A 288358-nucleotide genomic window follows, 5' to 3' on the forward strand; every position below is an offset into this window, starting at 1 on the left:
TGTCTCTCTCTGTCTGGGTATATGTGTGTGTGCGCGCACACACACACACACACACACACGCATGCATGCATATGTATACACACCCATGCAAACATGTGTGCCCATGGATGCCAGAAGAGGTCCTTGGACCTCGTGGAGCTGAATCACAGGTGAGCCTCTCTCAGAATCCATGCAAAAGAACTCCTCTGCAGGAGCAGCAGGTGCTCTTAACCACTGTACCATTATCTAGCCTGCCTGAAATATATGTTAACTACTCTATTGCTAAGAATAGTTCTATGAACACTGTTGTTATAGATTGTGTATTTTTCCAGTTAACCACGGGGGAAAATACTTTTGAGGTTTTTTTAAAGGACTTTTATTTTTATTTTTAAATGTTACTTATTTATGATTAAAGTGTATATGCCACAGCCCACATAGGAAGTCAGGTGACAGCCTGGTTTACAGAGTGAGTTCCAGGACAGTCAAAGCTACACAGAGAAACCCTGTCTCGAAAAAACAAACAAACAAACACAAAAAGGAAGTCAGGTGACAACCTGTGGAAGTCAGTTCTCTCCTTTTATCAAGTGGGTCCTTCAAATTGAACTCAAGTCTTTGAGTTTAGTAGGCCAGCACCTTTATCCACCGAGCCATCTAGCCAGCCCCAAAACGGCCAAATTTCACTTGAAAGGAGATTGTATAATTTTCTAATATGTTGATGTAATTAGCAGTGTTTCTTTAACTGTGTGTAGATCAAATGTCTGGATTCAAAAATATTAATTTTATCAGACTTTTTTTTTTTTAATGTGTGATCAAAGGTACTTGAGTGGAGTCACATGATTAAAGCTTGGGTAGTAATTAAAGGGCTTGGTTCGTGGAGACATTTTCCAGCATGTCCTGTGGGGTCCTCCTTCTGGGCTGATGTGGTAGGGATGGGTGGACAGTTAGCTTCAGAGGGAAAATTACTGTCACACACTAAGAAACTTAACGTCCAGGGACCTTGGGGTCCTTCGTGGTTGAGCATTTGCATGGAACCCTAGTCAGAGTCTGTGTACCCCAAAAGTCTCTGAGGGTACCCTGTTTTCAAGTTATCAAGCCAGGTTTTGCCCTGCCTGTGAGTCACTGGCCACAAGGACATGCCTTCTATGAATTCTCCTTCTAAGTTAATGTAGTCTCATGGAGCACGTCAGGGAGAAAGGGAGAGCAGTGGGCACCCCTCCCTTGAGTTCCTCCTTTCCTGATTTTTATTTCTAAGGGTGTTGTAGGATCAGAAGTGTTTTAAAAGAAAATTCTCTGTTTCTCTTGAGAGAGAAGATAGCCAGTCAGTGAGTGTGGATAAAGCAAAACACCTCAAGGTTGAATGAATTAAGAAAAGAAAAAATTGTTATAGAAATGTTGGAAAGCATTCTTTTTTCTTCTTCTGTGAGTGTAGAAGACTCTGATCCTGGCATGCTTAACGATCAAGCAAGATCATGTAGACAATTGCATTTTCAAAGGGTATCAATTTGCTTTTGGGAAACATGGTCATCTCCTACCTAGACTACTAAAGAAGCGTGAAAAGACAGAGACTATCTGTAACTATGTCAGGCCACCAACATGTTTCAGAACACCAAAACATATTCCTTTAAACATGGAAGACTTGTGTTTTCATATCAAAATATCTCCAGGAGAGAAAACAAGCAGGTCTTGGGACCAGCAGGACGAAGGAGCTGGCCCAGTGACCATGAGGACATGAGTTCAAACCCTTGGGACTCACATAAACTGCTGGACATAGGCAGCCATGTGTGCCTGTCACCCCAACATTTGGGGCCAGAGACGAGCAGATCCCGAGTACTCACTGGCCCGAAACCTAAACTTCTGACTCAGTAGAAATCCTGCCTCAAAGGAGTAGGGCAGGGAGCAGTAGGTGACAGGACATCGTGCTCTGACCTCCCAGTGAGCAGATGTGACACACACACACTCACACACACACACACACATATACACACACACATGAGAGGGATGGGGGAGGGGTAGAGATAGAGGGGGGGGGGTCAGTGTTTGTGAATGGATGCCTTTTGTAGAGCTTGGTTATCTGAATAAAAACACATTTTTTTTTAACTTAGCCTAGGAAGTTTACCGTTTTTCCTCGAAAGAAGAAAAAGTCTTGAGAATGATCAATCTAAACTCAAGTGTTAAAAACCAACAGATAGTGTGTTCTTACCTGTAGGCAAGAACCCTAGAATCAGACAGTTATACTCTGTGATTGATTTTATGTCTCTCGGTCATTATTAGTTTTTTAATCATGAATATGGATGTATGTGTTTGTGATGGTTTGTATATGCTCAGGTCACGGAGTAGAACTATTAGAAGGAATGGCCCTGTTGGAGTAGGTGTGGCCTTGTTGGAGTGGGTGTGTCACTGTGGGCGTGGGCCTTAAGACCCTCATCCTAGCTTCCTGGAAGTGAGTATTCTGCCAGCAGCCTTCAGATGAAGATGTAGAACTCTCAGCTCCTCCTGCACCATGCCCGCCTGGATGCTGCCATGTTCATGCCTTGATAATAATGGACTTGAACCTCTGAACCTGTAAGCCAGCCCCAATTAAACGTTGTCCTTGAGTCATGATGGTGTCTGTTCACAACAGGAAAACCCTAAGACAGTGTCTGAGCACATGCATGAATGAATATACTGAAGGCCAGAAGAGGCCGTGGGATCTCCTGGGGTTGGAGTCACAGGTGGTTGAGAGCTACTGTGTGGTTGCTGGAAGCTGAACTCACAGTCATGTCCTCTGCAGAGGCACTACGTGCTCTTAGCTTCCCAAGTTCTCTCCTTCATGTTCTTGCAAACTAGGAAAGGACTTTTGATACTTTCAATAGGAGTTGCTCAGTCTGATCTCATCCTTCAACCCTGTGAGTGGATCCAATAGGTTCTCAATAAATTAGCCATTCAGTTTCCCTCCCTGGCTTCTTCAGTTCCATCTGTTGGTTTCTATTCAAAGTCATGAAGGCCACGTCACGCTATAGGGTTTGGTTTAAACACCACTTCTTCCTGTCCATCCTCCCAGATGCTCCCGGAGAGAGCGGATCTGTTCATAACTGCTAGGTAATGTTTTCGGGAGCCTTATGGTCAAGTCGGTTCTACCCAAATCCTCCCTGTGACAGCACTGGTTAGAGCTTCCTGCGCCTGGATTTTTGAGTCCAGGCTTTAGATGGCCACATTACTATGAGAAGTTTAGGGGTATGTCCAGTGGGCTTACTCAGGATGTTTGTGTTGCTGCCGTGCATGCTGTGGGTGTTGGGGAGGGGGGGAAGCAACTCATGATGTCTGGTGGTATTCAGATCCTGCCTGGTTGCAGCTATCCTATACCTCAAGAGGGTCCTCTGTCCAACACTCCAGGGGGGTAAAGCACAATAATACAGATGAACCTTGCCTGTTCGGCTGTTTGGCGACTAGCAGAGGCTCACTTGCTAGGCCCTATCCTGAGAACATCAAACTGGGTGTAGATTAGAGAGAGATGTCGGCAGCCATTCCTGGTCTCCTACCAATTAGAAAGCTGAGGAAGTAAGCAAGCAAGCTTGTCTGAGGCCGTGTGGCTTAGTGATAAAGAGGAACTAGAGTCTGGGTTCTTCCGGTCATACACGGGTGGCTCTTTCTACTCACTCCGCCATGAGAGTGGTGATGTCAGCTTTTCCTATAGCTTGACTTAGTTTCTAGAACCAACATCCAAGGTTCTTCTTGTAGTCCAACAAGTCGTACCTTCTTCCCACCATGTGGGTCCTGTGGATTAGACTGAGGTCATCAGATTTGGTGGCAAGTGTCTTTGCTGTCTGAGTGGTCTCACCAGTCCTGCGCCAGCCATCTTTGGGGTTTTGTTTGTTTGTTTGTTTAACAAACAAGTGAAGCATTAAGTTGTAACCATATCAGATACCTCAGCAGGACTGTGGTGATTACTGTGTAGGGAAGGCCTGAAGGTTTGTAACAGGTGACCCGTGGGAAGGAACACATTGAAGAGAGAGCAAAGGGTGGAGACCTAGGGAAGACCTCAGATATACACCTCTCTCTCACACGCGTGCGCTCTCTCTCTCTCTCTCTCTCTCTCTCTCTCTCTCTCTCTCTCCCTCCCTCCCTCCCTCCCTCTCTATTCACCACCCCCATTCCAAAGTCTTTCTTAAGTAGTCTATTATGAGAAATCAAGCTAAGCCCACACTTCTTTGGGAAGAAGTAGAAGTCATGGGCTGTCCTTCACACATGGGCTGGACCATCACACAGAAAGCAGCAGCCCAAGAATTAACATTCTATAAACCGTAAAGACAGAATCTCCTCCTTTAGACCGATTCTAGCCCAAAGCAGCCACTCAGGAGCCATAGGGTGTTGGAGCAGATGTATTGCAAGTCCTACCAACGTTAATGGAATGGCTTTAAGTTTTCCACCATGGATTTTCTGGAATTAACTCAGCGCTACGCTCCTGTTAGCTGCCTGGGTATCTGAAGACGGAGGCCAATCTTTACCCGCATGGAACTGATGAATCGTGGAGTTCAGTTTCAGTATCAGAAAAAAAAATCCCCTTTTATGATCAATAATTGGCAGTAAAATCATTATTTTACGATGTGCTTTTGCCCCACCCCCACCCCAGAGCTGTGTTCCCAAATGCAATCTTACTTAGACCTTCACTAAGTAAGATCAGCATCAGAAGAGGAAGTGAGCAAGGAGTATGTGTCTGTCCACCATGATGCTTCACCTACCTGACTCTCCAGCCTTCGGGCCTTTTACATCTCCCGGAATAGCTTGAAGATCACTGACTGGTTCAGTGTTAATAGATGAGTCTCACTGAAGGTCTTTCACTACTCATTCAGTATAGACACTGGTGGGATGTACAGTGACTAACTCCACCCTTCAGGTTTCAGAGAACCTTCTAGAACCCCATATCTTGACGACTTAGTACTGAACTATTTGAGTGGAAACCTTAAACAATGTTTGGTTCAATAAAACACATTGTACATACTGAGGAAAAAAACAGTACAAAACTTTTCTTTTGAAAATTTTTGGGGTTTTTGTTTGCTTGCTTGTTTTTGTTTTTATTGAAGCAGAATCTCATGTAGCCCAGGCTAGCCTGAGATTTACCATCTTGTTATCTCACCCTCAGAAGTACTATAAAGACAGGTACCACCACACTGGAAAGCATAGCTTTTTTTCTCAAGGACAAGCTATCTGGAAACCCGGGTTATGGTTCCATGGAGAAGAGCTGTAGAAGAGTGAGGATCCGCGTCAGGATCCCCAGCCCATGTCAAAGCTGGATGTGGCCAAACAGATCTGTAGCCTTGGCAGTAGCAGCAGGATTACCGCAGCTTGCTTAACCACCAGCCTAGCCCTTCTGCTCTGTCTTCCACGTGCGTGCTCCTGAACCCACATGCATGCATGTATACTGCGTGCGCACGCATGTGCACACATGCACGCACGCACATACACAAAGAATAATTAAAAATAAAAACGTAAAGCTATTTCACTTCAGTGCCCGGGAAGGTGTAGACACGTGTATCTGTGAGTGCAAGTGCCCGCAGAGGCCAGAAGGGGGCGTCCGATTCCCAGGAGCTGAAGTTATAGTGAGCCACCATGATGGTGCTGGGAATTAAACTTGGATCCTCTGGAAGAACTTGTGTTTTGTGTTGCTTTTAGTTATGAAGGGCTCACAAGGGAAGGCACCAGAATCTCGAGTGTTAGGAGTAGCCCATGGTTTCATTCCCCACTTAAGTCAGTCCCAGTGACATGTGGGACTGCAAGCCATGGCTGTGGCTGGAGCGATTCCTTCAGCTGCATCCCTACTTCTCAGTGGAAGGCAGAGCTTGCTCTCCGTTGCCCTCCACATCCACTCTTTCCAAAGATCAAGAGTTTCCTTTGCCAGTCTCAATGCCGATTCTCCGTCTTACCCACCCATAAGAGAGAGAGAGCAAGCAGGCGCTGCAGATGCGCAGTTACTATAACGACCGTTACCTGGGTTATGGAAAAAGGAGCCTGTCTTTCAACTCCTGGCTGTTCAACCGGGCCACGTTCAGTGAAATCTTGAAATGGATTGTAGAGAATTCACAAATGCAAAAAGACAAAAGATTAGAGTCTGTGTGTAAAGAGCAGGAGGGGGTGGAGGGAGAGTTGAGGGGCGGGGTCCAGGAGGGTGACTGACAGCCCTGAGCTTTCTCATGCTCAGCACATCTTACTAGCATACAGTATGCATCCATCATTCTCCACCAGCTGGCTGTCATCTGGTCAGCTTAAGCCTGTTAAGACCGGGATCATATTAAATGGTACCAAAAAGGCCATACCCAACTTGCAATCAACTCTGTAAAATTCCCAAGAAAGCAATGCTCAATAAATGATTTCTACTTTGGCTATGATTAGCACCCCAACCTCAGCCATTGTCACCTGCACAAGACAGCCGATAAACTGTGTAGGAAACTTACAACTTAAGATTGGTGGGGAGTTGGCGGCCATGTGTCATGGCACCATCAGTTCAGATATTCCGTTATCTGGGCATCTCCCTGAAAGAACCAAAATCTTCTTTGTGAAGCACCCTCTGCCAGCTGGCCATCAGCTGCTCAACTAAAGCCCTTTAAGAACCAGATCATATAAAATGGTATCAGAAAGGCCAGCTTGGAAGTGAGTCTCTGTATCTTTGACAATGTCTTTGAAACATATTATTACTATTGAAAGGTAAAGCGAAAGTCGCTGGTACCCAGAACTGACACGAGAAATGTGCCAGATGGATAGGGAGGTGTGGACAGTGAGGGAGATTTTCACAGGATTTCCTGGGAGTGGTGGAGGGGTGACTGCCTAGCACCTAACCATTGGTTATCTGTTAAGTCAGAAATGTATTCTACCGAAGAGCGCTGATGTTTATCTTGTTATGATTCGTGTGTCTGCATGCACTGCGTACCTAAGTGCATGCATGCAGTCCTCACGGGGACCAGATGAGGGCTTCAGTTCATCTCCTGGGTGCTGGGAACTGAATTGGGGATGTCCGTAAGAACAGCAGATGCTTTTCATTGCTGAGCAAGTCATCTCTTCAGCCCCTGGAGTAGTAAACTTCCTAAATGAGCATTAGCCAAAAGAACATCTCTAGAAAGCAAGACTTTGTCTGTGCAGTCGTCCAAAGGTTTGTTTTGCTCTCCTAACTCGGCTCTTATTTGAGATCATTGTAAAATAATTATAAAGTCTGAACAGAATGTTAGCATCTTGGTACACTTGGTTATTGAGGGGTCTTTCCATGGAGAAAATTTAAGTCCTTAATTATAGTCCTTAGGAGCTCCTCGGGCAAACAATGGACCTCAAAAATAATCCAATTTCTCTCACGGGCAGAAGCCACACCCTAGCCCAGGATTAGCCAGCCTCCAACTGACTGGCATGTTCTTGCTCTGGTTTTATGTGTGGTGTATATGTGCACATGTTTATGTGTGTCCACATGTGTGTGCATGAGTGTGGCTGGAGATTGATGTCAGGGGTCTTCCTCAGTCACTCTCCACCTCACTCTTCAAAAAGCCTGCTCTTTCATGGAACCTGAAGCTCACCAATTCAGGTAGCCTGGCTGACCAGCAGGCTCCAGGGTTTCTCCCATCTAATCCTGCACTAGGCTAGTATTACAGGTAGGGACAGTCACATGCAGCTTCTATGTGGCTTCCAGGAGTCAAACTCTGGTCCTCATGCTTCAGCGACAGGGAGTTTACCGACTGAGCCATCTTTGGTTTATTTTAAGATTAATTTTTTAAATAGAAATTTCAGCCCCGTTTCTGGTAAATTTCAGTTCTAAGAGGTTTTCTTGCCCGTCTAGAATTTATTTTATTGAAACCAGCAACACTTTCCATTGACAGCCCTTGTCTCTCTTGACTGACTAGCTTTCTAAGGCAATGTTTTCAAAATAGTAGTCATCTTAGTTTGGGTTACTCTCGCTGAGATGGAACACCATGACCAAAAGCAACTTGGGGAGCTGGGGAAGGGAAGGTTTATTCTCTCACAGTTCCATCAAAAGCAGTGAAGGCAGGAACCTGGAGGCTGGAGCCGATGCAGAGGCCATGAAGGGTTTTGCTTGCTGGTTTGCTCCTCATGGCTTGCTCAGCCTGCTTTCTTATAGAAGCCAGGACCACCAGCTCAGGATAGACCCCACCCACACTGGGCTGGGCTCTACCAAAGGAATCACTAGTTGAGCAAATGCACTACAGGCTTGCCTGGAGCCCAACCTAATGGAGGCATTTTCACATTGAGCCCCCCTCCTCTCTGCCGACTCTGGCCCTGATAAGTATCTTTGCCTTTGCCATGGGGGGTGGGGGAAGAGGGAGGGAAGGAGAGAGAGAGAGAGAGAGAGAGAGAGAGAGAGAGAGAGAGAGAGAGAGAGAGAATAACAAATATAACAAACCATTATGACATTCAACAGTGATATTTCAGATACTCAGCTAGCTAATCCACCCACTGATAGGGTGAACTTTGAATTGAATGCTTTGAAGACTAAAGTCAAGTAAATCTTGATACAAATCAAAGGTTACAGAAATCTCATTTGACAAGAGACACGAGCAGGAATGCTAAAATTAAGGCTGTTTGGGGGGGAGAGATGCTCACTGCACGTCATACTTAATGAAGAGTGACAGATCAAACTGCCTCCAGGTAAGAAGCAGAAACGGATCTTTATTACCGCACTTTTTACTATTCTGAAACTCATGGTGTTCTGCCCACAGGAACACCCATTTACTCATTTTTGTGGTAACTCAGATTATTTGATCAGTTTATCTCAAGGCCTGCTCCCCCACCCCCACCCCCAAACTTCCTGTGTGTGTTGGATAGGCACTGAGAACGCTCAGTATGGTTTTCAACGTGAATCAAGTGAATGAGAGGCTCTCCACACACTCCGCATTTCACGGAAGCCTTCCTAGAAGTGAAGGTGAAAACAGCACTGAGTGCTTACTTAGCTGAAGGAGAACTGCAGGGCCAAGCACTCCAGAGACAGAGGCAGCTGGGTCTCTGTGAGTTCGAATCCAGCCTGGTCTACACAGTGAATTCCAAGACAGGCAGAGTTATATAGTGAGACCCTGTCTATAAGTAAAATAAAGGAGAGTTGAGTGAGCTGGTGTACCTGCAACTCTAGCACTCAGGAGACCGAGACAGGAGGATTACTGTACGTTCAAGGCTAGCGTGGTCTACAGAGTTCCAGGATAGCCAGGGCTACATAGAGAAACCCTATCTCGAAAAACCAAAAAACCAAAGAGGCTAGTACATGGGTTCCTAACATAACACTGTACTTTGTTTTCTTTCAGTCTCCTCTGTTGCCATCTCTGAATGTGACTCCTTTGAGAATTCGACTTGTTTTTTAAATGTTTGAAGTTTTTTTTTTTTCTCCTGCTGGCCTCCGCCACCCCCCACCCCCATCACTAGTTTCTATATAATATTATATCAGAGGACAGGTTTTTTGGTGACCTGACTCCTTCTTACATATTGAGATTTGGTTTGTGGCTTAGAGTGTGATCTCTCTTTTTATGTGTTCCAAGCTCACTTGAAAAAAAAAAGAGTCCAGCCGGGCAGTGGTGGTGCATGCCTTCAATCCCAGCATTTGGGAGGCAGAGGCAGGCTAATTTGTGAGTTCGAGGCCAACCTGGTCTACAGAGTAAGTTCCAGGACACCAGGACAGTCAGGACTACACAGAGAAACCCTGTCTTCAAAAACAAAAACAAACAAACAAAAAAGAAAAAAGAAAAGAATGGAAAGGAAAGGAAAGGAAAAGGAAAGGAAAGGAAAGGAAAGGAAAGGAAAGGAAAGGAAAGGAAAGGAAAGGAAAGGAAAGGAAAGGAAAGGAAAGGAAAGGAAAAAGAAAAGAAAAGAAAAGAAAAGAAAAGAAAAGAAAAGAAAAGAAAAGAAAAGAAAAGAAAAGAAAAGAAAAGGGAAAAGAAAAGAAAAGGAAAAGAGTCTATTCTGCTGTTCTCACAGGGGCGGAAAATGTTCTGTCATTGTCAATAAGATCCAGTTTGTATCTCCTGTAAGCCTACTGAATTTTACCCAGGCATTTAGCCTGATACTGAACTACACCGATGGCTTTGCTTATTTCTTCCTTACAACCCTATCAGTTTCCATGTCAAATATTTTGAAAGTTGTGAATATTTAGGGATTTTGGGGGGGTGGTCTGGATAAATTGATCTTATTCTGGTTCTGAAATGACCTTCCTTCTCCCCGGTCCCTTGTCTTTGCCTTAGGTTTCATTTCATCTGCATCTGTGCAGTCTTACCCACTTTTTTTTTTTTAAAGATTTTCTTTTTTTTTTTTAAGATTTTATTTATTTATTATATGTAAGTACACTGTAGCTGTCTTCAGACACTCCAGAAGAGGGCGCCAGGTCTCGTTGCGGATGGTTGTGAGCCACCATGTGGTTGCTGGGATTTGAACTCTGGACCTTTGGAAGAGCAGTTGGGTGCTCTTACCCACTGAGCCATCTCACCAGCCCCAGATCCCACTTTCTTTTGGTTAGCATTTCTATGATGTATCCTGTTTCTTCTTTCCCGTTAACTCTATTTATTCTTTACATCTAAAGCAAGGTTTGTTTTTTTTTTTTTTTTTTTTATGGCATTAGTAAGCTCATGCTGCTTCATATAGTCTGAAGCCTGCTTTTCAAAGATTTCTTTCACTTTTACTTATCTATAGGTGTATCTATAGGTGTACCTATAGGTGTGCATATCTCTGTGTGTATGTGGGTGTGTAGGGGTACCCACGGAGACCAGAAGAGGGTGTCAGCTCCCCTGGAGCAGGAGTAACAAAGTATTGTAAGCCCTCCTACTCAGTGCTGGGAACCAAACTTGGGTCCTTTACAAGAGCAGTAAGAATGCTTAACCTCCAAGCCGTCTTGTTCAGCCACTGGGATCAGCTTTCAAATTAGGCTGTTTCAATCTGTCGATTGATTCACTGTATAGCTCTAACTAGACTATAACTTGTTCTTTTAGACCAGGCTAACCTTGAAGCTCTGCCAGACCTCTCTCTGGACTGTTGAGATTATAGGTGTGAGCTACCAGTCCCGGCTGTTCAAAGCCTTTGTGTTCACATGATAACCCGTGTGACTAGGTTTAAATCCATCATGTCACTATCAGATTCCTTTTGCTCTCTGCCTTCCCCCCACTCTACTTTCCTGAGAATTTACCAAGTTATTGGAATTATTCAGTGAATCACCTTTATGATGTTTAAGCTGAAACTTTGTGCTGTAATAGCTCACCTGGGTATATAATACAAGTCATTTTAATAGATAAACAGTAAAGTGTGTCTGCTCTATTACAGCCTCATAAACTGGTCAGAAGAAAGACACTTTTTTGATTATGTCCAACACATGATACAGTTGCGCATCATACGATACAAAGTCGCATGATGTATGGAGCACCAATTCCACAGCACATGAGTGAAAAGCGAGGGTTTAGACACGCGGTAACCATGGGACACACTGTGACACACGCTGTGTTCCGTGTCGAGATGTTTTCTAGCCTTTGTTTTGTTTATTTTTGCTCATAATCACACAGCTGGTCCAGGAGCAAGCCAGGATGGCCCCTCCCTCTAAAGCCAGAGTGTCTGCCATTTGGCCAGTGATTTGAAGTCAGGGTTACAATGTTGTAAGGACCCCATTTGAGAATGTAAGTTCTTGTTATTGCTTTTATTGTTACTGTTTTCCCTGGGAAACCTGTCTGCAGTCGCTTAAGCATGGGGAAGTCCGTTGCCTTTTTAATCCTCTGCAATTTGGAGAATCACCATATCTCAGAGGCTCAGGGAGGAGCCCCTGGTTCCTGCAAATTCATTGGTCAATAAGTAAACCACAGCATTTACTGTTGTAAATATCCCTCCACTAGATGTTATGTTTAACTCTGTCGTCTTTCAGGGTTTCTGGCTTTTAAATTCCCTACCCCCAAACTTTTATTAGCAAGATGTAATTTATTCATAACTTTAAAAAAGCCTGATTTTTAAAAAATTTTTATGTATTATTGCGTTCCTCTCTTGACACGAAGTTATCAGACTAAATAATCAGACTTGGGTGTTTGGATCATTTCAGTTTGTGTGAATATAACTTTACAAGTGACTATCAACGTGGGCCTTGGCTTTTGCTGGTGATGGTGGTGGGTGTGACCTTTTGACAATATGTGTAAGCAAAATGATATAACAGGAATGCTAAAAAGATACCCTGCTTCATCACTGGGGTGACATTTGTCCTTTAGGGTAGGGAGGAGAGCAGGGGACACAAGTGTTGGTGGCTTAGTGGGCACCAGACTCTCCTACTGGCACTATGTTTCTTAACAGAACATTTAAAGGATAGGAGAGGCATTAGGGGAAGGGAAAGAGGAGGGAGAGAGGAGAGAAAGGAGAAGGGAGGGGGAGAGGTGGAAAGGGAAAGGAAGGGAGAGAGGAGAGGGAGAGAAGAGGGGGAGAAGGGAGAGATTTTGACTCATTTAATGTCCCTAGGGAGCAGGTAGCAATTACCAGTTTTATTAAGCATTGACCCTTGATTACTAGAATGTTCTGTGTGATAAAAGAAGAGGCATACAAAGCTCCCCACACAAACCAAAGCAAAGTGACTGTGCACAGGGAAAGTGGTTATATGGTTGTTTGAGCTTCTGAGTCCAGCCAGCCTCTAGATTTTGTTTTTATGTGACTGGAGGTTTAGCCTCCAGTTTTCCCAAAATTGAACCCAGGCAACCTGTCAGGGTGAGACACACAGCTGAGAGTCTTTGTTGCTAGTGGGTGAATAGCAACACCCTTTTTTTTTTTCCTTCCAGGGAAAAGGAGAAGTTTGCAAGGCCTGCTCTGTCACCTGGCATAGAAGGCTTCCGGGTTGTTTACAATTCTTCCAGTGAATGACAGTGATATTGCAAAACGTGATTCTTTGTATTGTGTGATGAAATGTTCCAATATTTGCAAAACCTGGGTCAGCCAATCACATACTCCAGATTGCGGGTACATGAAGTTACAAAATCCTACATGATGCAAAAGTTCAAGTGGGAGTCTTGGATACTATTGTAACAGTACAAACTGTTCATGAACATGACTGTACTGCAACAACTATTCCTCGTCAGCTTTTGAAATATGACCAGAAGCAATAGTCATGTCACAAGACTGCTGTTAAAGAACCTTCTCCCTTATTAAGCTGGGTAAGGCCTTTGTTCTACATGTACTTCAGCCAGGTCAGCTTACCTCAACAGACTAAGTGCAAAGTCAGACACTGAGTATCTATCTGCCTGTTAGCTTATTTTTAATCAAGCCAGACGTTAAAGAGATTTGTAAAATACAGACAGACATAAAATGATGTTACTCTTCTCACATATTTCTAAGTTATTGTTCTGGAATTTCATTTTAATCTTAAGACATATTAGCATACCTAAGGTTTTTGGGTTTTATACTTTTTTAAGATTTGTTTTATTTTTAGATACCTGTTTGTGTATGGGTATGTGCACATGGGTGCAGTTCCCATGGAGCCCAGAGGGGGCACCAGATCTCTTCTGGAGTTACAAGGGGTTGTGAACTGCCTAAAAAGGGTGCTGGAGACTAAATTCCCATCCTTTGCAAAAACAGTATAAGCTCCTAACTGCTGAGCCATCTCTCCAGTCCCAAGGGGAGTTGTGGGGGGTTGTTTGTTTGTTTGTTTGTTTACATTTTTTTAATGAATTAAAAAATTAAATTGAGATCTCTCTGTTTCAGTTTCTAGTACGGTAGATTGTTGACAGCTATACAGCAAATGAACAAATGTCCCCTGGGGGCCCCTCAAAGGCATCCTGAGAACAGTGTGTTTAAGGAGCTGTTGATTCTCATTTCCCAGACACCCTGAGTCTGCCTCCCTGATGACTCTCAGCCCTTCTGTCCATGGTGGTTGTTATTTTCCTAGACCATGATCCTTTGCTTCTTCTTAGATGGGTGTGTTGAGGGGCCGAAGGGTAGATGGAGTTTGGGAAGTGGGTTTTGCCTCCACTGAGGCTTACCTAGTTTCCTCTTTCAATTCAAAGAGGGCTGAAGGAAGGAAGATTGCCATCGCCCCATGTGTGCCAGACAGGGCCCAGCATCCCACTTACCAGAAAGAGCAAGGACTAAATGCTGGTTTTCAGATGAGAAGAGAAGAAAGCAGATATGCTAAGGGAGAGCCCCGAGGGGCAGAGAGAAAACACACACCACGAACATCTCAGAGATCTTACATCCTTGACTCAAATAGGTGCCCAGCTCAAATGTGAGTTCTAAGAGATGGCCTGGTACTATGGGCTAGGGTGGGTTTCCATCGGAATCCACTACAGCTAATAAATAGCGGGCAACCATTCAGAATCATCAGTTGCCACTGAAGTGGGGCCCATACAGCCATTATCAAACGCAGTAAGTAAGGTTTATGCTGTGCTCTACACTGTAGGGTTGGATTAAACTAGAAATATAAAACCTATGTTTCTGGAAAATGCAAGAGGCTGTATCTACATTGAGGCTGAACAAGAAGAACCACCGTGGGCTACACACCGATTAATTACTATCTTCAAAGAATTACAATACTATCAAACATTCCTACCACAAAATTATGCTGAACAAAATTTAATCTTTCTGTGACTGTTCAAAAGAATTTAGGATCTTGTAATCCTCCAGGGACATTACCATTTTATAAATCGCACCCAAAAAAAAAAAATCTCATTATTTCTGCTCCCTGGTAGTTTGGATTCAGGAGAAATGGGAATTTACTGTAATACTTTGAATTATTGAGTTCTGGAAGCTCACAGCACTTCGAATATACATGCATTATATCACTTATCTTGCTCATGAAATTTACAAATGGAAACAGTTAGTAATGGGTGGGTTTTTAGATACAAAGTCTGTTCCTTGAAGTTCTAATGAATAATTCTTCCATTTGGCATTTCTAAACCGACACTGGCTTGCTTTTCTATTGCAGCACATAATATAATATACACATCAGCTGAAGATCAAATAGGCCTAAGGCTAGCAGCAAAGAAATTTGAACTATAATTTTATTGTATTTTAAAGTATATAGTAATCTGATTCCACATTTCAGCTCATAAATGTTCTGATGAACCTGGATGGTACAATTTCTTTTCATATCAACGAAAACTCCAGGCTGACACCATAAAAGCCAATACATTTGCATGTACTCATGGTTTTTATCAAACTAAAAATATTCAACTGTATGTGGAAAAAAACTGTTTTAATTTAAAAGATGTTTTGTTCTTGTCTTCATCCTCAAACTCAGTGTAATTGTGCTTTCTATTTATGGATTAACTGTGGCCAAATATAATATATTTAATATATAAATGACTCTTGCCACGCTTGCAAATATCTCTCTCCCTTAAAATGTAATTAGTTTCTCTCTGCTGCTAAAAAATTTAATGCACTCAAAAGCCAGGGCTTATGTCTGCATCTCCTGCTGTTTGGGGAGTATCTGTCCTCCCACTACGAAGCACAGATAATCAAACGTGAGCCTAGAGAAAAAAAAATCCTCCATTTAGGCAACATGAATCTGACTAAATCTGATGTAACAGATTAATACAGAGCACGAGGTACATTCAATAGGAAAATGGCATTTAAATATTAATACTAGATAAATACACTCTTGCTTCTGTCCTTGATAATTTATAAGTCATATGCTTCTAGACGGAAATAAATCATTCTTCGTTTATATCGTTGCTGGGAAACAAGCAGAAACACGGAAAGCAAGGCCCGGCTTTCCTCCTTAGTCCTGACAGGGTCTAGTTTCGACCTCATTCTCTTGCCGCCTTCATCTGTGTCCCAACTGGTGTCCGATCCTAGTCTGGTTTCTCGTATTAAATGTATATTTCTCCAACCAATATCTGAAGTGGTAATGTTCCAACAGTCCAAATGTCAATTATGAAAACAAACATTTGCTTCTCGAGCAAATGTTTTCACACTAAGGCATTTGATTCCCCGTACTGGAGCAAACAAACATTTGTTCTAGGCGCTTAAAGCAGCCAAAAGTTCCTGCTGAAACATTCTACAGGCTGGCTGGCTTGCCTCCCTGGGGCAGGACTTGGTGATGTCCGAGGGTGCCTAAGAGGCCAGTTGCCGGCCTTCGCCGCCCTTCCCAGTACACGGAGCCCACTAAGAAGCTGAAACATTTTTAAAGCACAGTTTGGAAGACAATGTGTGTTTAGTCGTAATGTCTCCATTAGAATATGTCTTAAGAATACTTCATTTGTTAGAACAAATTCAGCCTTGGACCTCATAATCCTAGGACTGAGTTCTTTGGAAAATTCACAAAGCCAGTTCACACATAAAACCACTCAGGCAATTTGGTGGTCATTATTTATGCAGCGGTCTGCTAGGACTCCCTACGTGACTAGTTCTGTCACTTCATTAATGTTTATGTTCTCTCTAGAGCGAGGTCGGGATTATCCTTGTGAATATATTTTATTTAAGTGCACATCCGCTTCAATGTGGAGATGTAGCTTTCACAGAAAAAAAAAGTCCTCTTGTTTCCGTATTATTTAATGCTTTTTTGAAATGAATCAATATTTCTAGGGAAGTAATTTACTTAAATACATGTTCTTTAAGGCGCAGGGAAATTGATTCTTTACTTCTGCTCCAAAGACATAGTATCCTAGCAACTGAGTCAAGATTGATTCTCTGGCTAGTTTTTCTAAACTGAAAATACTTCCTAGCTCATTTAAAAACAAACCACAAAATTGTCTTAAGAGGGATGAATAAATGAATGAATGAATGAATGAATGCAGAAAGGGAACAGGGAGCATGCAGACCCAAGACGTCATTTCAGGAGTATTTAGAACATGGGACATTTTGGGTTCTTCAGAGGAAGCTGCTGAATCTAGGGCCAGCCTGGGCTACACTGTGAGTTTTTAGGTCACTCTGGGTGAAAGGGTGAGAACCTGCCTCACAACACAAACAACCAAGGATGCTGAACTATGCTGGTTAGGTGTTTGTTTGCTTGCTTGCTTTTTGTCTACTTGACACAAGCTAGAGTCATCTGAGAAGAGAGAACTCAGCTCAGAAAATGTCTCTGTCACCATCAGATTTCGTGTAGACAAGCCTTTGGGTACCTTTTTTGGTTGATGTTTGACGAGAATGGGCTCAACCCACTTCTCCTGGGATGTATAATAAAGCAAAGTGAGCAAGCCATGAGGAACAAGCTTTGGTCATGGTGTTTAGCCAAAAGGTAGGAGCCCTGAAAAGGAGGGACCCCTGTATTGGTTCCTCGGCTTAGGCACTGTTGAGTTGGGTCAAATGCATTAATTGAGGAGGTAGGTGGCAGCGGCCATTTTTGTGATGGTAGATTTGACCTATATTGTGGCCAATGGCTTCCAGCAAAATAACTTCAAACAGAAGTGGGACACTGAGGGCCAGGCAGGACCCCTGTGATGCTGAGCCCCTAGCTTGCCTTTAGACCGAGTCCAAGGCATGCTTTGTCCCCCATCCCCACCCCCACCATAAACTCCCAATCAGCAAAGAAGCTGAACCCAGTGGAAGGAGGGAGCCACTGGGGAGAGTGGGCCTAAGTGTCCGTGGGCCCAAGTGTCCGTGCTAGAATTGTTCAAGGGCCAAAGCTTTCAGTGATATGGAGAAGGCAGAGTTTGGTCTGTGCTGTGAGCAGGTGGGGGAGGAGCAATCAAGGAGCTATTAAATCCTCTGGAGACATTTGAATCAGTCTCTCTCACCCCACTATCCATCCGTGGTCTTAATCTTGAAGGAACTGCGGAAGGGATCCCTATTTGGGCCTGTGGTTAGAGATCTAGGGAATGCAAGAGTTCTTTTTTTTTCCCCTTTAAAGAAATATATATATGAATACACTGTCACTGTCTTCAGAAACACCAGAAGAGGGCATCAGATTATATTACAGATGATTGTGAGCTACCACTGGTTGCTGGGAATTGAACTCAGCACCTGGAAGAGCACTCAGTGATCCTAACCACTGACCCATCTCTCTAGACCAAAGCCAAGAGGCCTAAGACCTCATTTGTGAAGATGATGCTACCCATAGCACTCACTAGGCAGCCCACAGCCTGCACTGTGCAGTAAGTAGTGGCATTGAAAAGTAGAGATGGCTCAGGAGTTAAGAGCTCTGGCTACTCTTCCAGAGGACCTGGGTTCAATTCTCAGGAGATCTGAAGTCCTCTTCTGACCTGTGGTGTGCAAATGTATCCACCTATACACATAAAATAAAAATGAAATTAAATCCCCCCAAATCCTAAAACTTTGTGCTGCAGTAATAAAATTTATACCCATAGCAATTTAATGTTTACATCAGCCATTTCAATATAGATACATAAGGAAAAAATTATATTTGATACCCTCTAATTTTATTTCTCTTTCTTCAAGATCTCAGGTTTTACTTTCTCTTATCCCACAAAATTTTATTCTAATATCATTAATACTAGATTTTAAGTCTTCTTAGACTCACTCTAGTGGAACTTTCTGTTGCTATAAATAAAAACAGAAACTGGAAATTCACTTCCCATAACCAGTAACGCTCTAGGTCCCTTTGAGAACTTTTCTTCAGAAGAAACTGGTTGAGACAACTCAAATCTATTTTTAACATTTTTTTTTATGAATGACAATGAAAGTGAAGTTTGAAGTTTATTAAAAGCGCACCCGTGTAAGATGGAGGAGGCTTGGTGCGTATAATCAGTGAGTCTGAATCAGCATGAATAATAATCTTATCCCAAGCACAGATCGGATGGACTGACCCCCATCATTATATTTTCCCATTCTCCAAGCAGGGCGGTGATTCAGCTGACCTTGTTCATTTACATTTCCAATATAATCACCGACCATCAGGGGCATTTTAGATGACAAAGGAAGCCCCACCCTGACGCTGGCCAGCTTGGAGAGAGATGAGAGGTCCCTGTCCCTGGTGTGTCTCTGGGAGTTCTATGGGCAGCCATTGTGTTTTCTTTTACTAAAACTCGCCTGTGACCAAGTTGCGACTTCCATTTTCAGCCGCAGCCTCTTGGTGTTCAGCTGTTTGCTTATTTAAGATTGGTTTAAAAGCACAGCCTTTGGTTTGCTGGGAGAAAACAACAGGAGCAAACAAGTGTTCTGTTTACAGGGTTTAGCTGATGGAAATTCTAAAACTGATTCTAAATCTCTGTCAGTTTCTCTCTCCTAATTAAAATTAGCCCAACTTACTAACAAAATAAATAATTTTTTTTAAAGTGAGGCAATGGGGTGAGATGAACGCATTTTGGCAGTAGCAGGAAGCACACTGTTTCTTTAGGCAGTGAGGTAGAAAATCTAGTCTCTGGATACCACCCGTCCTGTGAAATAACAGCAAAGGAAAAACAATTTAGCAAATTCTATTTATTTTTCACAGCCAAAGTCACGATTCTCTTCCCACAGAATCGAGACTTAGAATCTTGATATCAAATTTAATAGTACCAGATTCTTTATTTTCCAGAATAAATAGATTTGGGGACTCGGCCAGTGGAATTTTCCACTTCAATTAGCCACAGTGGGGAGTTTGCATTGTTACACAATTGTAATGAAGTTTAGTAACAAGCATCACAATGGAAAATTAATAAAAGCTCAGCGTAGCCCAGCCCATTCAAGTAATTGTCAATTAAGGCTACAATCAATATGGAGGTAATAGCTCATGAATATAGATGCTTGGGTATTTACTTCATTAGCGTCGCGAATCGATGTGACCGTTTGGCATAAGCACGGAAGAGCGATCTCATAGATTGGAGGTCCTCATAGTTGGAGAACTGGCAGTCAGAGACAACTCCTGGATCTGAGTTTGCATGTATGCACATGTCAGGGAACAGCCCACTCCCATCCAGAGAAGATGTTACCAGAAGGCTCTAGAGTTTCGTTCCAACCTGGAAACTGGAATCCTTGGAGATCACCTTGCTTTCTTTTTCTGCATGGGGGACACAGATCAATTTACGTTTATTTCTATCTTCCCATTTGCTTCAAGTCCCCTGTAGATAATGGTATTTTTTTTTTCCTGTTGTTCAGGATGTGGCTGTGGAGCCAGTAAGTTGGCTCAGTATGTAATAAATAGCACGTGCAGCCAAAGGCTGACCTCTTGCGTTCAATTCCTAGGACCCATGTAAAGGTAGAAAGAGAACAGATTCCATGAAGCTGTTCTCTGAGCTACACACACACACACACACACACACACACACACACACACACGGTGGAGGGGAAGGACAGAGAGACAGAGAGATAGTAAAAGAGAAACAGAGAGACAAAGGGAGAGATAGAGAGAGAGACACAGAGACAGAGAAAGACGAGAGAGAGAGAGAGAGAGAGAGAGAGAGAGAGAGAGAGAGAGAGACTACTGTAAATATATCTTCTAGTCTCCATCATAGCACCAGACATCGCCCCCGCAGCTAAAGAATAATCTTTAGTATCAGCACTACTAGCTCTGTGTCTTACTGCTCTGCCCTCACACGCCTCCTCCCCCTCCCCCTAAAAAAAAAACAAAAAAACAAAAAAACAAAAAAACAAAAAAACGTGTGCACCGTAGAACATCAAAGCGTATTCTGGAATCCAGGAATTGCATAGAACTATCCCTAGAGGGTGGAAAATAGCCATCTGGAGTATGCTGAGCAGGGCACGCTGTCGGTTTTCCTGCCGGGGTTGGGTCAGTGCGAATCCGATCCTGTCACCCAACAATTCAACCCCATCAATCCCATTGCTGCCCAAATAATTTATTTACTTGGCCTGATTATCTGAGAACATATGGACTTCCATCTTCCATCAGAATATACAGCCGGTGGTTTGCATAATTCTTCCAGGCTCTGGGTCTGTTTGTCCCCTTGGATGCCCCTAGCTCCACCCTGCATCACCCTTCAGTTCCCTGTGAGCTCTCTCAGGACACATGTAAGGACAACACTATCGTGTTAAAAAATAGGAAACTAGGCTTCAGAAGCAACTTTATGTGGGCTTCAAGAAAGGCCAGCCATGCTGCTCAGCAATGATGCACACCTTTAATCCCAGCACTCCGGAGGTAGAGGCAAGCAGATCTCTGTGAGTTCGAAGCCAGCCTGGTCTATAGAGCACGGTCCAGGACAGCCAGGACTGCATAGAAAAACCCTGTCTTGAACCACTCCCACCCCAAAGAAAAAGAGAAAGTCAGTAAAAACTCAGCGGGGCTACATTGTCCTATCTAGGAATGAGTTCAGCACCTAACAAGACAGAGAGCTTAGCAAGGGACAAATGTGTCATCTAACATTAGAGTGTAAAACAGGAAATGCTTGCACACACAGATCTAGGTGGAAAATCCGGGGCACTGAAATAACACTAAAAATTATTCAGTGAAATGATGAAGAAAAGGAGATATGAGCTTTTTGGTTTTGTTTTTTGGTGGTGTTTTGGCTTTTTGTATTTTTTTATTTTTGGTTGTATTGAACTCACCATGGTCTTCTTTTCCAAGCCTTGCTCTTCATGAGGAAGCCATTCGGACTCCACACAATGATTCGACAGCTATCTGGTCATTCTTCCAGGCTAACTCAGGAGGGGCTGGAAACTGGGACACAAACATGCACACACACACACACACACACACACACACACACACACACACACACACGGTGCTTTGCCTGTCACCTCATATGTTAACCATCAAGTCAGGGGTTATATTTTACAATTCTGTTGGACAGCCAGGAAATGGGGTACCCCAAATAGAGGGGCAAACAGTCCTTGGATGTCTCCCTCAGAGCCTGCAGACATTTGGTAAGGCTGCCTGCCACAAGATGCTTTCTTCTCAGGCTTAAAATACAAATTGTTTACTACAGCACTTCATGAAATCTCTCCTTCCACAAACGGTCCTCCTCTGTGAGTCCCCCCTCATCCAGTTCCAGCAGGAACTGGGATTATTCCTGAGATTGCTCTAAGCAAGGGGAAAGCTCCCTCCTTTCCAAGGTGTGTGGGATGCTGATGCACACTGTTCCCTTGATGCTCAAGCATCACTGGTCACCTGGCAACCCCATCTTGCCCAATGGTTCCTGTGGTCCCTCTCCACTTGTGAACTACTATCAGTAGTTCTATCAGTAGGCTGCTGGGCAGAACACATCCGAAACTTCTGTCCTCCTGGCCCAGTCACCGTGAAGAAATGATGCTTAGACCGGCCTGGCTAATGCTCTTGGGAGGGGTGTACCAAGAAACAGCCACTTGAAAGCCATGGCTGCATTAATTTATTTACAATCCCTTTATGGGGATTATTAAAGACAAAGTCGGGCTGGTGAGATGGCTCAGTGGGTAAGAGCACCCGACTGCTCTTCCGAAGGTCCAGAGTTCAAATCCCAGCAACCACATGGTGGCTCACAACCATCCGTAATGAGATCTGGCGCCGTCTTTTGGAGTGTCTGAAGACAGATACGGTGTACTTACATATAATAAATAAATAAATCTTAAAAAAAAATTAAAGACAAAGTCTTTGATGTAGTATTAGATAGACCTAGGTTTTTCCTGAGCCACTGGCTTCTTATTATTTGGGGTTTTGTTATTGTTGTTGTTTTCTGATAATCTAGGAAATGACTTTATTTTTTTTCTGTTTTCACTGGGAATTAGGAGATTCTGTATTTTATCTGAGCTGAAAACCATTCATTGAGGGTCTTGTTTAGATTTGTTTATTTTATTTCATGCATTATAAGTATTTTGCCTATAGGTCTGTATGTGCCTGGGTGCCACAGAGGTCAAAAGAAGACATGAAATCCCCTGGAACTCGAGCTGTGGATGGTTGTGAGCCACCATGTGGGCTCTGGGAACTGAACCTGAGTCCTCTGTAAGAGCAGCCAGTGCTCTTAACCTCTGCACCATCTTCCGGCCCATAACTGAGTATTTTAACCAACATCTTAAAGCTTGGGTTTATCATATTTCACATTTTCTTGATGGAATTTCATTTCATTTATTTTATTTTTAAAAAGATATGTAGCTATGTATGCAACACCGAACCATTTTGGAGCCAGTTGGTACATAAATAACTAAAGAACAGACCATTTGTTCTAACATTCACTAGGTGTTCTCTATCGAATGGGTTGTTGGTGAGGTTCTCTGGACAAACCCAATGGAGAAAGTGTCTTTGGGCAGTCAAGAGCCCCCAGCGGGGACCTCCAAGATGCAAATACCACCGGGAACACCACACATTTGCAATTGTTGAAGCCAGAGCGACACACAGGAGGACAGAGCTAGGGGCTGTGTGGCAAGGGGATGGCCCCTGCTTCTCTTTCCATACTTCCGGTAATGGGTGGGGCTTCCTTTTTGCGCTAAATTTCCAGCTGCAGTGGCTTCCTGAAACTCCAAACAAGGGAAGGGCATAGAGGGTGGACAGGGAGAGAGATCTTGATTCTCTGCATATCATCTAGTTTATTACATCACACTAAGCATAAACTGTAAGTTCCTCGTGTGGGTCTACAGTGAAGGGAACCTTCTGGCAACCCTTATTCCCATCCCCGTGGTCCTCTTGGCCTTGCTTTCTGTCTTCCCTCGGTCGTCCCAGGTCTGAACGTAGTGCTTAACATTTACAGATGAAACTTATTTGTTTGTGTTTGGGTAATGGAGTCCGGAGGGAACTTGAAGGAGCTGATTCTTCAAGCTGATTCTTCTCCCAGGGGTCCTGGGTCAGTTGCCTTGGCAACAAGTACTTTTACCCACCCAGCAGCCCCAACCTGGACATCTTTGTCCCCATAATACAGAAAAGGAACCTCGGTTTCAGGTCTTTATCCAGCACTCAGCTCACATTGAATCACTTCTTAACATCCCATTGGATGAATGGCGTCAAGCTGAACATATCAACAATCCCAGCCCTGGCTTATCACGGTGCAATCCAATAGCCCCGGTGTCTGCTTTACACGCCACTTTTGTGGACGGCTGCTACAAGGCTAACTGCAAAGAGCCAAGGTTATTGCTGAGTATAGTAAGCAGAATCTTCGAAGCATCTTGTGGGTGGGGGTGTCAAGGGGAGTAGGGTGATAAGATTTTTGTCTAGTTTCGGGTGGTTTTGTTGGTTTGTTTGTTAGCATGTGTTCTCATATATGCAGCACATATTTAAAGATATTAAAAGATTTCTTTTGCCTGCACGTAACTAAGTGCACCACATGAATGTCTGATATCCATATGTAAATATATATGCGTGTACATATATGCACATATGTATATGTACATGTGTATATATGTACATGTATATGTGTGTATATGTAGTGTGTATGTGCATGTGTGCTTGCACGCATGTGTACATGTGTGCTTATATCTTTATATGAATATATATATGTTACAGATGAAAATATAATATGAGGCTATATGTTTGCAACAGTATAAATTTATAAGCATATGATTCTTACTAAAACACACTCACATACACATATCCAGAGAGAGAGAGAGAGAGAGAGAGAATGGACACACTGACTGGCAAGGATCAGAAAACGTTAACACTTGTTAACTGTGGGTGGCAAAATGATGGCTAGCTTGTATTTTTATTTTTCATACTTCTCTGTATTTCTGATGCTGAATGTATGGGTTTTTTAGCATGGTATTTTAAAATGTCACTTTCCTGTTCGAGGATGGGGGGGTGGCGGTGGAAGAGTACCAGATAAGTACACGATGTCCAGTTAAATTTGAATTTCAGATAAATAACATTAATTTTTAAAAAGCATGCTCCCAGTATCATGTAACAGCAAATACTGAAAAGGATTAATTGTTCCCTAAAATTTGGAGTTTGCCTGGTGTCCAGGGTTTTGTTTTTTGCTGGATCCAGATACCCTAAATCCTGATAACCTAAGAACTGAGGCAGCTCCTCGGGTCTCTGGAGAACTTTTCTATCCGTGTGCTCTGTTCCCACCTCCGATGAGACCGTGGTGTGTGTCTACCACCTCCTTAGCAGCCTTCAGATTCTCATACATCCTCCAAAGCTACTCTAGATTTGTGAGACCATGGGTGGCGTAGCAGCCGGGTACCAGCTATCATGGGATATCCATGTCCCGAATGTGCTTATCATGGCTCTTCTGCCCTCCTTGGTGAGAGTAACTTGATCATCAAGCATCCTGAGCAAAACTCTCCTGGGAGCTGTCCAACCCCGCTCCTCACTGATGGGCCTCTCTATACATCAGCTTTGTTTCTGAGGTATAGTCATGGCCTCTCCTCCCTATCCGAGAGGCTCCATTGTAGAAACAACAAGCATGCAGGCAAGATGGAGGCTTTCTAAAACGCCTGAGGTCTCAGGGTCAGGCCTTCTTATTCTGGGTCTTTGACAGAGCCTAGGCTCAGACAAGAAGGTCTCTTCTGTCTGTTGAGAACCCTGGGGTGGAGAAAGCCACTTATTAAGACCACAAAGCTGACAGAATTGTCCTTGCTTCTGAGAGACTGTCCTTTGGCCTCACATTTCTGCCAGGACACATGACATCCAGAGTGGCCTTCTTTGGGGCCCCTGGCCAGTGGTTCAGCACCAGCATCACCCCTGGGGAATCTTAACTCACTCACTGCCTTGCCTTCTGGGAGGTAACACTGGCCATGTAGTTGGTGACCCATTTGCCAGGACATGTAAACATTGAACTTCAAAGGCGTTGGTGATTAACCAGGGTTGAAACATTGGGCTTTGAACACACCCCTCAACTCTCCAGGCCCCTGTTCATCTTGGCAAGATGGGTAGCTTCAACCAGTGCCAAGAAAATGATCTTTTAATGTGAAAGTCTCATGATGTGAACTTTAGGAGTTTATTGGTTGGGGGTTCTATTTCCCGAGCTAGAGAAGCATAGTGGGGACTGAAGTAAATGAGCCTCATTGATTGGTTTTGGCAGGATATGGGAAGAAGATTGGATTCGCCCTTCTCAAACACCTGGTGCAGCTCTTATACACAGTTATTCCTCTAAAAGAAAAATATTTATTTATTTATTTATTTATTTAATGTCTGTGAGTACACTGTAGCTGTCTTCAGATACATCAGAAGAGAGCATTGGATCCCATTACAGATAGTTATGAGCCACCATGTGGATGCTAGGAATTGAACTCAGGACCTCTGTAAGAGCAGTCAATGCTCTTAACCGCTAAGCCATCTCTCCAGCCACTCCTCCCCCCACCACACACTGCTATTCCTATATTTTATAACTGCTCTCTGCATCCAGAAAAATGGATTCTGGATTCACCAAGAGGTTAAGTGAATTTTTTTCCTAAAAGGTTATTCAGGAAGCAGGTGTAGCGCCAGAATCTGAACGGGAATTGTCATCTAGTGAACTCGGCTGCAGTATCATGAAGCTCTCTGTGATTAGCTCTGAGCTGCAGTATGCATGAGGGCAGGATGGGTGTGGGGGTGGGATGGGGGGGTGGGAGGGCTCTGCTCTTTCTGCTGTGACTGAGCTACAGGCTGGGAGGGTGAGAAAAAGCCTTCACCCAACTTCCACTTATTGGAGATAAGTGAGAGAACGTCTATAGGATCATGTGTTCCAGAAGTCTCCTCGCGTCCATGTTCTGGTTCCTGAAATACCTTCAAGGGCCTTCCCCCTGCTGCCAAGGTAAGAAAAGTACAAGTTGGACCTCTCAGCTGCTCCACCAATTTAATCATCTTCCCAGGAACAGGACTTGACAGGATGGTGGGGAGGGGAAGACTCGGGCACCATGTTCGCCTCAGTGAAGTCATTGAGGGATAAAGAAGTGTTGTGAAAGGAAGAGGCAGGCACGAAGTATGGCTCAAGTCTGGAATGGAGCGAGCAACCAAATCAATTAATTTCCTGGCTACAGTGGGCTCTTGCCGTGTTGGGACTTCTGAAGAATAGTCACAAGAAAAATGTTAAAAAATTATATTGGAAACGACCAATAGCATAGAGTTTTGTTAGGTAATATATATGTCTGTGTCTGTGTCTGTGTGTATAATTAGTATATATATTGGAAATATATATATGTATATTTCATATATTTCTATTTGTATGAACATCTGGCATTTAAATGGTATTAGCTGTTCAGTTTGGAGAACCAAACCACGTTGTAGTCCAGAATTGTCCATGAAGTATAGTCGCAGAAGCCTTGGCCTATTTGGATGGTGTCAGGTTCGACTCCCCAGGAACACTATGTATGAGTTGCGAATCATGAGAAAGTGCTTGGTTAAGGAAGTGCCCCCTGAGGAAGACAATAAGGGTGTGGAGAGAGCAGAACAAGATCACCAAAGAGCCGAACAAAAAAGATGAAGTTGTTCTGGTCCCCCAGAAGAAATGGGGGGGGGATGTCCAATCTGAGGCAGGGGACATCAGTGATAACCTTGATGAGGGATGCGAATGAAAATCCAAAGTGCCTTTCAGCTTTATCCAAATGCGGGCAGGGTAGCTGCACCCTCCTGTTAGGTCCCTAAAGATCCCCAGTGCTGCTATAACATGGCCCCTCTCTCTTCATCCCTGGAAACACAGATGCAGCCTCTCTCTGGAGAGAGCAAGTGGAGGACCCCAGTGGAGCTATGCTTGTTCTCTTCCATTGTTAAGATGGAATGAGCAGAGGATCCAGAGTGAGGCCCAAGGCTGGGTTGAGAGAGAGGGAATTCTCCCTGGAGACAGAGTGGGGTTTGCAGATGTCCCGTGAGCTTATCTGCTCTCTCTGAGGGCAGAGCTCACACACCAGGAGCTGGATGCTGACACAAGGAAGTCTGACCTGGGGATGACTCAAGGCAGTGGTGGGCAGAGATACCTGGAGCTTATGGGGCACGGCCCTTCAGGGACAGCAGGGCATAAAGCAGTCACTGCAGTCATGAAAACGCTAAACAGCAAAGGCTGAATGGAACTCCGTTGAAGAGTTCTTGCTTAGCATACCTGAGGCCCTGGGTCCTGTCTCACTACATACATACACACTTGTGCCCTTACCCCAGCCTTGAGTGGGCTAAATCAGACCTTGTTTTGCCACAGTTGGCTAGCCCTAGTCTACTGTGCTACCACATCTGCAGCTTCCTGCACGAAGCTACTACCTGCTGAGCTTGTCTTCCTGAAGAGATCCAGGCAAAGCAATGAGATCCTGGCACAGTGGGGGATGGGTTTCCCCCTTTAAATTCAGACTTAAGAATTAAACATTGGGCCTTGATCAGAAACTTTGTCTTGGTCTCATTCCTCTCTCATCTGTCCTTCCCATCCATCCCCAGCTTTCCTTTAAGGAACCCAGTAACCTGTGGCTGCTGGCAGCTATACACGCTCATACACACACACACACACACACACACACACACACACAGAGAGAGAGAGAGAGAGAGAGAGAGAGAGAGAGAGAGAGAGAGAGAGAGAGAGAGAGAGAGAAACAGCAAGAGAAGAAAAAGGGTATCTGTTAGTAGAGGGCCGTGGGAAGTTCAGTTCACAGGCTGGTTAACTGAGGGCTTCTCCATAGCGTAGCCAGAGGTTCTAAGACATAGCCACACTATTTCCTGCTAAAACAAACACTTGGTGACTCATAGAGACAGAGACAGAGACAGAGACAGAGAGAGCCAGAGAAAGAGAGAGACAGAGAAAGACTGAGGCAGAGACACAGAGACAGAGAGCGTTCACACTCTGTAGATGGGGTATTTCAATACTACCAAGGCTGACCCTCACCTCCTAGACCAGAGCCATCCTCCTGCTCCAGTCTTCTGAGTAACTGGGATGACCGATGTGTGCCTAGTGAATTAGAAGTATTTGTGAGTATGATTAATAGTCAAGATGGAAGAAAATGGAATAATATGAAATGCTCAATTAAAACCAGAGAAGGATAGAAAAAAGGGACTGGAAAACAAAACAAATAAGTCAGAAGGAAAAAGGCAGTAATAGGAAACAGTTAGAAATATGGTAGCTATTAATTCAACTATGTCAATAGCCACTTTAAATGTCATTTGTCTAAATGCAAAAAAAAAAAAAAAAAAAAAAGCCAGAGATTCGCAAGGTGAACAAGAAATAAGACCCGGATATCTGTGTGCTGTCAGCAAGAACCTCACTTTTAAATTTTAAAAACACGCAGCTACACGTTAAAATACTAAAAGAGGGGCTGGAGTGATGACTCCGGGGTTAAGAGCACTTGATGCTCTTGCCCAGGACCTGGGTTCGGTTCTGAGCACCCACATGGTAGTTTGCAATCCTCTACAGCCCTAGTTTCAGGGGATTCAATGCTTTCTTCTGGTTTCTGGGGGTGCCAAGCATATAGGTGGTACTTGTACGTATACACAGGCAAACATTCATGAAATAATTTTTTATAAAGAGCAGAAGAATTGAGAAAGATAGACTATTAATAATAATCCACCCTCCCACCCCCCACCCCCACCCCCCAAATCTGCAGTAGATACGTTCATTTCAGAAAAAAAGTGAGATTTGAGACCGGAAGTATATCATAGCTAAAAGGGGCCCTTGCATGCCATTCATAAGCCTTCACGTGGACGTACCTGTTGTGTGTTTCTGAAACCGATTACCCAGAACTGGCACAGACTCCAGGTTAGAACGCGAGATCTACAAAACCCTTGTGACACCAGACACCAGCTGCAGGCTCCGGTGTTCTCAGGCTCCTCCCACTTCCGACCAGAGGGGACAAATCCAGAGCTTCCCACAGTCCTTTCCCAAAATGTGTCCTAGAATGACTTGTGGACATTTATTTACCCTATCCCTCCCCTACTTTGCATATTAAGAAATCAACTTTCTGGTAGACTAGCTTGCCTCCTAAATGGTGACTTCAAAATTCAAATCCAGCTCTTCTTTTATTTCCGGAATTTATGATCTCTAACCACCCACACAGGTTCTCCTGAGCCAGCTCTCAGGGCCTGGCTTCCTCTTTGGGACTTTCCATCTCAGTGATGGAGTCCACCCCCCCTGCCCCCAGCACCTCTCCCTTTGCTTCTAACTACTAGCTTTGGCCTCTGGATAGTGGCTTACTCCTGTTGTGGGGGAATTAACCCTCAATGGATGCAAATAGGGCCAGGAGCTGGAGTATGAACTGACCATGCTCTGCGTGAGGGGATGAGAGCCACTGTGAACAGCAGTTTCCCTGGCTCCAGATGGCTCTAACTCCAGTGACTCTTGTGAAGCTTGCTTGGGGATGAGCGCTGTGAAGGACTCGATCCTTCTTGACGCACTGCTGCGTCCCCTGGCTGGTATTTCCTTCGCCTCCCAAAGGACTCCTTTGCACTCCAGTGCTTATCCTAGGGTCAAAGTCTTGGGGCATGCTAAGACAGTTGTGGTCCCTGGAGAAAGTCTCTTCTAAGATTTCATAATACTCAATACTGTCACTGGTTTATTCATGGGGTGGCTATTTCTTGTCCCACAAGGCATAGACTTTAAATGGATTAACAAAAGAAAACCCTACTGACATCTCTTTCTTCATTTTATTTTCAAAGCATATTTTTTTAAACTGGCATGTTCGTGTGTGTGTGTGTGTGTGTGTGTGTGTGTGTGTGTGTGTGTGTTGAGCACATACACTGCATATAGTTTCCACAAAGGCCACAAGAGGAAGTCAGAGTTTTTTAGGGCTGGAGTTACAGCTTGTGAGCTGCCCAGTGTGGAAACTGGAGTCTCAGGTTCTGGAAGACAACTAAATACTCCTAACCCCCGAGCCAGCTCTCCTGCCCCCTTTGCTTTTCTTAATACAAAGAAGGGCTTTTTTTTTTTTTTTTTTTTTTTTAACTAACCTTTTATTTAGATCAATTCATCTGCTAAGAAACTCAACCTTTCAGAGGGTGAAACCATCACCAATACATACTTCCAAAACACTTTTATCACCCCGGAAGTTAGTTATTATCTGTCAGCTCAGCGCCTCCATACTTTCCTCTGTCCCCAGTCTGCTGCTTCTAGCATACAAGTTTTAGTCTAGTCTGCATATTTTTATATAAATTAAAGTTCTCAGTTCTGTGGTCCTTCATGCCAGGCTGGTTTCACGGAGCACGCTATATGCAAGGTTCTGAAATGGGCCAGGTATCAGTACTTTATTCCTCTTTATGGCTGAATAATATTCCAGGGCACACACAGACCATGCTCCATTTATCCAGTCATTAGATGCTCTTCATCGGATCCTGTGCACCCGTTGGGTGTTATAAATAATGAATGCTGTAAACATCTGCCTATACATTTTTTTTTATTTAAACACCTCTCATTTCTGTCCTAGATCAACTTAGCAGTGGAATTGAGCTGCATAGTTTCTACCCATTTTAAAGAACGGATAAACTGGTTCCCAAAGTAGCCACAGCGCTAGATATTCCCCAGAGCCAGCCAGCAGTACACGTGACTTCCCATTTCCCCAGGGTTCTTTCTATGTTTATAAAACTGGAGCCATGTTTGTGGGTGTGGAATGGGATCTCACTCTGTGGCACTGACTTACATTTAACCTAATGACCAGAGATGTCAAGGACTTCCTCCCACGGCATCTCTTGAACAAAGACCTGTATAAACTCTTTGTTCGCTTTCTATTTGATTTGTCTATTTATTGATGAGTTTTAGGATTTATGTATTTCACATATTGCATATGAGTGAGATATTCTGGTTTTGTCATCATTTTCTCTAACTCTAAGCTGGCTTTTTAATTTCTGGATAGCTCCTTCTATTTTTCTCTCTAAGAGTTATGTAACATTGAGCTGTGCATTTAGGTTTGACTGTCTTGGCTTAATGCTTACATATGAAGTGAGGAGAGGGTGGGGCTTCCTTATTTTGCCCTGGCAACAATTGTGAGGTCTGTTTTAGTTACTTTGTTTCCCTGCTACTGAGCAAAGCAACTTGAAGAAGGAAGGGTTTATTCTGGCTCACAGTTCAAGGATGCAGTCCATCATGGTGGAGAAAGCTTGGTGGCAGGGGCTGGTCACATTGTATCTATCATCTGGGGGCAAAGAAGGGATGAATGTTGGTGCTCAGATCACTCAGACCCTAGTCCTTAGGATGGTGCCACCTACATCAAAAGTGGGGCTTCCTTTCTCTGTGGAAGCACCCTCATAGGCAATCCTAGAGCTGTGTCTCCCAGTAATTCCAAATCCAGTCAGGCTGACAGTGAGGAGTAGGCAACATACTCACATTGCACTGTTGCAGGAGCCCTTGTTAAAAGTTAGTTGACTGCAAGTGTGTATTGCTGAGTTCTTGTGTTCTATGTCTTTGACTTTGGTGGCTAGCCTTGTGCCAGCACTGCATTCTCTTCATTCTAGAATGCATAGTAGGTTTTGAAATTGAGCAGAGGAGTAAGTCCTCCATCTTTTGTTGTGGTGGTTGATCTTCTCTTCCTCCCCCTCCTTCTCTCCCTCCTCCCCCTCTTTTCTCCTCCTCTTCCTTTTCTCTCTCCTCCCCTCCTCTCTCCTCCTCCTCCTTTTCTCCCTCTTTCCTCCTCTTCCTCCTCCCTCCTCCTCTTCCTCCTCCTCCTCCTTCCTTCCTTCCTCCTCCTCCCTCTTCCTTTTTCTCTCTGCCTCCTGCTTGTGGATAAGTTGTAAGCTCTCTGCAACTGCTCCAACATTGTTCCTGCCTGCCTGCATCCTGTCATGCTTCTATTAAAATGGTCTCCCTTGGGAACTGTAAAATCGTCCCCAATTAAATATAAGCATTTAATTTTATAAGTTGCCTTGGTCGTGATGTCCCTGCACAGCCATAGAAACGTAACTGAGACACTGGGTGAGTTCAGGTTGGATACTGAGGTTATTTCTTCATTTATAAAATAGATTTAGTATTATCTACCTTAGAGATTTAATAAGATGGTGAAAAGAATTATATACTTAAAGTGCTTACCTAGAGAAGAGACAAGAGATCTTAATTGTATTTAAAAAACAAAAAAAAACAAAAAAACCATAGACTACCTAGATAGGCTCAGAGATCAGGACATGGGACATCTAAGTATCATAGAAGCCAGCATCCACCCAGGCCTGTTTACTGTGAGAGATTTCTACCACAGGGTTGGGAGCCAGAGACAATAGAGAACCAGAGGCAGGGTGAGCACAGGAGAAGAAAGAGGGCATTCTAGAAAGTTCTCAATATGGTGAGATGGGGCAGAGAAGAGATGTAGTGTGGGCTTCAGAGCCAGACTGGAAAGGAGAGTGAGCTGAGTAACAATGAACATGAAACCTGTATGCTGTCTTCCAGCTGAGTGGTAACCCAAGGGAACTTCAGGGAGGCTCATGCCAACACACAGCAGGGACATGAAGGTTTTGCATATTTCCCTTGAACCCTATATTATCTAATCTCATCCAAACTGGGGCAGAAAACCCAGTCTGTATTGAGTTTTTATTCTCATCTTCATTGATTTATTGGTGCTTGAAGGTGAGAGATCTGCCTATGGCTTAACCTGCCTTTGAATTTTTGTGTGGCCACTATTGTGTGACTTTTCCCCCAGGAGGACATGAACAAATATTTTGTCACCCCAGACAGGGCACTAACCACCAACAAAAGAAATTATTCCACCCAAGTCTTCTTTGATAAACCAGCGAGTTTATTGGGGTTACTCCCAGGAGATTTGTGGCAGTTTGAATAGGAATAGTTCCCATATACTCTTGTGTTTGAACACTTGGTCCCAGGAAATGGCACTATTCAGAGGTGTGGCCTTGTTGGAGAAAGTATATCACTGTGGAGATGAGTCTTTAGTTCTCCTATGCTCAGTGTGGCACTATTCCTAGTGTGACACAAACTCTTCTGCTGCCGCCTGTCGATCAAGATGTAGAACTCCCAGCTCCTTCTTTAGCGCTATATCTGCCTGCTTGCCGCCATGTTTCCTGTCATAATGAAAGTGAACTAAATCCTTCTGAAACTGTAAGCTAGCCCCCAATTAAATGTTTTTCTTTATAAGAGTTGTGTTGGTCGTGGTGTCTCTTCACAGCAGTAAAACCCTCGCTAAGACAAGATGGGTGACTCAAATAAGGCAGCTGCATCATCAAAACCCCTACTCCAGCCTGGGCGATAGCTTACAGAAGGTACATCATATCTGAACCTATTCTCACTGCACTTGTAACCTCCAGGAGAGGCCTGTACACTTCGCAAGCTTCTATACTCTCTGGGTCCTGTGAGTTACAAGGGCTTATGCCTTTCCTCACAGGAGTAATATTCCATTAGGAGAAAATGACTGTGTTGCCCACATTGGCAATCTTTACTTACTGGACACAGTAAGCTGTCAGCCACAATCCCTCCCCCTTTAATATTTCACAGCTCTTTATACCAAAGCTGCCTACGGTTTCAGTGTTGAGTCAGTACTGGCTTCTTGCAAACTCTAAAAATCCCCCATCTCTGCTGATGGCTAAGCACATGGTGACTCGCGCAGAACCTACTCACTTGTACTTCAATTGCAAATTGAACTGACCCATTAAATTTCAATGTGACAAGAAGGATTCTGAATCTGTTATTTGTTCCCTTCTATAATAGTTGTAAGGAGACAGATGTGTAGGTCTTATTTGGGCCATTTCTGAACGATGCAAGAAAAATGTTCAGTGAATCAATAAGCTAGCATACTTTTGGTCTTCTGGATAGAAGGGACACAAAACGAAAAGAGAGTTTAATCTCCAGGTGGTGTGTCCAAAGAGACCCATCCAAGAGACAGGAGAGTTCTCAGCAAGAGGGAGAGATTCTTAGTCCATATGCTCTGGAGAGTGAGAAAATCCTTCTCATCTTCCACTTAGTTTCTTAAAAAGTTGAGTGAGTCAGGTATAGCAGTATGCTCATTGTGGTCATTTGAATGAAAATGTCCCCCATAGGCTTAGAGGGTGTGGCACCTCTGGGAGGTGTGGCCTTATTGGAAGTAGGTGTGGCCGTATTGGAGGAAGTGTGTCACTGGGGTTGGCCTTTGAGGTTTCAGATTCCCAAGCCAGGCTCAGTGTCTTACTCTCTTCCTGGTGCTGGCCGATCCAGATGTAGAATTCTCAGCTACCTCTCCAGTATCGTGTCTGCCTGTGTGCTGCCATGATGATAATGGACTGAACCTCTGAACTCTAAGCCAGCCCCAATTAAATGTTGTCCTTTACAAGTTATTGTCGTGGATATTGGTGTTTCTCCACAGTATTAAAATCCCAACTAAGACACTCACATAGTCCCAGCTTCTCTGGAAGCTGAGAGTAGAGGAACATTTGAGACCAGCCTGGTAACATAGAAAGTCCCCATCTCAAGCAACAACAACCATAATGGTAACAAAGAGAACTTTAAAAAAAATGAAATTGATTAGACAAGTAATAAAATTGCTTCTCTGCAATTTGTGTTTTGCAAAATTTTAACCTCTCTCTTTCTGTCACGTGTGTTACAATGATAGGTAGCATAAAACTGATCACTTTAATAGTTTTTAAGTCTTCAGTCCAGTGACCTTATCTGAGGTACCCTCACCATCCACCTCCAGAACCTTTGTCGTTTTCTATCATCTCTGTCCATTTATAAACCTTTGGACTTGAACCTCTGAGGAACAATGGTTTATCTTAGGAACAAGCAAATGACTGTCATGATCAGTCACACAGCACAATGGTTCAAAGAAATGACCTTGGTTTCAGACAGCCCATCTCTGTCTGGCACCCTATGCTTGCTTGGTCAGACCACTTTCTGGATTGTGTCTGTGTTCTTCCCCCTGGAAAATGGGGTGACACCAGCATGTGCCAAGAAGTTATCATGGGCATGAAAAGTGCACACAGTGCACTTTGAACTGTATCCAAGGGCTAAGCAAAATTTACTATTCACTGTTGTTGATATTGCATTGATAGGTCATTTTTGTTCTAAGGAACACCCCCACCCCCAACACATGCACGTGCACACACACACACACACACACACATACTGGAAAATATCAGAAGTCAGTGAAATGGAGCACAGGCTACCCCAACATTCCTCTTGGATTGGCTTGTCCAGATGCCAGCCTCCCTTAACCCTTCTTTCCTAGACTTGACATCATCTGCTACCCTGATGTTTTCCATGGGCCAAGAAGACCCAGAGTTGTGTCCATCACGGTGGCATTGTGGGTCTAGGGGGTTGGTTGGGAGCCAAGCAATTTTAGGAACGATGGTTTGCAGCATTGTTGAAGCTTAGGTCCCAGATAAGGACTTGGTTGGGAGCCCTGCTGGGAAGGGAAGCAGCTTCCTCTCTTCTGCTGAGGATAAAGCCTATCCTGTGCAGGACAGCTTGCCCCTTTCTTTCAGTTAGCTTTCTCCGTTTGGACTCTACTCTTTGGCCTACTGGTGGCTTCTTAGCCACAACCTTTCTCGTTTTCTAAAATTATCTGCTACTTTTCTCACCTATTGTCTGACTCTCTCTTCAGGAAGTCAAATGTCCTCTATTTCAGTCATGATGATATTACCAGTGGCTATGCCACACAAATACGTGTAAGTCTTTCTCCTCCTACCTCCTGCCCCTCCGACACAATCTGGCATTAAAAATGAGAAAACTGAAAGGTGGAGAAGTTAGTGTGGTGGTTAATATTGTCTGCTGGATGCCGAGGAAGCAGGTCTCATCACATATCTGTGAGGGATTGTCTACCCTAAGGCTATCCTCTGCGAATGCCTGTGTGGAATTGTCTTGATTGCGTTGATTGACATGGGCATAGCCATCTTTACTGTGGGTGGACCATTCTTGGGTCCTGAGCTGTATTGAATGGAGAGAGCAAGTGAGGCCCTAGCAGCTCTTCATCCATTCTCTGCTCTCTGTTTCTGACTATGGATGTGTTGTGACCAGCTCCCTCTAGCCCCCATTGCTCTGAATTCCCCCAGTGATGGAAATAGCCCTTTCTTTCTCCATTAAGTTGCTTTGCTCAGAGTGTTTGATTACAGCTTCAGAAAAACAAACTAAGACATTAGGAGACTATCCCTGAGTTGGCCTCAGGCACAACCAAGGGCTCCTGACCTCTAGAAACCCAGTGCTTGTACTAGGATACTTTTACATTCTATAGGGGTAGGAAGTATGCAGACATTTTCTTCCCACGTTCTATGGATGAGATCCTTGAGAGGGCAGGCCCTAGACCCACATGCTCTGAGTCAGACCAAGTGATACCTGCTCTCCCCAGCACAGATTTGAAAGTTTTGCTCTACAGAAGAAAGGTGGGGAGGAAGGAAAGTGTTAATGAGGTTGGCTCTTTCCTTTTCCATGTTGAGAATGTTCTAACTCTCTCAGGCTGGGACATTCTTTCTTGACTCACCTAGGCCCATCCTATTTGGCCCAAGTTTTTTGTTGAAGGCTGGTTCTAGGCCTGTATTTGGAAGCAAGAGGATTTGCCTATGGCCCCTTCTGTTACCATTTACCCATGTGCTCCCATGTCTATTCCTAAATGAGGCTCAGCCTCATCTTGTTCTGTTCCAACTAAAACTCACATCTTTCATGTCTTCTACATTCTCAAGGAAAGATTTCTCAGAGTGCCATTGAGTTTGGGGGAAATTCCTATTTCCAGTCACTCTTCTGTTCTCGAGAGCTCAATGTATGTGGGAGAAGATGTGGGGAACGCTGTTTTTACTCATGAAGGCAGAGACTCAGCAAAGTTAAGGGAAGGTGCCAGGCACACTTACAGTTCCAGAGTGGGGAGTAGGACATACACAGTGCCTTACTATGTGATAACGGGTCTGTATTCATTCATTAGCATCCATTCCTTCTCACAGTCTTGCTTGAATTTTTTTCCCTTCACCTTCCTCTTTTCATGCCCTTGCTTAATTGTCGTCATAGGGTCCTGGAAGCAGCTGGCAGCATCTCCAGGTGTATCGGCTGTGTTGTCCAGTACCCCACATGGTGCACTGGACTGGTACAGGAGCATGGCCCAGTATGGATAGAATAAACGTCCCTGGAAGCAACAAGAAGAGCCTGTGATGCAGGCAACAGAGGAGGAGAAGACCCAGGCAGGACAATAAAACACATGCCTGGTGACCTGGCATCTAGCCCAAAGCCTGAGGTGTTTAGGACCCTGGAGCTTGCCTGAGTGGAGGAAGGGTGGGGTAGTGTGAGCCGTCTCAGTCAGGGCAGATCAACAGATGGGGAAGAAGGCAGGAGGTGAGCCTGTATCTGGCTTTGTCATCTCCCTCTGTTTTATCTGTGGAGAGGAAATGCGTGTACAAACTGTCACGATACTCTTTTTAGAGCCTGATTTCCTTTTGTTTGTTTTAACTCTCCTGATTGCTGTGTATGGGGCAAGGGGAGTGGGGTACATCTCGCAGGAGACAAGTGGGGAAATCTATAAGACTCAAGAAAATCTCTGCTCTAGATATACCTGAGGGACCCTGGAAAGGTCCTTGAGGCTATTTCGATGCTATTTCTCTTAGACAATATATTTCTGGTATCTCTTTAAAATTAGTGTGTGTGTGTGTGTGTGTGTGTGTGTGTGTGTGTGTGTGTGTGTGTGTGTGTGAGAGAGAGAGAGAGAGAGAGAGAGAGAGAGAGAGAGAGAGAGAGAGAGAGAGAGAGAGAGAGAGAATGTAGGTGCCTACGGAGGTCAGAAGCAGCTGGAGTTGCATATGGGTGCTAGAAACCAAGCTTGGATCCTCTGAAAGAGTAGTACGGTCTCTGTACTATGAAGCCATCTCTCCAGTCTCCCACCTCAACTCTTTAAAAGCTATGGGGATTTATTTAAAGAAAGAAAGTACATCTCTCCACTACCAAGGCAATTTATTTTCATGTGTTTCTTTTGCACATGTATGTGTTTATGGTATGTGTATCTGTGTGTGTATGTGCTTGCATGTGTATGGACTCACCTGTATGTGTGTGTGTATCTGTGTGTGTGTGTGTGTGTGTGTGTGTGTGTGAGTGACCTCACCTGTATGTTTGGGTGTCTGAGCACATATATGTCTGTATGTGTGGAGCCTGACTTGACACCAATAGTCTTCTTGGAGCACTTCTTCCTTCAATATTGAGGCAGGATCTTTCGGTTGAGCCCTGAGCTTGCCTAGCTGGCTAGTGTAGCTAGCCAGATTCTCAGGGACCCCCTTCTCTGCTTCTCAAGTGCTGGGATTACAGGCTGGTGGCCATGCCCACCTTGCACCTACATCAGTGCTGAGGATATGAGGTCAGGTCCTCGGCTTGTGAGGCAGGTGCTTTCCTCACTGAGCCATCTCTTCAGCAGCCCATCCATTCTCATGTTTCAATAAGTGACGAATTTATACACTTAAAAGTGTCAAATAGTGGAGACTGAGAAATGGCGAGGCAGTTGCAAGCATGCGCCAATCTTGCACAAGATGCAGGTTTGGTTCCCAGCACCCAGCTGCTGCCCACATCTGTAGCTGCACATCCTGGGCGATCTAACTCCTTCTGACCTACAAGGGCACCAGACACACACGGCGCCCATAACTACATGCAGGTAAAACACTCACATACATACAATAAAAATAATAGCAAAATACCCAATGATAGAACAAGGACTATAATAGATATAAAAGTGACAGTCCCCAACTCTGTGCCCAAAGGAACCCACTGATAGCTTTCATGATTGACCTACCTATGCCTATGTGAATATCTATCTCCTGTTTCCTATAATACTGGCTGGAAAGAGAGGAGTCCATATGCACGGCCATACCCTTCGTCTCCCCCTCTCTGTGCACAAAAGCGCTTCATTCTTTCTCTCGTCTGAATAGTAACCCTTGAAAAACTGTCTTAAAGATTTATTTATGAATATGAATGTTTTGCCTGCATGTATGTCTGTGCTTCATGACTTGCCTTGTGCCTGAGGAGGTCAGAAGAGGATGTTGGATTCCCTAGAAATGGGACCACCATGTAGGTGCTGGGAACCAGTCGTGGGTTCCCCCTCCCCGCCCCTGAGAGCAACCCACCTCTCAGACATCAATGCTAATTCTCCATAAGGAAGCATCCTAGATTACACAACCAGTGTCTTTTTGTGGGTAGTTTTTCTTTGGGTTTAGACCAGCAGTGCTTCCGTGCACACACTTGTACATATCCCTTGATCAGCGTCAGTATCTATATAGGAAAGTTCCCAGCAGAGTATGACTACAGAAATGGGTACCTTTAAAATTAAATGAACTTTCTCTGATTACCTTCCAGCGATGACCCTGTCTGCCACGTTGGCCTCAGCCAAGTCTAATTGTTCTTCATAAATGCTTGAGAAAAGGGCCTGTCACTTAGTTTCTTGAGGTCTGAAGGGGTTTTTGTTGTTTTGTTTTGTTTTTAAGTCTCTGCTTGCTGTTCGGTGGCTTCTGTAATTACTGATTGCTTTCTGGTTTTTACCGTTTAGCAATCTGCTGTCTGTATGCTTCATCCCTTTCCTCCATGTTGGACTTATGACCAATTCTCTATGTTATTTGCATGCAATTTTTCTTAAGAGAGAGACAGTCTGTCCACTCTCCTGTCATGTGACTTATGAAGCCTCCTAACCAGTCCCTTTTCTCTTGGTTTAGAGCACACAGATCACAACTCCAAGAGCAGTTTTTAGGTAATAGAACATTGATCTTTGTCTTTGGGGTGTCTATGTGTCCAGCCCTTCCCCCAAAAGATTCCTTATTCCGGGAGCATAAAAACAACTCTTCACTTTTCCAAGCTTCTATGATTTTTTTAAATACTTTTCTTTGGTGTGTGTTGCTGGGGATTGAATTTCTGGGGCTCTTTTTTTTGGTTCCTTCACTGCTTTTTGTATTTAAATCTTTGATCCACTGGGACTCAGTGTTAGTGTATTGAAGGAAGCAGAAATCCAACCTAATTTTTCCTCTCTTAATGAGCTATTGATCCGGCCTCATTAACTGAGGAATCTCCTTTTCCTACTGTTTTTAAATGTCTCCCTTTCTCATATTAATACTCAGATGGACCTGCTTTCATTAAATGGAGTCTTCATTCTTATTTCTCGGTCTACTTTTTTTCTAGTCTAAACTATTTTCGTGACTGGAGCTTTAAACCAGCCTTAGCTGTCAAGCTGGGATAATTCTTTATATTATATTTCATTTTCAAGAATGTTCCAGATTAATCTTCATAATTGGTTTTATAAGTGAACTTAATATTATTTTAATTTGCACCAAGATGTGAAAAATTGCTATTTCTATTGGAATTTCATTCAACTTAAACATTAATTTATGGGGAAATGGTGTTTCCCTATTGGGCTGCAGTTTGTCCTTTAACTGAAGGCCTTCAGGGGTCTGTTTATACTTTATGAAAGTCTTTATAATGAGCACTCTGCAAGTTACATCTTACATTTACCTCCTGGATTCTTTGGGTTGGTATTTTGGGTAAGATCTTTTGCACAGTTTTGTGATTTAAGAAAACCACTCATCTGTGTGTGTGTGTGTGCATATGTTTGTGCATGTGTGAATGTGTATGTATGTATGTATGTATGTATGTATGTATGTATGTATGTATGCATGTATGTGTATGTATGTGTGTGTGCATATGTATGTGAATGTGTATATATCTGTGAATGTGTGTGTATATATATGTGTGTGTGTGTGTATGTGTGTGTGCTTATGTATGTGAATATGTATGCATCTGTGAATGTGTGTACATATCTGTGTATGTTTATGTGTGTGTATGTGACTATGTGTATGCACGTGTTTGTGTATGGGTAAGTATGAGTAAGTATGTATGTGTGTGTGTCTATATTTTTCTAACTTGTCTCCTTGTTCAGTGTTCTGATTGTTCCTTACTGCTTGTCTTTCAGAGCTCTTGTGTTTCCTGGGCCTAGCACACTCCATTAAATGATTCCACAAGGGTGAGAATTGTTGAGTCACTGCGTTTTGCCCAGCAAGTCTGTACTTCTTCTAAAAGCCTTGCTTCCCCTTCCTGACCACAGCCTTCTGGGTTCTCAGTTCCTAGAATACCATGCTCTATCTTGTCTGTGGGATTTCATGGATCTGCTTTTCCTAGTCATCATTTTCCTAGTCTCTGCTAAACAGTCACATTTTTCAAAGAGCTTCTCCTGAACCCCAGCTGTCATGGCGGTCTCCCCTTGCTCTTTGTGACGACTGCCCCTCATTGGCTGTACCCTTTGGTTATACTCATACCCTTAGACATCGGAATCCAGGATATATAAATAGGCAAAATACCCATACACATAAGGAAAATTAAAATATTAGTTATATATTTATATATCTACATATAAATATTAAATATTAAGATTAAATTAAATATTAACAGTAAATATTAAATATTAAGATAAAATCCTGATGACTGTAATGCTTTCAGCTGCCCACTCTATCCAAAGTGATTTTAATTTTTTTCCATTAAGGACCTCAGTAAGACTAAAATGTATCTATAAATTAAATCTAACAAAATAATTTTGAAAGTAATTTGGCAAAATGGAGTGCAGATGTGCTTTATGTGGTGGAATCTGAGAAAGATGTTTGGGTCCCTCTGAGCCATCACACTCCCGAGGAAGGTATACAGATGTCGGTTACTGTGTGGATATATGTGTGTGTGTGTGTGCGTGTGTGTGTGTGTGCGTGTGTGTGTGTGTGTGTGTGTGCGTGTGTGTGTGTGTGCATGTGTGTGTGTGCATGTGTGTATACATAAATATATATATAATATATGTGACTATATGTGTATATGAATATATGTATATATGTTCATATATGTATGTGTACATACATACATATTTGTATATAAATTATATCTAGATGTATAAAAGCCCATGTGTATAGACATCACCTTCTCTTCTACAAGAATTGCCTCCCTTCCTCTTGGTTTAGACTACCATGTCTTTCTATTTATGTTTCTATATTTTCCTTAAACATATCCATAGACAGCACATCTCTTATTACTTCGTTTTTATCTCTCTTTTTTAAATGTTTGTGTGTGTATGTGTGTGTGCACATGCACGTGTGCTTATGTATATGTATACATCTATAATGCATATGTAGAGGCTAGATGACAATTTTGCGTGTCTTCCTCTGTCACCCTCCACGTTATTTCTTCGAGACGGAGTCTCTCACTGAACCTTGCTCGTTTGCTCCTCACCCACTGGGTTATAGCCATTTTTGTGGCCATGCCAGTCTTCTTATAAAGGTACTGGGGATTTGAACTCGGGTCCTCTTGCTTTCATAGCAAGCTCACTTAGCCCTAGTTATGAACTATTACTGACATTGCGTGTGTTCTGGAAGTGCATCTGTTTTCACTGCACTCTAACTTTTTGACAGTTTCTCACAGTGCTCCTCGGATATTTTAAACACTTGCCTATTGCCTGTTACTGCACTTCTAAGTTTTCCACTGCACACTGAGAAGTTTTTGTTTTATTCTCTGTCTGTATTCCGCTGTGTGGAAAGCCATACTACAACTGACATCCCTACACACTCCTTGGGAGTGTGAGGGTTCAGGGGGACCCAAATGTGTTCTTTCTCAGATTCCAGACTCATGAAACACATCTGCACTCCATTTTGCCAAATTACTTTCAATCTCATTTTGTTAGATTTAATTCATAGAAACATTTTGGTCTTATTGCTGTCCTTAATGGAAAAAAAATATATATCACTTTAGCTGTGGTTGGCAGCTAAAAGTATTACAGACATTTTAATCTTGAATTACTCAAGTGTACTGAGCCCTCCTGTTCCTTACAGTAATTTATCTGCAAATACTTTTGCATTTTTTTCAGATGAGTAATCACATTATTCAAAAAAATTACTCACTTTGTTTCTTCGTTTCTAAGCATTCCAAAAAGATCTGGTTTTACTTTTATTGATGTGCCATTTAAACAAATGGGATTAAAGTATTTGCAAAGAAAATCAATGAGCCTCTACCGGACATGAAAAGATTATATTATTATTGTTGTTGTTATTATTTTGTATTTTTCCCTAAGCAACACAGAGTAATGGCAATTTTATATAGCATTATGTTATATTTGATATTATAAGTAATCTAGATGGGCTGGCAAGATGGCTCAGCAATTAAGAACAGCACTTGTGGTTACTTTCCAGCACCCAGGTCAGGTAGATTCTAAGACTGACTCCAGCTCCAGGGGAACCGGATGCCCTCCTCTGGCCTCCGTGGGTACTGGCACTCACATGTAAACACTCTTCACACACACATACACAGAGTTAAAAATGAATACATTTTAGAAAGTCACTTAGTGATTATTTCAAGCATGCAGGAGGGCATATGTAGTGACTTACAAATACTGAGCTGTTTGTACCAGACTCCTGATTATCTGTCAGTTTGAGCATCCTGGGGTGGAGGAGGTTCTAAAAACAATCCGCTGGGGACCCGGAGGGGTGAGTCTATGTAGTTGAATATATTTGTCCAAACGCATTCAGTTGCAATGCTCTATGTCTGTGCTTCTTATCACCTCTGCCTGCTTCCTTGGTGATTCCCTAGAAGCACTTTGTAAATGAAATGAAGCCTCTGGGTGAAGGCCCATGTGCTTATTTTTCCAATAAGATGAACACTTGGAATTTGCTTTTGCAAATGGAGACTGTATGGAGCAAGCCAGTACAACATGGACATCCTGAGTAGTGGTTAGGGTGCCTTTTCCCCTAGGAGGGTTAGGAATTTATCCTAGTGTTTTCTTTACAATCTTTTCAGCCAGAAATTCCACTAGGAGTTCATCTGTCCATTGCTTGACATATGGGCTCAACCTAATTTTATTTCAGATGGGATTTTATTCAGTATACAATTTCGTTAGTAAAAATTTTAGTTCCTACTATCCTGATATGTCTGGAATAAGCTCTTCTTGGGCACGGTTAATATTATTTTAATATAGTTTGAATAAATAATTTGTGTGTATAATTTCATCTATTTATGTAAACATGAGTGCATCTGTCTGAATGTATATACCTGTGAAAACATCTGCCTTTATAGCCGGTATCTTACTAAGCTTTCTGCATCTTGGCAATAAGATGACAGAGAACTCATAAAGAATGGTCTACCCATTCCTAGTCTTCAGTTCTTTGAAATGGTTCTAAAACTATACAAACCTGGTGCTTTTTGGACAGGAAATATTTGCGTGCCAAGCAAATCTTTAATTCTATGGGCTTCAGAACATTTTGTTAGTTTTTTTTCCCCCTTAGGGAAAAAAAATATGTTTTAAAAATCCCAGTTCTCTCTCTAAGCTTGATTCTAATAAATTAAACCATCCGTTGGCTCTGTTTTCTTTGCTAACAGTATTTATTGAGAACCTCTCCTTGTATTGTTTTTCCTCTTTTTGTCTCATTAATTCTCAAATTGCCTTAGGAGGCTGAGACTTGGGGGTTTTTGGAGGATTCAATTTGGGGAATTTTAGGGCCGAAGAGGGGGATGATGGAGAAGAGTCTAGACAAAACGACTGGATGAAGGCTTAGCCACCACGACGGGGCCGCATGTCTCATCCTGACAGGTTAGCAAGATCTCAGTAATGCTTTGTTCTTTTCACAGCTGTCAAGTATGAATACATGTCATGTTTACCATTTGTTTATTTTTCATTTTTGTGGAAATAAGTATCGCACTTATGTCGTGGATTTTTATGAGGGCTAATGATGAACGAAGACCTCTGCCCCTCCCCCAATCCAAAACCAAAGCAAAGCAAAGCAAAGCAAACCAAAGCAACGTTTGAAGCAGTGCGGGTAGTGTGCATGGTCAGGTCATTAATTACTTCAGTCGTCACTGCATCAGTGAAGTGGCAGGCCCAGGCTTGGAAAAACAAAACAAAACACCAAAACATGGTTGTCAGTAGACTTAACTATACAAGATGCTGTGCCCCACCCCGAGGGCCTTGCTACCTGGCAATCTATATCATGTTGGCGGTTCTCTCAGCTCTACAGTGAATGATAAACTGCCATGGAATGAAGTAGGGTGACTTGAATGTGGCTGTCTCTAGCACGTTAGAGACTTTCTGAAAACTGAGTTTATTCTTCCCATCATTAGATTTAACCAAAAAAGTCAGGCTGGAGCCAGAGGCCATACCCGTGAGCATCTCCTAGTGGTTGCTTGTTCAGTGACTGACTTACTCCTTAAGTGAGAATTTAACTCCTGCTTGTGTAAATCCACAATGAAAGAGAGCATCACCATTAATTAATTAATTAATTAATTTCTTGGGTTTTTTTTGGGGGTGGGGAAGAAGAGCCACGGTGTCATTGCTTTACAGTGTTGGGGAGACACGGAATATCTGCAGTTAGTGTAGCCAAAGACAGATTGACCATCTGGCTTTTCTAGATCTTCATTGTCCCATTTGATATCCCGTTACATGTGGCTCCTCAAATGTAACAGATAGAATTCAGCACTCAGTTCCCTTGTCACAGTGGGCACATTTTAGGGGCTCAGTCACCACACTGGCCGTGCGTGAGACATGATATTGGAAAAGACTTCCATAAACATTTCTACCACTCCATCCCCGGGGAAGTTATACTGGACAGTTGGATCCCACAGCGAGTCAGTAACAATGAATGCAGTGGGGATTCTGAGAAGAGACCTGAGTGACCACGAGGTGGCTGGCTGAACGCCTGTGGTTCTGACCTATACACGAGGCAGCTGGCTGGATGCCTGTGGCCCTGGAAAAACACGATTAAAAATAGTCTGCTATTTCAACAGATGCTTCACAATGTTAATTCTGGTAATTTGCCCAGAGGTCCTTGAATTCAGGAATTCTGAATCCATGTAGCACAAATTAATGCAATTTATTTATTTATTTATTTATTTTTATTTATTTATTTTTGTAGATCAACCTATGGCTCTCTCTTCTCTTACCCCACTCCTGACCACTGGTCATTTCCAACTCTTCCTCTCCACTCAAGCTTACTGTAAATAACCACTAAGACCCTGATCGCTATCAGCTGTAAAACATTTGTTCTCTTTGGCCGTTTTCCTGGAATGTATCATTAGGTATTTTCATTGCTTTTGTGCCCCAAGTGAATCTTTACCGAAGGTATTGTCCCGTTCTGACAACATTTACCAAGCAAGCCTAATTTAAAAAAAAAAAAAAAAATCATGACGTTTCCTGTTGTGCTTGAATCTCATCTACAAAGGCCCAGTGTGGTGCAGAGGGATAGATATTCTTCTGCTGCATGCAACCAAGCCACAGTACAGGATGAGATAGACGTGGGTCAAAGTCATGGTCAGAGGACCATGGGGCTAAGGGTCCTTCCCGTTAGAAAAGGGATGGCAGTCAGGGAGGAGAGGGTGGGGAACACAGCTATGTTGTCACAACTCTTGCTGCCCTTGTCGTCCACTGGAGAGTCTATTCTAATGAGAAAAGGGGTCCTGGATTGTCTTTTTATCTAAATGGATGCTCCCCCCAACCCCCTCCCACACGTCCAGAGTTGTAGTGGCATGCATGCTTGCCTCCAAATTGATTTCTCTGGTCTACTCAAAGCCTTTCCTGATGACGTGATATTGTCTCAAGCCTCAACTGTCACGGGAGTCCTCCCTGACCTCATTCCTGCCCTTCCTGCCTTATCTCCGAGACTCCTCAGGAAAGGAATCCGTAGGACTGCGTCACAGATGCCTCATTTCAACTGCTGGTAAATTGAGTTGGGCCAGGGGCGAGCCCACAGGCTTTCGGGGAAGGGCCCAACATCTTTATCTATCATCTCTACCCAATGGACGCTATTGATACTGACGTCAAGTTCCTGCATTTTCAACCCCTGTGCTCTTTCTTCCAAGTCCCTCAGGGATGTGGCCATCCAGTCTACCACCCCAGGCAAAACGTCCGCCACTTCTATGTTAGGCTGCACTCTGCCTGTTTCCACTCGGCAGCTCTTTGTGAATGATGTCAGTGGGGACAACCTAACTCGGTGGCCTCCCTGCTTAAACCTCTTCTTTTGGTCAGGACAATGAGCAGAGGCTCAATCTGGCCTACTTAGATGGTCTCCACCATACTTTAACCTCACCTAACCACATTCCTTCATTGCTGTCTGTTAATCATGCCCTGTAAGCTATCACCCTCAGACCCTGTTCAATTACTGTTAAGTTTAACTCATTCCTGTTTTGGGGCCTTTAAAGCTCTCTGACGCTTAAATTACCCTCTCCCAGTCCACTCTAGTTAACTCACGCTGCTTATCCGTTCAGTGGTGACTTCCTCTTAGGTATCACATTAGTCATCAGACTCCTCTCCCAGAATGAGGTCACCTTGGGCTGTTAACCTTCTAAGGGTAAATGACTTCTTTCCAGTGAGACTTTTAGGCTCCTCTGGGAGCCTCTTTCCATTTCCATTGTGTTCCCAGTTCCAAACAGCAAAGCCCTGGCAATGGAGGTATCTAGGTACATTTGATGACTAACTCAACAAACAGTAACTTAATGTGACCTGCCATCTTAGGAACTGGGAGACTTAGCCTGCCTGCCCTCCTTCACCCTCCCTTGCCAAGTTCAAATCTTGACTCTACCGTTTGTTAGTCAGACACTCTTTGGCAAGTGAAAACCTTTCTAAACTATAATTTTCTCATTAGTAAATCAGCCATAACCATTCATAGGCGAAGGAAGCTTCTAGTAGGTCCCCAGTAAGCTACGCTCATTATCATCAGTACCTCTCCAATTTGGAGAGCAGAGACTGGAAGTCCTCTGCTCTGGCCACAAAGCTCCCCAGGAATAAGAGACAGACACTCCCAAAGGAAACAGATAGTAACATTTTTTATTAAATATTACAGTGGATCAAAAAGTACAAAATATCTCTTGCCTGCTATGTGATTGGGAAACCATTGGCACAGAATACAGTATCAAAAGCGGTAATAAGTACAATTTGGAAAACATACAAAAATTGAGTGTTTATAGTTGGCTCAGCATTCTTCTGGTAGTGTTTAAAACTAGAGGCCAAGGCTACTCAATAACCTCTCCATTGGGAAATTATATAACATCACTGGGCCAGGTTGCTATATACAAATATCACCTTACAGAGCATCAAGGTTACATAGCTGGGGTTACTCAGAGTGTACAATATTTACAACACAGGGAAGTTTAAAAAAGTATAAACAGCCAAGAGATTACGCTGCTATTTTTTTTTTCAGAGTTCTTTCCGCCATAGGGAGATAAGCAGAATATCAAATACATCAACAGTCAACACTGGAGCGGAGATGCTCAAAGTCCCTGCTCCAGTGGTGTGGGTCTCACTGGGGCAAAACCATTCCCGTTCCTTTCTTAGCCCAGGATAATGAGTCAGACTAGACCACACGGGACTTGGCTGGCCACCACCAAATGTGACTTAGTGGGACAACACGAGAAGAGAGATAAATGGTTCTCTTTGAAGGCACACTACATAAAATATATTTCGTGGGACCACCTTGAAACTTCCATCAGACACACCGACACAGTGAAATACAGGACCCAAGGAGTCATGCACCAGAGGGCGAAGCTGGGTAAGCTCAACACTGAGACAAACCCTTCTATAGATGTCCTGATGAACAAGTAAAGCCGGGAGCTTCTAGCTAGGAAATAAACCTGTCTGACCTGTGGCAAATGCTACATGTTTGAATCAGTTACTAAGAAAAAAATACTTTAAGCCTAACGCTTGGTTGGGCTGTTATGGTATTTTTATTTTTACTTTCTATCTTATTTTTTAAGTTGAATTTCCAAAACTGAGACCTCCAAAGTTGTCTAGAGATGACATCTTTTTAAATATTATTTAGAATCTTCAAATCCCCCAACAAATTCACGGGCTTGGTGCATTTTGAATTGCAACATTTCTCGGAAGCCGCACTTGGTAAATGGATTTAGGACTCCGGTGCCAATTGGATTCCACAATTTCCTTTACAGAATAACTAATAACAATGGTTTGCTTGCAAAAAAGAAAGGCTTGTGCAACGCCATTCAATAATAAGGCCCCTTGAACTCAAACAATGCAAACAAAGCCAGATTTAAGACTTTTAAAAAATGTCCTTCTCAGCCAATGAGAAATTCAATGGTCTTTTTGAAAGATCTCCAAGATCTCCGTTTGGAGTTTGAAAACAAATAACACACCACTTCTACTGGGAGATTAACCACCCCCCCCCTTGGCCCCCAGGTCTTTGCATTGGTCCTGATGTTTCACGGAGGGTCCGAGCTCCCTACAACAGAAATAGCGAGTCTTCTCTCAGAAGAGATGAGAAAAAAAAATAGCTGGATATGTTGACATTGTTTGAAAATGGCGTGATTGAATTCCTACTTGGCGAACACATCACAAATCACCGCACTGAGGAAATCAGTCGCCCCATCTTACAAATGGGTGAGCTTGTGGTGGTGGGTTTTTTTGTGTGGGGACAGACATCGCCGTTTTGCATTGAGAGATGAACTCACAGGGACCATGTATGGATCCAGCCCATGTCTGCTATAGAATCCCTGGTTCCTTTTCTCCTCTTCTGATTCTGTGGCTATTCAATCTAGCGTCACTTTTTCATACTGTGTCCTAGCCAGTATCATGCTGGCTGGAATTGAGACCCACCCCCAACACACACACCCTTTTTCTTGTGCAACAACAGCAGAATATTCTGCATGTGCACATTTATGAGCTAAGTTATACTAATCTATCTATGGTCCTATTAAATATATAATATATATTTATATATATTATTCCACAGGAAGGTAAATAATTAATTGAAGCGAATGGAACTCTTAACACTGGGTCGCTACATTCTTTTGTTTCCACCTTTGGATAGCATGTTACTACATGGACTATTTGGCTTCATATCATGAGGACATTTCAATAAGAACGAATGGCATGCATGGCTTTGCGTTAAGAGCCGTAGATTCACGGTCACTGGTTTTGATTATTTTTGTAGTTCAGTTACCTATTCAGAGATGTTGAAAACCGTCATCAAGTTTCATAGACTTAAATATGTCAGAGGTAAAAAAAAAAAAGAGAGAGAGAGAGACTTGGTTAACTATGGTCCTATAGTCTACTGGCGTTGGTGGAGAAGAGGGCAGAGGGCTGCGGACTTCATCAAAGAAGTTTTCACCAGGGTTGTGTGCGGATGGGAACAAGAATCCACTCGAAGGATGCACTTGCTACACGTAGCAGATTTTGTGCTTTGGGAGCAAATGGAATCGTTGTCAAAGAGTGCCAGTCAAAAGACCTCCAAAGCAGATAGTATGGCCAAGTGGTGAAAAACTTGATACAAACCACTTTACGGGGACAAATACTCATCAGACCCAGGCCCTAGACACCCAAGAAGATGGCTTTCTTTTACAAACAGGTCATCCAATTATTCCTCAAAGATGTCTCCTTGGGAGAATCTGACTAGGAAACCCAAGAAGCCATCTGATGATGGCAATCACCCTGTCTCTTGATGGGCCAAGGCCTGGCTGGGTAGCCCAGTGGTCAGACATTGGGAGTTACACACTACCCTTTCCCAAGTCCCCTTTCTGCAGACCATTTGAAAGGTGCTGTTCCAGCACTGGCATGAGTTACCCTGGCTCTTGTCCTAAGTTTTGAAACTCCTGAAACCTCTCCTCAGCCCATGAAGTGGGGTCCACTCAGTGGCTTTTCACCAACAAGGTTTTTGTTTTCTGAATTCTCTGGTATGTAGGACGGGTTCACAGCCTAGATAAGGTGAGTGCAATGCTTAATATTTTCACATAATCCAATACTTCAAAGCAAAGCATTTGGCTGGGGGAAGCAGTATCTAAACTCTTTCAGATAGCCATCCCACTTAAGAGGGCAGAATCCTCCAGGCGCAGACCCACAAAGGCACAGGCTTTAAGCTAGCTTGTGTTCTCCGGGGAGGAGGGGGGGGGGAGGTGTTCTTTACAGTCTGTTCCACTAAAATCAGTTGCTTCAATTTGTAAACAATAACTTGACCACCCAAAGCTGCTCAAAAGAAGATGTGGTGGGGGCGGGGGGCTGGGGTGGGGTCGATAGACTACACATGGACAACTAGAAGAATCAGTCAGCCTTATAAACAGAACAAAACAAATCAAAACAAAAGACCTACAAACAGAAGGGATGCTGTTTAATTAAAAAACAAACAGATAAACAAACAGATACACAAACCAAAAAAAAAAAAAAAATACCCGAGGGCAGGAATAAGAAGGAACCGGGAGGGAAACACAACTACCTGTATGTAAATTAGGTGAGCCAACAGTGATACGGGTAGCTTTAAGAAGCGAATATATACAGTTTAACAGTGTTTCCTTCTCTGGATTGTTTAATAGTGTCAGAATGAAAGGTCTCTTTAAGTTTTACTATACATTGCATTGATTGAACTTGGTGAGTTTGATGACAGGGCGTCCCCTGGCTATTATGTGCCAGTCTTTCTTGCCCTTGCCTTTGAAAAGCCTGCCTCCCCCGCCCCCACCACAACTTTATGCTCAAGTTGCTTCCTTACCATCCAAACTCAGATGGGGTCCTCTGCGTTCTTCTGGGATAGACCACAGATACCTTCACAAGACCAACGTGAAAAGACAATGACCCCCAGGCCCTAGGCCATCTGTGTTGGAAGGGAGAGGTCACAACTGGCCAGTCAGGCTAGGGTTGTCCCCGAAAAGGTAGGTATGTACAACTCTATGGCTGGGACGAAACCAGATCAGAAGGAATACTGACTTCCAACTTTGCAAGCCAGCCCCTCCAAGAGTTGGTGCAATGGACCACACCATTTGGGGATGCTGGGCACAGCGAGGCTTACAGTTTTGTGCTGGGGTGTACGGATGACAGCTGAGAAGACGGGAAGGCAGCCTGAGGGTTGATACCAGCTAATGGGTAGATGCTGTTGTGCAACAGGTCCCCGTAGGAACTTCCTACAGGGGTGGCTGTGGCCAAGTGTCTGTACAGCTGCTGAGAATTTGTCGGCGATGTAAAAATTCCTCTCTGCATCACGAGCGAGTGGAAAGCCAGGGGTTGCATGAGAGGAGAAAGCACCGTCTGGTTCTTCAAGTACTGCAGAGAATGGGAGTACCCGGCCGGGAGCCTGGAGTTGAGGCCTGAATTACACAGGCTCCCAGAATACAAAGCCGGGAAGATAGGGGTGGAGAGCGGGAGCTTGTGCCCTTCCGAGGCAGCTCCAGAATGCCCACCGTAGGCGCCTTTGTTGCCCTCGCTCTCCTGTTCAGAGGCCTTTTCTTTCCCAGAAGCCTCCTTGGCTGGGTCCAAGGGAGACACAGCCCTGGCCTTTTTCCCGGCGATCACCAGATCTAAATCCTCCAGGCTGCGCTTTATGGGGCGAGCAGCTCCAATGTTCTGCGGGCTCATCTTCCGGTGCAGGATGGGATGGACCATGCCTTCCATTTTCCTGAAGTTCTCCAGTCTCACCTGGTGAGGCTTTCCTGACCTTGCAAGTGACTCGGGGTATTTCTTAGGGCCCGACATGGTCATGGGCGATACCCGGCAGGCTTTGGGATGACAGTCTCGACTCTGGTTGCTGACGACCTGGAACTGGGAGGTGCCTTTGATCTCCTGGGACCCCGAGGCGGAGTGGGCCAGGCCCAGGACTTTGCTGGTTAGTTTATGTGGGTTCTTGGGAAGGCTCAGATCTGTGGGTTGATCCTCGGTAGAGGCTTCTGCCGCTGCCACTTTCTTATCTTGCAGGTGGCGAGAAGCAAGATAATTGACGTGGATCTTCTCCGGGTGCTTGTGAGAAAGAAAGGCGCCGTTTTCGGATTCCTGGTACGCGTCCCTAGCGGCATACTTGGAGGACTGTTCGTTATGAAGATGGTGCTCTGTGTGCCGGTAGAGGCTATGGAGATGCGGGGATGAGTAGAAGTCAGCCAGGAAACTGGGCACGTGGGCGTGGGAGACGGCTCTCTTCTCTAACAGTTTATCCTTGCCCTCCTGCGTCTCTTGTTTGAGGATGTAGGAGTCTGCCAGGGAGCCGAGCTGGTGCTTGGAGAAGCCACATCGATGAGCATCGGACCGGCTCATTTTGTCGTGCTTGAAGATGTCGTTGATGCTCTTTCTGTCTTCGGAGGCCTTGTTTTTGAAGCTCTGAACATGTTGGATTACGGATGGCCGGCTGACGGCCGTGTGGTCAGAGCTTTGGCTGTGGTGGCCCTGGGACAAACCCGAGCACAGGTCTTCCCTGGCAATGAGTTTCTTTTTGCTGATCAAAGGGGGCGGGGAGCCATAGGGATAGCTGCTGGAGAGGCTGGCCCCACTCACCTGAGACAAAAGCTTTTTCTTAGCCAATGGGGACATGATACCGGGGTTGCCCCGGGAGTAAAGCAGGGGCGTGTAGTTAAGTCCATGGTTCTCATTCATGGGGCCGGTCAAGTCTTTGTCTTTGAACATGTCAAATGATTGGACCACAAGGACCTTCGGGGTCTGCTTGAGGGCAGTGTGGATGTCGTCACTGCCCAGCTGGTCCACCTTCACAGTGCAGTTGGCAATGTAATTGGCCGTGGCAGGGAGCTGCTCTTCCTCTGCCTCGTTCTGGCTTGCCAGTGGTGGCGGCTTGGTGGCGGAGAAGCTGGAGAAGGGTGCTTCTTGGAGGTCCTTCTCAGGGCTCTCTGTAAAGCAGCAGGGTTTGGCTTCTTGCTTTGAGTCCATCTGGGTGCTGGGAGAGGCAAGGGGCTGTTTGCCAGCCCCAGGAGTAGGAGCTGAATCTTTTTCAGGAGGCAAGGGAGGGCTTGGAAGCAGAGGGGCAAGGCCCTTATCTCCCATCTCCTCGGCCTCTTTCTCGCTGTTGGAACCCTGGTCAGTTTCATTGCCCTTTTCTGGGTCTGCTCTGGACACTGGGGCCCTCGCTCCAAGATCCTTGTGCCCTTCTGGTTTCTTCTTTACTTCAGGAGCAGGGAGAGGCTCGGGGCTGCTCTTGTGGCTTAACGTTTCTTCTTCCTTCCTTTGCTCCGACGAAACCTGGAAAAACGTCGTAGGAGACAGTTAGAAGAGAACCATGCATGCTGACACATTTCATTAGGAAACAGAGTATCACACACAGCAGTTATCCTTGAAGCCAGGCTTGTCAATCAACTCACCAAGTTTCTGTAAGGTTTTATTACTCCCCAATCATGGCTCTAAACAAAGAAATCTAAATTACAGAGACATTCAGGGAAATAAGCATGTTCGCTTCAGCCCCTTATCAGACACCTATCAAAACAGCAGAGTGACGTCCTGACATATCAGATCGTTCCGTTCTGATACTTAGTTTAATTCTAAGGTTGTCTTCTTGTCAAATCAGTCAATTATCCAAATAGGTTTTAAATCACATGTTGCACATGCACTTTGTGATGCTTCCTAGAAAGTTTTTTTTTCTTTTTTTTTTTTTTTTTTTTTGGTAACATCTCTCAAAAAATTGAACCAACCCCATGCCAATAACAAACAGGTTTATTCCTTGGTTTCCTTAAGAAGCGTCCCCTCCTAAGGAGTCAGTGGGATCCACTGGAAACCAGCTATAGTTATGTTATTCGTTGTTTCGAAGAACAATACAACGTGTTGGTCTTGTTAAAACACCAAAGACATAAGCAGATGGAAATGTGTGCATCCAGAGTGAGGGGATAGTCTAGGTCCTTCTATGACACACCAAACTCATTGCTATCAAAGCCACAAGTGAAATAATTCACATAACTCAGGTAGAATTGTTGCCTCCCAACACAGCTTTTCTACTTATTGAAATAAATCAGTCAGTGGAATGGCTACTTTTTTTTTTTTTTTTTTGGTAGTAGATATGGACACAATTTAAGCCATTTACTATCGAGTCATAAAAGCAATGGCATTATAAGTGTGTGAGACTGATGGACAAGCCTTTGCATAATAATAATGGCACGAAACATTATTGAGTTGCTCCTTCGGCCCAGTCACATCACTAGTACCTTTTCTGCTGTGACAAAACTACAGACTAAATCTTACCTTTGAGGAAGATTTTAAAATGTTGGATTGGGGGATATTTGGGAAAAGTACTTTCAAGGACTCATATCCATTTTGTGGATGTTTTTTTTCTCAAATTTACATGAAGATAACCCTGCTTGCCAGGCATATGTGATACCCAACAGTCTGACCCTCTTCTTGCATAGTAACTGTCTTTTTAAGTACAGATTTCATTCTTAAGCTTATATATTAAGAGACATAAAAATAGGAGAGTGTAAAAGGTAAACTGTTCAACTCAACAAAGTTTCTTTGACCTTGGCCTTCAGCTATCTCGGAGTCTTGCATATCTGTCTATAAACCTGATTTAGGGAGGGATTTGAAAGTTAGGCCAATGAAAGAAAAAGCATTTATTTCTTTCCTCTAAAGACTGTGCTTTCTGAACTACCTGGGTCTCACTCTGTACTTTGTAATCCCTGAGGAGAGTGAATATGACTAGACTTCTTCCCTCTTCTCCACTGCCTTCAGTTGTCAGGTAGAAAACATGAAAAACTATAATACGGCATTAAATGCAACTCCTAAACCTGGCTCACAGGTATGTTGAATTTGTAACATAGACCTGTGGAGTTGGTGGGCCTGGTTCTTACTGAATATATGATTTCAAAGAGGTGGAGATGTCAAGACTTCACATGACAGGCTTGGATGCTCCAGATGCCCAGAGCCCACTCCAGGGAAGGGCATCACTGGCACTGGAATAATTTCCTTGTTGAGAACAGGGAAAGCCACAGCTTTCAGAGATCCGAAGGACTCTTTGTAGCCAGGCTGCCCATTCTGCTCTTGGCAATTGTCACCTCCTGAGCTAAGGGGGCTCCAGGGGTGGACTAAGGATCCTTGCCGCAGTTCACAAACTCAGTTTTACAGTTTGCCCACCCAGTTGGAGCCATTCAAAAGTCAGCCGGCCTCATGATCCTCCAAGTATCCGCGGGTGCTTTGGCTGTGTTGTGCATCTGGTATAGAGCTCAGCAATCTAAAGCCCTGTGATAAATCACCAGAGTCAAGGAGGAATGGAATGTGAGCCTTAACATGGAATTTCCTTGCTTTGGGCCATTTCTGTTGTTGTTGCAAATTTGCAAATGTTTGCAAGTCTGCAGCATCTTGTATTTTATTCCTTTTAGAATATGTAGAACTTAAAAATCATGAAACTTAGTAAAATTCAGCCTGGCTCAGGCTGAGACTGGAGGATGTGAGTTCAAGTTCTGCCTGTGCTGCAGGATGAGTTCAAGGCCAGGTTCAACAACTTATAGAGACCCTGTCTTTCACTAAAAAGTGCTCACCAGTAGAACACTACACTAGTGTGTGCAAAACCTGAGGTTCAAGGTTCAGTCTCCAGAAAAGCAAGGTATTAATATCATCTTTTAAAAAAGGAATCGTCTGGGAGTTTGCGTCTCTTTCTGTGTGTATGTGACTGTGTTTTAAACTGGTATTTAATGAAGCTGTCTCTTACATGTTCATTATAAGTCTGAAGATCAGTACCCAAATTCCCTCAGGGGTTGAATCCTAGAACATGCTGTCTCTGAATGTAACTGCTGTTTTGTCTTTTTTTTTTTTTTTTTTCAAAAGGGCAGCTGGATTTTTGATTATTCATGTTGAAACAGAGCCCAGATCAGCCTCCTTGGTTGGCTGGATGCTACCAGGCATGCTTTCTATTGAGAAACGAGGGCTGAAGCTTCACTTCAAAGGTCCAGAAACTATCTATTAATATGAGCGATATTAACGGTTTCTGTGGAATCACTTCGTACTCTCTCTGTAATCAATATAGACCAAAGATGTTGATAAATTGATCTCAATCCAAGGCTGTTGAATGAGAAGTGAATGTCCCTAAAATTTTAGAGAAAAACCCCAAGGAGGAACCCAGAGATTTTAACCCTGTTCTCTCTGACACCTGCTCCCTCCCCTCTCCCCAGTTCCCCCAAGTCACACCTTAAAAATCTGGCTATAAAATCACCAAGAAGTGTGTTCCCTAGGGTTGGCACCACCAAGGGGTGCAGCAACTCACCTCAGATGTATCTTGGGGTTTGGGGGTGTTCTCTTTTTCTTTCTTGTTTTTGGCCATTTCCTGTTTGATACGTTTGTTTCCCGAGACTTTTGTTTTATTCTCATTTTCCTGCGTATTGTTTTCCTGTTTCCGAGGTTTGATTGGCGGCAGAGGCTTATCTTCTTCTCCCTTAATAAATCTTTCGTATGGCAGGATTAACCTAAATGGAAGGCAGAAGAGATGTGTCATCGGTTGGCCAATTCTGGTAACGTCATTGGTATGGAGCTTAGTGACATCATTGGTATGGAGCTTGTTTCCTCTTACGTAGTAGCCCCACCCTCGATCTATAGCAATGCATTCTAAGGCTCCTCGTAGATGCTGACTGTTGTTAATATCAAGCTCTCTCCATATCCTAGCTTCAATATCTGATAAAGCCTAATTTATAAATTAAGTAGAATAAGAGGTTAGTAGCTATAATTAATGAAATAGAACAATTAGAACAACCTACTACAGTAGTAAAAGTTACAAACACATAACTCTCCAACAAATAAGATGAATATTGTCTCTCAGTAAAGCCAAGCCATGCATAAGTAACTTGCTGAATGGCCACATCCCTGTGTCATGTATACACCCTAGAGACTCACTCGATGTAATCTACTCTACTAGTGAAACTTGCTTATCTGGTCTCTTAAATACTTCTCTGGAAGACTTCTGTCCTTTTGGTTCTGAGAGCTGATGCACCAAGAACACCAATGGAGGGAGCCAAGATTGACATTGTCACAATGGCCCCTAGCACTTGGCCGATTGCCAGTGACATCAGGAAAATAGTGACAGCTATTGTTCACTTACAGTTAAGTCAAATGCTTATCAAGTATCCACCCTGTGCCAGGCACTGCTCCAGATACTGAAATACAGCCATGAACCAAATATTCTGAGCCTCTGACCTCATCCAGCTTCTATTCTAAGACAGGCTAGGTAGACGGTAAAAATCATTCCATATAATCTATGCCACATGTTCTCGGATTATTGTCATCACCATCACCATCATCATCATCATCACCATAACGACCACCACCACCATGACCACCACCACCACCATTCCCAAGATTAAGCAATGAGCCTAAGGGTCACAGCAGCTGTTAGACCTGGAATTTGAATGTGCTTGCATCTCTGGTCAGAGTTATCATTTTTATTAACCTCAACATGCAGACTTGCCATGCATGACCCAGTAGATAGGAATTGCTTTCACGAAACCCAACCCCACGTTCAATAAATATATACCACTGGGGGAAAAAATACAATATATAATACTGGCTTTGACACCTCTCCACTGCTATACCTTGAAGACCAGCACTCGAGGTCAAAGGTCAAGAGGAGGCATACTCAGTTTGGCCAAGACAGATGTATTCTGTAGCCCTGATGGGACAGGCAATCCCATCCAGGAAAAGGTCTGGTTTTTTTGGGGGGGATGAGTGCCAAGTTAGAAAGGGCCTTAGCCAGAAGGAAGCCAGCTAACCACCACAGCAAGGAAAATCAGAGCACTGAAAAATTCCGAACATTTTAATTACATAACTTTTAAAAACAAAGTGCATAAAATTGCTCTAAAAAGAGAGACATCAAACAGCTCTGTTTTTAATCTGTTCCCTTTGCAACGCAGCTCTTGATCTGAACCGGGAAAGAGCTGATGTAATTAAAAGGCACGGGTTGCATTACAATCCAGTGATTAAAGTTTTTCTAATGCATTTGGTATGATTAATGACTCACTGTGGGATTAATACAAGGCTCGGCCTTCAAAATGTGAACCTTAATACAGCAAACATAATTTGTTTTAAATACGACAAGTTGACTCAATGAAGAAAATGTACTTGGCTTAGAAGCAACAGCAATCTGTTCAAATATTGGGAATCCTTTATTTTGAAGCTAAAACACCCGAACCTCTTCTCCCCACTCCACCCCACCCCCAAGAATCCTGATTTGGAATATTTGTTGAGTATCTTAAAATTGGTTTCTGATTATGCAATTTGTCTATTAGCTACTTAAATACATACCACTGTTCTGGGGTTCTCAGTTAAGACTTGGAGACATCTGAGACACCAACAACAAAAGCAAGCACATTGTGGAAAAAGTCAAATGTGGATTTATGGAATTTTAGGGCCCAGGTCTGTTTAGCGAGCATGCACAGACAAGGCATGTGCAAAGAGGCATGGGTAATACTGTGGAGGCCTCTGTGTGGCACTCGGCCAGTCACGAAGATCAACACAACCCATGGGGGAGAGTTATCTTCAGATCCCATTACAGCCCGAGTTTAAACACGTTACAGCTGCTAAAACTGGAAACGGCTCTCTTCATGTAGACTTACTAAAATAATATATGGTTGCCAAATACCTGCTTCCCACCATAATATTATAGTGCATGTTTATATAATGAAAAGCATAACTAGGCAGAAGAGAGAGAGGGAAAAAAAGCAGTCTTGTTCATACTTGAATCTATTTTGTCTCATCTCTGAAGTCACTGACTCCTCCCTCCCAGCCCCCAACATACACCAATTCCTCTCTTTTCTGCATTGTTCAGCCTGAGACTTGATCCCCCTTTCAATATCGGAAAGTAAGGGATTGTTTTTCCCCAACCAGGAGCAAAAATGCATTGAATATTTTGAGCTGGAAAAATATTTTAAATTGATTTTAATGAAAACACATTTTATTGTTGGGACAGATAGGTTTGTTGTGCTTTTGTTTTGTTACCATGGGAACCAAGGAGCTCAGAAGCCCTGGTATTCCAATGTTTGCCATTTGTGGTACCTCCCTCCCCCTGGCTCCCTTGTCTAATGGAGATGGTGACATCACGAGAGACTCTCTTTCTTGAGAATGGCGGTACAGAGTGAGAAGAGGAGTAGGAAGAGAAGGAGGAGGTGGAAGGAACACAGAGAACAGGTTGGGGAGTCACCCAGGGATCCCAGGAAGTTATCTTACAATTTTGCAAGTTCATGAGGCTGGGCAGTATTTTCATTCCCATCACCACCCCCCGCCCGCTCCCCCTCATCTTTTCTCATTTTGACTCAACTTAGCAGCGGGCAAGCCTCCAATAGTACAAAATATATCTTTACTTTACTGGTCAGAGGCCTGAAGCCAGAAGGCAGGAAATCAGGAATTAAGTGTTTCTTGTATCTGGGAAGAGGCATGACTAAGGATAAAACTCAATCCAAATACAAGCTCTGCTTCCAGAGGAGAGTGTGCCTGTGTGTATGCGTGCATGTGTGTGTGTGTGTGTGTGTGTGTAGGTCAACTAAATGAGTGTTTTTTTTCCCTATTTCTAAATCATTGAAATATAATTAGAGTTGTTCAGAAGGAGAGAAAAAGGTTCCCAAAATAAAACAAGAAAGGCAGCAGTGAAACAGAAAAATAATTGAAATACGAGCTTTGAGGAACAGGGCACATTCCCACACAGTACATAAACAAGCCCTGTTTCATACAGCGACTTCCGATTGTGACTTCCTTGAGTGTTTTTTTTTTTTTTGAAGTTCTGTCCTGGTGCAGCCCAATTACCCCCACAGGATGTGATCTTTATCATCTGATTATTAGAACTTTTCTCTACAGCACCAGAGGACAAAAGCAACGATCGGTTTCTGAACGTTTCAATGTTCCACGCACACATGTCATCGTTAAAAACAGATTAACGTTCTCTCAGATCAGCGTTGCCCAATACAGGAAGCCATGTAGGCCTGTATACTATAAAAGGATGTAGTGTAATGTAACATGCCTGTGCCTCTCAGAGGATTGTTTCTCAAATATTTGTAGGACAGCGAAGATTTTAATCAGCTTCGAGATGGTATAGATGAAAAGCAAACATGTATGACCCCACCCCCACCGTGAAAAATGTATCTATTACACAGAAGAAATATTTTCATTGTGCTGCAACTCAAAAGAATGTAGGCTGAGTCTTGGGTGGGTAGAAGCAGAGAGAAAGAGGAGAAATACACTCATTAGTAAATCTGTCCAGATCCCCCCAAACCCCTACCTCCCGTCTGCATTGAGGTTAGAGATGGAAGGCTGTGGAGATAAATGGGTCTTTCTTCTTGTCCAGATTTCCTATTTCAGATTAGCAAACTGCTTATTTACGATGTCACTAATGGATGTGAACTAGGTAAGCCATCACGTATTGGGGGGCGGGGGGGAGATAACAGCTTTTTCTAGGCATAAGATTTGGAGCAGCATGAGATTTTATTTTATTTTTTTCCCCAGGAATAATACAAGAATAACATTTTTCCACCTCAAAGCAGAAACAGTAGGGGAGCCTTTTGCTATCACAGAGATCCTTATTAAATTCAGTCACTGTGAAAACACAGATTCCCACCCCCCTTGTCCTTCTTCCTTTAAAAGAAAGAAAAAAAAAATAAGGGAGACTTAAAAATCTACCCAAGTTAAAATGAACAAATCAATGACATTATAACCTTGATTTATTAATGTCTGAGCCGGTAAATTATCATCGTACAAGAAATTGCCTGCTGGAAAATAACTGTGGCTTCGCTAAATCTCAAGTTGAATAATGACGCTCAGAACACTAGGTTTTTAGATGTGCCTCGGTCTGATATTATAAAATATTCAATACATTTCTCTACAGCGGAAGTCAGGGGTCAGCAAATCTATTACTATAATGTAAGGAATCTGGCAACTTGCCAACTCTCTCTCCCTTTTTATTATTATTATTTTTTTTAAACACTGAGGTAGATAATTTTATATTTACCAAGTCTGCAATCCTCCCTGGGGCCTCGCCTCTCTTTCTCAAGACCAAAAGCAGCAGGCTGGCATCAGAGAAATATATATCGCAGGCCTTGTCATTTACACTTTGCACAAAAGAAGAAAGCGCCCTCATATTTATTAAGTGACACGCCCTCCCTTCCCTGTGAGCAGAGAGAAAAAAAAAAACAATGCCTGCCCTGTCTCATCCTAACGAGTAGCCATAATGTCCCCTGAATTGGTGCATATTTATACGGAAGGACTGAACTTTTGGGCCAAAACATTTAGCAAATGGTGCTTAAGAGGAGAAATAAATGATGATCCATCTATTTATAGAGAGCTCTGAGGAGGATATTATAATAATGTCCAGAACTGATTCAATTTTGAGAATTAAGGAAGGGAGCAGAGAGACTTTAGGGTGTGTCTGCATCTCAAACCTTCCCCGGCTGGCTTAGAGGCATGCTCCCGGTATTAAACCATCTTTAAAAATTCAAGTGTAAAAAAATTTGCTATAAATGTTAGAGCAGAACAGGTAAGAGGCAGAGATAATAAGGCTGGCGTGTATGGTCAGTTAAAGACATTACCGTTATTCTGACATTAGCAGGGCTTCTTTGTGGCAATAGAAAAGAAATAACATGTTTGTTCCACTGGGGCTTTGGACCTGAGCTGACCCCAAATGGCCTCATTACATCTCTGAGTTGATTCCGGGCTTGATAAATTCTAAGCCTTGGCCAGACATTTCCCTTCTGAGCCAGAAATTGAAAATATAACTTCCCTGTGAAGTATGGGAAGCAATCTTTCATCAAATATGGACCGGGAGAATTGCCTTTTTCCCTTTGTGAGGATAGAAGGTGCATACTTGCTAAGGCGCACAAGAGTACAGAAGAGCTGGCTGCACATGCTGCCCACCCTTCCAGTCATGAGACCACACTGGCGAAAACGCCAAAACAGCATTTAGGCACCAGAGAAACAGAGCAGAAACCAGATGTATACTCGTGTGTGCTCTGTGACCTTGTGGAGAATGGAGATTGTCCCTTTGATGGGGGACAAGATGTGTGAGGAACAATCAGGCTCTGACCAAGATTTTCATATTATGGTGTTAATTTTGGTTAAGAAAGAAAAAAGTCAGTGTGGGGGGAGGGGCTTGAAGTGAAACAGCAGAAGCCATTGACCTTGGGGAGAGCGGCCAGCACCAGAAAAGGCAATGGCACAGTGGCACGTACTGAGCATCCAAACAGTGGAGCGTTCAGTCCCGGGTAGAACTCAACCGGGTGGGGAGATGAACGGAATACAACCCAGAGTACCTGAGGGAGTGTGCCTAAGAGTTACTAGGAGTGGACTGCGCTGCACTGGCTAAAAGGAACGTCTATACAGGTGACTATGCTCCACACCAAGACACCATAAAAGATACAGAGTCCATTATCTTCCTGGACAAAACATTAGCATTCTTTCAGAAAGGGTCTTTTTCCTGGGAAAGACCAGAATGAGAGGGTTTGCTGGGACTCTCCTGGAACAGTGAGTGAGAGAGCTTTGTTTTGGGGCCTACTGTTATTTACAGTACCCTCTACATCATCCTGTTCAGTGCCTGTGAGGCAGAGAGCAGAAGATAAAAAGGTGTGTTATTCAGAGACCCAGCAAGAGGATGGCTTAGCTTCTATCAAGGTGACCCAGTGTGGAAGAGGTAGATAAAGATGACGGGTGCTCTGAAGTAGGGTTATAAGGACTTGAAGCAGGTAGAGGAAGGGTGGAAAGGCAGAGAGAAGATCAGTTATGCTATGTATCTGTGGAACCCAGGACCTTATTCCTACTAGCAAGTGCTGTTCCACCAAGTTATACCCAGGCACAGGTTAGCATCATATATCGCTTAGGCATTATAATAGCAATAGCAGCCATCATATTAAGTCACTATTAATACCAGGGGTTTGCATGTTGTCCCTTCAACACTTATAAAGAGAGCTAGCCACACGAATATTATTTTGACTTCATTTTATGGGTGGCAAAAATTAGGATCACAACTGAATCAAGGTGTCTGACCTGTGGGTCATGGATAATATACATTCCAGGATAACTAGGAATGTGCCCCCAACATACTTGTAGATAACAAGGTCACGTTGTACCGTCATTGGGTTGGACAACCATCAACTAGATGGTAGCACACAGCTATTGAGTCCTGGAATTGGAATTCAACCCAGGTGTGCTAGGCAGGGCTTCCTGCCCTAGCATCTAGGTGGCCATCTTCATAGATTGAGACATAATCTTGTTAGGAGGTACCCTAATTGATCGCACCTGCCCAAGTTAAGAAAGTTCTAGGCTTCTATGAGATTGTCTGAGAGATCAGGGTGAGCCTTCTCTTCTCAGAGGCGACAGGCTCATGGAATCCACAGGGTCATCCAAGAAAGGGTCTACACCTCACATCAGAGGCAACCCCACAGCCTGCAAGAAGGGCACATTCCTTCTCTGATGTACACCACAACAGGCATGCCAGGATGCTCCAGGACGGGTTGACCTTGTTTATGGGGCCCAATCTGCTATAACCATTAAGAGAGACTGAAGAATGGCTTCTCCATGAAATTTTCCCTCCATCACTTAATGTTAGTGGGGCCATAGTTTCCCACGGTCTCTCTATTGGAGTTCTTCTCAGCTTAGCTTTGCGATGCTTATTTGCTACTTCTGGGGATTTCTCTGCCTAGACTGATGTCATTCCCATGCCTCTCAAATGAAGACCATGCTGAAGCAACCTAGAACGGGTTAGGAGGTTGGTTAACTCCATGCCCCAGAGATTATACACACTCATTGCAGAAGATGGACTGACCATAGAGAGCTCCCAACCCTCCACAGTGCCAGACAATAGATGGGTAGAAATGATTCTTCTCGATGACTAGCTCTGACTAGAGTGGCATGGATCTATTTCAAGGGCAGGGGACACCATTTTCGTGAGTCTATAAGCATCACTGAAATTCTCAGCATCATATGCCAGAAGTGATAGCAGGTGGGAGTCCATATTAGAGATATCACACCAACTCCCAATGAGCGTTATCACACCAACTCCCAGTCACACTAGAAGCCACCACCCATGCCAGGGCTTCTGAAACCTTCTCCAGCAACTCATGACTTTGGACAAACTCTGTAACAACTTGTACCAAAACACAATGTTCCAAGAGATTTTTCAGTGGCCAAGCTAAAGATATATTTTTAAGGGTAAACAATTACATTCATTTTGTCATCTGAGCCTCCCTCCCCTCTCCCCGCCCCCCAACACTCCCCAGCTTTCTCTCTTGGAAGCATGCTTTCTGAATTTTCAATAGATCCTTTGTGAAGACATGCGTCTGTTCCTCTCAAAACTGAAAAGATGTTTGTACAGTGGCAAGCCTGAGAATGCGGTTACTTAATCTTAATGATAAAACCCGGAGGAGAGGGAAACCATAAGCCTCTTGTTTATCATTTTAAAAAAAAAAAAAGAGGCTAAGGCACATAATCTATTCTCAAATTTAAATTCATGCTTGATGAGAACTCGCAGGAAAGTTTGGGTGGGTGGACCTGTAGAGTTTTTCAAGTCCAAACGGCAGGGAGGTGGGTAAAGGAGACAATAAATGGACAGGAAGGAGACAAGAAAAGACTTGGGCATGGAAAAAGTGCGGGTTGGCGAGCTTTTCCAGAGGAGGCGGGCAGAAAAGGAACCTGCCATGGCTCTCAGCACAGCAGACAGACAAGCTTGAAGAGTGTGCGCCTCGGGCTGTTTCTACACTCAACAGTGTAAACTCCAACTTCTAGTCATTACAGCTCAAACCCAGAGGCAAATTTAAGAATTTTTAAATAGAGATTTTTTTTTTTTCAGATGCTGTTGCTAATGCTTACAAACTATGAGCTCTGGCTAGAGTCTTGTTTGAGTTTCTTGAAATATCCAGGCATTGGGAAGTTCCCAGAACATTTTAGGCATGCTTAAAGAGTGAGGCTCTTGGGTTGGAATTACCTGACTGGCCTCTGTGCAGAGGCTCTTACGGATGGTAAAAGGTCACTCCAGCGCGAGGGAGGTGGACAGTGACCAGATTCTGGTCGGTTCAGGGAGCAAGCCTGGGGGTGGGGGTTGGGTAGGGATACAGGCAAGCCAAGAGCAGCTATGCTAACACAGCAGGGAGATGAGTTTGGCTTTTCCAGCTACTGTGTGTCACTAAGGGACAGCTGGACCTCTAGTATTGAGGGGACAAGGAGAGCTAGCTTGGTGGTGGTGTTGCAGAAAGAGGAAAAGAGTCTGCCCACATGAATTCCCATGAACAAGATGTTAGCCAGGAAGCAGATATAATCCCTCTGACTGGCAACTCCACTCTGGATGAGGGATGGAGAAATCTGTTGGATATAATCTCTGGAGGGAGTGAGGACCAAGCATCATTACCTGCCTCTGAGTCACAGGCTTGGGAATCCAGGTCTTAGAAATCATAATCTCACTTTCCACTCCTTTACAGGCATGTTCTAAAGGGGACTACCTTTCCTATACAATTTAAATTCATTTTAATCATCATAGCCACGGCACAGAATTGGGAACTACGGGAAATTTCAAGGGAGGTGATGTCATACCTTCCTGGCCCTAAAACCAGTTTCCTTCTCTGTTTGATGATGGACTTGAGTTCTAACCTTCCCTCTTTAAGATCCAGCTCAAATTCTAGAGCCTACAGGAAGATGTCTCACTGTGGGTGGAAACCTCCTGCCTCTCTTCTCTGCTGCCTCTTTGTCTTTCTATCTATTACACATCTGATTTCTAAAGCCTTAACTACCTAAGTGTCATCCCTGGCCGGTGAGTCAGGCATCTTGATAAGTTAGATAAACCGGGGGTTTCTGCAGCTTTCATGACCAGCAGAGGTTCCTGGAGGCTGCTATCCAGTGAGGATCAGAAGCTGTGCCTTCCTCAGCAATCTCTGCTCCCAGTGAACCAACGTATCAAAGCCACCCGAGTCTGTGACCACGATGGGAAACAGTACATATCCAAGGACCAGAGGAAAGGGCTACTCTTCTAACTGCCCAACGTGTTCCCTTCTGCCACTTTGGTAAAATACACTAAAAATGAGTTATTAAGGAAAATAGAAGTTCAAAAGACACACACACAATGCAAGCCCTGATTTTTTTCTTTCTTTCTTTTTCTTTTTTCTTTTTTATTACACTCAATGAAAATAAAATTACTCTGCTCCAATTCAAAGTGAGTTCACAAAGCTTACCTGTAGCTGTCCTCATTCACTAAGCCTTTTTATGGGCTGATAACAATAGTTCACAGAGGAGTCACACACTAGAGCAGCTTAGGAGCGGCTTAGGAAATTCATATATATATATATATATATATATATATATATATATATATATATATGAATATGAAGGGGTCCCGCCTGTGACTTTCTCAACTGTGTGTTTATTAGCTTGAAGGGTGTCAAGGATACATGGACTTGTGTCCTAGACACAAATGGAATGGGAATCTCACCTTGACTTCCTTTCTCTTGACTTTTTGCCCAGTTATGAACCCCAAAGATTTGGGGGGTCTGATTTTGAGCACAGTTCTTATCTTACTCAGTGCACAACCCCCCACCCCCATCCTGCCCACCACCTTCTGAAAAGCAGGCAGACCCCGTGAGCTGACTGTCATTCAGTTTCTGCCCCCTGCCTCTGGGTTGGGTGCGGCTCACCCTAAGCCACTAGGCAGTAAGCAGTCTGAGCCATTTGGAGTCTTAACCAAAGGAACTCTTCCGGAAAAAGCAGAAGGTTAGAATTTGAAATTGGACATTGTGCACGCAAGAAGATGAAGTGTAAACGCTCATTTCCCTCACAAACAAATACATTTGCTTCGGATTCTGATTTCCTAAATACTCAGAAAAGCACACCACAAAGTGCTTTAGCCCTGATGCTGCTCCTTTTTAAAATCCCTAATAACAACTTCATGTGCTCCACACAAACAGAGCATGTAATTCATTCAAGAAAATTAAAACCAGTAATCTCGTATTTTGTGTAAAGATCCCCCTTTTTTGTGCTTCAAAAACATAAAATAAAAAGAAAATTTGCATATGAAAACAAAGCCTTTAAAATGAATTAGTACTCCAGAAAAAAAAAAAATCAAGCTATTAAAAAAAGTCCACAGAAGTAGCCATTTTGTTTTTGTTTCTTACCCGATTTAAAAAAAAAAAAGGATAATAATTAAGGGCATCTTCAGGGTTGGATAAGAAAGAAAATCTGGTCCTCAGAAGAGCCCTTTGCCCGGGAGAACACAGACATTTCTTGGCGTTCTCATCAACAGTAACTTAATCTATAAATCTCAGCAAGAAATGTTGAAAGCAACCGTATTTCATAAGCTTTGCTGAGTTTGAGACGTCTACATAGCAACAGCCTTGCTCTGGGAAAACACGAAGGCTTTTTATATTGGTAATCATCTGTAACATGAACAATTAAATACAGTACTAATGGACTATGGCCAGGAGCCTGGCACTAATATTAAACACTGACAGAGATGAATCGGTTTAGAAGCAAAACCAGGGCTGACAAAGACATTTTTATGAAGTGCTTGGACCTATTTTATTTAAACCAATCAGAGACAGGTTTGGACGAGCAGGGCCCTCAGCGACAGCGAGACATTCACAGCCACTGTAAGCACGGTTTCTGCTCTGCCTTAAATAAAAACACCCATTGATTCATTTCTATGGCTCCTACTTTTATTATTGCACTCATTAATAAACCCAAAGTGCCCAACTAATCACATACAAGTAACATTTAATGAGGAACTGGAGATGTTTTGTTTTTTCCTTTTCTTGTAGTAAAACAGAAACATTTACTGGAACCACGAACCGCACTGCATAAAAAATACATCAGTGGTAGATAACGCGATGTAGAGCCCTCGCTCCTCCATCATGGTCCAGGGAAGCAAAGCAAAAGGGAGGGGTTGGGAAACAGTACTCCCTGTATTAGAAGGGTAAGAATACTATTCTTCCCACAGGGAAGCAGCTGGGGAGATGGCTCAACAAGTGTCAGGACCTGAGTTTGAAACCCAGCACCCATGTAAAACCTAGTAGTAGCGGCAGCGCACTATTCACCAAGGCACTGTGGGTCAGAGACAGATCCATGGAGTTGGCTGGCTAGCCAGCTGAACCAGATGGATGAAAACACCCTGCTTCAAGAATAATGTAGGGGACAGGGAGATGGCTCAGCAGGGAAGGCTACCACTTGCCAGCAACCCTGGTGACCTGAGTTCAATCCCCAAAAATTGTCCTCTGAACAGTGCAGAACTATCCCTGGCTGCAGGCTCTGCACACACCTACTGGTGTGGTCGGACACAGTGTCACTGGACAATAGCAGAGCCATTTGTTCTAGGCTCCAGTTTCTTTCATTGGTCCCAGAAACCCATGAGCATGCAGAGTCAGCCCCACAGAGATCCTCCCTGATGTCAAAAGTGCTGTGCTTTTCAAAAGGCTCCCTCCAACTCCCAACTCTTCCAGGCACACCCCTGCAACTTGTGGGCAGAGCCCGAATGACTTCTTTCTCATTGAAACCCAGGAAATCTGCATAGACCAACTCCAGTGTTCCCCAAGGCTTCATACTAGCACTTGAAGCCATCCCTCAACTACTGAAGCCACCCTCTTCTGCTCAAGACAGGGCCTACTGGGAATTCTCCCTGCTGATAATTTAACATGGCTTCCAGTCTACCACTCACAGTCCCCTAACTCAAACGCTGACCTAAGAAGTTCCAGAACTGGAAGAGTATTTTATACCTCTCAAAAAATGTAATCCAATGGGAGACCAAAACTTTGCAGAAGGTCTAGTCTGACCCTACAGATTCAGAAAATGAAAAGAAACATTTAAAACCTTTCGCAATGGGCTGCGTTTGCTAGGGCTTTCCAAAGTGACAGTTTTACATCATTCGGGAATGAATGTACTACACCTTAGAAAAGGGAGATCATTCGGCGAGGTATATCCAGAGTATCTGAGCATTCCAGTCAAGACTGTGTCACTGACAAAGCCTCTGGAGGAAAACACACCCAAGGGCTGGAGACACAGCGCAGCATTTAAGAACACCAGTTGTTCTTCCTGAAGTTGTTCAGTGCCCAGCAATCACGTGGTCACTTTTAACTATCCATAACTCCTGTTCTAGGGGATCTTACTCCATCTTCTGGCCTCTGTAGGCTCCTCCACACATGTAAGAGGCAAACTACCCATGCACCTCATTAAAGAAAAATGAAACACACACACACACACACACACACACACACGATATTCATTTGATCCTTCTCAATCCTTCTCTCTAACCCAGTTCTTGCATGCTCTTGATCATATGATGTGTTGTAAAATGTACTTAATGACTATGCCCTTTTGTCGAGGAAGTGGAATAGCTGCAGCTATGTGACTCCTTTTGCCAGTTTTATCTGTCATTGGGTCCCCTTAAGATTAATGGTTCGGGTGCTGGGAACTTTTGAAGAGGAGAGAGTATGTTTTTATGTCTCTCATGCCATGATTTGATTAGAGGCTCCTAAGCCAAAGATAAGTAGGTTATGGTAGCCTCCAGCACTGTGAGCAAAGCCCTCACCCAGGAGGCATTGTATTGGGGATCAGCTGCCCGGTACAGCGGGTAACAGGAATGTGTGAGCTTTGATGTTAAGTACTGAGAGAAATCACAGTTATATTTATATATATATGAAACAGTGCTACCAAGAGTGGTAATTTGAACAGCTATTACTGATGTTTAAGAATCTTTCCAGATTACAATAGGGCCAGGGCCATCTCTTGGGAATGCTCAAAGGGAATTTTTCACAAGGTACTAAACCCAACTCAATTTACTTCAATTATTCCCAAACATTCTAACTTTTGTTAACTGGCCACGCAGTCAAAAATGAGACACCGATAAACACACCCTTGAACTTCAAGGGAAGGTAAGGAACACCTGCTATGTCAAGAGTTATGAAGGATACTGTATATGACCCACTGTGGTTGTCATGAATGTAGGTCAGAGTTGGATTGCCAATGGACTATGAGAAAAGTAATCAGCGAATATTAGCATTTTTACCTTTATTTTTTTAACCTGCATGCTCTGTTCCACTAACATGGTGTATCTTGATTTCAGTGTGTGCATGGACACTATTAAAACATATGCATGCATGTGCACACACGTGCATATGCAAAAGCATGCATGCATACATATACACAGTCTCCCTCCCTCCCTCCCTCCTTTTCCCTCTCTCCTCTTTCTATTTGAACTCTCCAGCCCTGGATTTGAAGCCACCCAACTTCCCGAGTCATATACACTTTTCCTCACGTATGTTCTTTGGTCAGGATGCTTTATCACAGCAACAAAAACAGTAACTAAGCACAGTAGAGGATGAATTCTGAACAGGCCTCTGGATTTCATACCAACGGCATACATGCATGCGAGTGTACTCTTGACGCACACAGGCATATACACACACCATTATGAACCCCCTCTCCACTTCTATAGGGCAGCACCAGCTGTAACTACCTGGTACAACCTAAACATTACATATGGACTCATTACACAAAGCACGAACCACTCATGAATTTGCTGCCATTTCTCAGCAGCATAGGCACACAGTCAGTGTAGGCACACAGTCAGTGTAGGCACACAGTCCTTAATGCAATGTGAGGGGAGGCGCACCGGAAGTGGGCAGATGGGATGGGTCATGACTCCTGTCCACAGAGCCTTCCCCAGAGGCTCTGATGTTTTCTTTCTCGGTTATATCATCAGTCCTTTTCTGAAACAGGTGGAGCTTATTAGAAAACCCAAGCCGAACAGAATTTGGCTCGAGATTTCCTCGATTGAAAGAAAGCATGTCTATAGGTGAAGAAGTCCTACAGTATCCTATAGGAGGGAGGGAGGGAGGGAGGGAGGGGAGGGAGGGAGGGAGGGAGGGACACAAGGTATGGAAAAGAATAACACGCAGGCATAATCTGAAGCCTCCATGCTGTTGGGCTGAGGGATGCCTGGTTTCCAGGGCTCTGTCACACGTTAACCTCCTGACAACATTTCCCATCTTTGTTTGCCAGAAGCCCAAAGAGCTCATGGTAAGTGAGCCTCCTGAGAACATCCCTAGGAATCCACACTCGTTGGGGGAAGGGCATTGCCAGACAGGTGGCCACAAGACAAAACCTAAGTAAAGGCACATCTAATTTTAGTCTAGGTAACCAGAGAGCATGCTATGTAAAGGAGAATACCGGGTGTGGGGGGGGGGGGGGAGGGGGGGAAGTTTGGAAGTTGGGGGATGGGTGGGAATGGGGAGTGAGAGTGTGGGGGAGTGAGTGGGGGGTGTTTTGTCTTCCCAATGATCCTTTAGATTTCCCCTATCCTGTCTTTGCCCAGGACCATCTTCCAACTAACACAGCTTTAATTAAGTGAGGATTTTTTTTTTTTTTTGCAGGAGATGGCGTCTTACCTTTCGTAGTGTCTGCGAGTACAGGTGGCCGCACTGGTGCTCCCAGGATTACCACCTAACTCGTCATAAATATGTTTCCACTGACGGCGGGCTGTTATCTGAAAAGATGGCAAGGAGAGATTCAATCTAGCGTCGCGAGTGAGCCGCAGGACCAGGGTCATTCATTCTATGCAACATTCAGAAGAGAACAGACTGCTCTGGACGCCCAGAAACAGAGGGTCCAGTGAGTTGAAGAGGGGGAGGTAATGGTTTTAACATAAGATGTAACACAAGATCTCTCACTTCACAATAAAATATGGCTTCCGACTTCAGGTGCTACGTGCCACCCTTGGCTAGCTTCATCTAAGGCAGCACCTACCTAGCTATTCATACAGATATTTGCCCCCTAGGTCCAAAACATACCCCCCTACCCCCCCACTCCTTCTATGTTATGTGATACAATACAAAATAAAGTCACATTTCCACTGAACTACATGCTAATTCCCCAGCTTAAAAGCACCACAGTTGACACTGGCTGCCTGAAGCAGGAGGAGATGGATGGCCAGCCATACTACTTAAAGAAAATATTTTTCCCCCTCAAACATGTTTATGCATCTTCTGATCCTTTGAGCCATACAACGTGTTTCTTGCTTTAAAACAAAGCAAGACACTAATAAACCAACCGTATAGATAAAGGAAAGTGATAAAGGATAGAAGAATTTACAGCCACCCTGACATTCTATCATCACTAAGACAAAGCCTGAGTTGGAGGCGTGTCTATCAAATCTGTTTGTTTCTATTTACATGCAGCAGGGAAATGCAATATTAATCAAATCCCATGTAAACACACCTATTCCCAAGGTAAAATGTTCACTGTGTACGTTCTTGAGTTGGGTGTATAATATCCAAACAACAAACAATATCCTGCCCTGTACAACACAGTCTCTTTTTATTTTTATTCATAAATTTTACTGTTGTACAGAGATTGGATTTTGCAAAATGACAGATGCTAAGATTTGGCCATTGATTATTTGGGGTGTGGTGGTGTGGGAAATCACATAGCTCACCTACCACACCTGAGCATGTCAGAGGACAGGACAAGTTCTGACGTCCGTGTACACATTTCTAAACAGTCTAGGGAGGATGCTATCTATGCTGTTACAGGATGTGTAGAGGACAGGGTGTTGGCAAGTTGCCAGGGGTGTTCAAGACCACAGCGCTCACTGTCAGCAGAGTGCACAGGGTGCACATGCATGAGTAGAGAAAAACTTCAGTCCACAATGTAGGCTGTGCTTATCAGTTCTGATCTAAGGAAGAGGAAATGGTGGTGAAAGGGCAACTTTTGTCATTTTTAGTAAAAGAAATTCTTTGTCCTTAAACCCTGCTGAAGGCCCAAGAAAGGTCTCCATGCAATACGGAGTCTCAAACTGTCCAGTTTGTCATGAAGTCTTCTTACACAGGGATGCCTGCTGCACATACCAGACGGGACAACGACATACAATTCTTATGTGTGTTAAGACTCAAACTCCTCTCATGACACTATAAACACAGTAATTGTCATATGTAATTGTAATCTTCATCCAGTTTGTAAATGAGACTAACTTGGGTTGATCTATTAATAGGCTGTCAATCAAAAAAAAAAAAAAAAGCACAATTTTTCCCCTCAAAAACACCAGATGCCTAATACCAAGGCTCCTTTGGACATCTCCCAAAGGTCTTCATTTAGATAAGGGGAGGGTACAAGGCGCACAGTAGGACTACAGGAACAGCTAAGTATATCCCTCTAAGCATTTCAGAAGCGGTTCCCATTCTGGTCATCTACACAAACGGCATGTTCCATTTTCTACTAGACAGCTTGTACATCAGTTGACTTTGGCCATGTCTCATGAGACAGATCAGTGTTGGGACTGCAAGCATAGGGCCCATCACTTATCTAAGGACACAGAACAGTAGGAGCAAACCCACATCCACACAGTTGTCCCCGGTTCCCAGAGCTGAGGTCTTTGTGCTGTTATCAAAGCTACCTCGCATTCAGATTGGTCTGAAAATACAGGCCATGCTGGCCATGAAGGTTTTCCCCTTCAACCCCAAGTTCTCAGCCTTTGGGTTTGGGCCAGCAAGACTCAGGGTAAAGCAAAAAGTGCTTTCTGATCTGTCAGTCTCTCATCTTCTGAAGCTAGAGGGTTCTTCTGTGCCAACCCTTTGTCTCTCTTGATAGAGCAGAGGGGCTCTACTGTTCACTACAGAGCCCTTTTTCTTTGGTTGTATTCCCCTGTCACCCCTTCTAGTAACTCATATGAGATGCTAGAGTTTCAGGACATGGACATCTACTTACACGTCATCTCATTTTAGGACAGAGTTGGGTACAGAGAGTGAAGGAGGTGGGAAGGAGGAGGAGGGTGGAGGTCAGAGCTTAGGTAAGATTGAGAGAGATAAGCCTTTCAAGGTTCCTAGCTTAAAGGGCATCATGGCTTCAGACAACTACAAAGACTGAGCAGGTGACACTCTCGGGTGCAAGAACCAATCTGGATACCTGTGACAATCTCACTCTGAAAATCACTGAGAATCCCTTCTTCCCTAGCATAGGTAAAATCAAAGGGTCTCCAAAAAACCACACCTCACCCATTAGATCCAGCATGCACGTGTGCTCTTGGCTTTCAAGCACAGGAGTTTTTCCAAGTGACCTTTAGAATCCATATAACATTTTAGAGGTGCTTCGAAAACGAGTTGTCGACACCACTGTTTGTATAAGAAAACAGGGCTAAGGAGCGGAAAGAAAACCTATTCCCTCCGTAGTGTCATTGATGAAACTATCCAGTTGCTTCAAAAGTATTTCAGGGAGGTGGTGGTATACAGAGATGGAGCTCAGTCAGTGGGACACTTGCTAATAAACCTGAGGACCCAAGTTCCATCTCCAGAACTTTGAAGGAAAAGGCCACAGCTCTGCTGGCTTATGCTTGGAACTCCAACACTGAGAACATAGAGATGGGTGGCTTTTGGGGGGTTCACTGGCCAGCCAGTCTAACCTACTTGGTGATACCCAGGCCAAAGAGAGGCCACGTCTCCAAAACAAAGCAACAATGAGATGCCTCAGAACACTCAAGGACAAACAGCCAATCATCTGGTCATAAATTTGGCCATTGCTCTCACTCAGGAGCTCTGGGTCCGGCCTAAGACCCAGCCAAGACTATCCAGCAGTTTCTGCCAGTGTTCCTGCAGACAGCTCACTGGACTCAGGGAGGTACATGTTACCACCAACAGAACAAAGCAAACCAAAGCAAAATAAAACAGAAGACATGAAGGAGGGAGGGAGGGAGGCATGTAGGGGGCACCTGTGGGAAGTGGAAGTTGAGGGTGGATACATCATGACACAACATGTCCATGTATGAGTCTGTATGAGAGAGTAAATAAATGATATTCTCTTTGAAAATAAGGAGCAGGGCACCTGAAGACACCCATGTATATGTGTGCAATTTCAGGACAGCCACTTTAAAGCCTTGGGGGCCTTTAATTTCTCTACTCTTTAGGTTACAAGGATGAAATCATGCTGGTATCTGGGGGTCTAGTGAAGCAGTGAAGCTGATGGAACCAGGGGCTTCTGTGGACTTGAGTTTTTCCAGTGGATTGAGAATGGGAACTCAACACAAAGTCAAAGGATGTATGTGCTTGTGCCTAGCGTGGCTCAGGATGCCTGGGAAACAGAGAGCTTGGTCTGGACACCTTGAGGGCTGAATTCAAGGAAGATGACTTTTTTATTCCTGGTAGTACTCCAGGAACTGAAGCCGTTCAAAACTACATGACATCATCTTTGGCCTGGACCATTCTGAAGTAAGCCAAACACTTTGTATGTCCAGAAATGCTAGGGATAGAGTCAGAGAGGATGTCTTCAAATTGATGTCAGAGCCAGAGTCTGATGTCAGAGCATAATCCGGCAGGAAGCCAAGTGACTTCTCCCAGATGAACACATCATGGCGTTGCCTCATTGGTGAGACTAGAAGTGGCTGGGGGAGCACTATGCTGCTGGAGCACCAACTTCTGTGTCTTGATAAGTTTCTCTCGACACCCACTCTGCTAATATCACTTTCTCTCAGAATATTGCCTGGGGCTTTCTATCAGGTGGTCAAGGAAGTGAAATTATCATAATAAACTATAGCTGACATGCCCCCTTGTGCTTCAGAGACTCCTCTGGCAGTTACTGTTTCCTTAGATGCTCAGGAAGGACCCTAGCTCAGGGGCAAAGTATTATCCTTTTCTGGATTGGAAAGAAAAGACTGGGTAGAGGAATGTCTAGCTGGAAGTCTGCAAAGAGCGAGCCATTACTAGCAGCCAATATAAAACACTCAAGATGCAGTGTTTTAGGGACTCAAATTTGTTAGATACATTTATGATCTCTAAACCTCAAAGTGGAGAGACACTTGCTGTATTTCCAGTAAAGGCAGAAGGGGCTCAGTGGTCAGTCAACATTCCAGACTTAAAATGAAACTTCTGCTTCTCTCTCTATCTCTCTCTGTCTCTTTCTCTCTCTTTTAAATTTAAATTGGAAGATCACGAAGAACCAAAATGAAACAATCCATAATCCACAATTCAAACCAGAAGGTTTGGAATAGTTTATAACCACAAACAAAAACAAGCCAATTAAGATGTTCTTGTTCATAGCCAGAGAGAACTCCAGAGAGCTGGCTTTGGACAGACCTACAGTAACATGTCTATAAATTTGAAGCTTGCGTTTTGGACTGGTCCTGAGTATTTATATTACCTAATATTTACATACCTAGTATTTACATCATCTATCCATTTAAACCTTTCTCCTAAATTCTTACATTTTTTTCCCTCAAGAAGAAGACATTATCTCACGTTGTAATTGGTTGGTTACTAGGAAACATTAGGACTCTGACAGGTATATGGGGTAATAACGTGAAAGGGCTGGGGATGTATCTCAGTACTACAGTACTAGGAATTCACAAGCCATGATGCAAACAACAAAAACTAACTCAAGGACACATTTCCAGTCTTTGATATGTGATTTTGATAGAGAACATAATTGAAGACAAGTTCCGTTTGGGACAATGCTAGACCTGGTATGTATGGGCTGAAAGATGATGTCAACAAAGCAAGGTGAATAGATTCTTTCCTCTCAACATCACTGCTAATATGAAGAAAATATCCTAGCTATATGCGAAACTGCCAGGAATGGAAGGCACAAGAGACAGTAATTGATGAGTGTCTCCCCTCTCACCTATACTACTACAGAGGCAGAGATAGCATATTGGGGATTTCCAGCATGCAAGAATATGAAGAATACCACGGTGGGGAATGCCAGCAAGCTAAAATCTGAAAGATACGATGGGGATTACCATCAAGCTACAACCTGAAGATCGCCATGGTCTTAGAAACTTTGCTTATGTTTCCGTGTTTGTATGACGAAGGACATAAACTAACAGAACAGGGATTCTTTTCCATGCCAAGGTCAAGTCATGAAAAAAAAATTAATCTGTCAAGGTGCTACAGTCCCCTTTACTGAAAATGGAAATAGCTGTGAGCTACATCCAGATTTACAGGAACTTTTCATAGCATGAAAATACCAGAAACACTGTGCTGTTCTTGAGCCAAGGGAAAACTGATATTCGAGGATGTTCTAGGCTGCAAAACTAAATCCTCACTGAAACATCTAAGATTTACCAGTCAAAATACTCTAAGAAGAAAAAATGCATTGTGTACCTAGCAGAACCAAAAGCTTAGGTGTAGATAGTAGAAACAAAGTTAGGTGCCAACAGAGCTACAGGAAGCTGGAAGCATAAAGCTAGGGAGAGAGGAAGGGAGGGGGATTTCTTTTAAAATTCTATTTGTAAGTAGATGGGGGAAGATACCCATTGGGTCCTTCATATATCCCCCAGAATAGGCATCTCCCACACACGCTACTTGGGCATAAGGATTTGAGCTGAAGGCAATTGAGAACAAACACAAGACGAGTCCCCACTCTTCCTTACCCATCTGTCATTGGTACAGATTGCTCCTGGAAAAGGTACCTTTTCACAGTAAGAGAAACTCACTCTTAAATGGGGTGACATCTTTTATACTAGCTTCCTTCCTCAGCCTACTGAACAGTTCCTGAGCTCAGCATCCATCTCTCCTGGACTTGTTTTCTTGCCTTTACCTATCAAGAACTCTCTACTGAGCCTCTTGTCCCAGGCACTGGTCACTCTACATTGCCTGACCTCAATGTACTCAAGTTTACCCTACCTCCATGTTGGAAACATGTTCTCCCTAAGAAAGCCATGAGAATTTGTATCTGGACTTAACCCCTCACCTGCATCTGAAGGTCATCTCAGGGCATCTTTAGTCCAAAGCACCTATCCTGCAGGTCACATCAGTAACTCTGAGCCTTGAAGACTCCTTCCTTCAATTCTACTGGGGAAAGCTCTTTGTTTCTACAGGGCAATGGTCTTTTAAATTTTTTCACCCATAATTTAATGACTGATTCTCTTTAAATTAAGTCCCTTAAAGATCAGGATGGCTAACCCAAATCTTTCCTTTCTCCCATGGTGTCTAACATATGTCTCATATGCATATGATGGCCTGTAAATATATGGTCATGTAATCTGCTGACTTATGGTCATGCAGTCATTCAACAATCAATTCTATTAGTCCAAAAGTGCTGCAAATGTGCTCCCAAATTTATCAGAAGTTTCTTCTGTTTGTTCCACACCAACTTGGTGTCTTGTAAAGACACAGATGTGAAGGTAGGAAACACAGATTCTGTGAAATCTGTTGGACTCCTCCTATCAGTTCATGGCATGAAGCACCAGAGTTGGAAAATGACATTTCATAATGCTTTGCAAATATCGTGTAACCAGCTGTGGTCACAGCTCACCGAAGTAAAGCCTCATGTTCTTCACACGGTAAGATCAGCTTACGAGTGGAGGCTGAGAGGCTGACTACTGAGCTCAGGACACTAAGTTTCCATCTTTTCCCAGAGAAGAGACCTATAATTAGCTCAGGGTTTTGCAGAACCATGAGCTGAGGCAGGGAGTCCATATCCTAGTCCATCAACAGATTTAGCCAAGTTTAAAAAAAAATTATTTATTTTTGCACAGGGTACTTTTATAAAACAAACCTCTCAAATAAACTTGCATCCATGAAACGAATATTTTTACATGTGTTCATGCACTAGGTTTCTGTATAAACACATATGCTCCCATCTATCAAGCAGTTTATAAGTTCACATATGCACGTCAAACACTTTTTTAGTCAGAATTACTAGCAGGTACCTCGATGGTAAATAATCAGATTATCTGACTCAAATAGCACTGTCTATGGTTTCCTGTGCCCAGACTCCTACATCAAAACATTCTATTAGTTTCTGGAACAATATATGTTATATGGCAAGGACCACTGGTTTTGTGGGGGTTGGGGTAAGATAAATATAATTTTCTTGACTTTGTGTCTGTTGCTTTCATTTTACTATAGTACAGAGGTCTCTCAGATTACTTCTTAAAGGAAGAAAAGAAATAATTTCCCACTCAATTGCCAGAGGAACCATACAACTTAATCAGATTATCGTGTGGGAGAGAAAAACACTCCCAGTGACGCCATCTTCCTATGTCAATTCATTTTATTACAGATGGCGTCTCTCTCTGTGCTACATTAATGCAGCTCTTTCCCTCTCCGCCCCCCCCCTCAGTATTTCAAGATCTTAATCTCCGTTTGTCCCTCTGATATTTTATTGGCTCAGAAATACATGCTGTAAAAATCCATGGCCATCAAATTTTCCCGTGGGCTAAAAATAACTCACTCCTGTCAGTTAGAATTAGCTGATAAAGAATGTCAGAGCCTGTTCTGAATAAATTTGATAACTTCCTGTTTATGTAGCAGTGACCCCTGTCTAATAAAGCTTCTTTGCCCTAGAATGAGAGGAGGCTGTGCTCTATTCTATTCCTTAATGGCCAATCCTGATGACTTCTGAAAGCCTTTAATACATTTCCCATATTAGACATGAACAGATGTCAGGTAGGTTGCCAAGGGAGATTTCTTTTATGCAATCTTGGCTTGTCGGACAATCGTAGACCTTTCTCAACATGGGAAAAAATTACAGACCCAACTAATTTCCCTGACAGGGGAGAGTTACATATGTTTTCCACTTGTAGTGTTTTACGACAAGTTTACAGTTTTGCCAAACCTGGAACTAATTGGGACCATTTCCAAAACTGGTCCAATAAACCCCCCAAAGTGTAAGAGCCATTGGGAAAGGCAGCCAATGATGGCATGCTTGCTTTTCAGTTTTCCTCCATTTTGGCCAGAGATAGAAGGGATGGGGGGTGGGGGGGAGTTAGATTGTGAAATTATTTCATTTAAGTTGCTTAAACACTTACTGTTTCATATCCTCCCAGTTTTTGAGCAGCTTGAAACATAGTCCAAAGGTTAACTGTTAGAGGGACAATAAGTATTTAGATAAGCATTGCATTAACACACTTCCAAGAAATGTCAATTCAAACATTTTGTTTTGTTTTTCAATGAGAAAGAGAAAGAAAAAAAAATAACAAAAAACCCAATCACCTCTATCAACAAGAATAACAACAACAAAAACACAATCGTCTGCACCCCAGAGAGCTAAATTTCTAGGAAATAATTCACTTGAGGAGAGTTCAACATTATAGGATCTACTATGTTTAACCCTTAAAAGTCTTTCTTGAGAGAGAGTTGCAACACTAGAGTGCCTGTTGGACTTTAAGGACAAACAGCATAGTTGTGTCTGTCTTATCATCTGCAAAGGAAGAGAAGATGTTGGAAGAACCTTGAGGAATGTGTGGGAATTCAGAACAGGGGTGTGGGGCTTGCTCAGTTCTCTGAGTTCTCTAAGAGAAGGCCTTGATAGGACAGTCACACTTCCTCCAGATAAGATTTCTCTGTGATCAGTAAACAGTCACTTTACTCTAGGATTACCTTCTTAGACTGTTTGATAACAAGGCCATATTAAAGGATCATGGCTGTATTTTTGCCAACATGTGGCTGGCATGTGAGAGTAGAAAACAGACAGATCACATGCCTGACTTGAGTCACACAGTAAGGGGAGATAGTCATTCACAGAGAATGGAGTCATAAGCACACTTAACTCCCCAACTGGGCCTGGATAGCTGCGTGATGTTAGGAAACATTGTAACTTTAAAAAAAAAAAAAAATCCAGAGTATAGGGTTTGCGTGGTAATGCTGCCAAACAAGCTTGGCTCAAACTCGTATTGAGATATTTTTGGTTGTTCGTTTTGTACCAGATACCTTGGAATGTGAGAATATTGGACTTCAAGTAATCCTTTGGTGCAGGATTTGAACCAAATGGGAAATTAAAATGTCAAAAGACTCTTTGACACAAAAGGCTTGTGAAGCCATAGTGAACCTTGTACTGTGTCAAGGCTAAAAGAGCCCTGCCTTGGACTTGTTCTCTTCGGAAACACTGATAACGGGACAGAGCTCTTCACAGAACATTGATTTTACTTCTATTTCCAGCAGCCAGTTTTCAGACAAACATTGTAATCATGTGCCGTTATATAAGTTTATAATGGCTTCGAGTGATCTCTTGTAATCAGTGCCAGCTGCTATTAGCTATGTAAATTGTTATGTAAAACATACAGGTTTGACTCTCTTCATCAGAATGACACATGGCTTTAATCTAGGGAGATGCATTTGGAGAAAATACTATTTCAAGCCAGAGGGGCCCATAGCTTTGTGCACCAGGAAATCCAGACAGCAAAATATACTTGGCTGTGAACTCGGGGGTGCGGGGGGCAAGATCTGGGTTTTCTTTTTCATTTACAATGGAATTTTGCACAAGCTATGAGTTTCCTTGTCTATGCATGAAGACACCTAGACGCACAGCCAGCTCAAAGTTGCTACAAACTGGGATTTCTCTTCAACTTTTTATTTCATATTTGCTCTGAATTCAGACTTTAAGAAAACAACAGGTTTAAAACTAAAGGGATTTTTCCCCCCCTTTATGGCTGTTTGGTCTACTTTTAAACATCTTTCTTTTAGAAGTTGTCTCTGAACAGGCAACATCTGTGCCTGATAAGACGACACCATCATCATTATCATTATCTCATAAGAAAGGAGTTGCAGACACTCCAGATTGACAAAACAGAAAACAAGAAGCTTTCAGCACATCTATTTCCACTCCCAGTCCTCGGACTTCTGCCTATAAATATCTCTGCAATTGTCCCAGAAGGCAACAATGCAGCGGAAAGAGGCAGGGAGAAAATTCTTGGCTTGGACAATTTGTGGATCTACTATAAACAGAAAACACCCTGCCTAGATTAGGGTTTCAACATAATCACTAGTAGAAAAGAAAAGAAAAGAAAAAAAAAAAAAAACCAACATTTTTTCCACTCCCCCCTCCCTAACCCCCGCCCGATGCCTTGCAATTTCAAAGAATCTGAGCAATTCTGATATTTCAGAAACAAAAACAAGGATACTTACTCTGTTTGAAACCCAAGTAGGGAATTCGCTCGATGGGCGTTTTTCTTTCTTTCATGTATTTATACAGGGCCACTAAGAAGGCTTGTTCATCTGCCCTGCATTCTTCGCCAATAGACAGCTTTGGCTTTTCTTCATTTGAGGTTTTTTTACAGTTATTGTGGTTATTCTTCGGCTTGGTCAAGGCTGACCTGGCCTCTCCTTTCACCTGGAAAAAAGTAATAATAACAGTATAGCAAATCAAGTCTCAGAAGGCTTGAAAAGACATATCTAAGTGACACTTTCCACAGAAGGCACCCTTGAGTAAGGATGCTTCTAGACAATGGAAACAAAGCTCTATAAAAGAGCACACAGCAGGCTTTTGTGCTCTGTGGACTTGATGCAAGTACTCAAGTCTAGCAAGGGTGTGACATGAATGTCAATAAAGCTTTATTGACAAACAGGTGTCCAGAGGGCCACAGTTGGCCAGGTTGTGCCAGTATCCTTTGTCTTCTTCACAGTACATTCATGTCAAACCAGAACAAAATAGTGTTAATATCTGGTAAGAAGACCAACTTTCCTCTTGATACATTTCATTTCCCCAAAGGGCACCACCATTAAGGTCCTTGATTAAACCTTGCTTCCATAACAATAGCCCAATACTGTATGTTTTATATAAAAGAGAGAGCTTTATTTCTTTGTGTGCATTTATCCTCTTTCTCTTTCTAGACACCTGGAGGAGCTCTCCATGCTGGGTCATTGTCATGTGTCATCTGGGGTTGATGGCTGCACACAACACTGAGCAGTGTACTAAAAAAGCAGATTTTCTGATGAGGACTTGATGGCTTTTCCATCAGCTTAGAATGGGATAGGACATGTTTCCTTGCCAGAAAAGAAAGAGTAGAGAACAGTTAAAACCTCAAATAGAACAAATGGAACCCTCTTTCCCCCCACCCCCCCAACCCCCAACTAGGACATAAAGGGAGGCAGATACTTCATGGTTCTTCCTTCTACCCCACAGGCAGGCTTTGGTGTTTGGCTAACCTAATGTTCCCATGTTGTACAGCGGCCTTTGATGGTTGTTAAATATAACGCTAAGTTGCTGAGTTATTTTAATTGTAAAAGGGGGAAGCACAAAGGGTCAGCCTTGGAGTTCAAATGCACCCACAGGGAGTGTGTACATTCCAATATTCTTTACATCTCCTGGCTGACATCGGGCAGGAAGAGGGTAAGGGCCGGGAAACGTTGGGAATAAAAATGTCCCACAGATTCTACACCGTTCTCTCTTTCCAATTTTTCAGCCTCCACAGATCCTTCTGAGCTCTAAGCACATGGAAAGGTTTCTGTTTATTTATTGAAGGGGGAAACACATCCCCTCTAAGAGGGATTTGTTACTGCTCATTCTCTCAAACAAGCACACTGCTTTAATTTTTTCAGACTGGTCTCACAAGAATAACACTGTCTGGGCACCTCAGTGGGGTCACCAGAGATGATTCGTAATTTCTAAGGGGCTGAGGAAGTAGGGTAAAGACATTTTTCCACATAACATTTTTTTTTTACTGTCAATGTCCTCAAAAGTTTGCACTCTGTGACGTCACAGGAAGAAAGACATCCTGTGACATTTTACACCATCATCAATATTCACTACCGAGGACTAGGTTGATGGGCCTGAACTTAGGCACGCCATAGTTAATTGGCATCAGCAATCATCTAAGCATCCTAGTTTTCATCTGTATCGCCTTGTTGGTTTACATTGGTACCCAAGTGCTGTTGTAGAGCTCACTGACAGGTTGTTTCAGTCTCTCATTGGCCAACCTTGCAGACTAGGTTACATCAGCAGGCTTGCCAGCAAAGTCCAAGGAACTGCTTGTCTCTCTCCACCTACCCAGCACTGGGGTTATAAGCATGTACAACCACGTCAGCTTTGTAAACATGTATTCTCTAGATTGAACTGAGGTCTTCATGCTTACAGGACAAGCATTTTAAACACCTGGGCTATCTCCCTAAATTTTATGTGCACGCCTGTCATGAGGTAGGTCATTATTGTCTGAAGAATGTAGAAACTGAGGCACAAGCAGAAGGAATAAATGTGTTTAAGTGTGTAAGGTGAACTTAATAAAAACTGAAAGCCGGTAGTCAAAACAAAGTTTCAAGTAAAAGGCACATCTTATTTGCAGGCATGACAACATCTATGGCTGAGAAATGCGGTTGGTCATAGGTATATGTAATACAGGCATTACAGCATCTTCTACTGACTGAGAAATATGATTTATCAAGTCACACAAAAACCAAAACCAGGTGGTTGACAAATCTAAAGGGCTTCTTTGCTTCTACTGGGTACCCAGCCAATGAAGAGAAAGAACCCTATACCCGTGATTGCCTTCAATGAATGATGCAACCTTATATGCTTCACCTTCGCTAGGCCATCCACAGGAACTACAAAAGGTGGCTAACTAGACCCATGTTATAGGAGAAGAAGACTGAAGCTCACTGAGGCTGGAGATCTTGATGCAGTGCATGTGAACTATCTCATTCACAACACCTAAGTCTGGAGCCCAGGTCTAACTGCTTTCAAGCCTCAACTGTGTTCAGGAAAGAAAGGTTAAACGCTGTGTATAAAACAGGCTGAGGCTTAAGTTTGCAGTGATAACATGCTGACTATCACTGTTATTAGGACAGAGCCATTTCCATTAGGGGACTATGAGGTTTGCAGATAGACAGATGTGCCACCCTCTGCTTGAAGAAGAGAAATCCTGGAAATGGAAAGAAAACCTTTGGGGTGGAAGCAGGGGCTGAAGTAGCTAACCCTCTCTGTTAATGACAAAGGCTTCAAGTAAGACCATGCTGCCACCTGCTGAACTCCATCCTGCATCCCAGGGGATCCTCTAAGAGGAGGAAGGATGCTCAGCAAGATGGTAACAAGTGGGTGGTGGCTTGCATCTCAGGTTAGCTTGATATGTTTCTCAGTACAAGGGAGCTTTCTGTTCCCCGTAAGACTCAGTCAAGTTATTGTGTGTGTGTGTGTCGCCCAATTTACTCAAAAAACATTCCCAGTATTTTAGTCTACTAAATTATTGTAATTCAAGTATTAAAATGGAAATAGCATCTAGTGCTCACGGTGGCCTTGAGAGAGTATGACCTTTTAATGGTGGCAGTTAGGTTCCTGACCTGAGCCATACACACCTGCTGAACTCACCAAGAGCACTGGGATTTTCAGAGTGACTGACAGCATGCTAATTAGAGACACAATGATGTTCTCAATGAAGCTGCATACCTGTTTGACACTAATCACATTCATCTACACAACTGAGTTATAACCACGCTCTCCATCAGCAGGGCAAGCCAGCGGGCTGAACCAGAAACAAACAGGCTGTACTTCTAATCCAGACATGGTCAACAACTTGAGATGAAACCCTCAGCTTCTTGGTAAAGCAAGAATGATCACTCCCAGTTTGGAGGGTCGAATGAGATGAATGGTACTGAAAACTAATGCAAGCATCACCATTGCAACACTCTTACCACACAAGGATGTGAGGATAAGAGGACACCCAGCATAGCATACTTTGCCTTTCTATGCTCCTTTCAACATAGAAACCACCTGTTACATGTCTAATCTTTAAAAAATGCTTAACACACATGCATGTGCACATGCATGCATTTGTGCTGCGTACACACACACACACACACACACACACATACACACACACTATCATTTACTTTCGATCACTAAAGATCTTTCCTCTAAGAGAGTTGACCAAGCCTCTGCTATGGACCTGCTGCTGTAAATAGCCTTATCAAGTAAAGGGATTAGAACTGATCTTATTCACAATCCCTTCCTAGGGCTGGGTACTTTTCCTTCTCATGTGCTGTCTTCAGAAAGTCACAGAATTCTCTCTCCAGAGAAAACTGTATGCTCCAAAGATGCTGTCCTGTTAACACTGAGAGCCTGCAAACTTTCGAAGGTGATGTCATGACCACAGAAAACCCCGTTCACCTCTTCTGGAAGGTTTGCTGTGTGGAGCTGCAGGAGGCTGGCATTGATCCACGGTTAGAAATGGTCTGTCTGAGGCACTCTGAGAACACACATAGGTCTGAGAGCCAAGTGGCTCACCGGCACATAAAACCCTGGTTCAAATTCCCAAAATAAGCAGATGGTCACATCTTTACCACAACATTTTGTGGCAAAAGACCACTTTAAGAACCAAGTGTCTTTTTAAGTGGCTCTCCTGGTCCCAAGCGTGGTTTGTTCCTCCTGCAGGATTTTCCAGACACATGCCAACAGATACACTCGCCATGCTTTAAAATTCATCTTTTCCAGTTAGAGGATTTCTCCAGACCCATTAGAAAATACTTGAGGCAAGACTGTAATCCAAGGCTCCAAAAGCTAAGACGTCCGACCAGTTCCCAGGAGCTGACCACAGCACAGGAACACTGGAAGGGGGTGTGTCCCATGGTGACCATTTTCAGTGGCAGTTTTAGTGAAAAGAGGGGTGAAGAGAACCCCAGGCTTGGCTGTCAGGCTGTCATCCCTCATTAAAAAGAGTAAGTCAGTGCACACCGAAAGCAGTCCATGTATTCAGTAGCCGTTGGTTTCTTCTGGTCTCTGAGACCTAGATTGAGTTTTGTAAATCCCACACATTAGTAGTAATTCCAAATAACAAGGATCGATTGGCACTTCATCCCGGCAGCCTCAGATTTGGAATATTCTGGAAGAAACACAGCATGGGCTCTGCTTTCTCTGTTGAGCGTTGCCATTGTAAAACCTTAACTCCGTCCATGTTGCCTTGTGGGACTCTCATGATGCACTTGAGGGAAAGAAGAATCCCTGCTGCCTTCTTCACTCAAGGCCATAGAAACCAAGGCCCTGGGTAGTGGTTCCAGGGCTAAGTTGCTCAACTCATGAGAAAATGTCTTTCACGGTATCCATGTGAGTTTGCTTGCACAGAGTTAAGTGAACAGAGGCTAAGCCTGCCAGAGAAGGCTGGGTTTGCATTTAGCCAGCAAAGTGGGGAAAACAAACAAACAAACCAAAACCAACCACACTTCTGTAGATTGATTTTAAAATTAAAAAAACAAAACAAAACAAAAACCCTTTGAAATCTTGGGAGCATGACAAATTTCTAACAAAAGAGCCTTCAGATCTTTGTGGTTAAGAGTCACACTTGAAGATAAGATTTGCCAGAATGTAAAAACTCATGGTTCACTGGGTTCACACTGGGAAGGGGAGAGAGAACCCAGTCCAAGCACCAGCAGGCCGGCTCTATAAGTTCAAGCCATCCTTTTTCCTATGTCAGAATCTTCATCAATAATCAGCATGCCCCCCCCCCCCCAACATTCAGAGCTTTAGCGCTTACATCTGGACATGTTTTCTCAATCCCAATCTGATCTTTGAATCTGATCTGGATGGATTAGAGCTGTCTTTGGCCTTAGAAGCAAACACCAGACACCAACATCCAAGAGCTGGAATGTGGGACTGTGACCCAGGCTCACAGAAGTCAAAAAAGACAAGTCTAAAAATATGAAGTGACACTTCACTAAATACTTCCAGTGCACACACTGCAAAGATTTCAAAGAAGGCTCATTCAAAATGGGCCAAGTAAATGCTTTCTTTCTGCATCCGGAGAGATCTTCAAAAACCCTCATACACTTTTATTTGCATGCATATTCTTTTCCATGTATCTCTAATATGAATCAGAGGTGACTTTGGGAGAAAAACAAAACAAAACAAAACCATGACCAAAAAGGATTAATTCTAGCCACTTCTAATTTCATCTCCAGTTAATCTTTGAAGCATATTTAGATGTGTCCACTCAGAGAGAGGACGGTTCAGCTGGTCTATTTTTGATCCGGAGCAGAGTAAACTATGTCATTGTGTCATCTGGTATAAGATCTCAACCCAAGTGACGTGAGTACTTAATCACGTCCTTTACTGAACAAGCCAAACTGGGAGGTGAGAAGTCTTTCTGTTGACTAATCAAAATGCTGGCCCTCCTAGCAGATCCCAGTCCCCCACCCCCCACTCCCCGCCACTAGGGAAGTGTGCAGAAGTGCAAAAGCCAAAAGCAAATTCTGAATTGAACATGGTCACCAAGACATCAGATATCATTAAGGCCAAAGGGAGAACTCCACAGAAGCATCAATCAATCAATCAATCAATCAATCAATCAATCAGGAGGAGTCCCAGTGGACGACCCACCTTACCTTGCTGATAACTTTACCGTCACAGTTATTGTTGGGGTCTTTTGAGCCACTGAAGGAATCTCTTCTCTGGGGACATGTTTTCTTTTTGCGCGGTCTGCCTTTAAGATTTGGCGCTGAAAACAAATGGAAAATCATTGTCAGACCCAAAAGCCTTACTATACAGTGTTCAGCTCCGACAGCTGAAATACAGGTCAGCCATGAACTCTTATTGGATACTTCTGTCTCTGAAGGGATCTTGGTAGGTGAGAGACTTTCTGTACTCTGCTCTTAAAGTATCAGCTTTCCCAAGTCTGATTAATATAAATAAGATGAGGATGATAAGGACAACACAAATCCTCTTCCTGCCCTCCCACTCATGTACCCTCCCTCCCTCCCTCCCTCCCCGCATCACTGCTGTCAGAATAGAAGTACCCCTGGTCAGACTTGGAGATCACTCCTCCTGTTTGTTTGGTTTCTTGGTTTTAGAAACCCAAAGGACCAGCCAGCCTATGATGTCATCATAGTAAAGCAACATCTGAAAACATCACTCTTAGGAAGCGTTTCAAGACAGCAGTGTTATCTCAAATCACAGTCCCGGATGAGTGAGAAAGGCTCGCAGTAACAAGCTGCCACTGCACGCGCTTTCTGAATATTACTCTGGCCAGCATGTCTCACATCTCAGCAAATCTGGCCAAGACGTTGAGTCAGCATGTTCCTTTTTTCCTCCTCAGTATATTTTTATGAAGATCTGGAGGGTTATTTAAAATACATTCCAAAGCTTACACTGGGGTTAGCCTGACTCCTGTGGAGGTTGATTGTGTGTGTGTGTGTGTGTGTGTGTGTTATTAAAGCCATAATTACAAACGACACAGGTGATAGTGATCTTGGGTTGTTTATGGGGTGTCCTGACTGCTCTCCTACCAGCTTTCTCATTCAACTTCATCAGTCATGCAAGTCCCAGAAAAAAAAAAAAATCTAAAACCAACCAACTCATTGAGCTTCCTTCCCTTAACCAACTCCAGATAAATGCCTCCCCACACCCCAGCCCCCCCCACACACACACGTCTGCCCCGGAACAAGCCCTCCAGAGCTCTCAAAGCACCTATATGTTTATTACTTAGAGGGACAGTTACTGGGGAAAAAAAACTCACCTCTGAACATCAGGGAGCCTCTTAATTATTATTTACCTCTGGACACACAGGGTTAGCCGCTGGTGCCTTTAGGACATTTTAGGTTGGACTCAATTTACATACACACGACTTCCTACTAGTTTGTTTTTCTGCTGCGGTAAGGAGTGAAACTCAGCTAAGGCAACACTTTCTTTCCAAAGTAGGGAGTGTGGGTTAATGAAGCTGTTAATGAAGCTGAAGGCTCAGGCTCCCCTTCCCGAACTGCCGTTCTCATTCCAGTCTCAAAAACCACTGGTCTCAAAGTCCACTCCAAAAAACCTGCCTGGAATTTTCCTAACGTAAAGTCACAAGCAAAATCAAGCGAAGAGAAAACAGACGTTACCCATTCCAGTCGCCAAACATCTGCCTGACCGATGCCTGTGCTCAGCAAAGCTCCGGCAGGGGACGGTTCCCCAGCCGCATCCCTGGGAGTCTGGTCTTGGTGTGGATATCGGCTTCCTAGCTGCGAGGAGGCTTAGCGCTGCTCGCATGTCTCCTCCCCCGGCTCCATTACTCATGTAAACACACTGCAGTGACTAGCACGGGTGTGTGGGATGGGCTCTGAGCACTTAGATTGAGCTGCCAGACTGGCAGAGAAGACTCTGCACTCTCCTCCTCCCTGGCTCGGGCTTGCTGACTGCGCCTAGCCTGTTTGGTGGCTCCTGACCTCTGGCTCTTTGGTGGGAGCTCAGAGCCCAGTTCCGAGAACTTGCTACAGTCCACAGCCTGGAGCCAGGGTGTGGACTGTTTTGTTTAAAGGACTTTGTGTAGCTCGGAAGCTTTTTCATAATGACCCAAGTGCTCAGGCTTTAATGAGCTAGGGGTAGGACTTACTCTCAAGTCCCCTTATCAAAATAACAGCTCTGCAGTGAGCAGGCAGAAGCAGACAGGACTTGAGAGAGGAGCTCTGAGAGACCCATCAGCCGAAACGGAACAATATGGCCTCTGTTCTGAGACTTGTCAAAGCCATCTTTTCCCTCCTCACATTTTTGAAAAGCACTTAAAACCTAAAAGGCGTTTATTTCCAGAGAAGCTGTCAAAGCCCAAAGGCCCTGTCTAAAGACAGAGCCTTGCACTGAACGAACGCTGAGTTTTAAATAGCAAAGCAAAAGTTCTGAGAACCTGCGAGAACCACCCTGAAACTGGGTTGATTTCCTCATCTTTGGGGCTGTGTTCAGAACCCAGATACCCAGAAGATACTGAGAACTACCAAGGTTAAAACAGAGGAGACCACGCATACTGATCACACAAACTCTAAATATGGAGTCTTTGGTTCTTAATTGGCCAAGACCATGCAAATGCAAACCCTACTTTTACTTCCAACTAGGATCCCCCTCCCCCCAGCCCCCCACCCCACCCAGCATAGTCTTTGTAGTCTTTGTCCAGAAGGCTGGGTACAGCATTGTTACACCTGAATGGACCATCTTTGAGGGTGGGGCCGTTGGCTTCGACTCTCATTTGCATAATATTAGGGAGGTAGCATTGTGTCACCCGGAATTTGCTGAATGAAAGAATGTGACTAATGGAAACACACATACCCACAGAACTCATCACATCCTTGTAAGAAAGTGGAGGCTGCCAACTTGGATCACGTGACACATGTGTCACCGTTGGGAACCTTTGTACCTTACCTCCGATGCTTTGGTGACCTAAACTAGAAGCTGGAGGTAACAGGGGAACAAGAGATAGAAGCTTTGGCTTCCTGACTACTGTCAAACCTTCGCCTTCACCACAGCTTTGTACCCCGTATCAGTCACGAACCGTCAGTGTGCTAGGGGCGGTGACCATGAAGAACTGGTGACCGAAACCCCATAATGCAACAAGAAACCTTCCTATTTCCTAAGACCCTCAGTGGAGCTTTGTGACTGGGGATGGGGGTGGGGGTGGGGGGGAGATAACAAGTATGAGTTATACCTACTTTCCTCCAGGGTAGAGAAACAAAGCTTTCTCTATACCAGTGATTAGAAAGTGAATGCTCCATGTTGGAGTGGTCTGGGTAGAGTAGGACTTTGAAGTTCATTCTCTCATAAGAGAAACATCCCCTCACCTTCCAGCCATCCTGAATACTATACTTATTTCCTCCTGGAAAGCAAGCGTCAAATCCAAATCCAGCTGGCTCCTGCTTGAGGGAAGAGTGATCTCTCGGGCCCAAGGTCTACTCTCACCAGTGACAGCTCTGTCATCAGAGAGGCTTCCTCAGGCCAGAAGCAGCGACCACAGCCAGACATCACACACATGGAGACTACATTAGAGGTCACCATCAGACCCTGCCCCCTCAGAGTTCAGGGAATCCCTTGGAAGCATAGGTAAAATGGGAGTCAGAAGGGACCAGGAGAACATGGCCCTGTGAATCAACTAAGCAGCATAGAAATGAGCTCACACAGACTGAAGCAGCAAGCGCAGGGCCCACATGTGTCGGCACTAGGTCCTCTGACTATATATTATAGCTATTAGCTTAGTATGTTTATGGGTCCCTGACTGTGAGGAGGAGTGGGTCTCTCACTCTTGTGCATGCTCCTGGGGCTCCTTTCCTTCTCTCATTTGCCATGTCCCACTTCAATATGATAGCTTTTTTGCTTCCCCGTATTGTATTTTATTATCTCACTTTCGGTTGTTATCTCCTAGAAGCCCGTTCTTTTCTAAGGAGAGACGGAAAGGGAGTGTGGATCCGGACAGGAGGCAAAGTAGGGAGGAACGGGGAGGAAGAGAGGGAGAGGACACCAACATCAAGATACTGCACGGGAAGAGAATCTACTTTCAAATAGGAGAAAAAAAATTAAAAATGATAAAATAAAGACAATTAAGAAGACAAAACAAATGAACAAACAAAACCCCACAAAAATCAAGTGACTTTGTAAAGCTATTCTAATTTTGGCTACTTTCACTTGTACACATAACTCACAAGCCAGTGTAGTCCTGGGTCCTCAGAATTCAGTGTGTGAGTACATATGTAAGTCCTCCTTACATATGTACTCCTCCTCTTCCTTCTATATTTTATTTTGATGCTGGAAAGACATCTCAACAGTTAAAGAGTACATACTGTTCTTATAGAGGACCTAAGTCCAGTCCTCAACACCCATTCCCAAAGGCCTAACCCTAACTCTAGCTCAAGGGCATCTGATGCCATCTCCTGGTCTCTGAGGGCACTTGTGCTCCCTCGCACACCTACACATGGGTGCTTCTCTGGTAGAACAGCAAGACCTCTTAACCATAGACCCGCTGTCTCTCTGGTCCCTCAGTGATCCCGCTTTGCACTCGGAAGAAAATAGTGTTTCATCCTTCCCGGGAATGTCTTAAGTGCCAGCCAGGGCTCTGTCTTCCAATAATAACTCCACTAAAGCTCACAGCAAACTCAGGTGGTCAGCACTGTTATTATCCTCCCCATTCTACAGATCAGCAAACTGAGACTGTCTCAGACCACAAAACTGATTATCGCCAATGGGATTGCTGCCTGGGCAATTGTGCTTTAGCCAGGGTCTTCCTGAGTAGCCACCCCACCCCCACCCCGAGTCACATAACTTCTTGATGAGTACACAAATCCACCCCTCTGGCAGTCCACAATGAGCTTCCACCAAACCAAAACACCCGCAAATATCACGTGCTTCTGTGAGCCTAGCATGCACACAGCCTCCTCTGGACCCACCCGAGCAGGGCTCCCCTTCAGGTTGGGACTTCTTCTGTTCAATGCCTTAAGGATAGTTAAACTTGGTCAAAGCTTTATGCCGGAGACCCCTTTACAGAGGAAGCTATTGGCTGATGAGTGAGAAATTTCTCTGGTTGCAACGAAAACAAAACCTTTTTCTCTTCAGTTGTCCATTTGTCCATCTTCCTCTGCCAACCAACACATGCTCACGTTTGCAAAGCAGCTGCTATATTCGTAGACATTCACTCCCTAAGAAGCATGCTATACTTCCATGTTCAGGATACCCTGATATCTAATGCCTACTTAGACCATTGCTTTCTATTGTTACCATTTTCTTATCAGTGAATACAGTCTATCTTCTCGACAGCAGAGCGGCCACAGTTTGCTGTTTCTCTTTTTTTCTTAAAGGGACTGTTTACTCAAACAAACAAATAAAAACAAGTAGGGGTTTGTATGTATCCACTTAGCTATGGGTTTAGACAAGTTAGTCAGGTAGCTCAGGTGTGGGAAACTCAGTCCAGAGTCTAGAAATAATAATACAACAAAGGAAATGTAACTAATTACTGGCAAGGCTCAGGCTTTTGGCTTAAATGTTGCTTACACACACACACACATCCGCTGGGCTCTTCCTGTCATGGTCATCATTTTTATTTATTTATTTTTAATACCGTTTATGATCTTGGAAATCCTACAAAGACAAACAGCTCTAAAAGCTGGATTGACTCATCAGCAAGCAAACAACCCGTTCTTCCCATTTTGGAGAGGTCTCTTCTCCCTGCCGACCACGCTACATATGCATTAGAGAAGTTCTTTGTGTCTACTGACAACATAAAGGGTCTTACTTGCTGGGAGCGCCTGGAAATAGAGAAATGGAAAAAACAAACAAACATCATCTTCCTAAGAGTTGACTGTGTGTGTGTGTGTGTGTGTGTGTGTGTGTGTGTGTGTGTGTGTGTGTATGTGTACAGGAGGTGAGGGGAGCATTAAGTCATTGACTTTTCAAACTGTGTATTTTAAATATGAGCCAGAAAGCAAACCCCTTGTTCCCGGTGATAGGTTACATTTCTGTAATGCCTTTCCTCTGAGGACAGTGAAGTTCTGGGAATTTTTCTTTATAGACAATAATCTTAAAATACCCTGGCATGTTTCAACATGGAGTATTGCTCTTTCTTGGGGTGGGGGGGAGAAAGAGAGAAAAAAGAAATCTACCCTAATTTAGTTATCATTTACCACGTTCTATTTTCAATGTTTCCCTTTTGACTATTTAGAAACTTCCTCTTTCCGTCTAGCAAGAATAGGATGAGTGTTTTTAGTTATTAATGTATGAGTCAAAGATTTACAAATTGAGAATGGCAGAAGGCTTGATCAAAGCCACTCCTAAAATTTATGGGCGTAATAAAAGAAAGGCATTTTGCAGATAATCTCTTACAGAATTCCAGTTTTTAAATACTTGGGGGTAAAAAAAAAAACAACCCCAAAAAAATCCAAAAAAAAAAAAAAAAAAGCCTAAAAGCTCTTAGCCCTTTTGGTGGCTTTGCACCAAGCCAACATTTTAACATAAGAATTCATAAATGATTCCCTGAGATTTTCAAAACCCAGTGTCAGTGCGGGACGACATGTTTGTAGCCAGTATGTATTTACGTGGCTGAAACTTTCTGTGAATTCACAAAACATGATTCCCACATAAGTTAAGACTCTGAGTTTATTTTTATTCTGTCTTTCTATAACCAGTCCTCCCTACCCAACAGAAAACACTGGAGAGGCACATGTATTGCCCGATGTGTGAGAGCCCAGGGCCACTGACAGGTCCAACTTGGTCTTCTGGAAGCACTCCAACAGTAATTGATGGCCAATGAGCAGTAGATACAGCCACACAACATTTGCAAGGACTTGGTAATTGCGCTGACAATTCCTCTTAAAATCTATTCACTCAAATAAAAGTATTAGAAAGAGGAACCCAGAGACAAGGACCCAGATTCTAGGGCCAGATTTAAAAGCTATTGCTTTTAAATATCATATCTCGGTGACCAACCGCAAGTCACATACCCAGGATGAATTGTCACGTGGTCACACTAAGCATTACTGGACTCCTGGAGAACTGGGCTATGAGTTACTAGGTGCTATAGCCCAAGCCCCATTTCTGCTGTTGCTGGTACCACTCACTACAATTTAGCATTTCCACTGAACCACAGGTTCCTCACAGGATCCATGCTCTTCTGCTTTCCCAAAGGATGAGCAGTTCTTTTGTTAGAAAGAGGTTGATAAATAAATAAATAAATAAATAAATAAATAAGAAGATGGTATTATGCGACCCAGATCACTTTGGCTATGTCAAAAAGTCACTCAGATTACTACCCGTCACTAATGAGAGTATATGACCATGCTCCCTCTAACTAGGTGGAATGGGCAGCTCAAATCCCAAACAGCCGTGGACTTCACTGACTGCTCAACAAACCATGTAAATAAACACCCTTGCGATCTCATCCAAAACATGCCCGTCTTACTCACTCCTGGTTCACACTCCTGAATGCTGGGGCATTGTTAATGCCTCTGATCAATGGATTAGTAAATTCACAGGCATGCAATATGTGTGGCTCTTTCCTGATACTCTCTCTCTCTCTCTCTCTCTCTCTCTCTCTCTCTCTCTCTCTCTCCCTCCCTCCCTGTCTCTGTCTGTCTATCTCTGTCTGTCTGTCTGTCTGTCTGTCTGTCTGTCTCTCTCTCTCTCTCTCTCTCTCTCTCTTTCTCTGCCCTGAGGTCTTTATTTCTCGGAAACACTTAAAAACACAGATTATTTCCCTCTGGCCCTTCCCCCACCAAGCTCATCTGTATTGCTAATTGGTTTGAGAGCATGTGACTCCAGTGTACTCCTGCATTAAAAACAAGCAAGCCTTCTCTGTAGTCAGGGCTTATCATAAGAAATAAGCTGATTTCTAGCCTTGTTTCCCTGGGAGACAGAAATGATCAAATACAATTCCAAAATGATTTAGATTCATAGTGTGGACTCTCCAGTCCCTAAGGGTACTCTATAGAAGGATGCTCACAGGACACGGTCGAAGAAGAGAGAGATGGTGGAAGCTCCTGACCATCTTTACAGGAAGCCAGAGAAGCCTTGAGATCTACCTGGGTATAGAGCTAGGAAGAGATTCTGGGTGGTTAGAGGATAGACCCTTTAGAAAGAAGGTTTTGGAAACAGGAAAGGCATTTGAAATCCAGGCAGTGGTCTCACATCCTCCCTCTGATCTGCATTGGCCAGTCAGAGGTCCTTGAAAGGATCAGACTCCTGGTGGAGGACCCTGTGGGCACTTACAGGGGTGGTGGGTGTGTCCCATAGTTGTTGGGAAATACATTCAACTCTCAGGTAACAGGTAATTCACCAAGGCCCGGATGGATGTGACCCAAGCCCTTGGTTTTCCACCACGGAACAACGTGTTGGTTTTTCAGCCATGACAAAAGAGTATCACAAGTGGCTCCAACCTATGCAATCACAGGTACTCAAAACTGTCCTTCCCTCCCTCCAGATGCCAGGGATCTGGTGGGGCATTTCCAGACCTATGACAGCCTGGATTTCCCAGGGGAGAAAATCACACACACACACACACACACACACACACACACACACACACACACACACACAGAGTTAGAAAAATATGCTATTTCAACTCCGCTTTGCACTTTTTCTAAGAAGTCAGTTCTTGCCCATCTTCTGAAAAACATTAAGTAAATGCAGATTTTCCTTGTCTTAGCATGCTACCATTAACAAGGATGGATTATAATTTAACATTATTGTCTGTTTATTGTTTAAGGCTGTTTAAGTATCCACTGTGGATGTGTTTTTGAAGGATATTTTAATCCCCACAATTTCTGAAGGTCATAAAAACAGGACCTCATGAACTGAGAACAAATCTCTCTCTCTCTCTCTCTCTCTCTCTCTCTCTCTCTCTCTCTCTCTGACAACCAGTAAAGTCGCTCCTTCCAGCCCATGATTGATACCCTCTGAGGTGCCCCTACTGAACACAACTGCAGAGAACTGAAAGCTACATTTGTTGTTGTTGTTGTTTGTTTGTTGCATCAAATGGCTTCAGAAGGAAACAGTAAATAGCCCAGCACAATTAGACTCACATTAAAACACGACATTTTTGTTCTACCATCTCTCCAGGTTTGGGAATAAGATTGTCCCTTTTCATCTCTGAAGGTAATTGATTTGCCAATTTGATAAAGGAAATGTTTCCCACTGGATATAAGTAAATGTTTTTTATGGTTTTGGTGTGGTTGGTTGGTTTGGTTTGGTTGCTTATGCATACATGGATTAGCGTGGATATATTTAACTCATTACAGACATGGATGAATACTTTAGGAGAAACAGTTTGGTTCCTAAATCCACACAACACAAACAATAGAATAAGGTCCCAATTTATTTAAAAAGATATACAAAAGGAGTTTGTGCTGAAAATACAGTTATTAATTTCTTTATGCTGTCCGAAAGAACAATCTAACATGCTAACATGTAGTGTTGTTCTTTCCTTCGAAATAAGAGTCCAGGGTCCTGCTGAGCTACAGTGCCAAGATGGGTGACCTCAATCCAATCCCTAGGACCCACCAGGTGGAAAGAAATAATTGGCCTCTGACTTCCATAAGTGCTTGGTGGTACATGACCCCACAAATAAAAATGTAACTTTTTTTTTTAACTAAGGAGGGGACAGCCTATGACTCAGTTTATAAAGTATTTGCTATACCTGAGTAGCAGCTCATACTGCAAAGGCTCTTCAAAATCCTTCTGAACAATGGCTCTCAGTGACTGTATAGAAGAGAGTAGAAAATGCAGGATGGAGGGTCCAGAGGAGATGAGAAAGGAGCCTGTGGTGTGGTGTGTGTGCAGAGGCAGCAACAGGGTCCCTAACTCCCAACCGTGAGACATTAACTAGGGACAGGTGATTGTAACTGGGCCAGCGGGCAAGCTTGAGTGCTCCGTCATTGGAAACAAGAGTTTGTGTCACAGCAGAACAGCAGGGCAGAAGTTAGTGGAAACCATACCCTGGATCTCATACTACTACTAGTAATAATAAATAATAACGATAGAGAAGGGTGAAGCTCCACGTGGTCAGTTATGAGAAAACATTTCTCTTCCTGTGTAAAGTTGCTGCACCCAATACAGTCACGGTGCCTATAGGCGTCTGCAGAGCCCTTGAAATGCCAAGCCTGAGCTGAGGTGTACTGTACGTATAAAACAGATTGGTTTTCAACACGTGGGGCAGAGAGCAAATGATCTCACTGATAGCATTTTAAATCAAGTACATATTGAGATGATAAGGATAGTTTGGCTATAATGGCTTGGATAAACTATATCATTGAAATGAATTCCACGTTTTCCCTTTTTAAACGGCAGATGGCTCTTGTTATCTTCCGGATGGGTGATGCTGGTTTGGACAACAATGTAATGTTAGGATCAGAGATGTATGCCCTTGGTCATGATTCAAAGGGCAAGCAAAACAGATCAACGTCTAAAGCTAGAACAATTGGCCAAGGTCACAGCTCGAAAGTTCCAGTACAATGTCAATGGAGAGTCCTGTTTGCCGTGATATTTTCTGTCATGGACAGATGTTAGTACCCCAAAACTGCTGATGCTGGGATCTCTGCAAAGTTCAAATCTAGTAATTATTGACTCGAGGCTACTAAATGCCCTGATGTGGTTGCGTGCACATTAAGGTCCTTCACTAAGGTACCAAGTGAAAACAGATTGGGGGAGGGTGAGAGGGAGGGAGACAGGGAGAGAGGGAGGGAGAGATGGAGGGAGGGAGAGGGAGAGAGGAGCTCTGACTCTTCATGAGCTATTTTGATGCGTTGACGACATGAACTGTGTGTAATGTAAGACGCTGCAATCATTCAGTGCAGACACGATATGAGAAAATGGAACTTGAGTGAGTTTGGCCAATCCCAAGTAGACGTTGCCCTGACCACAAATTGCCGAATGAGTTTGCAGTCCAACTGTGTTTGCCTTTTAAGAGATCTCATTTGAAAGTAAGTAGAGGGGTCAGATACAGTCAGCCTTCAAGGCAAGAACATGACCTTCCTGGCACAGTCCAGCTGTGTCAGGTCCCATAGTTTCACACAACGCATTGCCAATAAGTCCGGAGAACTTGGACGAAAGAAACAGGTTTCAGTTCTGGGGACTGTAGAGGAGACAAGGACTTTATCACCATCCTTAGTATCGAAAGGACCAGCAAGAAGACAGGGCGACAGAACAGGGACCTTGCTGTGCACACCTGGAGACAGGGGTTTGATTCCTGGAACCCATTCAGGTCAAGGTCTATGGAGAGAACCAAATTCTACAAAGTTGTTCTCTGATCTCTGTCCTCATACCCATAACACATCATGTGCATGTGTGTGCGTGCACGTGCACTTGATACAAAATAAATATAATAAAAGACCATCGGACATTGTTCTGATAGTGGCTATCTAATACCAGGTCCGCCTAGTATCTCGCCCTCCCACGTAACCGATCACAGGGTCTGAAATGAGAGTCCATTCCCTCTGACTCCTCAGCTTTGGTTTCTCTGACAGTGGCCGTGCAGAACTGTAGCTAGCAAGGAATCAAAAGCTACGCCCCTCTTGGACTGAACTGCTTCCTTTTATTTTAAAATGGCCCTAACACACGAGAGCGGTAGCGGTGGCTACGGAAATAAATCCAGGTTAGACAGCAAGAGGAGCCTCTAAAACACCTAAGGCTTTATGCTGAGGGTTGAGCAAGATCACTGTAGGATCAACACAACACAAGACGGATATTTTACTGCAGGATACTTATAAGGTGATCATTTTAAATGACATGTTTGTGATGGATTCAGCCTGCAGTGAAACACCCTGACTATGTGCCCCTGGGATATTGGTGATAGTCACAGAGGTTTTTGTCTTTCTCCCAAGCTCTTTTATAGCACATGGTATACATATTTTGACATCCAACCTTATAAACTCATGACCAACTGTCAGTAGACAGTTATCTAACACATGGGGTCACCACAAAAAAAAGGACTCCTTATTTGGGCAAAAGTCCTTGTCTGCCCCGATATCTCTGTATTTCCTCTCAGAAGAAATTTATTTGGATTATTTACTGTTCAGGAAACCCAGAGGCTTTAAGTGTGGCGATTGAAAGGCCAAGAAATAAAATCCTTAGCAAGTTAAAACACTTAGCTTGTTATTAGAACCATTTCTGGCTTTGTTAGCCTAAAGCAAACTCTCTATTGCCCTCTTGTGGTATATTAGGGTGATGCGCAGGGATGACCACAAAAACCTCAGGAACTAACAAGAAAGTTTACTCAAATACAGGTAGGGCACTGATCTCCGAGGGAGAGACACAAGTGTGAACCACAACTTTAGGCTGTTCTTATATGAATCATAATTTACATTTAGTAGGCCTCCTTTACGATGTCAGGTATTGTGAGGTCAGGCTGGTGGGGCCTTTATATGGAAGTTTAGAACAATGTATTTCAGGAACAAAACGGAGTCACTGTATCTATGGCCATAGCTGTTATATTTTGTAGTCAATTGAGTTTAACGAATTTTATAACTGTAAAAAAAAAAAATCATGCCCACATTTTAAAAGTTCCTTCATAACCAAAAATAGGCTGATACTCCAACTGGTTTGGAGTTACAGGAACCGAGGAAAGATGTCTTGAATAACTCCCTAATATGGAAGAAAAACCACTAAATACAAAAAGGGCCAGTTCATTTGTTTCTAACAATAGGCGATATAGAGAAACTTGGAATTTATAAGACCAAGGAAAGGAATAGGCTGTGTCATTCCATGTTTAACAGTAATGATAATAATTATAATAATAATTAATAATAATTTCTAAAATCTAGCTTCCAAATTCAATAATCAATTATGCAATTTGGTGTTTAATTTGATTTTAAAATTTTATTTCCAATCTCTGCTTTGTGATTTTTGGACAGTTTCTTGCTGTATGGGCCTGTCCCCCTAAAAGCAAACAAATTTGGAATGAAAACAAATCGAGCGGCTAAAAAAGCTGAGGGATCCAAAACTGCAGAGCCCAGGACACAAAAAACCAAGCCCTCTCTCCTCCGATGACCAGCCAAAGCACCGGCCCTCCAAGCCTTTTTAAAATAGAGCTACTTCTCTGCCCAGCGTGAACCCAAACGTTCTGTGATTCTAAGATGGTTTTAGGAACAGATTTATCTTCACTTGGCCTCAACTCCAGTTTTGTAGCAACAGTTGTTTGGTTTTCGTCTTTGAATTGACAAAGTCCTTAAAGTAACTCTACTATAAAATTAAACAGCTGTGCCTTCTTTAGCCAAACATGACTGCTTTCTTATTTCTGTGTGTGCTGTGGTGCAAGCTGAACATGCCCTTTCTTCTGTGTCCTTTCACTAAAAAGAAAATTCCAAAATGAATTCTCTAGTTAGCCTTGCTTCTCTTTTAAATAATAATAATAATAACAATAATAATAATAATAAATGCTGGGGCGGTATTTGCTGGCCTCTGATGCACATCTACTTTTGAGCACAGGCGTTTACACACAGGGCTCTCGCTCAAAGGGCTTTTGTTTAATTCCTATTATGATAGGAAATATGATACACTGCCCCCCAGTAGAATAACAAGCTTGTGTGGCAGAAAGACAGACGTGTCTGCTGCTCTTGCAGATGGGAAGAGTGACCAGCTTTAAATGGTGGGAGGGAAAGCAAAGAAACATTCACAGAGGCCACGATTAAATTTAGAATTTGACTCCTGGCCCAGGTCTTGAACCAGAACCATGTGAAGGCTCTCATTCTTTGAGATCAACAGAAGGAACAATTTGAAAACATTCTTTTGGCATTATTAAGCATTGCTTTGGGCTCGGGGAAGTGAGGGTGGGGGCGGGCCCTGGACATAATACAAAGCTTCTAGATGCCACACCTTGCGACATAGCTCCAGGTATGGACGAGTAGGTCTAGACTGCCAGTATTCTAGGATCGCACAGAGGCTAGAGTTAAAATTGAGAATCTGACACTTGGCACGGGACTCGAACCAGAACCATGGGAGAGCTGTCATTCTTTGGGACCAATAGAACAATTTGTTCTAGGTTTGAGGGTTTTTGTAAACCTTGCTCTAAAATGCAGAGAGAGAGAGACCTGGTAAAACGTGAAGTATGGGGAGCCACGCTTGACAGACCAACTGGTAACAGAAGACCATGGTGAGGAGCTGGAATATTGATAGCTCTGTGACTGCTGAGTTCTTCTGGGTAATTTACAGAGCACCACCATTCCACAGCTTAAAAAGCCGGGGAGACGGTTCAGGTTGTAAGGGGTTTGCCATATAAGCACAGAGGCCTGAGTTTAGATCTCCAGAAATCAGTCAAAAAGTAGGGTGTAGTTGTTGTAGACCTGACCTACCCTGCAATCCTTCAGTCACTTCTCTAGATGCGTGGGGGGGTGCCTTTGTCTACAGACACTCTCTCGGGTTTCTTGTACCCACCACATATTATCTGTCTCAGCGGACTCTTAAAGAGATGGTAGGTACTTGATGTACGGTGGTAGAACTGATAGAACGCGCAGAACTCTGTATTGAGTTTTGAAACCAGTTCCTGTCACTTAATATGAGATTTAGTAAATTCTTTACTATTTTTCTGTGCATATGCGTGTGTATGTGTGTTTGTGTGTGTGTGTGTGTGTGTGTGTGTGTGTATGTGTGTATGTGTGCCCTCATAGGCCAGAAGGTGCCATTGGGATCCTTTGGAGTTGGTTGTTAGCCAGTCATGAGTGCCAGGAACTGAACTCAGGTCCTCTGCAAGAGCAGAAAGGACCTTTAACCACACAACCATCTTTCCATTCCCTTAGCATAGAGTGAGGCTTTGTTAAACTGCCCAGATTACTGGCTCCCCTGGGGCAAACACATACCTCTAAAGAGGGAAGGGTGGCTGGTCTACCTTTGGCAACTTATCTTTGTGCCTACAGCATCTTCCCTCAATCAAGATCATCATTAATTAGGGGAAGTGGGAGTAGCATCTACATAGATACCTATTGGTCTAGGGGGCTGTAGCCCAAGAAAAGCCAGAACACCAAAGGGAAAGCAAAATGTTTTCATGGGGGAGATCTTATACCTGGAGGGCTTTTAAAGACCTCCATCCCTACAAAACCGCATTAAAAAAAAATCTTGCGGATGTTAATCTGGGCCCATTGATAACATAGAAATGAAATTGAATTTCCAATAAAGATTTTGAAAACAGCGATCAATAAAATAGGAGACTAATCTGCAGTTAAAAGTTCCCAGTAATGGGGATAGTCTAGAGATTTCCTAAATAATGCTTTTATCTTGATTGCAAAATAATCCCCTGTCACCAAAAAAACAAGGCGAATCAAGGTAGAGAACCGTTCAGTGGGAATTAAAATGTCACGCTTCACACGGAATAAAGCCTCGCAATCACTGGAGAAACACACATTGCAAATGTGTTAACACAAAATTACATACATCACTTAATTATGTAAGCGCATAGCTCCCGAGTAACCCATTAGCTAAACGTGTCGGGCTGTGGTTGGCTATACACAACTCAGTTTGTTTAGCAGAGAAGGGCCTGGTATTATGCTGGGTCTGGCTCTGTAAAGCCTGGATGGCAAGCACTATTAAATTGGGAGGCAATCACACTGAGAAGGAAACATTAGCAAACAGTAGACAATTGAGAAAAGAAAGTACAGTGAGCCCGTGTTCTGTCACATACAGTCCCCAAACCTGATATAACCATCCACTGTTTGCTTCATCTGGCTCCCATCCCAGGTGTGTTCCATGCTATCTTAATTTTATAATAAGAGACTGCTACACCCAATGTTATGAATACACACACACACACACACACACACACACACACACACACACACATGAGAGGAAAGTACATCTGATGATGTTCACAGGCAAGGCCACTTTCCTGAAATTAAATCATCTTTTCCTTCATGTTTCTCCCACTGGTGTTGTTGGGAAGATTGCCATTGGCTACCCAAGTCTTACAAGAAAGCAAGGAGGGGGCAGCTATGGGCACAGGTGGCTTTGCGTTCCCTGTGTAGTTCAGGCAACTGTAGAATCAAGAGCAAACAGTCATCTCTCTCTGGGTGAAGTTTGCCCATTTTCTAAAAGGGAGGGCTTGTTGTTCTATCCTCACAGATTATGATGTTGAAAGAATGTGAATGAGACAATACTAGACAGCGGGCCACATACTCGAGGCCCCAGTGAATGGCAGAGGCTGTTATTATCACAGCGATATGCAGAGGCATGTTGGAGGTAATACATCAAGTAGTTCAGAAGCCAAGAGCTGGCTGAAGGGAGAGGCATGGAAGTTCTGGCAAGTTCTGAGCCCTCAGCAGATGTGAGCACCTGGCAGAGCTCAGGAATTAAAAATAAGAACAGAGAGACATGGTATAGTTTGATATGAGCATCAACAGGCCCTCCTGGAGGCTGCAATGTTATAGTGTCTACAAAATAGAACTTCTAAGACTAGGTTGATTGTATTTGGTGAAGGAAAAGAATGATCATGTAGGTAAGCATTGCCTTAATAAGACTGCACTAAGGAAGAGGAATCCTCTAAACAAGACTGTGTTGTGGAAGAAATCACCACACAGAAGGTTCTGCGTATGGCAGGAGACCAATAAACAGACAACAAATCTAACAGGCTTAAATAGAGTGGGCCAAGAAGAGCAATCTGTTGGCTGCCGAATCTTAGTAGAGGCAGATCATTCAGGAAGGCTGAACTCCAGTTAAGGGTCAAAGTTCTCTGTGATCTTTCTCTGGTACATTCCTATTAGTCACATCATAAGCTTGTCTATGGTAGAAGAGAAGACAAGTCAGGACAAGTCACATGGCAGAAAAGGAAGAAAGGGGCCTTTATTTCTGTTCACCAATCCAACACTCAATTCTGAAAGTTCCAGCTTTAACTGAATCACTGTCTACTGGATTAGATTGCCAGCCTATGGCTGACTGTGCTATTCCGGCTGGTGATAAAAGAACATCGTTAATGTGTGTAGTTCAAGGTCATGGTAGTTTTATTGGTTTTGATTTAAGTATCCCCTACTCACCAGGCCTCTATTCTGATATCTGGGAAGTGACAACTTCATTAAACAAAAAGGGAATTCATTCATTGACCAAACACGTCTAGTGGGCTTACATGTGTCGCACAGTTAAACACAGAATGTCATTTGAGGGGCTGGGTAATGATTCAGTTAGTAAAGTGCTCGCCATTCAAACATGGAAATCCGAGTGGATTCCCAGCACTGAGTACTGAGGCTCACATCTGCAACCCTAGTGCTAGGTGGTGAGATGAGTGGAGACAGGAGATCTCTGAGCTAAGCCAGTCAGTCTAGTTAAGTGGTCAACTCCAGTTTTAGCAAGACACCATTTCAAAAAGCAAGGTTGAGAGAAAAGCACTTTAAGGCACTCACTTGCTGGACTCAACAGTCACACACACAGACATAGACACACAGACACACACAGAGATATAGACACACACACAGACATACATATACACAGAGAGACAGACATAGACACACACATATACAGAGAGACAGACAGAAACACATACATATATACAGACAGACATAACCCCCATACCATACCACACCACACATGTACCACACACACAGACAAACTCGCACACAACACACCATACATACACCACACCCACACACCCACACACAGAGCCAATGCCAACTGAAAACTATGGGATTTGTCTGTTTTTTTTTGTTTTTTGTTTTTTTTTCTAAAAATCTCAAGTGTGTTAATTCAGGGATTAATTGATGTTCTTTTAGAAATTAAAAAAAATACACTTATTTTTTTATTTGGATGGACACACATGCCATGCTACATATCGGTATCAGATGAGAACTTGTCAGGATGAATTCTCTCCTACTTTGTGGGTCCTGGGAATCAAACTCAGGGAAGACCTAGGCTTGGTGACAGGAACCCTTTTCTGTTTTCTCCCTCTGCCCCTCTTCTGTCCAGTGCCTGTGACCATCTTAGTTTATGCTTGCTCATCTAGGGAATCTTAGGTTCTTTCCATTTCTTACCATGTGGCTGTGACAGTCCCTGATACATAGAAGCTTTCCTGCAGGGATGGACACTCTTTGATTCACACATGCTCCTTACCTAGTGAGGGCAAGGCTGCAAGATCTTTTTTTTTTTTTTTTTTTTTTTTTTGGTTTTTTCGAGACAGGGTTTCTCTGTGTAGCCCTGGCAGTCCTGGCACTCACTTTGTAGACCAGGCTGGCCTCGAACTCAGAAATCCGCCTGCCTCTGCCTCCTGAGTGCTGGGACTAAAGGCTTGCGCCACCACGCCTGGCTAAGGCTGCAAGATCTTAAACCTATGTTCCAGAGAAGCTGTGGAATCAATCTTAGGAGCGTTCTAGAACACTCTTAGCTCCTTTGATGGTGACTGTTCCTCTTGCAGTGAAAAAAAAAAAAAAAAAGTAACTTAGGGAAGCAAGGGAGGGTTTACATCCAGTCCTAGTTGAAGGATACAGTCTATCCAGGTGTCAAGAGTTAGGCAGTTGGTTACATTGTAGCCTCAGTCAGGAAGCAGAGAGAGAAGAATACTCCCCTTTTATACAGTTTAGGACCCCAGCCCATGGAATGGAATAATGCGCCCGCATTTAGGGTTGGTCTTCTTGCCTCATCTAACGGAATTCAGAAACACCTTCACAGTCATCATGGTCATCTTGTAATGTTTGTCCCTTAGGTGGTTCTAGACCCTGTGGAGATGACAGTTTTAATTGTACACACACCCATCCATTAGGGATTACATAGGCAGATTGCTTGAAGGAAGAAAACATAGGCCAACTGACATCCAGAGAACCTTCTGGTAATGTCTATCTTCCCATCTGCAAGTGTCCAAGATACACAGGCCATTTGCGTGTGTCTCCTCTACAGGTGCCAGACCAGATGGCCCCTTGCTCAGCTGCGGGGGGGGGGGGGGGGGGGGGGAGGCTACGCTTTGAAACTGGTATCAGAAACTCATTCGTTTCTGCTGCAGCTTGAGTCATGTTCTCTCTTCATTCAATTTTAGACCCTTTGCCTTCTAAATAGACTGCTTGATGGTTGCTAGGCAACTATTGTTGAATACACGCGAGAGGCATTAATTGTGCGAACATTAAAACAAAACCAAACAGGGAGAAATTGTTTAAAACCGAGGACCCTACCACACTTAAAATAGGACATTTACTTCTTAGATCCCCGTCCAGAATAGGGTGGTTGCAGGCTGTCACAGGATAATAGAAGTCACAAAAAAAAAGACCATTCTCTACTGCTGTGTCTTTCTCCTCAGCTCCTTTGCTCATACACACCATACACATATAAGTAGCCTTGTTACATAACAAAGCCTCATACAGAGAGGCAGGAAGACTCCTCTTATTGAGTCCACTCTGTTTTCCCTGCATCGTGGCGCCTCTCTTCCCACACTTCGTCCACACATGTGTATTTCATCGTGGTACATCCTCCGGGCAGGACAACTCGTGGCTCATCAATTGTTACACTGAGCTTCGGAACCCACGGAACTTATCACAGAGCGATCATCTCTCCCTCCGACCCGAATGGAAACAAAAAGAACTTTTCTATTTTCCACATCAAAGACTCAGCTTTTCCGCTGATGCCAAATGTTCTCTGCTTCTTACCAGTAAATGTACATTTTATTTTACAGCAAGCCCCTCCCCCCATACACTTACTGTTTTCTTTTTCTTTTTCTCTTTTCTTTCTCTCCTTTCTTTCTTTTCTTTTTACATTCTGATGTCATGACTGGCCACAAAACCTTCTATAAATCAAAGCCAAGTATTTAAAACCAAGCAAAGCTAGGGGTCTGTGACGAGCAGATCTCGGTCAACTGCTAATATTAAGTGGTGAAGCCATGGATGATGGGTTGGCTTGACTCATCAATCTCGTATCCTTTTTACTATCGGGCTCACGTGGGCAATTCGTTTCCTCATGTACAAGAGATTCGGGGCTCCTATCAGCATCCGCCACATAATCACTAGCCAATCTTCGGGTTGCTTTTCTGACTCCTAGGCCTCGGGCCTTACACGCCCATTTACACTATTCACGACTACTCTCTTGTCTTGGTTTTGCCTTTCCCTGAGAAATTACTTTGGAGAAAAAACACCGAGGATAATTAAGCCTGACACACAACAGGAGGTTATAAGTCATCGGGGAAGATCATGCATAAAGAAGTATAATCTTCAATTTCACTATTTCTTGTGACATCCACAGAGAGTGAGAGAGGCCATGGGTTCCCTGGAATAGAGAACAGTCTGTGTGTAAGGATTGGGGAGGACTGAGGGGAAGAAGGAATTAAACTGGAGGTGACAGCATCCGAGCTCTGGAATATTCTGGAAAGATAGACCCTAGCCCTCTCTGTCCATGCCAAACATGGGAGGCGTTGTAATCCTCTGTAGGTGTCTGATGTTAGGCACTTAGCCATCCAAGTCCTCTTGTAGTATGCTTGGTAGCTGGGTATTGCCAATTGCCATGGTTAATAATGCTAAAGAGGAGGAACCCGAGACAAAGACACTAGGAGCAAGAGGCAACGGTCAGTGAACAAGGCAAGGCACCTCAGACCCACAAGCAGTCATCAGTTACTGCCTTGGCTCTGCCATCCTCCTCTTTATTCTTTTCTGGTTTTGAGACAAGGTTTTGCTAGGTCTCTAGCCAGCCTGGAACGTGCCTCAGACTTGAAGTGAACCTCACAAAAGCTGGAATTAAAGGTATGTATTCATCTTCTTCAGCTCTGGCTCTGTGCTTCTTCACTCTACACAGCAGCCTGGCTTGATATGCAAGCAAGTGGGGCCTTATTTAAAGCAGAATGCAAGGGCAACTGGCGTATACTTCCTATACAGTTGCTCCGTGTTGAATACTATCAACTAGTATTCCAAATTTAAGATAGATTAAGCTCAGCTTATTCACTGCTAGCTTGGATCAGTGAGCTACACAAAAAGGATAGCAAGCATCCCAATCTATCTCTAGTGAGATTGTGAGAGTTGTATAAAGGAACCAGTAAGGGTTCTTGGAGTGTCACAAAGACCCTGACCTCATGGAGTCATAGGGGAAGAGATCTAGGAAGAGCGATGCTCCAATTAAAGTCTGCAAGAAGAAAGAAGTCACCACCAGTCTGGTGGGTCAGGTGAGTAAGTTTCTTTTTTAGGAAGCATGCATGTACAGGTTCTAGCCTGATAGAGGACAACATATATTCAAGATCTAAACAGAGGTCCCAACTTTCCAGGCTCTACAGAACCCAAGGGAGGCACCTCTGTCCTCTTACTGCAAGATAACACATCAGCTAGTGAGGAGCCTCATATCACAGGCCTACAGAAGGGAGACTCAAGATGACAGATAAGGGATGGAGCAAGATGTAGCTTGGTGAACAGCTTAGAAAAGTGGGGGACAGAAAGAAGAAGAAACTCAGTGCATTGGCTACTCAGGTAGGAAAGGCTTATTCTGGTTCCCCGTTTCAGAAGGACTCACCCATCATCACTGTGGGAGCAGGTTAGTTCATGGGGACTGGGCTATATGATAGAAATGTTTACATTAGGACAGATCAGCAAGCAGAGCAGAGAGCAAGACCTTCAGAGACCCACCCCCCAGTGACCTATTTCCACTCACTAGGTTCCATCTCCCAAGGGCTCCATGACACTTGAAGAATAGCGCCACCATGTGGGAACAATTAATCCAAGCATGAATCTCTGGGGCTGGGGGTGGGAGGCGGCATTTCAGATTTAAAACATAACACACTGTCTCTGATCCTTTTTGCTTCTGTACTGCAGATACTAACCCTGGCTGCCAATTCTGCCAAGAGTTTCCTTCCCCGGTGCCTTGTCAGGGTGACACAACCCCTCATTTGTATGCGTCATCGTAGATGATAAAAAGCTCACAATTATTTCTTTCATTCCCCCTAGCCCACATTCAGCGTCTTCTGCCAAAGGAAGTTGCTGATTTTAATATATGGTTCTTCATTTATTCATTTTCAGGCGGCAAACAATTTTTAATTAGCCTGTTCTTTATTAAGGATGTGGAACAGGTTATTAGCTAGGTGCATCTTTGGGTCTTTAAGAAGAGTGAAAAAGACATCTTCAATTTGTGTGTGATGTTCTGGGGTTTAATTGATATTAGTCAACAGATCTAGAGCAAATCTCCCCAAGTCCCATTTTTAAACCCTGACTCAACTGACATTCCCACATGGCTAAGAGGAGAGTGGGATTAATATATTAGTCACTGGGTAAAATGTGCCAGGCCCTGTTACGTGAGTTCCAGTAAAATATGCAAGGGGAAAATAAAAAACAAAAATGAAAACTACCTTCTCTGTCTGCCGAATCTGACAGGAAGGATTCACTTTGCTCCGGGATGGTATTTATTCACAGTTAGCACTGTAATTTGCAAGTCCCCACCCTGGAATGCGAGCTCCTGGAAGTAACACTGGGTTGTGCTCTTTATTGTACTACGGCCTGCTGGTTCATTTCCTTATGTAGGTTTCCACACAAGGACATAGCTGATAACCGATAAATCTCAATTGGATTATGTGCAAGTGGACAGACAAACTGACCTTGTCACCTGTATTGACTCACAAGTCATATGCTCAATCCGTGAGGGAGAGGAAAGCCTTGGACCACTCTCTTTGGTGCTCTGCCTGGCCAGGTGGTCCATAGGCTCGGTTGGGGGATGGAGGAAAGACGCAGCAAGAGGTAAATGAGCCAGCTAGTGTCTGTACCTCTCTGAAGTACTGAGAAGGAAGTCCGTTAGGGGCCTTATTAGGCAGCCAACTTGTTGCGTCTCAACTGTTTTTTCCAAGGAACACAGGAGAATTTACAAGGCCAGCACCATCTATGCAAATTCACATCTTGGGCTCCTATTTAATGAAAGCCATTTTGGAATATGTTTATCAACTATCTTAGAAAAATGTTTCCAATTTGCCATTTAAATGCAAATAAGCTTCCCATGCACTTTAGCTCTGATGGCCCCTGGGGGTCAGGCTGCATGAGTTGGCTTGTTTCCTTAGACACAGACAACTTCAGGGCTTTGTGTAAATACGGGAGCTGTGGTGTGGCTCCTCCATTTTGTAGCATGTAGTGGCATGCATGAGAGACATCTGTCTTTGGTATGTTCTTTTAATTACTCCTCTGTTGTAATATCCGGCTGCTCTTGCAGGAGACACGGCAATGCAGGTCACCTAGCTCATTTTAGGCAGCAGACACAAATGGGATTGAACAGTCCTAATGACTAGGCTTGTGGAGAAACCGAAAATGAATCAAGGCAGGCAGACAAATCTGGATCCCCCTTCCCTAAAGAGCCATTAGAAAAATGACCCCAAATCTCCCCCATTTCAAACCCCTTTTAAAGATAGCCATGTGAATCTGTCCAGGACAGTGCCACTGAATTCAGCGAGGATGACAAATGGTCCCTTTACCATGAGATTGCAGAGAAAAAGGCACAGCGGGAATGAATCATGTGACGTAAAGTCGAGGGACTTGTGTGTGGAAAATACTGTTGGATGACACATTTTATTCAATATAATTTTATGTGACCGGCCACTGTATGGCCCGTTTAATTGATTTGTATACCCTTTCGGAAGGTGTTTACTGTTCGGAATGTAATTATACACTCTCTAATTGTCTCCATACTTGATTCATAGCAACACTCATGGTCACTTCAATGGAAAGCTGTTATCTTGCATGCCAAAACCTGTGCGCCTGCCCTTTAAAACAAGGTTCCAACAACAGTTTCCTGCAGGACCTTTATTTATACCAAGTGCCTGCCTGTTCTTAAGGCACTGTGTATTCCTAAGTGTGTTGGTACAGGGCCATGCTAAGTATATTAAAAGCTCTGTTCAAATGGTTTCAGAAAAAGCGGTGGAAGGTACTTAGTGCTTATTTGCATGCAGTGGGGATGGAGTAGATATCTACCTGTGGAAACTTCTAGATTTTCTTCAATTCAACTGTTTGGTAGCTTTTGTACTCTCTAATAAGAACAATGAGAAGTTAATCTCTCTCTCTCAAAAGGGGAAAAAAAATCAGAAAACATAATTTTGTCAAATCTCCTTCAAAGGAATTTCTTCGCTTGCCTCTTATCTGTTCAGAGCTGCTTAAGATATGGGAGTCAATATCAATCAGGAAACATTTGACCCAAAGAGATAAAAGTCCGGAGGTATGGGCGCTTGATGAATGGTCTGCTCTTATCAGCTTGTAATTGCTATTATAAACTCAACAGAAAGGTTCCTTCTACCCTGCTTTCTGAAATAAGTCTCAAAAAGGAAAGGACCAGAGGCGCCGCCATTAAACCCGACATTAAACGTCAGCCACAAAGCATATGCGACTCTTTCCACAAAGACAACAGGTGGCGTACTTGTCAGATGGGTTGAACTGTTCTCAGCCCTTTGCCTCCTAAAAACACCACACACACACACACACACACACACACACACACACACGCTTACACAAAACACACACTGCACACTCACCCGTACACACTCATGTGACACACATCCACCCCAACCCCCCCACACAAACATACACACACTTGTATACACACTCATGTACATACATACAAATGCACACACACATCCCTGTGTATTTATTTAACTGCTTATTCTGCACAAACACAGAATCTAGAATTCATGATTTTTTTTTTTTTTTTTTTTTTTTTTTTTTTTTTGGTTTTCCGAGACAGGGTTTCTCTGTATAGCCCTGGCTGTCCTGGAGCTCACTTTGTAGACCAGGCTGGCCTCGAACTCAGAAATCCGCCTGCCTCTGCCTCCTGAGTGCTGGGATTAAAGGCGTGCACCACCACGCCTGGCTCGAATTCATGATTTTAAGTCTATTGGATTTGGTTTGGTTGAATTGGGGGCTACCGAGGTATCTGCTCTATACTAAGTACGCCTTAGACATTGATAGATAGATGAAGCACATGGACTTGGGTGAACCGACAGGGGAGTCCACACTGAAGGGCTTCTCTTAAGGGAACCAAGGTTAAGAAGTAAAGCGTTAGTGTAGTCAGGTTGCCACTTAAATTGGTGTCTTCCCTATCAAAAAAAAAAAAAAAAAAGATGCAGGCTGGAGAGATGGCTCAGTGTTTAAGAGCACTGACTGCTTTTCCAGAGGTCCTGAGTTCAATTCCCAGCAACCACATGGTGGCTCACAACCATCTGTAATGGGATCTGATGCCCTCTTCTGGTGTGTCTGACAGCTACAGTGTACTCATATAAATAAAAATAAATAAATCTTTAAATTAAAAAAAAGCTTAAATATATAAAACAATTTTTTAAAAGATGGTAAATATCCTCTCCTGTTTATTGAAAACTCTAGAGTCAGAAGGGCAGAAACAGGAGAGAGTACGGGGCTAGTTTTCAACCCTCTGACTTTGCGCACAAATGGAACTTTCTCATTTAAGAGACCACAGGGCGAAAACGTGACTCCATGCAGGATTTCCCACATGCTATATAATCTTGGCCATGGAAAGCAGGTGTTGCGACTGTTCTGTGCAAGATAAGAGAACTTGAAAAAGTGAAGCAACTTAGAACCAGCAGCACAAACAAGGAAGGGGAGCAAATGGTAGCGTAGCCTGAGGTGAATTACAGCACCAGGTAGGTGCCCCCTCTTTGAGTCTACAATGGCATCATTGATAGGAAGACCTGCTTCTAAGGGTAAGGGAAGGCTAACATGCAGCATCCCATCGCAATGCTCAAAGAGGGTCAGTGGTTCAAGTCAATGCTGGTGTGTTCCAGATTTTTCCATGGGATTTAGCTCCCCGAGTTCCATCAAGAGTTTTGTGTCCAATCATAACGGCCTCTTGGTTTTCCCCTCCTAGGGTTTAAGAGGCTGGAGGAATGAGGTGAACCATGCTTGCCAGTCCGATGCTGCTGTGGTCATGTGACCAGGAGCAGAGCACTGGCATGAAAACTTCCCACAGAGCTTCGTGATCCCCAAACGAAGTTCTAGCCACAGTGTTAGGGAGAACATTTTACCTCAGGGCTCCTTTATCCTATAACCTGTGAGGATGAAGGGTGCTTTCCTGAGGAAGGTTTGTCAGGGTTAAAGCTACTCACACCAAAATGCACCTACTAAGTGTGAATCTTTCCTGTCCTCCTCGAAGATAAAGACCTCCGGGAAGCTGGCCTAACTAGTGTGGACACTGGCATTATCTTTGATCAGCTATATAATGTCATTCGTCATTACACAAAATTTATATTAGGAACCAGTCCTGAGATTGACTTAGCCAGTTGGCTACATCCTTTAATGTGTCCAAGCATCCTTCAGGGAACAGCCTGTGTTTGTTAGATATCTGTGGCTGTGGTGGAAGGCTAGAAACAAACTTATCTTTCTCTGGAATTACTCTTCTTGATTGTACAGGTAGGGCTTCGGGAGCTTGATTGATGTCCCCACTTGACATCTTCAGAGGGGTAGCTATTTACCTTTTTATTTCCTCTTTCTTTCTGGATGTGATTAAGAGTGCGTTTTTTTTTGTTTGTTTGTTTGTTTTTTTGTTTTTTGTTTTTGTTGTTGTTGTTGTTTTTCTGATTCGATCAGCTCCGTTACATCCCTGGCCTGTGTGCCTTCTCCGATCTACTTTAAATTGGAAGACCCTTTCAGTGTTGAGGTATATATTCTTCTGATCTCAGACTACAACTCAACATGTGAACATACGTCACTCTGCATGCAATTCTGAAGAGGGGGGTTCTCTTTGCAGGGCACGTGAATAACACACTATGGATGGTGGGTGCTACAAGCAATAGAGAGAAAGGCACTCCAAACTTACAGTTAAGGAAGAAAGGCATGCAATTCTGAGAGCTTGTTATTTTCAAAAGTCTGATTCTTTCTCAGCAAGGGTTAGCCCAGTGGTTCTCAACCTGTAGGCCTAGAACCTTCTCCCACCCACGTTGGCAAACCTCTACCTCCAGAACTATTTACATTATGATTCTTAGCTGCAGCAAAATTACTGCTATGAAGTAGCAACAAAAATAATTTTATGGTTGGGGGTGTGTTTGTCACCATATCACGAGGAGCTGTATTAAAAAGGTCTCAGCCTTAGGAAAGTTAGAGCCACTGGGTCATCCAAAGAATGATGATAATGTAGTGAACAGGTAAGACTTGGCCACATCACGCCAGGCATTGGAGGCGCATGCCTTTAATCCCAGCACTCGGGAGGCAGAGGCAGGCGGATCTCTGAGTTCGAGGCCAGCCTGGTCTACAGAGTGAGTTCCAGGACAGCCAGGGCTACACAGAGAAACCCTGTCTCAAAAAAACAAAAACAAAACAAACAAACAAACAAACAAACAAACAATTAAGAAAAGGGGCCGGAGAGATGGCTCGGTAGTTAAGAGCACTGATTGCTTTTCTAGAGGTCCTGAATTCAAATCCCAGCAACCACATGGTGGCTCACAACCATCTGTAATAAGATCTGATGCCCTCTTCTGGTGTGTCTGAAGACAGCTACAGTGTATTTATATATAATAAATAAATCTTAAAAAAAAAAAAGACTTGGCCACATCAAGGGCTTCCAACCACTAAGAATATCTGCCACACTTTGCGTGTTGAGGGAAAGGATAGGAGACTGACCTCAGGCTACGGTAGCCCACACTAGAGAAAGAGACAGAGGCTCATCTTTTTTTACTTCTTTCTAGTATCTTATTGTTCCAGAAGCCTCATCAAGTTGCAAATAATCAATGGATCAATCAATAAGTGATAGATGGGGTAACACTCTGGCTCTATGGCTTATTGCACAAACTGACCCTCAGAATTGCAGTTTTCAATCCTTGTGGGCTGTCCGTGTGGGGGTTCTTTGAAATCAGTTACTTACAGTTTACATTCCCCTCAATTTCCATGCCAAGTAGCATAGTTTTAGCTCTTTTCTGTCATTTCAGTTCCCTTGGCCCCTTACCTGCTGTGTGTACATGTGTATGCGCAGAAGCCAGAAGTCAACTCCAGAGGTCTTTCTTCATGGCTCGCCAGCCTCCTTTTTTTCTTTAAAAGTTCATATACAAATTCCTTATTCATTCATTCATTCATTCACTTATTTTTTGGGTGTGTATGTGCATCTGTGTGTAGGTGCATGCACTTCTGTGTGAGTGTGTGTGAGTGTGTGTGTGTGCATACATGTGCATAGGCCACAACATGGTGTGGACAGACATCAGAAGTCAACTTGCATAACCATCAGGAATCAGTTCCCAGCTTTTAGCACATGGGTTCGGGTGAGCAAACTCAGGTTGCCAGGTCTAAAGGGAAGGACCCTCCTCTCCTTATTCACCTTACAGACCCTCTACCTCATTTTCTGAGACAAGTTAGGGGCTTTCATACTGGGCATCCAACATCAGATCTCCACAATTTGGAAGAAAAAACAAACAAACAAACAAAAAACCCATTTACCCAGTAAAGTATCTCTCCAGACCTACCATGTTTCAGTTCTTTAGAAGGCCCAGGGGGATATCTGCCCAAGGAGAATACATCAATTTTTATCTTTTTTGATGACAGCCTCCTAATTATATAATGGTAAATGAGCACTTATGGAAGCCATAAGCCTTAGGCTAGGGACCAAGGATGGCGTGATGGGCCAGCAGGATGACTCGCCAGAGCCAGAGCAAAGGTGCTTGTCACTCAAGCCTGATGACCCATGTTGAATCCTGGCTGGCTCCCTAGAACCCACGTGAAGGTGGAGGAAGGACAGAACCAATTCCACCAACTTGGGCTCTGGCTCCCACACCCATGCTGTGGCACTCACACACTCCTTCCAATAAATCTTAAAAATAAAATGAATGTAAATGTTCAGGGCTGACCACTTGGTACTCGATGGCTAATGGGGGTGAGGGTGGTGCTCTTCTCTGGAGAAGACTGAAGTTTTCCTCTCTCAGTGTTCTTTAGATGCTTCTAGTTCTTTGTTTGGGGTTGGGTCCGCCATGCTTCTGCCACCCCCCCCCATGTTAATGTGGCCCAGTGAGGAGGCATGGGCCATGAATCTGAGACAGAGCCATTGGGGGTTGGGGATACACGGGAAGGCTCGGAGGAAGAAAATGGAAAGAGGAAAGTGATGTAATTAAATTGTAGTTTTAAAACAAAATAATACTACTAATAATACTAATACTAATAATAAAATCTGCCCTAACTCTGAAGCAACCACCATGGACCAGAACTGTCCCCACCTCAAAACCCCTGTGCCCCAAGAGATGGCTGTTCCTATAATCAGGGTCTTTAGATCTCAGCTGCACCGTGTCTGGAAGATATTAAAACTTTTGGAGTCCAGCCTGGTCTACGCTGCAAAGCTAGAATCACAATGAACCACATCACAATGAACAAGTCAGAGTGGGCTTCCAGTCTACAGGTAGCCCTGAGTCTGAGCACTACCAGGAGAGACACACACAATGGAAAATTTAGACCCGAAAACGCTGCCATTGTGGTCATCCTTCTTTGTACTTCCCCAGTGGAGCGCATCTGTGATACATTAATAACTTTGTCTTTCTGATTCCTACACCGTACCATCTCCCAAATACCGCAATTGTGTCAATGGGATCAGTGTCTTAAAGACTGCGCTGCAAAGTATACAGACTACGGGGTGGAGGGGTGGCCCAATGGTTAGGAAGACATGCAAGAGAACCCTACTTCAGTTCCTAGCACCCACACTGGGCAGCTGATAGTCACTGGTCATCTAGACCTAGAAGGTCTGATAACCTCTTCTGGCCTCAACAGGCATCTATATCCACGTGGCACATGCGCACACAGTGGGAGAGAGCGAGAGGGAAAGTGAGAGTGAGAGAGGAAGAGGGAGAGGGGGAGGGGGAGCACATACACATATATAAATATATATAAAGTTAAAAAGATCTTTAAAACATATGTGTTAATTGTCTAGAAGCAAAGGCAGTTAGCACTGCAGTGTGTAGGCCTGGCTGTGCTCCAGTTTATCTACACAGCTGGCAAGTGCAACTCCAACCATATCTTAAAGTGCTGAAATAACCAATTCTTTATTTTTTTTAAAGAAATAAACATCATATCTCATACCCAGAAGGGGCCAGAATGGGGGCTTTTCTGGTTCATATATATGGTACAAGACACGGGGAGATACTGCTCCATTACCAGCCCTGACCACAACCTGGATTTCTCTCACCCTAGAAGTCATCCTTCCCAACAGAGTGATATTTATAGAAAATGAAATTTAGGTTTTCAATTATACCCGACTTTCTCTTTCATATTCAAATGTTACCCATATCCTCGAACATGTTTATAGAGTTCTCCCAGATTTCTAAATAAATACACTAAAGAAGTTCTGAAACATACACATTTTAAAGATGGCTTTGCGTGCACCAAGCTATGCCCAGATGTTTAACATTCCAAATTTCTCAATAAATGAGCACTCCAGGAAAGCAAACACGAGCTGACAGTATTTAGTCTAAGTTTCTTTAAATGGTTTAACATGGCCAATAACAGTATTTCATTATCAGGCATTATTAAGGCATTCAGAAAGAGGGGTTGTGGGATATGGGGCAGAGCAGCGGATAAATATGGTTATCACAGTGACTGTTTGGGGTTTTCATAATCTGCTGTGGTAATGAGTCTTGTCTTCTGTCTTCTGAATTCCATATATATATATATATATATATATATATGCATACATGTATATATATATATGAATTTCATATACATATACAAATATATGCATGTGAATATATCTGAATATATCTATTCATAACAAATCCATGATCCCAGATCACTGCCACAAGTGCTCATTAACAACCACCACAAACTCACAGTCAGTTCTGTGAGCTCTGAACCAGTTCCAGAACCAGGGCTACAGCAAGTGGCAATTTGGCCTTTTTGCTTCTCTGGAAAAAAAAAAAAAAATTTTTTAACACTTAAAAAAATTCCCCATAACTGCTCCCTTCACACCTTCTATCTCCTTCCTAAATCCAAAATATTCACTCACTAAATCTCCAAGGTTGCTCTGTTCTTATGTAATACGTAATTTTCTTCGTGTCTCTGGTGTTGGCTTGTGAAATGCCTTTAATTAAAAAAGCTAAAAGCTCTCTAAATCTGGATGGCAGACTCATTTCCAGGGCACTCAGGCATGTTGTCTAATTTTAAAACTCTGACAGGATACATGTAAATTTATGCAAGTTTCACAAAAGTCACAATTTCCTCCTTGAATTCAAGCTAAAGAAACTGCCTCCAGCCCTTTCCAGAGCTGTTTACTTTACTGGAGAGCCCTTTTTTTCTTTTTTTTTTCCCCCCATTGTGTCGGAGGTGATTATTGTGAAGATATCTCCTGTCAGCATCCTGTGGATCCAGTCAGAAGGAAGGAGTTAAATTTCCCTGATTATTGATCAAACAGACTCTTTGATCCCCAAGCTAAAACTATGAAACACCACTTGGGGGGGAGGGGCTTGAGGATATTATCATGCAAATTATTTTGGTTGACAGTAATTAAGAAATTATATGTTAAGAAAAATCAGTAATTGTTCACATGAGTCATTAATGTGTTTTCGTTCTTTGTAGAATGTTCTGGCACGCCCTTCCTTTCTTGCCTTAAATAAGCAAGGAGGGAACACACAGTATTTGCAGCTCAGCAGAGCACCATATTAATAGAAAGTTTGCTTGGAAGAGCAGCTTTGTGGAACCCCAGACCTGGTTCTTTGCCTTTCTTCATACTGTCCTTCACCCAAGAACTGTCTTTACAAAGCTGGGGTAGGCTGTTTGAGCATCTGAGGCAGGGTCACCCATGAGTGGGGACTGTTCCCCCTCCCCCGCTTCAGAAGGTCATAAACCATTGGTCTCAACACTTAGGAAATCTACACAGAAAAAAACTACACACTCAGGGACTCAGAACTAGCCTAGCCACGGGCCATTAAGCAGTTCCAGCTAATTCCGTGACTCCCTAGAAACAAATCTTCGCTTGGAACTCAACCTTTGCCAACGTTTGCTTTGGAGAGATTTTTTTAGATCCACAGGAAAGAGACTCCAAGTGGATGATGGGAGGTTTGAGACAGGCTCCCAGATGATGGGTACACCTTGGAATGAACTCCAGTTAGCTTATAAATCATTGATCCCTGGAAGAACGCAAATGAAAATCACGCTTTTGTTTTTTTGGGTTTTTTTTTTTTTTTTTGAAAGGCAGCCTCAAGTACTGACATGTGATACATAATAGTCTTAAACCAGTTCTGACATAATTTCTCTGGCAGCTCTAATAACCACAAATGATTGCTTTAGTTAAGAACTAGCCAGGAGCAAAGTAGAGCCATGTCGTTTGAGCCATAAATACCTCAACAATATTTTATGCCACTTTGTAAAAAGTTAAAGGAGTTTTATAATAATTAACAATAACAACCAAAAAAAAAAAAAACCCCACGCCTTGTATGGACACTATGAAAGCTTATTTCATAGTCCCAAGGCTGCCAGTGTGGTGAATTATGTAGGCACCAGAGAAGCATTAAGGAGAAATAATAGCAACTTAAATGAAGGCTGACGTAATTCATGATAAACAGTCATTGGAAAATATTACAGTGTTGTCTTTCTTTCTTTTTTCTTTCTTTCTTTTTTTTGAGGGGTTTAATCAGAAGAGTGTGACCATAGTCTAACATAAACCACTTCCCTTTTCCACTGTTAGTAGTTGGAATTCTGGCATTTGCCCTAGCTAGCTGCAAGGTTTTTATTCACCATAATTGCTGAATCCAGACCCTCAGCACCTCTGGGGACCTTAACGGTGTCAATTTGGAATTCTGACTGATGGAGGAGCTTCCAAGACAAAGCCCCAAATCTCTGAGCTGCGTGGTTGGTCCAAAAGTGGGGCTGAAATGGGAGGGTGGCATAGCCAGGGTGCTTTAAAGAATACATATCAGCTAAGGACTGCCAACACTGAAGAATGACTCTATTGTCCCTTCTAATAGAATCTGAGAGGTGGTGTCAACCAGCCACCTATCCTGATAAGAGCAAACCTTGGCCCCAGATTGTTCTGGGTGAACTGTAAGTATAGCAACACACAAAGACGTAAACACAGGCACAGCCCAACCTGCCAATCTCATTAATACTGAATGTCACCAGGTCAGGGCCAGAAGGCGTGATCATACCAGAGTTGTCACAGAGATGGCTAGCTCTGAAGGTGAATTAAAAGTTGTCACCTGCTGTGTGGAACCCCTGATTAGGAGCAATAGCCCAGGAGATAGTCTCCCTCAGATATGGGGAGACAGGACACCATTTAACTCTCCGGCGCTCACCCCATTTCTGGGAGTTTAACGGGAAGACATAATACACAATTATGTCAGCAAGGCCTTCCAGCGTCAAGTTCGTTGAAACGTCTTTAAGTCAAATATTGATTACCTGTGCTGAGGCAGGAAAGGGAGCCTAAAACAGAAAGCAGAAAAACCTCACGTTTTCTTCCCACCACTGGCTTCTATCTCAGCCATGAGCTGGCCTTTGCAAAAGCTATTAAGAACAACTAAAGTGATTCTTTCTTCTTCTTCTTCTTCTTCTTCTTCTTCTTCTTCTTCTTCTTCTTCTTCTTCTTCTTCTTCTTCTTCTTCTTCTTCTTCTTCTTTTTCTCTTCCTCTACTTTTCTCTGCCAGCCTTGGGGTAGAGGTGTTAAGGAGCTGGAATAGACTCAAAGACTGGAGAATAGGTCTTCTGGAAGTTGACAGCTTGGGTGATCCTACACAGAGGGGCCTCTGTCCCAGATGACCAGGCACTAAGTGCCATCTTTGGAAGATGACTTACAATAGCCAATATATAGCAGAGCATACTATTTTAGACATGGAATCCTTCCTCCCACCCCATTGAATCTATTTAAATCATTTCAGAGGTCAACTATCTGGCCACTCCTTTAAAACTATTTCAAAATAAGATGGATGGCTTTCTCTGACATTACCACTCATAAAAATGTATTTTATCTCCTCTTAGCACAACAAGCCTTCCTTTCTTGAAATAGCTCATCTTGAGCGCTATCAGTGTGTTTCACTCCGTGCACAAATATTTTGTGTATTACAATGAGCAGCAGAATGCAAAGCTTGCAAATACTTATTTTTAGACATATGGGAAAAAAAGACAGTGTGAGCTAAAAATAAAGAATGAAGCAGTCACTTATCAGCGACGCCATTGGACATGCAAACGCTTCCGCCATTGGGCTCTTTCTTCACATGCTGCGGATCACAGCAAGAAACATCACTCTGAGCAGACACACGCATGCGCATGCATGCACACACACACACACACACACACACACACACACACACACATACCACATCACATACACATACTACACACTACACACTACACACACACACACACACACACAAGAAAATATTATTTCACAGCCGAAAACATCCAATCACTAAAAACAACATCTGGGTGTCATTAACAACTTACTCTACAGTTGAACTAGCCAAATAATCTGTAGCCTGACTCAGAACTTCTGAGTTTCTATTTTTGAAAGGAGGTGGGATCAGGGAAAGAACCGAACAGCATGCCTTGCTTTTGCAAACGTACACGCCCTGGGCAGTTTCTGAATTTCTAGAAACGTGTGCACACATACGAACCAGCGTGCATACACACAGGAAATGCAGGCTGTTTTATGTTATATGATTATTGCCACTACCCTTGACCCAGAGTCCTGCTTTTGTTTGGAGGAAGTTTCTACTGTAATATTGAGTTTGCTCTTTCCCCTCAGAGCCTTTGTGTATAATTAGGCATACTTTGTAGACTAGTGAGAGTCTGACCATACGTAACATCTGAGAGAAGAAGCTTCCATTTTAAACTTCCACAAAGCCTTTTGTATATAGCCTCTTAACACATTTAGAGAACAGGCACACTGTTCAAACAGTCCAGCCCTGAGATAAAAGAGCTAACGATGTGCCTGCCGTACAATCCACCTCTCTAAAACACCCTAAATATTTATACTAAAGGGAGTTGAAAATAGTATCAAGGAAAATGCCAAAATATTTCTACATGTTATTGGTAACAGTCGCTGGGAAGACAGATGCCAAAATCCAGCATGGTTCTAATTCACTGGGTCCTGTCACATGGCATGTCCTAAGCTTGGTGAAATGTCAACCAACTTATGAACTGCAGAAAATTGTCTTTGGGGTAAGTTATATTTACAGTCGTCGTCCCCCGCCTCCCCTCCCCCCGCTTTAAGTGCCTCTAGCAGGTCACCAGACAAGATACTGAATTTCAATGCACATTTTCCCCCCTTTGTCTCTAGAGTCAGTGATGCAATAATCAATGGGTTTCATCCTTACATTTACAATGATACAATTACAATGCAATTGTATCAGCCAGATGGTACATGTAACAATGATGTCTCTACAGGAAGAGGTGTTAGGATCAATGAACCATAATACTCCATTGGTCTACATGAGAGGGCTGATGCCTCCCCTCAGTCCCCAGGATAGAACAGAGAATAAGTCAGCCATCCTTGAGGAAAAAAAAAAAAACAACATATACGCCCTTAAGTGTGGTTATGTTTCAACATGAAGCTGCAAGCAAACTGGATCAGCCCATGGGTGAGAGTTTGTCCCTCATGTACTGACCCCTCAGCACACAGGGGGTGAATCTCAGTGAATGGAAGACATCCTATCATCCTCTCATCTTCCACCTTAGCCTCTCACCTCCAACCGATGCTCAGCTGTCAGACGAGGGTAAGAGAAAGATAGATCAGGTTTGAAGTCAGAAGAAGGGATGCAGGTTCATATGAAGAACACCTCTGGCTTCCCTATATGGGTGTAAGTCAGGTTCTTGAACTCACTGTGGGATGACTTCCTTCAACAACACTGTCTGTTTGGTTCCCTCTCTCTAAGACTGCTGGGAAAATCAATGGAGGAAATGAGCACAATAGGTGCTCGTTAAAGGTAATGGCCACAGTAGGTACTCAACTAAAGGTTAAGTAAGGTTGGGTTTGCTATGTGTTCAACTAATTAAATACACACCATTTCTTTTTTTTTTTTTTTTTTTTTGGTTTTTCGAGACAGGGTTTCTCTGTGTAGCCCTGGCTGTCCTGGCACTCACTTTGTAGACCAGGCTGGCCTCGAACTCAGAAATCCGCCTGCCTCTGCCTCCCGAGTGCTGGGATTCAAGGCGTGCGCCACCACGCCCGGCTTACACACCATTTCTTAGGCAGACACCACACAAACTTTATTAAGCCTATACCTCAGTTCCTGACATGTGTTAAACTTTCAATAAGAGGTATGAGATACTGTCATTATCATTCTGTTTTAATTAATCAGAATTCTCAGGAAATGAGCCAACCAATCTAATGGTGTTGAGATTTGATGGAGAGTTATTAGAAAGGCCTGTTGTTGTTTCACCAATATCAAGCAGGTGTGTGAGGTGTGGAAGACCAGGGGTTTATCATCTTGGGTGTCATACACTCCTTCAGTTCTGAAAAGATCACCCAGGATGGTCTACATTTGCTTGTTGCATTAATTTCTGCAAATAACCTTGTTCAAAGCCATTATTGTAATAATTATGCTGGCATGAATATTTTTAGGAGATGACTTGAAGCTTCTATCAGAGTCTCAGAAGGACCAGAGGTCTCCAAAACCATTAAAAACATGTCCAACATTTCATTCTCTAGATGAGTTATGGAGATGTAAAATAGCAAACGGAATTGATCAGGCTCCTTGTTTGGTAAGTTCATATTGAATATACAGAGAAGTGTCCTTTCTGGTCCATTGTAGCTTTTTCTAAATTTCTCGGTAATTACAAACATAGCTTTCAGGTCTCCATGGTCATGGCTCTAAAAGTGTACCCAGGAAAAAAATCTTATAATAGCCAGAAACTGGAAACAACCCAGATGTCCCTCAACAGAGGAATGGATACAGAAAATGTGGTACATTTACACAATGGAGTATAACTCAGCCGTTAAAAACAGACTTCATGAATTTCACAGGCAAATGGATGGAACTTAATATCATCCTGAGTGAGGTGACTCAGTCACAAAGAAACAAACATGGCACATACTCACTGATTAGTGGATATTAGCCCAAAAGTTCAGAATACCCAAGATACAGTTCACAGACTATATGAAACCTAAGAAGAAAGAAGACCAAAATGTGGATGCTTCAGTGCTTCTTAGAAGGGTGAACAAAATATGCACAGGAGGAAATATGGAGACAAAGTGTGGAGCAGAGACTGAAGGAAAAGTCACCCAGAGACTGCCCCATCTGGGGATCCATCCCATATACAGCCACCAAACCCAGACACTATTGTGGATGCCGGGAAGTGCTTGCTGACAGGAGCCTGATATGGCTGTCTCCTGAGAGGCAGAACCTGACAAATACAGAGAAGGAAGCTTGCAGCCAACCATTGGACTGAGCTCAGAGATCACCAACGAAGGAGATGGAGAAGGCACTGAAGGAGCTGAGGGGGTTTGCAACCCGATGGAGGGAGCAACAGTGTCAACAGGCCAGAGCTCCCAGGGACTGGACCACCAACCAAAGCGTACACATGGAGCAACCTATGACGCTGGCCACATATGTGGCAGAAGATGGCCTTGTTGGACATCAGTGGGAGGAGAGGCCCTCAGGCCTGAGGGTGTTCAATGCCCCAGTGTAGGGGAATGCCAGGGTGGGAGAATGGAAGTGAGTGGGTGAGGGAACACCCTCTTAGAGGCAGGGGGAAAGGGGATGGGATGGGGGTTTCTGAAGGGGAGATCTGGAAAGGGGGAAACATCTGAAATGTAAATAAAGAACATATCCAAGAAAATAAAATGTTTAATGGAACCTGTAGCTGCTAAATGAACTCCTCCAGTTTCTACTGCCACATTCTACCCAATGCCCATTCTCACCAAAACTGCACCCTCTTCTATGTCTCCAGCGGAAGACCAGTTAGGAAGGAGGTGATGGCTTTGTCAGCTCCATTCTCTGTTCCCTTTGTGAACAGAGAGCCCTAGCTGTTTCTACAGTGATGTCTCGGTCTTAAGCAGGGAGAGGATGTGATGAAAGTGTTAGCCACAAGGGGGATGTAAGTTTATCTAGTGGGTAGGAGGAACACTGTGGGAGTTTCCTCAAAAAAGTTAAAAACAGGACTGTCGTGGAGTCCAGCAGACCCATTACTGGGTCTATCCAAAGAAAATCAAATCATTATGTGGAAGAGAGACCCACACTCCCAGGCTCCCTGTTACATTATGCATGATACATAAGCGATACCTGTCAATGATGGCCAACTGGCGGATGGATAGTGGAAAGTGTGGTGTGTGTACATAAATATGAGACTACTAATCAACTTTAAAAACCAAGAAAGTCCTCTCGTTGGCAGCAACATGGATGAACTTGGAGGAAATTGAGCTAAGTGAAATAAACACAATCAGATGGTGTCCCCTCTTATTGGCAGAATCTAACAAAACTAGGTGAAGAAATACCGAGTAGGATGATGGGAACCAAGGATGGATGGATGGGAAGCTAGGAGATACAGATCAACACAGAATTTCAATCAGATGGGAGGATCATGCCCAAGAGACCTACCACAGACACACTGGCTATGAAGACTGTTCTTTCATTTCTGAAACTTGTTGAGGGTAGATAGTTATGTTCTTGTCATGAAAAAAAAAATTAAGTGTACAAGGAAATGCTTATGTTAATCTGCCTTAGCTCTTCCATAATGCCTATTTTCAAGACAGCACTTTGCTCACGATAACTACATCGCAGACATATTGCGCTTTGATATGTAAAACATTTTGGTACCAAGATATTACTCATCCATATTCTGAGAGTTCAGAGATAGACTCGTAAGAACCACAGGTCTAGTAGGTGCCCTAGCATGTGGGGGTCTCAACCTGTGGGTCTCGACCCCATTGGATGTTGGACAACCCTTTCACAAGAGTCTCCTAAGATCTTTGGAAAGCACAGCCATTATAGTTATGAAGTAGCAACAAAAGCAATTTTATGGTTGTGGGTCAGCACAACACTGAGGCACTGCATTCAAGGGTTGAAAGCCGCCGCTCTAAGAGACACGATCGGTTTTTGTCTGCACTCATTTTCTTGTCCAAGGTTATAGCCACACAAAATCCAAACCCAAAGCTGAGTAGCTGACATCTATGCCTTTGCTTATGGGAAAGTAATCCTGGCAATAGAAATCCTGAGGGTTTCTCCTGAGGAAGTCATCTCAATGTTGACGTTTTTATGCTTAAAGATAATCAGGACAGTGTTAAGTGCACATACCACGTCGTAATACTACCAAAGCCACAGAGGAAGGGATCGAAACTTCAAATAGAAAGGTCATGTGAACTTCAATAAACTCATTTTACGCAATATTGAACGACCATTAAAATGGTACTCACAAAGTGTTTAACGCGGCGAATGTTTATTTTATAATAAGGAAAACTTAAAAGATGGCAAAATAGGATACAGGATATTCTCAAGTTACTGGAAATACTTCCAACCCCCACTGCCCCAACCAAAGAACCAAAACAAAAGAAAACTCTATACACAAATGATGACATCTGGGGGCTATTGATGACTTTTGGGAAGCGGAATTGAGATACTGATGGGATCGTAAATGACATTTATAAAGGCAAGAACTTGGGAGCTTTGATGAGTCAGAAGCCAGCCTGACCACTTCTTAACTTTTCGTAACTGGCGTCTTCCCCCACTTTGAAGGGCTTAGTGGGAGTTTCCTTAGAGTGAAGCTGTACGGATTAGGTCATCAGATACGTGGAGAGGCCTTAGCATAGAGACCAGCATATGGTGTGTACTCACAGAGGACTGGCAATTGTTGTTGTTATTATGTTAGTTCTTTCTCATAATAGAAATAATTTTCTGTAGTGAGGAAAAACAGTTTGGAAGGTGCCTAAGCTGTTTTCCTCTCTTTTTCTTTTCCTCACTAAGTTATTATGATATGGAGATGAGAGAAAGGGGGGTTATCTGTTAGGGGAGAACTCTGGTTTGCTCCATAAGATATGGCCACTGTGTTGACCCTGGCATGCCCTCAAACCCTGAGGTGAGAGTTGGGGCTGACATTAAGGGTACAGGCTGAAGTCAGATATGGTGGCTCACAGGTAAAATCCTAGCACTGAAGCTAAGACCAGAGAATTACTAGTTCAAGGCTAGTGTGGGTTTCATAGTAACACCCTGTCAAAACAGACAAGAGCACACTGCCAGTGCTGGGAAAGGACAGGGTCTCTAAACATCATTGCAAACAGACAACCCTCAGTGAAAGACAGCAGTCAACTTGTGGAGAACACTTCTGGGCTTTGAAAAGATAAATAAATGCTGAGGGGGAGGGAAATCCCTTAGAGCCAACATTTTCCCTTGAGAATTCAGTCCACCAGGAGCTAAAGTTGAAAGAGGGAGGTCCATAAATACTTGACTTATCTAAGAAAGGAGATAAGAATGAATGGAGGTCTGGAACCTTCTGGAATCCAGTAGTGATTTCTCTATCATTTCAACAAACATGTTGTTCCAAACACAGTAGACTTGATTCTAACCCCTTGGAGGCCCTTAGAATCCAACGGGGGGGGGGGGGGGGGGAGAAGAAGACACGTAAGCCTGATAATTTTATTAACAAGCCAAACGTTTAATGGGAGTGGGTGGCCCAGGGAGAGGGTTTTTGACGTGGGTAAAGCCATGCACTACCAACCCCAGTTCCACATGGTTCCAGAACCTACATGGTACACGGAGAAAGGGGTTCTTCATAGTTGTCCTCTGACCACACCCTTGGGGAGGGGCATGTGTACACCTTCCCACAAGTCAATACGTAGTGTTTTATTTTTAACAAAGAGGGGAGTGGCTCTGGAGCGCTGTTTGATCCCCAGTACTCAAGTAAGAAGCTAAGGAGAATGGTGTGCTCTTACAATTCTACAGCTGGGGGTCCGGGGTGGAGACAGGTGGACCCCTGGCGTTCACTAGTCAACCAGCCTACCTGACTGTGAGAAACCTATGTCAAGAAGAGACACTCTCTCAAAAAATACGGTGCGGCCGGGCGTGGTGGCGCACTTGGGAGGCAGAGGCAGGCGGATTTCTGAGTTCAAGGCCAGCCTGGTCTACAAAGTGAGTTCCAGGACAGCCAGGGCTATACAGAGAAACCCTGTCTCGAAAAACCAAAAAAAAAAAAAAAAAAAAAAAAAAAAAAAACGGTGCGTGGTTCCTGAAGAACAATTGAGGTTTGCTTTAGGTCTTCACATGCATGTATGCGGCACAGACACAGTGGTATGTCTGTACTCATGCACACACAGTGGGGGCACTCAAATTAAAAATAAAAAGCATTGGGAAAGTGTTGAGTAACAAGGAACAGAGGACATAGAGTACAATGATAGAAATAATTACTCTGAAGTCATTGTCCGGCCTGGAATCCTCCCTTTGAGGAGGCAGTACACCAAGAGAGCCAATTAACCCAGCAGCCTCCCTTCCGTCCTTTCTTAGAGATCTGAGGAAGGTCCCAAGTTAGTAAGAAGCAGGTCAGCAACAGCATCTATCCAGGTCCCATTAGAGATCCGCCTCCCCAAGAGGCTACATGAACACCAGAGGCCCTGTTTCAGGTATCTGGGAATCCGATAGAAGGTCTTCCATTTACCCAGCAGAATATCTTGCAAAGGTTGCTTGCCGTCTGGTCAAAAGTTTCCACTCAGCCAACTTTGCTCATGGCATCTCCTTTGGGCCTCAAAGGAAGAGTCTCTTCACAATTCTTGTTCTATAGCCAAAATGTGTTGGCAGACATGTGTGAGTGTGTGTGTGTATGTGTGTGTGTGAGTGTGTGTGTGCATGTGTGTTGAGGGTGAACAGGCCTGAGTGTGGGTGTTGGCTGGAGCTGACTGGACAGGAGACTCCATGTTATTGGTCTGTGTGCCGGTTGAGAATGGTCAACAAAGCTACGTCAGTACTAGGTCTGTGACCCTGTGAAAATTGCTCAGTCTCTGAGGCCACTCAGAGGTAGAAGGTGAGTCTACCAAGGGGATCCGAAGCAGTATTTGCAGTGAGCCATTGCTCTGTATCTCACGGGACATAACCTAAGTTTTAAATGCTTTGCGAATAGAGCCTAGTATCCCACCAAGGCCCAGAGTTTTGCTTTGAACCCAGCTGATGCTCAGTGAGAGAATGGATGAGCAACAAAGATCCAGAGAATGCCCTGGGTTTTTGTTTTTGTTTTTGTTTTTGTTTTTGTTTTTGTTTTGTTTTGTTTTGTTTTGTTTTTCTGTCCATCTTGCCTGTTCTCCAGTCCTCCAAGACGACCACTGGAAAGCAATGGAGACTGTGAGAGAAAAATAGCTGTTAGGGAAGCTGTTTCTGTGCAGCTTCTAAAGAGAGTAGAGAGCCCAGATAGAGGAACTGTGGCCCAGCCAGCCACCAATGAGAAGGCAGCCTGAATAGGCAAACCCAAGCGGCCCCTGTCCAAAAGCTTGAAGACTCTGCCTCCTTCCAAAAAAATCCCCATTACCAAATCATGGCAAGCTAAATTTAATTTTAAAAGGGGAAATGATTTATGTGCTGTAGGAATAAAGAATCGATGGAAGCAGAAAGCTTGCATGCATTTTTTTCTTTCTTTCTTTTTTTTAAAAAAATTAGGCCTATAATTTTTTCATTAAAGAATGGTGCCAAGTTGGGAAAGCTGAGGTGCTCTAAGCAGAAAATTACAGAGAGGTGTACGGGGCAAGCCCTGGTAGCCTGGCAGTCTGGGGCCCAGAGTCCAGGAGAATACAGGGCTCTAAGGCTCCTCCCTCTTGCAACCTCTGAACTGCAAACTGCTCCATCTCTTAAAGGGTCCTTACATTGCAGCTTCTCAGGTGGCAAGGGAGTTCTGAGGCCTCCGTCAGGGAGAGGAAATACTGGGCAGTGTGTGGCAGAGACCAGGGGATAGCATGGGCTGAGGCAGGGACAGAGGCGATCACCTGGGGGACAGGGTAGTAGTTGGCACCATGGCTTGAGTCTAAACCAGCGCTGTTCGGACTTTGAATACTCCAGATCATTCGTTTTCTACCTAGTCCCACTTCTCTCAGTCTCTGCACTTAAAGCCATGGACACCACTGGAAATCCCTTGTGTAGAAACATGGCGGTCAGCTATCTGCTTCCAGTTGTCCCAAAGTCAAGTGGTTGGCACACTGTTTCTCACCAGAGTCTGGACTCTTAGGCAGTCAGGTGGGAGGGGGAAAGATCACACCATAGGACTGGAGTCAAGCGACCTAGGTTCAAATCCTGGTCTACCCACTTGCTGGCTGGGTTTCATTGCTATACTCCGATGGCTTTATTCATAAGCTGTGAAGAACAGTGACCACAGAGCTTGTGTGTCTGCTCACTCATTTTATTATTACACAGAGTTTATTACACAGTGACTGCATGTAACCGCTTTCCTGGTCCCTGAGCTGTGAATGAGACAGAAACGGTGTTGCGTCCGTGAGGAAGGGCTTACAGTAGTGTGTGTAGAGAGTGGGAAGACAGCCGGTGAATCCGTAAATAAACAATTATAGGAGTAATTTTAGATGATGGTGAGTTGTGGGAAGATAATAACATGCTGGATGAAGGGATTGAGCTGGACTTGTGGAAGAGGGATGGCCAGATTCTGTCTCTCTGGGGAGGAGACAGTAGGTCAGAGGCCTGAGTGATGATGAGGAGACTCACGGTGCCTGGGGGCGACACACATTCCAGACAGACAGCCAAACGAGTATTTCTTGCTAGAACAGATGCTGAATGACCTTTAGTACCACCTCCTAGCTCATTTTCCCAAGGAGCTGCCACAGAAATAAAACAATTTTGTGGGTCTTTTCATCTAGACTCCAGTAAGCAGCTGTGGTTGTGTTTGGGTGGCATAGAAGGTTCTAGTGACAAGGAACGTTCAGTAGGTATGCATTCATCTTCACAGCAATCTAGGAGGTCTACTCCAATAAGGCGTGGTCCATAACTACTATGCTAGGACTAAGATACGCTATAGCTTGTCATTTTCCTGTCCATAGACTCCAGGGTGAACAGTGTGAGGCCGGGGGGGGGTGGGGGGGGGGGTGGGCATTGGTCTTGATCATTTACCAGGAACAGAACTGTGCTTGGCAAAATAAGAATGAGACCCCCTGAATGAGTAGGTGGGATTGTGCCATACATCACTCACTGAAGCTAGGATTTAAGCGTCTCCAAATAGTCTTAGCAACAAGGGGAGAACTTAATGATTCAATTTCCCCTGTCAGGGCACCGTGAGTTACACCAGTGAGTATCTCCATGGATCAGAAAATGTTTTGTTGTTGTTGTTGTGGTGGTGGTGTTGGTGGTGATTCATTGATTAAAAGCAGGGTTCAGAAGACCTGACTTCAGTTCCATTGTCACAGAGAGACCCTAAGAACACTTGCATGCGCGCACATGTGCCTACACAAAGACACAAACTGTACACATGGTTAAAAATAAAACAAATCTTTAAAAGTAAGATTAAAAATGTTTTTATTACTTCATGTGCATGTGTGTCTTGCCTGCATATATGTAGGTATACCACCTGTGTGCCATGGAGATCAGAAAAGGGCGTCGGGTCCCCTGGAACTGGAGTTATAGATAAGCTGCCTTGTGGATGCTGGGAACTGAATGTGGATTCCCTGCAAAAGGCAGCCAATGTTCTTAACCACGGAGCCATCTCTCCAGCCCTCCAAGAAGATTTTTGGTTTTTTTTTTTGGTTTTTTGAAACAGGGTTTCTCTGTATAGTCCTGGCTGTCCTGGAACTCACTTTGTAGACCAGGCTGGCCTTGAACTCAGAAATCCACCTGCCTCTGCCTCCTGAGTGCTGGGATTAAAGGCGTGTGTGCCACCATGCCCGGCTCTCCAAGAAGAATTTTAAACAGAACAAAGAAAGCTTTATATTGAAATTCATTCCTATACCCTCACTTTTCATAATAGGTCTTTTGTGTGTGTGTGTGTGTGTGTGTGTGTGTGTGTGTGTAATTAACAAGGTATAATATATCCCAAGCTGGCTTCAAACTTGCAAGGTAGCCAAGGATGACTTTGAACTTTTGGTCCTTGGGCGTCTAGCTCCCAAATGCTGGGATCAGAGGCAAGCGTCACTATTCCCAGACAATGTGCGGCTACAGACTGACCCAGAGCTTCAAGTATGCTACCAACTGAGTTGCAGCACAAACACGTATGAGTTTTTTAATTAAAAAAAAAAATCTGGTTATAGTGGGGAATATATGGAATATATGGATCTGGTTTTGTCATGGAGAATCAGTTACTTTCTAGATGAAATACTAGGTCAAGGGTTAGTCAACACAGACAGTCTCTTCCTTCTGGGGTAAAGGTGAATTTATCACACCCGTGAGTCCTAACTGGTTAGTAACTCTCTGAGTCCTCCCGGCTACAAAAACCATGCGAGTTGTTTTAAAATATCCTTTCAAGTTCTCCCAAAAGAAAAAGGCAAGAGCTAATTCTCAGCATTCCTTAAGTCCTGACTCTAAATCAATTCATAGCAGCAAGATAAAACATCTTTTCCTAAATCCCTAAGTGGGTTGGGATACAGGCTACCAGTCCCTCTGACCAGGGTGGTCCCCTCTCAAGCCCCCTTCCTACCCACAGCCCAGTGGGTGGAGCCCGCGTGGTAAATCATTAGGTGGGATGCATCGGATTCACCTCTACCCACAGACTTACAGGGATTTGCTTCACTATCAGAACGTAAACATTTTCTTTGCCTCTTGTCTGAGAGCACAGAGCAGAAGGGTGACTTGCAGCAACTGTACTCTAGGGATAAACAGACTCCAGGAAAGTTCCAGGAGGGCACAGCGGGGGTTCCTGAAGGTGGAGGCCTTCCGCACAACAGCTGCTTGCCTGAAGCCCCCGGCTCTTTTCGGAATCACTTTCAATTAAAGACAAATGACTGCTTTATGGTCCTTTGGGAGATGGTGACCACCAGAGATGGTGGACTCTCAAACGTGGAGCAAAGCCATTTGACCATCAGAATCCACTGTGACCATGAAAGCCAATTTGCTAAGAGGGGGTGGGTGGCGGGGGAACCAAAAACAGTTTACTTGCAAATTTCCATGATCCTTAAGACAACTGCCTTCCCTTCATTTCCAGCAAAGCATGTGATCCGATCACGTGATCTCTAGAGGGGGAAGAGGCAGCGTCTGATTCATAATGACTTTGCATGTTTTGAATTGCTTTCCACCCCAATTCAAGGCTTCATCCAGGCAGTGGCAGTGCACACCTTTAAGCCCAGCACTTGGGAGGCAGAGGCGGGCGGATCTCTGAGTTTGAGACCAGGCTAGTTTACAGAGTGAGTTTGCGCACAGCCTGGAAAAACCAAAAAATAAAATAAAATAAAATAAGTACGTGAATAATAAATAAATAATTTGAAAATTTTAAAAATTAAAAAAATAATAATAATAAAAAATCAAGGTTCGTCTCCTCTCCTACTCTGTCTTTTCCCTTTGCTCTTAATTCTTTTGGCTGGAACATCACCATTGCAACTAACAGGAAATGGGAAAGGGCAAAGTTCAACTCAGAATCATCTTTAAAGTCTCAGAAGTATCTGAGTCTTTAAAGACTCAGAAGAGTATCTTTAAAACAACCTGTGAGCTGTGGACAACTTAACACACACCTTCATTCCCTCAGTAAGCCCCCAGGAGCTCTAGGAATCGGATTCCCTTAGGATTCAGCGAGAGAGCACAATGATGTCCCATGAATGCACGCACGCACGCACGCACGCACGCACACTGTCTAACCTGAGACTCCTGCAGAAGCAGGTTGATTTCACATGTGTGAAATGTGAGCAAGCCAGATTCAACAGAGGCACACACAGTGGAGCAGATGAATACATCCTGAGACTGATCCTCACTCCAACAGTCATCTGTTAGGAAGATACTGGTCTACTGATTTTCAATGGCCAGCTCTTCCCTGGTGTGTGCGTATGTGTGCGTGTGTGTGTGTGTGTGTGTGTGCGTGCGTATGTGTGCGTGTGCGTGTGCGTGTGTGTGTGTGTAACAGGAGTGACTTATTCTGAACCTGGCAAGACGGCTGGGAATGCCTGTTTTTAAGGATGGAACACGTAAGGGACCTCATGGCAATTGCTGTAGCGAATCAGATGATTGAGCCCCATCACATGATCTCTTTGCGATCACGTGATCTCTTTGCAGCCACGCTTTAGCACCCTCTTTATCTCAGTGTGTAGCCCTTTCCCACACTCCATCCCCAGTGGAACGCCTTTCTTAGCATAAATGCAGCCAAGTTTTTCTCCCTGTAGGCCAGAACTCATGGTGTCTACACAAGGACCAAATACCTAATGACAGCCCATGTCATCTCTTTGTCCCACACACAGTTGACCAAAGCCACGCTTCACCCTGCCCCATACTCTTGTCCAGAAACACACAAGATACCTCAACTGCCAAAAAACTTTAAAAAGCGCGACTTCTGCTTCTTACATCTTGGCAATTCAAAACACACATGCACATGCAAGCATTTTACACAAAATCTTTTATGTAAAAGTGAACCACGACAAAAGATATTTAGTCCTCCTTACTCTTAAATACTGTCTCCACGGTATTGGTGTAAATGGGGCTACCTTTGCAGTCCTCTTTGGAAAGCTAGTGCCTCATTCCCGTGTTGTTCTGGGTGCGCCTCTGTTTGAAATTAGTTGGTCCACCCTTCACACATGTGAAATCAATTGACGTGATGGTATTGTAAACACTGCTCATTACAAAGTGCTGGACCTTTTATGGTTCTAACAGCAAAGGACAGAAGAAATGTTTGCCCCACCCCCACCCAGAGGTTTGCCTCTATAGCACACACAATATAAATGCCAGAGTGCCATTTAACAAAATAGAAGTCATTACATAACCAGGTAAGAGACAGAAGGGGAGCTGTTAGGAAAATGTCTGTGTCTGGAGAGGGACACAGGACAGTGGAAGCAGCAAGCATGCTTATGGTAAATATTTTTCAGGAGAAAACAAAATGCTATTCTCTTCACGCTCCCCGTTGTTGTTGTTAAAAATCCCATTTCCTAATTGCATGTGCGATACAATGAATTTTTATAATGCTTCAATGGGGAGTCTAACGTGTTGTTGTTTCTTTTTTAAATAGTCAATTATCTTGTGCTAAGAAAGCACAGGGCAGCGGCAGAGCTGTGTCACCAACAAGATGGACGAATACAGGCAGGATGTCTGTCGGGGCTGAAGCTGTTCAACCACCTACTACTAATATGATTCAATTTATGCTCAGATCATGGGTTTAGACATTACCCAGCACTGCAAGCAAGAGAAGGACTTGCATAATACAGACAAGAAGGCAGATGGCATGTTATCAAAACCCTTCAAGCCTAAAATAACCTCTCCAAGTAAGGAGGCTAGTTAATTAAAACCAGGATATATTTACTCCATTCCAAATATCTCAATGTAAATAAAAATTAAAATGGCGCTACTGTAACACTGGATTAAATGATGAAATTTCCTCCATTTTTATTTTTCTTTAATTGTTTCTAATCAAACTTTTCATTAAGTGGCTTCATAAAATTCCACAGAGAATTTGTTTATAGGGACTGATTGTAGATTTAAAGGGCTCACTTTTATTGTTCAATTAAAGCTCTCATTCGGTGGACAACATTAAAAATAGCAGGGAGGGGAAAACCTGCCCGACAATGGGGAAGGCTGCTCCACAAAGCAAAGTCTCACTTCAGAGACAAATTTTGACCGCGCAGGTAAGCCATGTTGGTGGGCCCCAGAGAAAACATGGGCTCGTCTCTGTCTCAAAGAGCTCATTCCTGTTTCAAAGCTGGTTTCTTCCCACTCTGGTGACCACTCTCAAGTTTTCTTACAACCCACATTATGGGCAAAATGACTTAAGAGAAACCAATCAGACCCTAGCCAGTAGCGACTCAGGGATCGAATCAACAACAATCATGGTATTTCTTTTTTTTTTTTTTTTTTTTTTTTGGTTTTTCGAGACAGGGTTTCTCTGTGTAGCCCTGGCTGTCCTGGAACTCACTCTGTAGTCCAGGCTGGCCTCGAACTCAGAAATCCGCCTGCCTCTGCCTCCCGAGTGCTGGGATTAAAGGCGTGCGCCACCATGCCCAGCTAATCATGGTATTTCTAACAGATGTCTAAAACACACACCTCCATATTTTAGAACTAGACCAAGGAAGGGAGACAGGGAGAGCACTCAGTTGGTGGACGTGCAACACACACGTGACATGGCTCACAAAGCACAGTGGAGTTTGCGTTCCTAGCTAAGGGGGGGCAGAGACAAGACTGTCCCTGGAGCTTGCCTACTGGCTAGCAGAGCCTGTTGGACAAAGTTCTGGACCAATGAGAGACCCCGTCTCAAACAAAAAGAAAGGTGGCAGACATTTGAGAAATGGCACCCAAGGTTGTCGGTGGGCTTCTCTATGTACACACATGCAGGTGCATCCTCACATACAAAAGTCTACCCACACACATAGAAAAAAACGTATCGAATGCAAGGCTTCCCTGGATCTCACATCCTGACTGTCATCTCAAGCATGCAATGCTACCCTACCCCCAGCTACTACCATGTTCCTACTGGAATCGCTTTCTGTGACACCCACCCCTGACTTTCTTGTAACAGAGTTAGGCTTCCAGGGATGTTAATCCTGTTTTCCCTCTTTAGATTTTTGACCCTCAAAATAAGCAAGGACCAGATTGTGTTTCTCTTTTCAGTTCCCCTCTGTTGTCCATGTCAAAGAAGAAAGCAATAGATCAGTTAATAAATTAAACACCACCAGTCATAAACAATCGGGTACTATCCTTTGGAGAAGAAATTCGGCGGTATTTTTTTAATCTTTTATTTTTGGCAATTTGGAATTCCTTGTATCAAAGACATAGTTGTTAAGTGCTCTAAATTCTTTGCCATCAGCTCCACAATCCATCCACCTGGTGATATGACTAATAAAAACAGATTTTTATAGTCTAGGCATACTGTTACCTAAATTATATTTGACCAATTACTCAAGTTACTGAATGTGCAGCATGGAAGATTCATCTGTGGGCCCCCTGGCACTCTGGGTTATCTGAAAGAAGCGTTTTAGTCATCTGGCAGCCCTTGGTATTAGGAACATTTGTTTAATGCCACTCACTAATTAAATCTATGTTCTTCCACCAACTGTTAGTCGTCGGTTGGAGAAACCCAATACCACATTTTTAACAAACACTTTAAGCCATGTCACTGGCACGGACTACCAGCTGGAGGGTTACAAAGTTGTCTGGAACTCTGGATGTGTACCCAAGGAGGTGGGGGACACATATGGAGTGAAAGTGCTCAGACGGTCAAGGTAAGCCACATGCTTTATGTGTCAGCATGGGCTACTTTCAAAAGAATGAACCATTTGAGGACTGGAACTTGTAACTGTCTGGTGTTAACTTCTCATTTAACCTGCCTTCTAGAAGCTCCTTGAAGTACTGTCTGTTTGCAGAGGCTAGAGGAGAAAGGCAGGGTGAAGAGGAGGGATGCCAGAAGACATATCAGAAGCACATTCACAGAGAGATGCTTCTGTTCGCAAGAACATTTAAAACTCCTTTAGGAATGCTCCAACAACTAACATGATCATGTCTGGACAGGCACACCTATTGCCAACTTTAGACAGAACAGCTTTGAAACGCAATGACTAATCACCCCTAAATTAGCCAAAAAGGTTAAACCATTTTTTTCCATTTTATTACACTATTAAACAGTATATCCGAAGACTCTTAAGTAGGGGAAAACATTCACTCAGTTTTATCCTGTGTTAGGAACTTAGAGACCTTTGGATTAGGTAGTAGGTCACAGGGCTTGGGAGCAAGGAATGTGGGTGAATTTTTTTTTTTCTCAAGTATTGAAAAGTATTGTAAATGCTTACCTGTAAGGAAAGGGTATTTAATAATTGTATTGGTATTTATATTTAATAATTGTATTTGATAATTGATCTGCCACAACGAAAAAGCCATTGGACTATTAGAAACATGACAATATTTGCTTCAGTGTAGAAGGAAAATTAACACACGCATGCTCACATTGTCTCTGCCTTTGGACTCCGGTGAGCTTAAATCTTAGACTTACACAGTCCTTTGTCATAGCCAAAGGGCTCCCAAAGGCACAGATGGTCAGATCTGAAAGGCCACAGTAGATGCACAAAACCATGTAGAGATGTCTTAGAGCTAACTGGGACAATCTGAATTTGAATATTCTGTAAATGAGGTTTCCTTGGGAACAACGTAAGACCACAGAATCAGCCAGTAAACCAGCTTGAAGAAAGTCTGTGTGTGTACTTTCCAGGCCAAGGGGGTCTTAACCTCTTCTCTTCCTTGGTCCTCATGATAAATTGAGCAGGGTACCATCATACCATCGATGGAGAACCACTGACACGATCCAATGTCTTCTCAAGAAGGCATGGTATAAGATGATCATGTCTTAGCTAGCTTTCTGCACATTGTGCACTGCACTGTACAGTACAGATTTCCAAAGATAAGAAGACACATGACTAGTCAGCTAGGACAGGATTCTATATGTGTGGAAATTTAAAGGAGTCAGCACATCTACCATTCATGTATGTATGTATGTATGTATGTATGTATATATGTATGTATGTAGCAATCCATTGATCATCTCTTCTCTCTCTCCACCTTATGGTATTGAATGGTTATAATTTGTGCATTCTTATAGTACCTAATAAAATTAGAAAATTAAAAATATATATATATGTGTGTGTGTGTGTATATATATATATATATGTAACCCAAGCTCTCAAAGAAAGAACATGACGACTTCCAATCACAAAGTCCACCTTCAAGATCAACCAAGTACCTTCCAATTGCATATATTGAACAACAAACACAAAACAATCATCGTTCACCTGTGGTAAACAGGGGCCACCAAGAAGGTGAAGAAGACACCTTATGTTGCCAAACCATGGGGTCTGGGTGGGGGTAGGTGGTCACACTAAGCCCTGCTCCCCAGCACTGCTCACGCCGTGAAATGAGAACAGCAACTCACTGGAATGAGTTTCAAACAGAGTAAAAGAGACGCACTCACCGAACTCATCACACACACTCTCGTTTTCTATCAGAGTGGGGTGGTCAAAGGTATCCCGGCAGTACAGGATCTGGGGGTTTCTGCTGACCACTGCGATGCCCCCCAGGGCTAACGCGAACTGGTCCGTGAGGATGGACGATGGCTTATCCTGGATCCGTTTAAGCATGGACCGGTACCGACAGTACTGAGGGTAACTGAGCACAATCACGTTGGTTTCTTCCTCATCTTCCCCTAGACAGAGAAGAAAACACATCAGTGACCCTTCTTCCCACCAAGAAAAAGAACATTCACAGCCATGACTTAGTTTCAATGGTCACTTCGGATTTGGCAATAGACATACCTTCTTCTACACAGTTCTTTTTTTTTTTTTTTTTTTTTTTTTTTTTGCCACAGTCTGGTAATGCCAGAATCTTCCAGAATTCCCCTTCCCAATGCAGCTTCCCACCCTTAAAGCCTGAGGCCACTCCTGAGTAGGGTCGCTTCGTGGCCATATGGACATACAAAATAAATGATGTCTGTGTCACTTGGCGGCAGTCAGACTAAAACACTCCTTCCTTGAGACTTCAATGTATTTTTCAGTCATTGATGTCACCATGAGAGGGAAACTTTGTTGAGTTTCTATATAATTATTGCTTAGACTTAGATTGATTACACAGTGTGTGTGTGTGTGTGTTGGCAGAATTGTCATGGCACCCCTAGAGCGTTGTCACCTACTCTGGAGTACAGGCAATATTTAGTGTCCTCTCTGTATGGGCCTGGAGGAAGGTTTGTGCTTCCTACTCTTGAGCTCTTGGGAGTCCAGGGTCCTCTGGACTTGTCTTGGCCATTGTGGCAGCAGTGTTGGTTGTTTTAAGGGCCGATGTGCCGTGGACTACAGTCAGTATCTCTTTGTCTTTGTTGGGGCTGTGATGCTCAGACGGCGAGTCTTCTGCCAGTCTGAGTCTTGGAGTTAAGACAGCACGGGTCTTGGTGGATCCAAAATAGATGCAAACAGCAGAAACGGTGCCGGCATCATTTATAAGGACACAATTTGGGGATCACTTGTTATTACAGCATGATTTACCCCAACTTCATTGATACCACTGTCTCTATCTCCCCCAACAACCACACTGCCTGTCTTTTAATGTTTCTCAAATCTATATGGTAACCTAGCTGAGAAGGGTCCCCACATATCCCAGAGAGTCAGTCCCATCAGGACTATCTTCACTCAGAACATTTTGGGCAATGTAGAGAGTCATCCTCTTAAATAACCTTGGCATTAAGGATAACCCACCATGTGTTCTGTCTATTTGCAAAATCCAGATTCTATGTGGAGAAATCCTTCCTTCATTTTGAAGCCTGAGAAATGGCAAGTGCTCCCTTTGGCATCCCCGTCACCTGTAACCGTGTCACATTGAAACTTGGGTTTCATGACCCACACCATCGACACGATGGTCAGCAGCTCCCAGATTTGTCATTTGTATGTCTAGTGGGGAAAATACTCAATGTTTTGAGCCCTGATTGTACTGCAGAGGACTGTGTGAGACAGTTGTTGAGGGTACTGATGCTATCATGGCCATCTGGTAACCAGTGGGAGAAGAATTAGGATAGAAGGGGATGATGGATCATAATCGGGAGTAAGGCAAGGTGTGCCTGTGACCTTTGTACACAGGAGGCTGACACCCAGATGTATCTCTAATTACATTCCCTTAGCTTTTCAGCCTGGAGGCTTCTCCACAAACAGAGATGCTCAGCTGCTTCTAGCATGATGTCTTCACATGCCTTTCCCTTCTTAGACTCCTGCCACTTTGTCAGATGGCACACTTAGAGGACAGCTACATGGAAAAGAAGTCTACCAATGAACACTAGCCCTGAGATTCTACAAAGTGTGCCACAGCATGGGAAGTTGAGATTCCCATGGTAGACTGAGACACTGTCAGAAGCCCACACTGTACATGCGCTAACCTAAGGAGCTCCTGTGCTACTGGTACCAACTCTTATTTATATCTCTACACCGTGTTTGTTCAAGGCATGAATTTGAGAGAATACAGCCAGAAACTGTCAGAGCTCACTCTGTTGAGCATGCTTAGCACCTACACTACTCTCTGTACATAGAAAACCCTGCGCAAATACCTCATAGTCCCCAAGTCTACTTTAGTAGTGACTTTGGCTTTCTGGGAAGATAAGACAACCATACCAGTCTTTCCAAGAGTTTTAGAAAAAAAATGGAAGACGCTGTGCTTTCCAGGGATGGAGGTTCAAGGAAAAGCTGCTTCTGAATTGGTGTCTTGAGAGATATCTTGAGTCATGGGTCTACCTCACTGCTGTTCTGTTCACCATTCTCTCCACTTTCCTTGAGTACTTTTCATAATGGTGCTCCCTCTGCCCTCTTCCCTAATTCCCTGTTTGGGATACAGTCATCTCTCAGGTAATGCTGACACATGGCCTCCTTCTGCTCTCTGTACCTCATCCAGGCTCCCAACACCGACTCTGCCCTCCTCACAGTTTCCAGCTTCTTCTCTTAATTCTTGGAAGAGCAAGCCCTACTGCCACTCCACAGAGAGATGACCTACAGATGTCTACTTCGCCGAAAAACAGTGTTCTCAAGGGCTATCCTGGGAACATTGTCCAAGATCTCCTGGGATACTTGAAATGGGATTAGACTCTGTGTCCCACCCTAAAGGACAGACTCAGATTCTGTAAGACTGAAGTGCAGAAAGGGATAGCTTTACATCCACATGGGCAAGTTCATGCCCTCTAGACTTCCACACAAGTAATTCGGAGTCTGGTATTTTTTGTTGTCGGTTTGCATAGACTGACAGTGTCTTACTTAGCTTGCATTTTAGAATACATGCATTTAAAGCAGAGTTGTATTATATGTAATACTTAAAGACTTATATGCTGTATATGTATTTATGACTTATACATAATATATGCTACGTATTTAAAATATATTATATATATTTATATATCATACCATATTACAATGTAACACATTGCATAAAACATATGTAGTTACATGAACATTATTTGTTATATAATAGTACACATGTGTATTTGTTATATTACACACAAATATTTATTACGTACAAACATACAAGTGCACATATATTAATATATAGTCATCTTACATAGATACTTATAACAGTTATATGTGTGTTTTATTCTTTGTGTGTGTGTGTGTTTTATTCTTATTTCCCTTTTCAAATCTACTAGGGCCTAGAATAAGATCTAGGATTAAGTTTGCCTGCCTCTGCCACATTTCCGTGATTGTTGGCAGGTATCACAGAAGTCACCACATTAAAACAAGCCAACAGACAAACCCTTCACTCAAACCAAAAGGAGCAGGCACAGCTGATGTGCTCAAGAATAGAAAACGCACTAACACTATTTCTGGTATTGAGAATAAAATTAATATTGAAGTATAGGGAAAATTTTTTTCAGATAGTGAGTCTTTGGTTCCTTACCAAGACCCTATAAACAAAATTACAATTTGTGAATATTCCCCAATGTAGAGGTGACAAACTCAAGTTGTGACCCATGCGATTGTCTCCATGACACTGGAAACCTAACCTTTCCTTTTAACCTTTTAATTCTTACTTGGTTAACTCTGCATTATGACAAAATGCCTCAAATTATTATCATTATTATTATTATTATTACCATCATCTAACTTATAGTACTAGGATGAAGATAATAAGCTTTGGCCGGGTAAAACTGGAGAATTCACGCTCACAGAGAACTGATAACTTCACCCACCTATAAGCCAGAATTATTGCACTCTGGCTAAGTTTGTGCGTGATTGGAAGGCCTGCAATGCTCACTGTAGACATTTAAACTATCAATATAATTTTCTCATAGCAACATCCTAACCAGGAGATGGGTAGAAGCCTGAAGCTTACATTTACCAGCCCAATGCTCTTGTCTGTCCCCTCTTCCCTCATTAAAGTCTCTCTACACCAAGAGGCTAAAGGCACAGCTGGGGTCTGGTCTAATGTGGCAACCTTCAGTGATGCCAAGACAAAAATTATGCTAACTCCATTGCTCTTGAACAGAACCACCCATTTGGACCAGAATTTTGGCATTGTTTGGACGGAGGCAAATATCCAACCTTGTAATTAGCCATTCCCAGAGGAATTGCTTTTCATATTTATAAAAACCATAGAGAGCCCAGGAGACCCTCACCCCTTATAGACGTTAATAGAGCCTGCCAGGGAGGAGAGATGAAGAAAAGAAGAGCGCATAAGCTGGAATGGACGTTAAGACTTCGCAAGAGCCTTGCAGATCTTAAGTTCTATGATCCTTTAACTGCTTCCTAAGCCTCTACATTAAATCAGCTTCCTTCTGACACAGCCATAAGAACATTAAACTCTTCAATGGCTGGCATGTTCTATTTCCCAACAGCACGGAGAGAAACAAATAGAAGCAAATGGCCCCTTCAAGAATTCTTAACAGAAATCCTGCTGCTAGACCCATGCCTCCTTTCTCCTTTCATAGACTCATAAATACTCCGATACATGCAACAAGGGCCACCAATAAACCCAGTCCCCCCTTTCAGTTTCACAAGAGACTTTAGTAGAGAAAGCTGCGAACAAAGAATGGATAAATTGCACATTTGTTTAGCAAAAGACAAACAAAGTGTTCTCAGAACAATGATTTTCTTTCAACCACACCCACATCAGACAAGAAACTTCGGAACTAACCGTACAGTGTATTTTTCTAGGACATTCTAGTTCCTTGGGTTAAATACACATTTTATTTTACTTGATTTTTACTCAGTAGAATATAATCTGCCAAAAGGAAAACAAGAAAAAGAAAAAGACTGGTACTCAAGATTGGCACTGTAAACAATGGTTATGATAGTCTATTAAAATGTCATCCCACTTCTTGGGTCCTCCTCCCCAGCCAAAAATGTGAACATGCTTAGCTTTAAATTAAATATTCAAAGGGAATAAGAGTCCCACAATGACTAAACCTCATTTCAACTTCAATAAAGAGAACTTTAACTTGGCCTATTAAAAGTTAATACCTAAAGTACAGATCTTGTAATGCTCCACTGAAATGGCTCTAATCCTGCGCTTATATCATAATTACATGTTTTGTTAACCTCCTCAATGTCATTTTTTTTCACTTATTTATATATATTTTTCAAACTCCCAAACAGAATTCCACAGAGAAACTGTAATTATAATCCGAAACTCCACCTCGACTTGTCAAACAGTAACTGTACACCATGGCTCTCATGGAGTGTGTGTGTGTGTGGGGAGGGAGTGAGGGTGGGGCGTGGAAGGGAGGTGGGAGGAGGGGTGGGGGAAGGGACAGGAGAGGGGGCGGGGCGAGCATTCATCCTGTGAGTTGCTCAGATTGTCTTTGTATAAAGAGATGCATGAAATGGCAAGTACAATAAATTACTGGAGCGGAGACTTTCAAATATCCATAATGCTTCTCTCTCTCTCTCTCTCTCTCTCTCTCTCTCTCTCTCTCTCTCTCTCTTTCTTAATAGTTAATGGTGGCCAAATGTGCAGGAGGTTGAAAACATCCATTCTAGAGGAGAGAAATTTGCTTTCATCTCTTACATAATATTGCAGAAACATAATTTTATCCTCCTGGCAGGGGTGGGGGTGGGGTTGTTTAGGAAACATCACCCTGTATGTTTACCGAAAATCACCATCTAACATCAGAAAGCCTGAAACCAAAAAAAAAAAAAAATCTTCATAAAACCCTTCACACTAGTACTTTATAGAAGCTTGGTGGAAAAAATATGCATGTCCTTTCCTGTGCCTAATTACCTCAACTGAAAATTCTGCCAAGTAGTTCGCCCTTTCGTTCTCGTAATCGTATTAGGGCAAATGCGTCTGGAGGCCAACAGAAACAAACATTTAAAGATTTTTTTTTTCACTTAAAAGATTCCAAATCTATATGGAGCCTTGGTTCGAAACACAATGTCCTTCGGGCTTGCTTCACAGACAACCTACAGTTTCCTTTCTTTGGTCCCCTCCCCCAAGCAGAGATGAATTTGCTAGAGTTACAAAAAAAAAAAAAAAAACCCACTGATGTCTACTTTTGAAACAATTTAAGCAACATCATGTCAATAGGAAGGGCTTGCCCAGTGATCTATGCAGCCTGCTGTCCCTTTCCAACAGGAGACATTCCTTTCTCAAACCTTTATACTTTTTGCCTGCTCCTAGCAACCAACTAAAGGCAAGCCCTCAACTTTGCGTACCTGGCAGCCGTCCAGCCCTAGCTGCAATTGACAATTACACCGTTTCCATTTAATTGCGGTTCTGTTGTGACAGAATATTTGTCATAATTAGGCATTTCCTATCTCCTGTCCATTCGTCTTTGATTATTACTGAACATGATTTTTTTTTTTTTTTAATTTCAGAAAACCCAAGCACAAAAATCCTACAGATAAGGGTAGCTACAGCTGCTACTATCATTACCAACATTGTAACATGCAGGGTGGAGAGCAAAAAAAAAAAAAAAAGAATATAATTTCTCAGAAGGTAATTTTCCTTTCAGTGTTAAGTGCTTTTATTCATCTTACAGTTACTCAATGACTTCCTGTTCTAATTACAAGACATTATACAGAAAAGACATTTGTAAAAGGGGGAAAAATATGCAGGCAGGGTATGTGACTAAATAGCCAGAATTCGTTGAACCGTTTTAAAATTCCAAAGTCGTCCATCAACTTTATCAGTTCCTGGTTGTGGCTATGTGTTGATGTGGGGTGCCCTCAGTGTGTTTCCAAATCTCTCTCGATGCTTCAGAGTTAGTTCTCCCAGTCCAGACACATCAAAGGACAAAGCACATTTGCAGCAAAACCATAGTTGAGGGAGGAAGAGGGTTTTTTTTTTTTAACCCCCCCTCACTTCCCCACCCATCAAAGCTGTTTTACTGGAGGCAGGCCAAGACATGTAGTGGAAAATATTAATAATAAAAACAAATTAAATGTCTGATTAAAAGGGACCAAGAGTAAGATTCTATCAGGAATAGAAATGAAAAGGCCACAAACGATTTCAGGAAAACAGTGTGTGACGTAAATGGTACATCAGGCTTGGACTGTTGTGGTTATTTTGAGAATGGCTGCTGGTACTGTAAGTCAGCTGACCTGCCTTTAACCATTTTGTAATTCTCCACACAGTGAGTGAGTGGGGCAGCCTGCCTGAGATTGCGGAGACAGAAAACAGACCCAGGCCCACAGAACTGGCAATAAAAATATAATGTACTTTTAACATAACAGAACAAGGAGATTGGCTTTATTAACTAAGAAAAAGACTTTAAATGGTCCCTAGCTTGCCATTTGTTTTGATAAATGGAAAAACAGATCTTCCCAGGGTAGGCAACAAAAACATCACTGGAAAACTTTTTTTAAAAAAGGAAAAGAAAAGAAAAAAGAAAGAAAGAAAAGAATACATGATTGCAAATGGAACAAAGGACATTTTAACTACATAACCCAGGATTGTAGCCAGCTGTATCAAAAGACATAGTTTAAACAGACACAGGAACATAAAATTAGGTATTGCTGTGTGAATATCAGCTTTTTACCCTGGACACTGCTTCGTCTCTCCAGAAAGAAAACAACATCACAAAGCTAAATTCAAACCAAATGCAGACATCACTCTTAAGTAGCAAATGAAGCCACTGGGGAGCCAGTCAGCTCCACCTCCTTGGTCCTCCCAAAAGGCCACAGCGGAAAAAGCCACATTCGGGAGTCTTTTTGAATTCCATCTTGAGAATTTTGCATGTCATTTGCATATGATCATCTCAGCCAAATCTAAATGTCATACAAGACAGGGATTATACAATAAGTGCAAGCCTTGGGAGATCACATGCTGGAACCTAGGGGGCCTGACCTACCTCGAATTTGCCTCCCTTTCAAGCAAGTTAACCTCTTAATAAAAAACGTTTGTGCTATTTTCACTTATTTGTCTGTATGCACCTTTGCACCTGTGTCAGGTATCTTCAGAGGCCAGAAGAGGGCATTTAGTTGCCTGGATCGGACCTCAAGTTGTAGGCAGATGTGAACTGCTTCTTGCGATTGCCAGGAACCTAACTTGGGTCCCATTGAAAGGAGCCAAGTACTCTTAACGGCTGAACCATCTTTTCAGACCTCCAAACACCTTTAACCTATGGCAAGTCATTCGTTCCTAGTATAAGTGAGTTTGAAGAACTCATGGAAGAGGGAACTAGAAGGCGCACATCAGGTTCCAAGTTCTGGGCTTAAATTTGTCCCAGTCCAAGGTCAAGCTGGGCATTCGTTTCCAGAGGTTAACTTATCTGTTTACTTCCTAGCCACCCAGGTAAGGCTGCTGTCCAATCACATTTGAACTTAGTTAAAGTCAACTCTCTCGGTTTACAAAGGTCTATTACTACTTCAAGACTCAATCTGCCCTGCAGTTACTAGGACCACATTCTTATAGAGGAAGAATTCAAACCCTTGTTAGCTGAACCAGCATCCAAAATGAAGACAGCTTCTGTTACCTTTTCCCTTGCCCCACCACACACACACACACACTCCACTGAAGTAAATAAAATCGCAATGTAGTACTGATATCCAGATGGAGACATGCATTAATAGCAAGGAACAGGAGCCTGGAACAGGAGCATGGTATATTCATACCATGGTCAACTGATAGATTTTTTTTTTTTTTTTTTTTTGGTTTTTCGAGACAGGGTTTCTCTGTATAGCCCTGGCTGTCCTGGAACTCACTTTGTAGACCAGGCTGGCCTCGAACTCAGAAATCCGCCTGCCTCTGCCTCCCATGTGCTGGGATTAAAGGCGTGCGCCACCACGCCTGGCTTGATTTTTTTTTTTTTTAAGTGGCACCAAAACCATTGAGGAAGGGAGCTGCTCTCCAAAAGCAACTGTAAAAAAACTGGATCCACTCAGGCAAAAGAAAGCCACGAGGCCCCTACTTCACATGAATTCACGTAACTACAACTGGACCAAGCACTGAAATGCAAGAGTTGGAACTCTAAAGTTGTTCTAAGAATGCAGACAGAAAGATCTGGAGGACTCTGGCCTTCTTGCAGATTTGTCAGCACAGCAACTGAAATAGGTTTGATGAAATCTAAACCTTTTGGGCACTGCAGACTCGATCATGGAGCAGAAAGCTGGATATGGGATGGAAGCAAACATCTACAGATTTTATACATACATACATACTTGCATACATACATATATGTACATACATATATACATACTTATATACATATATACACATATACATATAATATACACATACATATATGCATACTTATATACATACATATATACATACATACACATACATATATGCATACCTATATATACACACATATATAATATATACATGCATGTGTGCATACATATGCACATACTTATATACACACATATACATATATGAATGCACATATATATATATGCATACATACATTTATATATACATATGTACATTTATATATACATACATATATACATACATAAATAAGTGTATTTAAGAGATTCATAGCCAGAACATATGAAGAAGTCTTGCAAGTCAATATCAAAAAGACAAAAAAAACCCCTATTTAATTTAAAATGTAAAAAGGAAACTAATTGATGTTGTACCACAGAATATATACAAATGGAACAAGGGAAAATTAGTATCATTATGACTTTATAAGGAACATGAATCAAAATCACAGGGAGTAATTCTTTCACATTCATTAGAATGGCTACTATACACAACAACAAAACTACCAACTGTTAGTGAGCTTGTGAAAAACCTAGACCCTCACACATTGGTGTAAAATAGTATATCCATGGTAGAGAAGCCTCTGACCATTTCTTTCAAATACAGGATTCCTATAAAGGCAGTAATTAATTCCATTTCTGGGACATACCCCTAGTAATGGAAAACAAAACCCGGTATTTATAAGTCAGTGTTGATAACAGCATTTCCCAGGAGCCAAAACATGGAACAGTCCATGTGTCCGTCAATAGAACAGGAAACAGCATGTGATGTGACTGGGTGATAGGATATGGTCAAGCCATAGAAAGAAGACTGGGATGCATACTCAATACTGATGAGCCTTGGTTATCTCATATCAGTAACAATCCGAACCCAAAGGGCAGACATCACACATTAATTCACAGAGATGGAAAGGAGACCAGAGGTCATCAGGCCCCAGGAAGTGCTGGAGGTAAGGCTGCATGAAGGAAGAGCCACTGCCTAACTGCTCAGAGCTTTGGAGGGACAAATGGGCTCTACTGATAAAGAATAGGGATCATCTCATGATATTAAAGATGCAGTTAACATTTCTAGCTAAAATGACTAGAATGGCCAATTTTATATTAAACATATTTTAAAGGATAAAGAAAGGGCCCTTCTGGTGAGTGTTATAGTGCTCTTGGTTGTTTTGTATGTGTGTGAAGATGTGTCTCTCAATCAATAAGTAGAATATAAACTCCTGCAGGGCTCAGAATCAGTGTCCTGGTTCCTCGCTACAGACCTTTGGGAGTGCTAACAAATTCAATTAACTAAGAGACAGCCTGAGATAAACATATGACCCGCACATCAGAGGATGAGCAGTCATGTGACCGGTCACCCTGGGCTCTAAATCAACAGCTCTTCCTAAAGAGCGAAAGGAACAGGAAGAGAGAGGTCTGTGGCTGGCAGACCTGTCCAGAGGAAGGCCCATGAATTTAGGCAGTTATTTCATATCTGAGTGTGTGTGTGTGTGTGTGTGTGTGTGTGTGTGTGTGCGTGCCTGTCTGTCTGTCTGTCTCCCTATGTGTCTCTCTGTCTCTGTCTTTCTGTCTCACTCTGTATTCTCACTTGAAATATGGACTCTCACCCTAAACTTGTAAGCCTTGTCCGGATTCCCGCACTGACTTCTGGGAGTTGTAACCGAAGGAAACGGGAACACTGTGCTGGTTGCGTTTGTTCTCTCAAGTTATCACTGGCTCCTGAGATACAACACAAGAGGGAGAGCAAAGGTCTCTTTCTCGCCCTGGTGACTCATTGGAAATCAGCGCAGGAGCTTGTGAATGCCTAGCTGGGGGGTACCAGGGTTTCTGAGGGGAACCTATCGAAGACACGGGCAGATCCCGGGCTGCATCTTATCCCTCAGTTCATCTCCCTGAGGAGCCAGCATCCTGCTGGGATGAGGATAGACTGAAATCCCAGCGCTGCTCCTGAGGGGTTCTGTGAGGTATATCTCAGCACCACAAGCCAGACTCTTGATTTTTTAATTCTTGTATATGTTTCTCTTAAGCAGAGACCGTGGCGGTGCTTAGGGCACTGTAGCCTGGTGTTAGGGTGCTGTAAATCAGAAAAGTCAGAACAGTAAAGGTTAATGACGCTGCTCGTTTCGAATGAAGCCAAAAAGCTCTGCAAGCCTGGTAGAGGTTTTGGGGGGTTTTGTTGTTGTTGGGTTTTGTTTTGTTTTGTTTTGTTTTAGATGAATTGGATTAAAAAAAATGGTGTGCGATTTATTTGGGAACCTTTACACTTTGCTAAATATACACTTTACAACGTAAAATCTTACCACATCATTGGCGATGTTTATTCTAATTATAGTTAACCACCGTCTTATTTCATTCTCTATCACATTTAATGTTCTCAACATGTACGAAGCAACACTTTATACAACCACTTGAAAATACGAAAAGGAATACACAGAATTTTTTAAAAAGCCTTTAGCAAATCACTACTCATCCTATAAATCAAATATGTAATTAACATTAAAAATAAGGGCTAGAAAGGTAAAATTCATTAAAGTTTATTTTATCTAGTTAGAAGTATCTAAAATATTACTTTAATATATCAAAACAGAAGGATTTGGGCCAGAGCTTACACTCTTCATACCAAAATTCTGACATCTGGAGTGCATTTTATATTTACAGCATATTTAGATGTAGACAAGTCAAGTTTCAAGGGATTAATAACAGCACATGGTTGGTGGCTGCCATGTTGGACAGAAGAACTTAAGCGTCTCCCAGAGAACAAATTTGAAGACGGTCTGGTTAGATGACTTGGCTCTGAAGAGGAACCACAGGGAAATAGGGCTATCCTGGGGCAAGACACACTTCAAGATGCCTTTGGGTCTTAGAGCCCAAGAAAACAGGAGCTCTGGACACACAGCTGGGAGAAGAGTTTATAACATAAGGATACGGTAGAATGGCCAGATTAGTGTCTGATATTCAAGATCCCAAAGAAGCCAAGAGATAGCAACACTGTTGCTATTTTAATAGACCCTTTCTGTTACCTTTTGCTTCCTATAATCTAGTGGTTCTCAGCCAGTGGGTCAGAACCCCTGCAAGGATCAAATATTTTGCATATCAGATATTTTCATTATGATTCGCAACAGTAACAAAACTACAGCTATGAAGTAGCAACGAAATTTTTATGATTTGGGGTCACGGAAACATGGGGGACTGTGTTAAAAGGGATGGAGCATTACAGAGGTTTACCGCCACTGGTATAAAAGATGTGACAATTGTATCAACTTGTTTGTTTACTTTTATTTACTTATTTAGAAGGCTTCTAACCATCAAGCCTTCCAGAGTCCTGTGCTGTGTGTTATTTCTTTCCTCTTCTGGTATTTGCTACAAATGTACCTGGTGTCACTTCCAAAAACCACTTACTGTTTCCTGTTCTGACTTGGGATGAACACCAGTCAGTCAGAATGGGTATTTTTCTATCTCCTTTTTCCCCCTACATTATGTAATACTAATATTACTGTCTTAAAGGAGATACTTGTAAAAACGACTGGAAAACGAAACCACAACTCAAGCTCATAGGAAGAGGCGACTGACCATGGAGAACACATCACATCTTTAATATACTCCCAGGACTATGCAGAAGAATATCACTGGACCTGATGACACAGATGGGCTCCACTCTACTTCCTCTCTGTGCAGTTTTAGTTCCAGGTAAGTTGAAGTCTGACAGGGAGATGGTTCACTTACATCGCCTATAGAGCATCTCCCAGCCGCAGACACTCCTTTTCGATGTCTTTTTGGCTCCCAATATCCAGCATCCAAACCTACTCACCTTTACTCACCACTGAGGCAGTAACCAAGTAACATATGAGTGCAGACAAACTCCAGTTACATGACTGTGACTTCATATCAACAATTCCCATGGTGCTGATGGCTGTTTCGGGTCAATCTCAGATTTTTCAGTGAGATGATTTACATGTGCAAGGCTAACAAACTGTGAGCCAAAGTCAGTCCTGGGTGTGTTTTTTTATGGATAAAGTTTTATTGTAACACAGCTACGCACATTTACTTAGCTTATCTCTGTTCACTTCTGTGTTCCAAAGCACAGTTACAAAGTCAAGGAGCTGTGACAGACACTTGTATGACCTATATACATCTAAAATATTCAACGGCTGGCTTGTGGTGGTGTGCTCACTCTGGATTCGATTATTATTTGTAAAAATGTTATTTGAACTACTGACACCAGCTTAATTTCAAAGATACTACAGTGACCCTGTAAACACATAACTATGCTCACTTTTATTTGTTTAAGGTAGGCTCTCCTTTCCAGATTTTGGGCTATTTGAAGGGTGGAAACTAGAGCTTTGGAGTGTTTAAATTTAAAGCACTCGGGAGACAAGTGTGTTACACGACAGACAAATCGCCAGGAAGATAAATACTTCCCCTACGAGAATAAGAACCTGTGTTTGAGGTCCAGAACTCGTGTGAAGTACAAAACTCAAAATTGGTAGGTATGGTGACACATGCTTGCAATCCTACTGCTAAGGAATCAAGGGACAGGAATGAAGGGCTCCCCAAAGCTGGTGCCCCTTTTCTAGAATATACTATGGGAAGTTATTATCCAGAGCCCCATTTTCCAGATGGAGGACTCGGAGGCCATAAGACATGACTGCCATAGAGACCTCAAGGATGGGACATGTCCTGCTGCCACCTCAAGAGGAAAGAGGAAGATGTTGAGGGAAGTTACAGGCATGAGAACGTGAAGGTGCTGACATCAAAGAGTTGTCAATGTGGCCCAGGCTGAGCACGGTGACAAAGGGCAGTGGGCCTCGGAGGGGTGTGCAGTCACACTTTGGTTAAACACTGAAGGCAAGAAGCCAGGAGGCCATATTGAAAGAACCAACCGTAGGTGCCAACCTCAGCCTCATCTTTCATCTCAGAAGATGCTTTCAGTCTTCCCAGCAGGCCCTGGGCAACATGTCCACATCAATTCTTCCCAAGGGCAAATGAGGTCGTTGCGGGTGTTGGATAGAGGAAGATCCATGGAAGGAAAGGCAAACAGATCCCATAGGCACGTGAGAACAATGCCTTGGGTTCCGTCTTTCAGGACATGAACTTAACTTGGTTTCTACCCAGCAGGGCCAGGCTCTGTCTGGCTACAGACATCCACCATTTAACATGGCGGGACCCACTCAGGGAGGGTGTCAGTTTTACATCACATCGGTGGAGAAGAGGACAGTGAGGGAGTCCAAAGAGGAGACTGGTGGCTCCGAGAGAGTGCCTGAACCTCATGGTGAATGATTGGGATGCCACACAGATGCCGAGAGGCAGAGCTCAGGGCTTTAGATGTGCCAGTGCGACAGTTGTAATATAAGATAGACCATAGGGCTGGGGGAGGCTCAATTCAGTAAAGTACTTGTCTTGTAAGAAAGAAGACCTGAGTTTAATCCCCTGGACTCACATTAAAATGAGGGCATGGCGGTGCATGCTTGTAATACTGACTCGGGGGCGGGGGCGGGGCAGAGGCAAGAGGATCCCCTAGGGGCTCACTGGCCAGCCAGCTTAACTGATGAGCATCAGGCCAATGATGTAGGTGGTGCTCTTGAGAATGACACCTGAGGTTGTCCTCTGGCCCTCTACATGCATTGTGCATTGAGCACACACATAAACACACACACTCATATGACCCCCGCCACACACACATACACATGCACATACAAACACATAAGCCACTTATACTATGAGCATCTTCATACAGAATAAAGTGGGACATATCGGCTGAGCTGTCAACAACCTGAACCCTCCTTGCTCATTTTTACTTCTGGCCCCTGGCTGGCCACATCTTCAGCAAAGCGAGACTTCACACTTGGTGCCTGGAAGTAGCCAAGGTTTCTTTCAATGACGGAAGGTATTAGTAATATATTCTGCCTTCAACTGAAATTTAAACCTGGTTTGATATCCGACCCCCCTCAGGTGGGATGTGGATGAAGAGCTTCTAAAAAATGGGTGTTATCATTTACAAGGCACATGCTGCCTGATACGTCAAGGCTGAAATATTATAGCGACTCCTCACAATCAAGATATTCCTAAGGGTCTCTGAAAAACAGTTTGGGTATCTCAAAGTATGCTTGTTCCATTGACAAATCTCGAAACTTCAAGGACTTCCAGAGACAACTGCTACAGGGACTCTGTGAGGCAGCCATACGAGCACGGTTGGAAGAAGTCAGGGCAAATGGTCTTAGGTCTCCAGGAAGGGAGCTCTTTTCCCCTGGCAAGACATCTGATTATTCAACGTTATCTTTGCTCTTTTTATTAAGCGGGATGGTGTCTAAAGCAACAGCAACATATCAACTCAGCTGGTTCCTTACTGCAAGCGTGTTTTAAAATTGAGTGTGTAAAGAAAAATAAAAGCGATCTTTTCAAGTAGCTTTCCTTTACCCCCCGCCCCAGGGCCCTCAAGAACCTGTCCGTAACAATGTGCTGAGATCGTGTTCTCAGTCACAAACTAGTGAAAGAAGCACCTCTATAATCTGTCCCCCAAGCTAGCTTGGGTTAGAATGTTCTTCTCTAAGTATTATGGAGTCATTGCATCACGGGCAACCATGACGGGTCCATGGTCTTCGCCTTCAAGAAACAAGACAATCGATCTTCAGGTCTTCACTCACCAATTCCTTAAAGCTATTTTTAAAAACATCCAGAACCAACAGACAAATATATCTCCACTGTAAATGATGCCATGATAGGTCTCTTTACACTGGACCCCGTCCGTGTGTTCTTTCCAGAACTGAAAAGAGAGTCGTTTGGCCTGCTTGGTCTAAGGTTTCTGCTTCTCTCAAAAAATCCCATCCAACAACAGTCCTCTTATTTCTTCTACTATATAATTTGTTTAGAACAGACACAAAGCCACCCCACCTATATGGAATGTTGGGACATGTCAGAGCGCACAGCCAAGGATGAGCGTTTGTGTGAAAATAAGTCAAATGTTCGCCCCGACTGCCCCGTCGTGACAGTAAGAATGGGAAGAAGTGAGAATGATGACATTTTTGTCTAAAGTGTCTCATTACGTCGGTTTAAATGAGATTTCTAAACCCGCAAGAAGAAAGAAAAAAAAATCATAGAATACCATTTGTTTCAACCAAGACGATAAAAAGACAGGTAGCGAAAAGCCTTCGGAAATTCCAGTTAGTGAAGGGTGAAGCTGACAGAGGCATAATGGAGTTCAGCGACACCCTGGTCAGGTGTTTCCGCTTTTGTTTGATGCAGCTTCAGACATCAAACATCGGATAATGGACAGGTGTTAAGAGACCCGGATAGCAGGATGTACATGGCGGGCGTTGAGATCTTCAACTTGACAGACCTGTTTCATCTCCGACCACACAGAAACATTGCCTACGATCTCCCACACCTCACCAGGTAAGATACGGTCCTGTTTGCGAGATGCCAACCATGCTTCCTGGTGTTTATCCACATGGCAGTCATCACAACACTTTATACCAAACCTACAGACACAATGACAACCACATCCTAGGCGCCCGGCCAGAATGTTCAGTTATTGAGCACAGTTGTGGCAGGAAAACAGTGCCTCTTGTTGAACATATGCTCTGGACAGGCAAGCGCTAAGCCTTCACTGAGTCTTTAGTCACAGTAGCAAGCCCGGGAGGGATGGATACGTTTGCTGCTTCCGACTCATGCACGAGGAAACTGAGATTGAGAGACATTAAGCAGCTTGTTCAAGGTGACTTTACTCTGGACCCCAGGACTGTCTGATCCTGCAGACCACTAAAGTGGCTACTCCTCACAGATCCTGTGAGAAGCTTCTAGCCAGGAAAACCTGTGACACGAAGGGAGAAGGCACAAGCAGGCTCAGAATGAGGCAGCTTGCTAGTGTGAGAGATGCTCAGCAGAGGAATAACATTAGGGATGCAAGGGTCATATGGAACAGGGGTCAGGAGTCACAACCCTGGAAAGCCAAGATCCCCCCTCTTCTGATGCTGTATCAAGCATCCATCTACCTTGGAGGGTGTAGGAAGTAGCTCATTCTAGTTTCACCATCGAATCCTTAGCTGCCAGTTAAGTGTAAGCAGGTATTTACCTTGCCTACCAAATGCTTCTGTGTTTAAGAGAGGCCATTGGAGGTGCTGGAGAGATGGCTCAGAGGTTAAGAGCACTGACTGCTCTTCCAAAGGCCCTGAGTTCAAATCCCAGTAACCACATGGTGGCTCACAACCATCTGTAATGATATCTGACACTCTCTTCTGGTGTGTCTAAAGTGTATTTACATAAAATAAATTAAAAATAAAGAGAGAGGCCACTGGAAATAGGAAGCCCGGTGAATTTCTGGAACGGGCAGCTATTTCTCCAAGGCCGTTAGAGTAACAATCCTACTTCATTTGCAGGTGGTTTAATGTGAGCATTGTTTCAGAGAGATAAGTAAACAAGGGTTCCCATCTCCTGGCTTCTCTCCTCCCGAGGCCTCCCCTGGTTCCACAGACATTTTTTGTATTGATTAAAGTACAATTACATTATGGTTGGGGTAAAAGCAGCTCTACAATAAGTCATTTTAAGAAGAAACGGAGGGGGCTCGCTCTCCGTGGCCTAGTAAAGTACGGCTGTCCATCACGGCTGGAAAAGCTTCTTTTTGCAGCGGGCAATAATTAATACAGTGACTCATAGCTGGCGACATGCTGAGAATGAATGACTGTTAAGTGCCCAGCCCTAAATAGTACATCCGAATCACCCACTGTACGACTCAAGGGCCATCACACACACACACACACACACACACACACACACACACAAAGCAGGGAACAGGGTTGGAAAGATCCTAAGAGATGGAGGATTGAGAGGCTCCTACAAAATACTGTTTTCCCAATATAATCATGAACACACAGCATAACCTAAAAATAAGACTCAAAGCAGGAAGGGGACCTAGTTGGGAAGAAGAAAGGGGATCTATAATATTGGGATGCAAGAAGAGAGATCACACCAGCGGATGTAAATACAGTCACAGTACAAGCCAGACTTGTACAAACTTATAATAAGCTAAATTAAAAAGATCAAAAAAGAGAGGCAGGAGTAGAGATGGTATCCTGGGAAGAAGCAATATAGAAAGAGCCATGAGGCAGGCTTTGGCTTTGCAGAGATGTGCTAGTTCATGCCATGTCTGCATTTCTGTTTCCTGTTCTCTGCACAGATGGGGAGGTGGAGCCAGGGAGGGTAGCTGCGTTGTGACTTCCAGTAACCCAGAGTCACCATTGCCCTCTTTTGCTTCTCCTCCATAGAAAAGTCTTAACACTTATATGATAGAACTGCCTGGGTAGAAAAACAAATATGTCATCAAATATTCTACATGGGTGCCTAAGGTTTGTGGCGTTCCGTGGGGCCATGGAAACAGTCATGGCCAACGTGGCTAAAACACTTACGAGATATAGGTACTTCCATGCACGCATATAAATGCTCCTGAAAACGAAGCTTGAATACAGTAGAAACTAGTCAAGGTCAAGATCTAGGATGCAGAAGGAATTCTTCACAGCCAGAAAAGACGGTAGGGTAAGAAGATGGACATACTAACCACCTGACCTCGGGAATAGGATGCAGTGACTATGATGGTCAGCGGCAGTCTGCCATCTCCTGCTTTTGAGAGCCCACAATGGTCCCAGGGAAAACAGGACGTGTGACATCGCTAATGAGAAGAAGAGGTTAAGTCGGCTTCCATAAGGCTCAGAAGAAGGACAAAACCACGCCCCTTTGTGGGGAGTTCCCTTAAGATGAAGGTTGGGCTAGAGCTCTTTTGGCTGTCAACTTCAACAAATAGCCATGTGGCCACTGCTGTCTGACTTTCCGCCTTAAAAAAAAAAAATGGAAGAGGCACTGGAGTGTAGGTGTCAATTAAACAAAACAAAACAAAATATTGACTAAAACCAACAACTACAAAAACAGTCCATATTCAGAAAGTTTCCCCTACTGACTTAAAGGTCATGGTATTTCCTCCTGATTTGAAAAGATGCGAAAGCATTAAAGTTACTGTGGGCTTTAGCCGCTCACAGTGCCTGCTATGGCTCCTGGATAAAAAGGGTTGGGACCCTTGTATCCAACGGGCCTGGAGCTGAAAGAACACAATTGAAAGGGCTAGGTCCTAGTCCAGAGGAGGGGCTCTGTAGAGGGAGAAAAGTCAAGACGAAAACCCCAGTTGAGACTACAGAGAGAAGGAAGTTCTCGGGTGGGACTGATGATCTTTGTCCATGTGTGAAGAAACCAGTCCTCCTCGCGCTTTCCCACAGATGCCTTTAAAATCCCCTATAATCCACATCGGCTACCATTCTTCATAGAACTGTGGGATTATAATAGGTAGACAGACAGACAGACAGACAGATATGTAGGTAGGTGGGTAGATAGGTAGATAGATAGATAGATAGATAGATAGATAGACAGACAGACAGACAGACAGATGCATAGATTGGAATTCCATGATGTCTAATGGCCTTCTCTTCCCACTTGAATGTTATGCAGTGCCAAAGGCTGCTTCCCCTCTCAGAGGAGAGATCTTGAGTGTAGGAAGCCAGTGGCTGGAAGGCTAGTCTAATGCCACAGATGTTCAAGGCAGCCCTCCCTGGTCCAGGCCCCACCCATGCTGGATGCAGGACTCATGGCTTTCGTCTTGGTTAGGCATACTATAGGCACACTGTAGGTACAATGTAGGCACACTGTAGGTACAGTATAGGCACACTGTAAATACACTACAGGTTCACTGTAGGCACACTGTAGACATAGTGTTGGCACACTGTAGGCATGCTTTCACACCTAGCACTTCTGGGAGGTCTCTACGCCATAGACAGGAATAAATTTGAACAACTCAAAATGAAAATGCTTCATGCTGCATCCTGATTCCTTCAAACCGTGTAGGTCCACTAAATCCTGTGTCCCTAAATCTCCTGCTATTCGCCAAAGGAACATTCCAAAGCTGGTTTGGCAGGGACTTCCTTCCAGCCAGATGGGGAGGGTTGCCTTCAAAGGGCTGTCATTATTGCCAGCCTGCTAGGCTAAAACACTATTTCAACATGATATTCACTTATCTCTACTTTGTCCGAGCGTCTCTACCAACCACCTTCTAGAAAACACATACACTATAAAGCTATCCCTCCGTTTCTTCCCCACTTCTTCAAACACTAACTTTTGGTATTTTGACATAGTGTTTTCTTGAGGAGAATAGATACCCTCACCAGTTTGTTTCCCCAGACTCAAAGAATACCCCACTTTACCTTCCCAGCCTGTAATTAAAGAAGGGTGTCTTGACTTCCCCAGCTGCCACACCATAATATCAGCTAGCTGTGTATGGTGATCTAGATTGAATTTGTTCAAAGAAAGGCAATCTAAGCATTCACAGTTCAGGTGTGAAGTAGCCTTCACACCTCAGAAGTTTGACAGCAACGTGTAGGGATATGGAAATGGAAAGCCGGGCACAGGACAAGCACTAGCTTAGAAAGTTCTACAGGCAAATCCCACATGAACATCCATAAAGCGATGGCTGTGTTCCTTTTACCATTGGGTCCCTGGAGCCACCACTTGAAATGTAACAAATGCTCTGATAAATGCCTAAGAGCTGCAAATTTTCCTCTCTAAATATGGGAACAAAATGTGAACCTACAAAAAAATATGGAGTTAAACAAGGAATAACAAATACAGAAAAGGGGGGGGGGTTGCTATATTCAGGCAAATTGGTTTTATTTAACAAAACAAAACCAAAAGAAACTACAGTACTAATGTTAGCATACAGATTATTTCTGGGACCTCTGACTGTGAAAGTGGGTGATTGTTTCTCAGAGTACACACCCCTGTGAGCCATTTACAGTATCAGATGGGCAGTGAGCAAAGCCCATGCTGTGACCACACAGTAGCCTTGGGAAGGCAAGGAGGGCACTCAGTCAACAGAGCACTTTATACTCACAAAATCCTTCCCATTTTGGTGAATCTCAAAACAATGTTTCAAACATCATGCTTATACCCATTTTACTGATGGGGGAAAGAGGGAAAGAGGACCAAAGATACAAAGACTTGTCTGGGTGATCCGGCAGGTACATCAGCAGAACAGATACCTGGTCTTCTGCTTTGTGGGGTATGGGGGAAAGAGGGAAAGAGGACCAAAGATACAAAGACTTGTCTGGGTGATCCGGCAGGTACATCAGCAGAACAGATACCTGGTCTTCTGCTTTGTGGGGTGGGGTGGGGTGTGTGTGCGGAGGCTGGAGGTGGATGCCTGCTGTCTTCCATCTTACGCCAGAGTCTCTTCATGGACCCCAAGCTCACACATTCACTCAGAATCCTTTAACATTACTTTCCCAGCACTGGCATTGCAGGCATGCACTGCTGCATCTGTCTGTTTACAGAGATGATGGGGTCATAGTTACTCAGTAAGCACTTTACCAATGGGGCTATGGTGAGCCCCACCATGGCTACTACATCTCTGACTTTCCTGTATCAGATATCTATCTATCTATCTATCTATCTATCTATCTATCTATCTATCTCTGTCTATCTATCTATCTATCTATCTATCTATCTATCTATCTATCTATCATCTCTCTACCTATCTTTCTATCTATATCTATTTATCTGTCATCTATCTATCTATATATATATATACACATACACACACGTATGTATATATATAATCTATCTACCTACCTCTCTCTATCTTCTATTTTCAATCTATCTATCTTTGGTTTTCTATCTACCTATCTATCATGTATGTATGTATCCTCAATCATGCATCTTTTTGTTTATTATTTATTTCTGTGAACTTTCTGTTATGTATGTATGTATGTATGTATGTATGTTTGTATCTATCATTTATCATTTAACTACATGTCTATCTATGTATCTATCACCTATCACCTATGTATGTATGTATCTATGTATGTATCTATTATCTATGTATATATCTATTATCTACCATCTATTTATCTATCAATCATCTATCTCTATCATCTATGTATCTATCAACCATCATCTATCTATCATCTATCTATCATCTATCTATCCATCTATCATCTATCTATCCATCTATCTATCATCTATCTATCATCTATCTATCTATCTATCCATCTATCTATCATCTATCTATCCATCTATCTATCATCTATCTATCATCTATCTATCTATCTATCATCTATCTATCTATCTATCTATCTATCTATCTATCTTCTACACACCCATTACTTGTCCCTTCACCGATGCCGTCCAAAACACTGAAATGCCTCACAAAGGCAGAGCTGCTCTTGCTGTGCTGTGGAAAGCCACTGATTGGCTGTCCTCCTTGATAATAACTCTGGGCCTCTGCAGCTCTGAAAGGCTAATCTTTGGTAACCACGGGCCCCAGAAACATTACTAATTTATCACCCACGAAACCATTTGTTCATGGGTCGTCCATCTCAAACAGTGGTTGTGAAGCCCGAGCGTGCCACACTGTGCTCTGGGCTGAACAGCTGCTTTGCGTTTGGAATTCTTTATTTATGGAACTAGTCAAATTAATAACTCAAAGACGTTGTTTCAGGCAAAGTAATGGACATACAATAAAACTATTCATTTCCTAAAAGGTCACTCCAGGAGATGCATACATTGTTTAAAAGTCTAGCAACAATGCTATTATTGCCTGGAAAACCGAAAATGTATAATAAGCAGTTACAGCACGTATCTGCCCTGGAGACCCCGGGCTCATTGAAAGTACAATCAGAAGCAATCAATCACACCCTGAAATTACTTCATTCTCCAAACTGTTTACACTTTTTAAGTTACAAATCTACTTTCTGCTATTTCAACTCACGATTTACAACGGCAGATTTCGACCTCTTGGCACACAGCCAAGCACTAGTCGGAATGATCTGAGCAGATCAGCGGTCTACACTGGAGGGACGCGCATGTAAATTTCCAGTATGTCTGCAAGTAATCAACCCTGCTGACTGCAAATGAGACCATCTCAGATTTATTTTAGGAGAAATATCTTAGAGCTGTACTTTTTTTTATCCAGGCCAAAAAAAAAAAAAACTTTAAGAGGAATTCTGAGATTACTCAGATTATTATAAATAAACAGTCATGTGAACAATATGGGGGGGGGGGAAACCAGAGAAATACAAACCTCATTCCAATGTGAATATTTCAGCATCCCTGTCCCACATTCTCTTGTAGGGGAGGAATGAGGAAGGAAAGCTGCCACAGCCGCCCTCTCTTCCCTTCCCCCACCCTCCCATCCCTTAAGATGCTGTTAACCATAACAACAAACCAGCTTTGGATCAGCAACCCAAAATACCCAGAGTTCCCAGGGGATGGTGTTTAAAATTAAATACGACCTTTTATTGTTCCGTAACAAACAATCACTTTACGTTATTTGTACAAACAACGCCGTACATTCATTTTCTTGGGGAAATAATTACCCTAGTCTATCATATCCTTCCTGCTCGTCACCAGAGCTTCCCTGACTGCTGTCACCAAACATGTGCATTAGAGTCAGGAGACTAAATTTAGCTAAAGTTTCTTGTGTTCTTACATGTTAAGGGAGAAAGCTGGGTAACCGTATTCCCATGTGTGGTTGCCTCGAAGTGAGAAGCTCAAAACTGCCTCCCCGTATAAAATGTTGAGAAAGTCGGCTTGCAGTGATGGATATTTTAGTTAGGGCAACATTACATGACTAAACTCAATTTTATAATTGGATAAGGCCAGATACAATAAACTGGCCCTGTGCTACAGAGACATCCCACATCTCCAAGCTATCTGTTATCATAAATCAGCCTAATTATTTGAAATACTGTCACGAACTGGAAAAGAAAAGAAATTAAAATAAACTAGCTGCTGGAATATCTCATTTTATTTTCAAAAGACCAACCCAAGCTTTTTTATGAGCCTAAGAGTCCAGCCCCACAGTGACTGCTAACTCATACTTTCCACCTCAAGCCCTAGCCCTCCCTGCTCTCCCTCCTCCTCCTCCCTACTCCTCCATCAACATTAGCATCGTTGTCGTCATTAGCATCATCTTCATCATCCTCGTTATGTTTTACTTTTGAGTCAGGGTCTTTTTTGCATAGTTCAGGCTGGATCGGAACTCAAGGTGTTGCTGAGGTTAGCCTGGAATTTGTGATCCTCCTGCCTCATCTTCATAAGCCACAATTACAAGGCTGTGCCTATAAATTATGCTTTTTGGACAAAATTGTACATGCAGAAAGTCAGTAGTAAAGATTAAAAGTCTCCTGTGCCCTGTGCTGCTTCGTTCTGATACATGGAGTGTGCGTGTGTAAGTGCATTAATTTAACTGTAACAAAAAAAAATTTTTTTTTTTTAGGACCCCAAAGCAACACAAAGCGTCCTCACTTTATTGAAAGTCCACTTTATCCTCACCTGAAGTGCTATGCTAAACACAGAAGGAATGTTTTCAGTTCCGAGTATTTCATAAGCAGCACCCTGGAGCCTCTGATGTCACTGTGGTGACATCACAGGGATAAGCAATCATTGGCTGACACAGCGATTAACCAACCCTTCCACAGGAGTCCCAACCTATATCATTGGTCAACTCTGTTCCATGTCCACCCGTGTGTGCTCAGAGACAACCCAGGAGCCTTCTGTCCGCACACCTACAGTGTGGAGCTAGAATATACCAAAGGGCGGGGCATCCCTCTAAAAGGGGGCGGGGCTTCTGGCAGATAGAGCCTGAACCACACGGAGAATCAGGGCTATCTTTCCTCAGGGTCAGACTTCTGGAGACCTGATTCTAGGACCTGGCTATCTTAAGGTTCACTCCATGCAGCACACACCAGCCCACAATGGCCCATCTTCTCTGTCACTCTGCTTCTTTTGAAACCTGAAGTCCACTGGCTTTAGGGATTGTTTCAGGACACACAGTATCTACTGAAAATGTTGTGTGCATTATTAAACCACCCCTTAGCAGACACCTCAGAATTCTACTTTACCTTTGACCTTACGAGCCCCTCCCCACCTTCACCCTGTCCAAGGCATTTTCCCCGAGGACATACAATGATACAAGTAACCGGTATCTCTGAAGCCTACATAGTTAAAGCTGGGGGCTTGGGAGGAAACAAACTCAAATCTATGAATCATTAACTAAATGACATCAGAGTGAAGACAGTTGAGCCAGAAATTCGAAGATGCTGCGCATGGAAGCGTCGTGTAGGGTGTGGAAAGAGGGTATAAAAGTAGGGGAGATAATAGAAGAAAGCCTCACTCACACATAGGCAGACACACCTGAGTCCCCAGATGTAAGTATCGATGTTAGATGACACCCGAAAGTTGAACTCTTTTTTTCTCAGTCACAGTATTTCTTTGAACATAACAAGTGGTCGTTAGTGTTACTAAGTCGAAATAGGCATACTTAAAACAAATTAAGAAAAAAACCTGGCCAAAAAAAAAAAAGAGGGAAAACATCCCTCCTGCAGATTCCTGAATATTCCACTGTTCAAATATTTAGTCACACGGCTTTGAGTAAGAGGCCCAACTTTTATGGATTGTAGCTGATTAAATCCCACACAAAATGCCTTGTCAGGGAGTTACAATCCAGTGAATATATTCAGCTCTATTCAGTTCGTAACAATAATGACAATGCTGTGCCAACTTAAAGGGAAAAATAATGATTTAGATTTAGATTTATGGGTTGCTGGTATCCGGTGGGTTTTTTTTTCCTGATAGTATCTTTTTATTTTTTTATTTTTTATTTTTTACAAAACCTTTTAAGCATTCTGTATTATTAGTGGTAAAATAACATTTTCCCATTTCTACCAATGGAGGTTCACTTTCTATGTCAGACAGTTTGATGGGTGTTGCCACAAGCATAATTATGTGTATCATATCGAATACTTTCATTACCTAAGTATTTTTTTTCAAACTGAAGATTGAAAAGTTTTTCTTCAAATAACCCATATCGACTGAATTATTAGAATGGGCACAAACACATCAACTCCCTCAGTACAGTACAAGGTACAAGGGCAGCCGCGAAGTTTCGGCAGAGTCAAACATTCACTACTTTTGGATGCCAGTTCAAAGGGGGGGGGGGCGTTGTAGATGAGATAAAACCTGGAGACGGGCTCCCTTTCTCTTCAATATGAGGGTTGTGGGAGAGGAAGGAGAAGGGAGGGGAAGAGGAGGAGGAGAGGGAGGAGGAAGGGGAGGAGGGGAGGGGAAAGGGAGAGGAGAAGCCGGGAGGAATAGAAAGAAGAGGAGGAGGGTAAGAAGGAGGAGGAGGAGAGGTGGAAGAGAGTGAGGAGAAGGAAGAGGAGGAAGAAGAGAGGGAGGAGCTTAACTATTCTTCCTTTCTGAGCTAGGTCCAGATTTTGCTATTCAATTACAAGGCAGGATGTCAAGATGCAATAAAGTTGAACTGAACAAGGGAAGAGAAAACATGGTCCCTTTCCCTTACAAATGAAGTTCAGAGCTTTTGCCCATTAAAGTAGCCAAATACGGTTCTCTCTAACATTCCAGCCAAAAGGCAGGCCGCCAAACACACTTAACAGATAAATCACTGTCCCCAGCTCTGCTCTACTCTCCCCCACTCCTCTCTTACTTCTTTCTTTTGTTTTACACACACACACACACACACACACACACACACACACACACACACACACACTTTAAAAGCAGTCCTGTACCGCAACCTCCCCACCCCCCATGGATCCATAAAACAAAGGAAACAATTAGTTTTGTTAAAGAAAGTGTTCCGCCCTCCTCCTATTGTTTAGAGCCAAGTCACATCTACATCAGTCCTCCCTAAGATTAGCATTCCCTATCTTGGGGTCACGCCATTTTCCCCCACAGTACCTATAAATTATTACAGCCTGCTTATCACTGAGCTCCTTGTAAACTGGAGGAAATCTGTAAACACAACTGAGTCACAGGTCTTTTTGTGTGTGTGTGTGTCCTTTTCAAGCTGGAAGATCTCTTAGTATCCTGTTCCAACATACAAAATCGTACCATTTCTATGAACCTCCGTGGCTCTTGCCAACGCTTTCCATTTAATTAAACTGACAGCAAAACAGAGCCCTGGCTAATGGGATCCAGACCATTTTTCCTTCAGTGTAAATTTTCAGGCATGAAATTACATCTGAAGCAGACACAATGATCCTTCTATAGACATGCATTTAATCTGTAGGAACAATTCCTTTGCCCACATTACAGTGTGTTTTACATCGTGTGGAACTCCATTCTGAATGGGATTCTCCAGCATTATCCCATTTGAATTCACCTTAGCATCCCTCTACAGTCCTGGCTACTCCTCACGTACATTATGCTTTAAAAAAGAGCCTGGTGCCTAAGTCTTAGTCTATGACAGGGAGGCACAGCTACAAAGGAAGTGAATCCAGGTTCTTTTTACACCTGTGTTCTCATAGATAATTTAAGTAAGAGCTTTTTCAGCAACTGTTGACTCTAAATAAAAGCTATTGGCATGTGAGAGCTCAAGTATTTCAATATGGAATCAGTGAAGAATATGTTGATTAAATACATCTTATAGACTTGAACATATGAATATACATAATGAGCTGACTAACTCATTTGGTCTGTTTGGATATTAGTCATTTTTCAGGTGGGGGCAAACCACCATATGTTTCTTTCTCATGATTTAAAAATAAATTTTTTAAAAAAAATTGTCTTTTGGGAGGATTATTAGTTGTAAAGATGTAGTCTTTAGTGGTCTACCACAGAAATCACAACCTACTGAGAATAAGTAGAATCTCACTGAACCATACATCTCTCTGAATCATAAATAAAATTAAGGTATTTAGTAAATAGAGAGAAGGAAAAAATTCAGATTTTCAGAGGAAAAAATAGAAAAATAGTGATTCTTAATTGGAAATCTGTTGGGTCAAGTATCCTGAAGATATAAATTTGGGTCTAGAAAAATAGCTCAGCAGGTAAAAATAATTAGCCCTGCAACCTCGATTACTCCAGAAGCCTTGTAAAATGTCAGATGCTATGGTACATGTCTGTAATTCCAGCATTCCTACTTGGAGATAGGAGGTGAAGATGGAAGAATTTCTGTTGAGCAGCTAGCTTAGAGTACAGACAGAGTCAGCAGCAGAAACAAGAGAGAGATTTCTAACAAGGTGGAAGGTGTGAACCAGCTCCTAAAAGGTATCCTCTGACCTCCACACATACCTCCTACCTCTATGAGTGCTCATAAGCACACGCGTGCGCACACACACACACTTTTCCAGGTTGGTTTAGTGTTGGAGCATTGGGTCCAGCCTCCATCACCATAAAATACATCAACAACAAAGCTGTATCCTGTCTAGAGATTAGCATACTTGGTGTCTGAGATCCTAAATAATTTAAAAATGCCCAACCCAAGGGAAAAGAAAGGCTGATTAGTAATAGCCTGGTGGTCTACCTCCTCATCACCTCCCCAAAATTGCAAGGCCTTTTGGTACAGTTGACCCATCTGTCAATAAAAGACCTGCTTATTTCAGCAGAAGAAAACACTGAGGTAGATATTTCTTACTCCAATACTATAGTACATATTTTATATATATAAATATATATATATAACATATATACACACATATATAATATGTAATATATATCCAATACTATATGTAGTATAATATACACACACATATATGTACATATGTGTGTATATATATATATATATATATGTGTGTGTGTGTGTGTGTGTGTGTGTGTGTATGTATATTTACATATTCCAAGTTCAATTCTTTTTCCATATGGCTACTGTCCCATTTGCCCATACCACAAAAATGGCAGTCCTTAAGAGTTTGTGAATCAAAGAAACAATCTTGCAGACAACTTCACGGGAACAAAGGCCCCGCTAAGATGTAAGCAGGTTAAGAGTTGCTGAAAATCCATTTTTCCAATAAAAGCAACAATGCCATTGTTCTCTTGGAAAACACTTTGTGTTTAAAGGGGCCATCTTCAGGACAACTGTCACTGTCTCTTTGAAAATGAAACGTTTCATTTATAGAGCAGTAGACAGTTGGGACAAGATTAGAAATCATTTCAAGTCTCCCGGGCAATCCACATGCAGTCTTTCTTGTGAGGACAGAAGATCTCCTGTTTTACAGAAAATGCTAAATAAACAGTTCTATGGGCAGAAACTCAAAGGCGATTTATTATTGTTCTTTTTTTTTTTTACTTTGGTTAAAACTCAAGGAACCACATGAAGTCTATAAATAGAAGCTTCCCTCTATCTTTGGGATGTTAAAAGCAGTTTCTACTAGGTTCAGAGCAAAGAGGCAGGAAGTGACTGCTCCTTCCCCTCTATAAGGAGGAGTCTCCACATTCAGACCATGCCTACAAAAGGGATCCCTTCAAAACACAGCCCATGGCAAGAGCCGGCCTGGCTGTGGGTTTTGAAAACTCAAGGGCATTTGTTGTACCATAGATGGACTGCCTTTCTCCTTTAGACAGGGGTAGCTTAATAACACTCAACAATATTTTGAGTTAGATGAACAAAAGAGCACAGATGTCAGTTCTACACCACGGTGGAACCTGGAAATCTCAGAAGGGTCTAAGCCTTTAGAAAACAAATGCCAAGTCTGCCTGTGTCACTACAGGGTTGAGGGAATATGAGTGGTAATCAGTTAACGTTTGACCCACAAACATTTAGCACTTGCTCAGAAAGAAGACACAGGGCTGCGTGATTCCGTAGAGGTCCGTGTTTCCAACAGGATATTTGAAGCTCATAGTAGGACTACAAATCCTTTGAGGGGAACCGTAACTGGGAACTTTGTTTTTTTTTTAAGAAATGAGATAGAATGTACAAGAATGTCAGGTTCCCCACTTATAGGGGGAGTAAGTATTCTCGAGTACAACTACTTACTGTTTTTATGTCTGTGTGTATGGATTCATACAAATGCACATACATATGTGTGTGTGTGGATATATCATTTTGCCATGGTAAATTTATTGTTGTTAGGCAACATTAGGTAAATTTATAAAGATACCTAAAAATCTTTTTTTTTCCTAAACAAAAAATGCCTTTAAAATTTCATGTGTATGTTTGTGCGTGCATGCGCACACATAGATACAGGTGCCCATGGAGTTCAGAAGAGGGAGCCGTAGTTACAGGAAATTGTGAGCTGTCTGACAGGGGTGCTGGGAACTGAACTTGGGTATTCTGCCAGAGCAGCGGATGCTCTCATGGCTCAGCTGTGTCTCCAGTGCTGTGTGCCAAGCCTATTGGGGTTCATGGCGCGGCCTCATACCAGGCCTTCTTCTTTGGTTGGATACAGAGCATTGTGGTGGTGCAGTAAGTAAGGCAGAGGTACAGTTCACCAACACGAATGGATTTACTCAGATTTGCTCGAAGCTGTTCGCCCTGAATGATACAAATACTTATTGACTGGTGACTAAAGTTTCCTCTAAAATATTTGGAATTGAGTTAGGAAGATAAACCTTAGGAAGCACAACCAGGGGTATACAGAAAAACCCTGTGTTGAAAAAAAAATAAAAAAGGAAGAAATTCAAATAGAAATGGAGTACTATAGAAATTACATCAGTCAATTGTGTGTGGTAGTTGCTGTGTTAATCAACTTGATTGAGTAAAAACCTAGGAGAGTTTTCAAACTTGCAAACGACATGGTTGGCAGATAGAATCTAAATGCATGCCATCAAAGACAAAAAGCTCTTAAAAGGCTGAAGAATGGCCTGAAGCTAATAGTACTAAATCTAATAAAAGAAAAGCAGTTTACACTTTGTTTTTGTGAAAGCTGATATCTCTAGTTCACTATAATTCTTATATGAGCCAACGGAGAGTGCTGCTACTGAGAAACTTTGAGACATGGTTGGCAAATGGACACAAGACAAAATAGCTTTTACCATGCCACACGAGTCAGATAACATGCAGGGTCTGCAGATGGTATTTTGACAGTGAACACTGAGAAACTGAATCACCTACATAGAAAGGACATATGCAGAAGAAGAGCCTTAGTTGAGAACAGCAGAGGCGTTTAGCCTACCCATTAGAGGATTCTACAAAGATCTCAAGAACTCCTGAGAGCAACAAGTGTTAGAGAGGTAGGGCTATTTTACTGAATTTGATCTACTATGACTAGTGAGGTGGTTCAGTTTGCAGAGTACATGTCTGACATGCATGAATCCCTGGGTTCTATCCCCACCACTGCATAAACAAGGCATGATGAAGTACACCTACAAGCTGCAGCATTCAAGAGATAGAGGCACAAGATAAATAAATAAGTAAAGGTCATCTTCCACTATATAGTGAGGTTGAAGCTACCTAGGTTACATAAAATCCTGTCTCAAAAATCAATCAGTAAATAAATAAAATCAATATGAAATTAATAAAGTTCAGAAGCCGGGTGTGGTGGTGCACACCTTTGATCCCAGCACTCGGGAGGCAGAGGCAGGTGGATTTCTGAGTTCGAGGCCAGCCTGGTCTACAAAGTGAGTTCCAGGACAGCCAGGGCTATCAGAGAAACCCTGTCTCGAAAAACCAAAAAAAAAAAAAAATAAATAAATAAATAAATAAATAAAATAAATAAAATAAAGTTCAGAGTCTGTGAAAAGAAATCCTATAGTTGTGTAAATGTAGGGAAGGCATCCCTGGGAGAGCAATTAAGGATAGTTGTGCTGGGTATAAAATGAAACCAGATTGAATTTTGGAGTTCTTTGTAGTTTCAAGGGTATGGAAATGTTAGACAGGGAGCTAGGGACTCCAGGAAAAAAATCATGTCTCTGAGAAAGAAAATCCAGGACTGGCTTTTTAAAATAGATTTTACAGAACTGGGAATATGGCTTAGCACTTAGAGAGCTTGCTGTTCAAATATGAGGATTGGCATTGGATCTCCAGAACCTAAGTAAATGCCTTGTGGGCATGGCCCAGTTGCACTTTTCCCCCCAGCATGCAGAGACAGGGGATTCTAAGAGTAAGCTGGCAAGTGGCTCTAGGCATATAGGCCAGTTCTGGGTTTCACTAAGAGACCCTGCCCTGAGGAGTAAAATGAAAAAGGATGATTCTGAACATCAACCTTGGGCCTCCAAGTGCATGTGCACTTGTACCCTCTACATGTGCATCCATACACAGGAAGAATATGCATACACCACCATCACCATCACCACTATCACCATCACCACCACTACCACTTGGTAACCAAGTATGGAAAAGGGAAAACACATAGTTACTATGCTTTCATTGTCCTTGTTTGCTGTAATATGAAATCACTATGTGTCTTACAGGCCTCATTATTTCCTGTTCCCCCAAAGCTGTTCTGAAAACAACAATGCATCTCTCCAGCCAGGAACACCTCTGTATGGGGAAATCCAGCAGGCTGGAATTGAACTTTTGACAGTGCTAGTCTCTGGGCTTGGGGACCATGAATGACTTTTAGCCCTTTCCCTGTCTCCACTTTCTGAGATACAAACTGATGATATTCACAACAGGAAAACTATTTTGTGAAGATGATTTAGAACGAGATGAGATTTTCATCTAAAAATGTTCCGCTGGTGAAAATGGAAATGAACTCTAAATGAAGAGATTTCAATGTTTAGCAGAGAATACGCATCACTCCAGTTCAGCGGGAGCATTTATTTTGGTGGGCCATGAAAAACAACCAACCTCTTTGAGATGATGGCCACAAAACAAACACAAAACAAACAAAGGAAAACAAAACAAAACAACAAGCCTGAATGATTCTGCTTCTTCAGACATAGACATATGTTGACAACTTTGTGACTGGTGATCTCTTGACATTTATTTCTTTACAAAACAAAAACCACAAAAAGTTACTCTACAAGGGCTGACTTCTCACCATCCGCTTTTTCTTCATATGCTCCTAAAAGATTAAAATGCTGCTGCTTTTGTTTTTTTTTTTTTTAAATTAATGTAAGCTGTAAAACTAGAGTCCTTGAGTAGTCCAAAAAGCCATTTTAGTTGTGTTTACAGAAAACAAGTCCTCTTCCTCCTTCCTTCCCTTTTCATCTACCCCTGCCTGCTTCTTCTCTCCCCACCCCTTCTCAAATTGACCTATATGCATAGAAGCCATTTACTTCACACAGACACACATCTAGACTGCCTTTCAACAGTGAAGGGCTGAACAATCCTGAGAATGATTGAACATGTGTTAATTTTCAGGACGGCTGAGGTGGGAGCGTGGGGTTCCTGAGGTGTCATTATTATACCACATGCTGTGGGTCCACGAATTAGATTTTAAAGCCGCTTCTGCTTTTTTAGTATAACATTAAAAACCATATAAATTGAAAAAGCAATCTCTTTCTTCCTCTTCTTTTCCCTCTCTTTCCCACCCTTCTCCCCCACCCTCTCTCCCTCTGTGGGACTATTTCCTATTATCTTTGAAGAAGGATGTTCAAAGGAGATATAGACTTGAAATGTGTAACTGTGGTTATACAGTATCTTTCAGTAGAGGCTGGGCAAGGGTCATAAAAGTATTTAAAAAAAAAACTGCCCCTTTGGACTGTAACAGCTAACCATTAGCCATCCATTTGTAATGTTTACCTTTCAATCTGTGACTTTCACGTTTTTTTTCATGAGGACTAACCACTAGTACCCCCCTAAGACTAACAGAAGTACACTCATTGCCTGCTGCCAAATGATTTCCAGCCCCAAACCGTCTCTGATGGAGAAGCAAACTGGACATAGGATTATGTTTCTATTATTGTTGGGTATTAGTAGTGGTATGAATTCTTCATCTCCCAAAACTTTAATTTTTAACTGGATTTACATATGATGGTCTAGAAGAGGCTCCAAGCTCACACATGATTTACATGTGTAGGAATCAAATTCAGGAAAATCCTAAATTCTAAATACAGTAGATAATTCAGAAATACCTTACTGCATGGATGCAGTTTAAATATTCTCAGCAGCCAACCCTACTACAGCACCCTCCCCCCACACACACATCACACACACCAGAAAGATAACCCTAAAGCATAATTGATCCCCAAATTACTGTTCTTCTGCATTTTCAAAGGGGGAGCTTGCTTATATTTAAACAGGGTTGTGTAAACAAGGTGTTTAGCTGGGAGACATTTTCAAGGCCGAGTACTCCAGAGCCAGGCGAAGCTATTTAAAGAATGGAGTACTGGATTCCGTAGGCCAGATGCTCGTATAAACGTGAAACTCTGCTCCCACCACAGAGGAAACTATTTTTAGGCAGCACACATGAAGAGCACTATTCACTTAAGCATTATGGGGTGGGATTCCAGTTAAACTACATACAGATTCTCGACAGACGTGGCCTCCTGCATTCATTCAAGGATGCCAGGCTTGCAGCGAGGACTGCCCTTCCTTTGGTCCACACTGGTGGGACCTCACAGTGCAAAAAAAAAAAAAAAAAAAAAAAAAAAGGCTTCAGGGCAGGTCATTAAACAGCCTCTGCCCCCATCTCCTCCAGGCAGTGCTCCCTGATTGCTCTCTTGAGGGATGGGGTCCAGACACTGAAGGGTTAGCGCTCCCCAGGTGGGTTTCTGTCCCTGTGACCTCCACAGGTGTACTGATTCTACAGCCTTATTGGCCTCCTACCTTACCTCCACCATGTTGGTTATTCTGCAAACTGGAATCTACTTTGAACCCAGATTGCAAAACCAGAAAGGGTGCAAATCTGAAAGTGATGCGGGGAGATACACAAACCAGCAAAAGTCTAACGACCCTGGAGTAGATCCTCAAAGTGTTTTTAAAAATGGTCACAAGAATCCTAGTGTCTACATTCTGTTAACTGACCACTAGGAATGCCACCAAAGCTGTTGTTGGCTGCACAGGTCATAGGTCATTTTGCTTCAGTATTGTGTGCATGTTACATATTCCCATAAAGTACCTGTATGCAGAAGGGTCTTAAGGCAGTTTGACGTCCCCTGAGATCCCCAGGGAGTGAAACCAAGGCATAGGAAGCAGTTGTATAAACAAAGCAACGCTTAGCATGTATTACTTTCTGGGGCACATTCTGGAGAACTCATAGGCATTACAGGAATTACCTTGTTCCTTATTTGAATAAGAGATGTCCTACCAAGCTGACCTATAGGTAGTGACTCTAGCCTAGAGAGTGCCTGCCTGTCTGGATCTTTACCTGAGGCAAGACTATGATGTCCTAGGTTCTAGCCACAGTCTTGAACTTGCCACCTCAGTGACAGGCCACCCTTGCTGTGAGGCTCATGTCAAGGTCAGTAGGCCAGGGTGGGCTGTTGCTCCTTTTCCTATCTTCTCAGTAACAGAACAGGATGTAACAAGTAGAGATAATAAAGAATTCAAGAGGATGTGTAGTGTTTAATTTTTTAGACAGGGATAAGGAATCAAAGCAGATAATCTGAAGACGAGGCCCAAGGCTCTGCCATGCAGTCTATTCACACGGACAGAGAACTCATTGAGAACTCTAAGAACGAAGAGGGAGACAGGAAGGGATGATTTCCATGGAGCCTGCTTGCTACTTCGTGAGGTAATGATGCACTGTACAATCAGGGAGCCTCATCCAAACCCTCTCCTTGGCTCTAATGAAAAGGAGTGTGCCTTTTTTTTTTTTTTTTTTTTTTTTTTTTACTTTTAGCAAAAATGCAGTCATTGGCTAATAACCCCACCTCCTGAAAACACCAAAAAGAAGGCTAATGTTACAAAAGCACATGTATTGCATGGTTCTGCAAGCATTATAGCTGTACCAGCTTCTCAAGTGGTTTCTTGTGGTGTCACCAGATCCTTCCACTCTGCCCCGTGTGTTTACGCACTGCCTTGTAAGTTATAATTATCAGCCATTCCCTCTAAGATCATACATCATTTTTGGCGGCGAGACGTGGGTAACTCTGATTCAGTGGATTTGGCATCTTGATCATGGACAGGAAACGTTGTATTCCGGTACATTCTTCTAATGACTCCTTTAAGGTTAGAATAGCTGTATGCATTTGTTGTAAGTCCATGATGGTATGCTTGGCTGGCACGTGCTTTACTTTTACTAGATAACAAGAGGCATACAATCGAATTGAAGATTTGACTTCAGAATAGTACTAGAGTCCAAATATCTGACAAATGCATCTACATCTATTTCTCAAGCCACAGGTCATGCCCAGACTGCCAATGTTCTGCACTGAGTCCTAAACAAGCCTCCTAAAGCAGGCTCTGTGTGCTTAAATAATTAGTGGGACCAGCAGGACCTTGAGGCTACTTTCAATGGGCCTTGTTCTTTTATCAATTATGCAACAGGAGTGTGTACAAAAGTGAGCCTCACTTGTATTTGTGTGTGTATGTGTATGTGTGTGTGTGTGTGTGTGTGTGTGCTGCTAAAGTATCCTTGTGTCTAAATCTGTGTTTATTTCCTTCTGGTTAGCTTAAGCCCTACACTTAGGCAAGTAAGTTGTTCTCATGCAACCAATTTGGGGAATTTGAGGTCAGCAAGTGACCCTTTGGCTAGCAAAATTGTGTAGAAACAAGTGAGAGCTGGACTAGTGTTCACAAGGTCATGCAGTAGCTATAATTACCCCCTGCACACGCAAAAGGAAATATCTGAGATGAACAGTCTTGAAGGAGGAAGGACTTAGGTTGGCTCATGGTTTCTGTGGCTTCAGTCCATGATGCCCTGACCCTATGTTTATGGGCAGAGTGTCACTATAATGGGACCGTGTGGCTGGAAAAAGGGTCTTCATTGTGTGATGTTTGGGATGCACTGAACAAGGAAGAAAGCAGGAGTGAGATATAGCCTTCAACAATCTGCCCTAGTAACATGAGATTTCCTCCCACTAGATTCTAACTACTAAAAATTTTACAGAATGTTCCAAAATAACGTACCAGTGGGCAGCCCAATGTTCTACATTTGAGGCTGTGTGGAAACACTTCACATTCAAACCACAACAGGTAACCACAACGATTAGCCTTTGCCCACTCCAAGACGTAAACAGTCTAGAGCTCGAGATTTTTCTATTTCCTAGTTGCAGTCAGGAGCTGGGTATGAACTGAGCCATAAAAGTACAGATATTAAGAAGGTCAGATTCCCTTTTCATTGTTTCTACAGCATCTAGCCTTCTGGTCCTTAAGGTATAACACAACTAACCCACAAAGACTTAGATGCATGCTTACATGTTGTTTGTTTTTAACCTTCCCACTCCCACCTGAAGTTAGGCCTCTGAGCTTATAGATCCATTCGGTATGGGAGGGAATCTCTGAATACAGAATGAATGGCTTGCTACTGAAGGACTTGCCTGTGACCTTCATTGCTATCAACAACCTAGGCTTGGCTTTTGTGCATGAGGAGAGAGAGAGAGAGAGAGAGAGAGAGAGAGAGAGAGAGAGAGAGAGATATCAATGGTCCCAGAGTCATGATTTGCATATGAAATGATGTTCCAGGGGCGTCTGAGTTTGAACAGGTGCTTCTCAGTAGTTGGCACTATTTGGAAGATTATAGAACCTTTAAGAGGCATAGCCTTCCTAGAGGAAGGTCATCATTGGGGGGTGGGCTTTGACATTTTATAGCCTTACCTCACTTCCTGTTCTGGCTCTCTGCTTCCTGTGTGGGGATGAAATGTGATCTCGCTGTTTCCTGCCTACCACTTTGGCCACACACTCTTGCTGCCACCTTCTCCCACCTTCAAGAACTCTATATCCCATTGAAACGAAGGCCAAATAAACGCTTTCCTCCTGAAAGTTGCTTTTTTTTTTTTTTGTCAAATATTCTATCACACCTACAGAAATGTAATCCATTCTTGTCAGTATTATGTAGTGCAGGGATAGCCATATCTATTTATCTTTACCATTAATTATGAAAAATTATCTGGATTTTTTCTTCTATTGACAGCAGTAATGTAGAGTTTCCCATTTAATATAATCATTTAAGTAAAATGAGCAATTTACATAAAGGAAATTAGTAATAAAATTGCCAGTCACTAATAACACAAAGGATTGTGAGGGTGGTTTAGAAATGATGGGACTCGAGGATTTCCCAACCTAAGACCCCAGCTTTTGACAGCACTTGTTACTCTTTACGAAACCCTATATTGAACCTGACAGTCCTCCTAAGCACATGAAACTTAGCGTGCTGTTAGATTCTATGAGACCTCACAAAGGCAGAATTGCTTTATGGGTGACAAAACTCAAGCTCTGCAACTCGCTGAAGGTCATGGAGGCAGAAAACGAGGACTCTGGGTTCAAGTCTGAGCCTGCCAGACTTCTGAGCTGTTACCATTACATTATTTAGCCTCAAAGTGCAAGATTTAAATACAGCCATCCATGCCTTTCTATGACACACACTGGGAGCCACCGCTTCAGAGCAGACAGTGTGCGCACTTAAAAGGTACAGGAGGTGGAGCAGGGATAGGGACATGTTCAGGTAAGTTTGTCACAAGGCCTGGTGACCTGATTAAATTCCTGGTACCTATGCAAACGTAGGAGAAAATGAGCCCCATAGAGTTGTCCTCTGACCTCTCTATACATGTGCCATGGCACATGTACTAACTCTCACTCTTCACAGACACACATGATCACACACATACTCCTAAGCATCTCTTCACATACACACATCATCACACACATACTCCTAAGCATCTCTTCACAGACACACATGATCACACACATACTCCTAAGCATCTCTTCACAGACACACATGATCACACACATATTCGTACACAACTCAGACACACACACTCAAACACACTCACTTACATACTCATGTGCACATTCACACACTCACATACATACACACTCACACAGAGACACACACATTTGCACACACTCAAATAGACCTACATATTGATACCGATACACTATACATATATTACATATATTCTTACACACCCACTCATGCACTCACTCACACATTCATACTTAACACACACACATGCTCATATATATTCTCTCATACACACACACTCACATATGCACAAACACACAGATACTCACATATACGTTTTCAAATTTGTTTTAAGGAGATGAAGGGGTGGGGGTTCATGCTTATTCCTTTCCTTGAAAGGATTTTTTTTTTTTAAGATTTATTTATTGATTATAAGCTGTCTTCAGACACTCCAGAAGAGGGCGCCAGATCTCGTTACAGATGTGAGCCACCATGTGGTTGCTGGGATTTGAACTCTGGACCTTCGGAAGAGCAGTCGGGTGCTCTTACCCACTGAGCCCCCCTTGAAAGGATTTTAAGTGAGTCAATGGCAGATCAACCCTGATGTGAGAAAAAAAGAAGGAAAAGAAAGAAAAAAAAAAGGAAAGGAAAGCGGGGCGTGGTGGCGCACGCCTTTAATCCCAGCACTCGGGAGGCAGAGGCAGGCGGATTTCTGAGTTCAAGGCCAGCCTGGTCTACAAAGTGAGTGCCAGGACAGCCAGGACTACACAGAGAGACCCTGTCTCGAAAAAAAAAAAAAAAGAAAAAAAAAAAAAAAGGAAAGGAAACAAAAGGTTTCTCGTCACAAGCTCACAGGAAACGAGTCAAATTTCGAGAACAAATTATATGCGGATCTCCCTACGTAAAAGTCAAAACCTCACTGCTTTATAATTACTTAGAGTATTAAACCTGATATTGAGTCCCATAATAAACATAGTCCCATCAGAAGAGGAAAAAGCGCTCCTCCCAAGAAACATATAAGTGGGCCTTGGCTTATGAAACCTGACATATCAAAATTAAGCCATAGAAATTAGATGTCCACAGCAAACAGTACTCTGCTAAAAGGTATTTTCAAAGGCTCGCCATGACAGGAAGACCCCTTCGGACATTCTAAAGCGAAAGAGCAGAGGAGACAACATGGCCATCATTTGTACATCCAGACTTGGGACAGTGGAGCAGCGTTAGCTGTTCCTGCTGACGGTGTCTTCCACTGGAAATAGAGAAATGAGACGGGAGAGCACGCCTTGCCTTCTGCCTAGACATGTTGTCCTTGGGTTTGTTCTTAAGTGAATGGTGGTTTCCTAAGTTTAGAGGAAGTCAATCCAGCAGTCCTGGTCAAGTGTGGGAGCCCTGACGTGGGGTGGGGGCAACAGGTGAATGATGTCAACCTACATTCAATGCTCGTTAACTCCACTCTCCAAAGGAGACACTCATGAGGGCTGGCTGACGGCTGGCTGTACTCCGCCACTGTATCTGCATGGGCTGTTGGGAAAATTTTTTAAATGGGACTTAGCTAAGATGCCTGAGGAGATTTTCTAAGGCAGGTTTAGCTGATTTACAATATTTTTGTAAAACAGAATCATTACAGATACTTTCCAGAGTTGAGTGAACACTACCATTGACCTCCCAAGAAAACACATATTACACTTTCTATAAGAAACTCTAAGCTCAAGCTTGGGAAAGGATCACATCCCATGAAAATCTATATATTAGTTCTTAATTAAGAACCCAGGATTTGGGTTCCATTCCAGAAGGACATGCAGACACTTGCTTTATAGGCTAAGTTATAGTTTTATAATATACTATAATATGATATGATATGATATAATATAATGATATACACATATATATTTATACACACATATATAATCTATACTAGAGTATTAAATAGTATGCACATATGCATATATGTATTATTAGGTTGTGATATAGGGGCAGCATGTGACTATGGAGATTCGAGGACAAGTTTATGGAGCCAATTTCCTCTGTTTACCCTTGATCAGGACTCAGGGATCGAATCCTGTCTCCAGGCTTCCTTCACCAGCTATGCCATCCTGCTGCCATCTTGCTTGCTCTGTATGTATTTGTTTTAAGATGTTGAGTAAGGACGGCTACTATTTGCTCAATTCTGACTTCAGTATCTGTACTATAGATTCTGGTCCATTCCTGCTGTCACTCTCAGGACAGCAGTGTGATTGAAATCTTATTCATCCAGAGAGTTCCACCCAAGGAGAATTCCATGCTTTCATGAACTTTACCACTGGCACTGCCTTGGGGAGACATTGTCTTATATGAACTGGCTTGATTGACCGCATTGTCTCCGTCTGCGACCATGAATAGTGGAACTAGGCAGAAAGTCGACATTTCATGAAAAAAGTTCTATCATTTGTGATTTAAAATTGCCAACTCTCTTTTTGGCTCATAGGCTATACTCTAAGAATATAATATGAAAATATTTCTGTGATAAGCCAGGGACACCCAATGAGAAGATGAAAGGCCTGGTGCCTTGAGGTGGAATGGATAGTCATTTGTTGCCAGAACTCACATCAGCATGAGAAATCTCATAGTTTTGCATCAACCTAAAACCCCCCAAAATCCAAATGAATAAATCACAAAAGAGCCTTAAGCTAAACTATTATCGTCTCTGCATCTCAGTAGACTCTCCAGAGTCTGAGCTGTTCACAGAGAAGCGAATAGTTATGTGTTGCCTCTGCCAGTTCTTGATAGGAAACATCATGATATTTCTCAAATTTGTTTTTATTTATTTATTCCAAAGAGCAGGGCGAACCTGGAGCCTTGGGTGTGCTTCAAAAGCCCTCTACCATAGCTCCACTCCCTACCTGACATGATGTATTTATCAGAGACACAGAGAGGTCATTTCCATCTAGAAAGAAGAGTCTGACCGAAGTCTACGCCCCTTCAATAAAATCCAAGTCCGAAATGACCACGACACCCTCCACTGATAGCAATATACTTACAGTAAAAGGGACGCATGGGACATGGGATGGAAGTCCTACTTAGTAAACCATCACGTACGTGAGACCACTACAGAGAGATTCGGCTCACGACTCTTGCTCTAAGCACGGATACAGTTGCTTTCTGACAGGACATGTTTTATGGATTCTTCTCTCACGATTACAGTCTGACTAAAGGCTACCTTACAACTGTACCTGTCTGCTGTACTCCACCATGAGACTCTTCCCCCAGAGTGAGTGATGCCTGAGCCTCATAAAAACACTGTTTCTACTTCAAAATAAAAACCTGGGCTGCTAAACATCTTCTCCTGTCCAAATCTCTTAGCCCAGTCACACAACTCTGAAGCCGTTCCCTAAGGTCATCAAGAATGGAACAGGTCAGCAGTGATATATAGTCTCCTGAAACAACAACAACAACAACAACAACAGGCTGCTCTAGCTTTTAATTTAAGATTTAGAGGAAGTCAGGCGGGGCAGAATAAATTGTCAGTTCAGCACTCCGAAGACAGAAGGAGGCTCCGGGTTCAAGGTCATGTTAGCTACATGATGAGTTCAAGGCCAGCCCAGACTACAAAAGATCACATCTCAGGAAAACAAATACATTTGATGTAAATTAAATAATTCACTGGGATGTTATGTCTTTTGGAGCCTTTTTTTCACGTTCACAGCCCTGTTCCACGGGAGTCGCCGAACGTGACGCTTCTGTTCAACACTTACAAAGAGAGCTGCAAAATGAAGCAGGAAAGCAAGACTCTGCCTTCTGACCAATGAACGCAGACCATACACACAAGGAGACAGTGACCACCAGCCATGACCAGGGTGCTGCTTCCAGAAGGAACGAAAGTAGAGAAGAGGGTAAAAGTTCTTATTGTTGTGTTGTTCATTTTACAGTCTGTTTTTGTTTGTTTGTTTGTTTTATGTTGGGTAAAATGTGAAAGCACAGGGAACCAGACTTAAGTTGTATTTTCTTTCAGTTTCCCGATACTGGTTTACTAGGTAGCCCAGGATAACCCTGACTCAAGATCTTCCTTGGTGCACTCACTCATTTGTAGCTAACCCTTCCCTACCTGTCTGCTAAGTTGACACAAAAGCAGTTGTGATTTAAGACTGATAGAGGCAACTCCTCAGGTGAAGCTGCCAGGAAGTACTGAGGGAGGGGAAAAGGGTGGAATTTGTTCCCCACAGGTAAAAGAAGGCAATAAAAGAAAAGCTGAATTCTTTTCAAACAATTGAAATACCAACAAGAACTGGGTGTAGTTGATCCATTCTGTGTGAGTTTATTATAAGAATGGGCTGGGCAGTGGTGCACACCTTTAATCCCAGCACTTGGGAGGCAGAGGCAGGTGGATCTCTGAGTTCGAGGCCAACCTGGTCTACAGAGTGAGTTCCAGGACAGCCAGGGCCTTACAGAGAAACCCTGTCTCAAAAAAACCAAACCAAACCAAACCAAAAATAAAACAAAAACAAACAAAAAACCAAATAAGAATGGAAGCAGGATAATGTTAGTGAACACCATGGCTTATCTGCGCATTCAAATTTAATTTACAGAAAGTAATGGTTTCTTTTTTTTCCCCAAAGATTTATTTATTTAATATATATGAGTACACTGTTGCTGTCTTCAGACACCCCAGAAGAGGGCATCAGATCTCATTTCAAATGGTTGTGAGCCACCGTGTGGTTGCTAGGAATTGAACTCAGGACCTCTGGAAGAGCAGTCAGTGCTCCTAACCACTGAGCCATCTCTCCAGCCTATGATTTCTTATAAAGTGATGGAGCAAAGATAAAATTGGCCTATTTTATAAAGTTGTGAATTTCCAGTTATTGAAAAGTAATAAAACGCCAACCAGTAGGGATTACTGTGAAGAACATATAAGACAATGTAGACATTGGAAATAAGTCCTAATTAGCCTCTCATAACTGAGAAAGTTGTTTCTTTTCTAACCTGAGACTTTATGTTCCATCATTATCCTAAATGCATGGCTGAGATGTTAGTCATCCTAGCATCCAACTCCATTTCTTCCGAGAAGATTCTAGGACCTCTCCATGCCCTTGAAGTAAGACATAGACACAAAACACATCACTTAATTATAAGTGAGGTGTGGAAATGACTCTAGCCTACTGCACATGAGTTTCCCAGCTCAGTCCTCAGCCCTTCCCTTGTCTTTTCAACATCCTGCCTTAAGCACAGAATTCCATGTGACTGTGGCGGTCCCCTGAAGAGGTAACCGCAGAGAAAGTCTCTTCTGGAGAATTTTACATACGCGACTACAGAACTGCACCTAAGTAAGACACACCTCTATTGTGCAATGCCCTCAAAATTTTGAGGTGTTTGCTCTCATGGCCCCATACAGGTTATTCTAACATACATTGAGAATTCTTGCTCGTCCCCTCCCGATTTCAACAGCACCCCCAAACTGCGGCCATGCCAGCATAATATCCTTTCTCTTGGAATCATTAAACACGTCATGGATGCGAGATTTTCTGCTGCAACTATGTCTCATCACTGGCCCACAAGCTTATTCTCACAGTAACCCATACAGCAATCCACCAAAGCCCAGGAACGGTCTGTTCTCTTGAAGAGAAACACTCAGTGATAAGTGAGTACGCTCAGGCTCAGGATCCTGACCAAGTAGGATCACTGCTCATTCTGATCAAAGAGGGGTCAGAGAAAGGTCAAGGCAGGTGGCTGGCAGGGCAACGCCTACTGGGGTAAATTTTAGAATCAGAAGATTCAAAACATATTAAAAAGCACTTCAAAAGAACTCTGAAGGTTTTCTGTGGTCCTTAGAGTCGGGTATGGCTCATGCAGTCCCAAGTCTGTCTCAATGCCTTGTAATAGATAACCTGGTGTCTGGGAGTTAAGAATTAAACCGCTCACTGCTGTTACCTATTAATGTCTTCACATACTTTTTACTCAAAACCTTCTGCTGGGCTTGGGGAGAGGGGAGGAAACAGCAGTTTCCAAGGTTTGTTTTTCTGAAGGAAACACAAACGGAAACTGGTATCATTAGCTAACTGCACCTACTGTGTGCTGGTGCCTTCAACACAGAAGGCTAGCCAGATCCTCCCCCAGTCCCGTGACACCCGGATTGTTGACCTTGCTTTCCAGATAAGCAATCAAGGTGCACTTAAAATGTCAGGACCTTATATTGTGTGAAACAAAGAATGCAATACCAGTCTGGTTTTAAAAAGATCTACCCCAGGGAGGGGCGGTGGGGAGGAGGTGGTTCCGCACAGTTCTCGGAAAGAAGCTACTTCGTATCTGCCCATTCTGCCAAATCTTTGATGGAAAACACAGATACAGAACAATGAGAACGAAATGGACATTGTCATCTTTAAAGAACCGAAGAAGAAAAGGATGAAAGGCACGCAGGTTCCATACGTGAAAAAGCCTGTATTTATACACATAGCCATCACATGACGGGTAAATTAGCCAGGTCACCAGAGGTTTGTTTTTTTTTTTTCTCTACTAGAAAAGTATATGTTTTCATCACGCTTTGAACTCTCCCTTATTATCAGCACTACTATGAAAACAATGTTTTATTTCTTATGGAGAGAGTAGGCCAGGCCCAGAGCTTTGTTTCAGCAGGGCCTAATAGAATGCTGTCTTTGTGAGCCAAAGGAATTGACTGGGTTGTTGGAAGGTGGGGCCTGTGTTCTTCAACCATTAGTAAGGAACCATTTTAAGGGAGCTGAGAATTACATCGGGCCAGTTGCCTAGGAAAAGAAACATTACATGAGCAGCTAAAGTCATCTCCTTAATAACCTGCCACCTAAAAAAAGAAAAATAAATAAATAAAAAAGGCAGGTTACACACTGGCTGCTAATTAAAAAAAAAAAAAAAAGATAATGCAGGGCGAGTTCAGTCTGGACTTGTTTACAAACTTGAACCCTTTATGTCTCTGCTATAAATCTGTAGCAAGATAAATATTCCCTTGAGTAATAGAGACATTAGCAAGTGCCAGTATTACTATGTAAAGTTTGTCTCTCTCTCACACACACACACACACATTAATGCCACCACTGATCCTCAGATCACCTGGATTGCCTTTAAGAGCTTTCTCGAAAAAGTTTTTCCAAAATGAGCGACAGATATTTGATTACTAATTAGCCTCCCTTTCCCAAAAGTTCGCAGTCAAATACCCCAGCGAGATAGCCCTCCCCTCCTCCCCCAGCCCCCTCCCCTCTAAGACAGGGTGTGTCGGGAAGTGCAGTAACAAATACGAATCAACCTTTGAATGTACATAGACTGCTCAGGTGGACTGAAAGGAGAGATTTCAGGAGGGGCTGATTATAAAAGCCAAATGTTTGCTCAGCCTGCTAGATACAGCTTTGAAGTCCGGGGCCCAACCTTGCAGAGCTCAGATAGTTCCTGGGAAGATAAGGCAGAGGCATCTGCATACACTTAGGTGCTCTGCAAGGTGGTAGAGACTACTCCATGTGATTAGAGCCCAATCAGGTGAGGCAAATGATCACGAACTCAAAGAACCAAGGGTTGCAGGAGCCAGGGAGCATTCCTTCTCCCCCCCCCCCATCCCCCCTATACAGCTCTCCAAAGGGGCATTCCTACAGTAGAGAGGCAGAAGCAAGTCAAAAGCGCCTTGGAGAATTTGGGAGGGTGGGGAGTGGTCAGGGTTGCAGTTTACACAGGCAGGGACAGGGTTAGATAAGGAAAAAGCACCGGCTGGTTTAACAGTCCCCGTGTGCAGGGGAGCTGCAGATTCCCCTCTGCAAATTCGTAAACAGCTATGAAGAGCACAGAGCGGGTGAGAACCAGAAACCAAGCACCTCAACAGAGAGTCACTCCTCAGCCAGATAAAAGTGGATTGCGTCACAAAGCTATAGTTACATCATTCTCTATAAAATCCAGTATGGAGGTGGGCTCCCAAAGAGTACATTTTGAATGAGGGGGCGGGGGGGGCGTCTGAGTACCAATCCCTGCGCATCTACAGAGATGCACCCGTGTAAATGCCGGAGGACGTACCTGGACATGGAAAGAAAATCAGCTATTTTACCTACATGTCCCCAAAATGACCACAGAAACAACTCAAATGACTTTTTAAAAAACACAGGCTGGAGTTACAGTTTATTAGAGGTATCCCTTCAACCTTTGTGTGTTATCCAGTAGTGGTGGATTTATCAAGTAAAGGGGTGGCTATTGACAAAGAATTCAAAAGTATAAAAATGTACAGTATAAATTATTAAAGATATAAGTGGTGGAGGAGACTCACAGAAAGAACATGCACAGACCAGGGATTTTTAGGAATGAAAGAAATTAGCACTTCCTACCAATATGGTGTAAATAGAGGCATCCAGAGAGAGAGAGAGAGAGAAGAGGAAAGCTCACACAGACAGCTATGTTTGTTTAGCCCCACTGTGCACAAAGCACTTTGCAAAACCTTTGAAAATCCACTTCTGTTCAGACCTGTCCTAAATAAATATATTTATTAATATGGGCTAAAAGCCCAAATTTCAGTCTTCCATTGCCGCAACCTGCAGGAACCACACAGCCTTAACTACATAATGTCAGAGGAAAGTTGGGAAGGGAATCTTTGACATTTCGAGAAACACATGTTTTGCAAGAAAGTCTCCCATTGAAAGCACTTTGAAGGATACAGGAGCTGTTTAAAAGAATCGACGTCGGTCTTAAAGCATATTAAGACTAAATACTGTTTGGGTTTTTTTGGGTTTTTTGTTTGTTTGTTTTTTATTTCTGAGACAGGGTTTCTCTGTATAGCCCTGGCTGTCCTGGAACTCACTTTGTAGACCAGGCTGGTCTCGAACTCAGAAATCTGCCTGCCTCTGCCTCCTGAGTGCTGGGATTAAAGGCAGGCGCCACCACGTCCGGTTAAGACTAAATGCTGAGCTCAAGTATGGCCTCATGTCAAGTCACCTGCGGGTCAGGCGTGTTTTGGATTCTTTTGTTTTGTATTTTTTTGTTTTTGAGACAGGGTTTCTCTGCATAGCCCAGGTTGTCCTGGAACTCACTTTGTAGACCAGGCTGGCCTTGAACACAGAAATCTGCCTACCTCTGCCTCCCAAGTGCTGGGATTAAAGGCGTGTGCTACCACGCCCGGCCTGTGTTTTGGATTCTAAGATAGCAAGGACTGTGATAGAGATCTATCGTGGACACACGCAGTGGCTAGACACAAGAGGCTGAAAGGAAGCATCATGACTTGAAAGACATTTTACAGAATGGAACTAAGAGCAAGGTTGAGTCAAACCTCAAAAAAAAAAAAAAAAAAAAAGTACCTGAAGAAGGGTCAGGATTGCATTTCTTATTCAAGAGATGTTTAACAGATTACGGTAGGCCAACTGGATTCCATCATGAACTGAATATGAACTGTCCCATAGAGGACCTTGGTTCAGTGTTTGGTCCCCAGACTTGGCATTTATTTTAGGAGGCTGTGGGAATTTCAAGGAGGTAGGGATGAGATAGAAGACATAGATCATAGATCATAGGGACATATCCTGGGGTTGCACTGTCTTTGGCCGCTTCCTGTTTGGCCTTCTGCTTCCTGGTTGACTGTGATGTCATTGCCAAAGGGAGTGAACTGAAGATGGATCTAACCCTCTGAAACCAGGAGCCAAATAGATCTATCTTCCCATACATTTGTCCTAGAGACAAGACTAAAAAATGCTGTCACCAAAGGGAACTGGCAATCACCACTCCCAGTTTGGAGGTTTGTCTTTCATCCTGGAGATGTATGAGCTCTTATGAAGCCAAGGGTCTCCCCAAAGTAGGTAGAAGAGACAAAGGGAGTCCAGGAGATGGGAGTTCAAGGACAGCCGAATCTTTCTTTCATTTTCCCATCAGCTGACCATTCCACAGACAGTCATTGTGAAACTACCATGTCTCACGAATGAAGCCTGAACAAAAATACGAGCTGGTTTCCTTCCCCATTGTGGTTTTACGGGAGAAATAGCCACAAAGAATTTGATTCGTGAAAAGGTACCAGTGACAAGTAAAACCCAGAAATGCCGACAGGTTGGACAAAATGCAAACACAAGGACATCAGAATTCAGAAGGGTGGTTGGTGTGAGCTAAACCTGCCGTGCTTGGTAAGACGAAGAGGACCACCACACTCCGATGGCTCTGTTGAAGTAGGTGAAATAAAGCCAGAGGTGGGGCTGCCCGTCACACATGGATCCTTACCTAGGTAAAACCCAGAGTATCTAGGTCACACCTTACACTTTGTGGTGTGCCATTACAGGGACGCCAGCTGTTGGAAAGGCACAGCCCCACCGGCAACATTTCCCAAACGGCATATTGAGTATTCATAAATAGTGATGTTTATTAAGTAACAGCCTGCACTTGGCATTACATAGAAAGAAGAATCAACTCAAAAGTGGGCAGTAAACGAGAGGAGGAGGTGGTGGTGGAGAAATAATGTTTATGTCTCAGAGGTGTAGAAAAGTCAAGACTGAGAACTAAACCTCACTAGGGTCACAGCATCTCTGGAAACAGCAGAGCATAGCCAGCTGTTGGAAATCTGACCATACGTGATGAACGGACTGCGGTCTTTCTATCCCTGGAAGCCACTTTGACTCTGGCTGAAGGATTCTTAGCAAAGCAGTACCTCACAATATAAATGAATAAACCACCGTAATATAAACACTGGAGATGCATCCTCAAATGAATAACCAGGATGGTGAAGAAGCTCAAAAACCACATCCGGAGAAAGAATTGAAAACATTTGGGGTTGTTTAGCTAAATAGAGCGAGAACTCTAAAGATGGTCAGAACAGAAGCAGGAAGAAATGTTAACTGGACCAACCTCTTCCACCTGGACAACCTCACCAAGAACTCCAAAATGGTACCCCACTCCTTGTTTCTGTGTTAGACTTCATAAGGGAAGACAGAATTCTTGATATTCTAATGTCACCTTTTTTTCCTGCTTCTCAAACTAAGAAACTCCCAGGCTTAGACTTTCTCTCTATTCGGCTGCCCATCTTCAAAGGATGTATCAACGTAGACCATTTTGGAGACCTTTCAGGTCCATGGGAATTCCGAACAGAAGGATCTTGGACAGGACTGCGCTCCATATGGGATGGCAGTGTGTGTGGAAAGCAGAGGCAACCAATGCCTGTCAATCAACTCAGACACTAGGAGACTTGGCAAAGACTTCCTTCCCAGCTGGGTTCAGGAAACATAAATGAATATTTCTTATTGGAAAACTATTTATTGGTCCTTTCCGTCACAGCTTCAGGATAACTTCAACTATTTAGTGAGAGAGTAAAGTTGAATTTTTGATTTCTAATAAAATAAAAAGTCATTTTCTCCCTTCCCTTTTGAATTGCTAGTTTGTGGGGTTCTGGTTATTCTTAGATAATATTCTGAACATCTTGGTTGTTGATTTATGCATGTTGGAATGCATTAATTTATAAAACTTACTTATTTGGGGTATGTGTGTGTGTATACATTAGACAATGTGGGAGTCAGTTCCCTCCACCATATTCCATATTCAACTTAGCTCGTCGGGCTTGGCAGCAAAGCCCCTTGACTTGCTGAGCCATCTTGCCAGCCCCTTCATTTCCTTTAGTGAGACAGAATCTTCCTATATAGCTCAGACTGCCCTTGAATTCACTCTGAGTCCAGGTTGGACTTGAACTCAGGACTTTCCAACTTTAACCTAAAGGGCTTCTGGATTATCACTCTACAATGTCAAGAGGCAGCTCCTGGAAGAGCCATAATGACACTGTAGCAGCATGCTTCTCCGGGATTAACTGCTCTATGATCAGAGTCTGTAAGGAATCAAAGTCAACCCAGACTGCTGTCAAACCCTCATAGGAGAATCCCCCAGAGGGGTCTTTCTAGTTTGAAAGTAAGGACAGTAGAAAGGCCAAAGCGGTCCTGTAGGGCTTCTCAAATTATTCACCAATATAATATTGCAAACATATATCATCTAAGAAAACTCTCACGTTTCAGTTGGAAACAGTTCAGCTAAGCAACTGAAAATATAACACATTCTGCTGGGGTAATTTCTTATCCCAATAAGCCCATATAAAAAACACACAACCAGTTATTATACTTATAAGCAACATACCTAGATCGGGCAGATCTATCACTATACTAATTCATTCCCCAGCTATGAGATCCCTTGCTACTTGCAGCTTCTCTGGGTCATCTGGCTCTGCTCCATCCTCCTTCCACCTCCTCTTGCTCTCTCTCTCCTCCAGTCCCACCTTTGCCTTACACTACCCAGTCATCAGTTCTAGCCTCTATTGGATCAGTCAGAATGGAGAGAAGGTTTAGTGAGATCACCTGAGTACAGGTCCACTTCTCAGTGGGGGCAGCAGAATTAACATCAAAATACAAACAGCACCAGGACAACCCACAACACATTCAGACGGCATTTCCAGAAGACCCCTTCCTACAAGAAGAGAGAGAAGAAAGAAGAAGGGGTTGGGGGGTTCTTAATGAGGAGCCACCAGTCCTAATGAGTTGATTAGACAACTCACATTCTTAATGTGTTTCAAATGGGAAACTCTCAAGCCCTTTCTTTATAGAAAAAAGTAAAAGCCGTTGCCTTGAGTACTCCAGGAAGCCACCGGACACTCCATACTCAGAGGTGACTTACAAAGAACCATTTGTAATACCAGGCCTCAAGAATTTCTAATCAACAACTGCAGTCAATTTTTAACAAAGAACCCGAAAGTTTCCGTTTATAACTGGCAATGGATGGCTCAGCTTGTTTTAATACCAGTTGTGTGATTTATAATATAAAGAAAAGCATGCACATGTGTCATATATCTCAATTGCAGATTATATATTAGGTATTACTATGTGTAATATTGTCAGTTTACGTATGTAAATAATACAATGAGTAACCATATATAGTACATTACATTGATAGGTTTGTGGCTAGATTAAAGATAAACAGGAGCATTATATTATATATATTTATATGATATATAAATATATAATTTATACATAGGAGATATATGTACACTTTGGTGTGTCTTCTATTGGGAGAGGCAATGTGGAGAGAAACCCTACTCCTTGTCCGGAGAAACTGTGATTAGGGATATCAGAAACAAACCAAGGTGCTCGCATGGTTCCGCATAGCTCCTGATCAGACACACCTTCATCTGATTACGCTAACACTGAACAAAAGTAACTTAGACTCCAGGGTTACAAACACTCCGGAAGCCCCGAGGAGTCCGTCCTGGCTTGGTCTCCTCCCAAATCCAACAGCCGAAAGCCAGGTGTATATTATTATTCATTTTAACAACAAAGAACCTGAAGGCAGGAGCATGTGCTGAACTCAGGGGTTTTCCAGAGAGCAGCAGATCTTTAGGTAGAGGGAACAGCCTCCGCACAGCGCATGCTCAGTTCCATCCACTACCCAAAGTATAGAGGAAGCCCCTACAGGGGCAAGGGAAGGGGAGGTCACTCTCTGCCCAAGTAGACAGTTAGGGGACATTAAATTCTTTTTTTTTTCATTTATATTTCTCTCTCTCCCTCTCCATCTATCTCTCTCGCTCTCTTGCTCTCGTTCTCTCTCATTCATTCAGCCTTCCTGATTTGTTTCATTCATTCATTCATTCATTCATTCATTCATTCATTTACTTTACACCTAGCTTTCAGCTTCCCGACTCCTTCCTCACCTCCCAGAGCTCCCCTCTCCCCTTTCCCCATTCTCCTTTCCTTCTCCTCCCCTCTTTTTAATATTTTTCCTCTAAAGACATACTTAGAGACGAGACCCATTCATAACTGCCCATCCGCAGTTAGCAGTATGGTAATTGACATCGAGTCTATTACAAAAAGGGGGGAAAGGAAGAAAATGCTGTTTTAATAACCTTGGCCTAAAACACATTTTGCTGTATGCCTCAAAGGGTTTCAATAAAAAAAAAAAAAAAATCAACCTGTAGAGACATATTTTCTTGGCTTAAACAACAATCCGAAGCATATAAATGTAGTCCAACTATAATGACATATTTATAGGCCAATAAAGCTTACACTGTGGCTTTCATACCTCACTTAAAGGAACTCTGTGAGAAACAGTGTTGTATAAAATAATTTGATTTTCCCCCCCAAACGATAGCCCAAGGAATAAAAAATGCAACTTTGCTATGTTTAACGGATAGTATTTATATTCCTAAGTTGCTAAAATTTTTGTAAAATGAAATAAGTCTTCATTTGACGACTCTCAAGTGCCACACCAAATATGGGCATCAGGTCCACTTTATTACAAAGCTAAGGACTGTAATTCTGAAGACAAAAATAAATAACTAGAGGCTTGCGTCGTGAATGATTTAATCAGTCTGCTTCTTCTGGAAGAACAGGTTTTGTGTTCGTTATGCTTATGAATAACACATCCCTTAACCCTTCTGTTCCCACACAGAGATGTTTCTTCACTTGAAAAACAGCATAAAAACAAACAAACAAACAAACAAACCAACCACCCTCCAGGGTGAGATGGGCTGAAGAAGTAACCCCCACCCCAGGAGAGGCCCAGTTGGTTGCTGGTCTCCTGCGGAACTTGCTTTTTAAAGGGGGGGGGGGCACAATAAATGTGCTGCATCACGTGGAAGAAATGTTGATTGTTTTAATGATTAGCCTTTTCACTAGCTGCATCTGTAGTTGTGTCAGCAGCCATTGAAGAGTCTTAAATGAAGACTCTGGAAGGTTTTTTAAAAAAAACAAACAGGCTGCCCTCAAGGGAAAGGTGATTTAAAGGAAACAAAAACAAAACAAAACAAAACAAAAAACCAAAAAAACAACAACACCGCCACCAGCAAACCAGGCCAGGCTGGTGAGGAGAGTTGGAGTGGCCACTGGGAGAGTTTCCCTTTGTGCAGTTTAATTTGTTGCCAGACACACATTTGTGTTGTTTTAATTCTGTTCTTTCACTATTCACAGAGAGACGGGAAATGACACAAACTGGCATAAGAGGAAACTTACTAACTCTGAGCAAGAGAAGCACTTTCATTTAGCTGGGTTTTATATTATCAAAAAAAAAAAAATCTGCCTTTGAGAGTCAACCTAATTCTTTCGTTATTATTGATGTTTTTTTAACAGGCTAGAGGAACTGGGCTTTAAAAAAAAAATAGCACACTCAAAAGTTTGACTTTCTCCACGGAGAGGTGAGTTTTTCCATTCTTTGCTAGCTTCCGGGCTAGCGGCAGGGTCCATAAGCAATCTCAAAAGTTCATCTTTCTTTGATGAGAACAATGAGGAAGGATCTACAGAAGAAAAGGCCCTGCGAGCTGAGAGCTTCCACTGACAGTGTGGTATTGGAGGTGGTTTTGGTGTGGCAGAGAGAGATTCAGAGAGAGGGAGAGAGAGAAACGGAGACAGAGATAGAGACAGGCACACAGAGACAGAGCTATAGAAGCACAGAGAAAGAGACAGAGAAACACACAGAGAGATAGAGGCACACAGAGAAAGCCAGAGACAGAAACAGGAAGGAACAGAGAGACACAGAGAGACTGAGATTGAGTGAGAAAGAGAAAACTGAGGTAAAAAAAAAAAAAAAAAAAAAAAGGCCAAAACAATCCTTTGATGTGACAGCCAGAGAAGGAGAGTCGGGCAATCTCTGGGACTGGACAGTGCACGGCCAAGAACATCCGCAGTGTTCCTGGTCTAAAAGTCCCCAGTCTAAAGCCCAACAATGCAGATTCACAAACTTTAGATCAGAACAGATAATGGAAACTCATTACATTAAGGAAAGTTTTTGTTTCTCTTTGCACATTATTACAACACAGCGTGCATTCCAATTACGAAAGCTATTTGTCTCAAATTCCCCACAGTTCATACCAACCCAGTAGAATTTCAAGGCCCTACATTCTGTCCTTAAAGGGGTACCTCCCATTTAAAAAAAGAAAAGGTATGTGGTCTCTCTTGTTCGCCTAGAGGGTCTCTCCATCAATCTCCTGTTGGGTATCTCCCTTCCCAAGCTAACCCCACAAAAGGGTCCCAAATGACAGACAGACTGACAGACAGACACACACACTCCAAACCATCTGGGAAGCCTTCTATCAGTCTACACTCGTGGGCTTCATCTCAGCCCCACAGAGAAGATTCTCAGGCAGGGCAGCGGCACTTAGCCGTTAACCTGGTACTCCTTAGTAAATCTAAATGATGCCATTTGCTTTCAAAGCCACTAATCTGCATTTTCAAGACCAAACCATCAGCAAGGGCTTTGAATAGTTAGGCAAACCTGTTTCTTCTGGAACCACATGAGGTGAGGGGAGGGAGGGAGGGTGGGGGTGGGAACCACAAAGATTATGGACTTTTTTTTTAAAGGGCTGTGTGTGTATGTGTGTGCTCATTAATAAACTATCCCCTTGAAACACAAAACAACTATACAGAGAAAGCCTGTCTCAAAAAAACAACAACAACAAAAAAGAAACACAAAACAACCCTGCTATAAATACTCTTGTTTACATGTGTGACATCAAGCTTAACCATTTACATAGCCTTTTGTCCCCCACGGGTTTCCTGTTTAATGTTTTATTAGTAACGCTATATTCCATAACTCAAGGAAGAAAAAAAAAGAGTCAGACAAAGGTTTTAATGTTAAGGTAAAAGCAAGCAAATGGAGACACAACAGTGGTCACACTGGAAGAAGGTGACCCAGCAGATTCACTGCTAGTCAACATTTTCACACATCATAAAAGTAGTCAGGGTGGGTTGATAAAACTGGGCCTGTGTGAACAGGAAATACGTAAAGACTATTTTTAAAAATTCCTCAGCCGAGAAGAAAGAATGCTGCCTTAATAATTTTCTATAATGGCGCACATGACAAGAGGGCTGTGGGTCTGAAATGCCACTGTCCGACATCTATCAAAGAACTGCCAGGCAACAGTTGATAGAAACGGCAGGATGGTCTCGACGCTATTGCTCAAACAGCACGCCTCACCACAAACCAGAATCACATGAAAGAGAGTCAGTTCCCTGGTGTTATTCAGTCTATGTCTGTTAAAAAAAATCGTCAGGGTTTCTTGTAAAAGCTAAGTTCTAGGTTTAAAAACAAAACAAAACAAAACAGAAAAACCAGGAAGTTGTCACATTAAGGCATCAACCAGGCCCCTGAAAATCAGCACTATGGACTAATGAAAGAAAAGATGCTTCTGTGTTAAAAAACGAAGTTCCTCTTTGCATGAAGAGGAAACAAGCAGTCTAAAGCAGAGGTCAATAGCTTTGGTCTTGAGCAACACCAGAAGAGTCCAGCCATGAAGGCCACTGAGGGTACAAACAAGTCCAGACAAAGGGTGGACAGGGTCACATGGTTTCAGGAGGAGCGACTGCTGAAGCAGGAGAATGCCTTCGCAGTGTGAGGCCTCTCATGTCCTTATTTGTATGGGAGGATGGAAGATTAGACCATACATATTTACGTAAGGTCACACAGCTGAGGGGCAGAGCTGATGTTCAGATATGGCCAAAACACTCCAAAGCGGGAGAGAAAAGAAATCTAAAGTCCAGACACTCCTTTGTAGGAGAAAGAGGGATAAACACAGATGGGAGGGAGGAAAAGCCAAGAACACCCACCCCAGTAGTTTCTTGCTTATTCTATTACCCCAGAAGTGAATGAATCACCATGTTGCTTCAGGCTGCTACGTACCTGAGATTCTGACTTGAAATCCTACTTGTCTTATTACCAAGCTACAGCAAATATTGTAAGTCTCTGCTAATTCACGATTAACCCTAATTAAGTCTTGAAGGCACATAAACCATTATTTGAGATCACATGCTATGTCACCCAGTAAGGGACTTTACACAAGAGAGACCCAATAATACAACAGCTCACACGTTTCCTCTCCTGCCCAGGCAGTTTCCAATTCTTTTTGTTTGTTTGTTTATTTGTTTTTTGTTTTTTGTTTTTTTTTTTTTTTTGAGACAGGATTTCTCTGTATAGCCCTGGCTGTCCTGGAACTCACTCTGTAGACCAGGCTGGCCTTGAACTCAGAAATCCATCCGCCTGCCTCTGCCTCCCGAGTGCTGGGATTAAAGGTGTGCGCCACCACGCCCAGCTGGCATTGTCCAATTCTTAGTCTTGGGCCCCATTAGGATAAATCAGTCATATATACACATATGTAATATCCATACTTATAATTTTAATAAAAAATCACATACTATACTGTTATATAATATGTAATTTTATAAGATATAATTCTTTGTGTGTGCATTTCTAGGTCTGCTCTGCTTCTGTGCATGTGTCTACCTGTGGAGGTCAGAAGATAGCATTTAGTATTATTCCTTAGAAGCCACACATCTTGGCTTTTGTTCCCCACTGGCCTGGAACTCATCTATTTGGTTATTTGGGATAGCCTCAGCGATCCTCCCATCTCAGAATCCCCAGTTCTGGGATTACACACTTGTACCATTGTGACTGGCTTCGTAATATGGGCCTTGGGGATCACACTTCGGTCCTAAGGCAAGCATTTTCCTATCTGAACCATCTCTCTAGACCCTAATAGATAATTATATACAGGATATATAATATATTCTCAGGACTCATTTTTATTATTTTTAAAAGTGTGTGTGTATATGTGTGATACGTGCACATACGGGTGGCATGTGCACATGAGTGCAGGCACCCTCAGAGGCCTGAGGCATCTGATGTCCCTAAAGATGAGTTTTCAGGGGGCTTGGAGCTGCTTGGTACAGGTGCTAGAAACTGAACTGACAGTTTCTAAAAGAACGACATTGTTCTTAACTAACATTGAGCCAGCTCTCCAGCCCTGCAACATATAATTATGCTATATAACTCTAAAATAATATATAGCTCTTACATATTGCATCTTCCTTCATACATAGTTCTTACTTCATTTCATGTAGATCTATTGATAGTAAGGGGTTCCAGGATAATGGACAGGGTGGATGTAGCTCACTGCACATCCCCACACATTGAACGTAGAAGCAGGAGCCGTGCTTACCGAGATCAGCTTTTTCCTTGAGAACATCTTTGAAGTTGAGCCCACTGTTGAGGGTTGACTGCCTGTACCTGAGCAGAGCCTCCTTCTGTCCGTTTCTCCCAAAGGCCTCAGTTTTCACTGGAGTGGCTCGGAGCCCACACCTCCACTTGGAGAAATCAGAATGCGCCCATTTGACAAGGTCCTCTAATTTAACAATCACCTTTTCAGAGACAGCGATGACCTCATCCTACAGGAGGTAGAGAAGAACAGAAAATGTTATTCTGGGTTTGGAAAACAAAACAAAAAAAAGTGATTCATTCTTAGCCAAGCCTCCCTGGATGCCAAGAGTCCAGCCTCACCTTCCAGCAAATGGTCTAACCTTGGACAAGCATATTATGTGTAGCTTTTCGGAGGAGAAGAGCCCAGGGACCTCATTTCAGCTCAGTGTCTTTCCAAGCCTCTTTATTTAAAGAGTAATTTATATGATGTGTTTGCTGTGTGTTAGAAGGTTCCCAGAATCAGGAGACAGTAATTCTAACAGGCATTTTTAATGCTAGACACAAAGCCCCATATACCAATCTAACTCCTTGGGTGAAAGCTAATTTTTAGGTGCAATTAATTGCAAACGAAAAAAAAAAAAAAGTAAAGTTGGATGACTAATGGTTAGCCTGTCTTCATATAAATGGCCTAAGTAAATCTAGAATTCTTGGAACTCTGACTCACCCCCAAATTCCTATGTTTATGGTACATTTTCCCTTGGCTTATACACAAATATTGAATTTAACTTTTGTCCTAAAAAAATTAAATAAAACTGTGATGTAATCCCCAAAGAAATACTCCATAAATGTTATGTGCTTCCCACTGAAAGCAACTTACACATTCTCGTGTTTCTGAAAAACTTTGCAAGCTGAGAAATGAGTGTACTTTTTCTCTCTCTCTCTTTTAATACATATGGGGGGGAAGGGGTGGGAGGGCGGTGAGAACGCCTTTGAATCTAAGAAAAGTCGTTGAAGCTTCGGTTCCTCCCAAGGATCATAAATTTGAATTTTAAGCATCTCTAATTGCTTCCAGGAAACAAGTTTTCTGCCTCAGAATTAGCCCAGCAAGATATTTCGTGGCTATCTCTATGAGGAACAAAGAGGGGGGGGGGGCCTGGCCCAGAGATTCTCTGGAAAAGACTTAGGGATCCCTCTCCCTGGGTTCTAAATGAATTGATTGGAAGCGTTTGACAGTTTAACTTGAGCTGACTCTTTCTCTTTCTCTGACTGAACATTTCTGAAGAAGGCTTAGCTGTGAAAAACCCCTAAAGCTTACAGAAAAATTTCAAAATAGTTCTGACAAAAGAACAACAGGAAGATGTCTCTGAACTATTAGACAGAAAAGGAATTCACGACCGAATTTGGCTAATTTTGCTGTTAAATACAACTCTCTCTTCCCTACCTTCTCCACCACAGACACACACACACACACACACACACACACACTCCTCTATACATACACCACACACAATATACACACATACACACCTTACACACGAAGCACCCCCCACACACAACCACACAGTACACACACACACACACCCTAACCACTCCCCCGGCACTGTTCCAACTCAAACAAAAAGAGTTTTATTAAAATGATGTTTACACAGTAAGAAGGACTCAGTTTTGTTCTGTTGAATGTTTTAAGGTAAGAGGTAAATTTTGCTTTTCCTTGTCTGGTTCAGGACTGCTTCTGAGAAAAGGAAGGTTGTTAAAAAGAACAGTCACAAGAACTCTCTCAAGAATGGAACCCAAGACTGGGTAATGGGATCCCCTCTCTTATCTTGATCAAATATGAACTTCTCGTAAAGGCAGACAAAGTGGAAATTGTGTTTTGCCCTCTTCTCAAGAAAATACCTCAAGACTTTATAAGCTGTGGGGCACATTAAAAAAAAAAAAGCCATTTGCAGGAGCTGATTTCACCCACAATCAACTCTACCATTTCATCAACTTCTTGAAATAGAAGACCTCTGCTCGTCCTGCATTTATAGCTATTACATGATGATTATGAAATGTCAGAATTAAAAAAAAAATCCAGGCTGGGTATTGTTTCAAAGCATATGGGAACAGCTTCTGGGATGGAGGAGGGGGCATACCAGGGAAAGCATTTAGAATGTTCTGGAAAATAATTAAGTATCATGGTATATTAGTCTCCACATGAACACAAATGGAATTTGGCAACATTTTGACCAAATAAGGCTTCCTAGAATAGACAACTTTGGAGATGAGTGTTATTCTCAAATAGATCAAATGATTATTATCATTTCAATTACCAGTTGCTTCAGATCTTTTCCGAGAAACGACATGACTAGACCTGGCTGGAGTACAGCAGCCGCTGAACAAATAGTTTATTAACCAAGAGAAAAATACAATCTTTATGATGTCATTAATGAATAAACTTGTCTTTCAAGATTATCTCTCTAGATTTGCCCTAGACTCTCCCTTCACTCACTTAGACACACACACACACACACACACACACACAGAGACAGAGAGACAGAGACAGAGAGACAGAGGCAGGGGCAGGAATTCACACAGACATATAAATCAAAAACCCGGCTTGGGGTTAATTGTGAACACAGCCTTCCTTGTGTTTTACTGTGGATTTAGAGAGAGGGCATCTCTTCACCATTGTTAAAAGTGAGGAAATCTGATAAGAGCTGGAAACAGCACACAACTCTCTGAAACAAAACGACCCACGTGTATGTGAAAAATGTGTCGGGAAGCCTTACTCTGAGCACACAATGGCATCTGTCACATGTTCATACTTATTATTCTGAGTCAGGGCTGACTAACTTTCTCATAGTGCCCGTTCTTGGGCAAGTCTCTCTGTGTCTATGAAAAGAATTCCAATAAGCTCATGCCATGATTCCATGAGCTCTCAGCAAACTGAGAATTAGTGCTGAATAAATACTGAATAAATATCCCCGATTCACTCACAGACAACGCAGAAGGATCACAAAGAAATACACGTTGTTATTTTGTTAATGGACCCTGACTTTTCAATTAACCCAGAGTTTAATCAATATTTATGTAGGACATGTTAAGACGCTCACTAGGTCCTTTTCCTCTTCATCATTGCTTTAAACTGTTTCCGTAATTGGGATTTGATTTCTACCACTGTACCAAAAAAAAAAAAAAAAAAAAAAAAAAAACCAAAAAAACAAAAAACAGTTCACTGGAGCACGAATTCTCTAAGTCAGAAAAGATAATCCAGGCCAGAAGTCACAGAGCAGCCAACCCCCAAGGCCCTTCCGCATGTGATAAAGGTTGGAAAATTTACACACAACACAAAAACCTAGACTTCAATCTTTTCTTATAAAACAAAACAAGGAAGGAGATGAAAAAAAAAAAAAAAAAAAGGAACAAGCAAGACCAAAACCAACAACTGAAACCACCAGAAACCAAACAGCACATGCTTTCTTTCTTTCAAGATGTAAAATCCCCTCTAGGCTAAGAGTTTCATCCAGGCCAGGTCCCCAGCCTGCTCAGTTGGGCGCTGACACCAGCTATTTCAGTGGACTCATTTTGATTTGATCCATCTCCTTTTGTGTACCTGATGAGGGCCCTGAAGGCCAGGGACACACCCTAGTGCTGACTCACCACCAGGCTCCGATGGCAATCTAGGATTCCTATCTAGGTGACTTTGCAGCCTGGGTGCCGGGGTTCAAATCCCAGGCCTGGACTTTGTTGCTATGAAACAGGGAGCAACTTCTCTAACCTTCTTGGGCTGCAACTATTTTGACAGGTATTTTCTTTAAAAGGCTTATGATATCAGCTGCAGGCTACAGTCATGGCTAGGATTCACTGGGTCGGCAAAAAGGTTTATCAGAGTTAGCCATGTGCTACCTTTATGGTTTCTAAAGTGTGATATGCTGAGATGGATTTGGATGATTCTCAGGAAAACACACACACATATGCAGGAGTGTACATACTCACCTACAATGCATGTGTCATTGGAAACAAGGGGTAAGGACATAAAGAATGTCAATGAGGCTCACTTATGTATTGATTAAATGCTAGATTAATGGCAAAGTCAAGGGATATGTGTGTATGTATATTATGTGTGTAGGCATATTATACATCTTTACACAACACATACAATTAATCAAGGAAAATGTATTACAATGATCACATAATTCCCAGCTTAACTATTTTGTGGTTATTTGAATGACTGGAAACAGAGTTTATTTTTTTCTAGTTGTATGAAATATAGAGAGTTGCTTCTTTAAATAAATTTGATCAATTTGAACCATGTCATGGAGCAAAACCAGAGGACATGTGGACACAGGGGAAAAAAAAAACAAGACAGGATAGTTAGAAGACAACTAAAATACGGCTCAGTCCATTGTAGCTGAGATTCTCCAAGGACAGTCCAGGAGTCCTAGGGAATGCCTGGCTCACTCCAGGGGATACACAGGGCCCAACCAAAAATCAAAATTCATGAAGTTACTATTGGATTTTTTTTCACTCATCCTCCATCAAGAGCACAGAAGGGTTTCCCTGAGCCCTCAGCCCATGGCAGGCACTGCGTTGGAGCGAGGATGGAAGCAGGTACCAGATTTCACACTACGAAGCTAGACAGTAAAGAGATTTACAGAATCTATACGACCATGTAGCCATTCTCATTAATCTATTAGTACTTGAGAATGTATTTCATCACCTACGACTTCCATGAAAATGTTACATGTTTACAAAGTTCTTCACCAACCCTTATAGCCACTGATATCTTTATTGCCAGACAAGAAATGTTCCTTTTGCCGGGCGTGGTGGCGCACGCCTTTAATCCCAGCACTTGGGAGGCAGAGGCAGGTGGATTTCTGAGTTCAAGGCCAGCCTGGTCTACAAAGTAAGTTCCAGGACAGCCAGGGCTACACAGAGAAACCCTGTCTCGAAAAACCAAAAAAAAAAAAAAAAAAAAGAAATGTTCCTTTTAAAAACACGTTAAAAGAAGGACCCAGATATAGCTGTCTCTTGTGAGATTATGCTGGGGCCTAACAAATACAGAAGTGGATGCTCACAGTCAGCTATTGGATGGATCATAGGGCCCCCAATGGAGGAGCTAGAGAAAGTAATCAAGGAGCTAAAGGGATCTGCAACCCTATAGGTGGAACAACAATATGAACTAACCAGTACCCGCCCCCCCCCCCCCCCCCGAGCTTGTGTCTCTAGCTGCGTATGTATCAGAAGATGGCCTAGTCGGCCATCAGTGGAAAGAGAGGCCCACTGGTTGTGCAAACTTTATATGCTTCAGTACAGGGGAACGACAGGGCCAAGAAGTGGGAGTTGGGGGGGGGGGGGGAGTTTGGTGGAGGAGCGTGTGGGGGACTTTTGGGATAGCATTGGAAATGTAAATGAAATAAATACCTAATTTAAAAAAAACATGTCAAAAGGCCCTTATATTTCTCGGTCATGACCCCTCTCCCACCAACTTCCAGCAACCACTGATCTATCATCCTGTCTTAAAGTGTCACACACACATTGAATCCCCTTTGGGATGGCTTTTCTCATACAGCACAGCACCTTGGGAGCCGGCCATGTTGCTGCCTGAAGATAAAGCTTGAATCCCTCTCCAGAGAGCAGGTGCCCACTGGATCGACAGATACAAAGTTATACTCAACCAATCACATGGTCTTCTGGGATGTTCCAGTTTGGGTAATTATAAACAGAACGGATACAATGCTGGGGTCTTTCTACAAACACAGGTTCTCGGGTCTCTAAATACCTGGGTGAAGGATCGCAACCACCCAATTCTTTCTGGGATAGCTCGACCATTTTGCATCCTAACAGCTTTCCTCATCCCTGCCATGGCTAGACACTGTCACTGCTAATTAACTGTGTGCATGGTGCTTTCTCGCCTCTCGTCAGTTTCCAGTTCCATTTCACCACATGACTAACGAATCCAAAATATTAGTTTTCAGGGGTTAGGTTTTTTAAAAAAATTATTATTATATACTTAAATCTTACAGGCTTAAAATTTGGTTGAGCCTTGAGCTTTGAGTGGTTTGGCAACTTCTGGACTCAAGTCTTTTGTCAGATTTGTTGATTGACAATATACCCTCTAGGGGCCGGGAAGACTGCTCAGTAGTTACAGGGAGTGCTTGCTGGTTTTCCATAGTACTGACTTTGGTTTCCAGCACTGACGTTAGACACCTCACCAACACCTAGAGGTCCGGATCTGAGCAACCTCATAGCTCTCCAGGCCTCTGGGGGTACCTGGTCACACATGTGCTAGCATTTGTACACAGACACACACATGGACACACACACAAATATAGAGTAAAGCAGATCTTTGGGGAAAAAGAAATAATGTCTTCTCGCTGTAACAGGCCAAGAATTTCATTGAAGAATTCGTAGATCCACGTGTTTCTCACTGGCTCAGTCTCTTTTCTCTTATGGATTGTGAGTTGCTTTATTTTATTTTATTTTATTTTTGTTTTTTGCCTAATCTCGGGTCTCAAAAAAAAAAAAAATCAGTGTCCTCGTCCAAACATTTTGTCCTTTTTACATTCAGAGGTGCAACTTAATTCCATGTTAGGTGATGAGATTCCACACAACAATCGCTGTCTTCCTCTGTGGTACTATACTATTATTTTGTAATGAATGCTGTATTTCAATAATTTGTTTCATTTTGTTTGTTTGTTTGTTTGTTTGTTTCGAGTTTCTCTGCATAGCCTTGACTGTCCTGGAACTCACTTTGTAGACCAGGCTAGCCTCGAACTCAGAAATCTGCCTGCCTCTGCCTCCCAAGTGCTGGGATTAAAGGCATGTGCCACCACAGCCAGCTCTTTCTTTCTTTCTTTCTTTCTTTCTTTCTTTCTTTCTTTCTTTCTTTCTTTCTTTCTTTCTTTCTTTCTTTCTTTCTTTCTCTCTCTCTCTCTCTCTCTCTCTCTCTCTCTTTCTTTCTTTCTTTCTTTCTTTCTTTCTCTCTTTCTCTCTTTCTTTCTTTCTTCCTCCCTTTCTTCCTCTTTCCTCTTTCTTTCTTTCTTTCTTTCTTTCTTTCTTTCTTTCTTTCTTTCTTTCTTTCTTTCTTTCCTTCCTTCTCTCTCTCTCTCTTTCTCTCTCTCTCTCTCTCTCTCTCTCTCTCTCTCTCTTTCTTTCTTTCTTTCTTTCTTTCTTTCTTTCTTTCTTTCTTTCTTTCGTTTGTCAAGACAGGGTTTCTCTGTATGGTCCTGGCTGTCCTGGAACTCACTCTGTAGACCAGGCTGGCCCCGAACTCAGAAATCTGCCTGCCTCTGCCTCCCAAGTGTTGGGATTAAAGGCATGCGCCACCATCGCCCGGCAGGACACAATATTTTCTTATTTTTTGTTTTCCTAGCAGCTTTTGACTCAAATTACCCTTGAAGTAAAATCCTCTTTGTGTTAAGAGGAACCCAGTGATGTCTGCACCTCTCACATGGGTCCACTTTTCACGCATCTGTGGCAGTTTCTCTAAGATCCACCTCCTTGAGGGGAACACAGATCAGGACAGAGCTGCCCACCCTTGGAGCGCCTTGCTGAGAAGAGACAAGCTTAGGGAACTCAGGTCTCTGGTGTTGGACCTGTTTTTTTTTTAATTTTTTAATTTTTAATTTTTTTATTTTTTGGTTTGATGTCACTGTCTTTGAGTCCCAAGGCTGTTGACTGCATGTACGTCTTTGAGAAGAGAGTCTGGTCTTGACCAAAGGTGATTGGCTCAGAGATACGGAGGAGACGCCGGAGGTCAGCTACCCCCACAGCTGCCCCCACAGCTGCCCCCACAGCTGCCTGCACAGCTGCCTGACACCTTAGGGCTACACTCCGCTTTGCTGGCTCCTGGTTGTCTACTTCCTCATTCCACACCTCCGGAGAGAGAAGGTGGAGGAGACATATTCTTAGGTGCAATCAAGGTCCAGATTTTCCTTTTCTGTGTTTCAGTCTTTGAAGAAGTCACTCCTGGTGAGGTTTCGCATATTCACCTCGAAAGCCTGTGACTACATCCTAAAGTTTGATTCCAAACGGTCAGCTGGGCTCCAGCATTTGGGGTCTGAGCATCAACTCAGTGGACTATGTAGCTGATTTTGCTAACGTGATCAATAATATGTCCCTTGACATGAGGGGAGTTAAGAAACACTATAGCTATGGCTAAGTTTTCCTCAATAGGTACTCTTCGTTTTCTTCTCGTAGATAACCTTCAAGATATAAGCCCATCTCTCTGCTTCCCTTACAGCATCCATGTGACCAAGTCATGATCAGCAGCACTTAGACATGAAATTGGAACCTTCTAGTTCCTGTCCACAGAACAAACCAGCATGGCTTTAGATTATAATATTGAAAAATGAGATCAGGAATCAGATACCTCACAACACTCATAGCCTGGGACCAGCTATAGACCTAGACCAGAGAGAGTTTTGAAACTCTCAATGTCTTTAAACAACTTCAATGAATTTTTGACACATAGCTAAGCCTATGTCTTTGCTAACAAATTCTGTCAACAGAGAGCCTCTGAGCCCCCCACCCCCCCACCATGGCAGACCACCATAGAACAGAACTATAGAGTCAGCTAAGCCCTAAGATGAAGATGCACAGTCATGCAAGTTGCAGCAGAAGGCTCATGAGGGACAGGGAGGGATGGGGGGATAAGAGCAGGAAGTGTTCATCTCAAATGGCCATGAACAGCTCAGATTTCACAAAGTGCTTTGTAGTGCTTAAAACATGCCAGAACATGGAGACACAGAACAGTAACTTGTGGTAGCAAAACTACACAAACTGGAAGATTGAACTAATAGTCCATTGGGTGCCACAAGAACGGGTCAACGTGCCATTGAGAATTGAGAGAATAGAGTACTCAGCTTTAAAATGAAACATACATACCACACCCTCCCCCTCCCCCTCTCCCATCCCCACTTCTCACCCTCAAGGCTCAGGGATAATCACGGGAGAGAGGGAGCTGGAAAGAATATGGGTCAGAGGTGGTAGATAACATCAAGGAAACTGTGTTTCTGGACACAACAGGGCAGCTGCCGCTAAGAACTCACAGCAACTGTAACAGCATACATAATACCTGCGAAAACTCAAGCCAAAGAAGATCCCTGCATGAAAGTGGGGGTGTGGGCGTGGCAATCTACTACTAGCAAAGGGGTGGTTGGCATTTCATAGCTGCAGGGGGAGGCGGGGGTCCATTTGCTCTAATAATGTGATCCCTGGTAGGCTGACTACATGCCAGAACAGGTCCCACTCCCAAAACTAGTTGAGCAATACACACTAGACTTGACGGGGGAGAAAACTCAAAAGTTAGGTGGAAGGAAGGGAGAGTTTTAAGAGAAGGGCCAGGGGAGGGGAGGGGATGGATCAGTGTTCACAGCGCATTGTAAAATTCTCAAAAGAAATTATCACTTTCTTTTTAAAAGAGAATGAAACATTTTCATCCTATGGCATCCAAGAATGAAGAGAACAATCATGTCAACTCTTAGAGCACACTCTGCTTGGACAGGCATACATAGGATATGCAGTGGTGTTTGCCAGTAAGGGGAGAGCTGTCCCTGAGTGCTGAGCTCTATGGTCACCCCCTGATTTACAAGGCCCCCTTCCAAGTTCTATAGAAGGAGGAGGCCCTTCCCGCTTTGTTCAGCTGCTTTCCCGGTCACTCATGCAGGGTGAGCACAAATGTGCAGATGCCAGGGAAACAGACAGAGATAGGGAAGCTTTATACATCAGTGGTAGAGGGAGGAAGATGAAGGAAACACACAGGGCTTCATCATACTACACTGGCTGATGTCAAAGACTGTCTTTGTAACTCCCAAGACCCCAAAGAGAGAGAGAGAGAGAGAGAGAGAGAGAGAGAGAGAGAGAGAGAGAGAAATAGGATAATTGGTCAAGATAATCCAATGGGTTACAAAGGGACGAACCAAAAACTGAGTCTATAAGGTGGCACTCCATAAAGGAAACACAAGACATGGCTAACATAGGAACCTAGGCTGGTACCAACTCAGTAGCACCTCCTAGAAGGTCACAAAAGGGCAGGGTTAGTGACCAGGATGGGGCAGACCCTTCCACCATCAGCTTAGGTAGTCATAGGAAGGACAAAAGAAAACACAACTGCCTTTAGACACCCCTCTTTCCAATCCTGGGAGGACACCACTATGGCTGAAATCCATGGAACCACCAGGGCTTGGGAGCTCTGGTGATGAAGTCTACATAGGCCGATGGAGAGAAGAAATGAGCAGCCCAGACAAGGGCAGACCCCACAGACATATTCTATTCAAGTCCTTATCTTTCGTCTGGGTTAATACCAACCTCTCTGCTACAAGGATGGAAATAGATGATACCTATCATTTCCTAATGTCCTTATGAAGCAAAATAAAAAAGCTATTGGCTCTAAGTTGGTGCCCCCAGTGGGAATCGCTGCTATTATTACCTGAAACAGAATGCTAAGCCTTTCTTTGGCATCAGTATTTGCTGCTGAATTGCATGATTCTGTCTTCTTCAGTGAGAGCTCAGATGATAAGCTTTGTGTGTGTGTGTGTGGAATCACAGCTGTACACTTGCTTAACTCTCTTGTTCTTCCCAAAGAGCTGGGTGCCATTCTTGTGTCTCTTGGGAATCTCTCTTATGTCTCAGGACTGTAGACATAAGGAGCACAGGCATGATGTGAAAAACATTTTCATGAAAAATGTCTTCTACTTTGTGTGTGTGTGTGTGTGTGTGTGTGTGTGTGTGAAAGAGAGAGAGAGAGAGAGAGAGAGAGAGAGAGAGAGAGAGAGAGAGAGAGAGAGAGAGAGAGAGAGAGAGAGAAGGGTTGGGGAAGGAAGAAGAAGAGGGAAAGGGAGAGAGAGAGAAAATGCCAGCTACAGCATGCATGTAGAGGGCATTCAGAGGACAACTTGTGGAAATTTATTCATTCCTTCCATCTTGTTGGTTTGGGAATAGAACCCTGTTTGTCGAGTCTGGAGGTACCCACTGAGTGATCTTGCCATCCCTTAAAAATTATTATGTTTATTTGTTTATTATGAATCTGTCTGTCTTCTCTCTCTCTCTCTCTCTCTGTCTTTCTTTCTTTCCTTTTCTTTCTTTCCATCTATCCATTGAACTTTTCCTGAGATGCCTCATTCTGATAGCGGCTTTGCCTCCAAGGCAAGTTAGACATTGTTATTCAATTCTAATTAAAAATACAGAGATCTTCTGCTCTGGGTGGTGAAGATAGCTCTTAATCTATGCGAGGGTTTGTCTTATTCTTTGAGCTTCATGGAAAAGATTCACCGTGAAGGTTTCTTGGCCACTGAGTTCAAGTTTTCCATCTCAGCCCCTCCTCTTCCAGCATCTCCATTACCCTTGACAGTCACTCAGGTAAAGTCCATAGCTCCGGGAACCATGGGAATCTGTCCTTGCACAATCAAGCTAAGGAGCACTGCTCTGAGGTACCATGTGGTTTGTGTCACATGACCAGGAGTGTGACGATCCTTCAGGGTAAGGCCCACAGCACTGGCATATCAAGCAAGCAGTAGAAAAGCAAACAAAACCTTAAGTATTATAGGTTCCTAACTACATGTTAAAGCCTGCTAAATGAAGTCCTGCTAGGTGGCAGACTGCTCCTCTGAGCAGGAGAACATCTCTCTTCTTCCATCAAAGTAAGTGTCAGGGGGAAGAAACCTCCCCAGATGGCCTCCAATTAATCTCCAGTTCTTCTCTCTTGTTTTGCCTCCTTCAAGTTAAGCACAATTTTCACAGAGAACAAGAAATTGGATCCCAGTGAGGAAAACTGAGTTGAAGCCTGAGTTTGGCTGGGCTTCCTTCAGACAAATTAATGGACTGCTAACTCCATAATCTATTCTTTAACTGCTTTCAGATGGCTTTATATAGCTTGGTACCCATATACTTAGCTCTGGACCCTAAAATGGTAACAAATCAAAAAAGATAAATGGGGATAAATCTCAGGGTGGGAGCTCACCTGAGCTACCGATGAGAGCATTCTTTGTGTGTTCGTGTGTGTGTGTGTGTGTGTGTGTGTGTGTACACATGGAGGCATGACCAGTTGTCTTCCTAAATCACCTTCTACTTAGCTTTTAAAATACACTCTCTGACTTGAACCTGGCCCCTTACTGATTCATCTATTGGGAACTCTCCTGTCTTTCTCCCCAGCACTGAGATTATAGGCACAGCTTTGTGGTGGGTACCAAAACTTGAACCCAGGTCCTCATCCCTGTACAGTGAAAACCTTGACAATGTAGCTGTCTTACTTGCCTTCCATATGAACGTTCTGCTGAAGTTAACTGGTTACATTGCCTCCAAAATTCCACCACCACGCATGACAGATCTGTTATGTGGAATAACTCAAAACCATTACTCTTAGGGCTCCTGTTTTTGCTTTGTTGTTTGTTTGTTTGTTTAAAATCAATACATGACTCTCCCCCTCTAGTCTCATATACAGTTCAGCAGGACATTGTACAAACACTCAAAGGAATGAGCCAACTTTGCATTTCCTTTGGTAGCATGCTTGCCTGGTGTGTATGAAGCCCTGGATTCTATACTAGAACCTTATCCACCGGGCCTGGTGACTCATAGCTGTAATCCCAGCACTCAGGGAGTAGAGGCCAGAGACTCAGCAGTTCAAGGTCACCTTTGGCCATACAGTCAGTTGGAAGCCAGTCTGGGCTATATGAAACCCTGTCTCAAAACAAAGCATCATTTCAGATCAATAAAGATGAAGGGAATTTGCCTCTGTTGGTACAGGACAGAGGAGGCAGAGGAGACCTGAATTAAAGCTCACTGTTACCTGGCAGAGATAGACTCTTGCTATACTCTTGCTTTTATTGGCCTTAATGGGGACAGAATCACTTCGAGACTGAACTGCATCCATTCAGGAAACTTTTATGTAGACATCAAGGAAATCCCCTTGCTCGTATTGCCTTCTGGTTACACACACACACACACACACACACACACACACACACACACACACACGATCTGGGCATGCTCCCTCTTGTTAAACACTTTTTAGCTGTGCTCACTCACCAGTTCACACACGTACGACGGTACCGGGCTAATTTGAGGCCTACAGCTTTGTATAATAATGTAATTATCCTATACTGGATCACTTAAAGAGCTTTGTATCCTTACGTCCTAGTTTCTAGTTTTCTGGAGATGCTATGCTTCCATAAATGAGCCGGCCTTCAATCAAAACCCCTCAGCTCAGTTTGGAAAAAAAAAAAAAATTCTTGAGCATTTTTGAATATGCCTGAATTGAGGAAAGAGTCAATTTGCAACTGCTGTGGATGATATTTCTAGTCAGGTTTAGAAGCTGTGGTGTGGGGTCCAATGCAAAGAACAGTTCTGGGCATCTATAACCTTCTAGTTCCAACTCTGGTAATCTCAGGGAGATGGTATAAATTAAAGAATAAAGCCTGAATTTTCCTAAGTGTATTTTGAAAGGTGGGGGTCAAACTTACACAGCGTCCTTTTCCCAATGTCCTGTGTATTCCAGGTGGAGCTTGGGAATGGATGAATGAATGAATGAATGAATGAATGATTAAATTCTATTGGATATTCTCATCATCAGGCCCAGAAGGGAACTTAGAAGGCAGCATCTTTGCAGGGAAATGTTCATGAGATGAACTTTATCCCATGTAGTCAGGAGAGATTTTATTCTAGCGTTCCCTGACTGAATTCTAGCTGACCCCAGGATACTGCCCTGACTCTGCAACAGGACCAGGCTGAAGGTCAACCAAGGAGAGAAATGGATGAATAAATACAAATATGCCCTTCATAAAGGGTATATTGCCTGAAAAGGCTAAAATTCATTGGCACTTCCATCCTTGATGCTGGGAGCATCAATGCTAAGCTTCACCAGACAGGAAAGATCTGGAATTAAGACTCTGACTCATGGGACACCAGTGTAGTGGTTGAGGTGTGACCAGGAATCAGTCAGGCCTCCATTGAGTGTGCCTAATGCCAAGTGGTCACAAGCAATGTTTTTTTTTTTTTTTTAATCCATTAACTACTGAACACCAACTATGTGTCAGGCAGGATGGTGTTTGGCCAAAATGAAGGAGACAAAACTCACTGTCCTTCTGGTCTCCATGGTTACCTCTGAGTATATAGACTGGGAGTGGGTTGGGGGAGTAGAGCAGAAGAGCCAGAAAGTAAACAAAATCACAAACAAGAAGCGAGAAGAAGCTGTACCGGGGGAGGGGCAGAGAGCTTCAGCTTGAGGGCAAGGACGAAGCAGGGTAGCCAGGGAAGGTCTGGGTAGACAGAAAAAAAGTAAGTAAGGGAAGATGGTCTGAGGTCAACTTCAAAGGCAGCGGAAGACTTTGAAGAGAGCATGCAGCCTACTTGTGTCCTTTACCATTGAGGCAGGCTCCCTTTTTGAGTCTAGTCCCATTTTGGTCAATGTTCCCCTAGGCTTTGCACAAATACTTCCCCAGGAGTCGTTTACAATATTAAACATTGATCAGGGGCTGCCAAGATGGCTTAGTGGGTAAAGGTGCCTGCTGATCTGAGTCCAGTCTCCTGAATCCATATGGTAGAAGAAGGGAACAGAGTCCCACAGGTTGTCTCCTCTGACCTTCAGGTGTATGTTGTAACACCTACACACACAGCCCTGACACCATAAGTAAATAAGATGTACATAGTTGTGTTGTTTTGTTTGTTAAGTTGTCAGAAATCGATTTCCTGGTATCTTCTATTCAAACACTTAGTGCCTTTGTAGATCTGGAACACATTGCTGGAAACCGACTTGAGTTAGTCCTTAAAGAGAAATAGGTCAGTCTCCTCACGGGAATGGCTAATTTCCATGGAATTCAGGGGACAGAAGGCCTGCTGTTCCTCTGAGTCGGTGCACTGAGGTTGAAGGGCATGGAGGAGGGTTCATTTGTTCACCTTTCTTTAATGACCTTGCTCATTAGAAACAGAAATCCAAGGAAAGATGCCTTTTATCTGGCTTTTTAGTTGTCTTTCACAGCCATCCTGATTTAATGTCCCTTCTCAATGACTATACCGTACAGATTCCACTTTCTTATGCAGTATGGCACCTGCTTCTATCGGCTACTGGCTTGCCATGATTTACCCACATCAGATACAATGCCCCTTGGAGCTAAACTCCTCAAATGCATTGATCAAGACATTAGGTTTTTAAAAAGACTCAATATGGCTTGTTGACACGCTGTAAGACTAACAAATCTTTAAAAGATTAAAGCAATCTGCTGTCTGGTGTGTATGTCATCTATAATTACATGCCTACAAGAGGGAGGAGGTGTTTGGGGAAAGAACTGCCCAAGGAGGCTACCTAATAAAAAGAAGGAGGAAATAAAAGAACAAGACAGAGCAAGAACATCCTTCAACCCACAGCAGCCTCAGCTGTCCGAGATGAAAATCAGCTCTGTTCCCGAAGGTCATAGGAGGTCACTTAGAGGTCTCCAAATACCCAACTCTCTTCCCTCCATATCTATGTCTGAGTATGGATGACACATAAATTCCCATTCTGATCAACAGAATTAAGAGGGATGGGATGCCACTTCTGAAAATGGCTTACCATGTGTGACAGGATACACACAGGTGTCCATGTGTCCTAGCAGGAGCCCACCTGATATCCAGGCCAACAACCCTTGGGATGTCAGACCTTCTGGAGGACAAGAGAATAAACCTGGAAGTTGATTCACCTTCAGCTGAGTTTTGTCGTAGCAAAAACCTGAGCTCACATTGTGGTCGCAGTTTGTCAAGATGGAGACACCCAGATATCCTCCACTCAGGCCCCTGACACACAGAAACTGGGAGGAATAAATGACTAAGATGGTGCGGCTAGAATACTTTGCTACATTAGAAATTGATAAGCAGCCGGGCGTGGTGGCGCACGCCTTTAATCCCAGCACTCGGGAGGCAGAGGCAGGCGGATTTCTGAGTTCGAGGCCAGCCTGGTCTACAAAGTGAGTTCCAGGACAGCCAGGGCTATACAGAGAAACCCTGTCTCAAAAAAACCCAAAAAACAACAACAACAAAATTGATAAGCAAAGCCCAGACATGTGACACACTGTATGCTACCATGTGGTGACAAAATGAGCTCTGTGCAATAAGGTGCTAAACTCAGGTGTCAACTGTCTCTGGGGAGTAGGTTGCTTTCTTCTAAGCAGACGATAAGCCAATGGAGAAGTACTTCATGCCCCTGCCTCCATCCTGGGTCAGGGAATGCTATCTCTGGACATTTCCAAGAACTACATAATAATGCCAGTGTGCATTTCTGGAGAGGAGGGGAAAAGAAATCTCATGCTGCCAATGAAAGAAGCACCTACAGACAAATGGGCTGATACCATCCTCACCTTTGACCCCTCAGTGATCCCCTCATAGCACTAATAAATGCTGATTAGGTTTAGTTCAGTAGAAAGCAAAGACTTATAGCTGAAAACAGAAATGTTATATTTTTCTAGAGTAATATTGTATAATGTCCTCAGCTACCACAGAAGGACTCTGTGGCTCATGGCTTTTCTCTTCTTTCTAGCTTGTCAATCAAAACTCATCTTCTAAAGACTGCTGGTCCAGCTGAGCAGCTAGCAGTGTGTTTGCTTCACATGAGATCTATAAGGCCATGAGCACAAAACCCTGCAAGATCTCTGGCCAAAATCTAGATAAGAATGTTCTTTTTTTCTAAAAGAGAAAGAGGGGTTGGGAGAGGCACCACCCACTACACACACACAAATAAATTGATTAATTAAGGCAACACAGGCATCTTCATATTCTGGCATGGTGGGCATATTTTTCACTCTGCCAATCGGAGAGGTTCCTTAAGGGATTCTGGGGTTAGGGGTACTTTAAATACCTGCTTGGCTATTAAATTACTGATTTAGTAACATCCGAAAATGTGAAGGAACAGAATGTATACTGTAACAAAACAGGAAACAGAGCCCACTGATACATTTTAAAAGATATCACCATTTATGTAACTCATAAAATTTGTATTAGAAAAACATATTCAGCTCCAGAACCTTCTTTTTGCTTGCCCCTAGAGTCCAGGATAGATATTTTACAACCCAATACATTATTGGTGATGGCATATCAACTTTTAGGAGCACAAACACAACCCAACTCCTATGGTGAATATTCGCTCAAGACAGAAAGTTTCACTTAAGGCACAGGAAAGCTGTTGATGACCTTTTGGTATTTCTGACCCATATATTTTGGAATAATTTGACAAGGAGTACCACAACAGTGTTTCCAACTGAATTCTAGTAACCTGATACACACTGTGGGATTAGCCCAAAGCAAAAGGACCTAATGTCCCAGCTGGCAGGCAGTCTCTATTTAGAACAGTGGTTCTCAACCTTCCTAAGGCGGACACCCTTTAGTACAGTTCCTCATGTCATGGTGACCTTCAACTGTACAATGTCTCTCATTGCTACTTCTTAACTGTAATTCTGCTTCTGTTATGAATTGTAATGTAAATATATGTGTTTCCCTGATGGTCTTGGGTGATCCCTGAGAAAGGGTCATGTGGCCTCCAAAGGGGTCAAGACTCCCAGGCTGAGATCTGCTGTTTTAGAGACTCCTTCCCCTAAGGTGCACCCAAGGCATTCTGGCTGGGATACATCCTTACCCTTAGTTTGCATCTTTGGAAGGGTTGGACAGGGGTACAGCCTTTTACCCATTACAACCAAAAAAAAGAGATGGAGGGAGAGGAGAAGGAAGAGAAGAATAAGAAAGAGGAGGAAGAAAGAAAAGAAGAAGAAGAGAAAGAAGAGATGGAGGAAGAGAAATGAGAAAGAGAAGCAGAAAAACAGAGAAATTTTTTTGTTGTTGTTTTGGGGTTCTGTTTTGTTTTTTGAGACAGGGTTTCTCTGTGTATCCCTGGCTGTCCTGGAGCTCACTCAGTAGACCAGGCTGGCCTCGAACTCAGAAATCCGCCTGCCTCTGCCTCCCAAGTGCTGGGATTAAAGGCATGCGCCACCACCACGCCTGGCTCAAAACAGAGAAATTTAAACAAGAATCGAGAAGGAAAGGAAAGAAAGGAGGAAGAGGCAGGCAAGGAACCGAACAAAATTTCAAACAAAGATCAGCAATTTGCAGAGACTTGTTTTGAGTAGAGGGAAAATGGAAATGTTTAACATAAACGCCTGTTACACACTCAGGAGACACCAGGTTTACATCGTGTAACGGGGTAGCAGACGGTATGTGGAAAGCTGCAGGTATGACGTTTGACACACTGAGAAGGAAGCTCTGGGACACCAGTGGTGTCCTGTGACTCCATCATCTTCTGGTCTCATTGGATTTTGTTACAGCTGATCCAGAGATGCCCCCTAACAGCTCCTTTAATGCCTCAAGTGGCCAGAAGAGAATGGATCTAAGCGTGTCCGCTTCAGGGTCCAGAAATCTCAAACACAGATCAAAACCTTTGAACCTCACTTGTCATGTCTCTTGGGACAGGTGAAACCCCAGGAAGCTTCGCCTATTTCAAGTCATGGGTTTCTTGGTTATTGTTTTTCAAACAATAGCCCGGTGACTCAAACCAATAAATTACTTATTAAGGGGCCACTAACAGGTTGTCTAACACCGTGGCAGACTTCAAAAAGCTAGGATTAGGACCAGGAAGAACATACTATGCCAAATATCAACCACAGGCTCAGGATAAGCCAGGTCCTAATTTGGTTCTGACCCCCTTGTGGATTTTATTTGATATTCTCAGCCGAGTTCCGTTCACCCAATTCAGTGAAGAAACTCAGATGCCAAAGATATTGGGCCAGCTGGCCAGGACAGCCCAGTGAGTGACCGACAGAGTAAATATTCACTGCCTTACCGGGAGCCCACACTGACGGTTTGTATTTTAACCTCAAAGAAGAAAACACACTTGTGGAATTATTAATCAGCACTGGCTTCAGATTTAGGCCCGAGTGACATGTTGGGAAACTCAGTCTACCTGGTTTCAAGTCTACCCATTAGACTCAAGTCCTCAGACCACATGTAACACACGCCCAGCAATGTCATGCTGTTTCTCGCCTGTGGCTTTCCTTCTGCCTCAACTTCTCCTTTTCACAGTGCCTATCACAAATCTCTACCCACCAAAGACAGCCTAGTATTTTCAGAGGTTCTTCAATCACCAGTCTCCTGGTTCCCTGATGCCTTCAGGATATCCAACCACCGACAGCTCATTTACCCGCTTCCTCTTCGCACTGCAATCAACGCACCCTTCCTGTGACCTTGGAGTAGGTGTGAGGGGGAAAGTCAGACTCCCTTTGCACAGTCCTTACTATCCCTGTCTTTGCTCTGGATGCTGAAAGGTGGCTACAAAGAATGGTTTTGGATCTAGGTGAATGCTCAACTCACACCCATCCCCCCACCCCCAATTTCCTGCTTCCCTCTTTAAACCAGCAGGTCCCTTCTGGTTTAATTACAGAAAATGAACCAAATATGACAACATAATTTAAAGCTCTAGACACTGCAGGGTGGCAGTCCATGGGTCACAGCTAGGCTAAAGGTCATGTTTTGCTTGGCCCACAGAGCATGTCAAAAAGTAGATTGAATGGCCAATGAACATCATGCAGAGTTCTAGCCTTTCATACAAAATTGAAGATTTTGTAAAATTGAGACGACTCCTTCCTGGCTATGATAGGTAGGGCCCAAGGAGCAATGGTTTAGAGCCAAACAGCAAGTTAGCCTTAGAGTTCCAGCTCCCCACTGAATATCATATTGTTCCTTAGATATGTCTAGCTTCCATGGTTGGTTTCTGCACTGGTCTGTGTGTGCTCCTCCACACGGGTCCCTTTCCTCTAAACAGCCAGGGAAGGCTTCTTGGAGGAAGTGGCTTTTGGATGAAAAAAATGGAAAGATGGAAGCTGTTTGTGTGCCGTTTCTGTCCTTAGCGCATTTCTCTGCTCATAACCAGAGCAGACCAAGGAGTTCTCCATCTACACCATCAGTACCTTGGAGTCAGGAAAATTCAAGTTCCCGTTCAGTCCTTGTCATTTTCCTGATGGATGACCTTAGAAACCTGAAGACAGGTGCTCAAATTATCCTTTTGCCAAATGGGAGAGGACAGGAAAACATCCTTCAGAGCCTTACTGTTGCGGGACGTATACAAAAACTAGCATCTAAAGCCGTCAGCGCAGAGTTTTAAGATGAACGCAGACAACAGTATTTTAGTCCAGGATTTGGCAAGCATTTTTCCATAAAGGTTCAGGCACCAAATATTTTAATCTCAGTGAATCTCTGTCATAAGTTCTCGGCCACTGTAGTGTGAACACTGTAAAGTGACTTTTGTAAACATCATGGGATGTTAGAGTACTAATAAAACTTTATTTATTAAAAAGAAGAAGAAGAAGCAGAAGCAGGCAAGGGGACACATTTTGATATGTGGGCTTTAGGTTTCCATTGCCGCCGCAGCCAGGCAATGTAGTCATCAAAATGATGTTTGATAAGAGTCTGGATTAGGCATAGATGTCCCCACGTGACATCTGCAGTATTAACAACTGGGTCACTAGACTCATGAGGTCATGTCCTTCCCATTGAAATCTCATTAGACTTCAGTTCAGAAGTGACTTCTCCCACAGTGTCTTGGCAGGCCTTTCCAAGATGGACAGTCACCCATGTCACAGGAGTCTCTATTTTTCTTCCATTACTCTGACCATGTCACAGGATTTGGGGTAGTTGGATGAACTGTGTGTGTCCTCTCTAGATGCCTGTATGCTCCCATGTGGGGTCTGTGCTAGCTAGACAACATTCAGAAGACAACCTGTAGGTTCTGAGGCTGAGACTCCTCTCCTGTGACACTGGATTCCAGGTGGGGGTCTAAGGAACTTTGAAATTCCCTTATAGAGCATGTGACATTACCATAGACTTGAAATGGTACTAATCAGTCAACAACATAACTACAGATTTCTAGAGGTTCAAATAAATACCAAGTCAGTGCTTAGTAAAGGCCCCAATATTTGGAGTTTGTTAGTATATCCTAAAGTTATAGGGATTCACATCAAAATAATAAAACTGCTTAGCCTTCATCTTTGGAAGAATTAGGTTTCCCTAATTCCTAGGTTTCCCTAGGGTTCAGTCTTTGGTCTAAGTATCACCTCTATGTGAACTTGGGCATTATACTTCACCTGTCTTAGCCCCCACTACACCAATTAGTAGTGAAATAGTATCAAAATACTCCAAACCTTAAAGAATCCCGGATAATTAAATGAGCCGCACTGTGTATGATTGACAGATAAATACCACATTGCAGCCACACAATGGTCAAACTGTGGGAAATGTTGCAACTTTGATTTCAGTGGTAACAATGTAGAGGAAACTTGACTCCCTGTCTCAGAGTTCCTGCTACCTGAGATTCTATCAAAATGTCCAGGGTAATTAGACAAGAGCCTTTGTCTTAAGGAACCCTGGCATTCAGCAATGCCAAGAGACCAGGGACTAGTCTCATGTCTAAACCCAAAAATGTCTCTTGATGGCAGGAGAGCCAGAGAACCTGCCTGACCAATGGACAGCCATCTATCCTATTAAGCAGGGCAAGTCTGAGAGAACCTTATCTTTAACTTTCTATGCACTGCTTCCATTGGTCTGGCCTTTGTAGACACAACAGAAAGGTCCAACCTAGACTTGACCAAAGTTAGGAAGCCATCTTATCAAAACAGCAAGATTGAAGCCAGATCAAAAGCATTCTGGAAAGTACAAGGACACTCATTTTTCTCCTACAAAATACGGCTAAATTGTTTTTCTCCCAAATGGTTCCCTGAGCTGAGTCTCAGCCAGTCAACTAGTCAAGGTTGGACCAAAGAGAACTCAGGATTCTATCAAAACCTCTTGTATCTGACATTCCTTAGGAAGATTACAGTGAACCCAGCTGACAAGTAACAGGACAGGGACTTGACCAATCACCTCTGCAGCACAAAAGCCTTCCCCATAGAGGCCCGGAAGCCATACATATGTACCCACACTTACATAGCCATGTATCAGTACATATGTTATAAATATATGTTATGTACATATATTTCACGGTTCATGTCTCTAGATTCATTAAGTTGTGGTTAGCACATAAAATTCTGTATTTAAGGTTTAGATGGTAACAATGTGATGCATGCGTGTATACCATACAAAACATTGATTGCCATCTGCCACCTCACAGAATCTCTACTTGGGGCCTGTGAGAACTCTGAAAGACTTCTACTCTCTTACCATTGACACACACTCTGTTGTCCCTGCCCTCTATAAACACAGTTTTAGGCCAGCATTTCTCAGGCTAGCAAGATGAGTTGGCGAGTCCAGACACTTGCTACCAAGCCCGCCAGCCTGAGTTCAATCCTCAGGACCCATGTGGTGGAAGGGGAAAATTGACTCCTGAAAGTTGACCTCTGACCTGCCCCAGGTGCCCCTTGTGACAGCCACTTGTCATCACTCACAAAATAAAGAAATAAATGTAAAATAAATTATATATATTATACACACACTCATATCTATATGTATATATAAAATATATGTATATATAAATATAATGTGTATATATTTTTGTATATACACATACACACATACATTTCTCCCTTAAGAATACACAGAATTAGTGAGACTGAAATATTTGCACTCAGCTCTTTGTCTCCAGTTAGTCTGTGTTCTTTTGTCCTGGTTAAATGTGCTTTAATTAGCAAATATCTGTAAATAATTTACTTGCTTTTCAAACACAATAGAACAATGGGGTCAGTTTTCACATACATTTACCAAGCCTGTATCTGGATCTTAAGCCAGGCTCAGCCATTGTTCAATAACTGTATTAAGCTGCCTCCTTCTTGCTGTCTTCCTTGGAGGAGGTTGGGGCGGCGGGGGGGGGGGGGTAGGGATATAAACCCAAGTTCCAGGAACAGCAGCACCATATTCTACTGGACCCCAGAAGCCTAGCACACAAGGTTGTCCAGTTCAGGCTTGTTCAAGCCCTAAAACACTCAAATGAAAAATCAGGAAGTACACCGTGGTAGCAGTTGTTCTAGGATTAGGGTACCCATCAAAACCCCTTCATCCCCAGAAACGCTTATAGTGTGAGCCCTGCTCCCCCAAGACATGATGACACCCAGGGAAATCACAGCACCTCATCTAGGCTCTGCAGGGGTTAAAACAGCGCCCTGCATGCAGTGCAAAGCAAGATGCTAAATCAAATGAGAGCGACTGCTCCGAGACCAGAGGCATATTATTTTGAATAAGATTGAAAAGGCCAGAAAAAGCAATTCAAAAACATTTCAATTATGTATTTCCCAGAACTACATCTTGGAGCAACCTAATGCAAATGCTACCAACCACAATAAAACTTCTTCCCACATAAAAGCATATAAAACAGGTTGAGCAGTGTATACTTTATAGATCATATGCATATTTCGGACTATTAATAAAAAATGCAAAAATCTATGTGTGCTTGACTCTCTGAAGCAACACAGTAATTATGATTAAGGGACACACAGCACGGAAAGAGCCAATTTATCTTTCCTGGTGCTCAGGAATATGCTATTGTGTAACTAAGCAACTAAAGACAAAATATGGTGTAATTAATTCACTCCTATGCTTATTTAAAAGACACAATTAGAACATTTTTATTTTCCAGCTTGCACAGTAGCTCAACATGCTTGAGGCTGTGGAAAGCAAAGCCTAATTCGCAAAGGCAAGAGTTTAATGTTTAAGCCAAGCCAAGGCTTTGGAATTGAACAGTAGAGGATTGGTGGCTTTTCAGGCCCGGTATGCCTGAGTCATGAGGAAGGAAGATGGGGGAGGGGTCAACAGCTGGGCTAGCAACACGTGGCCTCCGCTGTCTGCTTTTTGTGAACATGATTATCCTGTGCACGAGAATCTAGGCGACTGTTACCTATACAGTAGCAAAGAGTCTATAGAAAATTCACATCGTCAAACTACCATCCTAGTCTTGAGTGTCAAATCTCCATCCTTCCGGCTGTGGATGGATACATGTCGGATGTGGGCTGGATCCCATTGGTCTGAAGTCAGCGCCCTCTTTTCAATAATGGCTATCTGCCTGGTTTTCAGTAGGTTTATATGGCATATATACACGTGTGCATGTGGGTGTTTGCACTTCTCCATATGAGTGTTTGTTTGTGTGTGTGTATGCATGAGTGTGTAGGCCAGATGTTGAATTCAGATGTCCTCCTCAGTCATCCTCTACTGTTTGAGATGGGGTCTTCTACTGAGTCCAGAGCTCAAGACCCCAGAGACACACCTGTCTTCCTGTCCTGGCACTGGGATGACAGGCATGCCTTTTACCCGATGCTGGGTATCTTAACTCTCAGGTTCTCTGTTACCCACTGAGCCATCCCCCCAAACTCACAAATTTTGAAACATCAGTGTGATGCTCACTGTCCCGGACTTGCATGGACACGCTCTAAGGGCCAAGGCCTAGGCTCTGATCTATGGAAACACAGTGAGGATTACACTACACCCTCAAAAAGTCCACAGTACTCGGGGGCAGATTCTTCCAGAAACAAAGGATCCATGACCACATCTCTTAGAGGCGAACGAGTCTCCGAGGCAGCAATCGATAAATTTGTTTTAAATACCCTTAAAAGCAGAGCCAGCAAGTAATCATTAGTTACAATATTATTCTGAGTAGAGGATGGCAAATATCCAACTGCCCTGCTATAAAAAATGACAAGCGAATGCATTTGATTCAAGCAATTATATGCTGGATATCGGTTAAAACGAGACTTTGATAAATGAGCCCGAGTTGTGTGTTACCAGATGCCACTATGAGCAACGGCATGCTTTATTAATAATTAATAACCAAGTATTTACATGCGTGGACTCTTGTACTTCATAAAAAATAACATTTCCTGAGTATGGGCCTGACCGTTTAAATGTCAAGAGAGGTTTTAATTGCCTTCAGTACGGAGTCACTATTAAACCTTGGTTAAGGTCATCCATCTGAGAAGAATGCTATCTTTTGTGAACTGCCAACATGACTGAGCTGGGGCTTGACTCTTCCTCTCCAGAAATCTAGGTTTCAGTTTGTCACTACAAAGTTCCTAATTTCAACAAGCTGAGTGTTGCAGATCAAAAAGGTACCCGGATAGACCATCATGGCAGCTCCAGGCTGAACCCTCCGTCTAAATCATTGGCTTTTTTCTTTGGACAAACACCCATTCACGTATTTTGGCATCCATTGGGGTGATATGGGTTTTAGTAGCAAAGAAGAAAGTATGAGATGGGGTTCTGAGGTAATCTAACACATTAGTGACCAACCAACTGGCCACGGTGAATGAAGGCAGGCTGCTGGCCAAAAAAAAAAAAAAAAAGTTTTTTTTTTTTTTTTTTAAAAGATTTACTTTGTTATTTGGTGTGTGTGTGTGTGTGCACACGCGTGTGCGCACGTGCGAGAGTGCATGGACATCACATGTGTGCAGGAGCCCACAGAGATTGGAAGAGGGTATCAGATCCCTGACAGCGGGAGTCATACACAGTTGGTGAGCCATCTGACTTGGGTGCTGAGAATCCAACCCAGGCTAGCTGCAAGAAGAGTAAGCACTCTGAACGGCTAAACCATTTCTCCAGCCTTCCAAAAGGTATTTCCAAGGTATTTTTTCTGAAGTTTAAATTAGGTGTCTGTGTGTGTGTTTATATATGCAAATACGAGTGAGTGTGTGAGTGTGTGACCCTCTTGGGGGGCAGAAGAGGGTTACAGAGCTCCTGGTTTGGAGTTACAGGTGGCTCAGTTTTTGTAAGATAAATATACGATCTGAAATGACTGAGATATCTTTTCAGCACCGCCCGCAATGTTTTGATATGATGCTCAGTTGTTCTGAACCCAGTGAACTCCAAGGAAGAGGAGACTCCTACTAACTAGATTACCGTGCAAAAGGAGAGAACCCTGAGATGGGCCAAGCTAAAGTAAGATGCAAAGCACCACTAACTCACAGGCTCCTGAGATGGGGATTCAGGCTCCTGAGATGGGGATTCATGTCCCTGAGTCGAAATGCTGCCGGCACACAGTGGGTGTTCTATATAAATGGGTATGCAGCTCTAGCACACAGTAGGTACTCTGGGAATGTGTGTCGGGCAAATGAGACTCTGAAGATGAAAATCTTGCTTTCTACTTTTCTAGAAAGGTCATGAAACATCCAGAGAGATCTTAGCTCATTCGCAGCTGGAAAATCTGATATTTTGTTGACCAGTACCTGTCAGTCAGGGTGGGATAGTCTGTGAGGTCCCCCAAAGGGGCGTTTCCCTTGCACCTCTGCTGTGTTTAAGGGCTCAGTACACACTAGGACACATAGATGACAGGTTTTCAAGTTTACTCATGTGATAGGATACACATCTCCGATTGTGACTGTGTGTACATCTTTGAGCATATTGACCTTGTCTTTTTTTTTTTTTTTTTTTTTTTTTTAAGATTGGTCAACTTCTGGAGAAAAAGGGCCAGCCTGCCAAGTGCTTTCCAGTCATCTCTCCACCGCCTACGAGGTTAACCCTCAACAAGTAGTTTGTCTTTGATGAACACAAGCCAGACAATACCTATATTGCCTGGAGCTTGGATCTCAGCCATTCAAAATATACTTCAATGTAAATTTTATTTATTCACAAAAGTGAATGTCCTAGCCTCAACATTAATACATGTGCATGCCTGTAAGTGATAAGGACATTATGCTGATATTAATTATGTCTATAATATGAGATCTTGTTTGGAGCCAAGTAGGAAAGAGGACTAGGATCTGGGGAAATAGCTCATAGGAAGAACATCTGCTAAACAAGTGTAACTCCTTGAGCTCGACTCCCAACATTGAGGAACTGCAGAATAGAAATATTCCATCTTCTACATCCACCTTACGGGCCAGAGGTCAGCAGACTTTTTCCGTAAAGAATCAGGCCAGACGACAAATATATCTACTGTGTCGATCGTATGGTAGCCATCAAAAGTACTAGCTGTGTTGTTCTAATCAAAGAGTTTCAAATACTATATAAATAAATGACTTTGGCTACGTCCCAATAAAACTTTATTTATAAACTATCAGTGGGCCATATTCAGCCTTCAAGTTTTAGCTAGCTGACCCTTAGCACAGACCAGTTGAGTGGTCTCCATGCAACGCTTTAGTTCTTGTTCTGTACATGGTTAGAGATGTCCCTTCATTTAGTTTTTAAAAACGAATGACTAGGAATAGGCAGTAGCCAGAGTAACTACAGCCATCGGTGGTTAAGTTCCCATGGGTCCTGATTCTAGATGAAAATAATCACTACCAGTAGAGACTGAGTTTTCCTAAGTCTTGTGCTGGTTGGTCCCCTCTTATTTTTTGTTTTTGTTTTTGTTTTTTTGTTTTTTTTCGAGAGGGTTTCTCTGTGTAGTCCTGGCTGTCCTGGAACTCACTCTGTAGACCAGGCTGGCCTCAAACTCAGAAATCTGCCTGCCTCTGTCTCCCAAGTGCTGGGATTAAAGGCATGCACCACCATGCCTGGCTGTTTTTTTTTTTTTTAAATCATCATCTCTGATTTCCTCAGTAGATTCAAGATCAGCAATTCCATTATACAGATGAAAAAATTGAGTCTTGGGCAAGGCAGAGCACTATTTAAGGACAGCAAGGTAAGTCAAGGAGACTCAGAAATCTCTAAAATCACCTTAAGGGCTTTGCAAAAACAAAGACAGCCTATCTAGATTACAGAACGCGTCTCCCTGCCCCCCAGGTATGATCAAATCAGGTAATCTTTTGAAAAATGTTGCCGGTCCAGTCAGTAACATTTTTCAGTAGCAAAATAAAAATTCTTAAGAAATCTTCTGTTGTGATGACACAGCTAAACTCAACACACGAATAAAAAACAGCCCCAGTGGAAGGAACCAGAACCACCGGGGACTTTTAGCAAAGTAACTCAGGAGTTGCCAAGAGGACTCAAATTCCAATGAGAAAAGCACATACCAATATTCATGGTAACGATCACAGACAATCACTATTGATCTATCCACTGAGTACCTTTCCACCATATAGTAGCTCATTTAGTCCATAAAACAATCCCAGGAAGTCGATACCACATGCCCATATATGGATAAAAATAGTGAGACACAGATGCTTGAGAAATTCTCCACGATTATATCATTCGAGTGAGACTGTTGAAAGTCTTCAAAGTCTTGGCTCCAGCTCCAATTGTCCTTAGCAGTTTCTAAGTGGACCACAACTTTCAGTGTATCCTGGATGATGACAACTATAGACTGTTAGAAATTCTGAAAGCAAGCTGGAGTCTAAAACACCCAGGCGTGCTTGGTCTTGACTCAATGACATCATTAGCTTAACCTTTCCCATTCCTAGTTCCAGGCCATCAACAAACCTTCATGTAAAAACCCAAGCCTGCACATGCATGCATTTGGAAAGCCAACCGCCAATAGAATAAGTACTCAGCAGTTTGGGAGTAAGCATGATTAGAGGTTACCCAGTAACAGGACCAGTTACCCACCTACATTGCCATGTCCTTCCCTGAAGAGCTACTGCTCACATGTGCCAGTCAAGGGTGGTTACCATGGACACTACCTCCTTGCCCGTGTCCTGCTCTTTCCTCCCATGCTGACTTAAGACAGCATCATCATTAGATCCAACAAAATCCACATAAATGTTACTGTGATTTGCCATTGTTTATAAAATTTAAAAAAATGTTCATAATATTCTTACCCCGAGTCCTCATTTTAAGAATTTTGAAATATCTAAAGCGCTTTCCCCTATATGATGTGTCTTGATTTTCCCCCAAATTTTTCAGTTCTTAGTATTATTCCCATTTTCTGGGCGAAGAAACTGAGGCTCAGATTCTTATAGTTATCTAACGTCAAACTGAGGCTAAGTTGTAGAATAGAAATGTGCCTCTTCTCTCTCTCTTTCTCACTTTCTCCCCCCTCCCCTGTGTGTGTGTGTCTGTGTGTGTGAGAGGGAGAGAGAGAGAGAGAGAGAGAGAGAGAGAGAGAGAGAGAGAGAGAGAGAGAGAGAGAGAGAGAGAGAGAGGTGTATGTGGATGTATGGCATACTAGTGCACCACAGCATGCTTGTGGAAATCCAGGGACAACCTCAAGTGTTAGTTCTTAAGATCTACCTTGTCTAAGGTGCTGTTCACTGCTGTTCACTGCTGCGTACTATCTCAAACTAGGGTTCCTGCTTCCAGTTTATGAGGCTCTGAGGATTTGAACTCTGTTCCTTATGCTTGCCCAGTAGCTGCTTCATCCACTGAGCCACCTCAGCCTCCAGTGTACCTCTTTTGCCAGTGCCTTTCCTCACTGCAGGTTACCAGCACTGGCAATGTCTGATGTCACCATCACCCTAGAAACCAATCGATAGCTAATTATTAATAACTGAAAATATTTTTGCTCTATAGTTTCAGTTAGGATTATTTGAACTACATAGAATAAAATCTTCTAACCCTGAATATCTGACCTTTGGGAGCTGATTGAGTTGCCTCATTTGAAAATGATCAAGGGACTGCCTTTAATGGTGCATGCTTCTAGAATCTACTATGATGTGCTTTCATGTTTCAGTAATAGGTTTTTACTGAAGGAGGCAAGCTGAAAGTTTTGGAAGGACTAGGTGACACTGGCCACACTTGACAGGCAACATGACCTTGGCATGTTCCGGTCCCCATCTATAAAATGGGTAGGCACAATCCTGTACCACCCAGTCCCCTGCATTGACTGCAAAGATCCATGTGGAATTAAAAAAAAAAAAAAATCTGCTGCAAATCACATCGAACCACACAGGGACGCTATTTCTAAACTTGCACAATGATCATGCTCCTGCTTTTAGAACTGACGTCTTCCCATTTCAAGAAATCAGAAAAAGGCAGAACGTCTCTTTTCAATAGAGAGTACCCAGAGTCCTGGTCGTCCTTTCCAGATAGGTGCCGATGTCAGCTCAATCAGGAAATTATTAACCTCCATTTGGTTACTTAAAATAAACTCTGCTGGCTGATGAAATGTTCTTGAACACCAAGAAAACATTCCCCTGCATTTAGCAACGGCAAAGGCATCCCTCAAAACTATTTAAAATCAATAATAAAAACCATTTCAATGTATATAAACAAGTTAATCGAGTAGGCGAAAACAAAGCAAATTTCTTAATGAGAGGCCCTGTTGCCCCCTCAAGGCGCCTGCAGTAAATGCTGGTCTGTGACTCTCCTCCCCAGGAGCCTGGCTGCTGCTGTTCTGCTAACGTCTGACTTAGGCCAGGGGGGAAATGACATCACCCGGGTGGAAAGCCGATCCTGCACCGGGAAACTTTCTACCTGCTTTCCATTTGTCATAATTATTTTGCACAATGCAGCTTCCATTTGCATAATTTTGAGGCGTGTCATTATCTCAATTGAAAATTGTTTTAATATGGCTGAATAACTCACAATGACATCAGCCGAAGTCCTAATGAAATATACAAGTATAATCATACAGCTAATTACCAGCCGTGTTAGCATTAAAAAACAAATCATGCATAATATTAGACTATGTATAAGCAGCTGAGGATTATAAATAGAGCCGCCCTCTCTCCACAAACCCCCTAGAGTTTACTTTTAAATGGCAAGATTAATTTTCTGAGGTATGGCTCATACAGTAGATACGAAATGCCTAGATCATTACAACTCCCCATAAGGAACAATTAAAAAGAGATCGTGTGTTTAAAAACGTATCTATTCATTGTCAACAGTTCTGACAGACAGATGGGATCGTCTGTGGATTTTATTCTTAAATCAGAATTTGCCGTTTAGTTACATCAACAGAAATTAAAGAGGACCTAGTGGGGTCAACTCGGGGTCTTTTAAACAAATATTCCAATTTCAATTAAAAAAAAAAAAAGAGTGACCACAAATATCCCATAAAACACTGAATGATTTCCTCCTGGGTTTAGTCCGAAGTCTGTTAGGCACCAGCTCTTTTCTGGATATTTAATCCTTCCCTTCTCCAGATCACAGGCCATGTTGAAGTAATAAATTTGAAAAGCAAATAATAAGAAATCAGGAAGGGGGAGGGAGAGAAGGAAGACAGCTGCGCAGCAAAGTTGGGTCGGGGGAGGGGCTTGAGCCGGGGGGGGGGGGGTCGCGGGGGGAAGGCGCTCAACCTGTTGGTGGGCTGCAGGGGTCCCACTCTGCATCCACACACCACCTTAGTCAGGCTGCAGGCGGAGCCCGGAAAACCGAATGCTTACACCCTAGGCTTGTCGGGGAGGGCGGGGGAGGGGTGTGTGCCGGGAGGAGGGCGGAGCTTATTTCCGAAAAGGCAGATTCCTGGGCCGAGGTTCTGACGAACTCCCTTAATTAACCAGCCGCGGACCACTGAGGGTAATTCGATCCGGGGGAGAGGGAGTGAGCTAGCAAGGCCAAAAGTGCAATCAACTCCATCAGCTCCAGGAATTTCTGCCTGGGCTGGCAGCTCCAGGGCCCCGGAGGAGTTCAGCACCGAACCATTCATTTAACAACAGACCTACCTCGAAAGCTCGCGAGCCTGGCGCCGAGCTAGCTGCCCTCAAAAGTCTCAGTCTGATCACCCTGCTCTGTCTCGGGAGACACAAAGCCTGGCCAGGGGGCCGTGCGCCCTCCCTCCCGCCGCGCCCTGGGCGCAGACTCCCCAAAATAGTTCCTGTGTGTGTGTGTGTGTGTAGGGGGGTAGCGATCGCTCCACCAAGCTCGGCCCTCGGACCCGGGGAGCCCATAGAGGTGCGGTCACACCCGCAGTGACAGAGCCCGAGGGAGGTGGCCCGGTGGCGGCGCTGCAGGGTCCTCTCCGCGTCCATCCCGCGCACAGACTCGTACCTCACCGCAGAGGCCCCTGCACCCAGCCCCACACCCTACTGGAAGACGTCCACTTCGCGTGGAGTCACTGTAAACCAGAACATCAAATGGCTCCGGGAGGAGGGGGAGTGGGCGCGAGATAGTTCTTAATGCCGAACGTGTTTGTGCCGGTTACACGACCGCTTTGAAATCCGCCCGGGCAGATGCGCAAGTTATTTGAATGTATTATCCCAGTACCTGTCATTTATCACTTCAGTCAACACGCCTTTGCCAACTCAATTGCTTTTGATCTCATTCTGCCTCCGTTTCGTAATTTCCGCCCTCTTAAACATATCAAATACTTAAAAGAAAAGAAAAAACGTGAACAATATCAAAACCCACTAAAAGAAAGCTACCCAGCCCAGGAGCCAGGCATGAAGTAAAAAAATTTTAAAAATTAAAAAGCAAAAAATATGTATATTAAAATATGTATATTAAAGCATGAGTTATTAATCTTCAAGAAGAGGTAGCTAAACGAACACACACACACACACACACACACACACACACACCCTGGAACAAAACCCTTCTCGACAAGTTATTTGATCTTGACTAAAATCAGCAGTTGGACGGTCTTTGTAAAGCTGACAGCCAAACTCTGACAATGGTAAAATACTCCAGCCCCAGTTAGTGGCGCTACCCCTTTAAAAAACGAGCGGATCCTGCTCACCGCAGAACTGAATACAGTATTTTCAAGCTTGCCTTATAATACGCATTACTGGAGGGGGGGGGTAGATAATAAAGAAGGAAGAGAGGGAGAGATAGGTTTACCACCTCGCCATGGTCGCTATTTCTGCCCTGGGGAGTGTCTTCGGGGAGGAAATAAAGTTTCGAGCTGGATAAAAGTTGCCGGCTGGTCCTTTCTTCCCACAACAGCTGGAGCTCCGCTATGCAAATCGGATCCTTTGGCGTACATCTTACAAAGAAAAAGTCGCCAAGGGACAAGATTCTTGGTTTGCCTTCAAGGTGGAATTGAAAAGCCTTATAAAAAATATAAGGTCCGTGCAAGCCACACGGTGAGCCGACCCACTGCAGGAGGGGGAGAGAGAGGGGGAGAGAGAGAGAGAGAGAGAGAAAAAAAAAAGCACCACGTAAATAATGTAGCCATCAAGCACAAATATCTATTCCCAGGCACATTCACACACAAGACTCTCAATACAGACCGGCCCACAGATAGAACGCTGGGTGAAAAAATATTACAAAACCCACTAATTTTCTGCCTCCCTTAAAAAAAGAAAAAAGAAAAAAGAAAAGAAAAGAAAAAAGAAAAAAAAAAAAAAAACCTCCGGGTCCCCACCACCCCTCCCCAGTTCCCCATATGAGGCGATAAAATTACATTATGTAGGTATGATCAGCGCAGGGATTTTTAAAAAAACAATAAAAATGATTTTGGGGGGATGCAGAGGGTAAAAGTTTGGTAAAAAGTTTGTGGGGGGTGTGAGGGGGTGTGAGGGGGTGGGTGAGCTGGGGGGCAGGGGGGTGCCGGGGGGCGCCGGGACCGCAGGAGCGGAGGAGAGCGAAATACCTGGAGTGAGTTGGGCTCCATCTCGACGTTCTGAATTGATTGAACTCAACATTCTCTCCAAACTTGTTGGCTTGAATGGATTGCATCAGGTCCTGGCAGGGGAAAGCATTCTCTGCTTGCAGCCGGCGTGATGTCTCAATATAAAACTAAGCTCTAGCCTCCCCCTCAGCACCAAAATGATTGAAAATATATCCTAATATTTCCTCGAAGACTCAATTTTCATCTCCTGTAAAAAAGATGTGGGTTTGCTGCCAAAGATGGATTGATCAAATTCGAAATAGGGAGAAGGGCTAAGTCCGACCTCGGCGGGAAGAGAATGGATCAAGGCAAAAAGCAGACAGGAAGATGTAAAAAAAATTGAAACCCACCCTAAAACCAAGTAATGAGGGTATCTTTCTCTTCTCAGTTCCTCGTGTCTGTGGGTAACGTCGGCTGAGATTTTTGGAGCAGACCAAGTCTCTCGAGCTGCGTTGTGCATCTGACAGGACCTGCTTGTATATGTCTAATATAAAGAACATTTCCTGCAGAGATTCCGGGGCGCCGCTCCTCTTTCTAATGCTCCTTAGCAGATTTGCTGTTATTAGACATGTAGATTTGTTTGATAGTTAAATTACGTTTCCTCACTGCCATGTTTGAGAGAACTAATCTGTTAAATTATCTTCTGATGCCTATTTACACGGAAGGGAAAAGTGGGTTATCGATTATATAAACATATAAATATTAATGCATTTGTTCGCTTCGCAAAAAAAAAAAAAATACTCAGCAGGGGGAAAAAAGGAAGAAGAAGAGCAGAAAGACAAGTGAGCAGTGCACACACGTCTCGTGATTTTGCAACAATATTGAACGGACAGCAACTACATTTAGGGAGAGGAACAATAAACCATGCATGATAAATCAATACATGCGAGCCGCGAGTCTGCTCGGAATATGAATTCGGGCTCCGGGTTCTGCGTGTGCATTCTTTAATTTTGAAGTATATACACTCGTACGTGTTTACAATGCTGATGGACGCCAAGGGCTCTCTCAAATGATAATGTGTTTATATAACCCGGCGCTACAGGAATAATATACCGACTTCTACCCCACCCCCAATCCTTCCCGTGCCCCCCTCTTCCCAAAAGGGAGGGGGAGCGTTCTCGGTAATAGTTTGAAACTGAAAAAAAATAATCCATTTGCAAACTAGTTAAATACCATCAGAAATTAAGCTGTTGGAAACGGAGGGGGGTGGTTAACACAACGTAAGACAATAAAGGTTTTAAATGTGTATATTTATTGTTCTGGAGCCCTGGAGCATTGCGCGGTTTGCATGCACGGCTATTATGCAAACAGAGAAACTTAAGAGCCACAGAACAAGGAACAGGCAGGGACTGCAAAACCCTCGCTCGCTGCGACCCAGCTGCCGGTCCTCCGCCTGGCTCGCTTGCATTTTCGCAGCGTTGATGTAAAATGGTGTACTCGCTTCCTCCACCCCTTCCCGGCTCTCCTCCCACTCTTTCCAGCACCCCTCCCCAACCCCCCAGCGATTTTATTATATTGGCACCAATCTTTCCAGAGTGGGTCTGGAAGGCTAAAAAAGTAAACATGTACTATATGGGGGATAAGGTTTGTATAGTACGACAGTTGAAACTCGATCCGCGATAAAATTACAGGATGTTGAAATTACTAGCAAGCTATTTTTAACGCTTTCGCAACGTTTCACCTCTACCCGCAGCATCGAGTTGAGACAGGATTACTTTAATGAAAATTATATTCACATGGCTGAAGTTAATACACCCAGCAGAGCACAAACGCCTCATCTTCGGTGATCTGACGGTGGAAGGACCCTCTGTGTGTGTTTTGACGCTTTTTTTCCATAACGTCTGCCTCCGCTGCAGTAAGAATTAGGGCGCTTAACATTATCTAAAACACATTTTTTTTTTTGATTCAGAACATGGAGAAGTCATAAAAAAAGGCAAGATGTATCATGTTTCTATATACACAGAGATAAACGAAAGAAAATGGCAGATCTTCCAATTACAATAAGTAATAAAAGCCCATGCCAAAAAGCCCGTATTCTGGAAGCTGTCGAAAAGCTATTTTAATAATTTAAAGTAATATTCCAACTCTGCACCGTGGGGGAGGACAGTGTACCAATTTACAGTCTTCCATCTTTTGCATTAGCCAAATTATGACCTGCACATCACTCCTTAATTATCTTCCTTGAAATTTCATCTGATCTTACCATTTCATAAACATGGGTTAGAGAGAGAAATTACAGCCCTTTCGCCCTCTCTTTTTAACTTTATGGTGCACACTGCAGACGTTTGATTAGAATAACCCATTTTGTTCATTTTTAACATATGAATGGATTTGACTGAAGGGCATTTTACATATTTAAAAAAATATTCATGAGCTGCCTCGGGCTTCTGGTAGCCTCTGTCCTGTTAGTGTAAATATATACATTCAATTCAAAAGATGATATATTAAAAAAACTTGAGTTGCTGTATTTTGACAAGATTTTTCTTTGAGATCATCTATGAGTCAGTTTCCTGCCTGACCAAGGCGGCTGCATTTATGCAGGAAACCTCGACACAGTGCCTGAGGGCATCCCTGGATTGTGTATTAAACCTCTCTTAAAAAACACACAGCTTTCCACAGCATTTGAGCAACTTGGGTAGTCTTTAAGTGTCTGTAAATGACTTCACCTAATTAGAACCCTTCTTCTATGTCTCTTGAAGGTAGGCACTACACTAGGCTGCGCTGCTTTAATCTCCCCTGATAAGGTCTTTCAAACCCAGCTCTGAATATTTCTGAATATTTGCATTTTTATAATCAGATCCCTGCTAAATCTTCAAACTGGATTTCTCCCCCTCTTCCTCCAGTACCTCGAACCCCACTCCCATGAACATCATAAATCTACTAAATCAATGGTCTATCCGATACTGAGAAAGGCCTTTAAAATTACAGATCACTGTGTTAGTGCCCCCCCACCTCAAAAAAAAAATCTGTTCTTACCTCTTTAATGTGATGTTTGATAGACACCTGTAAATTATCTGTGTAGCAACTACCCATACAAAGAAAGTTTCAATTAAGATAAGGAGATTGTATTGAAACAGTTCTTTGAAGTAATGTAGTTAATAGCCTGTTTGATTTCTGCTTGTGAGAGAGTAATAACGTGGATTCAGGCTCCATCAATCACAGAGCAGATGTAAGACTTGAGACACCGACACCCAGGGGAATAGAGGCAAACTCCAGCAGCGCAGGGTCCCTGGGCTAATGTAAAGTAAATACTCATAAACAGATTGAATGCTGTAAGAAGACAATCCATTCAAGACAGTTATAATCATGAAAGCAACTGCTTTATTTATCTATAAAAAGACTTAGAGTGGGGACTGGCTGGGTCTGAGAAGAGGAGGAGGAGGGTAGAGGAGTGTATGTTTACACGAACCAATATTTCTTTTTTTCCCTTGTACTGAAACCCAGTAACCTCCACCCACATATGAATATTCCTGCTGCCTTATGAGCTCCCAATTGAACTGTTACCTAATACATTTAAAAGGTTTAAAATTTAATATATATATATATATATATATATATATATACACACACACACACATACACACACACACAATATATATATATATATACACACACACACATACACACACACAATATATATATATATATATATATATATATATATATATATATATATACACACACACACACACACACACACACACCCTGGGCCTCAAGGGGCTTGGGGGGTAGTGGTGGGGGAGACACATTATTTGGTGTGTGTGAATCGTTCCATAAAGGATCAGGAGGATTAAGTTAGCTGCAAAACCCAGCAGTGACATAATTAGGCAGCTCGGGCTATAATAAACAGGATCATAAAAAAAAAAAAAAAGTACAGTTTGAAGAAAGAAGGCGTCCATTTCGAAACTTCCCATCTCTCCACTCACCTCAGCCCCCCCCCCCAAAAAAAAAATTGCAAAAGGCAACTGAAGCATTTTTTGACCTTGGCTACAATAATACTTCATGTTTTAGCACTTTAGTCAGCATTTTATCTACTAATTGCTACACACTACCGCGTGTGGCTCAAATCTGCCACTGCAGCTTGCTTTCATTGGTGAGCGAATTGCTTGATAAAAACTGGGAACTCAACCTGGCTATTTCCTTTCTGGCTCCCCCTCCGCGCCCCCACCTCCTCCATTTTTTTTTTTTTTTCCTTCTCGCTCTCTCTCTTACAGCTAGATGACACTATTTTTTAGAAACCTCCCACGCTGATGAAAACAGGGGCGGTGAATGGAACCCCAATGACCTTCCACAGGGTAGGGGGTGGGCGAAAGAGGAGTGTGGGGAGCATTGGGAAAAGGGTGGGGAGCGGGGCAAAACAGGGAGGTGGATCTCGGCCTGCTGATGCCAGGTCACTCAGAAAGCCCAGACCTTCGCTAGTGTTGGGCAGGGTGACCAGTCAGAGGGGTTCCAGCTGCCCACCTGGGGCTCTCCCCTCACTTGATTAGCCAAGAAGTGGGGATCCAGAGGTAACCCCTAGACAGTGTGGACTGAGTCGTGACTTTAAAAGTCAGCCCGGTGTGATGGTCAGCCACCGCCTGGCCCATCCCCCTGCTAGGTTGGCGCCACGGCGAGCTAGGGCTGGTTGGAGACTGTCGGAAGGCAGCCTCCAGCCGAGCGGGCTCGCCGGGCTGTGCAACAAGTCTACAGTTAGGATGATAAACAGGGTTATACGGGTCAGTGCTTTCCCGGAGACCTCTAGTGGTCAAAGGTTGAGCTACACCTTAAATGTGGGATTCCTGGCTGCAGCAGCGGTCTTTAGGGCTGGGGTGGGCGTGGGATACCAGCTCTGAACCAAGCTGGGGAGACGTTTCTGAATGGTTTCGAATGGGACGCAGGAATGACGTGGGAAACTTGGAGAAAGGCATCCTTGCGCAAAGGTCGCATGATGGTCTTTGTGGACAGGGAAAGCCCCAAGGCCCCTTCTTACCTGGGATGAGTCGCATATTTACTGCGAGCAAATCATTTCCATCCCTAGGATCAATGTCGAGCCTGTTTTGTTTTTTCTAATGTTTGCAAATTAATTTGAATCCTAACTTACCTCAATCACCAAAACCACTTAATATTAACTAGCCATTACCTTTAAATGCCTCTGACGTTTATGACTTACATAGCATACAAACGCCAAACTTCTTTTTAAAAATGTTGTATAAAACATACTGACTCGCAATCTCCTTTTATTCTGGCATGTCTTCCTGTTAGAAAGGATGGTAGTAACTCACAACTCACAACCTCCCCCCCCCCCCCACCCCCCCGGCTCTTTAGATTCATTTGTGACCCAGCTGGCCCTGGTTGACCTGGAACTTCAGAGATCGGCCTGCCTCTGCCTTCCATGTGATGGTATTAATGGCATGAACTTACAACTGACCTTAGTAAGATTTATATTTTTTTAAATCCAGGACAATTATTTTAGCTTATAAAAAACAGAAGTCCCAGGCCTATGAAGCTATCAAAAATCTTGCCGTCTTTCCATCCATACACCACACATACACACCACACACATTCATACACACATTGATCTTACACACACAGAGCATACATATATATGCACACACACACACACACACAGAGTCCACATACAGAGCAAACACACCACACACACTCAAATACTTACACCACACACTCACATTCACACACAGAGCACACACATATATACACTTACACATACAGCTAGCACGCACGCACCCCATACTCACTTGCTCACTTACACACACACCACATACACGCACTCACACACTTAAAAACACTCACACACTTGCACACACCGAGCGCACACACACATCAAGTACACACTTACACACACATTCACACACACGTACACGCACATGCACATGCACACGCACACACACACCAAGTCTTGGCTTTACTTGGGGTGAGGATGACAGTGATTATACATTGCCTATAGAAATGTCCTCTGCATGGTTTCAAATAGACATCAACAGTTCCTTGAACTTGGTGACTTACAACTTGATTTCATTTGATAAGCGTTCAGCAACTTCTTATGTTTGGCTGATGTGGGTTTGGCTGATGAATCACCACACTGAAAGTCAAGGAATGATCCTTAACGTGTTTTCTCTGTCTCTGTGTCCCTTGCTATAATTATGTGTCAGAAGTAAAGCCTAATTCTGATTTCTGAAGTCTCTCAGATAATTGTGGTACAATTATCTAGGCTGCGCATCTAGGTGCGTTCATCTACGTTGGGTTGTCAACCAAACCCATGGGAGTGCCCGTACCCACCCACATTCAAAGTGCCACAGATTGACAAAGCTAAGGCCTTTTTGGGGGGAGGCTAACATATGTAAATGTGGCTCATCTCTAAGGGCAGGAAAAGATTCAAGGCCTTGGACAAGAATAGCCCGGAGGTTGTTCCAATCCTCTTTGTCAATGACTTTGGATCAAGATAAAACTGGGTAAGCTTCCACAAAGTAAATCCAAACTAGATGAGTCTTCAGAGAGTTGCCCAATGTGTTCTTTAAGTTAGAAAAATATATTACTTTAGTATGGGTGTATGGTGTGTATATGTGTGCTTGTGTATATGTTCATGTGTGTGTGTGTGTGTGTGTGTGCGTGTGCATGTGTATATGAAAGTCCATGTTCACACTGGGTGTCTTCCTCTGTCATTTTTCTCTTTATTTATTGATTCGGGGTCTCCTGCTGAACCTAGCCAATTCCACCTATTCTAGCTCGGCAGTTTATCATCCCTGCCCCGCCCCACATCCCTCCTCCTCCATCCCCTATCTTTTCCTCCAGAGTTCTGGAATTACTGCTGTGCCTGCCTGGCATTTGTGTAGGTGCTGGGATTTTGAGGCCCAGGACTCAAGGCTTCTGCCTGCGTGCCTAGCACTTCACCCATTGAGCCAACTCCTTACCCAGGTAATACCACCTTAATGGTGTCCTAACACCAATTCCCACCAGGACCCCAGGGTTGATTTTGGGGGAATTTTGCAAGCAGGCTACTAGACACATCGACTATTAAACCTTAACTTATATAAATCTCACAGTTAACTAAGTTATATTAGTAGATAATGAAACATACTCAAACCCTGCTGCATTCTGTCTTACTGTACTTCACAACTGCCTATATTCTTTTTTTTTAAAAGATTTACTTATTTATTAAATGTAAGTACACTGTAACTGTCTTCAGACACCCCAGAAGAGGGAATTTGATCTCATTACAGATGGTACCACGTGGTTACTGGATTTGAGCTCAGGACCTCCAGAAGAGCAGTCAGTGCTCTTAACTGCTGAGTCATCTCTCCAGCCCCAATTGTCTATATTCCTGAGGTGAATTATCCCTCATATTTTTCTGTTCCCATTGCGCAGTGATGACATCCTTACTATGATGCATTTCTTCTGCACCCACTGGCAAGACAATGGTACTTTGAAAGAATGGCAGCATTTGTACTACAGAACTCAATAAAGATTATAAATCAGGCTGGGGAGTGGTGGCGCACGCCTTTAATCCCAGCACTTGGGATGCAGAGGCAGGAGGATTTCTGAGTTCGAGGCCAGCCTGGTCTAGAGAGTGAGTTCCAAGACAGCCAGGGCTACACAGAGAAACCCTCTTGAAAAAAAAAAAAAGATTATCAATCAGAATGTAATTAATTCCTTATTGACAGGTTAATTTAAGAGAGAGCTATGCTTTACTCTGAACTATCCGTTATAGGCAAACTTGCTTGCCTGCTGGTGGCACTTGGGGGAAGTGACTGGGTTTTAACTCCGTCCATAGGTTAACTCATAGACTCATTCTTTAACCTCTTGCTGGGTGGTTGTAGAGACTTAGGAAATAGAGACCAGTCTGAGAGCGAAGCAACTGAATGCTTGCCTTTAAAGGTCTGCTAGTCCTTAGCTATTCTTGGTCTCCGTCTCTGTGTTTCCTGTAGCCAGGATGTGAGACTCTCTGCTCCGCCACAGGCCTGCTGTTTGCTAAGACCTTTGCCTTCCCTTCAGGCCCAAAGTGACAGGCACTTTGTGACCCTGAACTGAGACCTGCAAAACTGTGAACTCTAATAAATCGTCCTCCCTTCAAACTCCCTTCAAGCATCTGTCCCAGGAAGAGAACACTTAACTCAGCAGGTTAAGGACAGAGGCAATTTGGTAGATTTTGATAGATAATTTGAGGTGTTGACTGGGTCATGGGGTGAGCACATTTATGGTGAAACATTATCTTGGGTGTGTTTGGAAGGAAGTCACTGAATGGGGTTCACATTTTACTCAGGAAATGGACTGAGTCTTCTAATGTGGAAGGAAGAGTAGTTGAAACCATGATTAGCACAAACAGGTTAAGGAAGGGGAGCACTCTGACTCAACTAGAGCTGGGAATTTGGTTTTCTTAGGCCTTCGATGTGAACCCAAAATAATGGCTTCATGCCTTCTTAGTGTCTGTTATTGTCCACTATCTGTCACATACATAGATGCTTTATAACACAATAGTTCTCTCTCTGTCTCTTTCTCTCCTTCTCTCTCTGTGTGTCTCTGTCTCTCTCTGTCTCTCCCTCTCTCTGTGTGTCTCTGTGTGTCTCTGTCTGTCTCTGTCTCTGTCTCTGTCTCTCTCTCTCTCTCTCTCTCACACACACACACACACACACACACACACACACTTTATTGGTCCTCTTCCCCTGGAGACCCTTGACTAATCAGCAAATTAAACATAAAAGTAAGAATGCTCAAATCTGTTTCCAATTATTTTGTGACTAGCATCAAAAAAAAAATCGAGAAAATATTTGAAACCCATCATTTAATATCAATACGAAGTTGCTTGTATTATTAAAGAAAGAACAAAATTCAGGGATGCATCCTTATTTATTATTTATTTATTTATTTATTACTTCTGTTTTACTCTTTGGGAAAGATAAAAATGTCAGTCAGCACTCACTTTGAGACTACAGCTCTGGGTAGAGTTAGCAAATATGTACAAAAGGTACAGGGAGAATAAACTGCTGTATTTTATGAGCACAATTGCTGATATTGTTACTGTTTGGGCCTTTCTTTCATGTTAGTAAAATATATGTGTAGGTACTTTGCTGACGTGATAAGATGTCTACCCCCCTCCCCCCCAAAAAAAAGCCTTGTAAGGGATGAAGGCCTTATCATCATTAGCATCATGATCATCAGTGTTTTGGCTTGTGTTTTGAAGGGATGTTGCATTTGAAGACTGGAAGCAAAGACCAGGCAGAAAGTGGGGCTGGGCTGTTAAACTTTAAGGCCCACCCATAGTGACTCCCTTCCTCTTGGGAGGCTCCCCCTCCTAAAGGTTCCCCAACCTTCCCAGCTGGGGACCAATATTCAAACACATGAGCCCATGGGAGGGGTGGGGGGAATTTTACATTCAAACCACAACAATGTATAACAAACTTATATCCCCGACATATGTATATAATTAGATATAGATAGTATGTGCATGTATACAGATGTGTAGACATCTATATAGCATGTATATATATATGTATATATATATAATGCATATATTTATATATACACAGACACATGCACATTTTGGGGGGTGAAAGAAGAACTAGTTGTTAAATGCTTAGAGGTCCATTGCTACCTAAACATGGCCCTGAATAGGACATGCTGCTTCAGATTCCAATACAAGACTCAGCTTCCTATACTCTACCATCATTTTAAACGATTCAAAGTTCCTTTGGAGAATGGTAGTATGTGCCACATGATAGTCATATGAAATTTGAATTTTGGAGTCCAGAAATCAACTTTATACAAAGGCAGCCATGATTGTCTAGGTATCTATTGTCTGTGACTGTTTCTGTGCTGATGTGGCATGGGGCGTGACTGTGAGGGAGACCAAGTGTTCCTCAAAGTCTTTGCCCTCCGTAGTAGAGGCTGGAGGACCCCATTCAAGGGTTCAGGGATACATTCCCAAGCTAGAAAGAGTAGACTCAATCAGGTGACCTTCGGAAGCTATGCTTTGTCAAGAGCTCTAGAAAAAAATCTTCCTGGTAAACAGAGGTGGCAAATATCTATAGTTCTGAGAGATGCAGCTCATTGACTGGATACCAAGGATTTTTTTTTTTTTCTGGTTTTTCGAGACAGGGTTTCTCTGTGTAGCCTGGAACTCACTCTCTAGACCAGGCTTGCCAGTTCTTTTCCAGAACTCAGAAATCTGCCTGCCTCTGCCGCCCAAATGCTGGGATTAAAGGCGTGTGCCATCACTGGCCAGCTACCAAGGATCTTGCTAGTGCCACTAAAGGACAGAACACTTCTTGGCTTTAGTTCCACCCAGTTGATGACAGTGTCTTTCATCCTTGGTTCTTGCCCTAAAGCACTGTACACTTTTGTTGGGTATTGTCAAATATTTATTGAGTTTTCTTTTTTGTTTTTTTGGGTTTTTTTTTTTTTTGTTGTTGTTGTTTTTGTTTTTCGAGACAGGGTTTCTCTGTATAGCCCTGGCTGTCCTGGAACTCACTTTGTAGACCAGGCTGGCCTCGAACTCAGACATCCACCTGCCTCTGCCTCCTGAGTGCTGGGATTAAAGGCATGAGCCACCACGCCCGGCTCTTTATTGAGTTTTCTTGCCCAATGTGGCTCAGTTACTGCCTGCGTTGGTGAGGGGACCCCCTTCATAATGAAAGGCACTATATAAATAGAGGCTTGTTTTATGAATTGTTGCAAGTCACAATATGGAAATGCAGTAATTCACTAATGCTATATCAGCCCTTCTGCCTGGGAAGCTGCCTTGCTTCACCCTACCATTTGAATCTAACACCGTTTATATCTTATTTTTTTTTTAAAAAATGTCCAATCAATTTCTTTTTAAATGAGGAGAAGCAGTAGAGAGAGAGAGAGGAGAAAAAAAAACCCCTTCGTTAATGCAGTGCCTCAGCTGAAAGTTTAATGACACAAAAGGCAGGCAATTCAAACTTACAGTTCCCACAGCAACTGTAACTCCGCTATATAGCACATTTAGGCATAGATTTCACAGCATGTACCTCGATACAAAATACTCCTCACTGGGCATGCAACGGGGCAGGGTTATGGTTGCTATGGGTACCATGACTTTGAATTTCCAGATTTTTTGGAGAGTTTAAATTCTCAACCAGAACAGCACATTAATAGTTCTTTTTTTTTTCTTTTCTTGCACTGAAAATAATAAAGGCCACACCGTTGTTTTCTCTGTCAAACCCATCCCCAGCTCAGTAGTCACCGCACAGTATAAATACCTCCCCAAACACACTCATCCTACTTGCTAAAATTAAACATATGACCTCAGCCAAGGGAATATTTTAGTTTGCAAATTTATATGCGATGACTTTCCCTGGATTAACTAAATCTGCTCTCTCATCCTTTCTTGAAATCACCAATAAATTCAGGTTAACTCTTTCAGAATTTGGACATGTTTTATCGGGTGTTCATTGCAGAGAGGACGTGATAATCATATTCATTGTATATGAAATATGCAATGTGTGGATTTATAATTTATACTCTGTCTACTTCCAAAAGGAACTGGAGCCAGCTAACTGCTGGCATTCATTTATTCATTTATTCCTTGAGCACACCATGCAACTTTATGTCTTTATATTGATGGTCTCGTGATCGCTCTTCACTTTTGATGATCACTGGGGACACCAGAGTCTTTGTTTATGGTAGAGATGTCTATGTGTATCTAACTGGGAACACATATGTAAACACGTAGCTATACACAGACCCCAATCTTAGAGATTAACGTGGAAATAGCTACAATTATTTACTCACTAACTTATGTTAAAGTAATAAATTTGTGAGAAAACAATTTTCTAATGAAAATATTTGTCCTTTCCAAAATAAGCCGTGATGGAAAAAGATACTATCAAGGTCTGCCACAAGCCACAGGGTTGCTGGGAAAGTCCATGGTAGTTTTGTGACAGATAAATAGAGAAGAGAAGCAATTGATGTTTTTTGGAGTTGTGGTGGTTATTCTCTTGACCTACAAGACCTCTTGGAAGTGTCTCAGATCCCCATGCCATACCTGAAGAGCTAGCTGTGTGTATAATTGCCTGTGCTGTTCTGTCAAGCCTTATGGTTCTTCTCTGCCTATAGGAAGCTCCTGTTTGTACCTCAAAGCATGAGGGAGGATGGTATATTGATGGCTCTTTTAGCTGTATTCTGATAGAACTTTCCACATACTCCAACCAGACTCTTCACTGTGTAGCACGGACTGCACGTTGAATTATCTGCCCACTGTGGATCTTACACTCTGCACTTGTTAAGGAGGAGTTGTATCTCCTATTCATTTTTTGTCTCCTACCAATGGCACCTGGCATCCCATATACATAGAATATGAGAATTTAATCCAACCTGTGACAGACGTAACTCCCAGTCACCAAGCCCTGAACATATTCTTAGTAACTTTGCAGAACTCTCTTGAAATTTAATCTGCACCGACTCTGTGAACGTGGTGCTCTTGTTTTCAATATTTTGGGGGGAAGAGACTGAGGCATCTTCACAGTTTAATAGGTAGCAAGTGGCAGAGTCGGTTGGGTCTTAGCACCATGCTGAGAAAGAGGGAGAGGCCAAAGCAAGAAGCAGAGTCTCTACCTTTAAGACATCTATCACCTAGCTTGGGAGACAAGACCCAGAGCGCAAATAAAAGGTACATAAAATATAGAAGCCGGTGCATAGACGGCTGTAATTAAAGCAATGCCTACTTTGCAGAAATAGCTACTGCCCTGATGAGATATTTAGGATCAAGTTTTTGAAGCATCTATGTCTCTCACCAGACCCTTGATTGAGATTGCATGTCAGATAAATATATATTTATTTATAAGTTAACATTTGCTATTGCACTACATGATAGGTTTTTGGCTGTTATACATGTCACATACATTAATATGTTCAAAGCTATTAATCACAAATAAATTTATAAGACTGAGGCACTTATATGTGAACATCTGATTTATTTCAGAATGATGATTAATTACACACCCTACTTTGGAAACAGTTCATCTAGACTTCTATAGCTTAACGTAGGCTACAAATGTTTGTCTGGGATCCCCTCTTGGAGTATCACCCATCAATAGTCAAGTCACTAAAGACTGGGTTCAATGTAGAGATGGGTGGAGTGAAGTCAAGGTTGAAATCCATCATGATATCTTAAAGTTGAAACGCCAACTTTTCATGTTTTGTTTTGTAAAGTAGGGAATCCTTTTTTTACATCCGATGTACCTGTCAGTGCCTATACTTTACCTAATAGTGCTTGCATTTGATGTTTTGAAGCAGTCTCCATTTTGGGTGTGCCTGGCCTGTCAAAGTCTGGGAATGAAATGTCTTGAGTTGTATGTTGCAGGATATTGGATCGAATTCAACCCCAAGACTTTTTTTTTCTGGAAAACTCTGCTTTTAGTTGTGGTGTGGCTCAGCCTTAGCACCGGGAATGAAGACACGCCCTTAGCACACACCTTTAATCCCAAACAATGAAGGTAAAGTTAGTTTGGGGAAGGAAGCATCCATGTTTGAAAGTGATGTCCATTTGAGTGACAAAGTGACGAATCAGAGAAAGATTTGACACAACAGGATCTGCCTAGGTCTCATGAGAAGAGAGAGAAGCCACTTGAGAGGCAGTGCAGGGGGGGTGGGGGAGGACATAGCTTTACCAGGAGAGTTTTAGAGAGACAGATTGAAGAGAGATACTGGTGAAGTCAGAACGAGGCAGAGAGTGAGAAGCAGCTGGAAGATAGATAGTATGAGACCAAGCAGACCAACTTAGCCAGAAGCAGAGAGAAGTCAGAGTGAATCAGTCATCTTGGAGAGGACTTTCAGCCAGGATAGCTGTGTTTATTCAGTGAACCAAAGCTCAGAAAGAACTTTCTAGAAGTCTCAAAGGCTGCAAACATTCTAGGCCTAGAATAGCTTGTGTAGAGGCCAGAAGCTTTCAGGACTAGGTCTAGGATTACAGACTGAGGTAGTAAGCCTCAGAGACGACAATTACTACAGGTGAATAAAAGCTACTTTTACAGTTGTATCTTGTCCCCTCTCCCTTCTCTCCTCACGAGTGTGTGTGTGTGTGTGTTCAGGGGTACATGCATGTGTGTATGTATATGTAGAGATCAGAGGACAGTTTCCTATGTCATATATATATATATATATATACATATATATATATATATATATATATATTGTTTGTTTGTTTGTTTTTTGGGGGGTGGGAAACAAACCCTTTTATTGGCCTGAAATTTGCCAAATAAGCTAGGCTGGCTAAGATCCACCCATCTTTGCCTCCTTAGCACTTGGAATACAAGCATGCACTATAACTTACTTTTTTTTCTTTTAGGGGTTATGGGGATTGAACCAAAGCTCTCATGCTTGCAAGATAAGCACTTTACCAACTGAGCTACCTCCCCAGTCCTGACTGAGAACCTTTGCTGGGACTGTGAGCTCACTTCAATCACAGAGATTATGAAGGTGTGATCTGCTGAGGTCCTGTCTTGTTTCAGGAAATATTAAAAAAAAACGAACTGCTCATTCCTGTGCTTGTACCTCTGTTCCGGTAGCCTGACCTGCCATGCACTGGTGAGCCATGGCCGACCTGTTTTTATCTCATGGAGACTCTGACTCGGAACTCCACACTCTCTCCACCCAGCTCTCTAGGTTAAATCCCCCACAGCCTTTGAGGTGCACATCTGGCAAAACCACGCTTAGCTGCTGTACCTTTCTTTCTTGGACACAGATCAGCTGCCAAGTGAAGGAAAATGCAACACAAACTCAGCTCAGAAACAATGGTAACTCAGTCTCTGGGTGCAACCACTAAAATGTAATCTTGTAAGCCTTGTTAAAATCTGATTCCTCTGGTGGCAAATCAGTGTGGATCTGCCATGATTCCAGGAAACTGTAGCAGCTACATCTTACCACTCTGCTGTCCCCAATCCAAAAAAAAGGACCTAACTCTCTCCTGCTTCCTTTCTTCCTCCATCCAACCCAGAAGTCCTGCCTACTCACCAGTGATTGGCTTCTTTATTCATTAGGTGATTGGTTCACAAAAGTAGTACCAGGCCCATCCACAACACTGTCTCAATGATCTTTGGTCAGTATACAAGCATATGTATGTAAGTGTGGAGTTTATTCCAGAAGGCTTTTGTAACAGCAGCTTTCATCCCACATAAGAGGATGCCTAAATGGGGATGCTAAGTGAAGATACAGGAGTTAGGTCAAGGAAGCACTGAGAAGAACGTTTTGGGATTGGCTGGGGGAGTAAGAAGGTGCTGATTTCATTGGATTCACATCTATGTTATGGGATTCCTCCTTTGCAGCCATTCTTGACAGTGTGTGTGCTCGAACAGAATAGGGTAGAGTAGTCACAGCTTCTCCATCATTAGCTGACTCCTTCAATCCATGGATTCACTTTGCATGTTCCTAATTAGAAGGCATAGATCTCCACACCCTGAAGTTAGCAAGCTCCTTGAATTTATCATGGGATAAACGATCCAGAGCCTCTGTGAAGCGGGGGATTGAGCTATATGCTCTGAAGTTCCCTTTAAGCACCTGTGGATGGGTAATTTGTGTATTCTAGACCAGCGGTTCTCAACCTGTGGGTCATGATCCCCAGAGGGGTGGCATATCAGATATCCTGCCTATCCGACCTTTACATTACGATTCATAACAGCCGAAAAATTCCAGTTATGAACTATCAGGGAAATAATTTTATGGTTGGGGCTTACCACAATGTGAGGAACTGTATTAAAGGGTCAGAGCATTAAAGGTTAAGAACCATTGGTCTAATTGGTCTAGATAGAGTCATTCAAATTAAAGTCAGCAGGAGAGCATAGGTTTGGGTTTCACAATCTCCTCTGTGCTGCAGAGGGAAGGAACATCTGAGGATCCAGAAGCTTAAGCCTACAGAATTTCAGGGGGCAAATGGAGTCACCCTTTAACATACCTATATGTTCAATGTATATTGTTAGGTGGAACAAGCTATGGGACACCATCATGGTAGACAGAAAATGTGTCATGTTGATATCTTGCCCATACTTAAATGTTTTTTGTTGTTGGGTTTTTGTTTTGTTTTGTTTTGTTTTGTTTTTTCAAGACAGGGTTTCTCTGTGTAGCCCTGGCTGTCCTGGAACTCACTCTGTAGACCAGGCTGGTCTCAAACTCAGAAATCTGCCTGCCTCTGCCTCCCAAGTGCTGGGATTAAAGGCGTGTGCCACCACAGCCCGGATTTTTTTTTTAATTAAGTACAGAACAGTGTACGAACCATGTCATTCTTTAAGATTTATTTATTTATTTATTTATTTATTTATTTATTTATTTAATGTATGTGAGTACGCTGTAGCTGTCTTCAGACACAGCAGAAGAGGGCATCATGTCCCACTACAGATTGTTGTGAGCCACCATGTGGGTGCTAGGAATTGAACTCAGGACCTCTGGAAGAGCAGTCAGTGCTCTTCACCACTGAGCCATCTCTCCAGCCTGAACCATGTCATTCTTAAGTCTACAAAGCACAGGAAGGCATTAAGAAGGCTCAAATGTCAGAGCTGTTACGGTACCTCCCAGCTCTTCCTGCTTCGTGCATGCTGTTCCTTCTGGATGGTCTTCACTTTGGACTCTGTAGCATGTCCAGCTGAAAAAGCCCAGCATAGCCAGGAAAGCACAGACAAACAAACACAGTAATTTATCTTCCCCAAGGCTCTCATGCACTTCTCCACGAAGAAAACACTGGTCCTGGCCCCACTGCAATGGCTCAGTGTAGACTGAGGTTGGGTGGTCAGTCTTGAGTTTATGTTATTTGTGTGTGTGTGTGTGTGTGCAGATGCCAAAGGAGCTCATCGGATATCCTGCTTTATTTCTTTGAGGCAGGGTCTTTCGCTGAACCTGGAGCTATGCTGGTGGCCAGAAAAATCCCAGCCATATTTCTCTCCCTGCCCCCACAGCATCCCTTTTTACTTGGGTGCTGGGATTAGAGCTTAGGTTCTTATGCTTAAGGATGAAGCGGTCTTCCCCACCGAGCCCTGTGCTCTTCACAAGACCCTTTATCATCTCTTTGGTGACAATGTCCTGGATGTTACCAAAGAAAAAAAGAAGCTCAATCACTTGATGAATGGATGTATTAAAATTTTCCATCCCTCCATCTGATAAAAAATTTAAATTAAAATGTGAAATTACATTAATAACCTATCAACTTGGCAAAGATTTTCAATAGTAGTCAGAGTTGGGGTGGAAGTGAGAAAATGGAATTCACTCAGCTGGCAGGACTGGTGGGACTTCCAATTCACGCAGTGCCCTGCAGCCCAACTTGGCTACACAGACTTACAAGAGGTCTCTTGGATACAGCGGACCGTCAGAGTCAAAATTTCATTCCTATGAAGTTCTCCATTTGTATTTAAAAAAAAAAAAGAGATGTGCAAAATTTACAGAACACTTTAAAATGGAAGAAAAGAACATCGGAAAGAAACATGAATACTTAACGAGAATGAATAATTAATATGAATAATTAACAACGGACTAAATAGTTCATGGTATCTCTCCAAGAAGGAAATGCTCACAGAGAGTAAGGATGTTATAGAAACACACTTATTGACTTGGACAGATGTTTAACATAATGTTAAATTTAAAAGGGAATTATTTAAAAATATTAAAATATAAATTTTGAACAATATAAGCAAGGTGATTACAAATCTCTATTTTTTTAGCAGCCCTCCATTTCCCAATTTAAAAATGTAAATTTTGACAATATAAGCGAGGTGATTATAAATCTCTATGTTTTTTTGGTAGCCCTTCCCTCCCCCACCCCCTCCTCCAATGCAATGCTGATGGTGCGTACAAAGAAGGTAGACAACGCTTGGCCTCCCTGCCTCAGTCATTACAAAAGTTTTCTCCATGTATGCAATAAGTCTAGACAGAGTATGTTTGAAGCCAAATTAATAACTAACATTTGCAGAGCGCTCATCGTGGCCAAGGAGAACTGCTAAATGCTTTGCGTTACCTCTTTGCATCCCCGCAACCTTTTGGATATGAGCCTCCCTCCGTCATGCTTTTATCCTCCAAGAAGCCGAAGCACAAAGAGACTGAATAACTTGCCCAGGTTCACTGAGGAGGCAGCTTCTAAGTGGCTGTGAATAATTTGTAGGATGTAGAGATAAAGGAATGGCGTTGACCCTGGGGTATTAAGCCACTGTTTCCTGAGGGAAAGATCATTTGCTGGTTACCCCAACACAGAGGATCAATTTATCTGACTAAAAAAAATAAAACCATCCCTTGTATAGATGGAAGACCCCAGAAGACCAAGATAGGTAAATAATAACTGTCATGTCTGCCAGGCATTTCTCTGCCAGAGAGAAGTGCTTTACTGTTTTGATTGATCAATTTTATTATTATTATTATTATTGTTAATTGGGTATAATACAAGGGGCATTTTATCTGAGAAAGTGCCTCAACATAGTCAATTCAGTTCAATTTTGGTGATTTGGGAATTTTGCTCGGATTGCCCCTCCCCTATCCCTTTCTTGTCTTTTTCTTTATACTCATTGGTCTCCATGATCTTGGAGTTTTCCAGGTTTGGCATTTGGCTTTTCTCTGTCCCTTACAACTGGAGACACATAGACACAAAAGTCCCAAGTGCTGAGAGAATGCTAGAGGTTTTAAGAGCCAGGTCTTCCTCCTTGGAGAGCTAGTGTTATTGGTGGGAAGGCTGTGGTAGCCTTGTATTTGCAAAGTACTTAGCATAAAAATGACATTTATTGTGTTAAATGAAAAGACTGGGTTAGTGGATAAGCGACCTAGCCCTTAGGACAAGTAGGGGGCCAGCAAGCAGTCTACTTCTAGAAACCCAGTGCAGCACCCTCTTAGGTCTCTGTTGCACCAAAGGCGGTTTCAGACAGAGCATGCTCCCTTCTATGCGCATGCTTCCTGCTATGCGCATGCTCCCTCCAGTGCTGGGCACCAGTGTTTTGGAAGGATGGGAAAACCTAAGTGATTGTCATCTCACTGTTTGTAATATTTCGATTTCTCTAAATGCCTCTGCTTCCCCTCCTCTTTGTTCAAGGAACCAACTCCTAGTCCTCATCTTTTGTATTCTCTGTTGCTACCAGCCAACAAGGCTCTCTGTCTATCAACAACTCCACAGGAAGCTTGCCTTCTTTTCCTTGGCTGGGGCTTTACAATGGTTTGCTGCTAGACCTACTTAAGGAACCACAGTGATAGGTCAGCAATGCCCACCGAAAGAGTTTGGACTGATTTATTCCAATAGAATGAAGCACAGTAGCTTAGAGGTATCTTCATTCCACCAGGTTTTCTGTGGATTGAAAAATTCACACCAAGAAGCCAAAGTGGGAGGCGTGGCTAGAGTCTCTGCTACTTCAGAAGCAAGCAGCATTCTCCGCTGCTTCTAAGAGCTTCAGTTTTCCTCCTAGGTGGATGGAATAGAAGACACGTGTCAGGGAACATTGTGGGAAGGTGTGCCAAGCAGCAGACACAGAACTACTCACTCTTTCTTATTGGAAATACTTGGAGAGCGAATTCCTTTTATAGGTGTCAACAGATCTATAATGGTTTAAGGTGCTGGCAAAACTACGGCATCATATGGTATTGTTGAAAACCAACAACAAAACTGTTCAGTGCTACTCCTGTAGGCAGAGCAGAAGGCAACGGACACTGGTACCCAGCACCCTAGAAACCCTTGGAGATGGTGGACCTTCATGTGATGGGCAGGAGGTAGCCCTTCCTAGGGTCTTGGTTGTGATCAATCAGCGTGCCTCTCCCTGTTGTTGGAATTTCCAACCCTAGTAAACCCATATAAAAAATATACATCCAGTTATTATAATTATAAGCTATATGCCTAGGTTGGGCAGATCTAACACTCTACTAACTTGTTCCGCAGCTATAAGACCCCTTGCTACTTGTGGTTTCTCTCAGCCACACAGTTCTGTTCCCTCACGACTTCTCCTCCTCTTCTTCCACCCTCTCTCTCCCTCTGCCGTTCTCCTCTCTACCTGCCCTTACTCTAGAACCTCCAGTCCCACCGTCCCTCTCCACGGCCCAATTACAGGCTCTAGCCTTTTATTGGCCAAAATGGAAAGAAGGTTCACATGACATCACCTGAGTACTTGATGGATGCTCATGGGGCCAAGCCATCCTGGGGAAGCAGCATTAACATCAGAATGCAAACAACTCCAGGCCAACCTACTGCATCTCCCTGGAGATGTCATCCAGTTTGGAGCAAGCCCAAGTGGATGACACAGTTATAGGACAAAGAGGACAGCTCATGTTCAGCCTAGGGAGGGGTTTAATGCTGTTGAAGGAGGAGGCATGGGGAGTCCGTGCTGTGACTCAGACGGTAAAGCCTTTGACACTGAAGCCCTGGGGTCTGAAGTCTGTGGAATGAGATCCATCAGTGGACCCCACAGGAAAGGTAGAGGGAAGAACCAACCCCACAAGGTTGCCCTTTGGCCTCTGCATATGCCACTCCTCCTCATACGCCACACGTACACACAGCTATAACAAGTCATAAATAGAAAAAAAAATTTTTTTTAAAAAGTAAATGTATCTGTTTTTGTTTCTCAAGCACTCTCTGAAATCTTTTCTGTAGTTCAGGTTTCTTAGGGAGAAGAATGGGTCAAGTAAATCTGAGTTGAAGAGAACGTGGATGCTCACTCAGCCTTTAGAATGTGAACAGAATACTTCAGAAGGCCCTTCTTAAGGGCAGTGGCCTTGAGTTAAAACTTGAAAGAAGACAGTCTCTGTTCATGATGTGGCTGGGCATTCTGAATTGAGAAGCAGAATGGAAATCTTGAACGACATCATCTTGTACCTTAAAAGTTAAGGGCATTGGAGAGGTGGCTCTGCAGTTAAGGACACTGGCTGCTTTTGTAGAGGACCTGGGTTCAGTTCCCAACACCCACTTTGTAGCTCACAACCATCTGTAACTCCAGTTCTGGGGATCTGACTCCTTTTTCAACTCTGTGTGTGTGTGTGTGTGTATGTATTCAACCATATGTGTGTGTGTGTGTATATATATATATATATATATATATATACACACACACACATATATGCACACACATATATGTACAAACATATGTGCATATATACACATATATGTATATATGTAAATTCATATTTATACCAATCTCCTTGATGGTATATATATATATATATATATTCATACATATACATCATACACATAAACATACAAATATACATATACAATTAAGGATACCAGTTCCCTCAGCCATGGTCATCTTGGGCTTGAAATAGGATGGAGGGGTTTCCAGGGCATGCACAGGGCTGACTGAAATCTTTCTCCAGATTACTTGGGTCCCAGGTCTATCAACTGCCACTCTTTATATTACCTGTTCAGCTTCTAGGCTCAGTGATAGGAGCCTTCTAAACGATATCAGAGCAGCACGTAAGGAAAAAAAATAACTATGAATTGATATTGTGACAGCAGTGTTCAATTTTATTAATTATTAGTTGTACAATGACAACAGATTCATTTAACATTTGAGATGGAAGAAATGCAGAATTCTAGGTAGGTATTTCTTTTCCTCTTGTCTCCATCTCACTCACTGAGACACGATACAATGCATTTAATTCAAAACGCAAACCGCTAGAATCCAAGTCATAATAGTCACAGCTATTTAAACAACTCTCTATGGCTTGGGATTTCGAGAGTGTCAATTTTTCCATCATTACAATAGGTTTTACAATGAACTCGGGCATTTATTTTTATGCAAACATCATCTGTGAGATAGATCCACAGAAGTGGAATTTCCATGGCAACGTGTACGTAAATTTACAATGTGGCTGTACTGTCGAATTACCCCCGCCCCCGAAAGGTGGCATCAGTTTACATCTCTGCCAGGAGTGTGTATCTGTAAGGGGCCTGGATCATGAGATTCACCCATTGGATAAGTTGCCTGGGACAGATTAAGTCTGCACTTAAGACAGAACTGGTGCTCTCTTCTGTAGTCTTAGGTTTTTGATTACAAGAGAGCTTTCTTATGCAGGGTCTAGGCATCAGATCACCCTAAACAACATTGATGTCACAGACCTTTGTAGCTAGAGAGTCATATTATAGCTCTAGAAATTTGTGATATTGCACATGGGTTCCCAAAACCCTAATCAACAGCCACAGGGAATGGGATTTAGGGACTTCAAACTATCTTCCTTCGTCTCTGGCCCCAAATCTGAATCTGTTTAAGAAAGCTGAGTAGCCAAGAGAAGACACTGCATTTGCTATACTTACAATGTTGATCTGTTTGCAACATAAATAGACCTCCTTATTCTTTGTTTTTTTTTTCCCCAGAGCTGAGGACCGAATTCAGGGCCTTGCAATTGCTAGGCAAGCGCTCTACCACTGAGTTAAATCCCCAACTCTGACTGCCTTATTCTTAATACTGCCAATCTGAGAACCTCACTGAGATGTCAGTGAGTTCCATACTGTTGCTCTCCCTAAAGGCCAGGGAGAAAATTCCCTGAAAAACCTATAGGCCTTGGATCAACTAGAAGTGTATGCTCTATCTATAAACTAGCGTGCCTTTTCCCAGAAGGAAGATGTTAGTGACTCATGGACAGTCTTCCTTTCAAAGCTTATCAATACGATCAGGTCTCTTTTGTCCATCAGGGGGACAAATAAGGACATGTTAGGAGAGACTGACGAAACTTCCTCTTATGAGAACGAAAACATCAGTGTCTGTTAAGGATGCTTAAGTACGACCGAGTTCCTTTATTGATTAGTCATGTCTGCTTCAGGGAGTGAGTGGGTGGGGGAACTCGTGGCACATTTATATTCCATTTTGTAATAATTATGAAATGAGTGATATTTGGATAGTATAAGAGTTAACCACATATATATCTTCTGAATTCTAAAGGGCTTAGAACAGACCAACCATCCTCCTAGACTTTCAGTCTCTGTTTGCTGAACATCGGAAGTGTCTGTCATAAGGGTGGAAAGGTCATCTGTTCCTAAATAGCTCACAACAGCTCATGTCTTTTCTTCTTCTTTTTTTTGTGGGGGAGGGGTGAGGAGGGAAGGCTATTCCCATTACAGGGTTGTCATTTTTTATTGTAGTAGTTCGTAATTAAAGACTACTCTATCCAAATTTCCAGTTGTACCCTGGGGTAGGAGAGGCAGAAAAGTAGAAGAAGAAAGCCCATGTTTGCCAAGTAGCCAAGAAAAGACTTAAGAGTGGAAAATAAAAATAGATTTCAAGCTATTAAGAATTTATTGCTAACCCTGAAGCATTTAAATCCACTGAAGCTGTATATGTCATTTCACACAATTGAGTTTGCTACTCTGGCTCTTCATGGTTTTCCTTACGGAGAACTTGGCTTATTCATCTTGCTTACTGACAAGTCAGTATTATTATTATTTGATGGGGTGACTTCGGCCTTAAAGAGAGTGGCTGGATGTGTGAGTGACTAATTAGGCTTAATGTGAAGTTCGTGAGCTTTATATACCAGAGATGTGGGGATTCGGATGGGATGAATTCAAGGCCACAGGAGTGGGATGGCAGTATATTGAGGAGAAAGCATGGAGAAGGTGTAAGAAGATCTTGTCTGTGTGACTGATGCGTTTCCTTGTTTCTGACCACTTTCCATGTTTAGAGTGTCTCCCCCCCCCCCCCATCACCCAGTGGCTCTGCCTGGGATGGGACTTAATATAGAGATGAAGGAAGTCCCTGTGGAGCATTCTGACTATCCTTACTCTGGTTGGTGTTCCTGGAACTTTAGATGCTGGCATGTCTTCTTGCTGACTTTTGTCTTGTTCACAGGGGCTGGAGAGATGGCTCATCTGGTTGAGTGGGTCTTTCCCAAGCACAAGGACCCAGGTTTGGACCAGGTTTGGATGGGCAGCACAATGAGAAAAGCTGGTCACATTCTCACACTCCTGGGACCCCAGTGCTGGGAAATTGGAGAACAAGAGGGTCCCTGGGGCTTGCTGTCCATCTACTCTAACCAAATTGGTGAGCTCCAGGCCCAGGGAGAGACCTTGCCTCAAAAGCTAAGGTGGGGAGATATCCTGAGTTTTTGTCCCCACCGGCAAGAACACGCTCAGGACAACCGGAATCTTCTGCGGCAAAAGCTTTATTGCTCACTTCTTCAGGAGCCAGTGGAGAAGAGAGAGGAAAATGGCGGAGCCCCATCCCTTTTATGGAGGATTGTCCTCTGCCTCGGACGTGTCGCTCCCTGATTGGCTGCAGCCTATTGACCGGAGTTGTCATCACGGGGAAGGCAGAGCACATGGAGTGGAAAACTACCCCGGCACATGCGCAGCTTGCTTGTTTACTACTTAGAATACTGGTGTCAGCGCCATCTTATAATGGCGAATGTGAGGGCAGATCCTCACAGGGAGAAATTGAGGAAGACAGTGATATTGACCACTGGCCTATACATGGACACACAAAGACACACACACTCACACACACAATTTCTGAATGAGTCTGAATGAGGGAAAAAAACAGTATTAATGTGAAATAGAAGAATTGTAATCATGAAAGTAAATACAATGGAAACAAAGTATTATTTAGAAGTTTGTTTTTAAAAATTGTCACTGTTAATTGTTTGTAGCCAAGATTTGCCTCACACCCATGATAGTCCTCTCACCAAGGCACACACTTACTTTAAATCATCAACAACTTCCTCTTCCTCCTACCCTTCTCCCCCCTCTTCCCCCTTCTCATCTCCCTTCTTTTCCTTCTTCTTCTTCCTCTTCCTCTTCCTTTTCCTCCTCCTCGTCAAGTAAAATTCAACAATGGAAGCATTTAAAGGGCTGGGATGTAGCTTAGCTGGTATAGTGACTGCTTGCCTGTTATACACAAGACCCTGGGTTCTGTCTCCAGCACTCAATAAGCCAGGAATACCTATAGTGTCAGCAGCTCTAGGGTGGAGTCAGGAGAACTGAGAGTTCAGACTCATTTTTGGCTATGGGCTTAGTTCTGTGGCTTCAAGTCTACCTGGATTATGTAAGATCTTAAACAAACAAACAAACAAACAAACCCCCCAAACAAAAAAAATCCCAAACCCCCAAAACAAATAGTCTCTAAAGATAAACAGGAGAAATGAACACATATCTATTTATGAAACAAGTTCCCCCAAGAATAGCCCTTTTGATTCACAGAGAGATATTTAACATACTGATGGCTCCCAACCACAGTGTCAGAGTTTGAGAAACTCTGCCTCCTTCCAAGGAGGCAGTGAGGTCTAGTAGGAAGTGCCTGGCATTTGACTCAGAGCAAACTGAGCTTGCTTTTCTGTTCCTGTTGTTACAAGGTTCACACTGTCCACTTCATAGAAGTGCCACGAAGCCACAATTTAATTGTACTAGAGAGCATTTAAGGCGCACGCAGACAATTTACGTTTTGTTCTTATCTCCCGTGTGCTATTTTTAGGATACCTTTGCTTTAGCAGTGTTCTTGTTCTGGGTGGAGAGAGACACACAAAACACAGATTCACAGAATCTAAGAAATAGCAAGCAATGCTCAGAAAAGAAAAACAACATTTTCGGGGTATTTTTATTTTCCATTGAAAATAATAAAAATAGCTTTATTGAATCTCCTGGAAAAAAAACACACACACACACAAACGTACCATCTTACAACTTACATTATCCACCCCATTGACTAGAAGAACAGCATGGATGAATTGCCAGTTTATAGTCACCCGACGCTGAGATCTAGGCGCCTCTGAGAAGCAACAGCTTGGGTAACATTCAAGCCCCTCCACCCCCAGTTCAAAGCCAGGTCAGCTGGAAACCCACAACCCACCTTTATCGTTCCCTCATGGACTGTCAAGGAAACCAAGGCCCAGAGCACTAATGTCTCCATGATATTAGAATGTAAGCTCCAGAGTCACCACTCAGTCAGACCAAGCGCTCACCTTCATTAAATGCCGTTAGTGACTTAACCAGTTGTCAACAGTGCCTGCAACTTCAGAGGAAGGTTTGGAAGGCAATTGAACACCATTGATTTCCTAGGCTAGGTAGCCGATATTAAGGAAGTATACGGGTCTGAAGGGTCTGGACCTAAAGCAATGATGACAGCTGGAGAGAGGGCAGCCTTAACTCTTCCTGGAGAAACATTTGAGTCTCACATACCAGATCCAGCTGTGGACATTTGAATTTACTTGGTGGTGTAGTAGTTTGAACATAAAATGTTCCCCACAGGCCCATGTGTTGGTCCCCAGCTAGTGACAATGTTTGGGAAGGTCATGGACTCATTAGAAGGTAGCACCTTCTTGGAGGGTGTACGTCACCTGGGGCAGACTTTGGGTTTGCACTTGGCCTCATTTTCTGTTCATAATCTGCTTATTTGGTGCCACTGTGATGCGTCAGGCTCATGTCATGGTCCTATCTCAATGCCTTTCCATGGTGATGGGCTGAATCTTCTCTAGAACAGCGAGCCAAAATCAATTGTCTTTCATTTTATCACAGCATCAGAAAGGCAATGAAGACACTGGGGTTTGGATGTGGTAAGATGTTTGGATGTGGTTCATAAGCTGTCTGCAGTTATTATATAATTGAGAAGAGGTGGGGCCTTTAAGAAATGGGAAGTCCTGGGCTGGTGAAATGGCTCATTGGTTAAGAGCACTGACTGCTCTTCTGGAGGTCATGAGTTCCAATCCCAACAACCATATGGTGCCTCACAATCATCTGTAATAAGAAACAAATAAAAATCCTATGGGTCAGGAGGGAGGGGGGTAGGAGTGAGTGGGGAGGGAGGTGCTGGAGTGAGCAGGGCTGGAGCAAGAGGGAGAAGGGAAGGGGGAAAAAAAAAAGAAATGGGAGGTTCTTAAGTTACCAGGAACCAATTTATCTTCCCTCCCTGTTTGTTGTTGTGGTTATATTCCCACGTGTTACACAGTCAAGAGGGTCCCTCATCTGAGCCTGTACATGCTTTTTGGTCTTTCCAGCCTCCAAATTTTGAGCTAAATAAACTTGTTTTCTTTATAATATTTAAACCTATCTCAGGAATTTTGCTATAACCATTCTACAAAATATCCTGAACAAAAGCAACATTGGCAAGGAAAGGGTTATCTGGCTTATAATTTCAAATCATAGTTTGTCGTTTCAGAGAAGTCAAGGCAGAGAGAGACTCAACAGTAAGTCAGAGCACATCCATAATAAAGTCTGCCAGCTTGATTTATGTCACCTTGACACAAACTGTAGTCATCTGAGAGGAGGAAACCTCGACTGAGGAAATGCCTCAATAACACTGGGCTGTGGGCCAGCCATAGAGCATCTTCTTAAATTAGTGATTGATGGGTACGAGTTGGCTGGTGTGTGTGTGTGTGTGTGTGTGTGTGCAGCCCATTGTGGGTGGTGCTATCCCTGGGCTGGTGGTCCTGGGATTTATTTATTTATGTATTTATGTATTTATGTATGTATGTATTTATTTATTTATTTATTTCGAGACAGGGTTTCTCTGTGTAGCCCTGGCTGTCCTGGAACTCATTCTGTAGACCAGGCTGCCCTCTGCCTCCCAAGTGCTGGGATTAAAGGCATTCACCACCACTGCCTGATGGCCCTGGATTTTATAAGAAAGCAGAATGAGAAAGTTATGGGGAGCAAGCCAGTAAGCAGCACTCCTGCATGGCCTCTGTATCAGCTGCTGTGTCCAGGTTCCTGTCCTATTTGAGTTCCAGTCCTGACTTCCTTCAGTGATGAACTACAATGTCAAAGTAGAAGCCAAATAAACCTTTTCCTCCCCAACTTGCTTTTTCGGTCATGGTGTTTTATCACAGTGATAGAAACCCAATTAAGACAAAGAACAAAGAGAGAATAAATATATTTTTGCTTGTTCATAGCTGGCTTTCTCTTCTCTTACACAGTTCAGGATTCCCTTCTTAGGGAATAGTGGGGAGCAAGCCAGTAAGCAGCACTCCTGCATGGCCTCTGTACCCATAGTGGGCTGGATCTTATATAAATTAACAATCAAGATAGTCCTCTAGAGATACCCCTGTAGCCCAACCTCATGTAGTTAATTCATCATTAAAACTGCCCCCCCCCCCCGGTTATTCTTGGTTGTGTCAAATTAATAATTAAAACTAACCAGTGGGGTGTGTGTGTGTGTGTGAGTGTGTGTGTGTGTGTTGATTCCTTTAAATATCAACAACAAATCATCACCTTGTCCCTTTTCCCTCAAATATCCTACGATCAATATCCACAGAGAAACACAAAAATCCCGTGTATATCAAATAAGATACATCAATAATCTTCATATTTATGCCTCTGACCTAGCATGACTCTGTACTGTCTTACTGTGAAACAGAAGCTCAGAAAGAAGAAAGGGCTTAATACATCTCATATCAGAAAGTATTCTTCTAAACGAGCACTACCAAAATGTTGGTAAGGGAGGGGTTGAAATTGCATTGAAATGTTTCCTGATAAACATTAACCCAGAAGTGAATTCCCGGCCCATGACTCTAAACCAGCACTTAATGTATGGAGGTACATATCCTCTAGTGAGTTACCCAAAGCCCAGAGCTGAAGTGGAATGAGACAATACATATATTTGTAATTCCATGGAAGAAAGGTCCATTCATATTGGTGGCCATCACTGAGGATGCATGGTGGATGGAGAGGTGCTTATTTGTTTATTAACATCACAAGTTCTGACTAGCCTCTTGCTAGAGTGTAGTAGACATGGTTCAAGCATTGGGGAATTGAGTGTGAACGACGAAAAAGAATACTGTACTGGCTAGTTTTGTGTCAACTTGACACAGCTGGAGTTATCACAGAGAAAGGAGCTTCAGTTGAGGAGATGCCTCCATGAGATCCAGCTGTAAGGCATTTTCTCAATTAGTGATCAGGAGGAAAGGCCCCTTGTGGGTGGGACCATCCCTGGGCTTGTAGTCTTGGGTTCTATAAGAGAGTAGGCTGAGCAAGCCAGGGGAAGCAAGCCAGTAAGGAACATCCCTCCATGGCCTCTGCATCAGCTCCTGCTTCCTGACCTGCTTGAGTTCCAGTCCTGACTTCCTTTGGTGATGAACAGCAGTATGGAAGTGTAAGCCAAATAAACCCTTTCCTCAGCAACTTGCTTCTTGGTCATGATGTTTGTGCAGGAATAGAAACCCTGACTAAGACAAATACTATATCAAACTTGTACTATAATGAGTTGATCTGAGCTGTTGAAGCTGTCTGCACCCAGCTAAATAGCTCTTCCACCTCTTTCTGTCACACTGGGAAGAAACAGAAAGTTCAGGGTTGAGTCTGGATCAGAATGTCAGCTGTCCTGCTCCTAGGACAATAGTTGCTTGCCTCTGAGCTACTGAGCCAGGGAAGAAGATTTATATCAATTCTCTGATTTTCTGCTTCTGCCTTGATTAAAACGAAACGAAACGAAACGAAATGAAACGAAACCAACCCTGAAAGCAAAACAGAACAAGGGCTGTAGTGGTTTGAACATGCTTAGGGAAAGGAGTGTCACTATTTGGAGGTGTGGCCTTGTTGGAGTGGGTGAAGCCATGTTAGAGTAGGTGTGGCCTTGTTGGAGTAGGTGTGGCCTTGTTGGAGTAGGTGTGGCCTTATTTTGTTTTTTTGTTTTTTGTTTTTTGTTTATTGTTTTTTTCGAGACAGGGTTTCTCTGTATAGCCCTGGCTGTTCTGGGACTCACTTTGAAGACCAGGCTGGCCTCGAACTCAGAAATCTGCCTGCCTCTGCCTCCCAAGTGCTGGGATTAAAGGCATGCACCACCCCTGCCTGGCCAGGTGTGGACTTGTTGGAGTAGATGTGCCACTGTGGGCGTGGGCTTTATACCCTCATCCTAGCTGCCTGGAAGTTAGTCTTCTAGCTTCTTTCAGATGAAGATGTAGACCTCTCAGCTCCTCCATGCATGCCTGGATGGATCTTGCCATGCTCCCGCCTTGATGATACTAGACTGAACCTCTGAAACTGTAAACCAGCTACAATTAAATGCTGTCCTTATAAGAGTTGCCTGGGGGAGGGGGGGCTGGAGAGATGGTTCAGTGGTTAAGAGCATTGACTGCTCTTCCAAAGGTCCAGAGTTCAATTCCCAGCAACCACATGGTGGCTCACAACCATCTGTAAAGAGATCGGACGCCCTCTTCTGGTGTGTCTGAAGACAGCTACAGTGTACTCATGTAAATAAAATAAATCTTAAAAAAAAAAAAAAAAAAGAGTTGCCTTGGTAATGGTGTCTGTTCCCAGCAGTAAAACCCTAACTAACACAAAGGCATACACCTTGTTGTGGATGGACACATTTCCAACCTGTTGGTGCTGGCAATGTTATGGGTTCTTAGGCTTTTACATGAAAATTATTCTGAACAATATCTTTATTACTTAGACACTGCCCTCTCTTTCCAATCCCCATCAGACGTGCCCTTCTGTCCTCTCCAAGCCCAGATATTATTTTTCTTTAATAACCAAATAATTGTCGAAATTGTACGAAAAATCCAGTTCCCTGGGGAAGTTTACATTCCACAGCGATTCTCTTTGGGGAGAAAATTGGCTGAGGATTGGGCTGTGAATTCCTGAAGTTGGTGTTGGTTCCCTTTCGAGCTGGCATGATCAGGACACAACAACACTGCCCTATCTGGCTGCTTCTGTTTTGTTTCTAGGATGGACGAAGGGAGACTTACTCGGGCTCCTTATCCCTTACCCTCCCCCCAGCAGCAGCTGCTGCTGGGAGCAAGATCAGTAGAGAGCAAAAGGGATGGGGGCAGATGGGTTAATCTTCCCAGACCTGTCACCCATCGACTAGATGATTTTGTGACTGTACACAGGCCGTTTATTGAACTTAATCAACTACCTGACAACGGGAGACTTGGAAGTCATCATGGGTCAGACTTTGTGACACCTGCTGATGATGTGACACTGCACCCGTCTATGCAGAATGAACTTACAATAAAGTATTTGTCAAGGGTGGCTACTACCCTTAGGAGGTGTCAGCTGAGAGCAGATGTGGACTTCTTTTAACTTGCTTCATTGCAGAAAAGTCCCTCCTGATACGCGGTAAGCTGAGATTGGGAGTCGGAGCACTGAACTTTGCCCAGGGATGGAGAACAAGCCCTCCCACGAGTAGAACTGCCTTAGTGAGTGAAATTCCGAAATGGATGGTGGTTGGGTATGCACTGCAGCCCAAAGCTCTGCATCTTGCCCGTCATTGTTGCAAATTCAATCCTTGCCTACCATATGTAACAAATGTGTGATAGAGTCTATGAAAGAGGCAGAGGGGTTGGGTTGGGAAGATGGTTTGGCGGGTAAAATGCTTGCTGCTATGAATTCCTGACTGGGGTCTCCAGCACCTATTTGAAAGCCTGGTGTTACTAAGGGTAAGTAACAGAATAATAAGGTGAAGAGTGATAGAGGAAGACATTGTGATATCAACTTCAGTAGTATCTCACCCCCACCATGTGTATTATTATTTTTTTCCCCAAAGAAACCAGAAATTTCCACTTTATTTTATTATTATTATTATTATTTTTGTATGGGAGATCTGAGGGACCAGATCGATTTATTTTCTTATGGCACACTAAGAAGCATCCCTAAAAGAGGAAGACAAAGTGTAAAGGAATCTGGAGATGCCAGTCCTTCCTGTGACATTTTGTCTGCACATCCCAACGTTTATCCCTACTTACAGGTTTGCGTTTCTTTCTTTTTTTTTTTTAATTAGGTAATTTCCTCAATTACATTTCCAATGCTATCCAAAAAGTCCCCAATACACTCCCCGCCCCCCAGTCCCCCACCCACCCACCCCCACCCCTTGGCCCTGGCATTCCCCTGTACTGGGGCATATAAAGTTGGCAAGTCCAATGGGTCTCTCTTTCCAGTGATGGCCTACTAGGCCATCTTTTGATACAAATGCAGATAGAGACAAGAGCTCTGGGGTACTGGTTAGTTCATAATAATGATCCACCTATGGGGTTGCAGTTCCCTTTAGCTCCTTGGGTACTTTCTCTAGCTCCTCCATTGGGGGCCCTGTGATCCATCCAATAGCTGACTGTGAGTATCCACTTTTGTGTTTGCTAGGCCCCAGCATTGTCTCACAAGAGACAGCTATATCTGGGTCCTTTCAGCAAAATCTTGCTAGTGTATGCAATGGTGTCAGCGTTTGGAAGCTGATTATGGGATGGATCCCTGGATATGGCAGTCTTTAGATGGTCCATCCTTTCTTCACAGCTCCAAACTTTATCTCTGTAACTCTTTCCATGGGTGCACCATGTGTATTATATACATACACATGCATAACAATAAAAATAAAAATAAATAGATAAAGAGACCCAGTGTTGGTGACGTTGCACTCACGGAAGGGAAGAGAATAAAAGTCTGCAATTGTTAAGTTGAAGAAATGATAAATGAGGCATATAGATCAGGTGTTCAACTTTATAAAGTGCATTTTCAGTGCTGCAGAGATTGCTCAGTGGTTACAAGCACTTGTTGCTCTTGCAGAAGATGTATGCTCAGTTCCCAGCATCCATATGCTGCTTACATCTGCCTCTAACTCCAGCTCCTCTGGCCTACGTGGGCATCTGCACTCACATGAACAGTGCCTGCCCTCCAGCCCTGCTACCATGCACACATAATCACAATGATATGAATACATTTTTATTAACGTCTACTTTTGTTTTAGTACTCTCCAAGTTAAAATAATATCTTAATTGGCAACATGGTTAGGAGACAGGGCTTAAAATCAGGTGATTTTTAATGTTTCTGCTTCATCGTCTTATAGCTTGTGGTGGTTGAAATGAGAATGTCCCCCACAGGTTCCTGTACTTGGACACTTGGTCCCCAGTAGGTGGCGCTCTTTGAGAAGGCTATGGACCCTTTAGAAGTTGGAGTTTGGGGGAGGAATTCTATCACTGGAGGGTGGGCCTGGATCCACTTCCTGTTCTAGTTCTCTGCTTCCCATGTGCAGCTGGAATGATGATCCAGCTTCCTCCTGCCCCCATGTGCTCACCGACTGTTGCCACTATGCCTTCCTCGTGAGAAGAACTACATTCCTTCGGGAGCTGTAAGCAAAAACAACCCTTTCTCCTCCTGCTTGCCTTCTGTTGGAGCATTGTATCACCATGAAACTGGTAAAAGGCAAATAGCCCAGGTGTTCAATTTTATCAAACCCTTCTGCATGGTCTCCAAGTTAAAATACCTTAATTGAGAGACACGTTAACAATGTGGTTCATAGAAAGGGTATAGAATCAAATGGTCCTAAGTTAATATTTCTGTGCTATCATCTTATTGTTTTAGGACACCAAAGGAGTTTCCAAAACTCTTGCAGGCTGGCTGACCTGGGAGTGGAGGAAAATAATTGTCCATATAACGTATAAGAGATTGTTCATGAGATAAAGCAGCTGATGTGTGTGAATATGTTGAAAACAGTGCCCTGACATCTGTGAGCTCTCAATGAAAGGTAATTCTTATTCACTGTATAAAGTTAAATTATAGAGTATTTTAAGCAAACGCATTTTTAATTAAGAAAACTCAGTTAACAAAATCTTCATGAAGGGCCCTTATGGGACTTGAATAACAAAGAGATAAGAATAATTTAGAATCACTTTATTATCACTTATTTACAGGAAGAAGGTGCTTTGAAAATGAAAAGAAATTATTATGCTTATTTATGTGGGGTGTGTGGAGACAAGTGTGGGTTATTGTGTGTGGGAGTGTGTGTGTATGTGTGAATATGTGTGTGAGTGGGTATGTGAGAATGTATTACCTACCATGTGTGTCTCTGAGGGAGTGTGTGTGTGTGTGTACGTACGAGTGAGTATATGTATTATTGTGTATGTTACTCTGTGTGGTACCATGTCAGTACCTGTGTGTGTGTGAGTGTATATGTCAGTGATGTGTGAGTGTGTGTGTGTGTGTGTGTGTGTGTGTGTGTGTGAGAGAGAGAGAGAGAGAGAGAGAGAGAGAGAGAGAGAGAGAGAGGACAGCTTGTGGGAGTTATAGTTTTCTATTCACCATGTACATTCCAGAGATCAAACATAGGTTGTCAGCAAATACCCCTATCCTACAGACCATCTCTTTGACCATGAAAGGAAAAGCATATTTGAAGACTTACTCAAGAGAAGGGTCCACACTCCCCATGAAATCTTATTGATAAGGAGCCTGTAGTCCATAATTAACACAAGGTACATTTTAACTTTGTGTCCTCTTTTAAGAGATCAGTTTTGAATTGCCATGCCTGGTTTCATTTTTTGAGGCTTTAATTTAAAGTCATCTATACTACTTTCAACCTGAAATCATGCACTTGTAACATCCAGGATGGCTGACTAAGAATTTTTCCTATCACTGAGGTGAGTTTGAGGTACAGGTCTCGGTGCTGCTTTTTAGCAGTTGAATTAATCATAAAGATAATGGTGCTGAGACTACCTCAGGCATCTCTCCACATTGGAATGGATTTCACCAGTGCGTCACTGCAATTCCCAGTGGGCTGAGGGTCCACATACCGTTTTGAACATTTTACAGTGGAGAAAATTAAGATTTGTCACTTTTTCTTTGGAACTTGTTATAGTGGTACACACGCCACCAAGTAGCTATTTGGTTGTTGATACCTTTCACAGGTTAAAATAGCTGTGGGAAGAGAGAGAAAAAGGAAGGAGGCAAGATGCTAGGACACTTTCTTGTCTCCATATAGTCTGGTTCCAAGTCTAGGATAGGCTAACACAGCTGTCTTCTTTGACAGCAGCCATGGTTGCATGACAGGTGGTTCTTACCCAGCAAAAGAGCCAAGCTTTCTCTGGCTTCAGGTTTTTCAGGTGGCCTCCAAGGCTAGAGAGAATTGGGGAGTTGAGATTCGCCTACTGATGAAGAGACAAAAAGTATCTGCCTACTCATGAAGCTGTTTTCTTGAGTGAAGTACAGACTTCAAATGTGATCAGGTACTACACTACACACTACAGATACAGTTCCCTGCCTAGTATTGTTACAAATCCAAATTCTTGCCTATTGAATGCAAATGGGGATACGACAGTCTATAAAAGAAAAAGTCTCCCAGTGTTCCTGATGCTGGTGCCAATGGAGGGGAGAAGGAAGGAGTCAGACCTGGCATTGCTAAGTTGAGGAGATAGCAGTGAAAAACGGGTCAGGAACTCAATATTTTAAACCCTTTTTGTTTTTTGTTTTTGAACTTTCCAAGATAGAAGATAATTGTTGGAATAAAATGATATTAAGCAACTCGGTCCTCTCTTCTTGGTTCCAAGCATGGATACACATTAGCAGGAGTCCAGCCAGCTGGAAAGATACATAAACATTCCAGTCAGCTCTTGTTAGCATGTGCATTTGTTACTTTTCTGTGGCCCTGAAGAAAAAGGCAGGTGAGGGAGGAAAGGGTTTAATTCAGATTATAATTCTAGAGGGATACAGTGCATCGTGGCGGGCAAGCAAAGCAACAGTGAGAAACAATAGGAACCAGAAACGGTGGGAGCTGGCAGGGACCGGTCACATTTCATCCCCACACAGGAAATAGACGGCAAGAACAGAAAGTTGAGTAAAGCTGGAAACACTCAATGCCCACACCCAGCGAGCCAGAGCCATTTCCTTCAGCAAAGTTACAATTCCTAAAGGTTCCATAACCTTCCCAAAGAGTAGCACCAGGCTGGGAACCAAGTGTCCCAACAGAGGAACTTATGGGGGCAATCTCTCATTCAAATTACCCAAGTTTACCGAGTCCTTCAAGACATACCTTCTGTTTCCACGCTGGCTCTGCAGTCTCCTCGGTGCCTTCTTACTGACAGTCGAGTAAGTAAAGACTCAAGTCCTGAACAGTAGGTTCGGTAAGCAGTATTCTTGCTTTATAAAAGAGGACACCGGAAGAACAGACGATGCATCTGACGGTGGGCCGGTGGGATAAGTTCACCTGACCCCGAAGATGGCAACCTTTCTGTTTCAATGCGGGCTTTCACGGACAACCTGGTTCCCACATCACAGTAGCAGATGCTTCATGCTACACAGGGGGTTAACCATAGTCTAGCTCATGTTCTCAATCTGTTAAGAAAATAGGGCCCCGGGGACTTACAGAGACGTCTACTTGGAAACCCGATCTCTTCCCCTGAAGACACTTGGGTTGAAGCTCATTAGCGGATACTCTTTAGAGATTATTCCGTTTCCAATGTGTAAAACCTTACAGTTGGGCAAAAAGTGCCAGCAAAAATACAAAAGTATTTAAGAGAGGCAAGGGCAGTCAGGTGGTGGTAGCGCATGCCTTTAATCTCAGCACGGAGGAGGCAGAGGCAGGTGGATCTCTGTGTCTTTGAGGCCAGCCTCAAAGACTAAGTCTGTAGAGTGAGTTCCTGGACAGCCAGGGCTGTTACATATATTTGATAAGCCAAATATATATGTCTGTCTATCTATCTATCTATCTATCTATCTATCTATCTATCTATCTATCTTATCTATCTTATCTATCTTATCTATCTATCTATCTATCTATCTATCTATCTATCATCTATCTATCTATCCACACAAGCATGTGGGTACCCTCAGAAGTTAGAAGAGGGCATCGGATTCCCTGAAGCTGGAGTTATTGGCAGTTGTGAGCCAACAGATTTGGATGCTAGGAATATAGATGTATGTGTATATATGAAAGAGGCAAAGTTTTAATGGCTCTGATACACATGAATTCTGTATTAAACAATGTTGTGGGTCTGGGGGTCAAGAACACTTGCTTCTCTTCAAGAGGGCCTGAGTTTAGTTCTTAGCACCCAACTGATCATGGCAAATAGAAACTGTCATATTATTTTCTGCTTGTTGCTTCTCAGCCCAAGTCATGCTAATGTCAGTGTTTAGTAGGCAAAATGGCCAGGGTTGGGGAGGTGGGGGGTGGGGGTGGGGCTGAGGGATTAGAAGTCAATTGGCTTCCTGGGACACCACTTCTTACCTTTGTTAAAATCTGGTCACATGGCTGCCTCTGTTGCAAAGGAGGCTGGGAAATGTAGTACATTCAGAGGAGGAGCCGTCAGGTAGAGGAAGGAAGGGTGAACTCTAAGGTTTAGTGGTCACATACTTGGGATAAGTCAGCTCCCTTCTACCTACTCTTTAGAACAGTGGTTCTCAACCTTCCCAGTGCTGCGACCCGTTAATATAGTTCCTTATGTTGTGGTGACCCACAGTCATAAAATTATCTCATTGCCACTTCATAACTGTAACTTCGCTACTGTAGGGAGTTGTCATGTAAATATCTGTGTCTACCGAGGGTCTTACGTGACCTCTGTGAAAGGGTTGCTCGATTATCTCCAAAGGGTCGCGACCCACAGGTTGAGAAACTCTGCTTTAATTGGCCTGGCTAAGCACAGTTTTAACTAGGATTTAAGCATGGAAGAGGGAAGGTGCAGAGGAAAGAACATTTAAACTATCTTGACATCACAAAGATTTCCCACACTGGCTCAGCTCGAAGTCATGTGCCCTTGTCTTCATCCCCAGCGTGGCTTCCAGTTCCACCTTCCGTGCACGCTGGCTTTTACAATTCTCCTCAATTGTTTTCCTTCGTTCTATTATCTTGGACCAGTGGCTACTAGTAAAATATCATCCTACCCTAAATCACATCTTGGAGCTCAGCACATGAGCTCACTAACAAAATAGTTGATGTTTGAAACCTGGGGGAACGGACTAATCTTGAAAACTCCTCTAAGCTCTGTCAAATCTACTATTACGTCATCCTAACATGACCTGGATTCACAGGGCTATTGTCAAATTATCACTTGGACCACTTTATTCTTGGACCGAGGTTTTGAGCCAGAAGTTGGAAACAAAAACACAAAACAAATGAAAGATTAAAAAATAAAATAAAAATAAATGACTGAGTAGGGAGGAGGGAAAAATTCAACTGAATTTATTGAAATTGACTCGATTTTTCCAGAAATAACTCAGGCACCAAGAGCCAGCTTTAAATCACCGTTTCCCATAGTAAACGAGGAAATGGATCCCTTTAGTGGGCTGTATCTGTCTCTTGTAAAATGACGCTAATTCACTCCGTCACGTGGGTCTAAAACAGCATCCACGGAGTGTTTTGAACCACATCAAACTGAATTCTACTGCTATCTAACCAACCCCTAATTTTCAGTCTATCGGTGTGTAAGTATATGCTTTTTGCTATCTCTGAATTTGCATAAACTCCAGCAATCTTTTTCCCTTTCTCCTTTGCTTTTTGCTGATAATGGAGTTTGTGCTGAAATCACACCTTTTTAAATTTTATTTATTTTATTTCTTTTTTTATTTTTGACATGCATATAGACTTTTTTTGTTTGAGGACCTAAGTGCCTTTATCCTGCTCTTCAATCAAGCCACAACTCCGCGTGGAGGCAGGGACTATCTGGCACGATATTTTCTACGTAAAAAATTTCAATGTAAGGGGAACAATATGACTCTAATTTTGATGTATGATCAATTTAGAAATATGCAAACATGTTTGAATATACATCCTGTACATGACAACAGTCATGTGAAACTGGATACACAAAAGAGTTTTTTTTCTTCTCTCTCTCTAGTGATTTCCCCAGCTTCCCTCCAACCAGATGATATCAGCCTTATTTCCAAGCTTTTAAGTGAAAATGCCTACTTTGATTGCTTTCCCAAATTGATAAAAATATATGTAGTCAAATAGAATTTCTTTTAATGGTCAAGTTGTCCCCTGGCACACGATTTATCTTAGCCTGAATACAAATAAAAGCAAACTAAATTGAAGAGGGTTAACATTTTTTCCGACGTAGCTGTGAGGGAAAATTGGAAGTGGCAGTTCTAGATACATGGCCCAGGGATATTTAAGGCATATTTGTTCTGGGTAAGAAAAACACAAAACCAAAAAACTGCTTGGACCATTAGCTTCTCCTTAGAAATGCCAGGTTGCAGGCAAACCTTTGTCTTTCATTCAGTCTGTCTTGTCTTCATCACAAGCTGCCAGGAGGTGGTTGGGCATTGATGGGGCAACCTAGTAGTGAGGGTCTCTCAACCTTCCCATGGTCTGACTTTGGAGCTGAGCCACAGTCATGCATGGAATGTTACCATGAAATGGCTACTTTGGTATGCCAGGTGAACACAGAGAGATTCATTCCTGAAAGGTGAGCCTATTAGCCATCTCCCCCGACCATGCCGAAGTCCGGTGTTGCATAGTTGCTGAACAAGGGAAACGAAGCCGACCTCTGAGATCCATAGCCATGATAAACTCTCGTTAACCCGCCATCGCTCTGGAAAGGAAAAAGGGGCTTAGTGAGGGAATCTAAGTTGGATAAACTAGCCAGCGAGGAAGTGATCCCGCTAGGATTAAATCTGTGTTCGGTACTTTCAAAATGATAATGTTCTTGAACCAGGGAAATGGCTTGGGGGTTACGAGAGTTCACTGCTCTTTCAGAGGACCAGTGGTCAGTTCCCATCATCCACATTGGGTGGATTCTAATTGCCTGTAACTCTAACCCTATGGGTTTATAACTCTGCTTTCTAGCCTCCAAGGGCACTGACACACATGTGACACACACACACACACACACACGCAAATAATAAATACACAGATAGATAGATAGATAGATAGATAGATAGATAGATAGATAGATAATTTAATAAATATTCCTTACCCAGACTTGAGACAGCTCCAGAACTAACGCACACAAAGTTCTTAGAGTTTCATGTTTTCTAAAACTTCTGCCCATAAACATAGTTCCTTGTCTGCATAAGTACACAACAGTGCATGCACACGCAAGGGTGTATTGAAATACTAGAATTACAAACTGCCTCATGGATCTTCTGATGCTGACTCTATAGTCTTCATCCCTTTAATCTTGTCGTTTCTAACCGATGGTTCCTATGAGATGTATGCTTACCTAGTTCAAATCGTGCCGTAGATATTATGCTTTTGTATACACTAGACAGCTCGTCATCCTGCCCCTCTCCCAACGGAAGAAAAATTTTAAGATGTGTCATCCCACCTTCTCTTCATTCATCAACATGAATCTCGAGTCATGAGACTTAGGGTAAACTCACCTCAAGTCTAACTTCTCCTCAGAGGTTGGGCAGGTCAGGCAGTTCCGTGGTACATTCTGGATTTTTCCTGGTGTCCTTTATCTGTTTCTGTTCTCTCGTGGGTACTTTTATGTTTCCTCGGGACTCGTCTAAGCCCTAAGGTGGTGGTGTCTGGAAATGGGGTCCTATGGAGGAGATTAGGTGGGCTAATCTCTCTCTGTGGCTCTCGCTGGTGGACTCTGGGAATCACACATACCTTTGTCTACCAGATGAGGATGTGGTGAGAAGGAGACATCTTATACCAGACAGAGTGCCTTTCTGGAAGGTCTACTGGCACCTTATGGTTGCAAAGCCACAAGAACTGCATAGGACAGATTCCTGTTGTTTTCTAAGTTGCTCAGTCTTCCGCGTTTTTTGCTAGTGCCTCCTGACCGGAGTAAGGGAGGCAGCAAGGCATTTATCATGTAGTTGGTAGTCGAAGGTAACGGGGAGCAGAGCTTTCTTCCCAGTCACAGCTCAGATGGACAGTGTTGGCAGAGTGTATGTTTGGATGGGCATTCCAATGACTGTAGTGATTTTGGACTGACCTAGTGAGACCTAGCAACCTGAGGCAGGGGAAGTTTAATTCAGTAGAGGACAGTTGCCTAACATGTACAGTGTCCAGGGTTGGACTCCTAATACAACATAAGCAAATAAATAAATACCCAATCTAATCTAATACAGACCCAGCGATGTGTTAACAAAAAGCATTCCTGTGAGATCTTCCTTGGCACACAAAAGTACTAGGTGGTGCTTCCCCCAATAATAAATACTGAGCTTTGTAAACCCCTCACTATCAATGGTCACCTCTTACCTCTCCCCTTCCCCTTTTAGTTTCTTCTGTTTTTAAGCCAGTGGTTTCCTAAGAGTGTGGTAGGACTGCCTAGTGGAATAGCTGAATTAATTTTAGGACTCTCTAGATGAACATTTCTTTATGTTACTAGCTATATGCTTCCTTGAGTGACTCTTGGAGCAAAACACAGCTCAAACATCCATCACTGATGTAAAGTTTTTAAAAGCCACATTATTGTTTAGACTGAGACTAAATTAGAGCAAAATTAAATTATTATCAAATGGAAAGTATTAAATAAATAATACCATAGCGGGGGTATTAGGTCATTCAAACATCTTAAAGGGGTTTGTGCATGAGGGGGTTGGAGAACACTCCTTCAAGAATCTTTCTTTCTCTTCTTGTTCTCTCCATGCCTGGCTCTGACATACGACTTCCTGGTATGTGTGGCTGGAATTCTGCCCTGCTTGCTGTGGGAACCCACTCTATCCTTACCCCAGCACTGATGTAGTGCCCAGCACATAGTAGGAAGCTAGGCTTGCCCCTCAGCTTCTCTGTTTGTATAATGCCTGGGGCCAACTGTTCTCCTGCCTCTGGGCCCTGCCCCTTAGCAACAAGCTTGGCGCTCCAAAGCCTGATCCTCCAGCTAAGAGGAGGAGACAGGGGACAGAAATAGAACAAGAAATCTTGAACATAGATAAAAGGCTTTTTGATATTTGCATGAAATATGCTACTTTAAAAGGAACTATTTTTATAGTATTATCTATAAGAGATTATAGGCAGAAATTAATTTTCTAAGTCTTTCTAGTTAAAACAGTCTGAGCACAGGAGGCATTTAAATTCCTCTTTTAATAAAAACCCATGTATTGTCCTGCAGGCAAAGGGCTTGGTTTCTTTGTACGATTATTTTGCCGTCTCGGAGGCCAAGAGAAATTTGTGAAACGCCATAAAATCTTCTCTGCTTACTTCACCGCATTCCAGACTTGGTCTCTCTTCCTCATGAAGGATTACTGGGGGTGGGGGGTAGGAGCAGGGCAGAAATATCATAATATAGCAATCCAATAAAGTATTGTCAAGCCATGAAACACAGCAGCGGTAGAAAATAATGCTCGTTGAATGAAGAGAGGTGAGGCGGGACTTTCTGCCAGAACTCAGTGAACAGGGGGCTGGCTAGTAACAGGATACAAACTGACTGGGGGACCCCTAAGCAGCTGAAGTGTTAATTTATTAAATATCCCTTGATTTTCAGGGCTTACAATAAAAAGTACTTGTGGTTGGAAAAGTGAGAAAACAGGAAACACAAGTCTTCTAAGCCCGGTTTTATGCTTGGAACAAAACCACCCCTTTATCCAGGCCTGAACCTTGTGTGTTTATCTGAAAGTGCACAGAGAGCAAGAGGCTGCTTTGTTTCTATGTAAAGTGCCTCTCTCTTCCTCATGGGTTTTGGTGCCAACAGGGAGCCTTCCTGTGGTGCCCGGGGACCCTGCTGTCCTCCTTGTCTGTCTTCTGCCTTGATCTGCAACGTCCTCCCTGGGCTGATGAGTGTGCCCTGGCTCAGTTTCCCCGCTTTGGTCCAAATTCACAGGGAAGTGGGAAATGGTTTCCTGATCAAAGCTGAACTTGATCTCTATCAAAGAAGCTTTACCAGCCTGGAAATCTGAGCCACTTGAAAATGTAGTTTAGATCCAAGAGGGAAACTACTCAACTGTCCCTGCAGGGCCAGGTTGAAAGAAGAAAGGGGCAGGTCCCCAAATAGGAACTGCCTTTAATGTGATTTCCCCAGAACAGTGTGTTTGACCCGAGCCTCTGTCTTTGTGCTTCATTTCCATGGGCTGTGGCCCGTCTCGTTACAGTAAAGGTTAGGGTGGGAGAGGCCAGAAAGAGAACCCGTTCTCTTTCTCATACTCACAGGGCCGAACATTTCAAATGAAGAAACCACTGCCATGGGAACGGCTTATACTGGCTTACCTTGTACAGAAGTTAAAAAGCCGGACCCCAGGTTGGTAGTCACTCAGGAGCTGGAGACGTGGCTCAGAGGTTGAGAGCACTGCCTGCTCCTCCCCAGGATCCAGGTTCAGTTCCTAGCACCCAAATGGTGGGTCACAATCTTCCATAACGGCAGGGGATCAGACACCCCTCTTCTGGGCTCTGCAGGCACTGCATGCATGTGGTACATGAACACACACGCAGGGGAAACATTCATACACATAAAATAAAGTTTACAAAAGAAAACAACTTGGGCAAGAGACTTATATCTTTAAATCTCAGTTTCCCCAAACTTTCTATAGGATGAAGGACAGTTGGTGGTCCTTGTTGATTCGTAAATGTCTGTTCTTGACTCCATCCACCGGGTACCTTCTTTACAAAGGACCGTTTCTTCCCGAAAAGTCTGGAGCAGGGATGCTTGTAGATTTCACACTGTCCACTTATTTACTTTTCACCGAAGTAGAAGGCTGGCCAGAAGGACTTTAGACCTACAAGTCAGATTTTTGAGCTGAGTCAGTTGGTAGACTGGTTGTCCAGCACATAAAAAGCCTTGGATTTGATCCATTATCAGATAAACCGGGTGTGCTGGTACACATCTATAATCCTGCATTCTGGAGGTGGAGGCCATTTTGGGCTTCATAACATATTTGAGGGCATCCCAGACGACATAACTCCCATGAAACAACAAACCCAAGGACAGCTTAAGGAGTTGAAATGTACACAGTACCTGCTATACGGGAGACAGTTACTCCATCTCATATACTATAGTTCCTGAAGAGGCCGAAAGAAAATGTAGGTGATGCGGACTACTATTCTTATTCTCAGATGGGGGACATCATACCTCTGCTGGCTTAACTGATAAACTGGGGTGACCCAGGCAGAGACACTCAGCTCCACGAATTCAAGTCTTCTCCTCTGTCACAGGTGACCTGTGCAGCAGATCATGATGCAGGGAGGTGTTGGAGGGGCGGGGGAGGGGACAGCATCAAGACATCTGGTGCCACCGAATGCCACGAGATTCCCTCTGCATTAGTCACGTTAGTTAATTTACACATTGCTGGGGTAAAACAGCTGACAAGCACAACTGAAGAAAAGAAGGATTTATGTCATCACAGTTTGAGGTTACAGTGCAGTCTGGGGATGGGGGTGGGGATGGGGTGTGACCTTGAGGTGGGTACCCATGAGTTTTGCTGTCAGGAAGCTAAGGGAGATGAACTCTGGTGTGGAGCCTTTTCATTCAGTTCAGGGCCCCAGCCTGTAGAATGTTACCATCCATATTTAAGGCGAGTCTTCCCAGCCCAGTGAACCCAACTTAGACATTCTGCCATGGACACACCCAGAGACCTATCTCCTAAGTGGTTATAGATCCTGTCAAGTTGACAGTGTTAACTATCATGGTACACTGTGAGTCTGATCCCCTCAGCTTTGTGGAACCAAGGCTGGATTCAAACTGGCCTGACTTGAGCCCATGGCAAGAGATTTCAGCTTCTTCATGGAATCTCATGGAGGCTATGGTAAGAATAATGCCCAGATCCCATGAGGCCTAGGGTACAAGGCTGGTGAATTCTTTTCCATTTTTTTTCTCCATCTTGCTACAATGTAGATGGTAACCACAGAGCCACTAGAGACTGGTGGGGTTTTGTGACCTCTACTGCTCTGTTGATTAAGCATCAGAAATTTGTTATTCCTGGTTATGCCAGCTTTCTTTGCTCAAGCACAGGAGTGGTTTGTTAAATGGTCCGAAGCCTGTTCCCTTTATGGTACAAACATAGTCAAGGTAACAATTACAGACCATGGCATGACTCGGTGAGAACATGGTGGTAAAAGAGCAGGCTTGAGGGATGTTAGCTCTCGGGAAGCCTAGGCAGTGTTGCAGTGTTTTAAAATCTTTCAAGCATTTCCAACTTTAATGAATAAGAAGGTATTGCCAAGGCTATCTATCTATCTATCTATCTATCTATCTATCTATCTATCTATCTATCTATCATCTATCATATGTAGATCTTCTATTATTACCTATCCATCTCATCTATCTATCAATCTATCAGTCTATCTATCAATCATCTATCTATCTGTCTGTCTATCATCTACCTATCTGCTATCTACCATCTGTAGATCTTCTAATATTGCCTATCTATCTCTTGTATGTATGCATGTATGTGTGCATGTATGTATGTATGTATGTATCTATCTATCTATCTTTTGTCTTTATGTATGTATGCATGTATGTATGTATCTATCTATCTTTTGTCTTTATGTATGTATATATGTATGCATGTATGTATGTATGTATCTATCTATCTGTAGATCTTCTATTCTTACCCATCAATTTCTCAACTATATCCACTTATCATTTGTCTATCTTACATGTACCAATCATCTATTCATTCACCAGCCATTGATCCATTCATCCATCTACTTATCTGTCTATTTTCTACTTCGACATTAAAAATCTAACGAGTGAAGATTTTCTTTTAACTATTCAGAGATTCTGGCAGGACTGTGATGGCTTTTTGTTCCCATAAAGTAGCAATGAAATCAACACAGAGAGGAGCCACTACTATAGATCAGGCATGTGTGCCACGTGTGTTCCTGTTGGTTCTCTCCCTTCACTCTTTGCCCTCTTCACCCGTGGATGTTAGTGCTAGGCTTGGCACAGACTCACAGGAGTGTCTGAACTTTTGACATTAACATTGTAACACAACATGGCTAGCTACAAAGGAGTTTGTCTGTGTACCCAATTCTCCCAGGATGCATACTACCCATAGGCCACAAGGTAGACTTCCTTGGTAGACTAAGATGGAATCCTGTCAGGCTGACTTGGTAGACTAAGATGGAATCCTGTCAGGCTGACTTGGTAGACTAAGATGGAATCCTGTCAGGCTGACTTGGTAGACTAAGACGGAATCCTGTCAGGCTGACTTGGTAGACTAAGACGGAATCCTGTCAGGCTGACTTGGTAGACTAAGATGGAATCCTGTCAGGCTGACTTGGTAGACTAAGATGGAATCCTGTCAGGCTGACTTGGTAGACTAAGACGGAATCCTGTCAGGCTGACTTGGTAGACTAAGATGGAATCCTGTCAGGCTGACTTGGATCCAGCAGGATGCATCACCCTTCTCTCCGGTCTCTCTATCCAGAGGATGAGACCCAACCCCACCTTGCTGCTGTTACACACCAGAGTCTCTGATCTCCCTTTAAGATTCCTGCACACACAATTTATGGTATATTGCTTTATAGCTCTTGTTACTAATGGACTATGTAGAACTCAGCTTTACAGTTAAGGCCAGAGCAGGAAAACCTGTGAGTGGAGGAGAGGCGAATTTGAGTATATTTGCTTTGTGACTTAAGTTGTGTCTCTGGGCCTCACCATCTTTCTCTGTAATATGAGAGAACCCGGTGCTATTTATACTCTGCATTCCACAAGAAAACGCTCCACTCTGCTGTGCTGTCTGGGTAGGAATTCTTCTCTTTACTTTGTGACCAGGCTGCAGAGTCTGAGCAGAGGTGGCTCACATCTGCCCCCTGGGGCCTTTCTTTGCCATATTAACCAACAAATTAACAATTACAGAACTTAGTGCCTATACCACACTGGACACTAACACTCTCATATCCTAAAACAGCGTCTAATACACCCTAAGTAGTCCCCTGTGTCCTGACCCAGGTCAAGGTGACACTGATGGTGTCTGATCAGTTTTCTCATGCTAAACCTGGGTTCCATGAAGAAATTATTTACACCTTATTTACAGCCTAGCATCAAGGTGCAGTCCCAGGAAAATAGCTGTGTTCGGCTGACCCAATGTCTAGAATGTAGATCTGGGACCTTTATTTATTAACATGTATCCTAGGGGAAACTGTTTTTTTATTTCTTTCTTTAAAAAAAAAAGGCAATGCCTCTAAGCTAGAACTGAATTATAGATAGTGCTAATTTGGTTCAATTATTTTGCTCATTACAGGCAGAAACACAAGTGACATTACAGACCCGAGACTGAGAAATCCAGTCCTAGCTTACTCGTGTGCAAGTACAAGTGGGGGATTCAGAATGTATCAAATAACTAGCTGTCACACCTGATTAATACTACCCGATCCAGGGGAAGCAGCCACTCTGTCTTCCAAAATGTCATTAAAATATCAAAAAAAGAAAAAAAAGAGAGAGAGAGCTCGTGTAATTAAAGAAACATTATTTTGTTCACACAGCCTGAAAAAAAAATGTGGTTGAGGTAGCAATTTTGAGAAGCTGATATTCAATCAGGCAGGCGCTTGTGTATGTACCGGCTTAGAACGGATGCTGCAGGTTATGTAAAATGCTGTTGTGTCACGTGATGTGTTAGTACGGAAGCCAAGAAAGACAGCAACGGAGGTGAGGACATGTGGTTAATTCGCTAAGAAGTCACAGGAGTGAAGATTTGCTCTCTCTCTCCCTCTCTCCATAATAGCTTACCAACTAAGCTACCTGGGTCCACACTGACACTTGGTTTCCGAATAAGCCTGATGTAGTTATTCTATCACCAAACACAAGCTGAATTTCCATTCAACAAAAACAAGGATAATTGGTTTAGTTTTGGAAAGACACACCATCACTTTTCATTAGCAAAGCAGGGGATGAGGCGCGCGGTGGGTTGCTGATGTGTGCTCAGAACCAAGCCAGGAGAGGGGTACACGAACTTTACTCAGTAATCATTGGCTGTAAAATAATTTACTTTCACTGAGGACTCTTTATATAGCTGGGTTTTGTACACACACACACACACACACACACACACACACACACACACACTCACGTGCCCACAGTCACTCGCACACACACATACACACATATGAGTTGACTCAGGCCATTTGACCAAAAAAAAAAAAAAATCCCATTTAATGTATCGAGTTCACGGAAGACACTCAATAAATGTTGACTGAATGGATTTTGTAGAAATACAAGTAGAGATTGGTTTAGAGAAACATCCTTCCTTTTTTTTTTTTTTTTTTGGTGGTTTGTGAGCTGCGCACGGTTTAGTCTTGAAGACAGCTGACAGGAATGTTGATGTTCCATAATCAGAGGCCTGACTGGAGTGTGCAGCCAGCCTCGTGCAGGTGCCTCGCCTCTGGAGAAACTGCGTTGGATGACTCTGTCTCTCTATCTTCCGGCACCAGTCAATGAACTCCTTATTTTTATTTTTAGTGTGTAAGATACTTTGTGAGGAATAATACTCACCCAAGCTGTGTGCCTAGTCAGCACCAAAGCATGTGGTGGAGCAGCAAAACCTCAGTCGTTCAACAGTTGTTGGCATGGCGGTGGTTTCCCTTGTATTCAAGTGACTTTAAGAGTCCACAAATTCCCATTGAAAACAGGGACAGTGATTATAGGCAGACACTGATGATAACATCAACTTTATCCTTGCCTCAGAGTGGATGTTCACTTTTTTTTAAAGCTGTAATTTTACATTTTATTTTATTTTCTTCATTGTCCTATCTTATGCTATGAATACTTTGCCTGCATGTATGAATGTGCACCACCTGGATGCCTGGTGCCCACTGACCTCACAAGGGGCTCTCAGATCTCCTGGAACTGGAGTTACTGATGCTTGTGAGCCGCCATGACTCGTGGATGCTGGGAATTGAGTCTGGGTCCTTTGAAAGTGCAGGTCCTTGCCCTCAACTGCTGAGTCATCTCTTCTGCGCCTGGCAGTCTGTTTTTGAAGGCGTCTGATGTGGCTACAGGAAGCTTCTGCTTGTTCACTTGATGTCCAGCCCTGGTCTTTAAAAGTGGCTGTGAGAAAAATATTGGGTTTTAATATTAGACATAGCCTTCTGGATTGTTGCTTAGTGTATGGTCCTGACATCGGATCCGCTGCATCAACTACAGTGTAGGGGTAATTACTGTATAGACAGGTGGATGCCCAGAACTCTCTGGCCTGTCAGTGAGCCAGGTTCAGTGAGAGACTCTGTCTTGAAAATTAAGGTGTAGAGCAAACACGTGTGCTCACAAAGGCTTTTAAAATTTTTGCCCCATCCCCCCCCGCTTTTTCTTACAGTGTGTATGAATGTGCTTTGTGTTCTACATCCTTGGAAAGTAGTGGCAGTATAAACCAAAATTCCACGTCTACTAGGGACGAGTACTCATTTCTTTTTCTTCTAGTAACAGAACTTAGCAATCGAAAAAAGCCTAGGCACACTGTCCTTGACCCGGCTCTGGGAGGGCCACGTTGACAGTTTTATTTACTTCTGTGTACCCAATTGCTAGCACAGCATGAAGAAAGCCAAACTCCAAGAGGTCACACTATTGAGAGACCAGGCTACTTTGTCTAAGCTTCATGACATATTCCAAGGAGTAAGAACACTTCCAGAAGTTTTCTAAATAAATTTGTTTAGACATAAGGAGTCTAAACAAATAGTTGGTAGATAAATTAATTGTTCTGGTAGGAGTTTTTTTTTTTTTTCCCAAACTTTGTCTACAAAGCTGGGGAGTTCTACCCGGCATCTCTCTTTCAGAATTTTTTTCCCCAGATTTTTAAGCAACCCTGACTGATGAGTATCCTCCTTATAGTTAGGGCACTAACTTGCCTTTCAAAATAAAGAGGTTTGAGAGAACACTCAGTGGTCAAGAACACTTACTGATCTTTGCCCATGCTGGGAACCTAGCACCCAAAGCTCACCCACCTGTAGTTCCCGCTCCAGAGGATCTAATAACCTCTTTTGATCCCTGAAGACACCTGCACACAACCCTACCAGATATGCACACACGTACACATAAGTACAGATCAATGACATTTTAAACATTAAGACTATTTACTTTGTAGAAGGTCCACAGTAGCATCTCTTCTTATGCAGGATATTCCCACTCTATAAAACACGATAAATACAAAGTATTTTTCACTGTACTTGTATTTGAAGAATGCAATAAAATAGTCCACTGTCATCTGTGCTTCCATTTTCTATGGTTTCAGCTACAGCACAGCCAACAGTGATCTAAAATAGGCAATGGAAAATTCCAGAAATAAATAATTCATATTTATTATAGTATATTGTTGTGTGTTCTGTTTCTGTTAGTCTCTTGCTGTTTTTGATTTGTAAATTCATCCTCACCATAGGGCGTCAGTGTGCATCTATAAGACAGTGTCCTGAGATGTACAGTGTTCATTGCAGCCCTTGGTTTCAGCCATCCATAAGCTGGACTCCACAGACCACATACAAGATTTGTATACCTCTTCCCTATGTGAGGAAGACTGTCATTTAAAACCCTATATTAAACTATAGACATTGTATCTGTATGCGGGCACATAAATGTGTAAACATATGTGTGGATACATGTGTGTACGTATGCACATGTGTGTGTTTGCACAGGTGTATATGTGGATTTTCCTTTCTCTTCACTGGGCCAGGTCTTAAAAATGTGTGACCAAAACAGAACACTTAGAAAAATTGCAAATTCAAAACATAGTCAGTTTTTGTTATTAGCTATAATTTGTTTAAAGTGGTGCTTTCGAGTTTCAGTTTATAATAATTATTTCCAGTTGCATTTTCTTTATAGGCATTCGGAGGAGGACTCTTGGTTTGCAAACTATAGGAACCCTGATCTCAGCTCACAGACTACAGCTCACGACAAAAAGTGTGTTGATTTACTCATGTAAAGTCAAGTCTAGATTGCAGGCGTGGCTTTCTACAGCTGCCTCTCCCTCCCTCTCTAAGCTCTTCCACAGTTGCACTGGGCTTGATAACCAGGTGGGACAAGATGGCTACCTTCGTTGCTTAGCATGTTTCCTGCTTTTGTGGCCAGGCTGTGAGTCATTTGTAATCTCTTATTGGCTTGTGTTCCAATCCCTGAAGCAGTGATTGTGGCTTAGGGGTTCAGTAAGTTATCTGGCTTTAGGTTTTTTCCTGTGCCAACCCCACTCCTGGGCATGTCTACAGCCCATTCCACTCCTATATTGCTCAGTGTTAGCATGGGGGTGGGGGGCGGCGATAGATGGTTCTGTGGAGAGAAATTTTATCAAGCTCAGGCAATGGAAGAAGGCTAAAGGCTGGAGGAGAGCAGCATGCATAATGCCTTCTACATTCAGCCACTGGGTAGAGAGGGAGCTGAGACCGCTCACTTCAAGTCCCCAGCTTGTGTGCTCAGTCAGTGATTGTAATCTGGCAATCAGCTACCTCAATCTCAAATGAAACCAAGAGTCAAATTAGAATGAGTTCTGAGACTGAGGGCACAAAGAATCTGGCTGGCTTGGGGTAGATTAGTTGAGTCCACTGGCTTGTTTCTTCACTACCCATGAAATGCCAAATGGGTAAAAGGCAGGTGATCCTGAGATTCAAATCACCCAGCGCTGTGTCAGGCTTTCTCACTGTTCCGGAGGGGCGGTGGTGTATGGCAGTTCAATAGATCAGAAGGGTTTGGCGACATGCTCAGAGGCCCGTGAGGGCAGGGAGGGAGTGGGGAGACATTGCTGGTGCCTGGTAGGAGTTTTTGAATAATTAACAAGAGATTGTTGAAGTGATCCATGGCTAGAGAAAGGGCTTCTGCGGAGGAGCAGAACAAGGTGGCTGGTGAGGGCAGGGCCAGTGCTAGGGACTGAGTGCATGGGGCAGAGACATTTCCTTTCAGCCTTTACCACATATGCTAGCAAGGGGCCATTCAAGGGCCCTTTGTTTCAATTGGAGTCTGGGTGTCATTAGAAGCCACTAGTTGTTGAAAGGCAGGGATGAGGGGTGTGACAGTTGAAGTTTTTGGAAGATTACTCTGGCCAGGGTTGGTGAATGGACAGGGTAGGTTCAATTTACTGGCGAGAACCCAGGAAGACTGTTGCTCTCCTTGAAGAGAGAGCTGGGGAGTGCCTGGATCGTGGCACTAAGTGTAGGCACAGGAAGAGACAGGTAGCAGAAAGCAGGGTATTGTGACAGCAAGTCTCACAGCTGATCAGATGAACAGGGCTAGGGAGAGAGCAGAGTCAAGTGGACCTTTGATGTACTGGGCATAAGAACCCATTCTTTTCATATAAAGGGTACAAAGCAATAGGAAACAGATAGTAAAATTTAATCAAGCTAACCAGTAAGGGGACAGCAGAGTTTGCATTCATATAGCTGGCAAACCTTGCTCTGTGGAAGCAAAGCAAAATATTCTTTAAAAGATTTATTATTATTATTATTAATTATTATTATTATTTTTATTATTATTATCTACCTTGAAGCTGGTGTTTCACGTGGCTGTGGGTCACCTGTCCTGGGTGTTGGGAACTGAACTCAAGTCGTATATCTTTTCTTCCTCACTGAACCATCTGTCTGGACCCTAAAAATAATATTTTAATCAAATGTTTAATAGTATTCAGTGTGATATATAACGTTGCAAAGCAAGGCTATAGAGCTGAGCAGTAGTGTGACCCAAGTCAACTCCAGGGACGGTCTGCCTCATAGCACTCCAGATGACTCAGATCACACCCGGAGTGTCCACCCCTAAGACATCTAAATCGAGGGAGCATACTTTTGCTTCCACTTTTAAAAATGAGTGTTTGCACATGTGTGAAAAGCGTGTGCACATGTGTGCAGGAGTGTGGGGGAGCCCGAGTTTGAGGTCAGGCATTACTCCACTCACTGAAGCAGAGCCTCTCAGTCAAACCTGGAGCTCACCATTTATAGGAGTAGTCTTCTACCTATAGCTTGCTCTGGGGATCTCTGGACTCTGCCTTCCAAGGTTAGAGTGACAGGCTAGCCATCACATCCACCCAGCACATTAATTGTTGAGTCATCCCCTATTGGTTGCCACTTTAAAAAGACAATGAACTTATAATTATTTCTATAGCTTAGAAGAAAATGAACGCTACATTATAAAATAAAACTCAGTTGACCATTTTTTTTAAATGGGGCAGGTGGGGCACCTGGGATGGAACCCAGCATCCTAAGTACTTCAGGGAAGAATGTGCTCTGCCACCGCATCCATATCCAGCCCTTTTCTTTTTTTTTTTTTAATTTTTAATATTTTTATTACATATTTTCCTCAATTACATTTCCAATGCTATCCCAAGAGTCCCCCATAGCGCCCCCCACTTCCCTACCCACCCATTCCCATTCTTTTGGCCCTGGCATTCCCCTATATTGGGGCATATAAAGTTTGCAAGTCCAATGGGCCTCTCTTTCCATTGATGGCCGACTAGGCCATCTTTCGATACATATGCAGCTAGAGACAAGAGCTCCGGGGTTCTGGTTAGTACATCATGTTGTTCCAACAATAGGGTTGCAGATCCCTTTAGCTCCTTGGGTACTTTCTCTAGCTTCTCCATTGGGAGCCCTGTGATACATCCAATAGCTGACTGTGAACATCCACTCCTGTGTTTGCTAGGCCCTGGCATCGTCTCACAAGAGACAGCTATATTTGGGTCCTTTCAGCAAAATCTTGCTAGTGTATGCAATGGTGTCAGCGTTTAGAAGCTGATTATGGGATGGATCCCTGGATACGGCAGTCTCTAGATGGTCCATCCTTTCATCACAGCTCCAAGCTTTGTCTCTGTAACTCCTTCCATGGGTGTTTTGTTCCCAATTCTAAGAAGGGGCACAGTGTCCACACTTTGGTCTTCATTCTTCTTGAGTTTCATGCGTTTAGAAAATTGTATCTTATATCTTGGGTATCCTAAGTTTTGGGCTAATATCCACTTATCAGTGAATACATATTGTGTGAGTTCTTTTGTGATTGTGTTACTTCACTCAAGATGATGCCCTCCAGGTCCATCCATTTGGCTAGGAATTTCATAAATTCATTCTTTTTAATAGCTGAGTAGTACTCCATTGTGTAAATGTACCATAATTTCTGTATCCATTCCTCTGTTGAGGGACATCTGGGTTCTTTCCAGCTTCTGGCTATTATAAATAGGGCTGCTATGAACATAGTGGAGCATGTGTCCTTTTTACCGGTTGGGACATCTTCTGGATATATGCCCAGGAGAGGTATTGCTGGATCCTCCGGTAGTACTATGTCCAATTTTCTGAGGAACCGCCAGACTGATTTCCAGAGTGGTTGTACAAGCTTGCAATCCCACCAACAATGGAGGAGTGTTCCTCTTTCTCCACATCCTCGCCAGCATCTGCTGTCACCTGAATTTTTGATCTTAGCCATTCTGACTGGTGTGAGGTGGAATCTCAGGGTTGTTTTGATTTGCATTTCCCTGATGATTAAGGATGTTGAACATTTTTTCAGGTGCTTCTCTGCCATTCGGTATTCGTCAGGTGAGAATTCTTTGTTCAGTTCTGAGCCCCATTTTTTAATGGGGTTATTTGACTTTCTGGAGTCCACCTTTTTGAGTTCTTTATATATATTGGATATTAGTCCCTTATCTGATTTAGGATAGGTGAAGATCCTTTCCCAATCTGTTGGTGGTTTTTTTGTCTTATTGATGGTGTCTTTAGCCTTGCAGAAGCTTTGTAGTTTCATGAGGTCCCACTTGTCAATTCTCGATCTTACAGCACAAGCCATTACTGTTCTATTCAGGAATTTTTCCCCTGTGCCCATATCTTTAAGGCTTTTCCCCACTTTCTCCTCTATAAGTTTCAGTGTCTCTGGTTTTATGTGAAGTTCCTTGATCCACTTAGACTTGACCTTAGTACAAGGAGATAGGAATGGATCGATTCGCCTGAAGACATCCAAAACACCATCAGATCCTTCTACCAAAGGCTATACTCAACAAAACTGGAGAACCTGGATGAAATGGAGAAGTTCCTAGACAGATACCAGGTACCAAAGTTGAATCAAGATCAGGTTAATGATCTAAACAGCCCTATAGCCCCCAAAGAAATAGAAGCAGTCATTAATAGTCTCCCAACTAAAAAAAGCCCAGGACCAGATGGGTTTAGTGCAGAGTTCTATCAGACCTTCAAAGAAGATCTAATCCCAGTTCTTCACAAACTATTCCACAAAATAGAAACAGAAGGTACTCTACCCAACTCATTCTATGAAGCCACAATTACTCTGATACCTAAACCACAAAAAGACCCAACAAAGATAGAAAACTTCAGACCAATATCCCTTATGAATATTGATGCAAAAATCCTCAATAAAGTTCTTGCTAACCGAATCCAAGAACACATCAAAACAATCATCCATCCTGACCAAGTAGGTTTCATCCCACGGATGCAGGGATGGTTCAATATACGGAAATCCATCAACGTAATCCAGTATATAAACAAACTCAAAGACAAAAACCACATGGTCATCTCGTTAGATGCGGAAAAAGCATTTGACAAGATCCAACACCCATTCATGATAAAAGTCTTGGAAAGATCAGGAATTCAAGGCCCATACCTAAACATGATAAAAGCAATCTACAGCAAACCAGTAGCCAACATCAAAGTAAATGGTGAGAAGCTTGAAGCAATCCCTCTAAAATCAGGGACTAGACAAGGCTGTCCACTTTCTCCATACCTATTCAACATTGTACTTGAAGTCCTAGCCAGAGCAATTCGACAACAAAAGGAGATCAAAGGGATACAAATTGGAAAAGATGAAGTCAAAATATCACTTTTTGCAGATGATATGATAATATATATAAGTGACCCTAAAAATTCCACCAGAGAACTCCTAAGCCTGATAAGCAGCTTTGGTGAAGTAGCTGGATATAAAATTAACTCAAACAAATCAATGGCCTTTCTCTACACAAAGAATAAACATGCTGAGAAAGAAATTAGGGAAACAACACCCTTCTCAATAGTCACAAATAATATAAAATATCTCGGCGTGACTCTAACTAAGGAAGTGAAAGATCTGTATAATAAAAACTTCAAGTCTCTGAAGAAAGAAATTATAGAAGATCTCAGAAGATGGAAAGATCTCCCATGCTCATGGATTGGCAGGATCAACATTGTAAAAATGACTATCTTGCCAAAAGCAATCTACAGATTCAATGCAATCCCCATCAAAATTCCAACTCAATTCTTCAACGAATTAGAAAGTGCAATCTGCAAATTCATCTGGAATAACAAAAAACCTAGGATAGCAAAAACTCTTCTCAAGGATAAAAGAACCTCTGGTGGAATCACCATGCCGGACCTAAAGCTTTACTACAGAGCAATTGTGATAAAAACTGCATGGTACTGGTATAGTGACAGACAAATAGACCAATGGAATAGAATTGAAGACCCAGAAATGAACCCACACGCCTACGGTCACTTGATCTTCGACAAGGGAGCTAAAAACATCCAGTGGAAGAAAGACAGCATTTTCAACAAATGGTGCTGGCACAACTGGTTGTTAACATGTAGAAGAATGCGAATCGATCCATTCCTATCTCCTTGTACTCAGCCCTTTTCTATTTTTTATAACTTTTGACTTTAAGACTGAGTCTCATTGCATTCCAGGGGCTGACCTTGAACTAGCAATTCTCCCACGTTAGCCTCTGAGTAGCTGAGATTATACATCTGTACCACCACCTCTATGTGGACATTGCTCTTCTGTTCTTCAGCCACAAAAAGAATTAACCCTCATCCCACTTGGCCCTTCAGCCATGTCACAAGCAACATGAATACCTTCACCAGATGCAAAAATCTTAGTCTCAAACTTTCTATAACATCTACCATCATGAGGACTAAATTTATGTCTCTCATTTATAAATTATGCAACTCATGTATTTTGTGCTAGGAACAGCCACATGTGGAGTTCATTATTCACCACTCGTTATAAGTAAGAGATTCCCTCAAATACAAAGGCCCTGGCATCAGAAGCCACAGTTTTTCATTTCTAAAATACGGCTTACTATTCCTTGTCCTGCTCAAGTTCTGAGATTACTGTAGTATTTTGGTTGTTGTGTGTTTCTTTTTGTTTTCCAAGACAGGGTTTCTCTGTGTAACATCCCTGACTGTCCTGGAACTCTTTTTGTAGACGAGGCTAGCCTTGAACTCGTAGAGATTTTCCATGTTTCTGCCTCTGCCTCTGCCTCTGCAGTGCTAGGAGTGGAGGCATCACAACAACTACCTGCCTGGCTGCTGTAGGATTGTAGCATTAAGAAGGGATGAGATAGGGCCACCTTGTATGCCAAGTATCACCTGCCTCTTGGCTTCACTACCTTTGTCTTGTGGCCTTTCTCTTGTGACCTCTTGTCTTCCTG

The 288358-nt window shown here is 43.0% G+C and overlaps 1 protein-coding gene and 1 long non-coding RNA gene across 4 annotated transcripts; both read right to left on the bottom strand.

The window, feature by feature from the left end:
* Nucleotides 1-25469: 25469 nt before the first annotated feature.
* Nucleotides 25470-29362, bottom strand: LOC110303911 (uncharacterized). Its single transcript, XR_002378977.3, has 3 exons — nt 29270-29362; nt 28452-28514; nt 25470-26397 (listed from the first exon to the last, which is right to left on the bottom strand). It is a non-coding gene; the product is annotated as an uncharacterized LOC110303911 (long non-coding RNA).
* An 18852-nt stretch (nt 29363-48214) lies between these two features.
* Nucleotides 48215-231643, bottom strand: Arid5b (AT-rich interaction domain 5B). Of its 3 annotated transcripts, XM_021173683.3 has the most exons (10): nt 231589-231643; nt 230838-231092; nt 198361-198586; nt 140772-141002; nt 89103-89215; nt 82926-83130; nt 80831-80883; nt 72483-72580; nt 57365-57563; nt 48215-54363 (listed from the first exon to the last, which is right to left on the bottom strand). In XM_021173683.3, exons 1-10 carry the CDS (start codon nt 231607-231609, stop codon nt 52195-52197), a joined length of 3570 nt encoding a protein of 1189 aa, XP_021029342.1. In that variant the 5' UTR covers nt 231610-231643; the 3' UTR covers nt 48215-52194. The 3 variants fall into 3 exon arrangements, with proteins under 3 accessions (XP_021029342.1, XP_029338471.1, XP_021029343.1); XM_029482611.2 differs by lacking the exons at nt 230838-231092; nt 231589-231643 and adding an exon at nt 229355-229426; XM_021173684.3 differs by lacking the exons at nt 140772-141002; nt 198361-198586; nt 230838-231092; nt 231589-231643 and adding an exon at nt 90594-90877.
* Between the last annotated feature and the right edge of the window lie 56715 nt (nt 231644-288358).

Source organism: Mus caroli, unplaced genomic scaffold, assembly GCF_978045245.1.
Source record: "Mus caroli unplaced genomic scaffold, Mus_caroli_1 scaffold_9, whole genome shotgun sequence".
NCBI classification, from domain to species: Eukaryota; Metazoa; Chordata; class Mammalia; order Rodentia; family Muridae; genus Mus; species Mus caroli.

Excerpts from the sequence above, each read along its gene's own strand:
- Arid5b (XM_021173683.3), bottom strand. The coding sequence starts at position 231,609 with ATGGAGCCCAACTCACTCCAG. Across the intron at positions 198,587-230,837 it reads GAAATAGCGACCATGGCGAG|GATGAGGTCATCGCTGTCTC; the intron begins GTGGTAAACCTA and ends TACCTCCTGTAG. Across the intron at positions 80,884-82,925 it reads CTACTTGGGTTTCAAACAGA|TTAACCTTTGGACTATGTTT; the intron begins GTAAGTATCCTT and ends TCCCTCTAACAG.